This window comes from Giraffa tippelskirchi, chromosome 4 (assembly GCF_054371585.1).
Source record: "Giraffa tippelskirchi isolate mGirTip1 chromosome 4, T2T-mGirTip1v1.2.pri, whole genome shotgun sequence".
Classification (NCBI taxonomy): Eukaryota; Metazoa; Chordata; class Mammalia; order Artiodactyla; family Giraffidae; genus Giraffa; species Giraffa tippelskirchi.
In genome coordinates, this window is record NC_137278.1 from 47,749,615 (window position 1) to 48,037,972 (window position 288,358).

Below are 288,358 nucleotides of genomic sequence, written 5' to 3' on the forward strand. Positions count from 1 at the left end.
CCAAATACGAAAAGGAGTCTGTCAGGGCTGTATATTGTCACCCTGCTTATTTAACTTATATGCAGATTAAATTATGCAAAATACCAGGCTGGATGAACCACATGCTGGAATCAAGATTGTTGGGAGAAATATCAATAACCTCAGATATGCAGACAACACCACTGTTGTGGCAGAGAGTGAAGAAGAATTAAAGAGCCTCTTGATGAAAGTGAAAGAGGAGAGTGAAAAGTTGACTTAAAACTCAACATTCAGGAAACTAAGATAATGGCATCTGGTCTCATCACTTCATGGCAAACGCTGAGAGACTATTTTTCTGGGCTCCAAAATCACTGCAGTTGGTGGCTGCAGCCATGAAATTAAAAGATGCTTGCTCCTCGGAAGAAAAGCTATGACCAACCTAGACAGCATATTAAAAAGCAGTGACATTACTTTGCCAACAAAAGTTCATCTAGTCAAAGCTATGGTTTTTCCATAGTCATGTATGGATGTGAGTGTTGGACTATCAAGAAAACTGAGCACCGAAGAATTGATGCTTTTGAACTGTGGTGTTGGAGAAGACTCGTGAGAGGCCCTTGGATGGCAAGGAGATCAAATCAGTCAATCCTAAAGGAAATCAACCCTGAATGTTCATTGGAAGGACTAATGCTGAAGCTGAAACTCCAATACTTTGGCTACCTGATGTGAAGTACTGACTCATTTGAAAAGACCCTGATGCTGGGAAAGATTGAAGGTGAGAGGAGAAGGGGATGACAGAGGATGAGATGGTTGGATGAGATCACCAACTTGATGGACATGAGTTTGAGTAAGCACCAGGAGTTGGTGATGGACAGGGAAGCCTGGTGTGCTGGTATCCATGGGGTCACAAAGAGTTGGACACGACTGAGTGACTGAACTGACTGAATGCAAGAAGACAAAATGGTTGACTGAGCTGTGTGTTGTGCTTAGTCGCTCAGGCATGTCTGACTCTTTGGGTTCCCATGGACTGCAGCCCTGGACTGCAGTCTACCAGGCTCCTCTGTCCATAGGGATTTTCCAGGCATAAATACTAGAGTAGGTTGCCATGCCCTCCCCCAGGGGATCTTCCCAATTCAGGATTCGAACCCAGCTCTCCTGCATTGCAGGCAGATTCTTTACCATCTGAGCCACCAAGGTTGACTAAGGAGGACTTTACAAATAGCTGAGAAAGCAAGAAAAGAGAAAGGCAAAGGAGAAAGGGGAAGATATACCCAACTGAACAAAGAGTTCCAGAGAATTACAGGAAGAAATAAAATAGCTTTAAGTAAACAATGCAAAGAAATAGAGGAAGCAATTAGAATGGGAAAGACTAGAGATCTCTTCAAGAAAATTGGAGATACCAAGGGAACATTTCTTGCAAAGGTGGGCACAATAAGTGACAGAAAGAAGGAACTAAATGAAGCAGAAGACATTGAGAAGAGGTAGCAACAATACACAGAAAAACTATACAAAAAAGGTCTTAATGACCCAGATAACCATGATGATGTGGTCACCCACCTAGAGCCAGACAACCTGGAGTGTGAAGTCAAGTGGGTGTTAGGAAGCATTACTACAAACAAAGCTAGTGGAGGTGATGGAATTCCAGCTGAGCTATTTTAAATCCTAAAAAAAGATACTGTTAAAGTTCTGCACTCAATATGTCAGCAAATTTGGATAGCAGTGGCTGTAGGACTGGAAAAGGTCAGTTTTCACTCTACTTCCAAAGAAGAGCAATGTCAAATAATGTTCAAACTACCATACAATTGCACTCATTTCACATGCTAGCAAGATAATGCTCAAAATCCTTCAAGCTAGGCTTCAGCAGTAGGTGAACCAAGAACTTCCAGATGCACCAGCTGGATTCAGAAAAGGCAGAGGAACCAAACTGCCAATATCCTTTGGATCATAGAAAAAGCAAGAGAATTCTAGAAAAGCATCTATTCATACTTCATTGAACACAGTCTTAACTGTTTTGATCACAACAATCTGTGAAAAATTCTTAAAGAAATGGGAATACCAGACTACCTTATCCATCTCCTGAGAAACTTCTATGAAGGACAAGAAGAAGCTGTTAGAACCTTACATGGAAAAATGGACTGGTTCAAAACTGGGAAAAGAGTATATCAAGGCTGTATGTTGTCACCCATCTTATTTAACTTATATGCAGAGTATATCATGCAAAATGCCAGGCTGGATGAATCACTAACTAGACTCAAGATTTCCAGGAGAAATACCAACAACCTCATATATGCAGATGGTCTCACTCTAGTGGCAGAAAGCAAAGAGTAACTAAAGAGCCTTTTGATGATGGTAAAAGAAGAGAGTGAAAAAGCTGGCTTAAAACTCAACATTCAAAAAACCTTCACCCTGCTCCTCTTCTCCCCTATGTCACTGACAAAGTGTCTCATGGCCACTTCACACTGATGCACCATCTCCTGACTCCTCACAATAACCTGCAGGAATTTCCCTTGGGTAACACTGACTTCTTATGGTTTACTTATGGTTCTTATTTAAAAAGTGACTGTGGCAAATCTGCTGAGTATGCTAGTGTAACTCCTTTTGTTTTTGAGGTAGCACCTTTATCTATGGCTAGGCTTCCCTGGTGGCTCAGAGGGTAAAAGCATCTGCCTGCAATGCAGGAGACCCGGGTTCTATCCCTGGGTCGGGAAGATCCCCTGGAGAAGGAAATGGCAACCCACTCCAGTACTCTTGCCTGGAAAATCCCATGGATGGAGAAGCCTGATAGGCTACAGTCCATGGGGTCGCAAAGAGTCGGTCACGACTGAGCGACTTCACTTTACCTATGGCTACTTAAGCACAATGTGGTCAGCTTAATTGTTATTGTTTTGTGTTAATAAATATAGCCTTAAGGTCCAATAATGCACTTTAAAATACTTGTGCCATTTAAGTAATTTGACAGAGTTGAAGAAAGTAATTGCAATATTTTGATGGAGACAGTAGAATAACAGTGTTAACAAATGTATGTCACCTCTTTAAATCTAGCAGGTGAGAGAGAAGGAGGGTGGAATCAGAAGCTGAAAATTTAAAGCAGGTAAAACATACCTGAAAAAGATATATCCAAGTTTCCAAAACATATAGTAATTCTAGAAATTTGTATTAGGAACTCAAACCTAGCAAGCAATTAATACATGCTACCTAAAATCTTTATTGGAATGTTTTTTTTAAACATTAAATTTGTTTCCACTGCAAGTTTTAGCTGCATTTTTATTTTTCATGAAATCTATAAAAGAAATTCCAATGACTAGTACTATAGTAAATCAAAACTACCATCAGCAGCCAGTTTGAGCATATTTTGTTTTTTCAAATCATTGTATTTTAATTATGACATCCTCTTCCTCTGGAAAATAAGTTACAAATCCCATTTTAATATGAATATCCATAATTATTGCTTTAATAATTATTAAATAATTATATATTTGGTTTGAACAAAATCAGAGTTCCAAATCAAGAGTATTCAAGATTGTGAAATGCTACCTTTCCAATGCAAACCTTTAAAAGAGAAAGACACTCCTTTGTAACTCTGGTTTAGAGGGTAGAACTGGGCTTCCCTGGTGGCTCAGAGAGTAAAGAATCTGCCTGAAGTGGGGGAGACCTCGGTTCAACTCCTGGGCTGGGAAGATCCCCTGGAGGAGGCATGGAAACCCACTCCAGTATTCTTGCCTAGAGAATCTCATGGACAGAGGAGCCTGGCAGGCTACAGTCCATGGGGTCACAAAATAAGCACAGCACAGCATGTTTCAGCACAATAAGCTGAATTATACCCTCTTCCATTGTCTTGTACTTTTAGCCAATAACAAAACTGCTAGTACCTATACTGATAGTAGGCATGCTTTTGGAGTGGCTCGTGATTTTGAAATGTTGTGGAAGCAATGTGACTTCCTTACTTCCAGAAGAAATAAAATTTAAAATGCCCCCTACGTTCATGAATTGGGGTTCCCGGATGGCACTAGTGGTAAAGAACCTGCCTGCCAATGAAGGAGACATAAGAGATGAAGGTTCAATCCCTGGATTGGGAAGATTCCCTGGAGTAGGGCACAGTATTCTTGCCTGGAGAATCCCATGGAAAGAGGAGTCCATAAGGTCACAAAGAGTTGGACACGACTGAAGCAACTTAACATGCATGCACACATGCGCATGAACTATTAAGTGTAGTAATTTTACCTACTGCTTTATCTATTATTAAGATTCTAGGGAATTCCATATTTTATTCTCTGAAAGCTAAGGAAAATCACCTTACTCATATTTCCACAAGAAATGATTCCCTTAAAGGGGCTAACAGTAACCAAACCTCTGTAATGGTCCAAAAGAATATTTTTCCAAATAACAACTCAGAAAAACTAGCTAGATAGGCCAAAAATTACCTCAGAAAAGGAAAAATAAGATTGAAAATTCAACAGTTGTTGGTTTAAGAAAAGTGGAAAACTCTGGTTTGGACCAAGTAACAACCCAGTCCTACCAGAGACTCTAAAATCACTACCGCTCACCAATGTACATGAATTAAACCATTGTTTACTAACAAAATCATAGCATTCATCAATCATTATTCATCGGAAACTTCACAAGGCCATTAAATACCTACCTCACTTGTCCCTCTCGTGAGAAATACAACCCAGGGAAGCCTGTTCTCACTGCTCCTAGACACTTTAAACTGGTTAATGAACCAGTCAAGATCGGGAAAATGGATTTTGAGCATCTTTTCATGTGCTTTTGGGCCATCTGTCGGTCTTCTTTGGAGAAATATCTATTTAGATCTTCCACTCATTTCTTGATAGTGTTACTTGTTTTTTTCTTTCTTTCTTTTTTTTTTTTTTTTTTGAGTTGCATGAGCTGTTTGTCTATTTTGGATATTAATCCCTTATTGGTTGTTTTGTTTGCAAATATTTTCCCCCATTCTGAGTGTTGTCTTTTTGTTTTGTAAATCTGTGCTGTTTGGCCAGGTTTATTATCTTTCACAGTACTTACCACACTTAATCTTCTGGTTTAGTCAAATACACTAATGACTTTATTAAAACTCAACTGGCAAACTTTTTAGATACCCTCCAAAGACCATGACTAAAAGCACTGCTGTGATCCTTCTAAATCTCAGACCCCACCCCTATTTTGCACATCATGAACTCTCACATTTTGAGATAGCCACAGAATGTTCAAAGCATTTGGTTACTGCTGCTTTTGACCCAAGGCTAATAATAGGAAAGATACTTCAATATTGCAAAAGCCTGACTTGCCTATATTAAAAACATCCATGCTTTGGAAGAGCAATCTCTTCACAATACACTCTTGAGGGACAAAGATTTTAAGCATCACACTTTGCAACCTGCCAGTGGTGGGTAGGGGGGCAGACTTCAGGAAGAATTATCTTTAATCTCATTAGAGAATCCCCTATCAGGTATTGCTAACCAACACTTGTGCCACTAAACTCCCAAGGATAGGCTCTTAGTTTCACAGGATACATGTAAATAAAGTACTGAATCCTCTGAATCCTGCCTGTATCTAAACATCATCCAGCAACTTGAAAGTAAAGATTCTCAGGATTGAGGCAGAGGATATCTGGTGAGACAGCTTTCCAAAGGTATCCAGACTAGATCTGTTGGAAGTTTTTCACCAAACCTTTGATGATTACATAATACTTCATATGATCTCCAATATCTGTAATCTTGAAAGCATTTGTACTTTATATAAAATGTCTGAGAGACCTGCCTCCTACCTCTCCTTATAACTCAAATATAACATTAGTATGTTTTTAATCTGTTCACTTTCCTTCTGACATGAGACACTACACCCCAGAAAGGTCCTTCCTAGCATTGAGGGACAAAAAACTACTAAAACTAGGAAAACTGATTCTTTCATAGAAATTTCTTGACCAAAAGGGAAAGTATAAAAAATTAATAAACAGAAACCTCAGTTAAACAGTGGAGGAGATCAGAAGAGGGGGACTCTCAGGTCCTTTGAAAATAGTAGAGCCCAACAGGAAGAGGAAAGACTCCTCTTCTTTCCTGACAAGGATTCAGCCAAGGAAAAGCCAAGGATTCTGTTTACTATAGTCCTCCCTACTTCCCTTTCCCCTGTATAAAAGAGGTATTTTTCCTTTGCTGTGTGGAGAACTTGCACCAAGTTTGCCATGGTTGCAGACTCCCAAATTGAAATTCTCTGGTGATTTCAAATAAACCCTTCTTTGTTGGAGAGAAAACTGGCATTCCATTTGTTTTACGTCAACAAATGTTATTGCTTTGGGAAATTGCCTTGAGACAATGGTAGTTTCTAAGTTTGCTACCCAGAAGACATGAAACAGAAATACCAGCAAATGAAAAGATGTTCAAATCATGGATTTCATTGAATCAATTCAAAAGATAAAATGAAAATTCAAGGAGAAGAGATAAGGTAAATTAACACTTAAGAAAAAGTACATGAATAATGAAAGGACTATTCTACATAATTTGAGAATAAACAATTAAAGTAATTATAGTTTTAATAGTTATTCATTGCTGTGTAACAAATTGTACCCAAAGCTAGTCCCCTAAAGTAACAGATAATAATTATATCATAGTTTTTTTTTAAGTCAGGAAAATCCTAGAGCAGAATCATCATTAGGAAAATATTGAGGAACTCAGAATAAAATATAAATTTTAGTTAAATAAAAACTAAAATATTTTTTTAAGAAAGCATTTTTGTGTGCTACAAACACTGAGTCTTTAATTCCTTTAATTTTAATCCAAAACTGATATCCTGACTGGTTATAAAACTCCATGGGAATTGACTTTCCCCTTCAGTTTTGTTTTTTTGCAAGTGGTCTATTGCCTTTTGAAATCTAATGTTTTATGGAGAAAAGTAAAACTAATCTACGTTTTCCCTCCTTTTTAGAACATGTGATCCACATAGCTTCAAATAGTCATTTATTTACTAAATTATTTACTTTTTTGATTCTTAGCCATTGCATTTTGACCATTTCTCCAACTTGCCCTAAATGTTATAGATTTGCTTCTTTTTCATCTCAGGTTTATTCCTTAGTGCCTCCTTAGTTTCAGATCTATGATAGATTCTGATTTTTTGTTTATCTTCTCTATCTCAGTAATAAGATGATATGGACTACATAAACCATAAGACATAATTTGTACAATTGAAGAAGAAGAACAGAACAAAATGAATGGAAAAATTAGTCAAGGACATAATAAACAAAACTTGAAAATAGAGGGCTATCTGATTCCAGAAGCTTCCAGGTTCCAAAAAGAGAAAGTACGTATATCAAGATGACTTAAATTATATGAAAAAATTTCAAAAATGAGAAATGGATATAACCATTATTACTCTTTCCTCATTATTCTGTAATTGTGTCTTCAGTGCTTTTTTTTTCCATCGAGAGCTGCTTATTCTTCTGAGAATACAAACAAACTTTTGTAAAATTTTGTGTGTTTTTTGAATTTAAACATGTATTCTTCATTTGAACCTCACTTCTCATATCTATGTCCTTTTTTTTTGTTTGTTTGACACAACGTATTTACAGAGATCTAAGACTAGATCTTTCCTCATTCATTTTGTAGTGCAAGTTTTATATGTATTGTTATATAACTTGTCCCAGAAAACAGTATTGAAGGGCTCCACTCAACTCCTGTCTTTGTTTCCCTGTATATTTTTCATTTTTCACACAGTGCCTGAATTGGAAGGCTGTATATCAGTGGTGTGTAATCTCTGTTAGAACTTGTATTGCTTGAGTGTGGGAGGTGGCAACCGTATCCAGAGTGAACTGGCAAAACGAGCAGTTGACAGCTGGTAATTCTAATTTCGGTAAGTTCTTTCTTAGCACTTGCCATATTTGAAATATCATCTGCCTGAGGACTGTATGTGCTCCCTTGATGAGAATTTGAGGCTACCTCAGAGTTCATCCTTTCCCTTGCCTTGAGGAGAGCAAGTTACCTTTTGGGAAACAAGTGACTGTGACATTTCTTTGGCTCCCAAATTTTTTGTTGCATGGTTATCAACTTACCTCCATTGACATTTAACTGAAACAGCAAACCTGAATCTCAGCTCACTGTGACCCAATATTCTCTGCTTTGCTTCATCTCATGTCATTCAGGACACATTATGAGTGAAGAAACCCATATGGCTTTGCCAATAGTGTTTTTGTTGTTTGTATCAACAAAAATATAGAAGCTAGGTGAATTCTATGTACGGATTGATCTGCCAGCAAGGATCCAGTGTAACTCTAAATTTGTTCTGCCTGCTTCACTCATGATTCAATATTATTAAAGTTGGATAATAGGTATATGTCATTTATTACATAATTTTCTCGTCTTTTGTATTCACAAAATTTTCTATGTAAAAAGTAAACTGAAATTACCCAAATGAAGAACTCTCTATCCATCTCTTACTAGCCTCATCGTTTCAAAAACAGGGCCTGTTTTCAGGTCCTTTTCCTTCCTTTCATCTTATATTCAGTCCTCTGGACTCTACTTGATATGGAAAGTAAACTTGGTGCCTGTCTTTCTTTTCTTTGATCCAGGTTTCATGTGCATTTTTTACACAGACTTGAGGCAGGCTGATTAAAGATGAATTTTAGTATACGCTCTTAGACTTTGATTCATTCAAATAGGTTGATTTTAGAAAGATGAATTAAATAAATAACAATTTCTGTGGCATGACCGTCTATTGAGGACATTTATTAATTTATTTAAGCAGAGGTGTTGTCAATAATGCTGTAAAAAAACACAAAACACAAAACTGTACTGAATATAAATAGTTCTCAAAATATTATGATCATATCTAGTACTTAGTCTTCCAACATTTCTCTTTGCATGGCCCTAACTCCTTTTCTGTTGAAGTTAGGCCTGGCATGCTGCATTCCATGGGGTCGCTAAGAGTCAGACATGACTGAGCGACTGAACTGAACTGAACTGAACTTATGTCAGTTTTGTCCAAGATGTAAAGGAAAGTTTTCTATGTGAGATTTCTAGGAAAGCTTTTGCTTTCCTGATGAAAAAGTTTCATCGCAACTGGCATTGTCTTTCTCGTTTTACTTTCCATTTTGGTAGCTGGAATGCAGATGTAATCAGTGGAGTTCAGCAGCATTCTTGTTGCTATAGAATGAGTAGCATAAAAAATATATTAATGCAATACTAGCTGTATTAGTCTGCTCAGTCTACTATAACAAAATATCATATACCAGAGGCTTAAACAACAGACATTTATTTCTCACAGTTGTGAAAGCTGAGAGTTCAAGATCAAAGTGCTAGCTAATTTGGTTCCTAGTAAGAGTTCATTTCCTGACTTGTAGACAGTCACCTTTCCACTGTAGTCTTAAATGAGAGCAATCTGTCCTCTTATAAAGGCACTAATCTCATTAGAAAGACCTCCCCTTCTTGACTTCATCTAAACCTAATTACCTTCCAAATGCTCCACCACCAAAATCCATCACTTTGGCGATTAGGGCTTCAATATATGAATTTTGTGTATGTGCTAAGTAGCCTCAGTTGTGTACAACTCCCTGTGGCCCTATGGACTGTAGCCCTCCAGGCTCCTCTGTCCATGGGATTCTCCAGGCAAGAATACTAGAATGGGTTATCATTTCCTTCTCCAGGGGATCTTCCAGACCCAGGGATCAAACCTCCATCTCTTACATCTCCTGTATTGGCAGGTGGGTTCTCTACCACTAGTGCTACCTGGGAAGCCCATATAAATTTTGGGAGAATACAATTAAACCTGTAGGAATAGCTAATGCTTATGTAGCAGTTGAGCTTCTCTGGTGGCTCAACAGTAAAGAATCTACCTGCAATGTAGGAGACATAGTTTCGATCACTGAGTCAGGAAGATCCCCTGCAGGAGAGAATGGCAACTTACTCCAGGATTCTTGATGAGAAAATCTCATGGACAGAGGAGCCTGTCAGGCTACAGTCCATGGGGTCACAAAGAGTTGGACATGATTGAAGTGACTGAGCATAAGCACACAAGTAGCAATTACTATGGGCCAGATATTGTTCTAGGTGATTTTCATATATTGGCCCTTTTGACATTAATAGGCCTGAGGATAGCTATTATTTTCTTTATTTTATAAGTGAAAAAAAAATCAAACTTATGATAGGGTTTGTTCAAGGTCACAAAACTAAGAAATAGTAGGGTCAAAATTTGAACCATGGCTGTCTGACAGAAGAATCTGTGTTCCTAACCATTAAATTATCTTATCCTATTACAAATGGCAATGGCCCTGTTTCTTCTGAACCACTGAACCAGTAATTACCAACTTTCAGACTTTTGATTAAGTAAGATAAATAAACCTCTATCAATTTAAGCTGCAAATAATTGAATTCATAACTGGTACAATTTTTCACTATTTAGCACAGTTTTGCTGTATTTCTTTGATTTTGTTTAGGCTTAGGTAGGTACAGTTTGGAGAAGGCAAAGGCACCCCACTCCAGTACTCTTGCCTGGAAAATCCCATGGATGGAGGAGCCTGGTAGGCTACAGTCCATGGGGTCGCTAAGAGTATGAAACGACTGAGTGACTTCACTTTCACTTTTTACTTTCATGCATTGGAGAAGGAAATGGCAACCCACTCCAGTGTCCTTGCCTGGAGAATCCCAGGGACGGCGGAGCCTGGTGAGCTGCCGTCTATGGGGTCGCACAGAGTCGGACACTACTGAGGTGACTTAGCAGCAGCAGCAGGTACAGTTTATCACACTGAAAATCTCCTTTTCCTAAATTTCTAAAAAGCTATATCATAAAAATCAATCATAAAAAAACTTGGAGTATAAAATGATTATCTTCCTCCATGGGGAATTTCATTTGTTTCCATCAGATGTCTAGAGCCACTGACAATCTGATCACTCTAATCCAACTTCAAATGTTGCGCCTTTCTATGCCTCTCAGTGACTGGAGGCTGACTGTAGTGTAAGGTTGGCTAACTTCCAGTTTACTGAGTCCTGGGGTGCAAGCTTTTGGGTCCAAACTCAAGCACAAAACTTTACTATGAGTTTTGACACCCCAGCCCTGAGAGGCTGTCATATATGTTGCTGTCACCTCTTTTCTGGAATAATCTGACATTCCCAGGACTGAAGAGATCTCAATACCACACTCATCTCTCTGCTTCTTCTGCACTTGACTGATTCTTTACAACTCATTTAGCTCTTTAAGACCTTCAAGCAGATTTTCTCAAGTTTTCACCTTGTGCATTGTCCTTAGAGGAAAGGTTGTTCAGAGTACCGTTATAGGTAACAAGTCTTCTCTTCTCCTTTTCCTTACATTTCAGCTGCCTCAACATGAACACCTCTCATACTTCTGATGTCACTGTTTCCTCTAATGTTATGGTAGAATAGCTCAAGGTCACAACTCCTATCATAAGTAAAGCCTCCCTCAATATTTCTATAAGTTTTAGAGGTCAGAGGGCTTCTGATTTTCTTAGTTTTTTTCTTTGCTGCAACCTGTATCCCTGTTGTCACATGATACATCTCCAAACTCCATCCCAAGAATGCCATGAATGCAATATCATTTGTTAGCAAATGAATGAATAATAAAATAAAGACCCACTGAAGCATCACAAACACAGATCAACATAGTTTAGCAGTAGACCTGAGTATCTTTAATGTTCTTTTCTTCCCCTCTTCCATATAAAACTTCTAATTTGCCTTCTCCTTAGTCATCTTTCCCAACCCTACTCTGTACCATCCAACTCCCACTTTCCTACTGCACCCTGTACCTTGCCATATTGCTTTGGCCTTCCTGTTTTGTTTATTTGACTGTTCTCTCCTCTTCTAAAGCTATCAGATCTCCAAATCTCCAAAATCCTGTTTACTTCTAAAGGAAAACAGTTTAAATATCTTCCTAATCACTATTTTAAGTTAAGTTCAGGTCCAACCTTATGTTAAATGATAATCTTCAGAAAATGGCAAAATCACTACTTTCAAAAAGATATCAAAATTAGCACACTTTAAAGATTTTTAGTTAATTCATATAACATAAAATAAGTAGTTCAAGGTAAATGTCAAAAAGCACAAACATACAGAGTAAAGGAATCAAATTACAAATGGATGCAAAATAACTTTTCCACAGTGGGGAGAGAAGTCAATGGAAACTCTCCTGGCAAAGCCATCAGTCACCTGAAATTTAAAAAGAAGTGCAGAAAACAGCTCAAAGATAGTGAACTGGTCTGGAACCAGACTGCCCAGAAGGATGTGCTATGGACCATGCATAGTTTTTCAATGAAGTGCAAAAATTTTTCTATTCTTAGATTATCCAAAATTCATTAAAGGTCCCACACTGCTGAACCAAAGGTCAATATGCTTGGAGTTCTCCCTTTGAGGGTCAAAGCACTCTCTACTCTTAAGTTACACTAATGAGTGCTGCTGCTGCTGCTGCTAAGTCGCTTCAGTTGTGTCTGATTTTGTGCGACCCCATAGATGGCAGCCCACCAGGCTCCCCCATCCCTGGAATTCTGTAGGCAAGAACACTGGAGTGGGTTGCCATTTCCTTCTCCAATGCATGAAAGTGAAAAGTGAAAGTGAAGCCACTCAGTCATGTCCAACTTAGCGACCCCATAGACTGCAGCCTACCAGGCTCCTCCATCCATGGGATTTTCCAGGCAAGAGTACTGGAGTGGGGTGCCGTTGCCTTCTCCCTAGTGAGCGCTCTTAGATTTTATTAATACTTTCTCCTTTCCTATGATCAAACTGGGAGGCAGTATCTGATCATCAGACAAAGCAAATATAACAGTTTAGACTACTTTGTTCAGTGAAGGCCTATAGGGGTCATTTCCTCTTTTCTGTCTCAGCTGAACTGTATAGAATATGCTTGCTGTCTCTTTTCATTGCCTCCTGAATAATGTCTCGGCTGACACGCAGCCCTGGCTATGGCGTCTTTCACCTTCGATGATTCATCTCAACCCATTAAATGTTGGCACAGATGATATGAATAGCCAAGTGTCAAGACTTTTAATTTCTTGCCTATTAAGGAAATGTTTCAGTATTTAAAGCAATAATAATGGGATTGCAGAATGTCAGGACTAGAAAGGGACCTAGAAAGCATCTAATTCAATTTTGTATTTTACAAATGAGGACAAAGTGGCCCCAGAAGGGAAGTGACTTGCCAACTAAGGTCACACTAAGAAGCCATGGCACAACAGGACCTAGAACCCAGGATTGCCACTCTGACATTCATTTTGCTTATTTTTTGGGGGGGGCAACTCTATCAGAACCAGCCACATTTGTTCCCTTGGTATGTTACATAAGTTCTCTCTTTCTCCCACCACAGGGTCTTTTCTGTTACTCCTAATGTTCCTGGTGCTTAATGTTTATGTATTTGTATGCTAATCCCAGTTAATAATGAAGTGATCATGGATGAAGCTCTTTCTGGCAATTATTTTGCCTTAAATATAAGATGCTTGAAAAGCTCATCACAACTAAAAAATAAATTTCTCATGGTAGAATGACAATTTGGTGGATAATTTGAAGCATTCTACAGATCTTGGCTATTCCAGCCATCAAAAGGTGGGATTTAATTTGCATCCCTTGAATATGGACTTCAATGACTTAATTTTTCTAAAGATTATGCAACTGAGCAGTATACTATCAGGGCCCTCCCAGTTATGAGAGACCCACCACGTCTCCTATTTCTTGTTTTTAGAAAAAGACTTTAGCCTTCTAGGCCTTCCTGATTTCCAAAGAATAGAATCAATTAATTAGGGAAGTGAGGGGATGCTGAAACAAAGGAAAAGCAGTAAACAAGAAAAGTAATGATAGCTTAAACACTAGTTCAATTGTAAACCATAGTCCTAGTTCCTCCTCAAAGGATAGACATAACAATCTGATGCATGTCTTTGAACTGTTCTGCAGAAACTGAGACCCACACCCAGGATGAGGATAGTGACTGCATACTGACTGCAAGCACGTAGACCCCAGGCTGATTAGAACCAGAAGGTTGATGATTAAGATTCTTCAAACATCACCCTGTTACTTCATCATCCAATCAGAAGTCCACTTGCTACAACCCTCATCCCAAATGTTGCCTTTAAAAACCCTTCCCTAAAAGCTATTCTGGATTTCAGATCTTTTGGGGCATTAACTGCCCATTCTCCATGCTTGACACCCTGCAATAAATGCTACACTTTCCTTCGCTACAGTGTGATATCAGTAGATCGGCTTTGCTGTGCAGTGGGTGAGTGAACCCAAGTTTGGTTCAGTAACATTTGAATGCACTGGAAGTGACATGGCTGACTGCCCAGGCTGGATACGAGAAAGCCATACAACTTCCGCCTAAATCGCTCGCAGGACACTAACATATGCAGGGCAGCCCTTCCATGGAAGATGTCAACTACCCTAAGCTGCCATTCTGGAAAGACCACATGGAGAGACCACACAGAGAGTGATTCCTGAAGCAGCTCAGCTCTTCGGCCTCCATATATCTGAATCTTTTCACACAAGAGAAAAGGTCTCAAAATGACTCAGATTCTAAGCAAGACCTGTCTAACTAAGCCTGGTCAATACCCAGAACCATGAAAGATGATAATAAACAGGCAACTGTTATAATTTCAGTTTGGAATGACTAGTTAGTAGTATTAGATAGCTTGAACAGGCCACTTGAGAGGCAACGAAATAGTTGGGTCCTGAAAACCTGTCTAGCTACAAATGAGATGATTAAAGTACAGAGGAATCTCTAGTCACCAAGCATGCTGTGACCATTCTTTTATCTTGCCTGCATGTATAAGAGCTCATTATAGTAATTCACTTTTCAACAGTTAAGACTGAACTGATGATGAAATTCGGTTGCTCACTAAACATGGGTCCCTCTTTCCTACAGTGATCTTCATTGTCAGTGGAGATGTTGTCTCCGTTGCTTGGTGGAGATTTATACTGGAGCAGTACAATAAAAGAGAGCACATTTGCCTGTGAAATCTTTGTATGGTGCAGCTCGGAAAGCTGAAGATGGTCTGATTTTGGACATAAAATCACATCAATAATTTTGCAGATGAAAACTGATTCTGGTAGATGAAACAATTTCTGAGGTCTCTGAATATTCCTACTGTACAAGGTTTTGGATGCCCAGATCTTTCTTGATTTCCTCTTAATAGACATGAAACATTCAGAATACTCCCTTTTCAGCATCTCCCACAGTTAAAAATCAGCAGGAAGCTTCAAATCTCCTTTTAAAACCAGTCTTTAAATTGTAAAAACAGCAATCAGAATGGAAAAATCTCCTCTGCATCTCTTTGCTTCTTTGCTCATACATTTGCCAAATATTTATTTACTTTATGGACATTTCTAGAATTGAGTATGAGTACTGAACTTCCCTCCCAGAAGAGGCACAGATTTGTGCTAGGACCTGAAAAGCACCCTGTGGTAAGTAAAATTGGGCAATTAAGGGATAGTTTCTTAATGTTTTAATAAGGGAAAAAACTGACAAGTATCTTTAAATACAATAAGAGCAGGGCTCTGACTTGGAGTTATAGCTTCAGTATATTTCATTGCAATTACTTCTTCATTGGCTATTGATCCAGTGAAGATACACAGAGCCAATCTTCAGCAAAATCATGAGATCTATCTTTGTCAGTCCCAGCATCCTCCTTATGCACCTTTTTAATCTTTTAGCTCTCTTCTCTCAGATTTCAGCACTCCAAAGTTTTCCCACTCTTCTCTCCTAACTTCTCTGCCATTTTGTCCACCAAATATCCATTTCTTCCTCTTTGTGTGGCAAATTTGTTATATAAATGGCAATATTATGTCACCAGCTTCTGGAGGACTTTAATTGAACTAAACTAGCTGCATCAATTGAATGTTCCAGACACAGTAATAAATTCAGTGTGTGTTGGAAGAACCATTTTCCCCCCAAACTGTGAGCAGGGAAAATATGGCACCAGTTGCTTTCAGTATTCATTTTATTCACCATTTATCCTGACTAGTGGATGAGGCCAGCACACTGAAGAGAGCATAGTCAAGAAAACATAGAAACAAATAGAGAACCCTAGTAAAACTCCTCCTGAAGGTGACCCTAATCCCTGGGATTTTTAGTTATGTTATCGCATATAGTATAAGTTAGTCTTAATTGTGTTTTCTTTGTTTGCTGCTGCTGCTGCTGCTAAGTCGCTTCAGTCGTGTTTGACTCTATGAGACCCCATAGATGGCAGCCCACCAGGGTCCTCAAACCCTGGGATTCTCCAGGCCAGAATACTGGAGTGGGTTGCCATTTCCTTCTCCCTTTCTTTGCTTAACAACTGAAAATATCCCTAGAGTCAGTGATGATATTACATCTCTTCATTTTCAAGGTCCAGTGGACATTCCATGCTGGTAATATGTCAGAGTACATTGTTTGAACCAACTCTCTGAATAAAAACAACCAAAAATGCCTAATAATTTATTTTAAAAATCTTCCTAAAATTATCAAGCAGATTATAAATGGTAAGAAATTGTTATGACAAAATCTAAGTGAAATTTGAAATCTGAGCATTTAAGCCATTTTGGTCCTGAGGACATTTGCAAGACAGGAAAAACTGAGAATGCTTTCTTTACACTTCTTTGGGACTTTAGGCATGACTATAGAATTCATAAATGCTATATGAAGATCAAGAACCCTCTTCAGGGGTATAGAATTCATAACAACTGAATAAGAACTTTAAGGTCAAGAATCTTCTTCAGGTAGAGGTTTAACAGGAGACCCCACTTCTTTAAAGATGGAACTACATAAACCTACCCTCTAGAGTAAGGGAGAACCAGAAGTAAACTTCCATTCACTCTCTGCCTTGGGGAAATTTCAAAAAAAAAAAAAAATGTTCTTTGGCATTGAACAGAATGGGAATATGACATTTGCTAAGAAGTTGGAACCAGGTCTGGCTATCATTTGAGTCTGCAGCCCAAATTCTCATCAGCTGGGTTATCCCCTCCCAGAGAAACAATAGCAACTTTCCACAGAGTGCTAGGATAAAATGAGACAATAAGGACAACAGCTAAGCATGAACATTTGTAAGTGGTTTCTGGTTTGGGCATGAAGAACAAGGTGTGGCAACCAAAGTTTCTTAAACCGAACTGGCTCCACATGGGCATACCTGGTGTGGCAAATCAGTCTGTGATGGAACACTTCTTTTCCCTTGTCAGTCTTGTACTCTATTGCTCATTTCTAATGATTCAGTAAGAGTGGGGAATGACTGGCCAAAAACAATCAGTCTGCCCTCACATATTCTAAGACTAGTCTTCATTCTCCCTCCTCACTCCCATAGATTTGCAGATGTCATGAATGACTCCCCTTCCCACAAGTCTCTGTAAAGGCTTCCCTGATAGCTCAGTTGGTAAAGAATCAGCCTGCAATGCAGGAGACCCCAGTTCGATTCCTAGATCTGGAAGATCCCCTGGAGAAGGGATAGGCTGCTCACCCCAGTATTCTTGGGCTTCCCTCGTGACTCAGCTGGTAAAGAATCTGCCTGCGATGTGGAAGAGCTGAGTTCGATCCCTGGGTTGGGAAGATCCCCTGGAGAAGGGAAAGGCTACCCACTCCAGTATTCTGGCCTGGAGAATCCCATGGACTGTATAGTTCATGGGATCGCAAAGAGTCAGACACGACTGAGTGACTTTCACTTCACTTCTGTTAATTTTCAAGTCCCTTTCTTTTTATTTAAAATGTTCTTCACTAATGAACTCTGCTCCTATTCCAATAGCCTGAATAAAACTCTCTATTTATCTAATGAATCTTGTCTTTCACAAGCGGTAAGTAGACTGGCTGAGCAATTGATGTGAATAAATGATATTTGAATTTTTGAAACATACTGAAATATTCTCAAATAATGGGCTCATAGCTCGGAATAAAGTACATCTTGCCTGGATGGTAAAGGAGATGTTTGCTAGAGATAGGTTGATTTAATCAATAAGACCATCTTTCAAATGTACCTGTATTCTTATTGGTACAGAAAGTATCAGGTTTGAAATGAACGACAGTGAAAAGAATATAAAAGATAAGTTGGAAAGTGCATGCACTGGAATCAGGCCAACATTTGAATTCTAGGCTTTGTGGCTAACTAGCTGTGTGGTTTGCGGTGCACTTGGTCTAATTGCTGTTCCCAGTGGATACTGCTTTTACTCCAGTTGAATCTTGGCTGTCAGTCAAGTCACACATCTTTTAGGCTTCTTCTGTGTAAGTGGGTGTATCTGATTCCATGCCAGGGCCCTCTCCATTTCTCCTTCTCAGTATAGCTGTGAGTAAGCTGTCGTGATTTGCCACTGAAACCTGTACTTTGACAATAATTTATTTTTAAAGACAATTTGGGAATGCAAAGTGCAAATACAGCTTTATCAGGAATGAGTGACCTTACATTAATCTTATTCTCTTTGACAGACACTTGATGGATAGACACAGATATCTAGTCAAAACAAGGGCTCCATTGTCAACAAGGCATGTGGCAATGATATTATGGATGTGATGAGATGTAAAGGATGGATGCGAACTAATACTCCGAGACTGGGTCATTGTAGTGATGTGGATAGACCTAGAGTCTGTCATGCAGAGTGAAGTAAGTCAGAAAGAGAAAAACAAATATTTTAACACATATATGTGGAATCTAGAAAAATGGTACAGATAAACCTATTTGCAGAGCAGGAATAGAGACATAGACGCAAAGAATGGACATGTGGATACAGTAGAGGAAGGAGTGGATGGGACGAATTGCGAGAATAACATAGACATGTATACACTACCATGTGTAAAATAGATACCTAGCGAGAAACTGCTACATAACACAGGGAGCTCAGCTTGGTGCTCTGTGAGGGCCTAGAGGTATGAGATGGGGGGAGTGGGAGGAAGGTTCAAGAGGGAGGGGATATGTGTATGCATATAGCTGATTCACTTTTTGTATAGCAGAAAGTAGCACACCATTGTAAAGCAACTATATTCCAATAAAAATTTTTTAAAATATTCTGAAAAGACAATGATTGAAGAAAAAATGTGTTTCAATTGAAAACTGTGCATTATCTACATGTGGCATACCCATATAATCCACAAATGATACACTTCCTCTCAGTAATCAAACTCCAGTGTTTTATTGTCTTTAGGCTATTTTATGACTCCTTGTAAGTTGCTAGACAAGCAAATTCTGTCTGCTCCAATAGAGTTTTGGTTGATTTCCCTATCCCAGTTTTTTCCTCCATTTACAATTCAATTCCTTTACTCCATATATACTCACCCTTTTATCTTTCTTTTTAACTGATTATATTAATGACATCTGCCTGGTTCTCTCATTAAATGAGTAAAATAATAATCTTTAAATACTATACATAAATCTTTTAAATATATTCATTTATATATCAGGTTGAGATTCATGATTTTCCCTATTTTCTGAAAATTATCTTTTCACACTAATGAGAACTGAAACCAATGATACTATATTAAACAATATTGGGGCCAAGAATACTTTCCTATGTCTGTAGTCAACTAATGAGGCCAGAAAGTATCTGCTCCTGGAAGATAACTAAAATTGCTTATTTATCGAGGCTTTACAAGGCTCCCTTGAAGACTTGAAGACTCTCTACAGACTAGCCCATCAATCCAAATTGTATAACTATATCTATTCTTTGCCTTAATAGACTTGACCACAGATTATCTAGCCCAGACCTTAAAAATCCTGTAAATATACTTCCTTACATCCCCCCTTTTGAGAAATCACTGGTTTTGGTAAAGATATGTTCTATCTTGCTGCAATAAGTTTAAAATTTCTCTTTGCCTAATCAGTAGATCTTCTTTGTAGAGTGTGTGTGTGTGGTAGGTTGAAGGAAATTAATAACAGGAACTATGACCATCAGCTGCTTCTACCAGATGACATGTTCTAGTGCCCAGGTTGGGATTATAGAGTCAAGTTGACTTTTTTTTTAGTAGAAATCAATGTTGGGTCTGCAGTCCACACTAGGGATCCAGATCAGAATTTGTCAATGTGGAATGAAGTGTTGCACATACTTTAGATGCCCAAAAGTATTTGAAACTATTTGCAAATTATAAAAGATCAGGTTTTTTTCCCTAAAATACTAGTAATTTGAGAAGTTTAAATAAAAGAAAAGGTCTGATATACTTACAGGCTTGTATGAATAAAAAATAGGTACGTATTAAGTATCTAACTGTATTCATTATATTTGAATGTGCAGAGGAAAGAGAGTTCATTTATATCTTGTGACTAAAATGATCTGATCTTTCTCCTGAGTCCCCTACCACAGGGTGTAGGTAAGCGGTGGGGAGAAATATTTAGCTTAATGTGTTAATTTTAGTTCAGCCTCATAAACTGAATCCTGTCTTTAAAAAAAACTGTCTGTTTTAGATTGGTGTTGTATGTGATGTGAGGAGGGGAATTTTATTTTCATGGCAATAAGAAAGGCATTTTTATATCCCCTCTTGTCTCTCTTGCAAATTAGCTGCCCTTGGCAATGCTAGGAGGTCTGCAGTGTGTATATCCCTCCAGTTCCCAGCACCCAGAGCAAGCGACAACCTCTAAAACTCTTCTAAAACTTTTCCAGGGTTTCTCCCAGAAACCCTCCCTCATCCTCCAGCTTTTTCTGAGAGCAGCCACTTGCCCCCAAATTCTCTTCCCTCCAATATTAATTCTAATATTTCTATGTCCTTTCTCTCCCCTCTGAAGGTCCTGGCTGCAGAGAAAGGGAAGTGAACATTTACCTCCTAGTTCCTGTACGTTCTCCTCACAATCAGAAGAGCTCTGAAGGCTTTGCTTCTGTTTCCTATCAACCCAGGATTTCCCTAATGTAAAATCTAAGAACAAAGTCAAAATGGAGGGCATGCAAAGATTTTCCCAGGGGACATGTACACAAAGTATTTGAGAGAATAAATTTCCAGGTCCTTCATTTCTTTTAGGTACTTTTTTCAAATTCAATCTGCCTGAGGATGCATTCATGATTGTTTTTCACTGCATCTTTTGCAGTTTCCTCTTGCATTTTAGGTAAGAAAACTACTCATTTCATCACCAGTAACCTTATCATCACCTGCTAGTGTGAAACTCCCCAGCATGCTGAACTGAGAGTAGATTACAATTAACTGAGCTGTAAGACAGACTCTTATTTGGGAAGATGTTTTTAGGGTAATCTGAAGACAAGAAGAGAGAAAAAAAAAGAGACTTTAGAGGAAATCAGAGCCTCTGACACCTACACAAACATTAAACATAGCCTAACTCTGATTCAGATAATATAAAATCTTCCACATGCTCAAATATCTGATGAAGGAAAAGAAAGAGGATTATGTATTGATTAAATGGACATCTGCATAAAAAGCAGCTGAAAATTTCTTCCATGTTTCAGGCACTTTACATAAATTATTGCAATCCTCCATGTATCCTGGACTTTAAAAATCAGAAAACTGAAGCCAAAGAACATAACGCATCAGGACAGAAGTTGGTAGGGCTCCGAGCCCAACCATGCCAGCCAGCAACCAAGCCAGGGAGCTGCCTCCAGTGCCTAAGGTTCCTTCACCCAGCATGAGAGTTAAAAGTAGAGGCCCAGAAACAAATAAACCAAGGAAATCTGAGCTTCCCATTAGAAGCCAGATACTGGCATCTCCATGAATTTCAACCAATATCTGAAAGACCAGTGAGAAATGAATGTTTGTAGCTAAGGAGTAGCAACAGGGACTTAGAGACTCTCATTCAGAACATTTCTGACCATGCAAAATGTTTTACCAATTAGCTTCCTTCAGTGAATGAATTAATGTAACTCTAGGTTCTAAAGAGATGCAGCACCACAGGGAGACTACAGAGACCATTCAGTTGCCCTCATAGACCTAAGCAACATGGTACAAATCATGGATCTTGACAGCTGCCTTGGGGACAAGAAGTATGTAAATGGTTTATGCATAGGAGTGTTTATATGCATATACAAAACTTCTATAAGTAAAACTTCAAATGTTTTCTAAAAAGTGAACTATCAGAATCTTGTGAAACTCCTTTTAGCATCCATTCAAGTTCAAAAAATTTCTTATTATTTCTGTAAAGTGACATGCTATTTTTATTGAAGTAAAGTTGATTTACAATATTATATTAATTTCAGGTATACAACATAGTGATTCAATATTTTTAAAGATTATACTCCATTTAAAGCTATTGAAGAATATTGGCTATATGTCTTGTGCTGTACAGGATACTCTTGTAGCTTATTTCTTTTATACACAGTGCTTTCTACCTCTTGACAATCTCCTACCACCATCCTACCCTTTGCCCCTTCCCTCTCCCCACTGGTAACCTCTAGTTTGTTCTTTATGTTTGTGAGTCTTTCTGTTTTATTATGCTCATGCATTTGTTTTATCTTTTTTAAAATCCACATACAAATGATACCATTAAGTATTTTTCTTTCTCTGTCTAACTGATTTTACTAAACATAATTCCTTCCAGGTCCATCTATGCTTATGCAAATGGGAAAACTGCATTCTTTTTCATAGCATTTCATTACATATTCTCTGTTCATTCATCTGTTGATGAAAACTTAAGTTGCTTCCATATCTTGGTTTTTGTAAATAATGCTGCTATGAACATTAAGGTCCACATAGCTTTTCTAATTTGTGTATTAGTTTTCTTTGAATATATACTCAGGAGGGAACTGGAGGATAGTATGGTAGTTCTAGTTTTAACTTTTTGAGTAATCTCCATACTGTTTCTTTAGTAGTTTCTCCAATTAATATTTCCACAGTGTACTCGAGTTTCCTTTTCTTCACATTCTTACCTACACTTGCAGTTTGGGAACTGCCATTCTGACAGATGTGAGGTGATATCTCATTATGGTTTTCATTTGTATTTCTCTGATGATTAATGATGTTGAATATCTTCATGTTCATGTTGGCCATCTGTATGTCTTTTTTGGAAAAATTTCTGTTCAGCTCTTCTTACCATTCTTCTTCTTTTTCTGATGTGGAATTATATGAGCTATTTATATATTTTAGATATTAACTCCTTATCAGTCATAACATTTGCAAATATTTTCTCCCATTCTGTAGGTTGTCCTTTTGTTCTGTGGATAGTTTCCTTTGCTTTGCAAAAGTTTTTCAGTTTGATTAGGTCCCATTTGTGTATTTTTGCTGTTGTTTCCTTCGTCTGATGAGACAGATCAAAAAAGATACTGTCGTGTCCGACTCTTTGCAACCCCATGGACTATGTACAGTCCATGGAATTCTCCAGGCCAGAATACTGGAGTGGGCAGCTGTTCCCTTCTCCAGGGGGTCTTCCCAACCCAGGGATCAAACCCAGGTCTCCTGCATTGCAGGCTGATTCTTTTCCAGCTGAGCCACAGGGAAAGACGCAATTTCCTTTACCTGAGGAGACAGATCAAAAAAGATATTGTTACAATTTACATAAAGGAGTATTCTACTACCTTTTCTTCTAGTTTTATGGTTTCAGATCTCAAATTTAGGTCTTTACTCCATTTTGAGCTTTTGTATACGATGTGAGAAAATGTTCTAATTTCATTCTTTTTCACATGTCCAGTTTTCTCAGCAACACTTATTGAAAAGACTGTCTTTTCTTGCCTCCTTTGCCACAGATTAATTGACCATAAGGTGTGTGGATTCATTTCTGGGCCTCTATTCTGTTCCATTGATCTCTGTGTCTGTTTTTATGTCAGTACCATGTTTGGTTTTTTTTGTTTTGTTTTGTGTTTTTTATTACTATAGTTTTGTAGTGTAGTCTGAAGTCGGGGAGCATATCTTCAGCTTTGTTCTTTGTTCTCAAGACTGCTTTGGCAATTTGGAGTCGTTCGTGGTTTCACATAAATTTTAGGGAGCTTCCCAGGTGGCAGTAGTGGTAAAGAATTCACCTGTCAATGCAGGAGATGTAAGAGATGCAGATTCAATCCCTGGAATGGGAAGATCCCCTGGAAGAGGACATGGCAACTCACTCCAGTATTGCCTGGAGAATGCCATGGACAGAGGAGACTGGTGGGCTACAGCCCATAGGGTCACAAAGAGTAGGGCATGAGAGCAGGCTCGCATAAAGTTAGGATTATGTGTTCTAGGTCTATGAAAAATGTCATGGGTATTTTGATAAAAGTTGCATTAAATCAGTAGATTGCTTTGGATAGTATGGCCATCTTAACTATTAATTTGCCCAATCCAAAACCCAGGATATCTTTGCATTTCTTTGTGTTATCTTCAGTCTCCTTCATTGAGGTTTCATAGTTTACAGAGTGTAGGTCTTTCACCTCTTTGGCTAAGTTTATACTTACGTATTTTATACCTTATGCTTAGGTATTTTATTATTTTTTATGTGATTTTAAATGGGATTGGTTTTTTGCTTTCTGTTTCTGATAGTTCATGATTAGTGTGCGGCTATGCTTAGCTGCTCAGTCATGCCCAACTCTTTGCAATCCCATGAGCTGGAGCCCACCAGTCTCCTCTGTCTATGGAATTTCAAAGGCAAGAATACTGAAGTGAGTAGCCATTCCCTTCTCGAGGGGATTTTCCCGACACAGGAATCAAACCCAGGTCTCCTGCATTGCAGGCAGATTCTTTACCCTCTGAGCCACCCGGGAAGTTTCTCATTATTAGTATATAGAAAAACAATATATTTCTGTATATGAATTTGTATCTTGCAACTTTATTGAATTTATTTCAGTTCAGTTCAGTTCAGCCACTCAGTCATGTCTGACTTTTTGTGACCCCATGGACTACAGCACGCCTGTCTTCCCTGTCCATCACCAGCTCCTGGAGTTTACTCAAACTCATGTCCATGGAGTCAGTGGTTTAATTTTTTGCTAGTTCTAATAAATTTTTGATGGAGACTTCTGGATTTTCCTTCTAGAATACCAAGTCATCTGCAAATTGTGACATGTTTACTTCTTTTCTTCCAGTTTAGATGTCTTTTACTTCTTTTCTTGTTACTGGGCTAGGACTTCCAATATTATGTTAAGTAGAAGGGACGATAGTGGGTTTCCTTGACTTATTCCTCATTTTAGAGGGAAAGCTTTCAGCTTTTCACCATTAAGTATGATGTTAGTTGTGAGTTTGGTCTATATAGCCTTTATTATGCTCAAACATGTTCCCTTTAAGCCAAGTTTGATGTAAAAAAAGTTCTACACTTCTTTTTTGGTTTCTTCTAGAGACATTTTTTTCCTGATTGTGGAAAGTGATTGAAATTAAGGACCATTAAAAGAAAAAACAATTTTGTAATTTCACTACCCACAGTTAACTGCTGATAATGTTATGATCTTTTTATTTCTTTCTATGTAAGTATGTATATGTTTACATAGTAGAAAACTGCCAAATTGGACCCATATACGTGTGTATATGTATGTAAACACACAAACACTTTTGCTTTCTCTTTTACTGTCCTTAAAATTCTACCATAAGTATTCTTTACATACTAAGAAAATACTATTTTATTGGCTATATAATATTCCAGCATATATTTATGTCACAACTCAGATAACCAAAATGTTATGCTGGACACTTTAAAGGTCTTCACTTTTTAAGTGAAATGTTATGTGACATTATAATGTTCCATTATAAATAATGGAAATAATCATCACTCTCTAAAGCTTCCCCATTTTTTAACTGAAGAAAAATACTAATTTATAAACAAGTAGAAAATTTTGTGATAATAGAAATGTTTTATTCTGCAATGTCCAATAGAGTATCCACTAGCCACATGTGGTTATTATGTCCTTGGTATGTGGTTAATGCAGCTGATTAACTGATTAACTGGATTTTTCATTTTATCTAACTTTAATAAATTTAAATAGCCACGTGTGATCTTACTGCTTAAAGCAGAACTTGAAGAAGATGGCACATCACTTTAAGTATTTGCTTACATGCAGGAATATCCCCATCTTGTGGCCTTTTAGAATATTGCCTATAAAATTGTTTGAAACTGAGGTGTATTTGCAACTATAAACACAATTTGTAGTTGTAACTTCATGATGTTCATGAATCACAAAAGTCCACCTAGTAGCTTATATAAAGTATCTGCAAATTAAAAGCCTGGCATTTCTAAAACCCAGTCAGTGCTCAGGGTAAGCTGAATCACATGAGGACAGTGAACGTCTGGACAAACTAAAAATAAGCATGTTTGGAACAGCTTTGGTTGATCCTTTAATAAACAGCTGAAATCTCTAGGAATTATTGACACCAAAATCATGTCCTTCCTTTGTTCTGTTATCCAAGAGTCCTCTAAATCTTTCCCTCAGATCTACCACACATTTCTCAAAACTGGCTTCATCTGTGTGTGTGTATACCCATATCTTTTGAACATATAAGCTATTTGTGATTTAAAGGGGAACAAAATTAAACCCCTCGCCTTACCCAACTAAGTTTGTAACTAATTAAGAGATAGACAGTGACGGAAAACATGTGAAGACTATGTATTTTATGACTAGCAGAACTGTTTTAAAAAACATGGCTTGTGGCAGAGCCATGATGGAAATTCTAACATCGAACTCCTGAATTAGTTTTGTCTACCAACTCACAGGGCTTCCCTTGTGGCTCAGCTGGTAAAGAATCTGCCTGCAATGTGGGAGACCTGGGTTCGATCCCTGTAATGGGAAGATCCCCTGAAGAAGGGAAAGGCTACCCACTCCAATATTCTGGCTAGAGAATGCCATGGACTGTATAGTCCATAGGGTCAGAAAGAGTCTGACACAACTGAGCGACTTTCACATACATACATACCAACTCACAAGCATCTTTGTAAAACCACAGGCCTTCTCCTAACAGCAGGTCAAAAATTCCGGACATAAAGGAAGGCTAGAATGTATATACTAAAAGCAACTGGCCCCAGAGAGAAGAGGTGGATGGAGGCAGGAGATTGGAGAGAAAGGGGCAGGAGAAAGTTTGCTGTAAGTGGCAGGTAACCCATATTCTCTAAGTTATAATTTCTTCTTCTTTGGTAGAAATAATGAATGGTTGTTCAGGTTGTTTAAGAAGACTCTCACTTCAAAGAAACTGGAAAACTGTGAAAAAGTATTCACACTAATGGAAATGAATAAATGATATTCCAGCATGATGTTAGTGAAAATTTTAGCTGTTTGACAAAATAACTTCAGCTTCACCTGAGAGCAGTTGGGGAGAACAGTACTTATTCATTTTTGCACAGCTTTGCACATGACTGTTCATCTTTTTCAACCTGAAGGGATCACAGATTAGGTGACTGCAGTAAAACGAAAACAACTACTGATCTCAGACTCATTCCTCTTAAAATGCTGCTTCAGTTTGTCTGGAAGACTTTGAAAAGGCACTGGTATCTTCTAGTTCAAAAACAAAAGAACTAGCTCAAAAACCATGATGCTATCAAGTCGTTTAAAAGGCATTCGGTTACAAAATAAAGGGTAAAAATCAATATGCATAACATTATAGCAATAATGATAAGCTACAACATACAGTAAAATATTTCGTTCACAGCAGCAATAAAAATACACAATTCTAATTGTAGAAATTCACCCTAAGGATATACTTTCAGTTGGATATAACAGTTTGTTATAAGTATATTCATCACAAAATTGTTTATAATCATCCTTATAAAATCATGGCTGGATGGTAGATGTTTCTAAGTGTGCTAACCTGGCAAAATTTTAAAGCTCTGTGACAACTCTATATTCTCCTCAATACCAAAGAATCACTAGTCTGTGAAATAATAAATCTGAAAACAATTCTAATTAGATTTACTAATATATCACTCTGGGAATTGGTATTGGAGGTAATAGTTTGTATCTATGTATCTATATCTAAATATCAGGAAATTCAGTTTGATTTGAGTCACTGCAGGTTGGCACCCCATTTGTCATATCTAAATATTCCTGAAGTATTTGAGATTACTAAGGGTAACCACTCTTAGAAGTGTAGGAGGTATAAGCTGTTGTCCAAAAATGGATTAAATAGGCCTCTCTGTGTCAAGAGACTGAACGGGAAAGTTGCTCAGGTCCTGGCACCGATCCCTGAGGAGAGAAGGAGATGGTGCCCTTTTCTAGGAGACAGTTCTGAGAACCACTGCATATCACCTGAAAACGCCCAGTTCAGAGACCCGGTATATGGGAAGGAAAGCATGGTGCTTCTTTGATTAAACCTAACACCAGAATCGGAGAAGGCAATGGCACCCCACTCCAGTACTCTTGCCTGGAAAATCCCATGGACGGAGGAGCCTGGTAGGCTACAGTCCATGGGGTCGCTAAGAGTCGGACATGACTGAGCGACTTCACTCTTACTTTTCCCTTTCATGCACTGGAGAAGGAAATGGCAACCCACTCCAGTGTTCTTGCCTGGAGAATCCCAGGGACGGCGGAGCCTGGTGGGCTGCCGTCTATGGGGCCGCACAGAGTCGGACACGACTGAAGTGACTTAGCAGCAGTAACACCCGAATCAGGATTGCAAACACAAATGCTGTCAGAAAAGTATATAAGGGTTTGTGTCAGGCTGCCTATAAATCAGAGAGACAATAATGTTTGTCATGAAATGTATGCGCCAATTAAACCACTTCTGAGGGTCAGATTTGGTCCATGGGCAGACAGTTTGTGACTCTTAACTGACCTGATTAGTTAATCCTCTTTCAAATAATCAGAGCTGAAATGGCCCTAGTGGTAAAGAACCCTCTTGCCAATGCAGGAGACATAAGAGACACAGGGGTTTTTTTGTTTTCTCTCTCCCTTTTTTTTTTTTTAGAGACACAGGTTTGATCCCTGGATCAGAAAGATCTCCTGGAGGAGGGCTTGGCAACCCACTCCAGTATTCTTGCCTGAAGAATCCCATGGAGAGACGAGCCTGGTGTACTACAGCCCATAGGGTCGCAGAGTCCAACAAGACTAAAGCGACTTAGCACGCATACAGGTTTAATGTAGGAATCGGGTCCAGACAGGTCTTCTCTGTGCCGGGCACTCACGTTCTGCCGTGTGAGTGCAGGACCCGTGTCAACAGTGACACCATGTGGCGGTGAAGAGCAGCGGCAGTGTGACCTCTTCCAACTCGCAGTAGACGCTCCATTTTCTATTAACGCAACAGGACTTGAAAAACGAACCTTCTAGACAGAGCAATGTAGATGGGAAATACTAGATAGAATAATGTGTTGGTGTTCAGTTTTGGAGACTGTACACCAAATTCAGAGGTTTCTTTCACCCTCCCTCTCTTCCTTGCCATTCTCTTTCTCTTCTCTCCCTTCCTTTCTCATGATCTCTCCCTGTCTTTCTCTCGCGCGCGCTCTTTTTTCCCTTAACAGTTTATGAACTTTTTAAGGGTATATTGTGAAATCTCCATTCTTAAAATGGAGATTTATGAGCTAGTTAATAAATGTTGGAATTTCATCTCTCTCATGAGTCTAAATTGCTTCCTATAAGCCCATGCTATTCAGTACATCCATTGGTCAGAAAGCACTCTAAGGATAGAGTTCTGTCTGCTAATTTCCTCTGTATTCACCAATAATTTCTCTCCTTTCTATTCCTGTACCCAGTTTCTCACATCCAGAGATATGAATGCAATATTGTTGACTGGTAGATGAGCTAAGCTAACAGTTGGTGGCACTGCTTATCAACCAAATTTCAAAATTCCCAATGTGTAAGCACAAGAAACTTTACCCCTTTATTTACCATGAGAGGTAATCTAAGCACTCAAGACATGAGAATTGCTAGGGGAACAGATTTCTGAACCCAACCCCTGAGAGACAAACAGATTAAGTTGTGAAATCTACAGGCTTAATTGTGTTCTGAATGATTCCAATTCAATCCATAAATCACATTATCTCAAGTGAAGACATGAGATGACAGAGCTTGGAACTCAAGAATAGTGCGGGATACGTTTCTTTCTGATATATCTGTCTTATCTGAGGGGTTTGCCAAGGTCTTCAATGATATTTTGCTTCTATCAATTTTCTATGTATGGGCTTCCCTGGTGGCTCAGATGGTAAAGGATCTGCCTGCAATGTGGGAGCCCTGGGTGCATTCCCTGGGTCATGAAGATCCGTTGGAGAAAGGAGTAGAAAAGAACTCTGTAATTCTTTCTTGCCTAGAGAATTCATGAACAGAGGAGCCTATGTATGCATATATATTATATTGATATATCTGATATATCTATATCATAAACAGCTATTGACTGTCAGTCTTAATCTTTTTAATGATTCATTTCTCATTAAGATCAAAATTTATCTGCTAATTCCACCAAACCAATGAGTAGCTGAGATTTTTGTCTGTGTGTTTATTGACTTTGTTTCTAATGTTTTATCATAAGCATTTTAAATTAAGCTGAAGCTGAAAGAATCTTACCATGAACACCCAAATGCCTATCACCTAGACTCTACAATTAGTATTTTACTATCCTGGTTTCATCAATGCATTCCTCTATTATTGCACATGTGCTAAGTCGCTTCAGTCTTGTCCGACTCTTTGCGACCCTGTGGACTGTAGCCTGTCAGGCTCCTCTGTCCATGGAATTCTCCAGGCAAGAATATTGGAGTGAGTTGCCATGCCATTTTCCAGGGGATCTTCCCAACTCAGTGATCAAACCTGCATCTCTTATGTCTCCTACATTGGCAGGCAGGTTTTTTACCATTAGTGCCCCTGGGAAGCCCTTCCTCTATTATTAGGTTGGTGCAAAAGTACAGTTTTGCACTGTTGAACTTTGCCATTTGATATTAGAATCTTAAATTCTTAAATAACTGTGGTTATGTTATGAAGCATTTTAATGTGCATTTCTCACTGTATGCATTTTTGCTAATGACTTATTACTTGCTATTTATTTTATATTTATTCTAGACTAGGGAAATGATGTTAGACAGAAAGGACGAGTGACTTTCCTATTCGAGTTCACAATGGGTCATAAATCAGCAGATACAACTCACAACATCAGCAATGCATTTGCCCAGGAACTGCTAATGGATCTGCAGTGAAGTGATGGTTCAAGAAGTTTTGCAAAGGAGATGAGAGCCTTGAAGATGAGGAGCGTAGTGGCCAGCCATCAGCAGGTGACAATAAACAGTTGAGAGCAATCATTGAAGCTAATCCTCTTACAACTACATGAGAAGTTGCCAAAGAGCTCAGTGTCAACAATTCTGCAATCACTCGGCTTTTGAAACAAATTGAAAGGTGAAAAATCTCAATAAGTGGTTGCCTCATGAACTGATCGAAAATCAAAAGAATTGTCTTTTTCTCTTATTCTACAAAGCAATGAATCATTTATTTATCAGATTGTGACATGTGACAAAAAGTGGATTTTATACGACAACCAGCGATGACCAGCTCAGTGGTTGGACTGAGAAGAATAAGCTCCAAAGCACTTTTCAAAGTCAAACTTGCACCAAAAAAAGTCATGGTCACTGTATGGTGGCCTGCTGCCCATCTGATCCACGGCAGCTTTCTGAATTCCAGCGAAACTATTACATTTGAGAAGTATGCTGAACAAATCAATGAGATGCACTGAAAGCTGCAATGCCTGCAGCCAGCATTGGTCAACAGAAAGGGCTCAATTCTTCTCCATGACAATGCCCAACTGCACATCACACAACCAATGCTTCAGAAGTTGAATGAATTGGGCAATGAAATTTTGCCTCATCTGCCATATTCACCTAACCTCTCAACAACCAACTACCTCTTCTTCAAGCATCTTGACAATTTTTGCAGAGAAAATGCTTCCACAACCAGCAGGAGGCAGAAAATGCTTTCCAAGAGTTCTTTGAAGCATGGATTTTTACACGACAGGAATAAACAAACATTTCTCATTAGCAAAACTTTGTTGATTGTAATGGCTCTGATTTTGGTTAATAAAGATGTGTTGAGCCTGGTTATAATGATTTAAAATTCACAGTCCAAAACTTCAATTACATTTACACCAACCTAATAAATATCAATTCATCTTATTGTTTAATATATCTTCTTTCAATATAGATTGGAGACATCAGTCACTGTGAATCTCTTCAACTAGAGTTCAAAACTTGTTTATAGTTTTTATGTAAAGTACATATAAAATGAAGTTGTATGCAATGAAATTCGTACATCTTAGGGCATTATTCAGTGAGTTCAGACAACCACAGTCACCTGTGCAACCTAAATTTTTGTCATGATGCAGAACATTACCATTATCCCAGGAAGATTTCTCATATGCTTTCTCAATAAATCTTCACCCCCACCTCACAGAAGCAACCATTGTTATATTTATTCACTATAAACTAAGATGGCTTTTTTTTAAGATTTCATATAAATGGAGTCATATGTTAAGCTGTTTATTTATAACACTCCTTTCATATATTGTATTTTTGAGATTCATCCATTTTGTTGTGTACGTGTGTGCTAAGTCACTTCAGTCATGTCTGACTCTTTGTGACCCTACAGACTGTAGCCTTCCAGGCTCCTCTGTCCATTGGATTCTCCAAGCAAGAATACTGGAGTGGGTTGCCGTGCCCTCCTTCAGGGGATCTTCCCAACCCAGAGATGAAACCTGCATCTCTTATATCTCCTGCATTGGCAGGTGAGTTCTTTACCATTGAGCCACCTGAGAAGTCTGTTGTGTATATCAATAAATTTTTTTTCTCTTTTATTGCTGGATAACATTACAATCTACAAATATACTATGGTTTGTTTATCCACTACATTTGTTGGACAACTGGGCTGTTCCCAGTTTGGGGCTAATATGAATAATCTTACTGTGAACATTCAGGTACAAGTCTTACTGTGGAAATATATTTGTATGTTTCCTGGGTAAAAACTTACTTGTAGAATAGTGAGATCACAGAGGAGGTGTGTGTTTAGTTCAACAAAAGGTTGCCAAAATCCTTATTAAGCAGTTCCTCCGCTTTAACTATTTTTCATTCTCTTCAACAACATTTGAGGGTTTCAGGTGCTCTGTGTCCTCAGTAACATTTAACATTATCAGTCTTTTTAATTTTGGCAATTTTGATATATATGCAACAGTATCTTGGAATTTAAGTGACCTAAGAGTTGGATGTTTTTTGAAAGAGTCATGGGGCTTGTTTTTAATATTCGGAGCCATTCATAAATAACTTGGAAAAAATGTATTTGAATGTCTATTCTCATATGTAGAATTGTTAGTATATATGTAAAAGGTGAAAGAGAAAAATGTGCACCTGTTCTAAAAGACCTTACAGTCTTAACATCCATGGTAACATGTAAGACCTGTATGACTAACTCTGACTCAGAATGCTGCGGGATTTGAGTAAGAATGGTCATTGCAATTGTCAACTGCCAAGGAAGTCTTTACACTGGAGATTGGAAATATGAGTGCTATTTGAGTTACAGAATAAAATGAGGAATGAAGTTGGCATTCTGCTAGGAAAATAGCCAGCATGAGACCCTAAGTTCAGAACAAGCAAGGAGTGTGGAAAAGTGAGGGCCTGCACCTCCATCTGCAAATTTTAGGCTTCCACGAAACTCACAATACCACCAGGTCCATGACAAGTTTTGGTTGTCTGGCCATTTTTCTTGCTGCGTGTTTACAACTAAATTATTTCTCATTTTTAATTTCACACCACAAAGTTGAAACCAATATCTCAGTGTACTAGTGAGATGTAGAGGACTTGCCTTATGTGACAGGTCAAATGAATGACAAAGTCTAATGTATGTTTTCTGTTTTTTTGAAGTTGGAAGCATTGTGGACAACTCTTTACACAAAATGGAAGCAGCAGTCTATGAAGAAAGCAGTGTCTCGTTGTTTTTTAAATGGGGTTGAGACTTTCCTCCATTAGTTTTCTTGCTCTTTTTCATCAGAAATGTATATCATATAATACATGAGAAAATAAGCTTGCAGTCAATCAGATACACCTGAGTTTATGGTCTGTCTCTAGAGTAAATTAATTAGACTCCATAAACCTCACCTTTCTCTAAAATTGGGATAATGATACAACTTGCATCATCATTTTGTTGAGAGGATTACAGAAGATAATGTATGTTAAGTGCTTTGCACAGTCTCTGGCTCAGTAAATGTCAGTTATTTTTATTACTCTCGTAATCACTTTTGCCAGTTTCACCTGATTCCTTACTAAGTATTCCTAGATAATAAGTATTAAATAAAAAGCATGCACGGTGAGCATAACAGGCGTAGTGTTCAGTTACCTGAATTCACTGATAGGTTTAAAATCTTCCAACGGAGCTAAATTAATTAATGGTTCTCCTGATTTTCCTTCATTAAAACAATAGTCCATATATAATCTGGAATCTTTTCAAATGAATACATGAACAAATCTAACTTGGCTTTTTATAATGCTGAAATATATTCAAAATTTATGCCTGAAAAGAATATTAAATGTGAAATAGATGGGAGATTCTCAGATCACATGGTTATAGTGGCAAGACTCCAGGGAATTTTTCTGAGACACAGGCAACTTAATCCCTAGCAACAGGCAGTGGTGCAACATGGGTTTGAATCCCAAGGTACTACCATGGCCTTTGTTTTTATTAGTTGCAAAAACAGCCAGCTGCTCAGATGAAGTGATCAGTGGAACTCTGGGATAAACTCTCTACTAAAAAATATCACCCCTCCACAACCTGGCTAGCACTCTGACTGAAACTGTTGAATAATTCCCTGTTAAAATGAAAATGTACCTGAGAGAATTAACACATTCAGCAGTCTGTTGAGCCCAGCAGACTTTAAACTGTTTAATCAGATGGATTTCTCATTGACATTAATTGTAAACTTTTGTGGCAATTTGGGCAATTCCCTAACAGGCAAAGAAGACAAACAAGACAAAATATGGCAAGAAAGAGTTTTCATTTGGGCAAGCAAGCATCAAGATACAATGTGTATGAGGGGGGCTAGGAGCAGGACTATGAGACCGAGGACAAAGATTTAAATTTTATTCCATAATTTGATGTGTGTGCAGACTTGGTCAGTCTTCAAATTCTTGAAACATGTGTTCCTTACCTACACAATAAAGAAATGCACTTCTGTTTTAACTAATACTCATGATATTAGTGAGAACCAAATAAGATTATATTCACTAAAGTCCTCTGGATACATAAAGCATCCCATATAACACATAATGCTATTTTTTTGTAATTATTGGTAATGTAAAATATTGGAAAGAACATATCTGTTGAAGAATTGAAACAGGTAAGCATAATAAAAAATGCTGATGCAGTAATTTGACTTATCATTAGTCCTAACATGATGTTGTGGTTGTGTGGGCACAGGAGGGCCGAGAGGAGTTACTCCACATTCAAGGTTGGGAGGGGCCATCGTGAGTAGATACCCCTTGTCCAAGGTAAGAGAAACCCAAGTAAGATGGTAGGTGTTGTGAGAGGACATCAGAGGGCAGACACACTGAAACTATAATCACAGAAAACTAGCTAATCTGATCACACGGACCACAGCCTTGTCTATCTCAATGAAACTAAGCCATGCCGTGTGCGGCCACCCAAGAAGGATGGGTCACGGTGGAGAGATCTGACAGAATGTGGTCCACTGGAGAAGGGCATGGCAAACCACTTCAGTATTCTTGCCTGGAGAACCCCATGAACAGTATGAAAAGACAAAAAGATAGGACACTGAAAGATGAACTCCCCAGGTCGGTAGGTGCCCAATATGCTACTCGAGATCAGCGGAGAAATAACTCCAGAAAGAATGATGGGATGAAGCCAAAGCAAAAACAATATCCAGCTGTGGATGTGACTGGTGATAGAAGCAAAGTCCGATGCTGTAAAGAGCAATATTGCATAGGAACCTGGAATGTTAGGTCCATGAATCAAGGCAAATTGGAAGTGGTCATACAGGAGATTGCAAGAGTGAACGTCGACATTCTAGGAATCAGCAAACTAAGATGGACTGGAATGGGTGAATTTAACTCAGATGACCATTATATCTACTACTGTGGGCAGGAATTCCTTAGAAGAAATGGAGTAGCCATCATGGTCAACGAAAGAGTCCGAAATGCGGTACTTGGATGCAATCTCAAAAACGACGGAATGATCTCTGTTCGTTTCCAAGGCAAACCATTCAATATCACAGTAATCCAAGTCTATGCCCCAACCAGTAACGCTAAAGAAGCTGAACTTGAACGGTTCTATGAAGACCTACAAGACTTTCTAGAACTAACACCCAAAAAACATGTCCGTTTCATTATAGGGGACTGGAATGCAAAAGTAGGAAGTCAAGAAACACCTGGCGTAACAGGCAAATTTGGCCTTGGAGTACAGAATGAAGCAGGGCAAAGGCGAATAGAGTTTTGCCAAGAGAACACACTGGTCATAGCAAGCACCTTCTTCCAATAACACAAGAGAAGACTCTACACATGGACATCACCAGATGGTCAACACCAAAATCAGATGGATTATATTCTTTGCAGCCAAAGATGGAGAAGCTCTATATAGTCAGCCAAAACAAGACCAGGAGCGGACTGTGGCTCAGATCATGAACTCTTTATTGCCAAATTCAGACTTAAATTGAAGAAAGTAGGGAAAATCACTAGACCATTCAGGTATGACCTAAATCAAATCCCTTATGATTATACGGTGGAAGTGACAAATAGATTTAAGGGACTAGATCTGATAGACAGAGTGCCTGATGAACTATGGACAGAGGTTCGTGACATTGTACAGGAGACAGGGATCAAGACCACCCCCATGGAAAAGAAATGCAGAAAAGCAAAATGGCTGTCTGAGGAGGCCTTACAAATAGCTGGGAAAAGAACAGAAGTGAAAAGCAAAGGAGAAAAGGAAAGATATTCCCATCTGAATGCAGACTTCCAAAGAATAGCAAGGAGAGATAAGAAAGCCTTCCTCAGCGATCAGTGCAAAGAAATAGAGGAAAACAATAGAATGGGAAAGACTAGAGATCTCTTCAAGAAAATTAGAGATATCAAGGGAACATTTCATGCAAAGATGGGCTCGATAAAGGACAGAAATGGTATGGACCTAACAGAAGCAGGAGATATTAAGAAGAGGTGGCAAAAATACACAGAAGACCTGTACAAAAAAGATCTTCACGACCCAGATAATCATGATGGTGTGATCACTCACCTAGAGCCAGACATCCTGGAATATGAAGTCAAGTGGGCCTTAGAAAGCATCACTACGAACAAAGCTAGTGGAGGTGATGGAATTTCAGTTGAGCTATTTCAAATCCTGAAAGATGATGATGTGAAAGTGTTGCACTCAATACGCCAGCAAATTTGGAAAACTCATCAGTGGCCACAGGACTGGAAAAGGTCAGTTTTCATTCCAATCCCAAAGAAAGGCAATGCCAAAGAATGCTTAAACTACCGCACAATTGCACTCATCTCACACGCTAGTAAAGTAATGCTTAAAATTCTCCAAGCCAGGCTTCAGCAATATGTGAACTGTGAACTTCCAGATGTTCAAGCTGGTTTTAGAAAAGGCAGAGGAACCAGAGATCAAATTGCCAACATCCGTTGGATCATCAAAAAAGCAAGAGAGTTCCAGAAAAACATCTATTTCTGCTTTATTGACTATGCCAAAGCCTTTGACTGTGCAGATCACAATAAACTGTGGAAAATTCTGAAAGAAATGGGAATACCAGACCGTCTGACCTGTCTCTTGAGAAACCTGTATGCAGGTCAGTAAGCAACAGTTAGAACTGGACATGGAACAACAGACTGGTTCCAAATAGGAAAAGGAGTACGTCAAGGCTGTATATTGTCACCCTGCTTATTTAACTTATATGCAGAGTACATCATGAGAAACACTGGCCTGGAAGAAACACAAGCTGGAATCAAGATTGCTGGGAGGAATATCAATAACCTCAGATATGCGGATGACACCACCCTTATGGCAGAAAGCAAGGAAGAACTAAAGAGCCTCTTGATGAAAGTGAAAGAGGAGAGTGAAAAAGTTGGCTTAAAGCTCAACATTCAGAAAACTAAGATCATGGCACCTGGTCCCATCACTTCATGGGAAATAGATGGGGAAACAGTGGGAACAGTGTCAGACTTTATTTTTGGGGACTCCAAAATCACTGCTGATGGTGATTGCAGCCTTGAAATTAAAAGACGCTTACTTCTTGGAAGGAAAGTTATGACCAACCTAGATAACATATTTAAAAGCAGAGACATTACTTTACCAACAAAGGTCCGTCTAGTCAAGGCTATGGTTTTTCCAGTGGTCATGTATGGATGTGAGAGTTGGACAGTGAAGAAAGCTGAGTGCTGAAGGACTGATGCTTTTGAACTGTGGTGTTGGAGAAGACTCTTGAGAGTCCCTTGGACTGCAAGAAGATCCAACCAGTCCATCCTAAAGGAGATCAGTCTTGGATGTTCATTGGAAGGACTGATGCTGAAGCTGAAACCCCAATATGTTGGCCACCTGATCACCTGATGCAAAGAGCTGACTCATTTGAAAAGTCCCTAACGCTGGGAAGGATTGGGGGCCAGAGGAGAAGGGGATGACAGAAGATGAGATGGTTGGATGGCATCACCAACTCGATGGACATGGGTTTGGGTAAAGTCCGGGAGTTGGTGAACAGGGAGGTCTGGTGTGCTGCGATTCATGCAGTCACAAATAGTTGGACATGAGTGAGCGACTGAACTGAACTGATGTTTCTCCATCACAATCATTATCTTACTCGATCTTTGCCAAAACACTGTGACTTAGGGCTGGTATTTCCATCCCGATTTTATAGAGGAAGGTGTCGAGATCAACACATGTGAGTCATCCTGCACAGCATCTTTTTCATCTGTACCTCACTGCTGACAGAATAACATGGGCAATGTTAAGAAGCTGAAGCTTACAGAAAAATACAAGAAAAAAAAAACAGTACTTTTAAATGTTTGATGTAAAAGGAAGAAGGAATATTTCTTCATTAATTGAGACAGCTAAAGTAGTGTTGTTACAACACAGTTAGAAAGAGAACTCTTCTAATTCGTTGTGCCCCGAAAAGGAAGAGTTGTGCTCCACTAAAGAAGATGTAATATTTGACATACAGGCTCAGTACATAGACTGAAAAGGAGACCCTGGATTCTCTGAAAGACTTTAGATTCATAGTCTAAACAAATAGTGCATTCTGAAACAGAATATTGAATAGAAATGGCAAGATATTAGTATAAGACCAATCAGGTTCATGAAGTGCAATCTATACCAGATTAACCCAATTTTCTGAGGATTTTGTTTTTGCTGCTGCTAACCTACTGTCAATTGATTGAATTGATTGATTGATTAATCAAAAGAATTATCCTATTTCTACCAACATGATAAAAATTTCTTAATTTATCCTGTGGTCAAGATGGACACATGAGATATGGACAATAAGTAAATAGAGTAGCTTGATAATAGGTCACAAGATGATATACAAGTGGAATTAAAAAACTGATGTCCAAAGGTGATGAGGTTTCTGGTGAACTGCCAAAGTTCTGTCAAAAACAGTCTTAAATCTGAGGAAGCTTAAAATGGCCCAGTTGCATTTAGCCCTACATGAGGATGACATGGTAGGTTTGAACATTTTATATCTCCCATAATTTATTTCTCCCTGATCAGCCTCATTAGCAACCCTGGTTCTGATCTCCCTTCTTCTACTTTGACCTTCCATATTGTTGATCTGTCAACTTTCCTTTTCTTTACTTTCTGAGCTTCAACCAGCTTATTCCTTTTTGTTAAGGCATTTTTGTAGAGACCACTTAGTAATAAGTGATATTCCTCACTCTCAGTAAGATTTTAGAATTTCTATACTCTGTGAACTAATCTGATGCAAAACTCAGATTAATCATTATTTTCTATAACTTTTAATAATGTGTTTAATTGATCAGTCATGTCTGACTCTGCGACCCCGTGGACTGTAGCCCGCCAGTTTCCTTTCTAGACAAGAATACTGGAGTGGGCTTCTATGCCTTCCTCCAGGGGATCTTCCCAACCCAGCAATCGAACCCAGGTCTTACACATTGCAGGCGGATTCTTTACTGTCTGAGCTACCAGGGAAGCCAGGTTTTAATGATAGTTATCATAATTAAGTAGTCATGTATGGATGTGAGAGTTGGACTATAAAGAAAGCTGAGTGCCGAAGAATTGATGCTTTTGGACTTGGTGTTGGAGAAGACTCTTGAGAGTCCCTTGGACAGCAAGGAGAGGCAACCAGTCCATCCTAAAGGAAATCAGTCCTGAATATTCTTTGGAAGGACTGATGCTGAAGCTGAAACTCCAATACTTTGGCCACCTGTTGAGAACTGACTCATTTGAAAAGACCCTGATGCTGGGGAAGATTGAAGGTGGGAGGAGAAGGGGATGAGGATGAGACGATTGGATGGCATCACTGACTCAAAGGACATGAGTTTGAGTAAGCTCCAGGAGTTGGTGATGGACAGGAACGCCTTGCATGCTACAGTCCATGGGGTCTCAAAGAGTCGGACACAATTGAGTGACTGAATTGAACTGAACCATAGTTAAGTACTTATTGACACCAGAACTATGCTCAGATTTAAAAAAAAAAAAAATTGCTATTGTAAATGTTTGTTAGCATTCATTAGTCCTTTACGTCAACTGAGGAAACCAAAGTAGTGATGACAATGAAATAAGAGGTAACTTGGGAATGATGTTACATTCAAGGGATTATGATTAAGTTTTATAACAAAAAAATTACGGCAGTTAAATTTAGGTAGGCAGAATACTGTCAATATGGAATATACTCTAGAGAGAGTGAATCAAGTTGGTAAATGATCTGAAAATCAATTTATGGGAGCAAAAATGAAAAAATGGAGGCTAGATAAGCTGGAAGATTTGGGAGAAAATTGTGTGTTTCCAAACAAATAAGGGGTTATCACAGGATGGAAAGTATTCCATTTATTGACAGTATTCCAGAATGTAGGCTAAGAACAAGAAATTATAGGGAGGTATTTTCAATCCAATAGAAAAAAATTGAAGTGCCTGAAGATGGAAAATTCTACTTCATCTATTACACTCTCTGTTTCAGGTATTCACCACTTACCAAGAATTTGTAGGACAAATTCTTGCATAGGGCAGAAAATTGGATTAGCTCAGTGACTAGCGAGTGCAGGGTTAGGGCCCACTGATACTGACTAAAAATAGCATTAAATCACTTATGTTATTTCCTTTTTTCACTTTCTTTCAATCTTTTTAATTCCTGTCAAGGAGAATCTATAATTTGTACTAGTGTCTCAAATATTTGCTGTTGTCTGTCAGTTGCTCAGTCATTGTCTGACTCTTTGTGACCCCATGGATCGCAGCACACCAGTTTCCCTGTCCTTCACCATCTCTTGGAGCTTGCTCAAACTCATGTCCATTGAGTCAGTGATGCCATCCAACCATCTCATCTTCTGTTGTCCCCTTTTCCTCCTGCTTTCAGTCTTTCCCAGCACCAGGGTCTTCTCCAATGATTCTGTTCTTCATAAAAGGTGGCCAAAAGTATTGGAGCTTCAGCTTCAGCATCAGCCCTTCCAATAAATATTCAGGACTGATTTCTTTTAGGATTGACTGGTTTGATCCCCTTGCAGTCCAAGTGACTCTCAAGGGTCTTCTCCAACACCACAGTTCAAAAGCATTGATTATTCAGAGCTCAGCCTTTTTTACTGTCCAGTTCTCACATCGTACATGACTACTGGAAAATCCATAACTTTGACTATACAGACTTTTGTAGGCAAAGTAATGTCTCTGCTTTTTTAAATGTTGTCTAGTTTTGTCATTGTTTTTCTTCCAAGGAGCAAGTGTCTTTTAATTTCATGGCTGCAGTCACTGTCCACAGTGATTTTGGAGCCCAAGAAAATAAAAATCTCAAACATAAAAAAAAAAAAACCCCTCAAATATACCTACTTTATATTCATTCCAGATTATTACTTCTTAAGATATTAATTTATCTGTTGCATCTACTAACTCTTCTTCATGAAGTTTATTTCCTCATGCATTCTTTAGGGTTTTTTATATCAGGTCATCTTTAGGGAGATAGAGTCTCACTGAAGTGTGATTATGGCTCCACAGGAATGCTTTGAGAAATTTTTCTGCCAAATAATCTAGGGATTTCTCTGGTTCATGCTTCGATATGGTGGGGGTTGGGGGGGATGGTGTTGGTTGCTTCTTCAGTTTGTGTGCTTCATGAAATGTGCAGTAATATAAATACAGACACTACCCATAGAAAGGATGGTGAAGGACAGAGATTTTAATTTCTTACTGATATCATCTTTTTCTTCACATGAAAGCAAGTTTCCTTGCCACTGGGCCATGCAACCATTTTCCTAGCGTGTGAGACTAGGAAACTATTTGAAACTCCATACCTCAAGCTTATAATTGACTTCTAGGCTTCCATTTCCCTTGGATGCTAACCAAGTTCTTAGCAGTTACATCTTACAAATCCCCAATGTCAGTTTCTCTTACATCTGAGCTTTGATTTTTCTCTTTGATTCTTATACATGAAGATTTCCTTTTCTTTTCTTGAATTGCCGTATAATACATTTTTAAATATGTGTTTCATCCAGCATTCCCATTTTTTTGTTAGAACATAATTGTTTTACAATGTTGTGTTAGTTTCTGTTGTACAACACTGTGATTCAGCCATATGTGTGTGTGTGTGTATATATATACATATATATACCTCTTCCCTCTTGAGCCTCCCTCCCACTCCCCCATTCCACCCCTCTAGATCATCACAGAGCATCAAGCTGAGCTACCCGTGCTATACCGTGGCTTGCTGCTATCTATCTGTTTTACCCATGGTAGTGCATATATGTCAGCGTTACTCTCTGTTTTTAAAGGGAGTAATGGAGGCTACTTATTAGTGTGTCACTAGTACAGCTCTGTCTCAGCTACGCCTCCACTTTCTAAAAGAGAGAGTAAAACTTAGGGTCAGGCATTTTGGCATGGAATAGTACCTAACTAATTTCATAGCTTTGTTTTCATTTCAATTTATTTTTACAGTGTCTTTTGTGGGATGTGTTAGGGGTTGTTTTTGTTTGTTTGTTTGTTTTGGTGAAAGTTTTCTTGAAATATAATTCTCATACCATATTCTTTGCCCATTTAAAATATACAATTCAACTGTTTTTACTAAAAAATGCAACTACCACTGCAGTCAATTTTAGAACATTTTCATCACTCCAAAAGAAGCCTTGTACACTTACCTACTACTCTTCTTTTTTTAATTCCTTCTCTTCAACCCTTAACTAGCCACAAAGCTGCTTTCTGCCACTATAGGTTTGCTTATTCTGATCTTTCATGCAAATTGAATTATATAATCTGTATTTTTTTTGACTGGCTTCTTTCACTTAGCATAAGGTTTTAAAGGTTTACCTATGTTATAGCATGTATGTGTACTTTATTCCTTTTCCTGGTCAAATATTTTATTATATGAATACACTCGGAGAAGGAACTGGCAACCCACTCCAGTACTTTTGCCTGGAAAATCCCATGGACAGAGGAGCCTGGTAGGCTGCAGTCCATGGGGTCACTAAGAGTTGGACACAACCGAGCGACTTCACTTTCACTTTTCACTTTCATGCATTGGAGAAGGAAACGGCAACCCACTCCAGTGTTCTTGCCTGGAGAATCCCAGGGACAGGAGAGCCTGGCGGGCTGCTGTCTATGGGGTTGCACAGAGTCGGCCACAACTGAAGCGACTTAGCAGCAGCAGCAGCATATGAATAGACTACATTTTGTTTATCCATTCATCAGAGGATGGACATTTGCAATTGGTTCTACGTTTTTGGCTATTATGAATAATGCTGCTATGAACATTTTGGTACATTTGGGCAATTTTTTTAAAGACATAGATGTTCACTTCTCTTAGATGTATATATAGGAGAGGCATTGTCAGGTCATATGGTAACTCTATCTTTAATCATTTAAGGAACTGCCAGATTGTTTTCCAAAATAAGTGCACTCTTAAATGTTCACCAGTAATGTACTGGGTTCCAATTTCTCCACATCCTTGCCAACACTTGTTATTGCCTGTCTTATTGATGATAGCTGTTCTGCTCGTTGCAATGTTGCATCTCATTGTGGCTTCAGTTTGCATTTAACTAATGGTCAATGAATTGAATATCTTTTTATGTACTTATTGGTCACTTCTACATCTTCGTTAAGGAAATGTTTATTCAAATTTTTTGTCTATTTTTAAATTGCGCTAGTTATTTCTGTTATTGAATTTATCTATTACATATATATTACATATAAAGTCTTTCATCAGGTATAGGATTTACAAATATTCTCTCCCATTCTGTGGGTCAGTTGTCTTTTCTCTTTCTTGTAAATGTACGTTGATGCATAAAAGTTTTTAATTCTGATAAAGTCTAATTTGTCTATTTTTGCCTTTAGTTGCTTGTGCTTTTGGTTATATCGATGAAATCTTTGCCAAGTTCAAGCTCACAATAATTTGCTCCTTTGTTTTCTTCTAAGACTTTTTGACTCACCTCCTAGATTTAGGACTATAATCTGTTTTGAGAAAAATTTTGTATATGACATGAGGTAAATGTGTGTTGGCATTTTAAAATAACAGTAGGATTAGAGAAATTATTTTAAAAATAAAACTATGTACATAGTGTGTTACATTTAATGAAAAATGTTAAGTAATAGTGCATGCATGTGTGAATAGGGCAAAAATAGTGAAATGATATATGGCTAATTGATGACTCATAGATACCTTCCTAGATTGATTAATAGTAAATTATTCTCCCCAGTGGCTCAGCAGTAAAGACTTTGTCTGCAATTCAGAAGACAGGAAATATAGGTTCAATTCCTGGTCTGGAAGATCCCTTGGAGGAAGGCATGGCTACCCACTCCCGTTTTCTTGTCTGGAAAACCCCATGGACAGAGAAACATGGCAGGCTTCAGTTCATATGGTTGCAAAGAGTCAGACACAAGTGAAGTGACTGAGCACATATATGATCTGAATGGAAACAGAATACCTATCAAAATTTTTGTTTTTCAACAAATTTTTATTTTGAACATTCTCAAATTTACAGAAAAATTTTAATAACACAATGAATACGCAAATTATTTACCTGAATTCACCAATTATTTATCCTTTGTCTATTCTCTTTATCTTCTTGTATAGTAAAGATTTGACTTCACCTATTGGCTTCCCTGGTGGCTCAGATGGTAAAGAATCTGCCTGCAATGTGGGAGACCTAGGTTTGATCCCTAGGTTGGGAAGATCCCCTGGAAAAGGGAATGGCAACCCACTTCAGTATTCTTGCCTGGAGAATCCCATGGACAGAAGAGCCTGATAGGCTACAGTCCATAATGTTGCAAAGAGTCAGACATGACTGAAGCAACTTAGCACTCACGCACAAAGAGAGGTCTGATCATTGCCATGACTCTTGGGAGATAACCATAAACACTTCGGAGTTTCCTGACAGAAATGTTTTTGTAATTCATCATGGTGGTGGTGCTTTAGTCGCTAAGTCATGTCTGATTCTTGCAATCCCATGGACTGTAGTCTGCCCAGGCTCCTCTGTCCACAGGATTCTCCAGGCGACAATACTGGAGTGGGTTGCCATTTCCTTCTCCAGAAGATCCTCCCGACCCAGGAATCAAACCTGGGTCTCCTGCATTGCAGGCAGATTCTTTACCAACTGAGCTATGAGGGAAGCCATGGTAGGCCCCTAAGGTCATACCAGTAATTTATGCTAGGAAGGTGACTCCCAATGGAAGCAGACCACACTAAAAGGGCCAACCTTATAATTAGAGGACTGGGGCTTTGAGCCATATAATATCAGCCTTACATCTGGAGGGGGAGCAGGTTGCTAGAGATTAAGTTCAATGACATAGGCAATGAATCAATGATCTTGATTATGTAAAGAAGTCACAATAAAACCTCTTGACACTGAAGCTTGAGTGAGCCTTCTTGGTTGGCAATACTCTGTACATACTGTCATATGTTAATGCCAGGAGGTGGTACATCCTCGGGATGACGGTAGCTTCATTTCTGAAGTCTTCCCAGACTGTGCCTTACATTCCCCTTTCTTCAGTTGCTTCTACCTTGTATCCTCATTATATAAAACTGTGATCATAAGTATAGGGCTTCCCTGAGTTCTGTGAGTCATTTTAGTGAATTATCGAACTTGAAGGTGATTCACAGACAGCTTCTAACTTCCAGTTATGAAATGAGGACAGTCTTGTGAGACTATTCCTTCTGAATTTGCAGTCTGTCTAACTCTGGGTCTTCTCTGAAAATAAAATGTGAACATCCTGACACCTCTTCTCTCAATACTTCAGCACTCATCTCTTGCAAACAAGACTCTCCTCCATAACTGCAATAATAATTAAACATTACCTAACATACAATCTATATTCAATTATCCCAGTTGTGCCACAAAGGTATTTTAGAGCTGTTCTCATTTGTTTTCAAGATGTTAATATTCATTATAAAAATGATGCTAAAAAATAACATTATGCCTTCTATTTTTTTAATTCTCTGTCTTTTATGAAGAGAAAACTTTTGGAGAAAAGATATGTGGAAAACAGACACCAAAAGTTTTCAGTTTGAAGCATAATTATGAGGAAAAAAACATTTTGAGATTCTGTCCCATCAAAGCAACTGGCCATAGGTGGGTTGTGGGTGAAGGAGCTGCTTTTGAAGGCAGAAAAAACAACAATGAAGGAAAACTATTGAATCATGGTTTAAGCTTTTTTTTAAATTAAAATTAATTAATTTTTTGAAGGTTTATCACATTTATTAAGTTGAAGTATAGTTGATTTACAATGTTGTGCAAGTTTTAGGTGTATAGTAAGTGATACCATTTTATATATAATATATATTATATATGGAAATAATATATACATTCTTTTTCAGATTATTTTCCCTTATATGTTATTACAAAATATAGAGTATATCTCCCAAGTGCTATACAGTAAGTCCTTGTTGGTTATATATTTTATATATAGTAGTATGTATTAATACATGCTAATCCTAAACTCCTAATTTTAAATATTTAAATGAGAATTGTCTCAACTTGTGATAAAGCACTTCTTTTTAAACAGCATGTTTTACTGTAGAAGGCATACTACAGGATAGTGAAGTTTAAAGTATAGATTTGCTGTCCTAATATCATAGAAAGACTAGCATCATCTAAAAGGAGGAATTGCAGGATCTGAGTGTTTCTTCCCTTAACCTGACTTATCTTAGACTCCTGCTTCTCACTTAACCATTTTATGCAGCAAATTTTATTGAGCCCATTCCATGTGCCAGACATTTGTCAGGCATCAGGATTGTGGCAGTAAGAACACAGACAAGGTTCTTCTTGAAAATCACATTAAAGTAAGGGGAAAATATACTGTATAGGTAATTGTAACTATTAATAGTTGTTTGAAAGAGAAATGCAGAATACTATAGATGTTTTTGTGGTTTAGTCGCTAAGTCATGTCTGACTCTTGCAACCCCATGGACTGTAGCCCACCAGGCTCTCTGTTCATGGGATTCTCTAGGCAAGAATATTGGAGTGGGTTGCTGCTTCCTTCTCCAGGGGATCTTTCCCATGCAGGAATCGAACCTAGGTTTCCTGAATTGCAGGCAGATTCCTTACCAACAGCACCAGGGGAATCCCCATAGATGATTTTTTTAACCAGGATCTTAATGAGGATCATAGATAGGCTTCCCAAGGAAGCAGCCTGTAAGCTGAATCCCAAAATTTAAGATTCACCTGTGTAAGGGAGGAGGGGTAAGAAATAGGAAAAAAGAAGAGGAAGCAGCGTATAAGATAAACACAGCAGGAAAGAATCTTTTCATATAAGGGGGCGAATTTTTGAAATGGTAAACTGGTTCTTTGTTCCTTAAGTCTCTTTGTTTCTTCTTTGTCAATTTGCAACTTCTTAATATCTCCCTTATCTTTACATTTTTTCAAATCAACTCTTTTGTTTATGAAATCTTAAGCAATTGATAAGATCAGAAAGCAAGGTCTGATAGAGGAAAGGCTAGGTTTGCCTTGGACCCCTGGGACTTCACCTTAACTCCAGATCTGCTGCCCACTCTTAGCTCAGCTGTTTCTGTCCTTCTTCACTTTGAAGAATGTCTCATGGCTCTGGGCCATCTTCTGTGTGGACTTGGAGACCGCTTTTGTTTCTCTTCCTAAGAACTTCATCTTCAATTTAACACCATCTCTCCCGGGCTCCATCAATCTCATTTCTATTTTGCAGGGGGAAGGTTTCATCGTGTACATACCATAAACAATATTTTGGTGCAGCATTTGATCTGACTCTGTAAAACCCTCCTTTGGATGCTAATCATATACATATAGACACAAATAATTGACTTGGCTTTCACTATGCTTTTTGGCTCTTACTTCATTGGGCTAGTTGGATTTGGGCACAGGCCCCATTTTGTGTAAATTCATATTCAGGATGTTTGTACTGCTCTGAAAAGGAAAGGAAGTAGTCCTAGTAAATACATAGTATACATGCATAGTAAATACATAAAAAGACAATCATGTGCATTCATGGAGCTCATTCAAAGCAAAAAATCCTGTTAATTCTAGCAACAAACTGCAGACCTTTAAAACACAGGCTCCATGATAGGAGGAACTTCATTGATTTTGTTCACTGCTGTCTCTTGCAAATGTAGTGGTGTCCATTACATTGTAGAAGTTTAATGATTTTTTGTTGAATACATGGATAAATAACTAGCAATAGTAGAATTATAGACAATCTGTAAAGAAACTGATGTACAAACTACATAGGGTTTCTCTCCCTAAATAGATGTATAGACAGAAGTATATATTGTTATTTATTTATAATGAGTCTGTGAGCTCCGCATCTTCCCAAGGAGGGGTTAGGGGGCCCAGATCCTTCCAGGAAGGGCTACTCTAGGGGCTGGTTCAAGGATGAGCTTTAGCTTTGGGATGGTTCATTTGGTGTCAGATTCAAACTGTTTGAATCTGATGCTAGATTCACCAGTGGAAATGAAATTTGTGTGTCTTATGTTTTCTGTTCCTCTGGTTTATGTCCTTGAAAGTGCTGTAGAAATGACCGATGATTGTAACAAACTGCTAAATGACTTTTTGGTGTGGGGTAGACACAACTGGATTGGTTGGCCCCAGCCCCCAAAGACTTTTCTAAGGTGCTGGGCTTTATTCTCTGTCCCTTCTCTCTGCAATTTAGGGTAGCAGGAACCACCCCAAAACTCAGGGACTCACTCAAGGCAAACTTCAAAGTATTTCAGAGCCCAAGGAAGCCACCAATCCTAATCTGTTTCTTTATGCCTGCTGTCCAATCCCTAATTCAGCTACCTCTTAAAACTCATCATTATGCTAAACACTTTGATTATTTTATGGAGGTAATGGCAATTTTCTCCAAATTTTGATTTCTCTGAAAGAAGATTCTGATATTATGTAAAGAACCCCAGACTGAGAAATATTAATTCATAACCTGAATACCAGCTTTGTGCTTCTTAGCTATCTCTCCTTTTCACTGTTTGATTGAATATATAGTCGTGATGATTTCTAATGCTTCTCTGGCCCTTATATCCTGGACCCTAGGAAGATCCAGACCAAACACTCTGCTCCTTTTATTGGTAGAAAAAAATGAATCCATTATTTCATTGATGTTGTTTAATTTGCCTTCTGTCATGAGTCCGTTTTATTCTCTATAATTTACAGCTGAGGCTCTGTGTGAGACATTGTACATGATTTTTTTTCTCTGCCACCATCTGCCAAACTGTCACAGATCCTCAGAAATCAGCTTCAGTGACTTTCTTTCCCCTATTAATACTTTTAGTACCAGCAATGGGTTACCATTCTAAGGGAAGAAAGTGAAGAGGAACTAAAGAGCTTCTTGTTAAGGGTAAAAGAGGATAGTGAAAAAGCTGGCCCAAAACTCAACAATACATATACACTACCATATGTAAAATAGATAGCCAGTGAGAATTTGCTGTATGACTCAGCAAACTCAAACCAGAGCTCTGTGACAGCCTAGAGGGGTGGAATGGGGAGGGAGGTGGCAGGGAGGTTCAAGAGAAAGGGGACATATGTATACCTATGACTGATTCATGTTTCTGTATGGCAGAAACCAAAACAATATTGTAAAGCAATTATCCTCCAATTAAAAATAAATAAATTAAAAAAAACTAAGATCATGACATCTGGTCCCATCACTTCATGGCAAATAGAAGGGGGAAAAGTAGAAGTAGTAACATATTTTATTTTCTTGGGCTCCAAAATCACTGTGGACAGTGACTACAGCTGTGCAATTAAAAGACGCTTGCCCCTTGGAAGAAAAGCTATGACAGACCCAGACAGTGTTTTATAAAGCAGAAATGTCACTTTGCTGACAAAGCCATATAGTCAAAGCTATGGCTTTTCCAGTAGTCATCTATGGATGTGAGAATTGGACCATAAAGAAGGCTGACTGCCAAATAATTGATGCTTTTGAATTGTGATGTTGAAAAAGACTCTTGAGAGTCCTTTGGAAAGTAAGGAGATCAAACCAGTCAATTCTAAAGGAAATCAATCCTGAATATTCATTGGAGGGACTGATGCTGAGGCTGAAGTTCCAATACTTTGGTCACCTGCTGTGAAGAGCTGATGTATTAGAAAAGACCCTGACAATGGGAAAGATTGAAGGCAGGAGGAGAAGGGGACAACAGAGGACGAGATGGTTGGATGGCATCACTGACTCAATGGACATGAGTTTGGGTGGACTCCGGGAGTTGGTGATGGACAGGGAGGCCTGGCACAAAGAATCAGACATGACTAAGCCATTGAGCAACAACAGCAGGGAATGATGTGCTGGTTATAGCTTATTTATGCCTTTCTATTGAGCAGGCAGATTTTAAGGGGTCTAAAGAAACCCTCAAAAAGCAAATGCCTTCCTAGGATTTGTTTCCATGTTGAACTTCAGCACATTCTCCAAAATGAGGACCTAGACTGTTTGTTCTGGTTCTCTTATATCACTCTTTGATATGGGCATGTGGAAAACTACCTGGTCCACTATAGACTCACAAATATTCTACCCCTGGCCTATCATTACTGAGATTTACCTGCAGAAGACTTTGTCATCAGGGGTGACAACATCAGAAATGCCATGGATATTTTAAGCTTAATTTATGCAGAGACTTGGACTCAGAGTTAGGGGGCTTGAAGTCTAGCCAAAATTGTCTCTACCCTTGAGCAAGGCATGCATCTTCTCTGGAGGCATGTTGAGTGGGTCTTGTATGAAAGCCCTATTGAAGGGGTCGCTGGGACATGTCCTTGATATCTGGTTTATGAAGTCCATTCTACCTCCACGCCTGCAGGTTCACATTTTGACAATCTATAGATAGAATTCACCTTACAGCCATGTTTTATTAATATTTGGCATGCTCAATGTTTGGCTTTGCATTGAATTCAGATATCTAACATATGCTTTCCAACACCACAAGCAATTCTGTGACACCAGTTGAGTGTCCTACAATTTAACTTAATTCTGACAATATCTACCCAGAGATAGTGTCAGATTCCACAAGTTAAGGATTCAATCTACAAGCCTTCCTCCCACCTTGACTTCATCAGAGGCCAATCACAAGTCCAGGTTGTGATCAATGACTATAAATCTGAGGTTCCCATTAACCTCTCCTCGGGTTCAATTAACTTGCAAGAGCTGCTCACAGTACTCAACCTGTATGTAAAATACTAGGTTACTGTTTTTGAGAAAAGGATATTGCTCAGGAAGAGCCAAATAGAAGAGATGCAGAAGGCGAAGAATATGTAAAGGGGAAATACAAAACTTCCATGCTCTCTCTAAGCATATACTCTCCTAGCACCTCCACAAGTTCATCAACTTAGAAGCCCTTTGAACCCCATCCTTTTAGGCCTTCATTACCTAGCTAAGGCTAGTTATCACTGGCCCTTGTGATTGAAAATCTCCAGCCCCTCTCCTTTCCTCCAGCCCCTCTCCTTTCCTCAACGTCAGAAAGTGAAGCTGAAAGTTCCAACCCTCCAATCACAGGGACTTTCCAAAAGTCACTTCATCAACATAAATTCACGTGTGGTTAGAAGGAGCTTGTTATGAATAATCAAACACTTCTTAAACCTTTTATTCTTATCACTTAGAAAATCTGAAGGGTTTTAGGAATTCTGTGCAAGAAAAGATCAAATATATATTTCTTATTATAAACCCAATATCACAGGATGCCTCAGCCAAGCTTGACTCACTCTGCCCCCATAGTCCCTACCATTCCATTTTGTCATGCAACTGGCCCAGTTCACATATACTTGACCCTGGAAGCATTTGAATTTTTTGCTTCAGGTCCAATCTGTGTAGATATTGCCCCTTGGGGTTTATGAAAACAAATACAATCATGTAAGACTCATTTTCCAAATGAAAATGGGTTTATTGGGGGAAAAATTGTTTACTCTGAGATCAAAGAATTATGTCTGTGTTGCAGTGGTTAAAATCAGGCAATTCCTACAACCTCTGTTCACTGCCATCTGTTTTATTAAAACAAACCAAGAGCTGAGCTCAGCTCTTCTCTGCAAAGTCACCCAAGCCCCAGATGTCAATTTCTGGGATGTGGTCAGTATGAAAAGTGTTGAGATTTACATAATTGCATTGTATAATACCTGCAGCTCTGAGGCAGGCTGCAGCTAGTTTTTATTCATGCTCAGTTATGGGTCTATGAGTCAAAGAGCCTGCTGTGTCTACTGCAGGGCCCCACTATTTGCCTGGAAGCAAGTGGATACAGCAAGGGTCAGGGAGAGCATGATGGGATGAGGGGGGTGCTCAGAGGGCAAGGGCCATTATGGTAGATTGTCTCCAAGATGGCCCCTCAGATGCCCAGCTCCTGGTGTTGACACCCAAGTATGATCCCCATCCCTTTAAGAACAAGCTAGATTCAGTAGCATACAGTAGAAGTGACAGAATGGCACTTCAGTGACTAAGTTTAGGCCCTCCCTTGCTCTCTCTTAAATCCTTTGTTCTGGGGAAAACCAGCTGCCATATTGAGATCAACCGCATGTTGAAGCCCACAGGCAAATATCTGACAAAAAATTTGAGGTCTGCGACAGTCCTGCCCACAGCCACAAGAGTCAGCTTGGAAGTAGATACCCTCCCACTCAGGTCTTGAGTTGACTGTAGCTCTAGCCACAGTGCAGCAAAGAAAAATGGAGGCAGGTGGAGCATGTCAGCTTTAAGACAATATATATTATAATGCTTGTCCTTAGTGCCATTGTCATAGGAGCACATTCTTACTTGCTTATTCTGGACTCGCAGATTCTAGGACTGTGACTTGGGGCAATTTACTTAACTTATCTGTCCCAATTTCCCAATCTATAAATGAAGGTTCATAAAATCATTCATGTGTCTGATGTATTCTCTAATTTAATGTACCCAGAAATAGAAGTCTAAGGGATGATGTGCCCCTGGGTTTGTCCTGGTCAAAGGTGGAGAGTCAATCTGTCCACAGTGTAGGAATATTTACTGAAGATAATGAGAATTGAGTACTGAATACACTGAGGACCACATGGGATTTTTATGTATTTATGCAAACAAAAAAGATGTCCAAGGAAAGGCTGAGGTTTGTTTCCTCTCACTGGTGCATATTAATGATCTAAATAAGATTTGCAAATTGGTCTGTATCTACCTTCCAATGTTAATATTGTAATTTGGTGAGCCTGCAAACAGCTTGACTTGGATTACTGTGCTGGCAAGCTGCCAGGAAGCCCAAATCAGCTTGCCACTGTCTAGTAATTTCATACATGGTGGTGGACATTGGTTACCCAAAGGACATTCTAATCAAGGCAAAGAGAGAGAGAGAATGGAAGGAGCCAATATTTTTTATTTATACCCCAGATTTTAACTTTAAGTTCATTTTTTCAAACTCTCTTAGGGCAAAGATGATGTCTGCCTTTATTGATAATGTCTGTAAACAGAGATAACACCTCTGATCATTTTACTGTGAGAGTGAAGTAGCTCAGTCCTGTCTGACTCTTTGCAACCCCATGGGCTGTAGCCCACCAGGCTTCTCCTCCAGGGGATTTTCCAGGCAAGATTACTGGAGTGGGTTGCCATTTGCTGCTCCAGGGGATCTTCCCAACCCAGGGATCGACCCTGGGGTCATTTTACTACTTGTTCTGTTTGTTTGTTTGTTTCTTGAAGGAAAAGAAGATCATGTGTGTTTATCATAGAGTTTAGGACTAGGCTTGACAAAGAGTTTGTTATCTGTCATCAATTCTTAATTAGCTGTCCTCTGTAAGAAAGAGCACATTTTTAGTTTGTGGCTTTTGAGGGGCACTGGGACAAAGATATGGAAGTTTCAGAGAAGAGCTTTTGGTTTAGCTTGAAGAGGAAGTTCCTATATTATAATTGATTGACATGCTACTCCAGACTTCATTAAAACATATCAAGCAGTTGCTGGATGACTGCTTATTGTAAGTGCCGTAAAGAAACATCTCAAGATTCACTTGGGGACCACAAAGGCACCTTTCAAACCAGAGACTGGGTAGCCTTATCACTCTGCAGGGCAGAAAGTGAACTGTACTTAGCTAGTTCTATTACCTGTATATCAGTGCCTAGAAATACTTGGAATAAGAAGGCCAGTGAACGAATCCATTTGGAGTTCTAAAGACAAAATTATTAATGCAGATTAAATAAAATGTCTTACCTTTATTGAAGTGAATAGTGCCCATAAGTAGAAAATTCTTTGAAGTTTTGCAATTAGTAGAAGGGTTACAGCCTAGAAGGGAAATATGCTGGGTAGGGGTAAGGAAGATATATTAGACCAGTGGCTCCAAAACAGCAGTCCATGGTTTGGCTAATATAGAATCACTCTAGCATAATCCTATGTCCCTACCAGGACCTAAGAGAAAGACATTGGAATTTATATGATAAATAAACTTTCCAAGTGATTTCATATATACCAGTTTAGGAACCTCTTTATCAGATGATCTCAAATTTTTCCTAAAGCTCTTAAAACTAAGATAATGTTAAGTAGAAAAAAATGTGTATTTTATGTTAGCTGAATTTCATTCTAAAATCTCAGTTTAAAATGCAGTTCTCTATTATCAGTGCATTAAATTCAGCTAAGCTTCATCATTCATAATAAAGATGACTTTCATTCAGGGCTTTGCTAGTTGTTTACAGATATTTGCCATACCTCAGAACTGACTACATACTTTGGTTCCAACTCAAAGTTTCCAACTCTAAATTTACTAAGTGGAAGGTAAATTATAGAAGACACACTATTGGAACATCTAAGATGACAGAAATTGGCTTTCCCCTTATTTCTCAGACACTGAGCAAAAATGAAACAAATAAGGGAAATATAGCCTCATACATTTATGACTGAGGCATGTGTATTGGGCCATGGTACAAGGATAGGGTGGAGAAGGGCATGGCAACCCACTCCAGTATCCTTGCCTGGTGAATCCCATGGGCACAGGAGCCTGGTGGCTACAGTCCACAGGGTCGCAAAAAGTTGGATACAACTGAAGCAACTTAGCACACCTGCACAAGGATAGGGTGGGATCACAACTGGAGGAGTAGTCAGTATGGTCAGAAAAAAGAGAGCTAGGTGTTGAGAGAGCAGAGTATAGCAGGACAAGAAAGTTGGGAAGACTAATCCTGGAAAGGGAGAGTTACAGGAAGAGGTTGGAACAGTTTGGCAAAATCTGGAATCTGTAAAGAAGTTTAACTCGTGACGTCTTATACATGAGCATATTTAAATCCTCTGTTGCTTAAAATCAGACTTATATAAATAGCATGGGACTTGACAGTTTATAATGTCCACGTAATTGAATGAGGATTGTTACTTAGTTTCATTCCACACTCTACCAAGAGTCTGGAACATAACACTGCTCAAAATCAAGAGCAAATTAATTTTCCCGACAAGACTGTTGTGTTAGCTGAAAAGAAAGACTCGAGACGAAGTGTGGAGTTCAAAATACTGTCGCTTTAAATCCTCTCTACATGATTACCATAAACTGTAAAATGGAGATAATACTTACAGTTATCTATCAGAGCTATTATGTGCATAAATTAAGTAAATATATAACAAGTGCCTAGACAAGCAATTGCCACATCTGCATTTTGTACTATTACAGAGTTGGTGTTGTGAAGGGAGGACAAATCAGGTGACTGATGGAGGCGAGGTGCTGTGACACTCTATGTCCTGTAGTTCCAGGTTCTGGGGGAAGAAGATGCATCTCATCAATTATGTGAGGCTCTTTCCAATCACTTCACCCTCCTCTCTAACTAATAAATATAAACACTTCTCTGCCTTCAATAGCAAGTCGTTGACAAGCTTTAAGTAAATGTGTAATTCAGTCCTTTCTCCAAGTCAAAGGGTGTCCTTTATGTTTGTAACCCCAGTGTCTGACTTATAGCAGACGGCCACTAATGACTATGACTATGAAATGAATGAATGAAAGTACAATGAATGTCTGTGATTAAACCAGATTATTATACCAGCATCAAAGAAGAAAAATTATGAATTTTTATTTAACTCCCTATGTGTGCTATATTTCAATGTACATATTAAGACACACTTGATGTGAAAGCAATACTGAAACAAATTGTTAAAGATTTCATTCAGTATTTCCTCAGGAAAACATCTCTGCCAGAGTTCCTCTGGGGAGTAACTAAGCTGATACTCTATATGTTATCCTAGAAGGAGCATGGGGCCCCCAATCAACAACCTGGGTTCTAGAAATGCTGTGTCATTGCCTAGCTCTTCAGCTCTGAGCAAGAAGTCAGCCTCTCTAAGCTCCAGTTTCCCCACTGGTAAAATAAGGATCATAACAGTAATAATACTCAGTAGTTTTTAAAAGTTTAAGGATAAAATTACTTATAATACTTAACACATAGTGCTTGGCACAGAATTGGTGCTCAAAAAAATTAATTGATATAATATTATTTTTCATAATCATCACCTTTTAAAATTATATCATTCATATGAAAAGCACACAAACTACAAAAAGAAAAAGAGAACCACTTATGAGAAAGGGGAAATTTTAAACACCGGATAACTGATAACATAAGAAGTTTCTGTTCATGTTTTAAGATGTGGTGCTGATACAATATTTAAATCTTTATGGAAAAGCCCCAATTTGATAGAGATACAAACTGACATATTTATGATGCAATAACTGTGATCTACTTCAAAATAATCTGGACTGATGGCAACAGGGTCCAAAGATAACACAAGATTGGCCATAAAGTGATTGGCCATAAAGTGACATTGATATTCTCTTCACTACCCTTTTTATTTTTATATCTGTCTGAAAACGTCCATAATAAAAGTTAAAAAATAATTAATGTTACACACATATATATGCAAACAATGATAATATTCTGAAGTTTCTGGTTCCTCAGTGCTCAGTCACTTCAGTCGTGTCCGACTCTCTGCGACCCCATGGACCATGGCCTGCCAGGCTCCTCAGCCCGTGGAATTCTCCAGGAAAGAATACTGGAGTGGGTTGCCAGTTCCTTCTCCAGTGATAAAGTATGAAGTGAGTGAAGTGAGTGGAATGAAGTCGCTCAGTTCCTAATCACCCCTATTCTCCCAGCCCTCACTTTTCTCTGTGGATTCCTCACAGGCACTTTACTCAACCCCAGAAGACACAGTGCTCCAGCAGAAAATGATTCAAGGATAGCCTAGATTTTGTTACATTGTTTGCTTGCTGATTTGTTTTGAGAAGTTAGGAACACACAACTGATGTTTGAATACAATTTCATCATGATTATTGAAAATGCCTTGAAAGTGGTACAAATGGCAAGCAGAACAAGGAAGAGGTGAGGAATCTTCATTAGAAAGGTTAAAAGGTGAAATTTAAATAGGGAACTGAAAAATAGGTAGGTTTTCAAAAGAAGCTGTATGGGGGAGAAAAGGAAAGATGAACCACACTACTCCAATAATACATTAAAGAGAGCCTGTATCAAAAGGCAAAAAGAGATTTTAGAAGATTAGAAGGGCAAATGACTAAGAAGGAGAGGAATACGGATGGTTTAAATTATTCTGAACCGTCATATGGAGGCTCTTAAGTGATGCCTGTGCCGGTGTCATAAGGCTACTGTAACAAAGTATACACTAGTGGCTTAAAACAACAGAAGTTTACTTTCTCACACATCCGGAGGCTCTAAGTCCAAAATCAAGGTGTCAGCAGAGACATACTCCTGCTGAAACCTACAGTGAAATACTCTTTGACTCCTCACAGATTCTGGTAGTTTCCTGACAATCTTGCATTTCTTGGCTTTCAGCCACAGACAGCAATCCCTGCCTTCATTATCACATGGCTTTCCTTGTGAGTCCCTGTCTTCACATGGCTGTCTTTTTATAAGGACACCAGGCATTTGGACTAGAGGCCCACACTATTTCAGTATAACTTCATCATAACTAATTGCAACTATAATGCTTCCATTTCCAAACAAGTTCACATTTTTAAGTACTGGAGTTAGGACCTCAATCTCTCTCTCTCTTTCTCTCTCTTTGGCTGTACTGGGTCTTTGATGTGGAGTATGGGCTTTCTCTAGTTGTAGCACACAAGATTCTCTTGCTGTGGAGCTTGAGCTCTAGAGTACACCGTCTCTCTAGCTGTGAGGGTTTAGTTGCTCTGAGGCATGTGAGATCTTAGGTATCAAACCCTAGTACCCTGCATTGGAAAGTGAATTCTTAACCGCTGGACCACCAGGGAAGTCCTTTGGGTTCTAATCTTGGTTTGTCCATTTCTTATCCATGTGACATTGGACCATTTCCCACAAGTTCTCTGAATCTATGGAACAAGACTACCTGCTTCATACAATTGACAGTGTTCTTGAAGGGAGAAATAAAATGATAATGTAAAAGCACTTGGAGATCTCAGAGTCCTGGACTTGAACTCTGTAAAGTGCTATTATTACTGACCCTTCTATTCATGTCATTCACTAGCCCTGTGCAGACACGCTAGAAATTTCAATGATCAGGAGCATTTTCTATGAGTGAAAACTTTGCCTCTAGAACATTCTTGATAAAATATGAAACTGCTATTTCAAAGAGAAAGAAAAGGTCACTCAATGGAGAGTGTCAAGCAGTGGCAGTCCAAAAGATTTGAAGGAAGAAGTAGAAATAAGCACAATGCTGTTGAGTAAATGCCGATCTTTCTCCTCCAAGATCTCTAGTTTCAATAGAGGAAGAACATGGGCCTCTTTGTCCACAAGGAGAAAAGCCTGGAAGTCTCGCTTCGGGCCAAGTCCAACTTCCTCATGCAAAATGACTAATGAATGTGAATGGTTTGAGTTTCAGACAGTCAGTGAGTTTCAGTTTCCCTAAACAGAGACAAGATAACTTCCTCCTATATTCTGATCTCTTGATTCCTTTATCTTGCCAGTTAGAGGTGTAACAGGCAAGCTTATGACACTAACAACTCAGGGTTGTTTCCGGGCAACTCAGGGTTCTCCAGACAACTCAGCTATCTAAATAGTTAATTCTTAAGTTTGAGAGATGAGGAAGAATCATCAGATCCCTACTTCTAGAAGGTCACTTATGCCAGGGAGCCCTGTGTTTCAGTTATTGGTATTGCCTGACCAATAAATTAAACTAATGCATTGATACCTACTGGTCATATGTTGTCCTCTCTGTCATTTAGATTTCTATAGAAAGGAGGGGTGGTTATCAGCTAGCTTCACTTGCCCAGATCTTCCTAAAACTGTTACTGAGTCCAAGCTCGCTCTGCTCGCCACACAATAGGTCGATGAATCCAAGAGACGAGGTGTTGAGGCAAAGAAGAGACTTTAATCAGACAGCTGGCTGACCAAGAAGATGGCAGGCTAGTGCCTCAAAATAACCATCTTATTGGGGTCTGGATGCCAGGTTCTTTTATAGAGCAGAGAAAAGAAGCAATGAGGAGCTAAAGTCAAAAGGTAGAATAGAGAGGGAGATGTAGTGGGGAAGTAAAGTGAACGGGACTTCAGTCTTGCAAAACATCTCCAGCCTTCAGAAGGAGTGTTGCTAATTTCTTCTATTCACAGGTGGGGAGGGTCAAACCTTCTCTCCTTGAGCTAAACAAAGGCACTTTAGTTTACAGTCAAGCAGAGGGGCAAGGTCCTCCAGGCAAGCCATTGAGTATGATTATAACAATAAAAGCAGTGAAAAGCAAGTCAAAGAAATAGTTTCCATCCAATGTGGAGTCAGAATTGGCTTTCTCCCTGCAACATATACACCTACCTCCTCAACACCCAAAAAACAAAATTGAGTTGAGTTATAGAAGGAACTGTGGTACTGGAGAAGACTTTTGAGAGTCCCTTGGACAGCAAAGAGGTCACATCAGTCAATCCTAAAGGAAATTAACTCTGAATATTCATTGGAAGTGTGGCTCAGAAGAAGCCATTTCTGATTCCATGTTGAAACTGTTTCTTTGATTTGCTTTTTTTTGCAAGAGAGTTCCAGAAAAACATCAACTTCTGCTTTATTGACTATGCCAAAGCCTTTGACTGTGTGGACCACAACAAACTGTGGAAAATTCTGAAAGAGATGGGAATACCAGACCACCTGACCTGCATCCTGAGAAATATCTGTACTCAGGTCAGAAAGCAACAGTTAGAACTGCACATGGAACAACAGACTGGTTCCAAATAGGGAAAGGATTACATCAAGGCTGTATATTGTCACCCTGCTGGTTTAACTTATATGCAGAGTACATCATGAGAAACGCTGGGCTGAATGAAGCACAAGCTGGAATCAAGATTGATGGGGGAAATATCAATACTTCAGATATGCAGATGACACCATCCGTATGGCAGAAAGCGAAGAACTAAAGAGCCTCTTGATGAAAGTGAAAGAGGAGAGTGAAAAAGTTGGCTTAAAACTCAACATTCAGAAAACCAAAATTATGGCATCTGGTTCCATCACTTCATGGCAAATAGATGGGGAAACAATGGAAATAGTGAGAGACTTTATTTTTGGGGTCTCCAAAATCACTGCAGATGGTGACTGCAGCCATGAAATTAAAAGACACTTGCTCCTTGGAAGACAAGTTATGACCAAACTAGACAGAATATTGCAAAGCAGAGACATTACTTTGCCAACAAAGGTCCATCTAGTCAAAGCTATGGTTTTTCCAGTAGTCATATATGGATGTGAGAGTTGGACTACAAAGAAAGCTGAACACTGAAGAATTGATGCTTTTGAATTGTGGTGTTGGAGAAGACTCTTGAGAATCCCTTGGACTTCAAGGAGATCCAGTCAGTCCATCCTAAAAGAAATCAGTCCTGAATATTCATTGGAAGGATTGATGCTAAAGCTGAAACTCCAGTACTTTGGCCACCTAATACAAAGAACTGACTCATTTGAAAAGACCCTGCTGCTGGGAAAGTTTGAAGGCGGGAGGAGAAGGGGACAACAGAGGATGAGATGGTTGGATGGCATCACCGACTCAATGGACACGATTTTGAGTAAACTCTGGGAGTCAGTGATGGACAGGGAGGCCTGGCATGCTGCAGTCCATGGGGTGGCAGAGAGTCGGACATGACTGAGTGATTGAACTGAACTGAAGGTACCTTTGTTCAGAATCCTGTCCACCAGTGATGGCAGGAAGGAAGAAATTAACACATCCCCTGCCTGAGGCTTGCCATTCTAGGAGAGTTTGCAAGATTAAAGGCCATTTTTACTTTGCTTCCTCACCTGCCCCCATCTCTGATCTTTAAAAAACCTGGCATCCAGACCCCATTAAGATGGTTATTTTGAGGCTCTATCTTGCCTTCTTCTTGGTCAGTCAGCTCCCCAAATAAAGTCCCTTCCTTGTCTTAACCCCTCATCTCTCAGATTTATTGGCCTATCACGTGGTGAGTAGAGTGAACTAGAACTCAATAACAGAAGGATTGATGCTGAAGCTGAAGCTTCAATATTTTGGCCACCTGATGTGAAGAACTGACTCATTGGAAAAGACCCTGATGCTGGGAAAGATTGAGGGCAAGAGGAGAAGGGGGCAAAAGAGGATGAGATGGATGGATGGCATCATCGATAAGTTTGAGAAAACTATGGAAGATAATGAAGAACAGGGAAGCATGGTGTGTTGTAGTCCTTGGGGTCACAAAGAGTCAGACACAACTTAGCGACTGAATAATGAACAACAACAGAAAGGCTCAAGATCCCAGAACTCAAGTTAACTAGGGTCAGATCCCACCTTGAGGAGGAATCAATAGAAAGAACAAGTTATGAAGTGGCCAGGAAAAAGATCTGAGGTGGGTCAGCTCAGGTGGGTGTAGCACATTAACTTTCAAGAAGCAACAATCCCACCAGCTAGCACTTTCTAAGGCACACAGAGCTGGAGATTCTTTTATTGTCAGAATGCCCAGGAACCTGAAGGAGATGGGTGGTGAGACAAGAATGAGCTGAAAAGCCAGGGTGTGAGGTGGAGGAGGAAGAGCACAGAGGCAGGCCTGGGAGGAGGCTGTGCAGATTGCCTACTTGTAGTATCAACATCTCCTACCCACTGATTGTCAGGGTGACACAGTAAGGTCAGCTGCAGCCAGGGCTGTGGTGAGGAGCTAGGAAGAAACATGAGGAATGCATGAAAGCACCAAAATGCTCTGGGAATAGACTGGATGATGGTCTGGGTTCCAGTTTACACAGGTAGGCAGGAGGTTCAAAACATTTATTTGGTCAGGTTTGAGACAAAAATATGATCAAGTTAGAGTTAGATATGTTTTGCAAAGTGTGAAAGTAAAGATAAAAAGGAGGGGATGACACTTAGCAAGCTCTCCATTTGTCAATATTCCTGTGGGTTTTCCCACTTCATTATTTTCTCCTTATTAAAGTCCCCCCAAATAAACCAGAGAATAAGACAAGTCTCTCTTCCTCTTGGAGAAGGAAATGGCAGCCCACTCCAGTATTCTTGCCTAGAGAATCCCATGGACAGGGGAGCCTGGTGGGCTGCTGTCCATGGGGTTGCACAGAGTCAGACACGACTGAAACGACTTAGCATGCATGCATGCATTGGAGAAGGAAATGGCAACCCACTTCAGTGTTCTTGCCTGGGGAATCCCAGGGACAGAGGAGCCTGGTGGACTGCCGTCTACGGGGTCACACAGAGTCGAACACGACTGAAGTGACTTAGCAGCAGCAGCAGCAGCTCTTCCTCTTGGAGCTGGTCTGGTGGCCATGGGTGTTGCCTGGAAAGTCTTCTGAGTGCAACTGTTGCTAAGTCTGGCAGCCAAGGAAAATATCGCCCACCTTCTTCCATTCCTTGCAGCTCCAGGAAATGTTCTCCCATGGTCTGTCTCCCACTCAGAGGCCCCCTCCTTGCCTCCTCCCTCTACAATATGAAGGCAATCTGTCAGTAGTCTGGGCAGGGCCACAGTGCGCCATTTGGCAAAAGAGTGGGTGTTATCTTCAAGCAAAGCAAATTCTTCTGTCTCTGCTGGGTATCAGTCTAAAATTATTCCAGAAGTGTCTGAGGAAACCTGGGTTTTCTCTCTGGCTTGGTTACTGTTTTTTGTTTTGTTTTGTTTTCTTTCTTAGTCACTTGGAGCTATTGAACTGAGGAAAGTTGCTAAATAGAAATAAAGACTAGAACTATGATGAGATATTTTTGAAGTATTGTAAGATGATCCAAGAGTCATAACACCATGAAGGACTTTTGGAACTGCTTTTTGGTGTTGTTGTGTTTATTGCCTCTGTAAGATCCCAGAAAGTTTGTCTCCAGAGTCTCTTTCAGAGTCTAGTCTAAAGGAATTTCTGTTGCCCTGAGTGGTTTGAGTCAAAGACAGTGAGTTCAGTTTCACCACGGGTTACATTCAATCAGTTCAGTTTAGTTGCTTAGCCATGTCTGACTCTTTGTGGCCCCATGGACTGCAGCATGCCAGGCTTCCCTGTCCATCACCAACTCTCAGAGCTTGCTTAAACTCATGTCCATTGAGTCACTGATGCCATCCAACCATCTCATCCTCTGTCATCACCTTCTCCTCCTGCCTTCAATCTTTCCCAGAATCAGTGTCTTTTCAAATGAGTCAGTTCTTCGCATCAGGTGGCCGAAGTATTAGAGCTTCATCTTCAGCATCAGTCCTTCCAATGAATATTCAGGACTGATTTCCTTTAAGATTGACTGGTTTGATCTCCTTTCAGTCCAAGGGACTCTGAAGAGTCTTCTCCAACACTGCATTTTAAAAGCATCAATTCTTTGGCACTCAGCTTTCTTTTTAAGAAAAGAGTGGTTAGTTAAATATCTAGACTTATCAGTATAGGGAGGAAATGGGCAGGAAAGATCTTAATCTAACCTGTTGTATATCCTGACATAGAGGTTCAGGAGATGCTAACAATTACGAAGTTCTCTGTCAACCATCCACCACTGTACAATAGTCATACTTCAAGGCATTCAGGGCTGTCTGCTCCTCATCTATACTCCTAATCCCACAAACACATTTTATTTTTCATCTACCTCAGAAATAAGCTCTCAGCAACACATCAAGGAGTAAAATAGTGACAGAATGGCATTCATTGCCCAGTAAGATGTGAGGTCAAAGGGAAACATTCGTATATACATCACACATTAGGAGCCAAGTTTAGTAATAGCTAGAGTGGTAACCATGAAGCTTGTATCACTTGTTCTTCAGTCGTTAAATCGTGTCCAACTCTTTGCGACAAGGAGCAAGCCTGGAGAACAGGCAAGAATACTGGAGTGGATAGCCATTCCCTGCTCCAGGGGATCTTCCCAACCCAGGGATTGAACCTGGGTCTCCTGCATTGCAGGGAGATTCTTTATCATATGAGCCACCAGGGAAGCCCTTGTGTCACTTATTAAGATGCAAAGTTATTGTATTAGTCTGCACAACTGCCATAACAGGATCAGTTCAGTTCAGTTCAGTTGCTCAGTCGTGACTGACTATTTGCAACCCCATGGACTGCAGCACACCAGGCCTCCCTGTCCGTCACCAACTCCCAGAGCTTACTCAAATTCATGTCCATTGAGTCAGTGATGCCATCCAACCATCTCATCCTCTGTAGATACCACAGACTGAATAGACAAAGCAACAGATATTCATTTTCCCATATTTTTGCAGGCTGAAAGTCCAAGGAAATGATACCAGCAGAGGCCTCTGGTGAATTCTCTTTCCTGGGTTTGAAGATGATACCTTCTTGTGTCTTCACATGACCTTTTCTCTGCACATGTAATTGAAGAGAGATTTCAGGTGTCTCTCATTTTCTTATAAGGACACCAATCCTATTGAATTGGGACCTCACCATTTTGATCTTATTTCCTACAGAAGGAGATGGCAAACCACTCCAGTATGCTTGCCTGGAAAATCCCATGGACAGAGGAGCCTGGTGGGCTATAGTCCATGGGATTGCAAAGAGTCAGGCACAACTGAATAGCTAACACTTTCATTTTCAACTTTATTTATGTCATTTAATGTCCTGTTTGCAATACTGTCACATCAGGGGGTTAAGGCTTTATTTTATGAATTTTGAGGGACCCAACCTAGTCCATAATACTCTGACATCTGGCCTGCAAAATTCATGTCTTTCTGCCATACAAACTATCAATATATTGTCTTTTTCCCAATAGCTCCAAATGTCTTTACTCATTCCTTCACTGATCCCAAATTCAAAGGCTCATCTAAATCAGGTATGGGTGAGACTCAAGTTATGGTTAATCATGAGGCAAAACTCTTCTCCAGCTGTGAACCTTTGAAACCAAACAAGTTATGTGTTTCCCAAATACAATGGGAGGACAGGTATAGAATAGATATTCCCATTCCAAAAAAATGAAAGAGGTGATGGATCCCAAGCAAGTCTAAAACCTAGCAATACAAATTCCTTTCCATCATAAGACTTGAGAATAACCTTATTTGGCTCAGTGCTCTATCCTCTGGGTTCATGGAGGTAGCAGCATTACCCTCCTGGCTGTAAGTAGAAGCCCAGCCTCCTTGACTACATGCAGGGATCCTGCCCCCAGGCTATGCAGGAAAGTTTTGTCCCTGAGTCACTGGGCCTCAGAATCCTGGCCCACCCAGCCAGCAGCAAATCAAAGAGGTGCCCCCACTCTCCGAACCCAAAAAGGAAAATAGCCTTGCTCCCTGGGCTTCTGGTAGGAGTGACAGTCTTGATGATCTCTGAGTCAACTAGGTCACACTTCTTTGAAGGATAGCACATGTTCAAAGCCAGATAGCTCTATTGTCCCAGCTTGTAGAATTTGAGAAGTCTTATAGACTTCATTTCTTACATCCCATTTTCTGTTTCCCTTAGTTCCAGTTAACAGTGTTTCTGCTGGGATAATCACATCTGTATTAGTTGCTTCAGCTGAAATGGCTAATTAACTCTGAGGGCAATCTCTTTATAGAGTGGTTGTTCTTATTCTCTGCAACCTTGGTGTTCTCATCAGAGCACACTTTCTCTTTTTTGCAATATAGGTAAGATAAGAATTTTCCAACTCTTGAAGGTCTAGTCCCTTTTGGCAAAATTAGTTTATCCCTTTTTCTTACATTTTATTATAAGCAGTAAAGGGAAACCAGGCCATAACTTCAACACTACTTACAAATTTCCCCTGATAAATATCCAAGGTCATCACTCATATGGCCTATCTTCCGTTAAACACTAGCACATAATTCCAAAACTTCTTTGCCTCTTTAAAATAAAGATTATCTTTCCCCAGTTTCCAAGAAATGTTCATCATTTTCATCTGAGATCGCACCTGAAGCACTTTCCATTTCACATTTATACCAGCATTCTGTTCTTGATGACATATGTATTCTCTCAGATGATAGAGGCTGTCTCTATAGCTCACCTCTTTTCTTTCTGAGCTCTCACCAGATTCACCTTCAACTTCCATGTTTCCACCAAGAGTCCCTTCAAATCTAAGCTTTTTCTAACATGCCCCTCTACCCTCTTCACTCTCTACCCATCACGCAGTTCCAAGGCCACTTCATTTTGTAGTATTCCGTACAATAGCATTCCACTTCACATACCAAAGTCTGCATTAGTATACTCCAACTGCCGTAAGAAGAAACCATAGATCTGGTGGCTTAAACAGCACTCATTTCTGTTTTCATAGTTCTGGATTCTGGGAGTTCAAGATCATGGTGTAGATAATTCTTGAATCTGAAAAATAGAGGAAAATGTGTAGACCTGGGAGTTTTACACATGTTAGAGACAATCTTCAATTCAGTGGTTCTCAAGGTGTGGGCCCTCAGACCGTCAGCATCAGCATCATCTGAGTTCTTGTTAATACTGCATTTCCTCAGGTTCACCTGCAGACTGACTGAATCAGAAATCTTGAGAGTGGGACACAGTAATCTGTGGTCCAACAGTCCTTCCAGGTGATTCTGATACATCCTGAGTTTTGAGAATGTGAAGTCCCTTCAAAATCACTAAGTAAATTTAACATAAAAAACATAAACCATAGCAAGAAACTATTCATGACTCTAATCATTCACTCAACAAATATTTATGGATTAACTCTCATGCCCATACCACCGTTCAGGTACTGGGAAAACAATAGTAAACACTTCAGTCATAGAGAAGTCTACAAGGTATATAGAAAAATTTAAACAATAAGAGAGCAAGGACATATTAAAAATAGAATACATGAAAAATAACATAAATAAACAAGTTATTACAATAAATATGTATAATCTAAATTTTGCAAAATTGGACCACTATAATTCTCAGATTGGATAAAAACAAAATTCAACATTTACTGCTTAAGAAGCCCACACCTAACATCAGGAAATCTCAAAATAATAACAATGATAATAATAATAATTGCTTTGATTAGGATTATGATTGAAGACTTTCTAGGCAAATGCAAAGAAAAATAAGTTAATGAACAATACTTATTGCAGAAATAATATGACTCGGGATCAAAATAACACCTGGAATTTAGGAGGGAAACCCAGATACAACTTGAAATAGGCAATGTTTTACAGAGTTAACTTTAAGGACTTATGGGGTGTGATGAGATGGGGTGAGGTCTGGTTGTGTCAAAAGGGCTGAGGGCAGAGTAAGAAAAACTAAATTCTCTGTCTTTCATACCACTGGAAGTACAGATGATTATTTAAATGGTGCATGCAAACTATTTTTAAAATATGCACTTTCTTTAATGGGAATATAATTAGCTCAGCAAGCCTGCGGTTTTATGGGTATTATTGTTTAGAATAAGACTAAATGAAAAAAAAAGTTAATTTAAAGAAATTATTGAGAAAAACAATTATATATTCCAATTACTTCTCCTGAATACGAAAGATAATCAGATACGAAAGCAATGCCTTAAAATAGGAAAACTGAAGTTTAGATGATAGTGTGATAATTGAGGTGAAATCACTATATTGAATGGAATTCATCCATTATTCAGCACTCAGTTGTTTAAAGCCATAGACAAAATTTGCCATTATTATCTCTTCAGGGATTAGAATAGTGATTTTTTTTCCAGAAGCCATTAGGACTGAAGGAACCCTGGACCTCGTCTTATTCTACCGCAACCTACTTTTGTTTTGAAATCAGTACTGTGTTGCGCTTTACAGTCACTTGCAAAGTGATACAGATATAAAGAGAAAGTGGTTTTGAAGAACCTACTTGACGCTATTCTATGAATTCAAGTTCAGTGCTGTTCAGCTACGAAAAAAATTCCAAATAGCATTACATCATACACTGCCTCACTTTGTAACCGATCCTCTTCTGCGTACAATGCAGCAGCTTTGTCCCTCGTCCCCTGGCCCATCTGCTCTGCCCCTTCATAGCCTTCACACTGCATTTTTCATTAGCTTTTTAAAGAGTCTACAATAATAGGACAGGGAAGACTTGGCCTCCCATCTATATTAAAATGCTTCAGGCATAACATTATTGACCTCTGCGGAATTGTTCTGAGAAAGAATCATAATCACAGTTTTAATCACAAACTGCTTAGATTTTTGCCCCAAATTGCCAGTTGGAGGCAAATTGACCAGTCACCACAAATATTAGCAACAGATAACACACAACATATGGAGGAAAGCCAGAATATTTCACAAATGTGAGTCACGCGACTCCAGTGATTAGTGAAGCATAATGTATTTTCACCCCTAGAGCTGAGCTGGAATGAGACATTCAGGGAGGGAACTAGAAAGCAAGTCCATACGGTGCCAAGACAGCCTGTTGGGACTATTGAAGGGATGGAAATTCACTGCCTATTGCTGTCCAGAAATCATCAAATCAAAGAACCATACACCTCTAAAGGAACTTGAACTTCATCCCCAAAATGAGGACTCGGTGGTAAATGCCTTGTTAAGGTTAAGACAAGCCTAAATCCCAGGAAGTTTTTTTTTTCTCCTATCTTCTACTAAATGTTGCTATGCTTTTGGAGACGAGTGGAGTTAACAGAAAAATCAAAGGAGATACTTCCCTGGCACTCCAGTAGTTAAGACTCTGCACTTCCGCTGCAGGGAACACGGGTCGGATCCCTGATCCAGGAACTAAGATCCCACAATGTGGAAACAACTAAAAAAAACCACAAACAACAACAAAAAACATGTCAAAGGGACTGGAAGCAGACAACTTTTAGTCCCAAGCTGAGGGTTTGGTTGAACATATATCACTAAAGAATCTTTAATGTTCAAATTAAATGCGACCACATAGAGATAATGAGGGGAAATGATTTCAGAATTCATAATAAATTCAAATTTTGTTTTTTGTACAGTTCCTAGAATTGTAAATCAGGAAGAAATTTAAGATAGTCAATTTGGACTTTCAAAGCCTCCTAACAACAACAGCAAAGATTAAAAGTAGGATAGATGTAAGTACAACTAGTGAGACAAATTTTTGTTTTGTTTTGTTTGGGATATTTGTTCTTGAACTAAAGTTCATGTGCCCAATGCATAACGAGGCCAAACAAATCAAAACAGTGGACTTTGGAGCAAAAAAAGATTTATCACTAGAGTCAAGCAAGGGAAAGAGGCAGCTCATGCTCAAAAGATCCAAATTCCCCTATGGCTTTCAGCAGAGTTTTTAAAGCCAACATATAAGGTGAGGGCTGCAGAGTGTATGACTCTTCTGATTGGTTGGTGGTGAGGTGACAGGGTGGTGCCCAGGAATCTCAATCATCAGTCTTCTGGTTCTGACTGATCTGTGGTCTCAGCATGTAGTTACCACTCTCCATCTGAGTGGAGGCGTTGGTTCCCACAGAACAATTCAAATATATGTGTCAGATTGTTTTGCATTTCCCATGAAGAGGAACTAAGAACTTGCTTTACAGCTATACTATTATTTCTTTCTTTATTATTTCCTCCTTTTTTTCTGCATTCTCTCCTTTCTCTAATTAGTAACTGTTTGAACTTGCCCTTTGGAGTTCAGGAAATATCTCGGAGGCTGAGGGTTTCCCAGGTGGCACTAGTGGTAAAGAATCCACCTGCCAGTGCAGGAAACACAAGAGACATGGGTTCAATTCCTGGGGGTGACAAGATCCTCTGGAGAAGGAAATGACAACCCACTCCAGTATTCTTGCCTGGAAAACCCCATGGACAAAGGAGCCTGACGGGCTACAGTCCATAGGGTTGCAAAGAGGTGGATATGACTTAGCAACTGAGCATGCATGCTAGGAGCTTGAAGACTTTTCCTACAAATAAGAAATGAAGGACATAGAAAGGCTTTTGTACCTAGGAGGGCCCCACAAGGACTTTCTTTGATACTTCTCAATCTTAGGGAGAACAGGTATGGAACAAGAAAGGGAATAAAGTTTTGAATAGATAGGTTAATCATAAACTTGGCAGAGGAACTCAGTTTCAGGGGGCTTAGGTTTTATGATTTTTAATCATCTGAAAGTCACTTCAGTTCAGTTCAGTTCAGTCACTCGGTCATGTCCGACTCTTTGCGACCCCATGAACTACAGCACACCAGGCCTACCTGTCCATCACCAACTCACGGAGTCCATCCAAACACATGTCCATTGAGTTGGTGATGCCATCCAACCATCTCATCCTCTGTCGTGCCCTTTTCCTCCTGCCTTCAATGTTTCCCAGCATCGGGTCTTTTCCAATGAGTCAGCTCTTCACATCAAGTGGCCAAAGTATTGGAGTCTCAGCTTCAACGTCAGTCCTTCCAATGAACACCCAGGACTTATCTCCTTTAGGATGCACCGGTTGGATCTCCTTGCAGTCCAAGGGACTCTCAAGAGTCTTCTCGAACACCATAGTTCAAAAGCATCAATTCATCTGCGCTCAGCTTTCTTTATACTCCAACTCTCATACCCATACATGACCACTGGAAAAACCATAGCCTTGACTAGATGGGCCTCTGTTGGCAAAGTGATATCTCTGCTTTTTAATATGCTATCTAGGTTGGTCATAACTTTCCTTCCAAGGAGCAAGCGTCTTTTAATTTCATGGCTGCAATCACCATCTGCAGTGATTTTGGAGCCCAAAAAAATAAAGTCAGCCACTGTTTCCACTGTTTCCACATCTATTTGCCATGAAGGGATGGGACTGGATGCCATGATCTTAGTTTTCTGAATGTTGAGCTTTAAGCCAACTTTTTCACTCTCCTCTTTCACTTTCATCAAGAGGCCCTTTAGTTCTTCTTCACTTTCTGCCATAGGGTGGTGTCATCTGCATATATGAGGTTATTGATATTTCTCCCGGCAATCTTGATTCCAGCTGTGCTTCTTCCAGCCCAGTGTTTCTCATGATGTGCTCTGCATAAGTTAAATAAGTAGAGTGACAATATACAGCCTTGACGTACTCCTTTTCCTATTTGGAACCAGGTCTGTTGTTCCACATCCAGTTCTAGCTGTTGCTTCCTGACCTGCATACAGATTTCTCAAGAGGGAGGTTAGGTGGTCTGGTATTCGCATCTCTTTCAGAATTTTCCACAGTTTATTGTGATCTGCACAGTCAAAGGCTTTGGCATAGTCAATAAAGCAGAAATAGATGTTTTTCTGGAACTCTCTTGCTTTTTCGATGATCCAACAGAAGTTGGTAATTTGATCTTTGGTTCCTCTGCCTTTTCTAAAATCACCTTGAACATCTGGAATTTCACAGTTCATGTATTGCTGAAGCCTTGCTTGGAGAATTTTAAGCATTACTTTACTAGCGTGTGAGATGAGTGCAATCGTGTGGTAGTTTGAGCATTCTTTGGCATTGTCTTCCTTTGGGATTGGAATGAAAACTGACCTTTTCCAGTCCTGTGGCCACTGCTGAGTTTTCCAAATTTCCACCTAGGGCTACCAAATATGAAAGTTACCAGCCACGCCTGTAGTGGTTGTTCTTGGTGCCCTGTCTATACCATCTCCCCCTCACCACTTTGGTGCAAGTCAGCCTGACTTCCAACTTCCAGAGCCTCCCCTGATTGCTTCTCTGGCTCTGAGGGCCTGTTTTGACCACCTCCATAGCAGGGCTGAAATATTCATGAGGTAACACCTCTTAGTCATTAGCGAAGACTTTCTGGATTTGGAAAATAAATACTGGAACTCCCTCCTCAGTGGAGATAACTCTGAGATGCATTCCTACATTGGTCCCATTGGGCTCAAGCATCAATATGTGTGTCGCATGCTTAGTCACTCAGTGATGTCCAACTCTTGGTGACCCATGGATCGGAGCCCACCAGCCTCCTCTGTCCATAGGATTCTCCAGGCAAAAATATTGCAGTGGGTAGCCATTCCCTTCTCCAGGGGATCTTCCCAACCCAGGGATAGAACCCAGGTCTCCAGCATTGCAAGCAAGTTCTTTACCCTCTGAGCTACCAGGGAAGCCAAGCTTCAATATATCTGATAAAAAATCCTTCTTTATTTCCTTCCCTTCCTCACCTGAATTCCTCACTCTCCTACTGATCTTTCCTGAGATTCTAAGTAAAATACCTGACGCGAGTGTTTCCGAATTCATTTTTTGGAAGTAGCCAAACTAAGGAAACTGGCCTCAAATGTGGTTCCAGGAAGAGAGTCTTAAAGTAGAATATTGAAAATCAATCATTTTTAAGGACAGCTGGCAGCAATTGTCTCATTTCTGGTGGTGCGGTAGTGATAATCATTGGTGGGGCGTCACAGCGAATCACTAAGAATCTTACCTGTGGTTAATGGGTTGGTGTAGAGCGCCCTGATCTATCTGATATTGACAGCATTTAAGAGCCATGGAGACAAGCTCCTTGGCTGATGTTAAGTGTCATTAGTGTCCCAAAGGAAGAAAACAAAGGCTCAGATCAGAGAGCTCAGGGAATTGCGTGAAAACAGTAGAGTTCAATGACAACATTTAAAGAGATCTTCATATCTTCTAAACCAAGGACAAATTATACTGAAAATCAACCATAATATCTGATTTTGAGAGTGATTAGATAACAAGGAAGGTAAATTCATAACCCCTGCAAAGTCTCCTATGCTAAAGTAAAGGGTCTGATCTGAGATCTGGGATGAAGATATCTGAATAGATGTGCTTGAGAACCTTGGACCCCCAGATTCTTTTGCAGTATAATATTCCATTTCCCCCTGATGAAGCAAGCTATCTGGAGGCCATGAAAATACCACATTGAATTAGATGCCTTAAAAATAATTCTTGCACTCCTAAAGACAGACCTTCTCATTTATAGGCCAATAACTAGGGTCAAGTTTTAGCTTGGCCTACTTGGGAAATAATCTCTCACTCATTAAAGAAACAGAGCGGAACTTAGAGAAAATACCTAGAGATGAATGTTGAAGACGCTAGAGTGATGATGGGGCCAAGATATAAAGCTGAATATAATATTTTAATGATATGGGGGCCTCCTCCCATATCCTGAAAAGCCTCTGGAGACAATCCTAACATGTTTTGGGGATAGCTCCTTGGAATGTGGGAAAAAAAGATGGCCTACAGTAAATGAGATGGAGATACTAAAACTTCCTTTACAAAATATAGAGGAAATGATTAGAAGGCTCAGAAAGATGAAAAAGTTAGACTGCTCTCATTGTGTAAGATCAGAGAACCAGTTGACTATGTTCCTCAGAAAGTCTGGAGGAGATTCTCTTCTAGAAAGTGCTAAGGAATACATTAGTATTAGAAGGAGGGTGCCAGCAATACTGAGAAATTCATGGGTGGCAATTCTATGTAAGCTCAGGTGGATGGTAAGAAATTCTGCCGTGAACTGTCTTACGTATATATTGGCTTATGAACTGGCTTGCAATGTATATGGTAGAATTCCAGATTGAGATATATCAGGCAGCTACTCTTTAAACATTTGTTTTTAATTGAAGTATAGTTGATTTATAATATTGCATTTATTTATTTATTTTTTTGGTCACACCCTTTGGCATGTGGGATCTTTGTTCCCTGATCAAAGATCAAACCTGCAATCCCTTGCATTGGAAGGCAAAGTCTTAACCTACTGGAAGGGAAGTAGGGAAATCCCAAGGTGCCTACTCTTAATCATCAGAGGCAAAGGGTGTATAATTACCATTACTGAGAGCAAGGTCAGAATGGCAGACAGGGATCTGTGGCAATAGAGCCTAGGCCTTGGGGTCTTTAACAATTAGACAGATATACAGCCAGAAAGTCTTGGTTGACCCATTTAACCAAAACAAGATCTATATCTGGTGACTAAAGGTGAATATCAGCTGTCTCACTGGACAAATCAGAATTTCTCATCTAGTTTCCACATATCAGCCAGTTCTTAGACTCAGAGCCTATCAGTTGAAGGGCTCTCTGAATCTTCTTAAGAAAGAACCTTATAATGGCACAGAAATAATACAGTAGCAATTGATCCAATACTTTCCCAAAGGACTCCCAACTGTCAGCAAGCTAACAGTTTACTGGGAAAGGGGGAATATTCAGATCTTTCAAGGGCTGCTGGATATGGGATCTGAGCTGATATTTATATCAGAGAATGACACAAGGTAATAAATACAGTCCAGTGAAAAGGCTGGGCCAGTGTCACACAAGTTCATTGATATCAGATGGCCCAAAGTGTCATCACGCCCCTCCCCACTCCGTGGGAACAAATTGAAGTGAGGCAATAATGGGGCAGGGAGGAGCATGTCTGGAACACATAGAATTTCTTGGGATACTTTTTGATGTTTCCTTGCTTAATGATAACTCTAATGGGCAACTGCAATAATCACAGACTAACAGAGGCCTTGGAGCTCTCAAGGTTATCTCAAGAAGTGTGGGTTATCTAGGAAAAGCAACATAAAATCTAGTAGAAATACCAATTGATAGTAAGGAGTAAAAGGGAATTCTATTGCAGAATGGGCTGTAGAAGAGCAATATGATAAACACCAATTACGACTGTGGGACTAATAGCATTAGGAATCCAGGTTGCCTCATTAATCATATATGTACAATTAATACAGGCTTCCCTGAAGGCTCAGATGATAAAGAATCTGCTTGCAATCCAGGAGACACAGGTACCATCCCTGGGTCGTGAAGATTCCCTAGAGAAGGGAATGACTACCTGTCAGGGGGCATTCAACTTTAAGGAATCCAATATGTTGCATCTTCTTCCTTGGTGTGCCATTTCTCAAGGATTCTCTGTTCCTTATCAGTTCCTATTCCGGGAATGAGTAGAGCTGCATGCAGTTCTCAGCACCGAGATCATGGGAAAGGGTACCTGCTTGGATTCCTTTCAGTAACTCCCTTCAGTGACTCTTTTCAGCGACCTTGTATGTATTAGACTATCCATTTTGTTGCAACTGATGGAATTTCATTCTTTGTAATGGCTGAGTAATCATTTTACTAAAGATATATAAGCCTGCATTTCTGCTAATAAAATACCCTTGCTCCACTAGAGACCTGGGTCCCCTGCGTCTTTCTTTCTGTCTTCATTCTCTTCAGAGCGTGGAAGCCTGCCGAGCTCACTTTCTTGCCCAGGCTTTCAAGACCTCCTTGAGAGGATGCCCTGTGCCTTCGTGAGTGGTACAAGTCCTGTGTATGGGCTTAATGGGTTTTCCACGTAACCAGAGAGATACTGCTCTCTCTCTCTCTTTTTCTCTTTCTTTTCATCGACTCCAATCCACCAGGTCCCTGTCTATAAAGAAGACCAACAGCAGCTACTCATTACTGTATTCTTTCCTGGAGAATTCCATGGACAGAGGAGCCTGGCGGGCTATAGTCATGGGTTCGCAAAGAGTCAGACACAGCTAAGCAACTAACATACATGGACACATATGATTAATACATCACAGTTAATATTATATGCGTATAATATATTATATATAATGCATATATAGATATCAATCATATAATAATACCCAGAAACTAATTTGAAGAGTCAGGGACAGGACAGAGTGGAGTTATTGAGGCATATGAATGCATGATATGAGAAGACTGTGCCTCAGCATTCGTAGCTCATTCTTCACTTTGCTTATCTCCAATCTTGGCCTAATGTAGTGTGTTCACCTCATTTACTTTCCTATTGAAAAGAGACTATGTTCATATTAGGAAAAAATTCCAATTTAGCAACACCCAGAATAGAGAGAAAAAGAGAGCAATTGAATTCTTCCTTGCTGCTGCCTCTGTAGATATCCAGTTAAAAATCTCGTGGCCCTCATGGGCCAACTCCTTTGACCAATGATTCCTGCCAAGTAGTTGGAATACCTTTGCCCATGTCAGAAATGGATGTTCAATATAGTCAGATAAGTTTGAATCCTGTCATGTTGAGGCTTGTCCCTCACTTCTTTATGTGAAGAATTGAAGTATTTTAAGCCACCTCAGAGGGACTATATCTTGACTAAGGATCCACCCAAGAAGTATGTTAGAAATGCCTGCTGGACTGCTCAGGACACACAGATAATGTTCCAAGGTTTCTTCTCATACGATGCAGAGGAACCCACATCTTCCTAGATATTCCCAGGGGAAAAACAGCTGAGAAACTTAGCACCTCAGAAGTATGCACAAACTTCACAGCAAGTGCTATGAAACATAACAGCCTAAGTTAGGGGCTAAATGGAGGTAAGGGCTGAGAGGTGGCATTTTCTGTGCCAGGCAGAGGTAGACCCCAATTCATTAAGAAAAGACTGCTGAGCCTAATCAAACGGAAGGAAGTACCACCATGTTCATCAGCTACAGACCTCAGCCTTAGGCATCAGCAATGCTCCCAGTGACCAGCAGAGAAGGGATATTTCCCAGACGTCTCCAGACTCTTGATAATGATAGTTTCTCAGTCAAGACAGACTCTTTTACGACCCCATTAATTCCTCTGTCCCTGGGATTTCCATGGGTTCCTCTGCTCATGGGATTTCTCAGGCAATAGTACTGGAGTGGGCCATTTCCTTCTCCAGGGGATCTTCCTGATCCAGCGATTGAACCTGTCTCCTGCATTGCAGGCAGATTCTTTACCATCTGAGCCACCAGGGAATCTCAGACTCTTAAGAGGTAGTGAGAGGCAGACTACTACCTCCTAGTAAAACTCTACTGTGTGTAACTTTCTTCCTACGTTCTACCATCTTATCTTCCTGTGCCTCGTTTGTGCTTTGCTCTCAGCCCAAAGTTTTCTGAGGGTGCTTCCCCAACTCACCTATAGCAGAATCACCTGGGGTAGCTGGAAAAATACAGACCCTTGACCCCTCCACATACTTACAGAGTCAGAATTTCTGAAGGCGTAGCCTTGAAATCTATACTTTTGAAAACAAGAAGTTAAGCATCTGTGAGGGAGAAACATACTCTCCTTAAGTTATCCTTCTAGTGAGGAATAAGTTGTTCTTTCAGTTATTTTGGCTATTAGACATTTTCTTATGACAACAGCAGGATCATGGAGCCATGAGAGAGGTGACATCTATATGGGATTCAGGAGCTTATCTAGATCCTGAAGATGCTGGTCACAGGAGGTGGTTTATTCTTGCTGGGCACACAGGGGTCCAAACCCTAACAAAAGAATTTTTGTGACATAATAGATAAGAAAAACAGGGAATTCCTAGAGAGACTGATAGAGAGAAACCATTTACCAGCCACAGCACAGTGAGTGAAGAGGGGGAAATCAAAATGGAGAGGAAATAACAATTTATTCCTTATGAAGTGGCTAATACGATTAGCTTTTCTCTATGTGTGTGTGAAGAGATGAACAGCTGGAGATGCTTTTGATCTCTGGCAGCCTGACTAGAGGATCACAACAGTGGGTGGAGGCAGCTCTCAGATCTCCAGCTCTGGGCAGCAAGCCCAGCTCTTTGAAGTGCCCCTCTCTCTACCTTTGCTGCTAACAGACATGGAAGAAGGAGGTCATGTCCCCAGGGCAGGTTGAGGAGGCCTTGAAGTTTCTCCTGTCTCAGGAAGTGAATAGAAATGACCTTGGGCAAATTTGCAAAGTAATTCAGGCTAAGTTTCAATGTCTCTCTATCACTGCTTAGCTCCATTCTCATCCCAGGCAAATAGAGGTGTCTTTGCTCCCCACAATTACAGAAGGCTCTTCCAGGGAGCCCTCCCCAGCTCAGATGATACTCTATGTCATAGCTTTCCTCCTCCATCCAGACAGTCCTGACCCCCTTCTGTCAGAACACTGGCATTAAATGAATTCATCCTAGGCTCCAATAACTTACAATAAAAATACCTAACTCTATCAAGGGTGATTATGCATTGGGTCCTATTTTAAGGACTTTAGTTTGATACTCATAATAACCCTATCACAGGGTTGGCAATCTTACTTGCTTAAATCACTTAATGGAGGCAACTTACAACTCTGCTAAGGATAAGGCTCACTCGGTGGTAAGGAGAATTCTAATGATAATTCTCTGAAAATGCCAGCCTTGCTTTCCCCATTATCTCAGTTCTTTTCCTGGAACTTCCTGAAGGTGTCCTTGTGTGTGTGCCCACTCAGATAAAAAAGAGTAGAGTGAAAACAAATTAGCTCACTATTGAAAACTTTGGCAAATAAAAAATCATAACAAAAATACAAAACACAAAAAACAGTTGATAATTCAAGTTTATTTTTATATAATATATGATACAGCATCCCTAGCTCAGGTTAGCCTCTTCTTCCCAAGATTTTTCAGAACAAGAAGAAATATACTCCCAGTATCATGGCTTCCCTCATAGCTCAGTTGGTAAAGAATCCTCCCGCAATGCAGGAGACCCCAGTTCGATCCCTGGGTTGGGAAGATCTGCAAGAGGAGGGATAGGCTACCCACTCCAGTATTCTTGGGCTTTCCTTGTGGCTCAGCTGGTAAAGAATCCACCTGCAATGCGGGAGAACTGGGTTCTATCCCTGGGTTAGGAAGATCCCCTGGAGAAGGGAAAGGCTACCCACTCCAGTATTCTGGCCTGGAGAATTCCATGGACTGTATAGTCCATGGGGTCACAAAGAGTCAGACACAACTGAGTGGCTTTCATTTCGCTTCACTTCACATAATGTATGAATGTGAGAGTTGGATCATAAAGAAAGCTGAACACCAAAGAATTGATGCTTTTGAACTGTGGTGTTGAAGAAGACTCTTGAGAGTCCCTTGGACTGCAAGGAGATCAAACCAATCAATCCTAAAGGAAATCAGTCCTGAATATTCATTGGGAGAACTGATGCTGAAGCTGAAGCTCCAATACTTTGGCCACCTGATGCAAAGAACTGACTCTGGAAAAGACCCTGATGCTGGGAAAGATTGAAGGCGGGAAAAGGGGATGACAGAGGATGAGATGGTTCGATGGCATCACTGACTCAATGGACATGAGTTTGAGCAAGCTCTGGGAATTGGTGATGGACAGGGAAGCCTGGTGTGCTGCAGTCCATGGTGTCGCAAAGAGTTGGACATGTCTGAGCAACTGAACTGAACTGAAATGAAATGAGTATTTATTATTTTTGTACCAGACACAGTACTAGGGCTTGATTATACAATGGATGACCAAGACAGATACAACATCTGTAATGTGGAAGAACATTTTATATTCTAGTACAAGTCAATCACTAAAGGGATGTTGCCTATAAGCTTAAATTATACATAATGGTCCGTCTCTGAGAGTCCTGCCTCCCAGGTAATAAGCATTCAGCAAAAATATCTTCATTTCACTCATAAGATACATCTTGACCAGTCTCACCTATGAATGACTGCAGGGAGGAAGAAATTAAACATATCCCCTCCAGAGGTTGATGGGAACCAAGAAATGTTTGGCTTTACTCCCACTGCTTTTAGTATTAAAAAAGTCTGAATTCTAACTCAGGCAAGATGGGTCTTTGGGGCACAAGCCCACCATCTTCTCATTTGCTGTCTTTCCAAATAAAGTCATTATTCCTTGCCCCAACAATTTGCCTCTTGATTTTTATTGGGCTATTGCAGGGTGAGCAATAGGAGCTTAGACTCAGTGACACATATGCCCTCAAGAAACTTACAATTTAGGTAAAAGAGCTTTGAGAGCACTTGATACAATCTCTTACTAATTTAATTTTGAGACATAATTAACAAATAACATGTTAGTTTCAGACATAAAACATAATGATTCCATATTTGTGTGTTGTCAATTGATTACCATAATAAGTTCAGCTGACATGTTCACATGTTAGTTTAGTTGACATGTGCCAGTTGACGTGTGTTTATTTGACATGCGTCACATGTGTTGACATATGTCACATGTCAATTACAAAAATATTTTTCTTGTGATAAAAACTTTTAAGATCTACTCTTTTAAGCAACTTTTAGATAGTCAATACAGCATTATCAACTATAGTCATCATGCCGTACATTATATCACTATGATTTATTTTATAACTGGAAGTTTGTACTTGTTCATCCTGTTCACCCATTTTGCCCATACCCTAACCCTGACTCTAGAAACCATCAATCTATATCTATTCACTTTTTTTTTTTTTTGAGATTCCACATATTAGTGAGCTCATACGGTATTTGTCTTTCTCTGTATGACTTATTTCAGGTAGCATAATGCCCTTGCGGTCCAACCATATTGTTGCAAATGGCAATATTTTTTTTCCTTTCTATGGCTGAGTAATATCCCATTGTATTCATACACAGCACATTTTCTTTATCTATCATTGAACATGTAGGTTGTTTCCACATCCTGGATATTGTAAATAATGATGTGATCAGCAGGGGATTGCAATGAACATGAATTGCTGGATTATATGGTAGTTCTATTTTTAATATTTTGAGGAACCTTCATACTGTTTTCCATAGTGGCTGTACCAACTTATACTACTTTAAAGAGTGCATTATGGTTTCCTTTTTCCCACATCCTCATCAACATTGCTTATCACTTATTCTATTGATAACGGCATTCTAACAGATGGGTTTCCCTGGTGGCTCAGCAATAAAGAATCCACTTGCCAATGCAGGAGATATGGGTTCAACCCCTGGGTTGGGAAGATCCTCTGGAGATGGAAACTGCAACCCACTCCAGTATTCTTGCCTGTGAAATTCCATGGACAGAGGAATCTGGTGGCCTATAGTCCATGGAGTCGCAAAGAGTTGGACACAACTTAATGACTAAACAACAACATTCTAACAGGTATGATGTGTTAACTCTTCGTGCCCTTGATTTGCATTTCTCTGATGACTTACTGAGGTTGAGCACCTTTTCATGTACCTGTTGTCTATTCATTTGTCATTTTTGAGGAAAAAAAAGTCTACTCAGTTTCTGTGCCCATTTTTTAATCAGATTATTATTTCATTTTTCCCGATTGAATTGCATGAGCTCTTTATTTATTTTGAATATTAACCCTTTATCAAAGATCATATTTACACATATTTCCTTCCATTTCATATGTTGCCTTTTTGTTTTGTTGTTGTAGTCTCTCTTGTTTATTTTTTCTTTTGTTGCCTTAGTTTGTGGTGCCAAATCCCCAAAAAAAAAAAAATCATTCCTAAGACCTGCATCCAGGAGCTTACTCTCTATGTTTTCTTTTAGTGACTTTATGGTTTTAGGTCTTAAATTTAAGTTTTTGTACATTTGAGTTGGTTGTTGTATATATGTAAGACATGGGTCAAGATTCATTATTTTTCATGTGGCAAAAGTTTTCCCAACATTAGTTTTCCAGTATCATTTATTGAAAAGTCTTTCCTTTTCCCATTGAGTATTCTTGGCTCATTTGTTGTAAATTAATTGACTATCTATACATGGATTTATTTCAAGTATCTCTATTCTGTTTTATTGAATTATGTGTCTATTTTTATGCAAATACAACTCTGCTTTAATTATTATAGCTTTATAATATAGTTTGAAATCAAGAAGTGTGGTATCTCCAAATTTATTCTTCTTTCTCAAGATTACTTTGGCTATTGGTGTTTTTTTAGTTCCATATAAAATTAAAATTTTTCTATTTCTTTGAAAAATATTATTTTAATTTAAATAGGAATTGCATTTAATCTGTACTTTGCTGTGGGTAGAGTGGATGCTTTGGCAATAATAAGTCTTCCAACCAGTGAATACAAGATATCTTTTCATGTTTTCATATCATCTTCAAATTTTTCACCAATGTCATAGTTTTCAGAGCAGAGACCTTTGATCCCCCTGGTTAAATTTATTTTAGGTATTTTGTTTATTTTTTATCTTTTATTTTCTGTAGTTTGAAAATGATATGCCCAGATAGGTGCAGATTTGGGGAACTTATCATGCTTCATTTTCTCTGAGCTTCTTGAATCTGTAATTTGGTGTCTGATATTAATTTGGGAAATTCTCAGTCATTGCTTCAAAAAGTTATTCTATTATTTTATTTTTCTTCTCCTTTTGGTATCCCCATTATATAATATGTATATTGTACCTTTTATAGTTATCCCATAGTCCTTGGATATTTTCTTCTATTTTTTACAGTCTTTGTTCTCACTCTTTTTCTCAATCTTAGAGTTTCTATTGATAAATCCTCAAGTACAGGGATTCTTTACTCAGCTGTGTCTAGACTATTAAGACTATTAAGGCTGTTCTTTATTTCTGCTACTCTTTTGATTTCTAGTATTTCTTTTTGGTTATTAAGATTTTCTTGTCTATTGCTTATATTATCCATCAGCTTTCACGTGCTGCTACTTCATCCACTACAGTCCTTAGCATGTAAATAATAGTTGTTTTAAATTCCCTGTCTGATAATTCCAACATTCTTCTATGTCTGACTCTGGCTTGCTTTGTCTCGTCAAACTGTATTTTTTTTATCTTTTAGTATCCCTTGTAATTTTTTCTTGATAGCAAGACAGGGTGTATCCAGTGGGAAAAAATCCTTTAAATAGCCATTTAGTAATATGGTAGTGTGGTGTGGAGGTGGTGGAAGCATCCTACAGTCCTATGATTAGAGTTCCTGGAGGTAAAACTCACAAGAGTGTGGGAGCCCTGCTATGATTTGGTCTCCCTGGAGTTTTTAACTCTCAGATGTGTCCACGTGGAGCCTCCAACAATTCATCAATCACAGTTCAGTTTTCCCTAGCTGGTACTGATTCCTGTAGCATTTTATGCTTGTAAGTCTCTACTCTGAAAAGTGAAAATGAAAGTCACTCAATCATATCCAACTCTTTGCGACCCCATAAGACTATACAGTCCATAGAATTCTCCAGGCCAGAATACTGAAGTGGGTAGCCTTTCCCTTCTACAGGGGATCTTCCTAATCCAGGGATAGAACCCAGGTCTCCCACATTGCAGGCAGATTCTTTACCAGCTGAGCCACAAAGAAAGCCCAAGAATACTGGAGTGAGTAGTCTATCCCTTCTTCAGTGGATCTTCCTGACCCAGGAATCAAACTGAGATCTCCTGCATTGCAGGCGGATTCTTTACCAACTGAGCTATCAGCTGTAAATCCCTGTATTCACCTGCCTGTGTCTCCAATCTTGCGGATAGCAGTTTGCTCAGTGTCCTCACTTCTCTTGTGGACCCAAGGAGAGTTGTTAATTTTTCTGTGTGTTGAGCTTTTTAGTTGTTAGAAGTGATGGAGTGATGATTTCTGAGCTCCTCACATGCAGAATCAACAACCAGAATAATTTACTAGGGAAAGGTGTGCTCTGGGGACCACCTCAAAGGGGAAAGATAGAGATGCCTCTCTGCTTACTTCGTGTAAAGAAAGAAGGGCTCAAGTGGGCTGAGTTGTTTCCCTGAAGCAAGGAGCACAGAGTAAACTAGGGTAGACACTTCCCTAAAGGCTCTAAAATTTTGAGTTGAATTGACTAAAAGCATGAACACAGAAAAGATGGCTGTGTTGTTTAGAGTAACATGTCCAGATTGTGTCAGGACAAAGAATGGCAGAGTACATAGGCTATGCCCAAGAAAACTCACTAAGGTTTACATCTTGTCCAAGAGGACCAACTGGAGTGGCACTAAGATTCCAGAAAAAAAGATTCTAGTTTGGGTGTGTTGACATGGGAATGACTACACAAGTAAAAATATACCAACATATTATAAAACACACAAAGTCTGTCACTGGAGACCACTAAGAATTCATAAATATACTGAAGAGAAAATGTAAATTTAAACATCTGCCAGGCCCGCTAATGATTACCATAATTCAAATAAAAAGTATCATATCCCACCTGTATTTTCCTATCAAGAGAAGAAAATACCATCTACAGAGAATGAGAACTTTTGCCTCTTTTTACTCTTTCACTGTGGTCATCACAAGCCATATTCACATTCCTATCATCTGAGTCTGCACATTCACAAAATTGCACATGTGTGAGCACACACATATGCATACACATACACACACACACCTTGTATTTGCTGTTTTAAACAGCTAGAGCTGTACCCATCCACCCAGTTCTTTGCTTTAGTAACAGGGGTCTTTGAATCTTACACTAGACAACCATAGAGGAGCAGTCTGCTCAAAAGAAAGTGTAGGGTCACTCCTAAACACTTAGTTCTTTGGCTGAAACTTTAAACTCAGTCTTTCCCCATCTACTTGCAACAGAATTGCAACAGTAGCAGCTCAGGGAGATGTTAGATAGTTTAAAGGAAATTGTATGCCAGAGAATATTCCTTTTTTTTATTAAAGTTTTTTATCATTTTTATATTGTTGAGTATGTTGGCTGCTTCTGGCTTGTCTTTTTGAACCCACACAGTTGATTCAATCTCCATCTCATTGTGCTTGCTTATTAAAAGCTCACCCCCAATATCAGCCATGATAACTCTTGTACTAGGAGACAGAGTCCTGCATGGAAATCATGTGAGGAGGACAGGACATGGCCTGAGGCAGCACAGCAACCTGAGATGTCTGGGTGCCTAGGGATCCCCTCATTAGTAGCTTTCTCAAGGAAATAAGAAGTTCCTATTTTTCTCTTCACCAAGTTTTATGCCTATTTATATTATTTAATCTCTACAAAAGCCCTATGGCATAGATACTATCATCCTCATTTTACATGTAAGATAATGAGTCTCAAACTTGCCCGATTCGTCAACTATGGACAGATCCAAGATTCAAACGTGTTTTTCTGGCTTTGAAACTTGCACCCCTCCCTAATAATGCTTTTCAGAATAGGGCAGGGAGATAGTTATTTGGGCCATCACCATTAAGTAGCTACAGACAGTCTGTTTTCGAGTTTCTATGAACTCAGTTTACTTTATTTACCCCATTACTGTCCTTCTTTCCTATTTGAGAAAAGTCCCCTGGATTTGGAATTGGAAGACCTAGCTTCTATAACAGGAGAAGGCAATGACAACCCACTCCAGTACTCTTGCCTGGAAAATCCCATGGACAGAGGAGCCTGGTAGCCTGCAGTTCATGGGGTCGCGGAGAGTCGGACAAGACTGAGCTGCTTCCCTTTCACTTTTCACTTTCATGCATTGGAGAAGGAAATGGCAACCCACTCCAGTGTTCTTGCCTGGAGAATCCCAGGGATGGGGGAGCCTTGTGGGCTGCTGTCTATGGGGCCACACAGAGTCGGACACAACTGAAGTGACTTAGCAGCAGCAGCAGCAGCAGCAGCTTCTATAACCTCTAAGCTCTGTGATTTTCAGCACGTTACTAGGACTCCCACTTTTTTTTGTCTGTGAAATGAAAGGTTTGGTGAGATGTTATTTTTGAACTGTGCTCTGTAGGCATCTAGAGGTTGAAAGTACAGGTGAGGGACCTAAGATGGCCTACTTTGGGGTCTTGCTGTTCTTTGATTTATTAAAGCCTCTGTACACAAGTTTCACTTGAATATGGGGGCTTCCCTTCTACAGCATACTTGGGTCTGAGTAGGTGGTTGAGGGACTCCATAATAGGGGACCAGGGTACATAGGCTGCTCTAGACCCAAGATGACTCCAACTGTAGCTCCTACTCCATTGCTTGGCCCTAACTGAAAGCCAGCTGGCATGGATGGGGAAATAGGCCAAATGGAAGAAAAGTTTATAGGAACTGGCAAAAATGAGGGATTAAGTGGGTCCTAGTCAACTGACCCAGGGACAGTGCTGGCAAGCACCAATCAAGTCTAAACTGACCAAGGTACATCCAAGTTCTTATCTATACTCATGGGGAGATGTTAGGGAAGAAGCAATGGGCATGGGCACCCTTTTAGAAGTAGAGAGGGATAAAAACAACAAAAGCATATCTTCAGGTCAGCAGTGGAGAGAGGAGCTGCGTGTGCCTCATAATCGCAAAATATTGTCTCCAAGCTCAAGAGGGAAAAACAAAAGGTGGTGGTCATAACTTTTTAAACAAGCTTTTCATGAGCTATGCAAATTAAAAAGCATGAGTCCTGGTTATACTTGTTTGTTATACTTGTTTGTAATATGGAAAATCATGATTTTTTTCTGTTTAGTCTGAAAGTAAGGAAAGTCGCTCAGTCGTGTGTGACTCTTTGCGACCCCGTGGACTGTAGCCTGCCAGGCTCCTCCGTCCATGGGATTCTCCAGGCAAGAACACTGGAGTGGTTTGCCATTTCCTTCTCCAGGGGATCTTCCTGACCCAGGGATCGAACCCAGGTCTCCCGCATTGGAGGCAGACGCTTTAACCTCTGAGCCACCAGGGAAGTCCTTAGTCTGAAAGTAAACATAAGCAAAAGAGTCCCAGCTCATTCTAGTAAGATACTCTCCAACCTCCAGGGTAGTTATTAATATGAACAGTAAATGTACATTTCCCCATCCTATGCCAATGAGGAAGAGTGTCAGCAACTGGTTGGATTGTCCCAGTTGGCTTCTATTGTGGCTGGAGTAGAGGACAGACTATGTAGGATAGGGTAGAAAATATACTCAGGAGGAGAGAACAAGCACCTGAGCATCTCAAGAAGTATCTTCCTGTAGGGACTTTTGCAGACATGTCAGCTTAACATTCTTTCATTGGAAAAGGCTGGATAATATGGGGGTGATTATTGGAGATGACTAACAGATGACTTGGGGTGGGGAGATCGGCTAGGAACAAGGCCAGTACAAGAAGTCACAATCACTTGCTGTGTCCCTAATCTCAATATTTTTAGCATTATCATTTTGAATAATACAATTTTGAATTTCTTAATCCAAGTTTCTGTGTTCTTTACCAAACTCTTTTAAAAGCCCTCAGTCTTTCCTAGGTATCCAGAAGACCCAATTCAAATATTCATTATGCAACCTTCTGGGAAAATGCCTAAGTAATTAACAGTGTCTGCTCCAGTATAGGTGGTAGAGTTTAGAAGGTAGGTTTGTACATCATAACAATGTGTCATCCAATGGGGTTGAGGTTTGGTGAGAGAAGGAATTCCATCAGAAATGCCTACAGCTAATTCTTACCACGTGCTCCTCTTTCCAGTACCTAGCATGAGTGTGTGAAAAAATCCCCCTGGGTAGTTCTGATCAACACCCCAAATGTCCAGTTGATTATCTTTGAAACAAAGAGATAGAATTGACATATGTGAGCTGTCACCTCCCTGAGCACACCATAAAAGGGAATAGGTGTGCAGCACGGAATTTTCGAAGTTAACACTAAGGAAAAGTTCTTGATACTATGGAGATCATGATGGCACCATAAGAGGATGCTGAGATCACCTCCCCTGACAAACATATCAAAAATACATCTACATGTGGAGCAGTTCTCACTGAAAACAAACTGGAGCCTGATAGAAAGACTCACACTACCAAGGCTGTAAATAGGAATCACGCAGAATCCAGTACAATGGAAAAGGAGTGATCAAGTGGGGATCTGCACCCCTGAGAGAGGACACAGAAGAGGAGGAGTTTGGAGGAACTTAGAGATCCTCCCTGAGGAGTGAGGGTGAGTTCCCTTAGCTGACCTGAAAACCAGTGGGACTGACAGAGGGGCTGTAAGAATCCTAGACTTAGCTTGTGAAGAGTGCATACATGTTAGCTTACTCCCAAAACAAGACAGAGGAAACAGATTGAAACTGCCCAGTACTCCAGCTGGTTTCCTGTGACTCCCTTGGCATGTACCCCAGCTTAAGTCCAGCACTCATTCCAGCTCTGCTTGCTCCGTGGAGCAACTTCACAGCAGGGTGAGGGGAGGACATAGTACAGACCAGCCCAGACCCAGCAGGGCATCTGAATGGGGTAAGAATGGACATTGCTGACAGTGGATCAGCTCCTCCATATCCAGCCCCATTTCCTACCATGATGACAGTTGCCAGCACACCCTGGGGAAAACCATGACTTGTGTTGATATTAGATACAGCTCTCTCACCCAGTGAGAAAGCCATGGGGTGCATGCAGACTGTATATGGAAACTGCCACACAAGGACACCCCTTCAGGACTGGATAGATAACGTTTTCAGCTAATTTGGTAGAGATAGAGAAAGTTAAGTAAAATTAGAAGACAGAGGAACTTGTTTCAAATGAAAGAACAAGAGAAAAATCCTGAAAAAATAACTAATGAAAGAAAGAATTTATTTAATAATAAGAATGCTAACTGAATTAAGGAAAATAATACATGAACACATGAGAACTAGGAGATAAGGAACAAGAAAATATAAAAAAGAACCAGTCAAAACTAAGAATAAAATAACTGAAATGAAAAAACACACTAAAGGGAAGTAAGAGCCAACTAGGTGATACAGAACACATAAGTGATCTGAAAGAGAGAATAATGGATATCAACCAATTAGAACAGCAAAAAAATCTTCAAATTAAAAAAATTAAGAACAATTTAAAGGACCTCTGCAATAATGTCAAGCATAACAACATTCACATTATAGGTGAGTCTCAGAAGGAGAAGAGAGAGAATATGGTTTAAAAAATGTATTTGAGAAAATCATGGCTCAAATATTTCTGAACCTGAAGAAGGAAAGAGACATCATGGTACAGGAAACACAAAGGGTCCCAAATAAGATGAGCTCAAACACCCTCACAGCAGATATATCACAATTAAAATGGCAAAAGTTAAAGACAGAATTCAGAAGACAGCAAGAGAAAAGCAAAGAGTCATATACAAAGGAGCCTCCTCCACAATGCTATCATCTGATTTCTCTGCAGAAACTTTGTAGGTTAGAAGGAAGTGACATGATAAATTTAAAGTGCTGAAAGAGAAAAATCTGCAACCTGATACTCAACCCAGTAAGATTATGATTTAGAACAGGAGAAGAGATAAGAACATTTCAGATAGGCAAAAACTAAAAAAGAGTTTGTTCATACTAAGCTTTTCCTAAAAGAAATGCTAGGGACTTCCCTGGTGGTCCAGGGAAGATAATATAATGAGATAGTGTAATGCACATATAAGAAACTACAAGAAATTTTTCCAAGATCTAGGAGAGATAAGACTGATAGAAGAATAGTTCTTGGGATTCACCAGCATGATGGAAGAGAGTACTTGGAGAGTGATGGCCACCGACCACAGGGCACACCCTCTATAAACCATTGGAGCCCCAGAAATAGAGACAAGGGTAGCCCATACAGCAATTGATGCAGGACAAATTCAAGTCACATATAACCAAGGAACTGGAGGGAGGTTTTATTTTCTGTCCCTCATGGTTTGGATTTGTTTATGTTTCTATCATGTGGACCAAATTTTATCCATGTCTGACTTGTGACTTCATTCCTGTCGCTCAACGGGTAACAGAGAGGCCTCTTCAGCTGCCTGCAGAGGCTGAGTCATGATTCTTCCTCCTTCCTGCACACAGGACTGCTTCATGAAGATGAAACCAATTCTGTTTTAAAGAGAACACCACTCAGAGGAGCCCCAAACTTGCAGTTAATACTCTGGGTTCACTAAGCTTAAATTCTTAGCTTTATTTTTAAATTTGAGGTTTGTAAGTAAATCTAACTGGACAAGGAATCACACCATGGGAACTCGGAACTAGCTCACATGTGGTTCCTCTTCTAGCCACCTCCCTACATTCGATGGACACATTCTCAGTTGTAGTTCTTCTGCATGCCCTCCCTCCTTATCATTCCCCCACCCCCGACCTTGTGCTTTTGCTTGGCCATACTTCCAATAACCACGCCCAACAACCACTGCTGACTTATGTCTCTGGTGGGAGATTTCCAGTGCAGACACAGAGAGGGTCAGGGTTGAACATGCATGGCCCACAACATCTCTAGGTGGGGCATGACAGTGACTGTCCCACCCTGGACTGGCAGTCTCATGGTACCTTAGGCAGAAGATTTGGCAAAAAGGGAGCATTTCAGCCACCTCTGACCCACAAATCAGCTTTTCCTGGGGCTGAGGATGCAAACCCTGAGGGTTGCCCCTCTGTTGTGGTGCTCCAACTGGAGCATAATGCATGGTTCTGGCAACCAGCTGGCAGGAGATGAAGCTGCTGAGTCGGGGGTGGAGCCTCGAGTGCCTGTGAAGTTCTTCATTCACCTAGTTAGTACTTCCTACCCTAGGATGTGCCCTTAAGTGGCAAATAAAAACTGCTTGACTAGTTGTGATAGAGACTTTTGAAGAAAAATTATATTTCAGTACATTTACCAGCACCTTCTATCCTGCTTTTTGAACAATGGGCTCCACATTTTGCACTCCGCAGGTAAATTATGCAGTCAGCTCTGCCTGCAAATGTGTGGAATCCATGGGAAGAATAAAATCTGATCTTTCCTTTTGCTTGAGAAATCCCATTTCCTTTCCTTCCCTAAGACTCTCCTATGAGCCCACTTTCCCAGAATGTTTCATTGAATGACAATTTGTTAGTTCCAAATCAAATATACAAAGAGCCAAGCCAATTAACTTAGGATATGATTTAAAAAAAATCACTGGAGGAGCAGATCCTAGTACCACCACAAGACCATTGACAGGATACTTAACCTCCCTGGGCTTAAAAGCTGGAGTAATAAAGATGGTTATCTCACAAAGTGGTTTAAATATTGATATTGCAATGGACAGTTTATTGCTTTTATTTGCCCAACATCTATTCTTTGTGTTTCAATTATCCTTTGAAGAAATGCATCTTCCACAATTGCTCAGACCACATTTTGTTCTTTTTTGTGCTTCACCACGGTCCCCTTCTGCAGCTCTTTTTGGATGACTGCCCTTGACCTAATCGGTCTACCAGCACACTTTGCTTGCATGCCCAAACAGAGGAAAGTGCCTGGGGATTTACAAGACCCCTCTCCAGATAAAGCCCATAACAAGTGACATTAGTTACAGGATTAGAAAAGCATTGGGATCACTCGAAGACCCCACTTTCACCCTAGAACTCTCCTGCAGGATCCAGCTGAAGCCATCCTGGAATCCTATTCCTGGCTGACATCCTCCTTGCTGTTCTCCCTTCTAACATTGAGAGAGTCAATTCCTAGGTAGGGTGATAAGAAGTCCAGGGTTCCCGAGGAGGAAGAGGAGGAGGAGGAGGAGAAAGGGGTCCCGAACCCTTGAGGAGAAAGGGGTCTGGGGCTCTCAAGGAGAAAAGGACAAACGTTCTTTTCTACATGGCTTTGTCTTAGTCAATGTAACAATGTATCTTGCTCGAGGCCCCGTCTCTCCTTACAAGAGCCTTCTGACTAATCCTGTCATCTTAAAATGTACATTATGGGAGTGGGTCTGGTAAGTTCTTTCTATTGTTCATTCTAATCTTGTTAATTTAAGATGTATATTGTGAGAGTGGGTCTGAAAAAAATATATAAGGCCTTGATAAGACTAGGGAGGGGGGCACTCTCCTTCTCCCTTCTGTTGTCCATGTCAGAAGCTTTCTCTGCCCCTTTTCTTACTTTAATAAAACTCTGCTACACAAAAGCTTTTGAGTGATCAAGCCTGGTCCCTGTTCCTGAAGCTAAATCTTCTTCGGAGATCATGAATCTGACATTGTTCACCTTAAGCTATCAGCATCCTCATAGGTTTCTCCCCAGGAACACTTAAAGCTTCAGTGGCTCACAAGTCCTGATCTCAGGGTGCGTTTCTGGGGAACCTAAACTAAGAAGAGAACCATTACTCCATGATTGTAAGAATTTTTGGTACGACTATCAGTCAGGTGCCCTGTGCTCCACAGGCCAAGGGCCCTCATGAACCAAAGCACAGATCAGATCCTCTTGCCTGGAAATCTGCATCTTGATCAGATGACTCAGAACAAGCTGGTAATCTAATGACACTAGCCACTTATTCCTACTTCCAGATCTCCAGACCGCACCGATTCCTGTCCTTTCATGGGCTCTATTTTCCCCAGCTTTCTTCATTTTTGTGACCTGGCTTATATTCTTAGAATAAATTATTTTTTGTATTACACTACCAAGAGTTGTTTGTGATTAAATAACCCTCACAGACACAGAAATCAAATAAAATAACAAAGAACTGCTGTGTCAGCTGTAAGTACTCTTCTGAAGTCATCTATTATTATTACATACGCAGGCCATCTTATTGCTATTCTATTGTTTGCTGTATTGCTTATTTGACATTACCAAAACAAACAAACAAACAAAATCTGTATTTGAATTTCCCTGCTTTTACTTGTGCATTTCACATTTGCAGCAGTTGACAACAGAACTTTCTGTAACTACCAAAGACAAAGCACACACTCACTCTGCATTTTTACTGATTGATGTCAGTATTAGCATTTTCTGGAAACAGAACAAGGCAGTTTCAGACACCTGTGCTTTCTATCTGTCAGTTTATCAATGTTTGGCATAGCATCCAGAAGCATATTGGTTCTTAGAGCAGAGATGACTGGTATAATTCGGTAAATATATATCGGAAATCACAATTAGCTATCTTCTAAATATTTCCACTAATGTTTCCAAAATCCAGATCAACTTCTGGCTTTGGAAACAACTATAATTTACAGTAGGCATCTGTCAATAAAAATATGAATAATAATACCTTTTGTGTTTTATAAGTGCTTGGTAGTTCATCTAATTTTTAAGTTGATACTCAAGACATCTTTGTCAGATTAGCTTCAGTTGTGGTAATAAAATTAGAGTTTCTTAGACGAGAAAAATAGAGCTTAGAAAACATCATTTTAAAATGTTCTACAGTTATTAAGTGACACTATATTTTCCTCTTTTTAGTCCTCGGTCTGAAATTACCATCTGTTTGTGTTATCTATTTCTGCATAATATACAACTCCAAAACTTAGGCTTCTCAGGTGGTGCCCCAGTCAAGAATCTGCCTGCCCATGTAGGAAGTGCAAGAGATGTGAGTTCAATCCCTGGATTGGGAATATTCCCTGGAGTAGGAAATGGCAACCCACTCCAGTATCCTTGCCTGGAGAATTCATCAGACAGAGGAGTCTGTCTGTCCTACATGGCTACAGTCCATGGGGTTTCAAAGACTTGGACATGATTGAGCAACTAAACACACACACACAAAAAAACCTAGTGCTTAAAACTAAAATTATTAGTATCTCTCATGGCTCTGTGAGTTCACTGGACTTATAAAGTGTTCCTCACTTGAAAACTTTCATATGGTTGCAGTCAGATGGTGGATTTAAGGTTCTGTCTTAGCTTAGGCTTCTATAACATACTGTAGATTGAGTGCTTAAAAAGTAGACATTTATTTCTTAGTGTTCTTAAGGTGGGAACATTCAGGATCAAGGTACTGGCATATTTGGATCTTGGTGAGAGTTTCCTGTGTGGCTTGTAAATGACCACCTTCTGACTATGTGCTCACTTTGTCTTTTCTTGCTACATGCATATGAAGAGAGAGAGCTCTGTCTCTTCTTCTTGTAAGGGCATTAATCCCATCATGAGGATACAGAATCGCTAGCTTAATTGCTTAGTCATGTCTAACTCTCTGCTATTCTTTGGACTATAGCCCACCAGGCTCCTCTGTCCATGGAATTCTCCAGGCAAGAATGCTGGAGTGGGTTGCCATTTCCTCCTTCAGGGTATCTTCCAGACACAGGGATGGAAACTGCATCTCCTATGTCTCCTGCACTGTAAGTGGTTTCTCCGCTGCTGACCCATCAAGGAAGCCCCTGTCATGAGGACCTCACCCTTAAACTAATTAATTTGATCAATCACTTTGATTAGTCTAAACTTATTTATCTCCAAAAGATCTCACCTCAAAATACTGAAATATCATTACATTGGAAGTTAGGCATTCTCTATGTGAATTTGGAGAGCTCACAAACATTTGGCCTATAACAGGCTCCGTGTCATAATGTTCTAAGGAAGATGAAGTAGAATTTTCTGATCTTTTAGACTTAAACCTGGTAATTGGCCCAGTGGTACCACCACTGTAATTTGAGTGTCAAAACAGCCACTGCATTTTCCCAGATTCAAAAGGTAAAGATCTAGATGTCACCTCTTAGTGGGAGGAGTGTCAAATGATTTGCAGCTTTCTTTAATCAGTCATATTATCTTAAACTCCATCACTGGAATTTAAAGTCAATTAGTGCTTTCACAAGATTATGGAAAAGCTAAACATGAATTGATAAATTTCCCAAAATTGAAACAAAAAATGAAAACAATTCACTTATCTGAAAATCACTTCCTTTTTTTCCTTCTATAAGTATGTATTGTGTTTTTTGTCCTGACATATCAAGATAGCAGTTGATGGCTTTACATTTTGTTTTAGAGTAGAATTTTAGGGACTGGTCTATAAACTGCATTGACTTCTAGGCTGATATAGTGAGACCTGTCTTTCTGTATCTGAAATAGGGGCCGAATCACATTTTCCTAGGATGGCATCTAATATTTAAAAATTCAACGGAATCTATTTTCTTCCAAATCAAGCCTCTACCTCTCACTGTTTTGTCATTATTGTCTACATGATTCCAGAAGGTGGACAATAGATTCCACCTCCTCAGTCTCACAGAGCTGAGCTGGAGAATATGATTTATGACAGAGCCAAGAAAAGCAAAGATGCTATTTTCTGTCTTGTTCTTCTTTGGGGGTTGTTTTATTTTGTTTTGTTTCTGTGAGCAGCTTGCAAAATTTCCACAAGGTAAATATAGGTTTAATGATGAAGATGAGGAACGATATAGGTCTCTGTTAATAAGAATGGAAATTATATTTCTCTCTCTAGTTTTCTATAAATAAGTGTGACAAATGGTGAGCTAATGAGTTAATTAGAATTCTGTACTAGTGAAACCAGAGTTGCTGTTTAACTCGTTAGTGTTCCTATGGGTTTGAGGGAGACACTATAGCATTAAATACAATGACTACTTGAGAATGGAGGCTCTAGTCAGACTGCCTAATTTCCGATTTCGTTGATTACTAACTTTTCATCTTTAGGCAAGTTATTCAGCCTCTTGGTGTCTCTATTTCCTCTTCTGTGAAGTGGGGATATACAATAACTATATAAGAGGACATATTAGGATTACATAAGATGCTACATGTAAGATGCTCAGAGAAATGCAGTGCCTTCCTAAACACTCAATAAACATTAGCAGGTATTCAAGTTGACAATCATTCTGTCCCATGGCTTTGGACTTACCCTAACTTCTTTCATAAATGAATGATTAACTTCCACCAGAAGCTAAACCCTGAATGACTATGAACTGACCATTTATGAAGCCCTGATTGTTTTGAAATACAGCTGGTTGTTATGAAAGACAGCTCATACTAAATGAGGGTAAAGATGGACCAGAGAGGTCATTTTCACATAAGAGGCACAGTTCAGTGAAACCTTTTTAAGACTGAAAGTAGAATGGAAGTAACCCTTCAACCCTTAATCCATACCTAGCCACTGATTTAGCTTAAGAAAGAACCAACTCTCTTTGATCACTAGTACAATAGAATGTATCAAAAATTCTATTCTTCACTAAGTGGAATTGTTTTTGAGAATGGAAAGGGTTTAGTGCCTATTATAGCTTCAGAATATAATAAAGATTAAATTATCCCTCCATATCAGCCAGTTACTTTTGTCCGGTTTTAACCTTCCCTTGATTTTTCTTTTGTTGGGAAATGTCAATATAAATAGCACCTTTAATCCATTAAGACCCCCATTTTAATTCCAGGTAGAGTATTACAGAGATGAAGAGAACCCTACATCCATGAGCTGGTGGTGATTTTGACCTGTCCACTGTCTGGCCTAAGTTCAGTTCAGTTCAGTGGCTCAGTCCAACATTTCACGATCCCATGAACCACAGCACGTCAGACCCCTCTGTCCATCACCAACTCCTGAAATCTACTCAAATTCATCTCCATGGAGTCAGTGATGCCGTCCAACCATCTCATTCTCTGTTGTCTCCTTCTCCTCCTGCTTTCAATCTTTCCTAGCATCAGGGTCTTTTCAATTGATTCAGCTTTACGCATAAGGTGGCCAAAGTACTCGAGTTTCAGCTTCAACACCAGTCCTTCCAATGAATATTCAGGACTGATCTCCTTTAAGTTGCACTGGTTGGATCTCCTTGCAGTCCAAGGGACTCTCAAGACTCTTCTCCAACACCACAGTTCAAAAGCATCAATTCTTCGGCACTCAGCTTTCTTTATAGTCCAACTCGCACATCCATACATGACCACTGGAAAAATCATAGCCTTGATGAGACAGACCCTTGTTGACAAAGTAATATCTCTGCTTTTTAATATGCTGTTTAGCTTGGTTGTAAATTTCCTTCCAAGGAATAAGTGTCTTTTATTTCATGGCTGCAGTCACCATCTGCAGTGATTTTGAAGCCCAAAAAATAAAGTCTGACACTGTTTACACTGTTTCTCCATCTATTTGCATTGAAGTGATGGGACCAGATGCCATGATCTTAGTTTTCTGAATGTTGAGCTTTAAGCCAACTTTTTCACTCTCCTCTTTCACTTTCATCAAGAGGCTCTTTAGTTTTTCTTCGCTTTCTGCCATAAGGGTGGTGTCATCTGCATATATGAGGTTATTGATATTTGGCATCATAACAAATGTGACTGTCCCAGGAGATTATGAGGCATATGTGGACTTCAAACAGATCTCCAGGAAACAAACAAACCAAAGAAGAGTAGAGATGATGAATGCAGTATACCTTTCATCTTCTTACTTATAAAATAATTTCTGACCCCCCATCTCATACTTGAGTACTTCTTTTTGAGGTATAAATGACAATATTCTATCTTGTATTTGAACTCCAAAATTTCCAGGTGTCTACCTTCTCCTATTCTCTCTTCTATTTCACTCTTCATTTCTTCCCTGTAATCATAGGTTTAGGAGCCATATTTTCACACCCATTGCACAGTGTGAATGACTTGTGCCCTAAAATATGAGAAACCCACATTTACTTAGATGTATGGCTACCAGAACCCACTTTTGCCTGTAATTTCAATCTTTTTCCCAAGGAAGTGAATACACATAAGAACTCACTAATTTGTCAAGTGGTCTGACAATATTATTTGTAAGTAATTTCCTGTCAATCAGATAGATTATATTCTTTGCAGCCAAAGATGGAGAAGCTCTATACAGTCAGCAAACACAAGACTGGGAACTGACTGTGACTCAGATCATGAGCTCCTTATTGTAAAAGTCAGGCTTAAATTGAAGAAAGTAGGGAAAACCACTAGAACATTCAGGTATGACCTAAATCAAATCCCTTATGATTATGCAATGGAAGTGACAAATAGATTCAAGGGATTAGATCTGACAGAAAGGGTACCTGAAGAAGTATGGATGGAGGTTTGCATCATTGTATAGGATGTGGTGAACAAAACCATGCCCAAGAAGAAGAAATGCAAAAAGTTAAATGGTTGTTGGAGGAGGCCTTACAAATAGCTGAGAAAGGAAGATACAAAATGCAAAGAAGAAAGGGAAAGATATACCCATCTGAATGCAGAGTTCCAAATCTATCAAGGAGAGAAAAGAAAGCTTTCTTAAGTGAACAGTGCAAAGAAATAGAAGACAACAACAGAATGGGAAAGACTAGATATTTCGTCAAGAAAATTAGACACCAAGGGAACATTTCATGCAAATATGGGCACAACAAAGGACAGAAATGGTAAGGACCTAAAGGAAGTACAAGAGATTAAGAACAGGTGGCAAGAATACACAGAAGAATTGTACAAAAAAGATCCTAATGACCCAGATAACCACAATGGTATGATTACTCACCTAGAGCCAGATATCCTGGAGTGTGAAGTCAAGTGGGCCTTAGGAAAAATTGTTACGAAAAAACTAGTGCGCATGATGGACTACCAGCTGAGCTATTCCAAATCCTAAAAGATGATGCCGTGAAAGTGCTGCACTCAATATGCCAGCAAATTTGAAAAACTCAGCAGGCCATAGGACTGGAAAAGTCAGTTTTCATTCCAGTCCCAAAGAAGGGCAGTTTCAAAGAATGTTCAAACTACTGCACAATTGCACTCATCTCACATGCTAGCAAGGTAGTGCTCAAAATCCTTCAAGCTAGGCTTCAACAGTACATGAACTTAAAACTTCCATATGTACAAGCTGGATTCATAAAAGGCAGAAAAGCCAGAGATTAAATTTCCAACATTCACTGGATCATAGAAAAATCAAGAGAATTCTAAGAAGTCTATTTCTGCTTTACTGACTATGCCAATGCTTTTGACTGTGTGGATCACAACAAACTGTGGAATACTAGACCGCCTTATTTATCTCCTGAGAAACCTGTATGCAGGTTAAGAAGCAACAGTTAGAACTGGATGTGGAACAACGGGCTAGTTCAAAACTGGGAAATGAGTATGTCAAGGCTGTGTATTGTCACCCTGCTTATTTAACTTATCTGCAGTTTACATTATGCAAAAACTAAAGAGCCTCTTGAAGGTGAAAGGGGAGAGTGAAAAAGCTGCCTTGAAACTCAACATTCAAAAAACTAAATCATGGCATCCAGTCCCATCACTTTATGGTAAAGAGGTAGGGAAAAGATGGAATCAATGAAAGACTTTATTTTCTTGGACTCCAAATTTACTGCAGACAGTGACTGCAGTCATGAAATTAAAAGATGCTAGTTCCTTGGAAGAAAAGTTATGATAAACCTTGGAAGAAAAATTATGATAAACCTAGAGACATTACTAGCAGAGACATTACTTTGCCCACAAAGGTCTGTATAGTCAAAGTTATGGTTTTTCTAGTAGTCATGTATGGATGTGAGAGTTGGACCATAAAGAAACCTGGGCACCAAAGAAATCATGATTTTGAACTGTGCTGGAGAAGACTCGAGAGTCTCGTGGATTGCAAGGAGATCCAACCAGTCAATCCTAAAGGAAATCAACACTGAATAGTCATTGGAAGGACTAACGGTGAAGGTTAAGCTCTAATACTTTGGCCATCTGATACAAAGAGCCATCTCATTGCAAAAGACTCTGACACTGGGAGAGATCGAGAGCAGGAAGAGAAGGGGGCAACAGAGGATGAGATGGTTGGATGGCATTATCAACTCAATGGACATGAATTGGAGCAAATTCGGAGTAGTAAAGGACAAGGAAGCCTGGCATGCTGCAGTTCATTGGGTCATTAAATGTCAGACACGACTGACTGACTCAACAACAAGGTGGTGACTTGGACACTAGAGAAGATCTAGTCCATGTATCATTTGCGTTCATTTTTATTTCCTTATATACTTTTTCAAAGAGAAAACTCTACCTGTGCTTTCACATGGTTCCTACTGCCATGGCAGCCAAGATCTTGTAAACCAAGAAAGAGTGGGAGAGATCAAGACAGAGAGCAGAGAAAGAGAGAGAGAGAAGAGGGAGAAAAGAGGATGAGAACTGATCAATAACAGGACTGAGGAGGAAATCCACATGACCCTGGAGCAATACTTCATTGAGATAACCAGGGCTTTTTATAGGTAGAGCTCACCTGTGGGAGTGGTGGATTGGTTTAGTCTCTCACCTAATCTTAAAAAGAAACAAGGAGACAAGATAAAACGTTGAAACAGTACTTAGTAATTAGTGTCCTACAGAAGTTCAGCTCTCATCTTTCTTGACTGGTGCCCTTTAAAAAAATGATGGTTCTTTACGTGTTTAATTAAAGTTTGGAATGGCTATTCACCTTTATAAACCATTTCCGCTGCCCGAGGAATCAGTGGTTGTGATAGCAGTCAGGGGTAACTAGGGCTACATTGAACTCCCTAGGGCTGAAAACTGAATGTTATTTATTGAAGCACTGGAAGGACATTTTCTAAGCTGAGAGCTATATTTCACTCTACAGTCATTGAGAGCTGAGGGTTCTAGCTGATGCTTTAACTAGCTGGTTTTCTTTCAAAGGCCAGCTGGAAGAGAAGTCCATGCACAATAGTGAGGATTGAATGGCTTGAATCATCACCTAGGTGATCAATTGTAATGTCCTTGAGGGACAAAAAAATGAATCTTTCTTTGAAATTTCCCTATTAATTTTTCTCAGTGTATCTTTAGAAGCAAGGGTGCAGTAAGTGCAGGCACTCCATTTCCCAGGATAGGTCACTGAGGCCCAGATGGAAAGGAATGTTTTCAGAATTACACAGCAAAAGAATGATGGAAGCAAGAAGGAAAAACAACGTCCTGAATTTTGGATGAATTGATGATTAGAGTTAACAAACTGAGCTTTTATTCACTAAGCAACTCTGGCTTCTGTGCAAGAATTTAACAAAAACCTTGGCTCCCGTAATCCTTCCCTTTGTTGTTGAAGCATTTCTGAGTGGGACAATGCTGTTGGCCTGGTCAGTATCACGTTGGGTTGAACACTGCCTTCTCTTTGAAATTCTTTTAGTTTAATAACCTTTGTTTTTTCTTACAAAGAAAGGTGGTGGAATATTCAGGTCCACAATATTGACTGCTTTCTGCAACAACCCAAATGTCACGACTTACCTACATGAGCAGTTTGTCACCTTTCTTCCCCTTTCCACTTTACCTTTTTCTTTCTTTCTTTTTTTTTATTCTCCAAAGCTTTCTCCTAGGCTATTTGGCAGCATTCCTTAACTCATCAAAATCTAGTGGTTCTTTTTTGAGTGAGCTGTCGAGCTGACCTCCTTTTTGAGGTGTCAATTTGCATTCATGAGGCCACCAATGACATCAATGGTTTTGTAGGATTGAGCCACATTTGGGGTTTTACCTAGAAGAAGTGCAGAATATAAATGTTTTCATGACGTGTGTGGGCCAATTTCTCATTCAGGAGGTGAGATGTTTGCTGCAGATGAAAAAATTTAGGAACGTAAATTTGCTGCTTAGTTTCCTTGGGCATTTTTCATTCATTTATTTAATGTGGCTACATTCAGGTTTGGGTAGACTCCAGGAGTTGGTGATGGACAGGGAGGCCTGGCGTGCTGCAATTCATGGGGTCGCAAAGAGTCGGACACGACTGAGCGACTGAACTGAACTGAACTGAACTGAACATTAAAGCAATATGTGAAAAAGTCTTGGTAACAGGGAAGCCTGGCAAGCTACAGTCCATGGGGTCACAAAGAGTCCATCATGACTTAGTCACTGAACAACAACAAATATTGCTATGGTTTCTCCTCCAGGATCCCACTCTCCAACTCTCCAACTAGGAGAGAAAGCAATATAAGGCAAATATATTATGAATCAAATAAGTAATATAGACCAAAAGGATTCTATACAGGAATCCAAAGGCAAAAAGAATGGAAAAGTTGGTGAAGACGTTGTAGAGGAAATTGCCATTGGCTGAAGGTCAAATAAAAAAAATAGAATGAACATAGAACATTGGATCTAAACTAAAAATACACATACAAAATAACACTGTTTTTCAAGGACACATGGATCAATCACTTGTAAAAAACACCAAACAAGTTATGTAGGATAGGTGCATTCATGTGGGGAGAAAAATTAGTGGGAATGAAGGGCAGATAGAAAACAAAAGAAGAGGAAGTCTTGGCTCAAATTGGTGAGTATAATGTTCTATGAAATGTAAATAGATCAGTTTTCTGATTCAGCTTCAGTTTCATTAGGAATAAGAAAGGGAAAATGGGAGAATAAATAAAACCAGCAAATTCTAAACAAAAGCAAAGCAAAGAGCATTCAAAAAGTGAAAAGCATTTTGTATAAACATGACCTGGGGGATTGAATACAGAGTGTTATGGGAGCCTTCAAAGTGCCAGTAGTCTTAGGCTCTTGTAAGTGTCCACATAGGGAATATAAATTGATACAACCACTGTGGAGAACAGTATGGAGATTTCTTAAAATATATATACAACTACCATATGACCCAGCAATCCCACTATTGGGCATACACCCAGAGGAAACCATAATTCAAAAAGATACATATGCCTCAATCCTCATTTCAGTACTATTTACAATAGCTAGGACATGGAAGCAACCTAGATGTCTATTGACAGATGAATGGATAGAGATATTGTGATACATATATACAATGGAACATTACTCAGCCATAAAAACGAATGAATTTGAGTCACTTCTAGTTAGGTGGATGAACGTAGAGCTTGTTATGCAGAGTGAAGTAAATCAGAAAGAGAAAAACAAATATCACATGCAGGGCAGGAATAGAGATACAGATGTAGAGAACAGACTTGTGGAAACAACTAGGGAAGAAGTGGGGGGTGAATTTAGAGAGTAGCATTGAAACATTTGCATTACCATATGTAAAATAGACAGCTAATGGGAAGTTGCTGTACATCACAGGGGCTCAAGCCGGTGCTCTGTGACAATCTCAAAGGGTGGGATGGGGTGGAAGGAAAGGAGGGAGGTTCAAGAGGAAGGTCACATATGCACACTTATGGCTGATTATCATTGTTGTATGGCAGGAACTAGCACAACATTGTAAAGCAATTATCTCCCAATTAAAAATTAAGAAAATAAAGTGCCCACATGAAAGAACTCATCATTTTGTTGAGTGACTATGTTCTGAGTGTAACTAAGTTCCTCAAAGACAATGTGGAAGAAAAAATTATTAAAGAAACCAAGAATATTTTTCCTAAAGACATGAAAAGGGAAACATCTAGCTTGAATAGGGGCTTTCAAACCTCTGAGTCTGACGGGGAAAGAGTTGCCTTCTCAAGGTTTCTGTCATGTCTGTCTTCGGAGATCCCATAAATCTCATGTTCACTAGGCTAATCAAAACTTTCTTAAGAAATAATTTTATTAAACGGTAAAGAACGCATCTGCTTTCATGAGGCAAAGAAATATTAAGTGTTACTGATGTCTTGTATACCAGAATGAGGCAGATGTTGAAAGCAAATCCCGCTGCTTGAGAAAATACATGAGTAATGCATAGTAACATATATGAGACTATTTTTAGAGCCCTTACTAAAGATAACTTCTGATTAAAAGAGAGAAAATTCTCCAGAGAAATAGAAGCAATAGGATATGTGTATAATACATGTGTGGGTTCGTGTGTTTGTATATTATAAGGAATTGGCTCACTCAATTATGAAGACTAACTACCAGATCTGCAGCTGGAAAGTTGGAGACTCAGGATTGCTGATGGTATTGTTCCAGTCCACGTCTTAAGGATTAAGATTCAGGACAGTCAATTCAGTCCAAATGCCATTAGGCTTGAAACCCAGGAAAAGCCTGTTTGCTTCAGGGAAAAACCGATGTCCCAGGTCAAAACCGTCAGGCAGGAGGAGCTTCTCCTTATTCCTAGGAGAGTCAGCCTTTGTTTCTATTTAGGCCTTCCACTGATTCGATGAGACCAATCCACATGAGAGAGAACAATTTACTTTACTCAGTTTGCTGATTCAGATATTAATTTCATACAGAAATATCTCCGTAGACTCATTCAGAATAATGTTTGGTTAATCATCTCACACACTAGTAAAGTAATGCTCAAAATTCTCCAAGCCAGGCTTCAGCAATATGTGAACCGTGAACTTCCAGATGTTCAAGCTGGTTTTAGAAAAGGCAAAGGAACCAGAGATCAAATTGCCAACATCCGCTGGATCATCAAAAAAGCAAGAGAGTTCCAGAAAAACATCTATTTCTGCTTTATTGACTATGCCAAAGCCTTTGACTCTGTGGATCACAATAAACTGTGGAAAATTCTGAAAGAGATGGGAATACCAGACTATCTGACCTGTCTCTTGAGAAACCTGTATGCAGGTCAGGAAGCAACAGTTAGAACTGGACATGGAACAACAGGCTGGTTCCAAATAGGAAAAGGAGTACGTCAAGGCTGTATATTGTCACCCTGCTTATTTAACTTATATGCAGAGTACATCATGAGAAACGCTGGTCTGGAAGAAACACAAGCTGGAATCACGATTGCCTGGAGAAATATCAATAGCCTCAGATATGCAGATGACACCACCCTTATGGCAGAAAGTGAAGAAGAACTAAAGAGCCTCTTGATGAAAGTGAAAGAGGAGAGTGAAAAAGTTGGCTTAAAGCTCAACGTTCAGAAAACTAAGATCATGGCATCTGGTCTCATCACTTCATGGGAAATAGATGAGGAAACAGTGGAAACAGTGTCAGACTTTGTGTTTTTGGGCTCCAAAATCACTGCTGATGGTGATTGCAGTCATGAAATTAAAAGACGCTTACTCCTTGGAAGGAAGGTTATGACCAACCTAGATAGCATACTTAAAAGCAGAGACATTACTTTGCCATCAAAGGTCCATCTAGTCAAGGCTATGGTTTTTCCAGTGGTCATGTATGGATGTGAGAGTTGGACGGTGAAGAAAGCTGAGTGCCGAAGAATTGATGCTTTTGAACTGTGGTGTTGGAGAAGACTCTTGAGAGTCCCTTGGACTGCAAGCAGATCGAACCAGTCCATCCTAAAGGAGAACAGTCCTGGGTGTTCATTGGAAGGACTGATGTTGAAGCTGAAACTCCAATACTTTGGCCACTTGATGTGAAGAGCTGACTCATTGGAAAAGATTCTAATGCTGAGAAGAATTGGGGGCAGGAGGAGAAGGGGACGACAGAGGATGAGATGGTTGGATGGCATCACCAACTCGATGGACATGGGTTTGGGTAAACTCCGGGAGTTGGTGATGGACAGGGAGGCCTGGCGTGCTGTGATTCATGGGGTCGCAAAGAGTCGGACACGACTGAGAGACTGAACTGAACTGAAATGTCTGAGTATCACATGGCCCAGACAAGTTGGCACAAAAACCAAACCATCACAAACCCATTACTTGTCAACCTCTATAAGCATCTCCCTAAACCATATTTAGGCTTCTTCTGTGGCTGGGGGTAAAGAATCTGCCTGCAATGCAGGAGCCACAGGAGATGTGGTTCAACCCCTAGGGAGAGAAGAATCCCTGGAAGAGGGCATGGCAACTCAATCCAGTATTCTTGCCTGGTGAATCCCATGGACAGAATCTCATAGACTCATGGGCTACAGTCCACGGGGTCACAAAGAGTGGGACACAACTGAGGGAACTTAACACACACGCAAACCGTACTTAATCACTGAATAAAGGCAATAGCAAGTTCATCACAAAAGGGAGAAAAGGGTATAAAGAAACAGGGAACCAAAAGATGAAGGAAATACATAGGGAAAGGCATTTGAAGGTATAATAAAAAAGAGGTTATGTAGCACCAGAAATAATAGATCAATTATTCTGCTGAGTACAGGCAAATTTGTTTGGAGACCACTAGACCCCAAAGAAGGAACATCTCTGGAAACCTGTGACTTTTGCTCTGTGTCATCTTGATCTTAGAAACCGATAGACTTGGAAACTAACAGATCTGAGATTCAAACTCACTTTCAACTGTTATCAGCAATGTATCCTGAGCTATATCCGTAAATTATGGTCTTTGGTACAGAACGATGGTCTCAGTTGTAAAATGAGGATAATAATATACTCCCATCAGAGCTGTTTACAGAAATGAATGAAATCATGTATGGAAAGTAATGACTTATTCAGCTTGGACTGCCATAACAAAATGCTATAGACTACATGGCATAAACAACAGAAATTTATTTCTCACAGATTTGAAGGCTGAGAAGTCCAAGATCAAGATGCTGGCTCTCTTTGTGGCTGGCAGATGGTTGCCTTCTCATTGTATCTTCACAAGGCAGAGAGAGAGGGGACGATTAAGAGGAAAGGAGAATGAGAGAGAGAGAGATGCCAGCTCTCTGGTGTCTCCTTTTAAAAGGATAATAGTACTCTTGTCAAGGTCTCACCCTTATGAGTTCATTAACCGTAACTGCCTTGTAGATCCTAGCTCTGAATACAGTTAGGGCTTCAACATGCAAATTTAGGGAAGACACAATTTAATCTATAGCCAGTACTTAGCACAGCTCTGGAAAGAGAACAAATATTCAAAGCTAGCTCTCTGCTCCTTAGGATATCAACTCCCTATGCTGGCCTTTCTTTCCATAGTACTAAACTAGGAACAGGATACCAAATAGAGACTTCAAATTAGACAGATAATTGACAAGACTTATTAAATAGACTACTGGAAGGATTAAGCTTGGTAATGCATTTGAAATTTGGATAAAATTTCACTTACTATTTACACATTTTTTTACAACCTGAAATTTTTTCAACAACATATTATGAATAATTTTCTATTTCACTAAATGTAAGACAACAACTTTAGTTGGTGAATTTCATTTTAATCCAAATTCAGGATTATTCTATATTTATTCTCCTCTTCAATGGCATGTGACTTATCTATTTGTTTTTGTATACTATGCTGTGATGAACATCCTCATGTCTTTGCACTTGGATAGCTAGCTTTGCTCACATTCATCTTCAAGTTTGAAGCAAAATACTAAACAGCCATTCAGAAAATTCACTGTACTCAATATTTTGACCATTCTCAACTTATTTTGTTTCAAATTCTTTGCTGTTCAATTATTCAACTATCAGGGCCATTGCTTCCTTCTTGAGGCAGAGTCCACATTTGTTCACTATTTGCTGTTTTAGTCACTCAGCCGTGCCTGACTCTTTGCAACCGCATAGAATGTCACCCACCAGGGTCCTCTATCCATGGGATTTTTCAGGCAAGAATACTGGAGTGGGTTGCCATTTCCTCCTCCAGAGGAACTTTCCAACCCAGTGATCGAACCCATGTCTCCTGTGTCTCCTGCATTACAGGCAGATTCTTTTCTGCAGAGCCACCACGGAAACACTACATTTATTCTACCCCCCAGGATTTACTTCCGCAGATAACCTTGACACTTACTTTGCTGAGAAGAAATGCTGTCGTATTCTGCAAAGCCACTTATTCAGCTTGTACGCTTTTCTCTTTTTTAAAATTAAACACTCTGAATTGGGAGAATCTGGTGCTGCATTAGATTTCCTGTGCTAATAAAATTCAAATTAAATGCCAGCTCTAGGCCAGAAGTAAAAGGCAATGGACATGAGAAATGATGCCAATTCTTTCTCCCAATCAATGGAAAATGTGCTTTTCTCCACTTGGCTAGCTTTCTTGTTTTTTGGTTCTAGCCTCCCCCAACATAGCTTTTCTTTTATAACTGTACCTATTTTTCTCTTCAGGCACATGTGTTGCACAAAGTAATTCCTTACAAAGCACATTAACTAGAAAATGCTTATGTGTGTAACTGGTTGATAGCTGAGGATGGGGATTAAACTACAAATAATGTCATTAGAGGATATTAAGGGAAGTTACCCCCCATCCCCACTTTTCTGTGTATCTAAATTCTGCCAATTCCTTATGATATACTCTCAGGGCTCTCTTTCTTCCTCCACTAAATGCCTAAAAGGCCACCTGGATTGCTACAGTACTGAGTCTTTAATTATACACTCTTTGCCAAATGTTTCTAGAATGTGAATCAAGTTTCCCCCAACAAATTAGTGAGTTTCCAAAGGCAGAAGTTTTGACTTCCCTCTTTTCTGCCTTGCCTCATAGTATACTCAAAAATAATTAATAGTAGAACTTCTGTAAACACTTATTAATAGATTGCTAGAAAAAGTGGGTAGGCAAAAAGGAAAGTGTTGACCTAATTTCCTTAAATTCTATTCCCAGATTATGTAATATCTAACAGTGGATTCAAGATATAAACACATACAACTTGAGAGAACATTCTCCACAACAGGGCCAAGTAATCATATTGTCTGTATCTAGTTGCAGAATGGAGATACTGAAATATCTGACTCACTGAATCACAGTGTTCTTTCCTCTGATCTCTTTTAATTTATACAGCACTATTGCCTTTTCAAACTTTCAAAGCATTTCCATCAACATCTTTTATGAGCCAAGGAAGAACTGAAGACTTTAAAAGTCATGAGAGAGATTTTCTGCTGGGATAGTAGTGGTTCAATATAAGCTGGGTTTTTTGTATATTAAGCATGCTTGCTCTTTCTCATTTACAGTCTTCATTTGTCCATACCTTAACTCAATACCCTTATTATGTAGCTGAGTACCTCCTATGTGCCAGGCACTGGGCTAGGCACTGAGTATACTGCAGTAAGACAGACAAGAACCATTGCTCATGGAGCTCATTCCATCTGATAGTTGAATGATAAATAAGAACCATATCTAAAAATGAAGAACTTCCTTCCACTTTCCACCCCACACAGGAAACACACAGGAAAATGTAATGCTCTCTTTGTAGTACTTTTTTCAGAGGATCTTTCCAAAACCACAGAACCAAACAGTTCTGTGCTTCTGGAAGCTTGCAAAAGCATTAACCCCTTAAGCCCTAAACTAGTACTAACAATGTCTCCCAACTTGATCCTGCAATACTCTGCCTTCTGTTCTGCCTTCTCAGTCGGTGTTTGCTCACACTTCCTCCTCCCAAAGGCATGAGTAGGTATTTTACATTCTTGTTCAGCATTGTGGCTTCCAAATCAATTTTTTAATCACCCTTTGAACATCTACTTTGCTGTGTATCATTCAACCATTTTCTTTTCTTCCTTCATTTCTCATTGGCATTGATCTCTGCTCATTTTCCACTCTCACTTGGGCATCTAGTGCATGGAAATCTCCTCTACTCATGGTCCTGCCTTAGTCCTGAATGCATTTAGTATTTTGACAGCAACCTGTCAATTTCATCTCAATTCCCTCTCAATTCCATCTTAAAAATACTTTGAGGGACCTTGGTCACCTGTCTACTGCAGCCACACAATTCCACTAACGTTTTGGATCTTGTCATTGCCTAGAGGCATTTCATTTCCAAAATCTTGACCCTATTACCTCACCTTCTGACAATAATCTCCTTCATTCTCTGTCCATTCATTTGTGTATGCACAGAATTCTGAAGGAAATTTCTGAAAGACTAATTCTATGGTCCTATCAGATTCATAGTCTCCAAATTACTTCAATACTCTACCTGGCTTTACTTTCTCCTATTCTCAGCTAAACCTTATGGTTCATTTCATTATTTCCTCTCCTTTACCCTTAAAGCTCTATATCACCTACCCTGCAACCAAAACTATAATACAGTCATTTTCTTTCTCCACACCTATTGCCATGCTGCTCTTGAAACTCATCCAACGTCCAGATCAAAGATAATACAAATCCATCCTATTCCAAAATCTATCTATTTATCTATCTATCTATCATCAATCTTTTATCTATTCATTGATTTACACTAAACCCTTTTTCAGACTTCCACTCTTTTTCTTGTAGTCAAATTCTGAGGCAGATTGCCCACACTTACTGGAAACAAATAAGCAGCTGGAATTAGTTACTCATCTGTTTTCCGTATGATATCCAAATTCCTACAGTCTATTTTCGGCTCCTATCACTTCATGCAACTACTTCTTTAAAAGTTACTCACTCTCACAATCCCATTATTTCTAAACAAGTCTGTCGTCATTATTCTGGGTGCTGCTACAGCATTTGAACACCCTACAGCATCCTCCCCCCTCAAAAATTGGCTTCTTGATAGCACCCATCGATTCCTCTTTCCAACTCTGACTGCTCCATCTCACCTTCTCTTCCAGCGGTCTTCTCCCCACTCTTCCTTTGATTATCTTCCCGAAAGAAGTGTTACCCAAGTTCTTTCCTTTGTTCACTGCTCTCCTTTCTGCATACAGAATCCTTCTCTCATACACCAAGGCCCAACTCCCCTTATATGCTGATGTTCCCAAATTTCATATCTAAGTCAAAACTCTCCCCAAAGCTTCAGGTCCATCTGCCTGCTGGGCATCTCTACTGTGATACGCTGTAGGCATTTCAAGACCCAAACACCCAAAACTGAATTTACCTTTTTTTCCTTCAAATAGCCTCTCCACAAATCTGCACCTGATGCATAGTTGGTGAAACAAATAGATTTTGAATGAGTAGGGAGGACTTTGAACTTGGAATCACTGAATAATTTATCCAATATAACATCACCTGATTCTGTTTAGATATCTAAAGCAAGAAGTTCATTTGAAGAGTTTAAAATAATTCACCGTCATTCATTATTCTTCTTTAACAACTTCTCTAGCGACTTTGTTGAGAATACTTCCTCTGAAATAGGCCTTATTTGGGGGGATCTCTAGGTTGGAGCCAAGAATATGGAGGTTTCCTCAAGTGCATACAGGAAGTCAGGAGTGGAGCAGGTAACACAGCGGCTTTGTGGATTCATGTGTCAGGCAGGATGTGATGGCTTGTCCACACAGTCCGCAGCACTCAGAGCCTTGCTTCTGGAACTCACAGGTTAGATTCATTGGAATGTCTTTAGCAAGTGATGGAAGGACCCAGTCTGTGGATGTGCCCCATTAGTTTGTTTAGTCTGTCAGCACTATTTTGATTGTTCAGAGCCATCGTCACAGGATGCAAAATGCAAAATAGGTGAAGCGGTTAATAAGTTAAGAAAACTCTGATTAGGTTCCATGAGGATCCAATGAGCATTGTACAGGTTAATTGAATTTTTATAGATTAATTCTCCTTTCTGGATTCTAAGAGGTTGTTCTGTTTCAGAGTCTGCTGCCAAACTAGTGATGGGAGAAATTAGAAATCCCAAACTAAATAAATTGTCCCTGCTTTATAACTTGAGGATCATAGTGCACAAAGCAGCCAACATGAGATGAGTAGGGAAGAAGTAATGACTGAATTCTAGGGTTATGTGGATATACCAATAGCAATATAAAGTAAATGTCTGAACTTACAATAAATTATCAGACAAACTGAGGACTTACTGACTGTCACAACTGGAAAAAGTTTCCCATAGCTAAAGCAAAATTCCAGATGACCTGTGCTTTCCACATCCCCAATGAGTACATTCCAATGCAACCCTAGAGAACTAAGTCACACTAGGGTATAGCTGAGGCTACTCTACAGTAAAAATCTTACATCAACATTTAGGGAATATATGTGAAGGGAAGGGCTTCCCTTGTAGCTCAACTGGTAAAGAATCTGCCTGCAATGCAGGAGACCCGAGTTCGATTCCTGGATCAAGAAGATCCCCTGGAGAAGGAAATGGCAACCCATTCCAGTATTCTTGCCTGGAAAATCCCATGAACAGAGGAGCCTGGCAGACTACAGTCCATGGGGTCACAAGAGTCAGACACGACTTAGCGACTAAACCACCACCACCATGTGAGAGGAAATACGTATTTTCTAATTGCAGACTTGTTTTTAAAGACGATTAGGCTTATAGTAAAATTGAGAAGAAAACATGGAGAGTTTCTGTGCTCCATGTAACTCTCACTCCCTGCCCCTCCACATGCACACACACAGTTTCCACTAATAGGATTAACAATATTTTTATTTCCATCTTGTATTAGTGTGGTACACTTCTTACAATTGATGAGCCAGTATTGATACATTATTATTGAGTAAAGTACACAGTTTACATTAGGGTATACTCTGCCTTCCTCCAGTAGAAAATGGCAACCCTCTCAAGTATTCTTGCCTGGAAAATTCCATGAACATACGGTCACAAAGAATTGGACATGACTGAGTGACTAAGCACACATCTATACTCCGTGTTGTACATTCTATAGGTTTTGACAAATACATAACATTATGTATCTACTATTAAAGTATCATATGTAATAGCTTAACTGTCCTCAAGTTTCCCTGTCTTCCACATATTTACCCTTACTCTCTCTCTCCAAAATATTTCCAAATAATGATGTTCAGTCATGTCTGACTCTTTGCAAACCCATGGACAGAGGGCTCCTCTGTCCATGGGATTTCCCATGCAAGAATACTGGAGTGGTTTGCCATTTCCTTCCCCAGGGAATCTTCTCAACTCAGAGATGGAACCCAGGTCTCCCACATTTCAGGCAAATTCTTTACTGTCTGAGCCACCAGGGAAGCCCCTGGCAACCACTAAGCCTCTTACCCAATCCATAGTTATGCATTTTTCCAGAATGCCACAAAACTGAAATCATATGTAGCCTTTGCTACATACTGAGATTGTCTTATTTCACTTAAATTAAGGTCGAGTCAAAAATTCTCACGACTTAATGGCATATTTCTGTTTATTGTTGAAGATTACTCGATTTACTTCACTGTTGACATTCTACACTAAAATGTAAGATTCATGAGGGCAGAGATTCATTCTCCATTATATTCACCACCCCTGGCACCAATGTAGGTACATATCACAGTTTGTAGATGCTATTTAAATGAATTAAAGAGTCCATGCCCAAGGCCAAGCTGACTCCTAACAGATCACTGAGTAAAGCCCTAGTGCTTGAAGTCCCCACCTCCCTCAGTGAGGAGAGCATAATGGAAGATGATTACAATTGACCTAAACTAGAGTCTCGTGCAGAAGACCATAAATGGACTATAGGATCCCTGATAAAGATTCGATGTTCTATGTCCCTATTTTCTTTGCCAATGTCTTAGAACTTCATTGCAACATCTAGAGATTATTTTTCTTCCTGCTCTTAGCTTGGCATAGACAACATTTTCCCACAGCTCCCCCTTGAGTATAGTCAGAATGTAATATCTCTGAAGCTGACTCAACAGAAGGCAATTTGAATCATCCCTCGGTTGGCTCTCTTGAGAGTCAGAGGAGTGAGACTTGGACTTTCTCATTAAATAAGAAGCTTTCCCTCGAGCAGGGAGTTTATTTGAAACAAGTTAGTGAGATCAGACTCTAACCCACATCTGAGAGAGTTATCATGACAATACCTGCCTCTCATATTCCCCATTCCTCTCTGCTCTCCACCTCTGGCTCAGGTTCTTTCTATTCATGTTCTTATGGGCAATGCTGGGCAATGGCATCTCATCTTTCTCTGGGAGAGGCTGTCCACTCTTCTCAGTGTCGAACCAGACTGGCTCTGTTCACTCAGGAAACAAAGTATCAGACTCCTTTTTCCCTCTGTCACTTGACTGAAGAGTATCTGCAGGAATGTGGGAGAGGCAAAGGGCAGCTCTGATGTGTTTAATCTTATTCCTTTAGGCTTTTCTTTGGAGAGTCTGGGCCATCTTTCTCTTGTCAGGAAATATTAGCTGTCTTCTCAATGAAGATTAAGGTATTTTGGTGAGAGGTCCTTCTAAAATAACTTCTTAGAAATGTGATTATGCAATTCCTTAGGACAGGAGGATTGTTTTATTTTGAAATAGCACTCTTCCAAGTCCTATGTAAATTAGACCCAGGTTTTCTGGTTGCTAAGAAAATAAGAGGGCTCCAATTAATTTCTATTTGGCACTAGGCATAAAGCTCAGTGATTTGCATAAATAGCTATCATTTCAATTTTCACAGCAACCATAATAATAATTTTGCCAACATTTATTGAGCTCTAATTATGTGTCAAGCCGTTTGTTAACAGGTTTACTTGAGCTACTTTCAGCCCTAAAACCACACATTATATAGATACTTTTAAATTATCCTTGCTTTATAGATAAGAATAAACAGAAACGGAAGTTAATCAACATGTTCAGGAAACACACTTAATAAAATAGGTCTGAGAACTGACTCCAGGACCAAATTAATTTGTGCCTAAACACAAAGATACTGTGCTATGCTGCTTTTAACTATGTAAGATTACATCCCATCGAAGGAAATAGAAGGAAAGTCAGGTTGGAAAATGAGCTTTGCTTTATCATTAAGTCAAGCTCTTTAGCCCACAACATCCTGTAATAAAGACTAGGGGTCCTGATCCAAAATGGTGTTTTGATCATTTAGGACTTTGTGGATGAGATGTAAGAGGGGAAACCACTACATACTGTGGTCCATGAACATGCCAGGACAATCTTTCCACCTCCTCTCCTTCCCCGGCCACTTCATTTCTTCACAGTAGATGTTTGTCCAGAAAAGGAATGGGGAAATTGTCACAGCCATTCCATACTAGTATTTGAAATTTCTAAATTTGGTTGAATCACAGAAAGAGAAAGTGGATTTCAATGTGATTTGCACTGTGCTACTTTCACTTACTTTATAAGATTACATTTCCAAGGCTTGCCTAGGTGAGGCAGTCTACTGTTTCCTGTAATACAAATAGGCTATCTGTAATACAAATATTTAATACAAATAGGCTATCCAAAGTGGCTAAATGTGCTTTGATGGAGGATTCATAAGCCAAAGGATTAAGTACATCCTATAGAAAAAGAGGGTTTCTCAGGTGGCTAAATGGATAAAGAATCTGCCTGCAGTGCAGGAGATACAGGAGACACAGGTTCGATTCCTGGGTTGGGAAGATTCCCTGGAGGATGGCATGACAGCCCACTCCACATTCTTGCCTAGAGAATTCCATGGGCAGAGTAGCCTGGCAGGCTACAGTTCATGGGGTTGCAAAGAGTTAGACACAACTGAAGCAATTGAGCATGCACTCATAGAAAAAGAACCACCAAATGGTTCTTTTTTCAATAGATGGCACTATTTTAAGAACTCAAAAAAAAAAAAAAAAAAAAAACCTGTTTCAAGAATTCAATGAATATCTAGTATGGTTATAAATATCCAAGATTAAACAAAACCAAATTAGGAACCAACTTTGAGTTAACCAGAGTCAGAAATTGTCAGATATTTATCCACATGGAAGATATGTAAACAAGACAGATATAGACTCTTTTAAGGGGGCACCTGAGCTCTTAAATATTTTGGGCAGTGAGGCACTCAAAAATGAGATGCTGAATGAGTGGTAGATTTTGTTGAATACCAACTGGTCTTATCTGATATCAGTACGAATGAACTGTGGAGTAAAACACTCAATGAGATATCCAGCTTTGCAGAGAAGTTCAAAACATCTTGAGTATGACAAGCCACTTTGACAAAGAAAGACTACACCAGGATCTTGTACTAAATGTATGATAATGGAGCACGTGGGTAAACGAGGAGTATCTATGTGGGCAGGTGCAAAACAGAGCACTTCAATTTCCTTGTCAGATTGCTTGAGGGAAGAGAGTGTGAAGTCATTTTATTTTATTTTATTTTTTTAATAAATTTATTTATTTTAGTTGGGGGCTAATTACTTTACAATACTGTAGTAGTTTTTGCCATACATTTACATGAATCAGCCATGGGTTTACATGTGTTCCCCATCCTGAACCCTCCTCCCACCTCCCTCCCCATCCCATCCCTCTGGGTCATCCCATTGTCCCAGCCCTGAGCATTTGTCTCATGCATCGAACATGGAATGGTGTTCTGAAGTCATTTTAATACAAAAACTGAAGTGTATTTAAATGAAAAAATAACACATTCTTATGTGACACAAAAAATATATCTATACCTGCATGTATGTATATATTCAGACACTTGACCTTAATCCTCACTTTTTTTAAATTCTATCTTAAATGGTTTCTGTGTACGCTCTCTTCTATGTTTTATTACATTCTTCACTCTTGTTTACTTGGTCTTAAGTTACTAACTTAACGGTATTGACATCATTCTATACAATGAACTGCACTTCTAAGATAGCAACATGACAATTTTCTTGAGACCTATCCATATTGATATTTATCTACCTATCTCTCTATATAAACCAAACTGTTGTTGTTCTATTGCTAAGTCATCTCTAGCTCTTTTATGACCCCATCCCACCAGGCTCCTCTGTTCATGGGATTTCCCAGGCAAGCATACTGGAGTGGGTTGCCATGTCCTTCTCTAGGGCATCTTCCTGATCCAGGGATCAAATCCACATCCTGCACTGGAAAGTGGATTCTTTACCACTTAGCCACCAGGGAAGCCCAAACCAAATATAGGTAGATAAAAATCTAGAACTCTCTTTTTGCTTATGCATAACACTTCATACTTCCCAGATAGCAGGCTTTTGATGAACACTCAAGCTGTTTCAAATTTTTAGATATTGCAGGCAATGCTGTGATGAATATTCTTGCCAGTTCATTCATATTTTTATGTTTCTGTGTGAGAAATTATCTAGGTTCCATATCTAATATAATACATGTGCATATTTAATTATATTAATACTTCCATGTCATTTTGGATAGCTGTTTTAGTTTACAATTCCTGTTTTCATATCCTCACCAGAACTCAATTTTACCTGACTTTAACTTTTGCCAATCAGATGGGTAGAGGCTGGTATATAACTATTGTTTTAATTTGCAATTATCTGATAACTACTGAGATTGGGCATCTCTTTACAACCACATTAGCAATTTGGGATGGATTTTGCTTTTTGTGCATGGTATTTCATATTTTCACAGATACCTATTTGGATTTCTCTCAAAAGAGATTTGAGAGATTTGATTTGCACATATTCATATAACATAAAGGTTATATGTAAGTCCTTTATTGGCTGCATATATTAATTACTGTTAATCCTCCATTCATTATATATATAAACATTTATTCTCTGAGGGAATATAATTATTTACAACCTAATTTTGACATGTTCAAATTCATGCTTCCATGTATTGCTTCTTATGTCTTAGGAAATCTTTTCTTTTGTTACTGTTCAGTCACTCAGTTGTGTCTGACTGTGATCCCATGGACAGCAGTGTGCCAGGCTTCCCTGTCCTTCACCATCTCATGGAATTTGCTCAAACTCATGTCCATTGAGTCAATGATGGCATCCAACCATCTCATCTACTGTACCCTCTTCTCCTCCTGCCCTCAATCTTTCCAAGCATCAGGGTCTTTTCCAATGAATTGGCTCTTTGCATCAGGTAGCCAAAGTTTTGGAGCTTCAGCTTCAGCATCAGTCCTTCCAGTGAATATTCAGGACTGATTTCCTTTAGGATTGTTTGGTTTGATCTCCTTGGTATCCAGAGGACTCTCAAGAGTCTTCTCCAGCACCCAAATTCAAAAGCATCAACCTTCAACATTCAGCCTTTTTCATGGTCCAGCTCTCATATCCATACATGACTACTGGAAAAACATAGCTTTGACTATACAGACGTTTGTCGGCAAAGTGATGTCTCTGCTTTGTAATATGCTGTCTAGGTTGGTCATAGCTTTTCTTTCAAGGAGCAAGCATCTTTTAATTTCATGGTTGCAGTCACCATTTGCAATTTTGGAGTCCAGGAAAATAAAGTCTGTCACTGTTTCCCTGTTTCCCCATCTATCTGCCATGAAATCATGGGACTAGATGCCATGCCCTTAGTTTCTTGAATGTTGAGCTTTAAGCAAGCTTTTTCACTCTCCTCTTTCACCTTCATCAAGAGGTTGTTTAGTTCCTTTTCACTTTCTACCATTAGAGTGGTGTCATATGCATGTTGTTAGTTTGTTCAGTTGTGTCCAACTCTTTGCAACCCCTTTGCCAACCAGGCTACCATGCCCATGAGATTTCCCAGGCAAGAATTCTGAAGTGGGTTGCCATATCATTCTCCAGGGGATCTTCCTGACCCAGGTATCAGGCTCTGGTGTCTTCCACTGGATGCAGATTCTTTACGGTCTGAGCCACCAGGGAAACCCATGCATATCTAAGGTTATTGGTATTTCTCCCGGCAATCATGAGTTCAGCTTGTGACTCATCCAACATAGAATTTCACATGATGTGCTCTGTATAGAAGTTAAATGAACAGGATGACTATATACAGCCTTGATATACTTCTTTCCCAATTTTGAACCAGTCCATTGTTCCATGTGTGGTTCTATTGCTTCTTGACCTGCATACAGGTTTCTCAGAAGGCAGGAAAGGTGGTCCAGTATTCCCATCTCTTTAAGAATTTTCCACAGTTTGCTGTGATCCACACAGTCAAAGGTTTTAGCATAGTCAATGAAGCAGAATTTGTGTGTTTTCTGGAATTCTTTGCTTTCTCTATGATCCAACAGATATTGGCAATTTGATCTCTGGTTCCTCTGCTTTTTCTAAATCCAGTTTGTACATCTAGAAGTTCTCGGTTCATGTACTGTTGAAGCCTAGCTTGAAGGATTTTGAGCATTACCTTTTGCAGTAGTTTGAACATTCTTTGGCATTGCCCTTCTTTGGGATTGGAATGAAAACTGAACTTTTCCAGTCCTGTCGCCATTGCTGAGTTTTCCAAATTTGCTGGCATATTGAATGCAGCACTGTAACAGCATCGTCTTTTAGAATTTGAGATAGCTCAGCCGGAATTTCATCACCTCCACTAGCTTTGTTCATAGTAATGCTTCCAAAAGCCCACTTGAATTCACACTCCAGGAGGTCTGGCTCTAGGTAAGCTACACCATTGTAGCTATCTGGGTCTTTAAGATCTTTTTGGACAATTCTTCTGTGTATTCTTTCCACCTTTTCTTAATCTCTTCTGGTTATATTAGGGCCTTACTTTTTCTGTCCTTTATTCTGTCCATTTTTGCACAAAATACTTCTTGATATTTCTAATATTCTTGAAGAGATCTCTAGTCTTTTCCATTCTATTATTTTCCTCTATTTCTTTGCATTGTTCACTTAGGAAGGCTTTCTTATCTCTCCTTGCTATTCTTTGGAACTCTGCTTTTAGAAGGATATATCTTTTCCCTTTCTCCTTTGCCTTTTGCTTCTCTTCTTTCTCAGCTATGTAAGCCCTCCTCAGACAACTATTTTGACTTGTTGCATTTCTTTTTCTTGGTGATGGTTTTGATCACCACCTGCTGTACAATGCTACAATCCTCCATCCATAGTTCTTCAGGCACTCTATTAGATCTAATCCCTTAAATCTATTTGTCACTCCCACTCTATATTTTCAAATGATTTTCTTGTTTTACACTTAATTTTTCAGTTTTAACCTATACAAAAATCATTTTGGCTCACTCTTTGGAGTATAATCCAGTTTTTCTTTTCTCCATACTGTAAACAAACTTCCCCATGTCCTTTACCAAGCAGTCTCCTCCCCACTGCTTCATACTGTCTCCATTATCAAATAAGAAGTTTCCTGTATATGGGTGTATTTCTGGACTTTCCAGACTGTTCTCTTTGTCTGTTTGTCTTTTCTGACCCATTTCTACACTCTCTTAATTGCCTTGGCTTTGCGACATGGTGTACTATATCATGTTGTTCATTCTTTTGAGAATTTTTCTTTTTCTTCTGCAACCTTTAGTTTTTCCATGTTCATTTTATAACCAGATCATCTAATTTCACTTCAACATCTACTGATATTTCACTTGGAGTTCCACTATATATCTGTATTAACTTAGGAAAATTTGGCATCTTTACAATATTAAAGATCTAGTGTACTCACAGATCTGGTGTATCTCTCCATTATTTCAGCTTCTTTATGTTCTTTAGTAACATTTTATACTTTTGTTCATAAAATTTGTACATTTTTGTTGACTGACTCCTATATACACTATATTTTTATTCTTATAAATGCCAACTTCTTCCTCAATTACATTTTCTAATCAGTAATTGCCAGTATAAGAATTACATTGATTTGTATATATTGGTCTTTTATCTAATAATCTTCTATTTAATACACCTGATAGTCTGTTGATTCTCTTGAGTTTTCTATATGACGGATTATAATATCTGTAAATCAAAAGCTTTACAATATTTTTACAATACCCATCTTCAAATACTCTTTGTCTGTTTTAGGAAGTCATACTGTATTGGTCAGAGCTTTCAACATTATATTAAAGAGAAATGCTGATAAAATGTTTACCTAAGGAAATGTCTCTAAGTTTCCTTCTTGATGTTTGCCATAGGTTTTTGTAATACCTTTGATGGGTTAATAAGTTTACTTTTAAGTCTTTCAGAGAGTTTTTTTTTAATTTTTAATTAGCAAATAAGTGCTGAATTATATCAGATGTTCACTCTATAGGTGCTTAAACCATTCTTGAGCTTCTTCCATAAATGCAAATTATTGCATAAGATTATTCACAGCTTACTAAAGAAATACTGTCCTTGCTCATGTAGTTGTTTAGTCCTGTTGGTCATGTGGGAAATAAGAGTTGAAAACAATTTAAAGAAGCTTGGACAATGGAATTAATTCTTTAAGAGCAAGATTTCTTTTCCACTAAATAAGTGAATCAATACAGAAAGTGAGAAATTTTTATAGTGAAAAGTCAGTATAGCCTGGGCCCAAAAGCAAACTTGAAGAAGATTAGAGAAAGAAGAGAGTCTGGGGGCAACGGTACTGTGGATGAATAAGACTTTGAGAAAAGTATTTTTAGAAAGATCGACTGAATGTTAAAATTGTCTTTTCCTGAATAACTGAAAAATATTAATTGTTCATCATTTCCTTCTGGTTCTTACACTTGTATATTTCTTTAGAGTGGCCATCTGTGCTGAGACCAGGCCACAAGGTAGCTCACCTGGAGGTAACTCACACCTCAGTTCAGAAATTCTCAACTTTCATATATGTGCAATTTGGGGATTATACTTGGATATTGGATAAACTGAAAAAGCACTGTAGCCAGGGGCTCTAGTCATCAACTACTTATGTATGCATATTGTTGTTGTTTAGTCACTAAATTGTGTCCGACTCTTTTGTGTCCCCATGGACTGTAACCCACCAGGCTTCTCTGTCCATGGGATTTCCCAGGCAAGAATACTGGAGTGGGTTGCCATTTCCTTCTCCACTTATGTATGACTTACTCCAGGTACTTACTGTGGCTGTAAAATGAAGAGATTAGTTTAAATGATTTCTAAGGACTTGGAGCTGAAATATTGTAATCATTTCTCACTAGTCTTCAGAAAGTAAAACAGTGACCCAAGATGCAGACTCACTGTACTCCAAAGATATGGTCTGTCCCAGCTGGATATTAGTCATTAGAAAGTCGGCAACCTTCTGCCAAGTTCCTAATCTCCAATTCAGAGTCAGTCACTTTATCTTCAGGATTTTGTTGCCTGCAGCTGCTACAAACCCAGACTCAGTTCTCACCCCATAAGTCTGCTCACCTAGACTATTGTGGGCACCGTACCATCCTTCCACCAGCAAACCTTGTCTATTAGCCATCTCATTTACAGAAGTAGTCCTGAGCACCTTGGCATGTAGAATAAACCTTCAGTCTTTTCCTGTAGAAGTATTTACACCTAAATTATATTCATACATTGTTTCCCAAGAGCAGTATATTTTAACCACACTGAAGGTTTTCATTGAAATGTAAAACTTCAGTCAATGGAAAGAAGTACTAGCAGAAATAAATACTTGAGCAACCACTTTTCTAGAGAATTTTCAAATGATACTATACAGTCCGTTCTTTTGGCTTACTTATAAAATGAACTGTGCAGGCTTTCATTCTTATGTGAAATCTACCTTTAATCCTTCATAAACTATATGCTTTGTTTTTCCCCCAACAGTAGCTCAGGTGTAGACTGAGACAGCAAATCTCCATTAGTCTCATTCTTTCATTCATTTATTCAACAGTGATTCATGCATCAGAAACTATGCTAAGGTCAAGCCATGAGTAAATTAAAATTCAAACAACAATTAAGGTGAGGAAATTGTATTTTAACCAGATTTAGTGGCTGCATATTTGAAGGTCAGATAAGAGTGGAGGCTAAATTCAAAGACTGTAGTTAAAGCCTTTGGAAAAATTGATGTTTCATACTCAGGTTAAATCTCACTCTTGACCTTCATTCGCATTTCAGGTGTTTTTCTGGATGTTTGTCATAGTTGTAATATCTCTGAAAAGATGAAATGCATGAATCATGTAGCAATCTCATCAAAAAGGTAAGGAAACAAGAGTATGTTTTATCCTGATGGATTTTCCTAGCCTAAATCCAATCATCCTCATTCCTTCATCCTCCTTTCTAAGAAATACTTCCTTTTTTTTTCCTTTTCTTTTCAAAGCTAGCTAGCTGCTTAACACCCCATGTACAGCTAGTATTAAACCTTATCTCTTTGTAATTAGTGTTTGTGTACAGAGCAATTAATGAGCTTACAGCCTGAGCCACGTTTTTACCACACTCAAGGAACTAAAGGACCAAAATGCTGATGTCTAGAGGAAAAAATTACCTCAATGACTTTGATTAATTTTCTGTAAACCATCCTCAAGTACTTCAACTGACACAATACTTTATTGTCCTCACTTCCCTTCTGCATCATGTAGTTGGGGTTGCTCCTGGACAGGTTTCATACGTATGTGTAATTAATTCTGAGATCAGGGACTGGTGTAGTGGCTTAGACTGATCCCTCTAGTCTCTGATTTAAGAGTTTTCTATAAACATATTGTTGACAAAATCTTGGCTTTTGGTGCATGGAGAGAAACAGAAATATGGAAACAGAGTTATGAAGGAAAAATGAAGAGTGGTTTTGTTTCTTTGCCAGGCAAAGAGGAAACACAGTAGGCTAAGGCCTCAAAAAATGTGTCCCCTTCTGTGGGGAATAGGGAGAGGTCTTAAAGTCATGTTGCTGAAACCAGGCTCACTCTGATAGCCCACTGAACAACAGGCCAATAAAATCAGAGATGAGGTGTTGAGGCAAAGAAAATGACTTTATTCGGAAAGCCAGCTGACCAAGAAAATGACGGACTAATGTCTCAAAATAACCAACTTACAGGGTCTGGATGCCAATTTCTTAAGAGACAAGGAGAGGAGATGAGAAAGTAAAAAAGGCCATTTATCTTAAAAAATAGGACAAGGGGTGTATATTTCTTCTTTCTGCAGTGATTCACAAGTGGGCTGGGTCAGATTGTCTCTCTGTTGAGCTGAATAAAAACACTTTAACAGTCAGGCAGAGGGACAGGGTTCCCTGAGGCAAGCTGTTATGTATGATTATAATAACAAAAGTAACAAAGAGCAAAAGTTAAAGTCAAAGAATCAGATCCAACATTCAGTCAGAATTGTCTCTTAGATGGCCAATACTGAAATAGATTGATTATATTCTTTGCAGCAGAAGATGGAGAAATTCTATACAGTCAGCAAAAACAGGACTGGGAGCTGACTGTGGCTCAGATCACGAATTCCTTATTGCAAAATTCAGACTTAAATTGAAGAAAGTAGGGAAAACCACTACTCCATTCAGGTACGATCTAATATAAACCTTTACGATTATATGTGGAAATGATAAGTGAATTCAAGGGACTAGATCTGATAAACAGAGTGGCTGAAGAACAATGGAGGGAATTTCCCAACATTGTACAGGAGTCAGTGATCAAAACCATCCCCAAGAAAAAGAAATGAAAAAAGACAAATACGTATCTCAGGTGGCCTTAGAAATAGCTGAGAAAGGAAAACAAGTGAAAGGCAAAGGAGAAAAGGAAAGATATATCCATCTGAATGCAGAATTCCAAAGAATAGCAAGGAAAGATAAGAAAGCTTTCCTAAGTAAACAATGCAAATAGATAGAGGAGAACAATAGAATGGGAAAGACTAGAGATCTCTTCTAGAAAATTAGAGACTGGAAGAGAACACTTCATGCAAAGATGTGCACAATAAAGGACAAAAACGGCTTGGACCTAACAGAAGCAGTAGATATTAAGAAGAAGCAGCAAGAATACACAGAACTATATGAAAAAGTTCTTAATGACCCAGATAACCACGATGGTGTGATCACTCACCTACAGTCAACATCTTGGAGTATGAAGTCAAGTGGGCCTTAGGAAGCATCACTACGAACAAAGCTAGTGAAAGTGACTGAATTCCAGATAAGCTATCTCAAATTCTAAAAGATGATGCTGTGAAAGTGTTGCACTCTATATGCCAGCAAATTTGGAAAACTCAGCAGTGGCCACAGGACAGGAAAAGGTCAGTTTTCATTGCAATTCCAAAGCAGGGCAAAGCCAAAGAATGTTCAAATGACTGCACACATTTCACATGCTAGCAAAGTAATGCTCAAAATTCTCCAGACTAGGCCTCATACTACATGAACTGTGAACTCCCAGATGTTCAAGCTGTATTTAGAAAAGACAGAGGAACCAGAGATCAAATTGCCAACATCCGTTTGATCATAGGCAAGGCAAGAGAATTGCAGAAAAACATCTACTTCTACTTCTTTGACTACGCCAATGCCTTTGACTGTGTGGATCACAACAAACTGTGGAAAATTCTTAAAGAGATGGGAATACCAGGTCACCTTATCTGCCTCCTGAGAAAGCTGTATGCAGGTCAAGAAACAGCAATTATAACCGGACATGGAACAACAGACTGGTTCCAAATTGGGAAAGGAATACATCAAAGCTGTGTATTTTCACCCTGCTTATTTAATTTATATGCAGACTACATCATGAGAAATGCCAGGTTGGATGAAGCACAAGCTGGAATCAAGATTGCTGGGGAAAATGTCAATAACCTCAGATATGCAGATGACACCACCCTTATGGCGGAAAGTGAAGAGAAACAATAGAACCTTTTGATGCAGGTGAAAGAGAAGCATGAATAGGCTGGCTTAAAATTAAACATTCAAAAACTGAAGATGATGGGTTCCTGTCCCATCACTTCATGGCAAATAGATGGGGAAACAATGGAAACAGTGACAGACTTTATTTTCTTGGCTCCAAAATCACTGCAGATGGTAACTACAGCCATGAAATTAAAAAATACTTGCTCCTTGGAAGAAAAGCCATGACAATACCTAGACAGCATATTAAAAAGCAGAGACACTATTTTGCTGACAAGGTTCATCTAGTCAAAGCTATGTTTTTTCCAGTAATCATGTATGGATGTGAGAGTTGGGCCATAAAGAAAGCTGAGCATCAAATAATTGATGCTTTTGAACTGTGGTATTAGAGAAGACTCTTGAGAGTCCCTTGGACTGCAAGGAGATCAAACCAATCAATCCTAAAGGAAATCAGTCCTGAATATTCATTGAAAGGACTGATGCTGAAGCTGAAGCTCCAATACTTTCGCCACCTGTTGTAAAGAACCGACTCATTAGAAAAGACCTGATGCTGGGAAAGATTGAAGGCAGGGGGAGACAGGGACAGTAGAGGAAGAGATGGTTGGATGGCATCGCTAACTCCACAGACATGAGTTTCCTCAAGCTCTGAGAGATGGTGATGGACACAGGAGCCTGGCATGTTTCAGTCCATGTGGTCGCAAAGAGTTGGATAAGACTGAGCGACTGAACTGGACTGAGCGACTGAACTGAACTGAAGCTAAAGGTAGATGCATATTCATGGAGGGGCTTGAGTGGTGAGCCGAGTTTAAACTTTTGTTGATAGAAGTTATGAGTGTCAGAAAAGATCAACATCATCATCTCTTAGGTTCCAGTTGATCTTGAGGTTGAACACTTTAGACTAATCTTTGTCATTGAAACAGAATTGAGGGTTCTGTTGTTACTTCTTTTGCTTGATAACAGAAACTTTCTGCATTTTTTTGTTCATTAAGATCATTAATTACTGAGAGCACTTCAATGGCAAGAATTGTAGCCAGGTTTAGATCACAAAATGTCTTAGGCCAAAAATAGTCTCTCTTATGTCAAGAAAACCATGACAGTTTCTCTTTCTTTGCGGACCCCCCACCCTGTTTATGTACTTTCATGTCCATTGCAGCATTATTTACAATAGCAAAGATGTGGGAGCCACCTAAGCACCATCAGTGAAAAAATAGAAAAATATATTGTAATATATTTATATTTATATATACAGATAAATAGGTGCAAATACAGATATATATATGTGTGTGTGTGTGTGTGTGTGTGTGTGTGTGTGTGTAGAGCAAAATATTATTCAATGATAAAAAAGAATGATATCTTGCTATTTATAAAAACATGGATGAATCTTGAGGGCATTATGCTAACTGAAATAAGTCAGAAAGAGAAAGACAAAAGATTATATGATCTCACTTATATGTAGAATAAGAAACCTGTATGCAGGATAAGAAGCGAGAGTTAGAACCAGTCATGGAACAATGGACTGGTTCAAAACTGGGAAGGCAGTACATCAAGGCAGGGGGAGACAGGGACAGTAGAGGAAGAGATGGTTGGATGGCATCGCTAACTCCACAGACATGAGTTTCCTCAAGTTCCGAGAGATGGTGATGGACACAGGAGCCTGGCATGTTTCAGTCCATGTGGTCGCAAAGAGTTGGATAAGACTGAGCGACTGAACTGGACTGAGCGACTGAACTGAACTGATATTGTCACCCTGCTTATTTAACTTATATGCAGAGAACATCATGCAAAATACAGGACTGGGTGAAACACAAGCTGGAATCAACATTGCCAGGAGAATTATCAACAATCTCAGATATGCAGATGATACCACTTTAATGGCAAAAAGTGAAGTGGAACTAAAGAACCTCTTGAAGAAAGTGAAAGAGGAGAGTGACAAAGCTGGCTTAAAACTCAACATTCAAAAAACTAAGATCATGTCATCCAGTCCCATTACTTCATGGCAGATAGATGGGGGGAAAGTGGAAACAGTAAAAGATTTCATTTTCTTGGGCTCCAAAATTACTGCAGACAGTGACTGAACACATGAAATTAACAGATGCTTGCTCCTTGGAAAGAAAGCTATGATCAACCTAGACAGCATATTAAAAACCAGAGACATTATTTTGCTGACAAAGGTCCATATAGTCAAATCTGTTTTCTTCCATTAGTCATATACAGTTGTGAGAGTTGAACCATAAAGAAAGCTGAGAGTCAAAGAATTGATGCTTTCAAACTATGGTGCTGGAGAAGACTCTTGAGAGTCCCTTAGACAGGAAGGAGATGAAACCAGTAAACCATAAAGGAAATCAACCCTGAATGTTTATTGGAAGTACTGATGTTGAAGAACTGAAGCTCCAATACTTTGGCCGCCTGATGCACAGAGCCGACTCATTGGAAAAGTCCCTGATGTTGGGAAAGATTGAGGGCAAGATAAGAAAGTGATGACAAAGGATGAGATGGTTGGGTGGCATCACTGACTCAATTTACATGAGTTTGAGCAAATTCCAGGAGATGGTGAAGGGCAGGGAAACCTGGCGTGCTGCAGTTCATGGGGTTGCAAAGAATTGGACAGTCTTAGTGACTGAACATTTCATGCAAAGATAGGCTCGATAAAGGACAGAAATGGTATGGACCTAACAGAAGCAGAAGATATTAAGAAGAGGTGGCAAGAATACACAGAAGAACTGTACAAAAAAGATCTTCACGACCCAGATAATCACGATGGTGTGATCACTCACCTAGAGCCAGACATCCTGGAATGTGAAGTCAAGTGGGCCTTAGAAAGCATCACTACGAACAAAGCTAGTGGAGGTGATGGAATTCCAGTTGAGCTATTTCAAATCCTCAAAGGTGATGCTGTGAAAGTGCTGCACTCGATATGGCAGCAAATTTGGAAAACTCAGCAGTGGCCACAGGACTGGAAAAGGTCAGTTTTTGTTCCAATCCCAAAGAAAGGCAATGCCAAAGAATGCTCAAACTACCGCACAATTGCACTCATCTCACATGCTAGCAAAGTAATGCTCAAAATTCTCCAAGCCAGGCTTCAGCAATATGTGAACCGTGAACTTCCAGATGTTCAAGCTGGTTTTAGAAAAGGCAGAGGAACCAGAGATCAAATTGCCAATATCCGCTGGATCATCGAAAAAGCAAGAGAGTTCCAGAAAAACATCTATTTCTGCTTTATTGACTATGCCAAAGCCTTTGACTGTGTGGATCACAATAAACTGTGGAAAATTCTGAAAGAGATGGGAATACCAGACCATCTGACCTGTCTCTTGAGAAACTTGTATGCAGGTCAGGAAGCAACAGTTAGAACTGGACATGGAACAACAGACTGGTTCCAAATAGGAAAAGGAGTACATCAAGACTGTATATTGTCACCCTGCTTATTTAACTTATATGCAGAGTACATCATGAGAAACGCTGGTCTGGAAGAAACACAAGCTGGAATCAAGATTGCCGGGAGAAATATCAATAACCTCAGATATGCGGATGACACCACCCTTATGGCAGAAAGTGAAGAAGAACTAAAGAGCCTCTTGATGAAGGTGAAGGAGGAGAGTGAAAAAGTTGGCTTAAAGCTCAACGTTCAGAAAAGTAAGATCATGGCATCTGGTCCCATCACTCCATGGGAAATAGATGGGGAAACAGTGGAAACAGTGTCAGACTTTACTTTTTTGGGCTCCAGAATCACTGTTGATGGTGACTGCAGCCATGAAATTAAAAGACGCTTACTCCTTGGAAGGAAGGTTATGGCCAACCTAGATAGCATGTTTAAAAGCAGAGACATTACTTTGCCAACAAAAGTCCGTCTAGTCAAGGCTATGGTTTTTCCAGTGGTCATGTATGGATGTGAGAGTTGGACGGTGAAGAAAGCTGAGTGCCGAAGAATTGATGCTTTTGAACTGTGGTGTTGGAGAAGACTCTTGAGAGTCCCTTGGACTGCAAGGAGATCCAATCAATCCATCCTAAAAGAGATCAATCCTAGGTGTTCATTGGAAGGTTTGATGTTGAAGCTGAAGCTCCAATACTTTGGGCACCTCATGAGAAGGGTTGACTCATTGGAAAAGACCCTAATGCTGGGAAGGATTGGGGGCGGGAGCAGAAGGGGATGACAGAGGATGAGATGGTTGGATGGCATCACCGACTCGATGAACATGGGTTTGGGTAGACTCCGGGAGTTGGTGATGGACAGAGAGGCCTGGCGTGCTGCAATTCATGGGGTCGCAAAGAGTCGGACACGACTGAGCGACTGAACTGAACTGAACTGAGTGACTGAACAACAACAACAATATGTGGAATGTTTGAAAAAATGAAGAACTCATAGATACAGAGAACAGATTGGTGGTTGCCAGAAACAGGGTGGGAGGTAGATGAAATGGATGAAGGAGGTCAAAACGTACAAAGTTCCAGTTATAAAATAAATGAGTCATAGATATGTAATGCACAACATGGTGACCATAGTTAATAATAATGAATTTTATATTTGAAAGTTGCTGAGACTAGACCTTAAAAGTTCTCATCACAATAAGAAAATATATATAGTTATGGTGGTGGATGTTAACTAGACCGGTTGTGATTATCATTTCACAATGTATACAAATATTGATTTATTATGTTGTACACCTGAAAACATGTCATGTATGGATGTGAGAGTTGGATGGTGAAGAAAGCTGAGTGCCGAAGAATTGATACTTTTGAACTGTGGTGTTGGAGAAGACTCTTGAGAGTCCCTTGGACTGCAGGCAGATCCAACCAGTCCATCCTAAAGGAGATCAGTCCTGGGTGTTCATTGGAAGGACTGATGTTGAAGCTGAAACTCCAATACTTTGGCCACCTCATGCAAAGAGTTGACTCATTGGAAAAGACCCTAATGCTGGGAAGGGTTGGAGGCAGGAGGAGAAGGTGATGACAGAGGATGAGATGGTTGGATGGCATCACCGACTCGATGGACATGGGTTTGGGTAGACTGCAGGAGTTAGTGATGGACAGGGAGGCCTGGCGTGCTGCGATTCATGGGGTCGCAAAGAGTCAGACACGACTGAGCAACTGAAATGAACTGACACCTGAAATTAACACAAATTTTATGTTATTTATATCTCAATTGTTTTAAGTTTTTTGGAAGAAAGGAAGAGCCTTCAGAACTCCACAGAAGTGAAGCCCAAGTCTTGATCAGTATGTACCTGAAGTCAACATCATTTAGGATTTCCTGCCATGTGAGACAGAAGATTTCCTTATTGTTTAAACTAGTTGAGTCCATGCTTTCAGTTCCTGACAATGAAGGTATCTTATATAGTTTGCTGCAGTTTTACAAGATTTAAAGATTCTTTAATGGTGAGATATAATATCATGATATTGAATAGTTAGAAGACAGAACTTTTTGTCACTAATAGCTGTGAATGAGAGAAAACTCTTCAGTTCAGTCGCTCAGTCGTGTCCGACTCTTTGCGACCCCATGAATTGCAGCACGCCAGGCCTCTCTGTCCATCACCAACTCTCGGAGTCTACCCAAACCCATGTCCATCGAGTCGGTGATGCCATCCAACCATCTCATCCTCTGTCATCACCTTCTCCTCCCGCCCCCAATCCTACCCAGCATTAGGATCTTTTCCAATGAGTCAACACTTCGCATGAGGTGGCCAAAGTATTGGAGTTTCAGCTTCAACATCAGACCTTCCAATGAACACCCAGGATTGATCTCTTTTAGGATGAAGACTCTTAAGCAAGTCATATAAGGGTTTGAAATCCAGCAATAGGGTAGCAGTAATCTGTAGCTGTGCAATTTATATATGACAAGCAGGGTGGATTAGTTAGGTTTTGGCTCCCCGTGGATTGACTAATTTGAATAATTCCTCTGGCTCCAGACATAGGGACTGTTCAGTTCAGTTCAGTTGCTCAGTCAAGTCCTACTCTTTGTGAATCCATAGACTGCAACATGCCAGGCTTCCCTGTCCATCACCAACTCCCAGAGCTTGCTCAAACTCATGTCCATTGAGTCGGTAATGCCATCCAACCATCTCATCCTCTGTCATTCCCTTCTCCTCCTGCCCCCAATCCTTCCAAGCATCAGGATCTTTTCTAACGAGTCATTTCTTTGCATTAGGTGGCCAAAGTATTGGAGCTTCAGCTTCAGCATCAGTTCTTGCAATGAATATTCAGAACTGATTTCCCTTAGGATTGACTGGTTTGATCTCCTTGTAGACTTACTTAGTTGTATGGTATTTGTATGGTATAAGGGTATAAAGTTGTATGATATAATGCCCAAGGAAATTAGGCATCAAGTGTATAGAGGTCCTTTAGTGTGAGAACCTGATAAGGAAATTGGTTTGAGTATGGACTTAATCAACTGCTCAAAAAGGGGAACTGATCTAACCTCCAGTCAGTGCCTCAAAACTAGATAAACACAACAAAATTAAGACAAAACAAATCTGTACTATATCTGGTCAACTGAAAGGAATGATAGCTGCCACATTTTGTCATTTGCCTTTAGATAAGCTTCCCAAGGCAACTCTGGGCATTTCCTTTCTCCACCTCCAGAGCCATGGGCACTCCAGGATGCCTTGAAGGTCATAGGCCTAGAAGACGCACACACAGAGACACACACACGACACACATATGGCAGTCACTTTTCAGGGAAGAATCTTGAACAGTTGGTATGCAGAAGGCATTCTTTATACTCCTTCCAGAGCATGGCAGGAGGCAATATAAGAACAATCTGAGATGGAGATGTCTATAGCCAAGAAAATAGGTCCAGGATAAGCATAAACTGGCACTGCTGGTAAACGGAGCTACATATATCCACCACCCTTCAATGGGTCTAAAACCCCTGGCTTTCTGAATCTGATTTTCAAAGCTATCTTCTGAAACACAGAGCCTCATTTTTACTGGAAGATTAAGATAAGAGATAAGTTCAAAACCTCCTAAGATCTCCCTGAGGTGCAGACACCTAGCAGAGAGATTACACCAAAAAAGAAGGGCACTGAACTATGAGAAACAGGAGTAGGTATATTAATGGAAAAAAATCAAGGATGATTTCCCCCAAAGCTTCTTAAATCTTAGATCTTGTAGGCTATGGGATTACCTTTTCAAATCATTTAAAAGATATGTTCTCTTGTAATAATCATTCAAATTCAAGCTGCCAGAAAGCAAAAAAGAAACTTAAGAACTCTACCTACAGAGACACTGAGAATCCACGTAAGAATAAGAGCATCATTATTTTTAGTCTTCTTCAAATAGAATCTCAGTGTTTGTGTGTGCTGCTGGGATAGGCCCTGTACAGTAAAAAATATAGTAAATAAACGTACTTCTTGATGTGTCTTATAATATGAGATAGGCACTATCCAGGTACTAGTCAGGGAAAATTTACTGAGTACAATGTCCCCAGTACATTATAAAATGATATCTATGGAATAATGCTGCCCAGATGATCTGTGGCCAAGTCATGAGTGGATCAAATGAAGCAACATCACATGGCCCAGGCAGCACTTCTCCCGAATACCAAGTTACCCCTAGGTTCTCCCATTTCACCTTAGGCTTCTCTCATTACAACACTTATGTTTTGATCATATACTATAGGCACTCAATGTAATGTACTGGACTGGCAACAAGCTTAGGAAGCATGTCTCTCTTTCTGCCAACTTTTGATCACTATGTAGATTTAGTGATAGGTGAAAGGCAGCCCAGTATGTGTCTTTGCTTAGGAGTCAGTCTAAGAGAGTTTAGAGCCAGTGTATGATTAAAAGTAAACATTTATGGCAAAGAAATAAAATTAAGCCATTAGGTTTCACAGGGATAAAACACAGAAACTTGGCTCTGTCATCGATTATTTCTTGATTTACTGAGCATGTATTGAGCATGATGCTGCCTTTATGGACTGCACAATCTAGAAATATCTGAGTTGACATTGAACAAGTAATAATATGGGGGATACATGATATGAAAAAAGAAGAATAACCAAAGTGCTAAGGGGCTAAGGAAACATCATACTCATGAATGTGTAATATCATGTTAAAGAAGCAAATAACAACAATAAATAAAACAGTACAGGAAATCCATACACACAAGTAAGAAATCTGAAGAAAATATTCAAAAGCTAATAATAGACTCTAAACATTTTTGGAGGCCATAAAGACTATTTGGGTGTATTACATGATTTAAATTTTTAGAAATTGGCAGAGTATAAGTGCAAAGATGAGAAGTATTCAGAAACCTTTTTTTTTTCCCCAGGAAACTTGCATTCTTGTCTATATTTGTCTCCCCCTTATAATTTAGGAAACATTACAGAAGAATATTCCAGGAATCCTTTTAACGCATGTCTTTCTTGGCCATCTGGTGATTCTGCCCAGATGCTACATTAATCATGACAGGGGAGCTAATCTACTAATGGCAAAGGGAATTAGATTCAAGTGACTGGGACTTCCATCTGCTTCTGAAATATGTTGATTGTGTGATTTCAACCGTTCTTTTCTTGAATCTTGATTTTCTTGACTATAAGGTGAATATAATAATACCTGTGCTGCTTGGTTTGATGACCAGATGTCTTCTTGGAAAGCACTTGGAAAGCATTCTATACAATCTGAAGTCTAGAAAGAAAGGGGTAAAGTAGTGAACCCATGTTATATCCAAATGAGGAGAGGAATGTGGACAGGCAGTCCTAAAGAAACATGTTGGGGCTCCAGCCAGCTGTATGAGGAATCTGCAGTGAAGGGCAGAAGAGTGGGAGAGAGAAGGAAAGGGCAGCAATATAAAAATGTTCCAATTTTTAAGTGTTATGGGGATTGCTAAATTCAACAAATTATATAACACTGTGCATGCCTAGTCACTCAGTCATGCATGACTCTTTGCAACCCCATGGACTGTAGACAGCCAAGCTCCTCTGTCCGTGGGATTATTCAGGCAAGAATACAGGAGTAGGTGGCCATTTTCTTCTCCAGGGGATCTTCCTGACCCAGAGATCAAACCTTGATCTCCTGCATCGCACAGATTCTTTACCATCTGAGCCACCAGGGGAATCCCCTGTATAATCTGTATATCATTTAACTTGAAAACAGATCTCCACCTTCAGTGCTCTCATTGTTAGGAAAACAATATGCCAATACCTCATAAAAGGTAAAGGTGAAAGACAGTGACAGAAGAGGAAAACGGAAGGCTGTAGGACCACAAAGGAGGGAACAAAACATGTTTACAAGGCTGAGAGAAGAAAAGACAGAGGGTTTGGGAAGACTGCGTAGAAGAGATATATCTTAAAACATGAGAAGGATTTTGAGAGTAGGAGAAAACAGTTTAAATGAGTAGAATTTGAAGTGCTCAACAGAATTCAAAACAGATTGTCAAGTTTCAAAACTAGCTCTTCTCCTTGCTCTATGTGTGAATGTGGGGATTAGCAAAACTCTGTTTTCTCTTCTGTAAGATGAGTTTCTATCTTTGACATTATTTTAAGTATTAAATTTCAATGGCCTAGAATGTATTAAGCTTAATGTGTGTTAGCTCTTGTAATACTGACGACGATGATGATGACACAATGATAATTAAAAAACCTTATCATCTAACACTCAGACACTAAAATACAGTCAAGGAAAAAGAAGAAATGGGAAATTATTTTCAAACTAAGAAGAAAGATGAATCTCCTGAAGGTGACATTATGGAATGGTAATATATGATTTAAGTGGTAGAGAATTCAAAATGCTGTTCAATCATTCAGTTGTGTCCAATTCTTTGCAAACTCATGGACTGCAGCACACCAGGCTTCCTTGTCCTTCACCATCTTCCAGAGCTTGCTCCAACTCATGTCCATTGAGTTGATGATGCCATCCAATCATCCCATCCTCTGTTGTCCCCTTCTTTTCCTGCCTTCAATCTTTCCCAGCATCAAGGTCTTTTCTAATGAGTTGGCTCTTCACATTAGAGGGCCAAAGTATTGGAGCTTCAGCTTCAGCTTCAGCATCAGTCCTTCCAATGAATATTCAGGACTGATTTCCTTTAGGATGGACTGATTGGATCTCCTTGCAGTCCAAGGGGCTCTCAAGAGTCTTCTCCAACATCACAGTTCAACAGCATCAGTTCTTCAGCTCTCAGCTTTCTTTATGGTCCAACTCTCACATCCATACACAACTACTGGAAAAACCATAGCTTTGACTAGATGGACTTTGGAGTCAAGGTAATGGCTCTACTTTTTAAAATGCTATCTAGGTTGGTCATAGCTTTTCTTCTAGGTAGCAAGTGTCTTTTTTTTTTTTTATAAATTTATTTATTTTAGTTGGGGGCTAATTACTTTACAATATTGTAATAGTTTTTGCCATACATTGACATGAATCAGCCATGGGTTTACATATGTTCCCCTTCCTGGACCCCCCACCCACCTCCCTCCCCATCCCATCCCTCTGGGTCATCCCATTGCCCCGGCCCTGAGCCCTTGTCTCATGCATCGAACATGGAATGGTGTTCTGTTTCACATATGATAATATACATGTTTCAATGCTATTCTCCCAGAACGTCCCACCCTCACCTTCTCCCTCAGAGTCCATAAAATTGTTCTATGCATCTGTGTCTCTTATTCTGTCTCGCATATAGGGTTATCGTTACCATCTTTCAAATTCCATATATATGCATTAGTATACTGTATTGTTGTCTTTCTTTCTGGCTTACTTCAGTCTGTATAATGGGCTCCAGTTTCATCCATCAAGTGTCTTTTAATTCCATGGCTGTGGTCACCACCTGCAGTGATTTTGGAGCCCAAAAAAATAAAGACTGTCACTGTTTCTTTTGTTTCCCCATCTAGTAGCCATGAAGTGTTGGGACCAGATACCATGAACTTATTTTTTTTGAATGCTGAGTTTTAAGCCAGCTTTTTCCCTCTCGTCTTTCACATCCATCAAGAGGCTCTTTAGTTCCTTTTCACTTTCTGCTATAAGAGTGGTGTCATTTGCATATCTGAGGTTATTGATATTTCTCCCAGCAATCTTGATTCCAGCTTGTGCTTCATCTAGCCTGGCATTTCATATGATGTACTCTGCATATAAATTAGATAAGCAGGGTGACAATATACAGCCTTGACGTACTCCTTTCCCAATTTTGAACCAGTCTGTTGTTCCATGTTCAGTTCTAGCTGTTGCTTCTTGATCTGCATACAGGTTTCTCAGGAGGCAGATAAGGTGGTCTGGTATTCCCATCTCTTTAAGAATTTTCCACAGTTTGTTGTGATCCACACAGTCACAGTGACAAGGTTTTAGTGTAGTCAATGAAGCAGAAGTAGATGGGTTATTTATTTGTTTATTTATTTTGGAATTCTATTGTTTTTTCTATGATCCAATGGATGTTGGAAATTCGATCTCTTGTTCTTCTGTCTTTTCTAAATCCAGCTTGAACATCTGAAAGTTGTCTGTTCATGTTCTGTTGAATCCTAGCTTGGAGAATTTTGAGCACTACTTTGCTAGCATGTGACATGAGTGTAATCATGCAGTATTTTGAAAATTCTTTAGCTTTTCCCTTCTTTGGAATTGGAATGAAAACTGACTTTTTCAGTCTTGTGGTCACTGCTGAATTTTTCTAATTTTCTGGCATATTGAGTGCAGAACTTGCATAGCATCTTCGTTTAGGATTTGAAATAGTTCATCTGGATTTCCATCACTTCCACCAGCTTTGTTCATAGTGATGATTCCTAAGGCCTACTTGACTTCACACTCCAGGATGTCTGGCTCTAGGTGGCTGATCACACCATAATGGTTATTTGGATCATTAAGATCTTTTTTGCATAGTTCCTTTGTGTATTCTTTCCACTTCTTCTTAATATCTTCTGTTTCTGTTAGGTCTATACACTTTCTATCCTTTATTTTGCCCATCTTTGCATGAAATATTCCCTTAGTATCTCTAATTTTCTTAAAGAGATCACAAGTCTTTTCCATTCTGTTATTTTAAAAGTAAATGTCATTAAAAAATCAGTGTGGGAAGAACAGGTGAACAATATATAAACAAAGTGAGAATTTGAAAAAAGAGGAAAATTTTTTAAATTTCAAAAAATATCACATATCTGAAGAATACAATAACTAAACTGAAAAATTCACTAAGTCAAAACAGACTAGATCAAGCAGAAGGTAGAGCCAATGAATTTGAAAACATGTTATTGTAAATCAATGGAGCAAAAAGAAAAAGAAATGAAAAAGAGTGGTGAGAGCTTACACAATGTATGAAGTACCACAAAAGAAACCCAATATACTCAAGCATATCATAAAAGAGAATACAGAGGAAAAGGGTCATAGAGACCACTCAAATAAATAATAGCTGAAAACTTCCCAAATATCAGCAAGGAAATGAGCCTCCAGAAACAGGAAGAAGAATAGATCCCAATTAAGATGAATACAAGGAAATCCCCATGAGATATATTACAGTCAAGTTGTCAAAAGTAATGACAAATATAATTTTGAAAGTAGCAACATGAAAAAGCAACTTTCAGTCCACGAACCCCCATAGGACTATGAGCTGATTTTTAGCAGAAACATTGCAGGCCAGAAGGAAAGGGAAAGATATATGCAAGATAATGAAAGAGTAAAATCTATAGCCAAGATTACTCTACTCAGAAAAGGTTTCATTCAAGATTGATGGAGAAAACAAAAGCTTTACAGACAAGCAAAAATTAAGAGAATTCAGCAGCACCAAACTAACTTTACAACAAGTGATAAATGGACTTCTATAGGCAGGGAACATGAGAAGGAAAGGCATATAAAACAAACACAAAACAATTAAGAAAATGCTGAATAATACATCAGTTCAGTTCAGTCGCTCAGTCGTGTCTGACTCCTTGCGACCCTATGAATCAAAGCACACCAGGCCTCCCTGTCCATCACCAACTCCTGGAGTTTACCCAAACTCATGTCCATCGAGTCAGTGAGGCCATCCAGCCATTTCATCCTCTGTCCTCCCCTTCTCCTCCTGCCCCCAATCCTTCCCAGCATCAGGGTCTTTTCCAATGAGTCAACTTTTCGCATGAGGTGGCCAAAGTATTGGAGTTTCAGCTTCAACATCAGTCCTTCCAGTGAACACCCAGGACTGATCTCCTTTAGGATGGACTGGAATCTCCTTGCAGTCCAAAGGACTCTCAAGAGTCTTCTCCAAACCCACAGTTCAAAAGCATCAATTCTTTAGCACTCAGCTTTCTTCACAGTCCAACTGTCACATCCATACATGACTATTGGAAAAAAAATAGCCTTGACTAAATGGACCTTTGTTGGCAAAGTAATGTCTCTGTTTTTTAATATGCTGTCTAGGTTGGTCATAACTTTCCTTCCAAGGAGTAAGAATCTTTTAATTTCATGGCTGCAGTCACCATCTGCAGTGATTTTGGAGCCCCAAAATATAAAGTCTGACACTGTTTCCACTGTTTCCCCATCTATTTCCCATGAAGTGATGGGACAGATGCCACGATTCTAAGTTTTCTGAATGTTGAGCTTTTAGCCAACTTTTTCACTTTCCTCTCTCACTTTCATCAAGAGACTTTTTGGTTCCTCTTTACTCTCTGCCATAAGGGTGGTGTCATCTGCATATCTGAGGTTATTGATATTTCGCCCAGAAATCTTGATTCCAGGTTGTGCTTCTTCCAGCCCAGCATTTCTCATGATGCACTCTGCATATAAGTTAAATAAGCAGGGTGACAATATACAGTCTTGACGTACTCCTTTTCCTATTTGGAACCAGCCTGTTGTTCCATGTCCAGTTCTAACTGTGATTCCTGACCTGCATACAGGTTTCTCAAGAGGCAAGTCTGGTGGTCTGGTATGTCCATCTCTTTCAGAATTTTCCACAGTTTATTGTGATCCACACAGTCAAGGGCTTTGGCATAGTCAATAAAACAGAAATAGATATTTTTCTGGAACTCTTTTGCTTTTTTGATGATCCAGCAGATGTTGGAAATTTGATCTCTGGTTCCTCTGACTCTTCTAAAACCAGTTTGAACATCTGGAAGTTCACAGTGCATGTATTGCTGAAGTCTGGCTTGGAGAATTTTGAGCATTACTTTACTAGCATGTGAGATGAGTGCAATTGTGTGGCAGTTTGAGCATTCTTTGGCATTGCCTTTCTTTGGGTTTGGAATGAAAACTGACCTTTTCCAGTCCTGTGGCCACTGCTGAGTTTTCCAGATTTGCTGGCATATTGAGGGCAGCACTTTCACAGCATCATCTTTCAGGATTTGAAATAGCTCAACTGCAATTCCATCACCTCCACTAGCTTTGTTCATAGTGATGCTTCCTAAGGCCCACTTGACTTCACATTCCAGGATGTCTGGCTCTAGGTGAGTGATCACACCATCGTGATTATCTGGGTCATGAAGATCTTTCTTCTGTGTATTCTTGCCACCTCTTCTTAATATCTTCTGCTTCTGTTAGGTCCATACCATTTCTGTCCTTTATCAGGCCCATCTTTGCATGAAATGTTACCTTGGTATCTATAATTTTCTTGAAGAAATCTCTAGTCTTTCCCATTCTGTTGTTTTCCTCTATTTCTTTGCATTGATCACTGAGGAAGGCTTTCTTGTCTCTCCTTGCTATTCTTTGGAACTCTGTATTCAAATGGGAATATCTTTCCTTTTCTCCTTTGCTTTTCACTTCCTTTCTTTTCACAACTATTTGTAAGGTCTCCTCAGACAGCCATTTTTGCTTTTTTTGCATTTCGTTTCCATGGGGATGATTTTGATCCCTGTCTCCTCTACAATGTCAAGAACCTCCATCCATAGTTCATCAGGCACTCTGTCTATCAAATCTATATAGAATGATACATTTATATCAACAATTGCTTTCAATATAAATGAATCTAATAATCCAACCATGAGACACAGACTGGTTGAATGGCTACAATAACAAGACTCATATATATTTTGTCTACAAGAGACCCAAATCAGACCTGAGACACATACAGACTGAAAGTGAGAGGATGGAAAATGATATTCCATGAAAATGGAAATCAAAAGAAATTCTGAGTAGCAATTCTCATATTAGACAAAATAGATTTTAAAGAATATTACAAGAGATAAGGAAGAACATTACACAACGATCAATGGATTAATCCAAGTAGAAGCCATAACAATTGTAAATATTTGTGCACCCAACTTAGGAGTACCTCAATACATAAGGCAAACACTAACAGACATAAAAGAGGAAATCGACAGTAACACAATAAAGCACAATAATAGTAGGGGAGTTTAACACCCCACCTACACCAATGGACAGATCACCTAGAGAGAAAATTAATAAGGAAACATAAGCCTTAAGTGACACATTATACCAGATGAAGTTAACTGATATCCTCAGGATATTTCATTCAAATTCAGAAGAATACAATTTTCTCGGAACATTCTCCAGGATAGAACACAGCTTGGGTCACAAATAAAGCCTCAGTAAATTTAAGAAAATTGAAATCATATCAAGGATCTTTTCTCACCACAACACTATGATACTAGATTCAATTACAGGAAAAAAAAAAACTCTAAAAAATACAAGCACATGGAGATTGAACAATACACTTCTAAATGACCAACAGGTTACTGAAGAAATCAAAGAGGAAATAAGAAAAATATGGCAACAAAAACAGAGCAACTCAAAACCCATATGAAGCAGCAAAAGCAATTCTAAGAGGCAAGTTTATAGCAATACAATCCTACCTCAAGAAACTGGAAAAACATCGAATAGATAACCTAAGCTCACACCTAAACCAACTGGGAAAAGAACAAAATCCCCCAAAGTTAGCAGAAGGAAACAAATCATAAAGGTGAGAACAGAAATACATGAAAAAGAAATGAAGGAAACAATAGCAAAGATCAATAAAACTAAAAGCTTGTTCTTTGAGAAGATAAACAAAACTGACAAACCACTAGCCATACTCATAAAGAAAAAAATGGAGAAGACTCAAATAAACAAATTTAGATGTGAAAAAGGAGAGGTTGGAACAGACAATACAGAGACACAAAGAATCATAAGAGACTATTGTAAGCAATTATATGCCAATAAAATGGACAGCTTGGAAGAAATGGATAAATTCTTAGAAAAGTTCAACCTTCCAAGACTTATCCAGAAAGAAATAAAAATTATGGACAAACCAATCACAGCCACTGAAATTGTAAGGGTGATCAAAAATCTCCCCAAAAAACAAAAGCTCAGGGCCAGATGACTTTAATGTCTGTCCTTCTCAAACTCTTTCAAAAAATTGCTGAGGAAAAACACTTACAAACTCATTCTACAAGGCCATCATCACCCTGATACTGAAACCAGACAAAGACATTACAAAAAAGAAAATCACATGTCAATAACAATGATGAATATTAAATAGATGCAAAAATCCTCAACAAAATTGTAACAAGCAGAATTCAACAACACATGAAAATAATATTACAGCATGATCAAGTGGGATTTATCCCAGTGATGCAAAGATTCTTCAATATATGCAAATCAATCAATGTGATATACTATGTTAACAAATTGAAAGATAAATGTCAGGATAATTTCAATAGACACAGAAAAAGATTTTGACAAAATTCAGCACCCATTTATGATAAAAAGTCTTCAGAAAATGGACATAGAAGGAACCTACCTCAACATATTAAAAGTCATATATGACAAACCCATAGGAAACATTATTCTCAATGGTGAAAAACTGAAAGCATTTCCTCCAAGATCAGGAACAAGACAAGGGTGCCTCTGACACCATTATTATTTAACATAGTTTTGGAAGTCCTAGCCATGGCAATCAGAGAAGAAAAAGAAATGAAAGATCCAGGTTGGAAAAGAAGAAGTAAAACTCTCACTATTTGCAGATGGTGATACTACACAGAAAATCCTAATGATGCACCCAGAAAATCATTAGGACTAATCAATAAATATAGTAATGTCGCACAATACAAAATTAATACACAGATATCCCTTGCATTCCTATACACTAACAGTGAAAAATCAGAAAGATAAATTAAGGAATCAATCCCATTGACCATTGCAACAAAAAGAATAAAATACCTAGGAATAAACCTACCTAAGAAGACAAAGTGCTTCCTAGGTGGTACTAGTGGTAAAGAACCTGCCTGCCAATGAAGGAGACAGAAGAGATGCGGGTTTGATCCCTGGGCCAGGAGAATCCCATAGAGGACAGTATGGCAACCCACTCAAGTATTCTTGCCTGGAGAATCCCACAGACAGAGGAGTTTGGAGGGCTACAATCCATAGGGTTGCAAACAGCTGGACGTGACTGAAGTAACAGCACAGCACAGCAAAAAGAGACAGAAGACCTATATACAGAAAACTGTAAGACACTGATTAAGGAAAAAATCAAAGACCACATCAACAGATGGAGAGATATAATATGTTCTTGGTTTGGAAGCAGCCACTCCAGTATTCTTGCATGGAGAATTCCATGGACAGAGAAGCCTGATGGGCAACAGTCGATAGAGTCGCAGAGTCAGACATGACTGAAACAACTAAAAACAATATAGCTCATAGATCCAGAGATGAGGCTTAAATTCTGATATTATGATTCTAATTTGAGAAGGAGGAAAGAGAGAGTGCTGCTCCATGTTATCTGATTTACAGCATGAAGAAAAATTTTTGAAAAGAAAAATAAAACAATGTCACTCAAGCTTTCTGGCTTAGAAGACTGTCCCCAAACCCACACAAGGAGATTTTGTGGGTTCTAGATGGGCTCTCTGCTCAAAATAAATGTTTTATACTAGCTCATTGTCATTTGTCATTCCTTTACCAAAGGTCATCTGAGTCTGCACACAGTCTTGCTTTGTTTTACTCAGCCAGATCTGTTCCAAAGAATACTGCTCAATGTTGAACATTACAGCTTAATGGCAACAGGAATAAACTGACAGGGCCCTTCATATGAGGCTGAGGAAATGGAACTGATCCAAGGGGCAATTTAGGATCCTTCTAGGAGCTGTGTGACATAGTGAAAAGGATGGTGAGAATGTCATTTATAGAGGAAGAAGGAAAAGCTAGAGGTATAGGAGGTTATTTTAAATACCTGAGGGATACAATAAACACATGATGCTCTGTTTATCATGAGTAGATGCTGACAAGGAGATAGTTGAATAGATAGATAGATGAAAAAACTTTCTAACCATGAGTGCTATGATGGATGACTTGGAGGTCATATACTCTTCATCAGTAGAAGAACAGGATGCACATGTTTATCACCTACTCTGATGAGGGACAACAGAGTCTCTTCATCCCAGGAATTTAGTTGGCCAGAGCAGTAAACTAAGATTAGGAGAAACAGAATTATCAAGAAACAATGACAGTCCTGAAATCATGAACAAAGCCATTAGCCCTCATGAAGAAAGTAGTAGCTAGAGAACGGAATAAGATAAAAAAAAAAAAGGAATACATGAGAATAGGACCTAGGCATCTAGTAAACAAAATGATTCTACAGAGTAAAAAACACAATTCTTTAAACATTCAAAAAGTATATATCATTATTATAAAGTAGCTACCATATACACTAAATATGTTAAGCACTATATATGTAATCTCATTCATCCTTCATAACAACCCTTGAAAATAGCTATTAGGAATTCCACTTTACAAATGAGAAAATAGGCTGATATTCATCACACAACTGCTGAATAGCTGAGTCGTAATTGAAACTCAGGTATTCTTTAATTCGAAGACTGTTACATCATCAAGCAAAAAAACAAGTGGAAATATAACACTGAACGGATTCAATCCTGAGAGTACCTGCAGTCGAGAAAGACTAGCAAAATAAGAGAGCAATTAAATGCAGTGTGACCTGAATAATTAGAGACTGGATTTTGTCTAGCAGAGAGTTAGTACACATCCTGCACATTTGCTTCCTGGGATAATATTATTTTATGTGTCTTCCACCTCTGTATTTGATTCTGTACCACAACTTTTCATCTATGAAGGAAGACATTGAATGCAAATAATCCTGGAAGAAGAAATAAAATGATTTAGTCACCTCATTTAATTGCCTAGGGGTACATTTGCAATTAGATATTGCAAATAAGATTTTATCAAGATGATGTAGTACTTACCATTAGACATGCTGTGGGTACTTTATTAAGATTGGTTTATAGTCATTCTGGTGCTAACAATTACAAATACATCTCTAGTCACAGAGCACCTCACATTGGCTGGGACACAAATTAACTTGGAAATCTACATACCCTCTTGGGAGCTGAGTATTCATCCTGTGTCCAGGGATGGTCACATTATAACCAGACCAAATATCTCCCCTGTGCCAAGCCAGATAGTGGTCTATAAATACTCTTCAAGGTGCTAGTCCTATGCCTATGCCTTCCTTTTGAGCACTCCGCTCTGTCTTTTCCTTCTTTGGATGTAAATACTTCTATTGAGGGAAATTTAGCAATATGTATAATTTGGCCACCTGATGCGAAGAACTGACTCATTTGAAAAGACCCTGATGGTGGGAAAGATTGAAGGTAGGGGAAGGGGACCTCAGAGGATGAGATGGTTGGATGGCATCGCCAACTCAATGGACATGAGTTTGAGTAAACTCCGGGAGTTGGTGATGGACAGGGAGGCCTAGCATGCTGCAGTTCAATGGGGTGGCAAAGAGTTGGACATAACTGAGCGACTGAACTGAACTGAACTGAATCCTAACAGAATTCACTTCTCTAGACCTGATAATTCTAGGAGTTTATCCTGGGAAAATAATTGCAGACAGGTACATAGGTTTATGTGCAAGGTTAACCGTGACAGTAAGTTTAAATTTACTTAAAAACTTAACTTTACTGCAGATGAAGATAGAATAAATTATGATAACCCACAATGATATAACAGTCATTAAAAGTATATTTTGAAAACATTTAATGATAGGAAATTATTCTAATGCAATATTAATGGAGAAAAATTAGGTATATAATCATAATTGTTAAAAAGAAATAAACCTTTAAATACAAAAACAGAACATACCCATAAATATGATGTATGTAAGAAAGATAGTTAACTTCTTTTTCACTTCAAGTGTGGAAAGTGTCCAATCTACAGAGAAACTCTGTGGGCTGGTCATTGCTCTAGAGGAACTAAGTACTGCCCTCAGGAATAAAAGTGTACAATCCAAAGTGGATGGTTTCACATGCCCTACATTCTTATCGCTTCTAGAAATAGCACATTGATTTCCCTGTCCCAGATACCACTTCCCCACTATAGGCAATCGATAGGGCTATTGATCAAGGTACCATATTCTTCCTGGTCAAGGTAGCAGACACAGGACCCAGCCCAGGCCAAACTGAACACTCTCACACTCTCAGGGATTTGAATTATGGAAACTAAAATAAAAGGTATTAATATTGATCTAACCCTTTATAATAGTGACCTAAAAATGATAGACCATTATATTTTGCTACTAAAATCCCTGCTGCTCCTTTGTCTTCTCTTTTCTGAACCGTACTCTTTATCTGTTCCTTTAATTCTCAATCTGCCATTTAACCTTTGTGTTTTTGTTAAAGTTAACCAGAGTTGGGTTCTTATAAACCGAGTCATAAATTAATACAGAAAAAAAAAAATTGTGCTATTTATGTGGCTAAGATCTTAGATCTAAGACCAGTGAAGTTCCTTAGCATTCCCCATCTTGTGACCTCCCTTGCTTCTGGGTCTATAAGCCCCGTCTCCATTTCTTACTGCAAGTTTCAGTCCTGGGGTGATGCTTGCAAAACTTAGCTGCTTTCCACTTTTTCTTTAGTGGGTACATTGCCCAGAGGGGCCGTCCTTTCCTGGCAACTTGCCAAAGAAACCCAACCTGCACAGCTCTTGTGTAGCAGCCTCCCACATGTCCCTGAACTGATTACCTGCAGTGGGTGGCATTGTCATCAGAAAGGAAGGAAAGGATGATTCTGGGATTCTTTCTTTCTTTATTTCAATGCAAGAATCATTTGATGCTCATGTAAGATAAATGGATTTTTTTCCTAGTGGCAATTATTGCCCCAATGGCTGGCATTTTCTGTTCACATAGCTTAAATTCAGTGATATTGCAATCTCTAAATAACTGTGAAAAGTCTCAGCTTGACTTTTACGATTTTTCCCCCTTTGGAAAAGTTTGGCATGATAGGTCTTAAATTATACAGGAGCACATTGAAGCAGTAATGAAACACAATAAGATCCAACCAAATGAGGCTGTTAGGAGTTAACTCTAAATTCTCCCTGAATGCTTCTACCAGGAAGGCTTACCCTCTTAGTCTTCTCATCCATTCCTAGTTTAAAGCTCAGCTCAAAAATCAACCCTTATAGATTGAAGCTGACAGGGAGTAATGTAAAAAAATCAATTTTGTATCTGATAGATTGAACCAGGGTAGATACTTGCTAAATCTCTCACAAACTATCATTTTTAACCAGTTGTATAACATTTCTAAAAATCAGTTTTCAGCCATATATCTATCTACATATTGATATAGCTGTATACAGCTATACACATATATATACGTGTGTGTATGTGTGGATATATATATACATAAACTATGCACATTGTTTTGTGAGGATTAAATAAATTAATGTGTGTGAAGTATCTGGTATATGGTAAGGTGTGCGAGTATCCTGTCCATTTTTACCACAGCCCATCTAAGCCAGCATCCAGACAAGGAAGAGTGGTCCCTGGGAAGATCTGGGTATAGAGAAGGGGAAAAAGGGGAACAAAGATAAAGGCATAGCTGGCTCAGGATACAGCCGAGATTCATTTAAGAGGGACAAAATGTCATGGGCAACATGGAATAAATACCATTGGTAGAACAAAAATTCAGATCTACTCACTTTGAAATCCTATAAAAATAGGTACTCTATGAAGGACTACTGCATTTTGGGGGCACTGTGTTTATTGCTTTACTTTCATTATCTCATTTATTCTTCATGGTAATCCTATGTAGAAGATATTGATCTATTTATCATAAGAGGAAACTAATGCTTAGAATGATTAACTAATCAGGTTGAAGTCTCAGGATTTAGAAATGGCTGAGTGGGCTTCCCTGATAGCTCAGATGGTAAAGAATCTGCCTGGAATGCGGGAGACCCTGGTTCGATTCCTGGGTGGGGAAGATTCCCTGGAGAAGGGATAGGCTACCCACTCTAGTGATCTTGGGTTTCCCTTGTGGCTCAGCTGGTAAAGAAACAGCCTGCAATGCTGGAGGCCTGGGTTCGATCCCTTGGTTGGGAAGATCCCCTAGGGAAGGGAAAGGCTACCCACACTAGTATTCTGGCCTGGAGAATTCCATGGACAGTCCAAGGAGTCCCAAAGAGTCGGACATGGATGAGTGACTTTCACTTTCTTTGAGTTGTTATGGGAAAATATTTCAGCACTTGGCTCTAAAATACACAGATAGCAACTGTGAGAGTAGAATCCATCAGAGAGCTCCCTACAATCTAAACTTTCAGAAGAGGAGGAGTTATCCACTGGAGCCAGGCAGATCTGCAGGGCCACTAGGAGTGAAGACAATAGTGCAGGGGACCTTGAGATATGCAGTTCTCTCAGCATTTACAATACCATTGTGTGAGCTGATGCTCATGCCTATGTGGCTATGTTTCCAAGCCCGGCGGCTGTGACAGACCACGCTTAAGCGTGGCCGAGAGTAGCTACCCCACGCCCGAGGTCGGGGGTGGCGGCCAAGAAGAGCTACCCCACGTCCAAGGAGCAGCGGATGCACGGGCACAGGTGAGCTGACAGAAGCTACTCCACGTTCAAGGTCAAGAGGGGTGGCCGTGAGGAGATACTGCTTGTCCAAGGTGAGGAGCAGTGGCTGTGCTTTGCTGGAGCAGCTGTGAAGAGATTCCCCACGTCCAAGGTAAGAAAAACCCAAGCAAGATGGTAGGTGTTGCGAGAGGGCATTAGAAGGCAGACACACTGAAACAATAATCACAGAAAACTAGCCAATCTGATCACACGGACCACAACTTTGTCTAATTCAATGAAAATAGGCCATGCCCTGTGGGGCCACCCAAGATGAACGGGTCATGGTGGAGAGGTCTGACAGAATGTGGTCCACTGGAGAAGGAAATGGCAAACCACTACAGTATTCTTGCCTTGAGAAGCCCATGAACAGAATGAAAAGGCAAAAAGATAGGACACTGAAAGATGAACTCCCCAGGTCAGTAGGTGCCCATATGCTACTCGAGATCAATGGAGAAATAACTCTAGAAAGAATGATGGGATGGAGCCAAAGCAAAAACAATACCCAGCTGTGGATGTGACTGATGCTAGAAGCAAGGTCCGATGCTGTAAAGAGCAATATTACATAGGAACCTGGAATGTTAGGTCCACAAACCAAGGCAAATTGGAAGTGATCAAACAGGAGACTGCAAGAGTGAACGTCGACATTCTAGGAATCAGTGAACTAAGATGGACTGGAATGGGTGAATTTAACTCAGATGACCATTACATCTACTACTGTGGGCAGGAATACTTTACAAGAAATGGGGTAGCCATCATGGTCAACAAAAGGGTCCAAAATGCCGTACTTGGATGCAATCTCAAAAATGACAGGATGATCTCTGTTCATTTCCAAGGCAAACCATTCAATATCACAGTAATCCAAGTCTATGCCCCGACCGGTAACACTGAAGAAGCTGAAGTTGAACGGTTCTATGAAGACTTACAAGTCCTTTTAGAGCTAACACCCAAAAAAGATGTCCTTTTCATTATATGGGCCTGGAATGCAAAAGTAAGAAGTCAGGAAACACCTGGACTAACAGGCAAATTTGGCCTTGTAGTACAGAATGAAGCAGGGCAAAGGCAAATAGAGTTTTGCCAAGAGAACGCACTGGTCATAGCAAACACCTTCTTCCAACAACACAAGAGAAGACTCTACACATGGACATCACCAGATGGTCAATAACAAAATCAGATTGATTATATTCTTTGCAACCAAAGATGGAGAAGCTCTATACAGTCAGCAAAAACAAGACCGGGAGCGGACTGTGGCTCAGATCATGAACTCTTTATTGACAAATTCAGACTTAAATTGAAGAAAGTAGGGAAATCCACTAGACCATTCAGGTATGACCCAAATCAAATCCCTTATGGTTATACAGTGGAAGTGACAAACAGATTTAAGGGATTAGAACTGATAGACAGAGTGTCTGATGAACTATGGACGGAGGTTCGTGACATTATACAGGAGACAGGGATTAAGAGCATCCCCATGGAAAAGAAATGCAAAAAAGCAAAATGGCCATCTGAGGAGACCTTACAAATAACTATGAAAAGAAGATAAGCAAAAGGCAAAGGAGAAAAGCAAAGATATTCCCTCTGAATGCAGAGCTCCAAAGAACAGTAAGGAGAGATAAGGAAGCCTTCCTCAGCGATCAATGCAAAGAAATAGAGGAAAACAACAGAATGGGAAAGACTAGAGATCTCATCAAGAAAATTAGAGACACCAAGGGAACATTTCATGCAAAGATCGGCTTGATAAAAGACAGAAATGATATGGACCTAACAGAAGCAGAAGATATTAAGAAGAGGTGACAAGAATACACAGAAGAACTGTACAAAAAAGATCTTCATAACCCAGATAATCAAGATGATGTGATCACTCACCTAGAGCCAGACATCCTGGAATGTGAAGTCAAGTGGGCCTTAGAAGGCATCACTATGAACAAAGCTAGTGGAGGTGATGGAATTCTAGTGGAGCTATTACAAATCCTGAAAGATGATGCTGTGAAAGTGCTGCACTCAATATGCTAGCAAATATGGAAAACTCAGCAGCGGCCACAGGACTAGAAAAGGTCAGTTTGCATACCAATCCCAAAGAAAGACAATGCCAAAGAATGCTCTAACTACCGCACAATTGCACTCATCTCACATGCTAGCAAAGTAATGCTCAAAATTCTCCAAGCCAGGCTTCAGCAATACGTGAACCGTGAACTTCCAGATGTTCATGCTGGTTTTAGAAAAGGCAGAGGAACCAGAGATCAAATTGCCAATATCCGCTGGATCATCGGAAAAGCAAGAGAGTTCCAGAAAAACATCTATTTCTGCTTTATTGACTATGCCAAAGCCTTTGACTGTGTGGATCACAATAAACTGTGGAAAATTCTGAAAGAGATGGGAATACCAGACCATCTGACCTGTCTCTTGAGAAACCTGTATGCAGGTTAGGAATCACAGTTAGAAATGGACATGGAACAACAGACTGGTTCCAAATAGGAAAAGGAGTCTGTCAAGGCTGTATATTGTCACCCTGCTTATTTAGCTTATATGCAGAGTACATCATGAGAAACGCTGGGCTGGAGGAAGTACAAGCTAGAATCAAGATTTCCGGGAGAAATATCAATAACCTCAGATATGCAGATGACACCACTCTTATGGCAGAAAGTGAATAAGAACTAAAGAGCCTCTTGATGAAAGTGAAAGAGGAGAGTGAAAACGTTGGCTTAAAGCTCAACATTCAGAAAACTAAGATCATGGCAACTGGTCCTCTCACTTCATGGAAAATAGATAGGGAAACAGTGGAAACAGTGTCAGACTTTATTTTTCTGGGCTCCAAAATCACTGCAGATGGTGCTTAAAGGCATGAAATTAAAAGACGTTTACTCCTTGGAAGGAAAGTTATGACCAACCTAGATAGCATATTTAAAAGCAGAGACATTACTTTGACAACAAAGGTCTGTCTAGTCAAGGCTATGGTTTTTCCAGTAGTCATGTATGGATGTGAGAGTTGGACGGTGAAGAAAGCTGAGCGCCGAAGAATTGATGCTTTTGAAGTGTGGTGTTGGAGAAGACTCTTGAGAGTCCTTTGGACTGCAAGAAGATCCAACCAGTCCATCCTAAAAGAGATCAGTCCTGGATGTTCATTGGAAGGACTGATGTTGAAGCTGAAACTCCAATACTTTGGCCACCTCATGTGCAGAGTTGACTCATTGGAAAAGACCATAATGCTGGGAAGGGTTGGAGGCAGGAGGAGAAGGTGATGACAGAGGATGAGATGGCTGGATGGCATCACAGACTCGATGGGCATGGGTTTGGGTAGACTCCGGGAGTTGGTGATGGACAGGGAAGTCTGGCATGCTGCGATTCATGGGGTCGCAAACAGTCGGACATGACTGAGCAACTGAAGTGAACTGAACTGAAAGTTAATTACTTGGGTTTTAGAAGCTCCTAAAATACTTTCATTTAACTGTTGGCAGCAAATAATTGAGCAAAAATACTTTACTATGAATTACTCTGACAGTGATTTCCATTTGTATCTATTCTTTTCAGACACTGGTGTCTTTACTTGGTCTTCTTTTTTTTTTTGAGAATCTCTGCACTTCTTGATGTTTCCTTCTCTTTCCCCTTCATACTCTCCTTAAATTGTTAAATACAAAGCAATTGCTACCCATGCCCCCCTGCCACTTCTCTTGCTATATAGCATATTAGATTTTTGCAGGCCAACAAAAAACTGCAACAGGTAGAGTCCAATTACTTTATCCCTGAATATCAATGCAATATTAAACGTTATGATATGCAAAATGTAAACTCCTTTTAGCAATAATAACTGAATCACCTTACCATAGTTTGACCTATCATACATATTGATGGTGTAGCCTTCTGTGCATATTCTGATTCAAAACTGGGTAGAATGACAGCAAAGGTAAAATGTAGGTAACACATACGGCATTGCATCATCAATGGGGAATGAGACTGTGAAACGTGTCAAAGGGTTTCTTGAAGTTCCATAGCATATGGCTTTCAAGCATCTGTGGTATTTGTTAAATGCACTTTTCTTAGTTTTAACCTAGAATTTTTATTTCAAATCCCTGGAGTTAGAACCAATGAGTTGCCTCAGGTGATTCTGATTCACTATTAACCATTCTGCTATGTGCTGGAGGTAAGGGGAAAAAACCCATTCTGTGAAGGAGGATGTAACCTGGTTAAAGAAATAACATATATATATATATATATATATATATATGTTTGTACGTATACATCAGTTCAGTTCAGTTCAGTTCAGTCGCTCAGTCGTGTCCGACTCTTTGCGACCCCATGAATTGCAGCACGCCAGGCCTCTCTGTCCATCACCAACTCCTGGAGTTTACCCAAACCCATGTCCATCGAGTCGGTGATGCCATCCAACCATCTCATCCTCTGTCGTCCCCTTCTCCTCCTGCCCCCAATCCTATCCAGCATTAGGGTCTTTTCCAATGAATCAACCCTTCGCATGAGGTGCCCAAAGTATTGGAGTTTCAGCTTCAACATCAGTCCTTCCAATGAACACCCAGGATTGATCTCTTTTAGTATGGATTGATTGGATCTCCTTGCAGTCCAAGGGACTCTCAAGAGTCTTCTCCAACACCACACTTCAAAAGCATCAATTCTTCGGCGCTCAGCTTTCTTCACCGTCCAACTCTCACATCCATACATGACCACTGGAAAAACCATAGCCTTGATTAGACGTACTTTTGTTGGCAAAGTAATGTCTCTGCTTTTAAATATGCTATCTAGGTTGGCCATAACCTTCCTTCCAAGGAGTAAGCATCTTTTAATTTCATGGCTGCAATCACCATCTGTATATATGTATGCATATATATATTCATATATAATCTAATGTGTATACATACATTCTTATATAATCTATAATTGTATAGATTTGAGTACAGCATTCAATAATAGCTCTTGGAATTTAGAGGAAAGAGGTTATCACAAGTTTGAATAAATCAGGAATGCACCAAATCTGCCTATGTTTGTTTAAAAGCATATATTTCAAGACATCAGAGTTCTGATAAGTGAGCCAAGAACTGAAGAATCAAGATTTTAGAAAGAAGGGAAGCCCACTGAGTTATGCCATCAGGATATTTGCTTAATGTTTCCTTAAATTAAGCTAAAATTCATATAACATGAAATGACCATTTTAAAGTGCATAGTTCAGTGGAATTTGGTACATTGACAGTGCAATGGGACTGTCACTTACATTAAATTACAAAACATTTTCATCATTGTGAAACAGATCTCATATAAACTAGTCACTCCATATCCATAGGCCTGGCTCTTGGCAGCCACTAATCTATCTACTCTCTGTCTATATAGATTTACCTAATGACAATATTTCAAATTAATAGAATCATACAATGTGTATCATTTTCATGTCTGGCTTCTTTTACTTAACATAATGATTTAAGGTTGTTCATGTTGTAGTGTGTATCAGTACTTCATTCCTTTTATAACTGAATCAATCAGTTCAGGTCAGTCACTTAGTCGTGTCCTCTGAGACCCCATGGAATGAAGCACACCAGGCCTCCCTGTCCATCACCAGCTCCTGGAGTTTACTCAAATTCATGTCCATAGAGTCAGTGATGCCATCCAACCGTCTCATCCTCTGTCATCCCCTTCTCCTCCCGCCTTCAATCTTTCCCAGATTCAGGGTCTTTTTAAATGAGTCAGTTCTTCACATCAGGTGGCCAAAGGATTGGAGTTTCAGTTTCAGCATTAGTCTTTCCAAAGAATATTCAGGACTGCTTTCATTTGGGATGGACTGGTTGAAACTCCTTGCTGTCCGAGGGACTCTCAAGAGTCTCCTCCAACACGACAGTTCAAAAGCATCAATTCTTTGGCACTCAGCTTTCTTTATAGTCCAACTCTCACATCCATACATGCTAGAAGAAAAAACATAGCTTTGACTAGACGGACCTTTGTTGGCAAAGTAATGTCTTTGCTTTGTAATATTCTGTCTGCTGCCGCTGTTGCTGCTAAGTCTCTTCAGTCGTGTCTGACTCTATGCGACCCCATAGACTGCAACCCACCAGGCTCCCCCGTCCCTGGGATTTTCCAGGCAAGAACACTGGAATGGGTTGCCATTTCCTTCTCCAATGAATGAAAGTGAAAAGTGAAAGTGAATTCACTCAGTTGTGTCCGACTCTTAGTGACCCCATGGATTGCAGACTACCAGGCTCCTCCGTCCATGGGATTTTCCAGGCAAGAGTACTAAAGTGGGGTGCCATTGCCTTCTCCAAATATTCTGTCTAGGTTAGTCATAACTTTTCTTCCACACAGCAAGCATCTTTTAATTTCATGGCTGCAGTCACCATCTGCAGTGTGCCACTTTTTCCCCATTTATTTGCCAGAAAGTGATGGGACCGATGCCATGATCTTAGTTTTCTGAACGTTGAGTTTTAAGCCAACTTTTTCACTCTCCTCTTTCACTTTCATCAAGAGGCTCTTTAGTTCTTCTTCACTTTCTGCCATAAGTGTGGTGCTGTCTGCATATCTGAGGTTATTGGTATTTCTCCCGGCAATCTTGATTCCAGCTTATGCTTCATCCAGTCCAGCATTTCTCATGATGCACTCTGCGTATAAGTTAAATAAGCGGGCTGACAATACACAGCCTTGACGTACTCCTTTCCTTATTTGGAACCAGTCTGTTGTTCCATGTCCAGTTCTACCTGTTGCTTCCTGACCTGCGTACAGATATCTCAGGAGGCAGGTCAGGTGGTCTGGTATTCCCGTCTCTTTCAGAATTTTCCACAGTTTCTTGTGATCCACACAATCAAAAGCTTTGACATTGTCAGTAAAGCAGAAGTAGATGTTTTTCTGAAACTCTCTTGCTTTTTCAGTGATCCAACAGATGTTGGCAATTTGACCTCTGGTTCCTCTGCCTTTTCTAAACGCAGCTTGAACATCTGGAAGTTCACTGTTCCCCTACTGTTGAAGCCTGGCTTAGAGAATTTTGAGCATTTCTTTTGGAATGTAAACTGACCTTTTCCAGTCCTGTGGCCACTGCTGAGTTTTCCAGATTTGTTGGCATATCGAGGGCAGCACTTCACAGCATCAACTTTGAGGATTTGAAATAACTCAGCTGTAATTCCATCACCTCCACTAGCTTTGTTCTTAGTGATGCTTTCTATGGCCCACTTGACTTCACATTCCAGGATGTCTGGCTCTAGGTGAGTGATCACATCATCTTGATTATCTGGGCCATGAAGATCTTTTTTGTACAGTTCTTCTGTGTATTCGTATTCTTGCCACCTCTTCTTAATATCTTCTGCTTCTGTTAGGTCCATACCATTTCTGTCTATTATCGAGCCCATCTTTGCATGAAATATTCCCTTGGTATCTCTAATTTTCTTGAAGAGATCTCTAGTCTTTCCCATTCTGTTGTTTTCCTCTATATCTTTGCACTGATCACTGAGGAAGGCTTTCTTATCTCTCCTTGCTGTTCTTTGGAACTCTGCATTCAAATGGGTATATCTTTCCTTTTCTCCTTTGCCTTTTGCTTCTCTTCTTTTCATAGCTATTTGTATGGCCTCTTCAGACAACCATTTTGCCTTTTTGCATTTCTTTTTCTTGGGAATGGTCTTGGTACCTGCCTCCTGTACTATGTCACAAACCTCTGTCCATAGATCTTCAGGCACTCTGTATATCAGATCTAATCCCTTGAATCTATTTGCCACACTGCATAATCAAAGGGGATTTGATTTAGCCCATACCTGAATGGTCTACTGGTTTTCCCTACTTTCTTCAATTTAAGTTGGAATTTGGCAATAAGGAGTTCATGATCTGAGCCACAGTCAGCTCCCAGTCTTGTTTTTGCTGACTGTTTAGAGCTTCTCCATCTTTGGCCAAGAATATAATAAATCTGATTTCACAGCTGACCATCTGATAATGTCCATGTACCTTGTGTTGTTGGAAGAGGGTGTTTGCTTTGTCCAGGGGGCTCTCTTGGCAAAACTCTATTAGCCTTTGCCCTGCTTCATTCTGTACTCCAAGGCCAAATTTGCCTGTTACTCCAGCTATTTGTTGACTTCCTACTTTTGCATTCCAGTCCCCTATATTGAAAAAGACATCTCTTTTTGGTGTTAGTTCTAGAAGGTCTTGTAGGTCTTCATAGAACTGTTCAACTTCAGCTTCTTCAGCATTACTGGTCAGGGCAACAACTTGTATTACTGTGATATTGAACGGTTTGCCTTGGAAACAAACAGAGAACATTCTGTTGTTTTTGAGATTGCATCCAAGTACTGCACTATCAGACTCTTTTGTTGAATATAATGGCTACTCTATATCTTGTAAGGGATTCTTGTCCACAGTAGTAGATATAATGGTCATCTGAGTTAAATTCACCCATTCTAGTCCATTTTAGTTTGCTGATTCCTAAAATGTCGATGTTCACTCTTGACGTCTCCTGTTTGACCACTCCAATTTGCCTTGATTCATGGATCTAACATTCTGGGTTCCCATGCAATATTGCTCTTTACATCCCTGGACTTTACTTCCATCACTAGTCACATCCACAACTGGGCGTTGTTCTTGTTTTGGCTCTTTCTCTTCATTATTTCTGGAGTTATTTCTCCACTGATCTCTATAACTGAATAGCATTTCATTATATGGATATTAACACATTTTTTAAATTCATTCACCCATTGGATATTTGGGTTGTTTCTACCCTTTGACTATTGACAATGTACTGCTATGCACATTCGTGTCCAAGTATTTGTTTTAATACTTCTTTTCAGTTTGAGGGGAATGTACTTAGGAGGGAAATTGCTGGACCATACAGTAATTGTATATTTTGCTTTATATAACTAATTTAACTAGAAAATTCTTTTTCAAAGTGGCTGCACCACTTTACATTCCCACTAACAATTTCCAAAGGTTTCAACGTCTCCATGTCCTTGCCAACACTTGCTAATTTCCTGTTTTAAAGTAATAGCCATACTAGTGGATGTTATGTGATAATTGTGGTTTGGTTTTAGTTTGCATTTCCCTAATGGTATTGAGCATATTTTCATGTGCTTATTGTTCATCTATGTATCTTCTTCAGAGAAATATATATTCAAGTCCTCTGCCCATTTTTAATTGGGTTTTTTATCTTTTTCTTTGCTAAATTATAATAATTACATATTCTAGACACTAGACCTTTTTCAGATAGATGAATTGCAAATATTTTCCCCTGTTCCATAGTTGTGTGTTCACTTTCTTGATAGGATCCTTTGATGCACAAACATTTTTAACGTTCATAATGCTGATTTTTTTCTTTATTGATTGCTTTTTGGTGCTTTATATTTACTCATTCTTAACATGGGGCAAGTGACTGGGATGCAACGTAAAAGTAGATGAAAAGCGAAGCTGAGTTTTGTATTCTTGTTGCTTTAGAAAGAAAAGTATTGGAAGGAGAATTTCCAAGAAAGAGGCTGTTATTTGGGGGCAAAAAAACGAGTTAGATGAAGGTAGACAAAAAATACAATCCAGCCTCTAGTCAGCTCAGTTGGTGATTAACTGAGGTGAACACCCCTACTCCAGCTGCCCGACAGAGGAAATCCTGAATCCTGCAGATAAAAATACTGCATTACCCAAAGCACTTCCTACATATAGATAATCAAAAATTACCATGAATACCAAGAAATAGGACCAGAAGTTAAAAACCAGCAATAACATTGACATATGGGTATTCTAGATAAATGGAGAAGGAAATGGTGACTCACTCCAGTCTTCTTGTGTGGAAAATCTCATGGAGAGAGGAACCTGGTAGGTTATAGTTCATGGGGCTGCAAAAGTCAGACACGAATGAGTGATGAAACCAGCACCACCATTCTAGATAAAAGATTAGCCAGCAATTTGAACATAATTTTGATTAAATTTTCAAGAAATTGGATGAAAAGATAGAGAATTTCACTAGAGAACTTGAATCCATTTTGTAAATATCAAATGCAAATTATAGAACAGAAGAATACAATAAATTAAACTAAGAACTCAACAGAAAATACAATTAGTGAACTGGAAGACAGGTCAGTAGGATATTCTCAGATGAAATCAGAGAGAAAAATATGAAAAATTCAGAAAAGATCACAAAAGACATTTAGAATGATGTAAAACAATCTTACACAAAAGTGACTAAAGCACCAGATGAGAAAGAGAAAGAATGGGCAGGGAATGCTTGAGGAGATAATGACCAAGAATTTCCCCCAAATTGAATAACATCAAACTATAGATTCAAAAATCATTACAAACCAGAAGCAGGATAAAAATCAAGAAAATCACACCTGGATACATCATAGCAAAACTGCCACAAAACAAAGACAAAAAAAAAACCTCTAAAGCATCCACATATCAGAGATATCTTCACTCCCTTGTTCACTGCAGAATTATTCACAATAGGCAAGATGTGAAAACAATGTGTGTTCATTAATGGAAGAATGGATAAAGAAGATGTGGGGAGAGAGAAAGACAGAGATAATCTGAAATGTTTCTATCAAAAATGTGTAAATATATGAGGTGAAGAATGTAATAATTAACTAGATGGAAAAAATTCATATTGTATACATATCAAATTATCATGATATACACTTTAAATATCTTAAAATTATGTCAATGTACCTCAGTAAAGCAGAAAAAAGCAGACAGAGGGAAAAATAAATAATATCTTCAAATGATTAAGAATAAGTCTGACAGCTGATTTCTGAATAATGGAAGCCAGAAAAAAATAAGAAATATCATTATAAAATTGGAATTCTATGATTCAGCAAAAAAAAAAATTTTTTTTAAAGAGAAGAAAGAACATGAAACCTCTTGGAATTGCCTACATAGACATGATTTCTCCTTTGCTGCAACTCTCAATTCTGGCCTTTTCTTGATGCTAGGTCAAGATCCTCCTTTTATTTATGCTTCCATTGGGTCTTATTATCATAGAGTCACTATACTGTTGCCTTGTTAGAAATGTTTGGAAAATTTATTGAAGTTTTTCTCTTAAAAAAAAAAAGAGAAAAGAACATGGGTGTACCTATGGCTGATTCTTGTTGATGTATGACAGGAAACCACAAAATTCTGTAAAGCAATCATCCTTCAATAAAAAAATAATAAAATAAAATTGAAAAAATAATAGGTAAAAAGTGGATATCCTCATAATGTTGGTAGAGCAGCTAAACGGAAGGCTTTGAAGACCAAGGACCAAAGCATTAATTTAATGAAATCAAAGCAGTGGCAAATTTGTCTAGATATTCTACATTTATAACTGTCAGTAATTTCCTTTTACAGATGAGTAAACAGAAGCTCAGAGAATTTAAACAATGCATTTAAGGTCATTCAGCTATTTAGTGCCAGAGTCAGGACCTGAACTCAAGTTTTTCATTTATTTTTTAAACATTTATTCAATTTCTGTATACACTACAGTTTGATCACCATAAAAAGTTTAGTTTCCATCTGTCTCTTGTTGAAACCCTTTACCCATTTCTCCTTCGCCTAATTCCCTTCCCCTCTGGAATCCATTATTATGTTCTTGTCTGTATGTATTTCTTTTTGTGTGGTTTGTTTTGTTCATTTATTTTGCTTTGTTTTACATGTCATATATGAGTGAAATCATAGTATTTGTTTTCCTCCATCTGGCTTATTTCACTTCATCTAAGGCCCTCAGAGTCCAACCACATTGTTGCAAAGTTAAGATTTCATCCTTTTATGACTGAGTAGTATTTCATTGTATATAAATATATCACATTTTCTTTATTCATTCATCCAGCAATGGGCACTTAAGTTGTTTCCATATCTTGGGTATTGTAAATAATGCTGCAGTGAACATAGGGGTTTCAAATTAGTGTTTGAATTCATTCTTTGGATAAATACTCAGAAGTGGTATAGCTGGATCATAAGGCAGTTCTATTAATTTTTTTTTTTTTTTTGGTACTCTCTGTACTGTTTTCCATAGATATTGTGGGGAAAAAAAGAAGTGAAAGAATATGCAAGGAAATGGAAGGCTATTCTATTCTCATGGATTGAAATAATTAACATTATTAAAATATCCATTTTACCTAAAGCAATCTATGGATTCACTGCAATCTCTATAAAAGTTTTTCACAGAAATAAAACAAAAAAATTTTTAAAGTTTATATGGAATCAAAGAAATACTGAGAAAAAAGAACAAAGCTAGAGGTATCACACTTCCTGATTTCAAATTAAACTACAAAGTTGTATAAATCAAAATGTCTTAGTATTGACCTAAAAACATACAGATCAATGGGACAAAACTGAGAACCCAGAAATAAATCCACACATATATGGGCAATTAATTTACTGCAAAGGAGCAAAGAGCATACAGTGTGGAAAGGAGTCTCTTCAATGTAGGAAAAACTTGACAGCCACATGAAAAAGAATTGAACTAGACCATAATTTTATACCATACACAAAGATCAACCCAATATGGATTAAAGACTTGAATATAAAACCCCAAACCATGAAACTCATGGAAGAAAACATAGACAGTACAATCTTTAATATGGTCTTAGCCGTATCTTTCTGGTTATATTTCTTCAGGCAAGAGAAACAAAAGCAAAACCAAATGGGACTGCATCAAACCAAAAAGCTTCTACACAGCAAAGGAAACCATCTGCAAAGCAAAAAGTCAATCTGCCAAATAGGAGAAGATGTTTTCAAATCATGTATCCGATAAAGGGTTAATATCCAAACTTTACAAAGAACTCATACAACTCAACAACAACAAAGAAAAACAAAAAATTCAATTTAAAATTAGGCAGAGCATCTGAATAGACATTTTTCCATTCACTTTCTGTTTCATTATTCAGAAATTCCTAGATAGTGTGACTTGTTTTACTGAAAAACTCCTGACCCAAGCCATCTCACCCACAGAGCTTGCATTGTGATATAGATTCATGTGAGTCCATTTTTAAAATAACTACAGGGTATCTACTAAAGGTCACAGTCATAACTGTGAGATATAATGTGCTGTAATAAATCTTAGTAACACCAGATCATTTATTTTCCTGAGTCGGTTAACTTTAAGCTTTTGAGTATGGCCTAGGGAAATAGGATATAAGACAGACAACCTTAGATGCAGAAGAAATGGTGTGATGAAGAGAGCTAACTGAAAACCTGGTGTGGGATGAGGCAAGGGTGTGCACAAGAAGGCCAAGTATGAAGTCACTGGGACAGGGGTGTTATGACATCTATGGGGAAATCAAAGTATCTGAAACTTAATTCTAAAGAACTTTTATGCACTTTATAAATTTGTTTCAATCTTCCCCCTCATAGTTTCATATGTTGCATGACTTAATCCTGTTCGATACCCCTGTAGGGCCCTACCTTGGCACTTCTGGTAAGAGAAACATTATTTCAAATTGATGTCTGAGATTCTTTATGCTTCCTGCCTTCTTGGCATTGCATATTATCATGTGGATAAATCTATAAACTTAGCTCACAATTAGCTGTAACATTTAGGGCCAACCAGGACAGAGGAACATAGTGGGTCACAGTCCACAGGGCCGCAAAGAGTCAGACATGACTGAAGCAACTTAGCATGCATGCCTACAGATTAAGGGTTATCAAAAACGTGAATGCCAAGTGGGAGCAGAATTCTTATACGGGAAGTCCATGGAATTCTGCAGGCAAGAATGCTGCAATGGGTCGCCATTCCCTTCTCCAATATGGGAAGTCACTAGAGGGCATCATGGTATCCATCTTCTCAGGATCAGGAGCAGGTGCTCAGCCCTAGGAGATGTTAGCCACACCATCACTTAGCCCCCATTCCTTCAATTTCAGAAGGCTGAAGCCCAGATAAATGTTAAATGGACATTTGTGGCAGAGAGAGGGTCTGAACCCAGAGCTCTTGACTCAGACCAGGGTCGTTTCTATGGTAGTAGTTTAATGTTTCCCAAATGTGTTAGGGGGACCCTTAAGGATCTCCCAAACACTTTGGGGGCAGCTGTAAGGCACAATAATTTCAAAAAATAACAAGGAATTATTTGCCTTTTACACTCTCTGTACTTTTCCAGTGGCTCCATGGTGTGTGGTACATTATTACTCTTATAGGTAATGAGTGTGTGCTTGAGTATTCTTGTGATTTTAAAAATATCCAGTTAATCTCTAATATGCTCAGTATCAACAGATACCATGTACATAAGCAAAAGCTCTTTAGACCCCCTAATAATTGTTAAGAGTGTCAAGGACCCTGAAGATAGCAGTCAGTCTGTTTTATGTACATGAAGAGAAGTAACATAGGAAAACCAAGAATGTAAGATGAGATGAGAGTACGAGGAGGTTTGAGTGTCAGGCAGAAGAATACAGTTTAATTTTAATGATCATGAGAATTCATTGTGCAGATGAGAGAAAAATAGAATCTTCCCACTATTACAATCAGAAATTTCTGACAGGGCATCAAACTCTAAGGTACTAATTAAGAGTAACGATTTTAAAGGGGGAATACAAAAAGTCAAAGGGAAATGTGTAGGAGGGAAGTAAATAAATATACCAGAAACTAAGAGTCAAGCTCCATCTCTGATCCTGACCAGCTGTTTCACTCTAAGCAAATAGATTTCCCTCATTAAGTATTAGGTGACCATAATGCTTACCTAATTCCCAAAACTGCTTTGAAGATAAGGTGAGTAAATGAATAGCAGTCAAACTTTGACCCTTATAAATTCTATATAAAGTGACAGAATGTTTAGTTACCAGATTGTGTTGTCAGTCTCAGAGAAAGGCATTGCTGGAGCTCAAGATGATGGGAGGCCAATGGGTATAAACATGCACAGTCTTGAGGAAACCACAAGACACTTTTTGCTTTTTATGGAAGAGGAATGGAACAATATTTTTGAATATAATGTCTTCCTTGAGAAGATCTTAATTAAAAAAAATAAAAAACTTCTTGTGATTTCTCTTGAGGTCTATAACAGAATGAGTACACTGGCCCTTTAAGAACTCATTCCCTCTAATTTTATTTTGTTTAATCTGTTGTTTGTAACAGATGATACACATACACGTTAAAGATTTAGACAAGCAAACAAAGAGAGTACGTAGTAAAAGTATGATTTTTTTTTTAAAAGTGAGAATTGCTCAGTTGTGTCTGACTCTTTGTGACCCCATGGACTATAGCCAGTCAGGTTCCTCTGTCCATGAGATTCTCCAGGCAAGAATACAAGAATGGGTAGCCATTACCTTCTCCAGGGGATCTTCCAGACCCCGGGATGAACCTGGGTCTCTTGCATTGCAGGCAGATTCTTCACCATCTGAGCCACTAAGAAAGCCCACAAGTATCATTAAATTAAAAATAAATTAAATTGCATAGAGAAGTTACACTTTATCAGAATGAAGTCCAATGGAAAGTTTCCTGTTGGGCTGAAGAAAAGGTTACTATATCAGAGAGAGAAATGGAAATGGAAGCATAGATTGTGGTTCATTGATATCTTTATAGGAGAACTACTTCCTGTCTTTGTCTAGGAGGGATCATGTTATATGGAATTTGAAAAGAAGTTAGTGGGCTATACTCAAGGTTTTGCCTGGCTACGTAAAAGAATCTTTAAGAATCAAAAATTGTCTGTAGGACTCATTGGCATAGAAAACAAATGTATGGTTACCAAAGGGGAAAAGATGGGGGAGGGATAAATTAAGAGCTGGAGTTAGAGATTAGCTTGTATAAAGTACTATACACAAAATAGGTAAATAACAAGGTCCTACTACATTATCGTGTAAAAAACTATAGTGGAAAAGTAAAGCATTTAATATACAAGGGAAACTTTTGAGAAGAGAAAGAAATTGGCTTTTTTATACTTACCTGGGCTTTAAACTAATATTAGTTGATTAAAATAAGTCATAATTTTAAAACTTGGTTTTCTTTCAGCCTTTAAGTTTAACTAGCAAGTCTTGTTAGTCTATTAATTTAGCAATTTGAGCATAAAATAAAAGCAATTTATGTATTCATTAGCTTTAAAAAATGCCTATAGAATGGCACCATGGTGGTCTGAAAATGTGCCATTATGAGCTTGCTTGATTGTTTCAAACTAAGCAACGATTATAACAGGCCAGCTGTGATGCAGCCAGGACCAGCATTCTCTTCCATGCCAGATCATATGGCCCAGTCTTGGCGGATACTTCCACTCACCCAATATCTATTCCCAAACGCTCTCACAAATATTGCAAATCATAGTCACAGCCTTTGAGCATCCAAGTATCATCTAATTACTCTGATATATCTTCCATGATCAAGTATTAGTAAAAGTGGACTAAGGGATTACACTCAGTACAGATGAAATCAGTTTTGACATTCTAGACTTAGAAATTCAGTGGGATTTTCATTCCCCCAAAGAGGTGTAGTAATCACTAGTGCTATTCACCAAATATTCCCATTTCATTTTCCACATGATGGTAAATCACTCCCCAGCTCTTTAGTCATCATGAAATGTGAGTCAGAGAAACATGGATCAGTACTGGGCAAAAGCTATAATCACAAGTGTGTGATTTTCCCCTCTGCTGTTGGGAGGACCACATTCCATCTAGTGGCAGCACCACCAGCCTGAATTCTTGACTAAGGATAACAGAGCATAACCTCCAGCTGATTCAAAGGCAATATTACGTTAGGGGAAAATAAACCTATTTGTTTCAGGGTACTGAGAGTTAGGAGGTATTTGTTACCACAGCATAAAATAGCCTAGCCTATCAGATTGACAGGACAGAGGTGAGACAAGAGACAAAGGCAATGCCATGGGAAAATTGAGGGATACTGCTTAAGGTCAAGTGGAAAAATAACACATGATTTGACAGCAGAAATATTTAAGCTTTAACCTGTCCGTGTTAGTCACTCAGTCATGTCTGACTCTGCAACCTCATGGACTGTAGCCCTTCAGGCTCCTCTGTCCACGGAATTATCCATGGAATGGATAGCCATTCCCTTTTCCAGAGGATCTTCCCCACCCAGGGATTGAACCCAGGTCTCTTGTATTGGCAGACAGATTCTTTACCATCTGCGCCACCAGGGAAGCCCAGGTTTTTAACCTTGCTATGCTTCTTAGCTGTGTAATCCTAGGCATGTTAGTTAACCCCTCTGAGCCCTTTTCTTCATCAGTTGTTTTGAGAAATGAGCTAACAAATGTAAAATTTTTGTCCCAGTACCTATCACGCTGTAAGCATTCATTGGAGGCGTGCTTGCATGCTCAATCACGTCCAGCTGTTTGCAACCCCGTGGACTGTAGCCTGCTAGGTTCCCCTGTCTATGAGGTTTTTCCAGCAAGAATACTGGAGTGGATTGCCATTTCCTCCTCCAGGAGATCTTCCCAACCCAGGGATCAAACCCATGTCTCCTGCAGCTCCTGCATTGGCAGGCAGATTCTTTACCACTGAGCCACCAGGGAAGCCCAGTTATTCATTACATTTCATTTAATCCTCTGTCCTCCCTCCCACCAACCCATGCACACAACTCCTAGAGGACCCCACAACAAAATGGAACCCTCTTATATTATTGATCACCAGTCGTAGTTGAAAATTCCCTTCTGACTGTAGGTTAGGGACCATCTCTGGCAAAAAGGATTCTCCTTTGCTGTTCTTAATGCTTTAGAGCCAAAGTCTAAAGATAGATAGATATTCAGTTGTGTACACTATATAAGCCAAGTGATTATGGGCCCAAGGAGCAGATGAATTATACAGTACACTGTAACCACTAAATCAACACTGTGCAAGAAGCGATCCAGGACAGGCAATCATTCTCCTTGGGCCAAGCTAGAATGCAAATGAAAGGCAGAAAGGCAGGTCAGAAAGGATTGAATGTCACTGAGAAAGTCATTGAAAATAGCTGACTTCTTACTTGATCAAAGTTTCAATTCCTCATGTGATTTTGAACCAAAGAAGAAGCATTAAGTCTGAAGGTACCTTGAGAATGCATGGGCACCACCACTCAACAGCAAGTTTGGTTATTAAAGTCTTTCACAGTGCAAGATCTTGGGGGAAAAAAAGAAAGAAAAAAAAATTCCAGGGAGCAGGTTTTAAGGTAGGCAGATGAGCTAAGTTGGTTGGTAAGCAAGAAGAGTAAATAAAAAATGTGCCAACTGTTCCCTAGCAAGACAATTGGACCACCACCAAGACAAGAATTTTTGAAGGTTCATAACTGGTGTCCCTTGAGGCTTTTTAGAATGACTTATGAGATGCTTCTTTTTTTTTTTTTATAAATTTATTTATTTTAGTTGGGGGCTAATTACTTTACAATATTGTAATAGTTTTTGCCATACATTGACATGAATCAGCCATGGGTTTACATGTGTTCCCCTTTCTGGACCCCCCACCCACCTCCCTCCCCATCCCATCCCTCTGGGTCATCCCATTGCCCCGGCCCTGAGCATTTGTCTCATGCATCGAACATGGAATGGTGTTCTGTTTCACATATGATAATATACATGTTTCAATGCTATTCTCCCAGAACGTCCCACCCTCACCTTCTCACCAATACAGTATACTAATGCATATATATGGAATTTGAAAGATGGTAACGATAACCCTATATGCGAGACAGAATAAGAGACACAGATGCATAGAACAGTCTTATGGACTCTGAGGGAGGAGATGCTTCTTTTTAAAGTCCCTAACATATATTTAATGGGCAGTGACTTGTAATATGTTTGCTTTAAATTCCTACAAGTCTACTGTCACTAGAGCCAGAGCTAGTCTTGTATGTAGGAGATCTACAGACATGTTCTTATCTGTAGGAAAATCTACTAGTTTAAAATATACAACTTTTCTTTTGCTAATTAGCCTGTGTTAGTTTTCAAAATTCTTTAGGTGAAATAATATTCTTTTCAACTTGCAAAGGAGTGATACATTAAATCATGTCAGCAAGTTGGTGGGAATTTGAGCTGACTTTTGGAAAGAAGTTGCAAAATCCTCAGCTGCTTTAGGTTGAACAAAATCTGGAGGTAAAATTTTCAAAGACATTTAATTTTACTGGAGCCTCTCTAAGACTCTGAGACTATATAACCTCATTCTCCATCAACCTCATTGTGTCAAAAGTAGATTTCACATGTAAAATAATAAGTGAACTTTATGTACAGAGGAGAGTTCATAGTTTAGGGCAATAGTTTAGGTAGAAGAGGAATAGAAGGTATTTCTTTTGTTTAAATTTTTCTTTTGTTTTGTTTCTTTGCTTTCAAAGTATAATACATGATCTTTAAAAATGTATTTTTAATCAGAGGATAATTTTTTTCAATGTAGTGTTGGTTTTAGTCATACAACAATGTGAATCAGCCATAAGTGCACACATATCCCACTTCATGGATGATAACCTTGTCTTGGTGAAGGGGCATGCATAATTCAATGAAGCTATGAACTATGCCATGTAGGGCCACCCAAGATGGACAGATCATAGTGAAGAGTTTTGACAAAACGTAGTCCACTAGATAAGGAAATGTCAAGCCATTGGGTTAAATCTCAAAAATGAAAGAATGATCTCAGATTGTTTCCAAGACAAACCATTCAACATCAGAGTAATCCATTTCTATGTCCCAACCATTAATGCCAAAGAAGCTAAAGTCGATAGGTTATATGAAGACCTGCAACACCTTCTAGAACTAACACCAAAAAAGATATCCTTTTCATCATAAGAGATTGGAATGCAAAAGTGAGAAGTCAGGAGATACCCAGAATAACAGGCAAGTTTGGCTGTGGAGTATAAAATGAAGCAGGGCAAAGGGTAACAGAGTTTTGTCAAGAGAATACACTGGCCTCTTGCCTGACAGCAAGCAACATTTTCCAACAATGCAAAATATAACTCTACATATGGATATCACCAGATGGTCAATACTGAAATCAGACTGATTATGTTTTTCTCAGCTGAAAATGGATCAGCTCTATACAGTCAGCAAAAACAAGACATGGAGGTGACTGTGCTCATGAGCTCCCATACAGTGGAGGTGATGGATAGATTCAAGGGATTAGCTCTGGTAGATGGAGTGACTGAGGAACTATGGATAGAAGTTAATAATATTGTACCAGATGTAGTGATTAAAACTGTGCCCAAGAAAAAGAAATGCAAGAAGACAAAATGGTTGTCTGAGGAGGTTTTATGAATAGCTGAGGAAAGAAGAAAAGCAAAAGGCAAGGGAGAAATGAAAAGATATATGCAAATGAATGCAGAGTTCCAGAGAATAGGAAGGAGAGATAAGAAGATCTTCTTAAATGGACAATGCAAAAAAATAGAGGGAAAAAAATAGAATGGGAAAAACTAGAGGTCTCTTCAAGAAAATTGGAGATATCAACATTTGGTACATTTCACACAAGAATGGGCATGATAAAGGACAGAAATGGTAAGGATCTAACAGAAGCAGAAGATATTAAGGAGAGGTGACAAGAATACACAGAATAACTGTACAAACAAATGTCTTAATGACCTGGATAACCACGATGGTGTGATCACTCACCTAGAGCTGGACATCCTGGAATGTGAAGTCAAGTGCACCTTAGGAAGCATCACTATGAACAAAGCTAGTGGAGGTGATGGAATTCCAGCTGAACTATTTCAAATCCTAAAAGATGGTGCTGTTAAACTGCTGCACTCAACATGTCAGCAAATTTGGAAAACTCAGCAGCAGTCACATGGGTTTGAAAAGGTCCATTTTCATTCAATCCCAAAGAAGATCAGTGCCAAAGAATGTTCAAACTACCATACAAATGCACTCATTTCATATGCTATTAATAGTAAGGTTATGCTCAAAATCCTTCAAGCTAGGATACAACAGTACATGAACTGGGAACTTCCAGATGTACAAGCTGGGTTTTGAAGAGGCAGAGAAGCCAGAGAACAAATTGTCAACATTCATTGTATCATGGAGAAAGCAAAGGAGTTCAGCAAAACATCTACTTCTGCTTCATTAACTACAATAAAGCTTTTGACTTTGTGGATCACAACAAACTGTGGAAAATTCTTAAAGAGATAGGCGTACTAGATCACCTTACCTGTCTCCTGAGAAACCTATATGGAAGATGAAGCAACAGTTAGAACCAGAAATGGGACAATGGACTGGTTCTAAATTGGTAAAGGAGTGCAACAAGGCTGTATATTGTCACCTTGCTTACTTAACTTCTAGGTAGAGTATATCATGTGAAATGCCAGGCTGGAATGCAAAATGCCAAGCTGGAACCAAGATTGCAGGGAAAAATGTCAACAATCTCAGTTATGCAGATGACTCCACTCTAATGGCAGAAAGTGAAGAGGAACAATAGAGCCTCTTGGTGAATGTGAAAGAGGAAAGTGAAAAAGTTGGTGATGGACAGGGAAGCCTGGAGTGCTGCAGTCCATGGGGTCACAGAGTCAGACACAACTGAGCAACTGAACTGTACTGAACTGAAACTCAACATTGAAAAAACTAACATCATGGCATCTGGTCCCATAACTTCATGGCAAATAGAAGGGAAAAAAGTGGCAGCAGTGACAGATTTTATTTCTTGAGCTCCAAAATCACTGCAAATGATGTCTGCAGCCATGAAATTAAAAGATTTGCTCCTTGGAAGGAATGCTATGACAAACCTAGACAGTGTATTAAAAGGCAATGTCCCTACAAAGTGATGTCCCTACATCACTTTGCCGACAAAGGTCCATATAATCAAAGCTATGGTTTTTCCAGTAGTCATGTATGGATGTGAGAGATGGACCATAAAAAAGGCTCAGCATTGAAGAATTGATATTTGGGAATTGCAGTGCTAGAGAAGACCCTTGAGAGTCCCTTGGACTGCAAAGAGATCAAACTAGTCAATCCTAAAAGAAATCAACCTTGAATACTCACTGGAAAGACTGATGCTGAAGCTGAAACTCCAGTACTTTGGATATTTGATGTGAAGAGCTGACTCATTGGAAGAGACCCTGATGATGAGGAAGACTGAAGGCTGGAGGAGAAGGGGACGACAGAGGATGAGATGGTTTGATAGCATCATTGACTCAATGGACATGTATTTGAGCAAACTCTGGGAGATAGTAGAGGACAGAGGAGCCTGGTGTGCTATAGTCCATGAGGTTGCAAAGAATCAGACATGACTTAGCAACTGAACAACAGCAGCATACACGTATCTCCTCCCTCTTGTACCTCCCTCCCACCCTGTTACCCATCCCTCCCCTCTAGGTCATTAGAGAGCATTGAGTTGAGCTCCCTGCATTATATAGAAGCTTTGTACTAGCTATCTATTTTGTACATGGTAATGTATATATGTCAAAGCTACTCTCTCAATTTATCCCACCCTCTCCTTCCCCCACTTTGTCTGTAAGTCCGTTCTCTGTGTCTAAATCTCTATTCCTGCCCTGCAAATAGGTTCATCGGTACCATGATTTTAGCCTTTCTCTTCAAAATCATCTTGACCTGTTGAATCTTGTGCCAGATTTACATGGCAACTTTCCTTGGTATGCATAAAATAAATATTTGCAACCTGCAAATGAGAATGCAGAAAATGATAAGACAAGTCCAGTTATTTTTACAATTGGAGATAAGAAAGAAAATAAAATGGCTCCTCTGTAGTTCTTTTAGCCTCAGCTGTGCTTCACCTTGTCCCCTCTGTCCCCTACCAAGAGTGCCCAGGAAATGTAATGTTTCCTGGGGCCTGTGAAATGTTTCAGTAATGGCCACTGTAATTCACAGCTTGATTTGTCCGGGGTCACTAGCAAGTATGATGGATTATGATTATTGTACATTTAAAGGTTTTCCCAAGGTTACCCAGTGAGAGTTAATGTTCAATTCACCCACACACTTATGAGGTGGAGAAGGAAGCTTCTGTTAGATATTCCTCAGCTTTAACCAAAATGCAGAGAGTCTTGTGATCTCAGTAGAAGCCTAATAGTCTGAGGGAAGGCAAGGGCTTTGGCTTACACATACTAGGTAGTCATGGGTATATGTCCCATGGAAAGCTAAGTAAGGGGATTCCTCAAACGGATCACCAGGCATTTAGCTTACTTAGGAGCTAGGCAAAGTGGGCACAAGATATGCCATCTGCAAAAGAGTGAAAAAGGGTGGCAGATTTCTGAAAGAGTCACATCTGCCCACAATATTTGGAATTAAATTAATTCAATTAATTATGATGTTTTCACACAAGTGGATCACCGCCTGGCTAGAAACAGAGATCTTCCGATCTTCCTCTTTATATTAGGAAAAATGACCTAGTTTTTTGTGTGGAGTGTGGCCTGTTTTGTATGAGTTGTCATTTCCTAATTATGCTCTTCTGTTGGGCTTTTCTTGGCCAAAAGTCCAGTGAATGCCAAAGGGGAGGAGAAGATGGAGAGCTGTTTCTTAGCAGGAACAGAGTGTATAAATCTTTTTCATTTGGGCCACAAGCTGGCTGAATCTGATTTGTCTAATTTGTAGAGGGTTTCTGAAGGAAAACTGGAAGCAATAGCCTGTCCTTGAGTACAGGGACAAGATTCCAGTGTCATGGGAGAGTCATTAGAGGTCAAAGTAAGTAAAGAATTCATTCATTCATTCAATATTCAACACAAATTGGGAGCACACAATATAAGCTGGGTACAGATGATATTCTACCTTGACATAACATCCATATCAGGGAGGGGAAATCAAGAGCAGACATTTTCATATCTATGTAAAATACATAGTATGTCAGATATAGTTGTTCTGAGAAGAAGGATGAGTTGTGCTGGGCAAGCAGAAAGTGCAATTTAAAGAAAGATGACGGGCTTCCCTCATAGCTCAGTTGGTAAAGAATCTGCCTGCAATTCAGGAGACCCAGGTTCAATTCCTGAGTCAGGAAGATCCCCTGGAGAAGGAAATGGCAACCCACTCCAGTGTTCTTGCCTGGAGAATCCCATGGACAGAGGAGCCTGGCAGGCTACAGTCCATGAAGTCGCAAGAGTCAAACACAACTTAGTGACTAAACCACAACCAAAGTAAAGTGAAAGTAAATTGGTCTGGGAAGGTCTCACTGAGACATTTAAGCAAAAGATCCTAAAGGAAGTGAGAGAAAAGAACAAGCAAATATAAAGGTAGAGTTCCTGGCAGAGGAAGTGGCAAGCGCAAAGGTCTTGAGATGACAATGTGTCCCATTTTTAAGGGACTGGCAGGGGAAGCCTGTGTGATTGGAGCCAAGTAACAAGGGGTAGAGAAGTAGGAGATGACTCTGAAACTTAATGGAGCAGGAAGATGAATCAAGGCTGTATAGACCACTGTAGATCTGTAGCAGGAGAGATCTGGGCCTGACATTCCTAACTGCTCAACTGAGAATCTGCCAGAGAAGGCAAAGGGATGCAGTGTAACTCTTAGAAGATAGTTCCTATAATCTAGATAAAAGACAGGTGAGCTTTGGAGACAGAAAGAAACCTCTGCTTTTGTCATCTAGGTCAATCTGCTTTTCTCCTGACATGCTGCTTTTTACCACCTCCATCATTTTCCCATATGGCCTCCATCCACTGCCACCAGGAGTGCCTTCCCTTCATCACTTATTTAAATTCTGTTCAACATTCAAGACACAGTTTAATTACCACTCCCAAGCCCCCATGAAACCTCTGGGCTCACTCCAGTCTTCAAAGTTACTAGAACTGTATTATGCACACTCTGTACAAGGTACAATTATGACCACTACCTTGCAGTTTAGCAATCAATTGCCTTCTTCCTATTTATTTTTTTTAATTTCTATTCACAATCTTTATTTTTAAATGTAATTTTATTTTTTTTTATTTTATTATTTATTTCTGACTGTGCTGGGTCTTCACTGCTGTGTGAGCTTTACTCCAGTTGCAGTGAGCATGGGCTACTCTCTCGTTGAGGAACATGGGCTTCTTGTTGCAGTGGCTTCTTGTTGCAGTGGCTTCTCTTGTTGCAGAGCACAGGCTCTAGGGTGTGCAGGTTTCAGTAGTTGAGGCTCCCGGGCTCTAGAGCACAGGCTCAATAGTTGTGACACATGGACTTCATTGCTCCAGGGCATGGGGGATCCTCCCGGATCAGGGATTGAACCCATGTCTACTGCATTGGTAGGTAGATTTTACCACTGAGCCATGAGGAAAGCCTCTGCCTTCTTCCTGTTTAACGTGTCTTAATCTTATCTACAAGGTCTCAAGGTACATGAGAAAAAAAAGTACAGATGTTTAACTACTGCTTAGCCCAATTCTGGACACAGAGGAGATTCTAAACTTGGTGACCATACAATTGGTCCAGTACATTTTGTATATATACTAGATAACAGGATTTTAACTTCAGTATTAAAGAATCCAAAGATTTTATGCTCTTTCTCACATCCCAGTGAAAGTCTAAATTCTGTACATAGAAAGAATTAGGCTCTCCAGTTTTGTTTACTAAAATTGTAGAATAATTCTAACTCTGCTCTATATAAGGAAAGACCACTTGACTTTTAGAATTAAACAGCAGTTAATAAATTATATAATCCAAACTTGAGGACTCTGAAGCCCAGAGAAATGCAATTTCTTGCCCCACATCAAGAGGAAATAGACAGTAGAATGAGGACCAGATCCTAAATCCTTTGAATTCCCAGCTAGAATTCCTGAGTGAATCTCCACATATTGTTCTTTTGCATTTTCTGTCTTTGGAGTCTGGATAACAGCAAGAGAAAAGAGTTTGACAAGTGCTCTGTGAGTTATTTTCTATGCCCCAGGCACTGTACTAGGACTGTGAGACCAAGGAGAAAAGGAAATAAAAATAACATGAATTCAACTCTACATTCAGAACTCCAGAACTCTCTGTATTCTTTTCTAAAGCAATGTTCTTAGCCATTTTTTTTCTTTTTTTTGAGTCATAAAACCTTCTGAGAATATAATTCAAAAATATATATATGCACAAATCAACTGGAGACTGCACATAATTTTAGGGTTTTCCAATGCCTTGCACCTGTAGGTTATAGCTCTTTTTCTGAAAACTTGGCAAGTTATCTCTCAGAACCCTCAAAAGTAGAACAATGGTTTTCTATTTCTATAAGTTAGAGAGTCTGGCTTACTAGGTGGTACCAGTGGTAGAGAATCTGCCTGCAAATGTGGATGCAAGACAGGTAGCTTCAATCCCCGGGTCAGGAAGATCTCCTGGAAGAGGCAATGGCAACCCACTCCAGGATTCTTGCCTGAAGAATGGCATGGACAGAGGAGCCTGGTGGGCTACATTCCATGGTGTCACAAAGAGCTGGACACAACTGAGCACACATTCACACAAGTTAGAGTCCAGATGCCAACCCTCACCTGTTCCCTCCGCCCTTTTGAGAGACTGGAGGAAAGGCTGCCGTCACAGCTTCTTCTCCCCACTAAATGCATACACACTTCCTTGAATGCCTCAGATCCCTGGCTCCCGCTGCCACAGTGGATGGACCAGGGTTCAGCCAAACCCAGGTCATGCTCAGGGCTGATCAGCTTTTCTGTGCCCTGCTTTCACCACTCAGAGAAGCTTCCCTTCTACTCTGCCGAGCCACACTCCCATTGAGGGCCTGAGCTGGAGAGGAGGGGTTGGAACGGGCTTCAGATGATGCTGCTGAAAGGCTTGGGGGGGTTGAAGTGGTGGTTCTGGAATGAAAGATATAATGAAAGGAGCATTTCTCACAGCAGCCATACATCATGGAACTTCTCCAGGCAGAAAAAAGTGAGAAACAGATGGCAATGAACAGGCAAATGCACCACAGGGACAAAGCTTGAGTGGGAGGGTGTGAGGAGGCAGCAGCCCGTTGGAAGCAGCAGGAAGAGGGGAAAAGCCCACCCTATGGTACTCACATAAGGCAAGTCAGAGTTGGAGACAGAAGCCAGGACCATGTGACCAGAGACTAGTGCTCACGGCACATGGAGCCAAGGATAGGGCCAGCTCTTTCCCAGGCAGATAGGAGCACTCTTCCCCAGAGGTCCTGTTGAAGTCTCATTTCTGCACCTGGGAAAATAAGCTGTTCTAAAACAATTAGGGTAGTAGATTTCAACCACACTGCATAATAATCACGTGATTAAAAACCAGGATCTTCCCACAGAGATTACCATGCTGGGCTTTGTTTAGTCGCTCAGTCGTGTCTGACTCTTTGTGACCCCACAGACTGTTACCTGCCAGGCTCCTCTGTCCATGGGATTCTCCAGGCAAGAATATTGGAGTGGGTTGCCATGCCCTTCTCCAGGGGATCTTCCCAACCCAGGGATCGCACCCAGGTCTCCTGCGTTGCAGGCAGATTCTTTACCATCTGAGCCACCAGGGAAGACCCAGAGAATACCATACTAAGTGACATAAGTCAGACAAAGACAAGTAACATATGATATCAATTATATGTGGAATCTAAAGAAGTTATACAAATGAATTGATTTATGAAACAGAAACAGACTCACAGCCTTTGAAAACAAACTTAAGATTACAGAAGAGGAAATGTTATGGGCCATAAATTAAGAGTTTGGGATTAACAAACACATGCTGCTATATATAAAATAGGTCATCAATAATGACCTACTGTCTAGCACAAGAAACTCTACTGAATGTTCTGTAATAACCTATATAAAAAGAGAATCTGAAAAAGAATGGATATAAGTATATGTATAACAATCAGCTGGACACCTGAAAACAACACAACATTGTAAATCAATTCAACTCCAATATAAAATAAAATTTAAATTAAAATTTTTATAAAACATAGCAGTAAAAAAAAAAATTATAATCTTTAAAAAAAGATAACTTAAATAGTCCTAGAATACCAAACATGCTTGTTTGCCTAAGACTTTTGAGCTTCCCTGGTGGCTTAGAAAGTAAAGAATCTACCTGCAATGCAGGAGAGTCAGGTTCAATCCCTGGGTGATGAAGATCCCCTAAAGAAGGGACTGGCTACCCACTCCATCACCCTTATCTGGAGAATTCCTTGGACATAGGAGCCTGGCAGACTAGAGCCCATGGGGTCACAAAGGGTCAGACACAACTGAGCAACATTCACTTCACACTTCGTCATCTTAACACTGAAATTCCTAAAATAATTGCCCCTCAGTCCTATGCAAACTGGGACAACCAGTTACCCTATGACCTTTATTCTGATTCTCTCTGAGATGAGACCTAGGGGTCTGTCTCTCCACCCTGCTCTTCTAGGTGATTCTGTTGCTAAGGCACTAGCAGGTTGGACACTATATTTAATCCCTGGTGTAAACTGCCAAGCAGGTCTATAAGAGAGAAAAAGAGAGGAAGGAAAGCAGAAAGAGTTGATGGTTTCTGAAAATTCTAAACCACATTTTCTCAACCCTTTGAGTCATGTGGAAAGCTTATAAAACCACTGGTGCTTGGCCCACGTTCAGGCAACATCAGATTCTATTAGGGTGGGATCTAGGCAGTGATAGTAGGAGTGAGAATCACTGTACCAGGTGGCCTTTTGGTTTCCAGATTGATGGTATTTGCTGCCAGACAGAAGGAAGAGAGGGAGACCTACTGAGTGCCCACACGTGGACAAAATAGCACTGCACCCCACCTGATGGGAGCCAAGAGGTCCCTCTAAAGTGTGATTTCTACTCCTTGGGGTCAAAGCCCAGGAAAACGTCATCAATTGATGGGAATCTTCCCAAATAATATTAGAGGAATCTACACATATGCATTTAACCTTATCCTCCAAGAATTACAAACAATGAGGCCCCTTTCAATGGTCTGTAGGAAGTGTGTCCATGCCCTCTCCATGCTTGGGGTAACTGCATACCATGGATATAACATAACCAAGCTTCTGCCACTGAGAAAAACCAGAAAGACCAGGCATCACTTCTTTGTTTTCTGTGACCAATAAGAGAAGAAAAAAAAATTTCTGAAAAGAAAGGAAAGAACAAAATAAAAGATTCTGAAGAAGGAAATGGAAATCAAACTAGTGAAAGAATATGACAAGAAAGAGAGGGAAAAGGGAGGGGCAGAGAGGAAACAGGAGGACTCCAATTCAGGTTCAAGCCTGTCAGTTAAGACCACCTTAGATCATAAAGAGGTTCGAAGGCTAAAGACCAAAAGGTGACAAAACAGTTATTTTGCCAGGAATAAATGGATATATTATGTGGTGTTGGTTATAGCAAAATCTATGAGGCAGTTGAATGCTAAATTGTCAGAGGCCAATAGAAAGTGTTCTGTCTTCTTGAAGGACACATAAAGAGAAAGGTGAGGTAGCTGAAACTTAAACTTTCACTTCCCTTCCACTTCCACAGGTTCTTCAGAAGATAAATGACCTCTCAGTTGATACAGCTGGGAAGTGCAGTGTCTTGCAAATGGACAACAGCATAGCATAGAAACCTAATAAGAAGTAATAAAAAGAATAACAAGGACAATGTGGTGGTGGTGGTGGTGGTTTAGTCACCTTGGCAAAATATATCCCAATATGAAATGTTTCATAATAAATTGTTAAAATGGTTTGCACTTTGAATTAGAATAGTAAATACTTTGTTACAGAATCCCTGCATTTTGTTTTTTATCTATCACATATCAAAACCAAATGTAGACTTGAGACTTTTATGGTACCTTCTGGCTAAAGACTGCACCTTCATCACTGAAGAAAATTTTATCAGATTTATTTATTAAGCCCATATCTGCAGTTGGCTCTGCACAATGCACAGAATTGAATGAATAAGATATTTTTAAGGAAGTCCTGATCTCAATGACATTACACACCATGGCAAATATTCCTACTGAAACATGTAGAGTGCTATTAAAGTTAGTGATTCACAACCTGAAGAAGAAAAACATGCCCTTGTCAGCAGCAGGAGAATACCTAAACGACTACAGAACTGAAGTTGATTACCATCAACATCAACTTGTAATTCTCAAGCACTCAGAAGGTACAGGGCAGTGGACCACAGATGGGGATAAAAACAAGTATAAAAACTGGACTCTGCCCTAAGTGAACCCACAATGTAGTAGGAGGGAGAGGAAATAAACATACACAAAATGATAATTCCTAGGTAACATTTTTTAAGTGACCCAGGCCCTAAATACAGTAGTAATTTGGAGGGGGGTACACTCACCAAAGCAGGGCTCTTCTACAAAATAAGCTACACTTCAAGAAGAAATGACACAGTAATCAAAAACTTTTACATTTCCTTTATAGCAGTGGTCCCCAATCCCTGGGCCACAAACCAGGACTAGCCTATGGCCTGTTAGGAACCAGGCCTCACAGCAGGAGGTGAGCAAGCAAAGTTTCATTTGTAATTACAGCCACTGGCCATTGCTCACAACACACTTCAGGTGTCACTGTCTCCCATCACTCCCAGATGGGACCATCTAGTTGAAGGAGAACAAGCTCAGGATTCCCAGTGATTCTGCCTTATGGTGAGTTGTATAATTATTTCATTATATATCACAATGTAATAATATAAGAAATAAAGTGCACAATAAATGTAATCCACTTGAATCATCACCAAACCACTCCACCCCTGATCCACTGAAAAGTTGTCTTCCATGAAACTGGTCCTTGGTGCCAAAAAGGTTGGGGGCCACTGCTTTCTAGTGTCCAAACATACCCATTAGTGTTAGTCACTCAGTCGTGTCTGACACTTTGCAACTCCACGGACTGCAGCCTGCCAGGCTCCTCTGTCCATGAGATTGTCCAGATAAAAATACTGGAGTGGGTTGCCATTCCCTTCTCCCATTATCAGATTTAATTCTTATAATACCCCCACTGAAATGAGTGTAACAATCTCCATCTTATAGATGAGAAAGTTGAGACTCAAAGAAGTTAAGCAGCTTCCCTGAGGCCACAGAGCTTAAAGCCTCAGAGCCAGGACTTACGATCAGTGCCAGAGGAAGCACATCCTTAAAGTCCAAAATGAACATTTTCAGAAGCAGCCTGGTTACAGCAGTGAACTTGTTGTAACTATTTTCTGGCTGATCCTGGCAAGACTCTTAGTTTATCTTATTCAAACTTGTCCATCATCTTGTTTTGCTAAGTCAGTTGAGATGCTCTAATGCTCATAATAGGATTTGCCACCTTCCCCACTTGCCAAGTCCCCGATCCTTCGGCAGCAGCAGCAACAGAAATATTGAGAAGTCTACTTTTTCAAATAAAATCTTACGCAGAAGCGCAATGAGCAACGTTGCATAACTTCTCTTATCTCTGGCCCTTTTGTTTTCTGGAATTAACATTTCCAAAAGAATACAGAAAGAGGTGCAAAGAGGAATCAATTCAGTATTTTAGCTCCCACAAAAGAAGCACACACACTCAATAAAGGGGATCATTGTGTACTTTGGCTGTTATGAACTCTAACACACTGATTCACACACTGAGTGCAGGATGAACTAAAATATTTTCCTATCTCTTTCCAAGGGGACAGGTTTTCTAAATTTTCTAAGCGTAAGCATCATTTAACTAATAATACTTTTTTTTCTATTATGCTTCTTTGGTCCTACATTGAATCAAAATTCTCTGATTCTGGCAATAGGCTTTTTTAAAGTTTTAGTTTCTGGTGATGGTGTGTATTTTCGTCTTTAGATCTTAGTAGAAATTTGAGAGATGATGTGTCAGTGACAACTAGGCAAGCAACGTTTTAAACTAAAATCCAAACGAAACGTAATTTGACTGCACTACAAACGCTAGCTTCATGAGATTTTTCTTCCCACCAAATGCATCTCTCCTTCCCATTAGGCACGTTTGGGTAGAACAAATGGGTGACTTGACTAGAAGCAGAAAGACATTCATTCCATTCCAATTTTGAATATGACAGTTGTGAAATCAGACTCCTGACCTGTATGCCAATTTGAAAACCAATAACAATTTAAATGCTTGAATTATTAACAGAAAGCAAGGGATGGAGATGAGGATGGAGACATCTATAATGGAGTGACGATTCCCAGCATAATAGAGTTACTTATTTTAGAACCATCTTACAAGCATATTCCTTGAAGTTTTCATAGCTTATAAATTGTTTGTTGCTGAAACTCATTTTGAATTCTCTTTACTATTTCATTCTCATCTGCATCAGCAGTCAGAGTAGCTGTGGATAGCCATAGTATGATTTAAAAAAAAATTACTCAAGTAAAGCTCAAGCTCTAGAGTCAAACATACTCAGATGCCAATTCTGAAACTGACTTGTACTTGCGTTGTGAGAGCTGATGAAGCTTCCTGCCCACAGCTGAGAACTTCTGAGGTTGGCCAGGTACCACATTGCTCACCTCCCAGCATCTGGCCTACTTGTTTTCCTGTATTGATGGTTTCATTCCATAAGCACCCTTTTCTTTGGTTCTAATTGCAGAAGTAATATAGATTAAATTTGCATATGTTTAAATACAGATAGGCAAAAAGGGAGAAAGTGCCAAGGATGAAAACAGTTAATCTAAGAATTTTTTCTATACATATTAACTATGCATGTATATGTTCTGTATTATCTAAAAATGGATCCAACTGCACGTACTTTGTGTTGCCCTGATTTTTTTCACTTAACAACATATTATGAACACTGTTCTAAGAGAATAAATAAACAAATGGCTACATGCATCATGGTTGTATAATATTCCATTATATGAATATATTATCATTTATCTGCTAGTTATTGCAGTTCAAACATCTCTGGAAATTTCAAAAAATCCTTAAGGTTCTTGACCGAATTCCAACATATTTGTTTGAGGAGAGAGTTGCCCACACTGACAATTGTTCAGCACCAGCAGGTGTCCTATATGTGCGTGCATGAGTGCATACTCAGTCGCTTCAGTTGTGTCTGACTCTTTGTGATCCTATGAACTATAGCCTGCCAAGCTCCTCTGTCCATGGTGTTCTCCAGCGAAGAATACTGGAGTAGGTTGCCATTTACTTCTCCAGGAAAGTGAAAGTGAAAGTGAAGTCGCTCAGTCGTGTCCGACTCTTAGCGACCCCATGGACTGTAGCCTACCAGGCTTCTCCGTCCATGGGATTTTCCAGGCAAGAGTACTGGAGTAGAGTGCCATTGCCTTCTCCAGGAGATCTGCCCAATCCAGGGATCGAACCCACATCTCCTGTATTGGCAGGCGAATTCTTATCTGTTGAGCCACTAGGGAAGTTGTGTGTCTACTTAGCTTACTAAAAAAAAAAAAAAAAACTTACTCAGTTACTGACATACAGAGGGTTTTTAACATATTTGTTCAACTGAATTGAACAATATCATTGTGGTTAAGATCATTCTATAAATATTTTTTCACGCATGCCAAATAATTTACTAGAGCCAGCACCTTGAAGTGGAATGTCTGAGTCTCACATATGCAAATACCAATGTTTTTGATTTATAGAAACTGTTCACTCTCATCACTGTTTCTGGGTAAGATGAACCATCCCTGATTTCTACTCATTTTTTTCCCCTTCTGTCCATGTTACCTTTCTGGAAACAAGAAAAAGAAATGGGAAAAGAGAAAAGATGGGTTTTAGAAAGGAAGTAGCTTCCTTCAAGCCCATTCTCAACATCCACAGTAAACATACACTCAATGTTATAATTTATATACACTAGTCCTCAAAATACCCATTTTCACAGACACCCAACCATCCCCAGAGTCCCTTAATGTCCATAATTGGGACAATTCTGTTAATATTGTTTATACATACAGGCTGCTGCAATTTTACTACATTGCTTTGTTTTGCACGTGAGGCAATTATAAAACAACTTCTCATAATCTCAGAACTGGACAGAAATTCTGTTGCAAAATAATATAGAGTGAGTGTATTATAAAGTACCTTGCAGGCACTTGCGCCTCAGAGTCTTGTTTAGAGAAACGGGTATTGCAGGGAATAAAACTGCAATAAGGCTGAGAAATTTCTGTTATTTTCTTTTTTTCATGACTCAGAATGAGCAAGTTATTCCAGGTTTTTCAGGGACAAGAGGTTTCACTATTATAACCCTGAAGGCAGTAGCGTTACTCTGCGTTTTATGCCTGTGCCTCTTCCACTTTATGAAAATGGGAAGTTTTGTGGCTTTGGCACACATTTGCCTGTCATAACAACTTGGTATTGTATATAAAGAGATACAATCATCTGTGGCAGCTCCTTCCAATCCAAAACCATACAACACTGAACATATGATGAACCAGTAATTAGCTTGTGAATTCAGTTACTCTGAGCAATCTAAATGCATATTTCAAGTTTTGATTACTCCTCCATCAGGGTTTTTATTATTTCTTTCCTTCAATTAAGCAAGCAGTTATAGAAAAAAAGCAAGATTTTTAAAGGCTTATAACACCTAGATAATGGCGATTAAACATGGCTTCAGAGATAGGGAGTTAGTTCTTCCTGATAAGAATCATCTAGTACATAAAATGAGTAAATTAGCAGATGGTTTTGAACATTGTAAAAAAAATTCACTATTTTGTAAAAATCTCATTGTTAACTGATGGTTTCATAGAAGAAGCTCTGAACTAGAACTCAGTATACCTGAAGTGTATAATAAGGGGGCTGAAATTCTTAAGGTCCCTTTGAATTTAAATTATATGTGAATTATACTATTATATAGAGGCTGACACAGAAATCAGGCCAAATTTGGGGGAAATTCTAGTAATTTAGGAAATTACTAGAATTTGGAAATTTTAGAATTTGGGGAAAACAAACAAGCTTTGAATAAGTTGATCAGTAGAAGATTATTTTATTTGGTTTTCATAGAATTTTTCAGGGACAGATTAACAATATCAATCAAAGAAACAACTGATATTTTGTTTTATTTTTTCAACAAGGTGCTGAAGAATTTTTTCAAGAAATCAGAGTGAGTACATAGAAGGATTCAAAAGAGTGCTTAATGACAGAAAATGCTAGAGTTTCAAGTAGCTTTGGTGCTTGCACACTCCAGCTTCCCCAATTTATAACTGAATAAATTCAGACCCATCTACTCGATAACTTAAAAGAATTAATAAGCAAAACCAAGCCTAGAGACCAGATCTCACAGATGTCAGGGCCAGGGCTCTTTCAACACACCTCAATATGTCCTTAGTCAATGAAAATTGTTTTTATTTCCAACAAAATTTGTATTACAATTTTCACAGTTTTCACTGATATATTTACATCTTCATGCACAGCTTTGATCCAATGGGTCAAAAAGCATCAAGTCAACTCTAAGTACACCTGGGTTAGATGGACCGTTTAACCATTTAATGCCACGGCTTCATTATAGTAACCTGCTTGTTAAATCAAGGCTAGTGTTGCTCATGCATCTGTGAAGATTTCTAAACCAAGCAGAGAAGACTTCATTGGAGACATTTTATAAAAGTTCATAATTCAGTTGAAGAGAAAAAACAAGGTTTCCTCTTGATGATAAGTGAATTTTTGTTTGAGGCTCCAATACAATGTGACTTCCTTCTGTCTATAAAATAAGTGACTGTCTAGTTTCCCAGTTACCTGGGCCAAAATACACTGCTCAACAAGCAATTTTGGTTAGAGCTGAAGTTCCTATTTGATGGAGGTGATGGGGTGGAGTTGCCTTGTTTCAAAGACAGTTGCTTCTTCCTCTGCTGGTAGGTTCCTTTCTGATTAAACTCCTAACAATTCATGTTTCTTTGCCTTCAAATATGTAAGAGAGTGTTATAAATCAGGAAGACTCAACATACGTTGTTTCTGAAAGTAGAATTTGGCAAATGAATGGAAGTTACTAGAGAATACTAGGGGATCATTAGGAAGAATTTTGTAACAATTAGGGCTCTCCAAAAATGAATTGAATGATTCTGATGTCTAATAAACTTTTTCTTAGGAAATGTTGAAGCAGAGCCTGGAAAACTACCTGTCAGAGATGTTGTAGAGATGAAAAAGAAGTAGTAAAATGCTAATTGAGAGATTTCACTCAACTTCTTAATTTCTAGCATTATATGAGTTGTTTTTTTTTTTTTTAAGTTATAAACCAAAATATCAACAAGAATTTGTGAATCTCCTTTGGTAAATCAAGCCATGGGAGTAAAAGCAGTAGAAAACAGAGTTTCCTTCAGAACAGAGCTTTTGTTCATGCTTAGGAAACAAGCATAACTCATCCCAAATTTTTATAAAATGACATAACTAAAATATAAGCACATGTCAAATTAGGCAGTATTATATAAAAATCCTATTAAGATTTGGGAAAGGGGGAATAACAGATTGGAGAGATTGGGTTTTAGGATGGGCCTAAAGAATGGATCTGTTGGATCATAGAAAAATCCTACACCCATTGGATCATAGAAAAAGCAAGAGAATTCCAGAAAAACATCTACTTCTACTTCATCGACAGCACTAAGTCCTTTGACTGTGTGGATCACAAGAAGCTATGGAGAGATGGGAATACTAGACCACCTTACCTGCCTCCTGAGAAACCTGTATGCAGGTCAAGAAGCAACAGTTAGAACTGCACATGGAACAATGGACTGGTTCCAAAATGGGAAAGGAGTATGTCAAGACTGCCACCCTGATTATTTAATTTATATGCAGAGTACATCATGTGAAATGCTGGGCTGGAGGAAGCACAAGCTGGAATCGAGACTGCCAGGAGAAATATCAATAACCTCAGATATGTAGGTGACACCACCCTTATGGCAGAAAGTAAAGAGGAACTAAAGAGCCTCTTGATGAAAGTGAGAGTGAAAAAGCTGGCTTAAAACTCAACATTCAAAAAACTAAGATCATGGCATTCAGTCCCATCACTTTATGGCAAATAAATGGGGAAACAATGAAAACAGTGACAGACTTAATTTTCTTGGACTCCAAAATCACTGCAGATGGTGACTGCAGCCATAAAATTAAAAGATGTTTGCTCCTTGGAAGAAAAGCTATGACAATATCTAGACAGCATATTACAAAGCAGAGACATTACTTTGCCAACAAAGGTCCGTCTAGTCAAAGTTATGATTTTTCCAGTAGTCATGTATGGATGTGAGAGTTGAACCATAAAGAAGGCTGAATGCCAAAGAATTGATGCTTTTGAGCTGTGATGTTGGAGAAGACTCTTGAGAGTCCCTTGGACTGCAAGGAGATCCAACCAGTCAATCCTAAAGGAAATCAACCCTAAATATGCATTGGAAGGACTGATGCTGAAGCTGAAGCTCCAGTACTTAGGCTCCCTGATGCGAAAAGCTGACTCACTAGAAAAGACCTGATGCTGGGAAAGATTGAAGGCAGGGGGAGAAGGGGATGACAGAGTATGAGATGGTTGGATGGCATCACCACCTCAAAGGATGTGAGTTTGAACAAACTCCAAGAGACGGTAAAGGACAGAGAAGCCTAGTGTGCTACAGTCAGTGGGGTCACAAAAAGTCTGACACAACTGAGTGACTGAACAGCAACAACAAAAGAAGGGATAGAATTTAAATTTAGAGAGAATTATTGTGGAGATAAAAGATAAGAAAGAGGCAGTAGGGAGGTGGGGGAAGGATAGATTGGGAGTTTGAGTTAGTCGATGCAAACAATTATATATAGAATGGATAAACAACAAGGTCCTAGTGTATAGCACAGGGAACTACTATACAGTAGTTCCCAAAGAGTCGGACATAACTGAGTGACTGAACAACAAATAAATCAACTATACTTCAATACATTTTTTTTTCAAAAGAAAAAAAAGAAAGAGAGAGCATGAACTACTACACAGAAACTAGGATATGCATCCTTTAAGAGGATTTTGGTATAAGATACCCAAGACAGTAAGAGGATATTTGGGGAAGTACCTTTTTACTTTCTAATTTTTTAGTCATATAACGTGGTCCATAGCAAAAGGATGTTTAAAAAATAAAACCTATCCCTGAGTTAGTTTTCCCTTCTCTCTTTTTTCTTTTACTTTATTGAGCAATAACTGATAAATATAATTAATACACTTAAAGTGTACAATGTGATGATTTGATGTACATATACACTGTGGAATGATTACCAAGATCAAGGTGACTAAGGCATCCATCCCCTTACTATTCTGATGCCAGGTTCTAAGTGCTGCCTTAGGCTGTAAAATGTGGAGCAAATAAATGGATTTCATAGCTGTAACAGTATCATACCCAATTTGATGTTGGAAACCATCACCCAAATTCTGTGTGATTTGAAAAGCAGTTTCTTATCAATCAAATACCACTAGCCCTTTGCTGAATTTGGGGATGTGGGGTTGTCTACCTTTCTGGATGCAATAAATGGCACACAGAAAAGCTTTATTGTGTTTGCATCACATCCCTATTTATGATGGTAATGAACAACTTTTATCTTTGAAAGTAGGACAGAGACAGACGGAGCCGAGTAGGCACCATCATCCAGGCTCATTCATAGTCATTGCAGTCCAAAGAGTGGAAAGGACAGAGAGAAATTGGATGACTCTTACAGGCAATGCATTATAATGAATGTAAAACATTTAGCAACAAAGATCCGTACAGGGAATGGGGCACTTGGCTTCACAACCTCCCCAGGATTTACTGAAGTTAGGAAGAAGTTTATGATGAAAACAATCAGAGTAAATTGCCGAAACATCTTCCGTGCTGCTTTAATTAAAGAGCTTTTCATCATTTCCAGCTTAAACATCTTTCTCAGTCTTAAAAGTAACTACTGAATTTTTTAGTGCTTTTGCATCTGTAGTCAAGAAAATTTAGTTTTCATTTCTAAGAAGTACAAGGGATGAATTTCATGTATGTTCCCTGGCAATTCAAATGAATATTTCTTCTCTCTCTTACATCCCTTTCTAGAATAATGCATGTTCTTTCAGATGTGTTCAAACCAACTAGAATGTCAAACACTTTGAAGTAAATGTTATAAGGAATGTAGATGTCAGAGTTGCACTAATAAACAGTGAGTGGAATGAATATAAACAGTGGATGCATTAGGAAGCACTTAGGATGTTAGGTACTAAAGACAACTTAGGGGAAATTACCTTGATATCTTTCAAAAGCAGAGTATGTGTGACTGCAAACTGTTTGATATCTCTTCACTTGCTCTGCATCCTCTGGGTGCATTTGTGTGTATCAACTCCATTGCTCACAACCCTTCCTTCCCTACTTAACCTTGTCAAAGTTGACTCAGTTTCAAATCCAGCCCCCCTGTGTCTATAACCTCTAATCTCAATGCTTATTAAAGACCAGAACAGTTGACACGAATACAGCTTTGTGTCATAATTGTGGTCCAATGTCACATAAAAATCACATTTAACAAGTCTTTGTTATTAAAAAGAATAATGATGCTAGTACTACAAAAATGATCATATTTCTTGAGTCATAGATACATTTGTGGGCTTCCCTCATAGCTTAGTTGGTAAAGAATCTGCCTGCAGTGCAGGAGACTCAGGTTCGATCCCTGGGTTGGGAAGATCCCCTGGAGAAGGAAATGGCAACCCACTCCAGTACTCTTGCCTAGAGAATCCCATGGACAGAGGATCCTGGAGGGCTTTAGTCCACAGGGTCACAAGAGTCGGACACAACTTAGCAAATGGAGAGAGAAAGAAAAGAGAGATGATAAATTTATAGGTTCATCACATAAGCTGTAAAAGTTAAGATAAAATATTTATTTGCTTATGCATGGAATTTCTATCACCTATTTATGTTCAGGTAGACCTGGATTTCATCACTGGATAGGGAAGATCCCCTGAAGGAAGAAATGGCAACCCACCATAGGATTCTTGCCTGGAAAACCCCATGGACAGAGAAGCCTGGGGTCTCAAAAGTGGGACACAACTGAGCAACTAAAACTTTCATTTATACTGTGGGAATTTCTTTCACTATGATTTGCTCATTTTCCTTTCTGAAACTCATTATGTTTCTGGCTTCCTGAGTCATAGTCTTCAAAAGATGAGAAGTGGTAAGGAAAGTTGAGCTCCTGGCTTGTTGGGTCTTAGAACCATTGCCCTCTTGTCCTTGTGGAGGTCCATGCCACTCTTTTATGAACATTAAGCATGTAGTATTAGGAGAGACCTGAGGTATCGTATCCTATTTGCTGGCTACTTCACCATTCATGAAGGTCGCCTTCTCACTTTGGAGCGAGACTTCACCTTTCACCTTTCACCTTTCCCCAAATGTCTGCTTTTCTGGACTCTTCCAGCCACAACAGGTTACTTGGGTAAAAGCCCAAATAAAAGAAAATACAGTCCACAAGAGCTTACAGTATGTACGTGCTCAGTCGCTTCAGTCATATATAATTCTTTGCAGCCCTGTGGATGATAGCCTTCCATCTCCTCTGTCCATGGGATTTTCCAGGCAAGAATACTGAAGCAGGTTGCCATGCCTTCCTCCAGGGGGTCTTCCCAACCCAGGGATCGAACTCAGGATTTGACATTGCAGACAGACTCTCTGCTGTCTGAGCCACCAGGGAAGCCTTTTTAAGTGTACAATTCAATGATTTACAGGTCTGTAGGTTTACAGAGATGTACTTTCACCACTACTCTCCAGTTCTAGAACATTTCAGTCACCTGAAAAAATCTCATATGCCTGTTGCAGTTAATCCTGATTCTATCCCCCAGCCTTAGGCAACTACTAAGATAATCACGATGGTGTAATCACTCACCTAGAGCCAGATATCCTGGAATGTGAAGTCAAGTGGACCTTAGGAAACATCACTACAATCAAAGCTAGTGGAGGTGATGGAATTCCAGTTGAGCTATTTCAAATCCTGAAAGGTGATGCTGTGAAAGTGCTGCACTCAATATGCCAGCAAATATGGAAAACTCAGCAGTGGCCACAGGACTGGAAAAGGTCAGTTTTCATCCCAATCCCAAAGAAAAGCAATGTCAAAGAATGCTCAAACTACTGCGCAATTGCACTCATCTCACATGCTAATAAAGTAATGCTCAAAATTCTCCAAGCCAGGCTTCAGCAATACGTGAACCGTGAACTTCCAGATGTTCAATCTGGTTATAGAAAAGGCAGAGGAACCAGAGATCAAATTGCCAACATCTGCTGGATCACCAAAACAGCAAGAGAGTTCCAGAAAAACATTTATTTCTTCTTTATTGACTACGCCAAAGCCTTTGACTGTGTGGATCACAATAAACTGTGGAAAATTGTGAAAGAGATGGGAATACCAGACCACCTGACCTGCCTCCTGAGAAACCTGTATGCAGGTCAGGAAGCAACAGTTAGAACTGGACATGGAACAACAGACGGTTCCAAATAGGAAAAGGAGTATGTCAAGTCTGTATAGTCACCCTGCTTATTTAACTTATATGCAGAGAACACCATGAAAAACACTGGGCTGGAGGAAGCATGAGCTGGAATCAAGATTTCCAGGAGAAATATCAATAACCTCAGATATGCAGATGACACCACCCTTATGGCAGAAAGTGAAGAAGAACTAAAGAGCCTCTTGATGAAAGTGAAAGAGGAGAGTGAGAAACTTGGCTTAAAGCTCAACATTCATAAAACTAAGATCATGGCATTTGGTCCCATCACTTCATGGCAGATAGATGGGGAAACAGTGGAAACAGTGGCTGACTTTATTTTTCTGGGCTCCAAAATCCCTGCAGATGGTTGCCAGAGTCCAGCTCCAGCAGGTCCAAGGGTTTCCTCAGGATGGACGGCATCGGCGATACGAATGAGAAGACACAGCGAGTCGTGTTGTTTCCAAGTGTCTTCTGACTTTATTGTTTTTAAGACAGCTTTTATATTTTTAGTGGTACATAGAAACAAATGTAAAGTATAGAGTCATGCCAGATCAGCTCGATGGATCAGCAGTTTTTGATCCATATCGGAACCAGAACACTGTTTGTGTTTCTAAGTTATAAAAGGTTTAAAATTGTTTACATCATCTTCTGGCCCAGAGGCCTGCTAACATCTTGTGATTCTTTTATTGATAAGGGTTGATCAGCCAGGACACTTTTGTATCAGGCACAGCAGGAAAGAATTCATTAATAGAAAGTTTCAAGGTAAAACCTGTTTTCGGTAATTTACTCTATGCCTTGAGCTTAACAGAAAAGAATGTGGTTCCATAAAGTCATAGTACAGCAAGCTGAAACAATAGAGCACAAAGGTCAGTTCTTAGCAAAATCACCAGCTGAATTAACGATTGTCTTATTATTTGTATTAAAGCTAAACTTTTATTTATACAAATCTCTAATTGTTATGTTTTCATTATATAGGCTAAATACGTTAAGAGTAGAAAAGACATAATGAGTAAGTATAGACTAAGTTACAGTTTTATAAAGCAACATTTCTTATATTTTCTAACAAGCCTTTCTTTCCTACAAAGGGCTCTGTGCCCATTGGGGCTTTCTGTGTGGAGGCTCTCAATGCTGTTCTGTTGTTAAGGGGCAGTCAAGCACATTAGCTCCAAAGGCACAGGTACATTTATTAAACAAACCAATATGCTAGCAAGAGGAATTTAGATTAGCATATTTTATATCCCAGATAATTTTATTTAGGGTGCTACCCTTCAGGGGCCTTGTCGATTGAGATTTCAGATTGATCTATTTTAGAAGAGATCAGAAAAAGCCTTTTTTCTAAGTCACAGAAAATAAGAAGAGGTTTATTGTAGCAAACATCAGAAAGACAGATATCATCTTTAAGGTGAGTGCTGGGGGCAGCCTTCCGAGAATCCCTGAGGGCTGAGAAGCCGTGCTCAATCAACCCTCTACCTCATGACTCTGTCATGGGTGGGATCTCGTGAGCTGGCTCCCGGCAGATGGTGATTGCAGCCACAAAATTAAAAGACGCTTACTCCTTGGAAGGAAAGTTATGACCAACCTAGATAGCATATTAAAAAGCAGAGACATTACTTTGCCAACAAATGTCCGTCTAGTCAAGGCTATGGTTTTTCCAGTGATCATGTATGGATGTGAGAGTTGAGCTATAAAGAAAGCTGAGTGCCAAAGAACTGATGCTTTTGAACTATGGTGTTGGAGAAGACTCTTGAGAGTCCCTTGGACTGCAAGGAGATCCAACCAGTCCATCCTAAAGGAGATCAGTCCTGGGTGTTCATTGGAAGGACTGATGTTGAAGCTGAAACTCGAGTACTTTGGCCACCTGATGTGAAGACCTGACTCATTGGAAAAGACCCTGATGCTGGGAAGGATTGGGGGCAGGAGGAGAAGGGGTCGACAGAGGATGAGATGGCTGGATGGCATCATCGACTCGATGGACATGGGTTTGGGTGGCCTCAGGGAGTTGGTGATGGACAGGGAGGCCTGGTGTGCTGCGATTCATGGGATCGTAAAGAGTGGACACAACTGAGCAACTGAACTGAACTGAAGTTCTGTCTGTCTTTATAGATTTGCCTTTTCTGGATATTTCACATAAATGTGATCATGCAATGTGTGGTCTTTTGCATCTGACTTTATTTCACTGAGGATAGTGTTTTAAAGTTTCCCCATGACATACTATGTATTAATACTTTGATTCTTTTATTGTGAAGTGGCATTCCATTGATGGCTTTTTGTTTATTTATACCACAGGTTGGACATTTGGGTTGTTTTCACTTTTTGGCTGCTATGAATAATGCTTCCTTTACACAGGATTTTCACATACATTTCTTCTTCATGTCCCTGTAGGAGATTCTACTCCTTGCAACAAAGATTCTAATGGATTGAGGAGACTTTCAATATTGTGATTCCTTGAGACCTATTTCAACTCCTAAGCCAAAATCCTCATGTCTAAGACCCAGAATTGTTTAATAAACTACCTGTCAGCAATAAGTATGACCTAACTCTGTGAGATGATGTTTGAGAGCCACTAGCTTGGGAGAAAAACATTTTTCCCACCTCCATGCCTTTGATTATACTCCTTCATCCTCTAGAATATCTTTCCACAATATTCTATTCTAAAAAGCTCACAAACTTAAATATTCCTTTAAATAAAAACAACATATTCTCTTAATTTGAAATAGACATCCCTATTCTGCAATCTCTGCAATCCCATAACATTCTCTGTCTTATTTATAAAAGCTTGCCTTATTTAACTTTTTTTTCTCACATTTGACATTTTTCTCTCCTTTCGTATTGATACTAAAAAACTTCAAGTTAAAGAATGCACCCAGAAAAGTGTTTTGCCTCTTGAATATACTGTATACTCAATTCCCACCTCTGTGCTTGCTAACCTCGGTTTATCTAATAATTTGTCATACTTCTGTCTGTCCTATTTGGTTTTAAGCTTCTTTATAAAGGGAGTCATGTCTTTCTTAGTGAGCAACAGAATCTTCTCATATTCATCTGAATTATCTGGATTTTAGGATTTAGTAAGTCCTTATATTCATGTCATCAGCACTCCTACGTGGTGACACCGAGGCAACTGATGTTTGATCAACACTGTGAGAAACACTAGTCTATACCAAATGCAAGAGTCAAAAATGGAGTTGTATTCTATCACATGCTCCCTTAGAGACTGTTGCTGTTTTAGTTTTCCTTTGAAAATAACTCACCCTGCTTTTATTTTGAGGACCTAATTTCCCTGGAGAGCTAAAGAACTGAGGTCTTTTCTAAGTGCCTGGCCCAGGGTTCCAAGTCCCTGTGGAGGCACCTGTCTTGGATTACCTTGCTGGGCTCTGGGCATGGGCATTGGCCAACCCTACTTCTTGATTCTGGGCATTCAGAACCTGAGAGTCTTTCTTTTGTTCTTTCTCCTGACCTTGTTACTAATGCTCTTTTGTTGAGCTATTTAATTAGCTCTTTACCTCTAGCTTCACTCATCAGGGATTCTCTTCTCTATTCTGAACTTGCCTCTGAGTCATTATGGGTCACATTTTACCATATGGAACCAGCATGAGAGATGCAAGATCCAGGATCTAGCCCAGAGCTGAGCACCATGGTGAAGTCAACATTTGGAAAATGGATGTAGCGTCAGTGCTTGGCTCTAGAGGCACAGCTGCACAGACCTTGTGCCAAGTCCAGGGGAGCACCATCTTCACAGTCTCTTATTTCATCAATAGTTGGCACCAGTGCTTTCAACAAAGTATCATCCAGCCATGAGTCAGGCTGGTTGCTAGTAGTAAGTTTGGAAACTCTGTACAAAGAAAGCAGAACTTCCAAAACCTTGGCTGACAAGAGGGGAAGAGCAATAGATTGACCATGGCGAAGGCAGGCAGTGGGGTTCACTGACATCAAAGTAGACCTTCTGGGAAGGCTCTTGTTCTAGAAAATATTTGGACTAATAGAATACCATTGAGAACTAAAGATGATAGCAAATCTGTGGAAGTAGCCTCAGTCAGCTATGAGAGAGGGGAAGAGAGAACATAAGAACCAGATGTAACTAGATATAACCAGAGAGTCACATGAAACAGACATTGTGAGAAGTAATAATAAGCCATCAGATCTGCATCTTGAAGCAGGACTTAATATCTCACTCTCTTGGACAGGAGAATGAGACTGTTAAAATGAAGCTGTAACTCAATTAGAACTGGTCTAGAAACTGGAAAACCTAAAAATATAACAGGGATGTATTTCATTTGGATAACCTCAGCTATGCTGCTGCTAGGAACCAGCCCCACAATCTTAATAGTTTGATAGCAGTGATTTATTTGTAATTCACATCACACATCCATTTCATTTTGGAAGGGGGCTGGCAACCTTGCTTTCAGGAAACCAGGCTAATGGAGCAGGTCACTGTTTCAGAGGGAAGGAAACTTCTGAAAGGTCTTGAATTAGCAATTAAAGGTCCGGTGTGGAATGTACACATGATTCTTCTGCTTATAACTTATTGGCCAAAACTAGTTACATAGCCACATTCAACCACAAGGAAACATAAACTATAGAACTGGAACTCTTTGATGAACAGTATTATTGACTACTTGTGTCTTATTTGGTAGTTACCTGTAGATTTAAAAAGTAATGAACATAAAAATGCTTTGAAATTCAAGAAAACTTTTCAATACAAGGCTTCAAATACAAGTATTAATACAATACATCTCTTCAGGGTACCTATGTATGACCGCTTTGCACAATGGTGTCCAAAGTCTATATTCAAGAGTTTTCTTGCCCTGACTCCCACTCTTGTTATTGGGCTCTGGACTGTCTGCAAATACTCAATTAGGGCACAGGTAGTTACTGGCAACTACTTCATTGCCTAATCTAATTGACTCAGAGTTGGGTACTAAAACACAGCTACTCTCCTTTTTCTTCCTCTTCTCTCTTTCCCTTACTGCCCACTCTCCCAACCCCAACCACTATCACAAAAACCTCATTATTTGGGCTTCATTTCAACAATATTTTCTTTTTCCTGCAAAATAAAAATTCACCTGCATTTAATCATAAGTAATCTACTTTGGCTCCAGCCAGGCTGGGCACTATCAAATTTAACCTTGTTTATAGTTCTGGGGTTATATACTACATAAATACACAGAAAGACTGTAATCCAAAGAATAATCTTACTTGGAAATCCTCCAAGTGATTACATAAATAGAAATGTCCTAAAACCATTGTATTTTAAAGAAGAATTTGAGAGAACATATTGATACCAAAAGAATACAAACAAAAGCATGTATTTTTTTAAAATCACTGTAATGGTTAACATTATTTATCTTAAGCGCAAATCTAACTTGCTATATAAAGCTTTCCAATTGGATATACAATTTTCTTTCATCACATAACTAAAAGAAATAGGAAAATAAGACAAAAATTTGATAGATCCAGGGGTTGTTCACAGTCTGAATGTCAAGTAAAATAGAAAATCACTCACTTAGGTCCTGTACCCTTAAATTTCCACGAGACTAGAAATATGCAAATGAGTTGCTGCACTTCACAGATAAAAAACCAGGGGGAAAATCTGCAGCACTAAGCAATGTTCAGAAACAAACAAGACAAAAGAGACTTTTGCACATTTTATAAATTAAAAACACATTTTTGCCTAGTAAGTATATGTTTTGTTAAAGGTGAATTCTTGTCACCTTCAGTGTCATAGGGAAGCAAGGGTAAATTTATTCAACATAAGTTTTATTTTGTCCCACAGTTATTTGTGTCATGTACAGAAAATGAGGAAGCTGATCTTGGTCTGACATCAAAACTTATACAATGTAAAATAAGCTGGCTTGGGAGTTTTCAACATCAAAGAAAGAGTGACATGAATTAAAATCTATCTAATTTACATTATGGTTCGACTACATGTTTTGTGTTCTCTTGTATTTTGAATGAGGCTAAGTTAGAAAAAGGTGTTTCTTCATCCACAGAATAATAATCAATAGTATGTTTTCTATCAGTACACAGTTATATCATCAACTCATAATGATTATGTAAGGTGTTAATTATTTTCATGATTACTTCAGAATGAACGTTCTAGGAAACTGCAATCACTCCCTTAAAAAGCATAAAAGTCTAACTTTACAAACAATCAACAAAATCCTCATTTTTTTCCTCTAAACTGTGGGAAGTACACCTGTTTGTCTTTGCCCTCTGAGTATCTGCTTTAACATGGTCATTTCTCATTCTTTGCATTGACAAGGACCATAAAGAAAGCCAACTGGAGGCCTGAAAAAGAGGTGTGAACCTGGAAACTAATTAAATTTGATTTATTTCCATTGGCAGCATTTTCCATTTCTCTTTTCATGTTTTATTTAAAACTTGATTGCTTAAATAGCAATAAACAAGCCACTAAACAGAGCCCAACTGATAATTATATTGAATTTCATCTATTTATAGGCAATTGGAAGCATGATCTCTAGAACACTGAACCTGACTATCCTTTAAATGTCACATAAATTTACTTCAGGCCCAGATTTAGGAGATTTCTGATTTTCAGATTAGAGAAACAAAATTAGAGTTTTCTTCTCTTCCGTCAAATTATAGTTTCAATCCCACCTCCTCCATTAAACTTTCCATAATTACTTCTTTCAGATGAGATATTTTTTTCTCTATCTTAAAACCCAACAATGAATTTAGGGTTTTCTTATTGCATCATAACACATGAATTGATATAGCTGCTACTTAAGTAACACTTGGACATTGTCCAATGGCATCAGAGTAAGTCCCCAAGCAATACCATTTATGTAGTAAACAGCTTTGGTTCTTTTACATAGAAAAGGCATGATACCAGTTTTGTCTATATTCCAGGATTACTGTATCCTCCCAGACTTGACAATGTATTTAACAGATCTTCCTAAACCATGGATGTTAGTGCAAAACTCATATTTGTATCTTTAGAAGTAAAACTATCATCCTGTCATCCCTGTATCTTGCAAGGAAACTAATGCTCAGCAACTTTAATGAAGAAATGAAAGAACATATGATTGGATTAGTTGATTAAATCATTAATGAAGGAAATAGAAGTTCCTAAAGAGGTATTCAGAGAGGAAACCAGTGACTAAAACAGTAGAAGAAAGAGGGAAGTCAAAAAAACTAAGGAAAAAGGTTCTGATCCCCACTTCAGTATACGCCACTGTCCACTTTTCCAATTCCTCTCCCTTCTATCAGGCCTAGTACCCTTTCTCAAAAGCTAGGAATAGCTACCTGGCATCATAACTGTCATTTACACTAACATTTGAGGAGCCTTTATAGTGGATCATTTCACTGAACTGTCTCAATATGTATAATAAACCTATGATGTACATACAGTTATGAGTTTAGTTTTACAGATGAGGAAACTGTGTCTTAGACTAATAACTTGCCAAAAGTTTTAGAGTAGCAGAACTAAGATTTCAAATCCCAACAATCTGATTTCAGCACTTGCATATTTTAAGCACTATGCTTTGCTATCTCCCTACAAACCACTAAACCAAATATTTAGTTTATTGTCCAAATTTATAAACCTTTCCACACTATATTGTGATCTTTTACCTGCTGTTGAAGATATCATTACCTGATGGAGATTTATAAGGTCCTAGTGAGATTCCAGCTCTAGATTGCTGTTTTATTGTATCTGCCTTATCACAAGAAGGCCCAAGGTCTTCTTTGGTGGCTTAGACAGTAAAGAATATGCCTGCAATGTAAGAGACCTGGATTCCACCCCTGGTTCAAGAAGATCCCCTGGAGGAGGGCACTGCAACCCACTCCAGTATTCTTGCCTGGAGAATCCATGTATAGAGGCGCCTGGAGGGCTACAGTCCACAGGGTTGCAAAGAGTCGGACATGACTGAAATGGCTGAGCAGAGCACAGCACAGAAAGGCCCAAAGGAGCTCTAAAGAAGGCTGATGGGAGAGACTGTGTCCACACCTTATATAAGACTACAGGGTATGAGACTATACCGCTAGGCTTCCTTAGTCCCTCTTATCAGCCCTCGTTGCATGGGATGACCTGGTAGCAGCACACACGTGAGATGCTCTAAACTTTGCTGCTATCCTCCTAACTAGCTAGGCCAACAGCTGTGTGTTGTGATGAGCCCTGCCCTCAACAAAGAAGAACATTCTATCTGGTCAACCACAGAGCTCCACCCTCCTGCCCTGACCTGCTGAGTACTTGGTGCTCACTCAAGTTCTTGAGAATATCACCTGTGGCAATAGTAAGACCTTGGTTTAATGCCTTAATTTGCCTTTTATTTGCTGGATAACTTTTTGCTTGTTAGTCAGCAAATTCAGGTCCTTGGAACCTCAATTTCTTCATCTATAGAATGAGGATGATAATAGATATTATTTCTGAGGGTTGTTGAATGGACACAATTTGATTATATAAAGCATTGGCACAGAAATCAAGTTCAGTGAGAAATTTATCTTTTCACAGTTCTAGAGGCTAGAAATCCAAGATCAAATGTTAGCAGGTTTGTTTTTCCTGAGATCTCTCTCCCTGGCTTGCAGACTGCCACCTTCTTTATGTTTTCACATGGTCTTTCCTTTGTGCGTACATATCAATTGTGTCCCCTTTGCCTGCCCAAAGGTCCACTTCTTATTAGGATGCCAGTAAAATTGGATTCACTCAGTCATATCCGACATTTTGAGACTCCACAGACTATAGCCTACCAGTCTTCTGAATTCTCCAGGCAAGCGTACTGGAGTGGGTAGCCATTCCCATCTCCAGGGGAATTTTCCTAACCCAGGAATCAAACCCGAGTCTCCTGCATTGCAGGCAGATTCTCTCCCATCTGAACCACCAGGAAAGCTTGAGTGGCACAGTGGTAAAAAATCCACCTGCCACTACAGGAGGCCAAGAATCGCAGGTTCAGCCCCTGGGTCAGGAAGATCCTCTGGAGGAAGAAATGACAAGCCACTCTAGTATTCTTGCCTGGAAAATCTCATGGACATAAGAACCTGGCAGGCTACAGTTCATGGGGTTACAAAGAGTTGGACATGACAGAGGACACACAAAATTGGATTAAAGTCCATGTTTATAGTCTTATGTAACCTTAATTGCCTCTTTAAGGGCTACATTAACTTTGAAGTTAGGGCTTTCACATGTAAATTTGGTTTGGTGGTGGGGAGCAATTCAATCTGTAACAGTGCCTTTTTCTGAGTTGTTGGTGAGCAACACTCGCCCCAGGAATAAGGGAAAGTTTTTGGTCAAGGAAGTGGGAGTAGGAGAGGTGTTCAGGCTTCCGTGTGGCTGAGATGCACTAAAGTATACATTAACATCACATGTATCCAAGTTACCATATCCAGAAATTCTAACTCAGTAGCTTTAGAATGAAGCTGATGGCTATGTAATTTTTATTATTTTAATTGGGATATTATTGCTTTACAATGTTGTGTTAATTACCACTGTACAACGTCAAGATTTTTAAGAAGCATCCCTAAGTCAGAGAATCTTCAAAAAAGCTCAAAAATACACTAAAGCAGAGGATGGGTAAAATCTGCGAAAAAAAACTATGCTCATGTCTGAAATCCTAGCTTACTATTTTTTCAGTCACATAGGTAACCCAAGAGAAAGTATGATCTTGTTAAATGATCTGTCATCCTTGGACCAAATGTCAGGCTTTTTTCTTTGGTTGTTAATTTACATGCCCCAAATATAAACAGAAATATTTTTCCTTTTCCTAAAACTTTAGTTCCTCTTTTCATATTTGTCCTCTTTGGAAAGAAATATGCTTTCTCAGGTTTCTTATGTGATTCTATCTAACTGTTCTCCAACACAATGGAAATCTTATAGGATGTCATCATTTCCCCTCAAGTCTTCTGTTGATTCATGTTTCTAATCTCTTTCTTTCTTATTATTTTTAATGATATTTTATGCAGCAGAAGTTCATTTTCATAACTTTCTGAAAAATGAAATCATAAGAAATATAAATCAATATTTTTCTCCAAATAAACAGCTTTTAGTTAAATGGCATTTTGAGGAATTTCCAGATGGTTGAATACAACTCTTAATATATTTAATTGCTTTATGAATTTTGTAAATTTAACCAGGAAAACCTCACATACTTTTTACAGATGACCTAATGAAAATCTTGACCTTACCTTTGAACTACAGAAGGAAGATTTGGATAAGGATAGGGTCAAAATTTGGGGAAGCCTTGTTCTAGGTCAAAAGCCCACTGAGGAAAACTTACTTTTAAGATTGGGTCCAGTAGAATGGCAGTATTGGTCACAAGTTTGCCTGAAGCACTACCCAACTCCAGCTAGGTGAGTCAAAAGAGGCCACTCATGATACTAGAACACTAGGTAGCAGCATCATTGTTAAAAAGTCCCATGGATTTTATGATATTTATGTCCTCTATTATTATCAGTCATACAAGACTTAGAAACCAAAACTAGAGCAGAGATCAGCAAACTATAGCCTATGGGCCAAATTAGGATTGCTTGTTTTTAAAATGATGTATAATTCAAAAACAGAATACTCTTGTGTTTATGTATTGTTTATGTCTTCCTCATTTGTGTCCAACTCTTTGTGACCCCACGGACTGTAGCCTGCCAGGTTCCTCTGTCCATGGAATGTCTTCCTCTCATGTTACACTAGCAAAACTGAATAATAATGTAGCAACTGTATAACCACAGAGCATATAATATTTACTGTTAATATCTGGCCCTTTACGGAAAAAGTTTGGCAGCCCCTTATCTGGCCTGATTTCCTCCAACAGTATGAAATATACACATGAGTAATGGTGGGATGAAAGAAGATGCTCACTGAAAACGAGAAAGCTGTTCCACCAAGCTCTGAATTCCCAATAACAAGCTGGAGGTAATGACTGGAAGCATGGACACACCTCATGGCTTTCCTTTGCTCATAGAACTTAGTCATACCCATTTTTCCTCCCAACTCCAAATCATGAGATGGATTGTTTTAGATCAAATAAAGGTTTAAATGACCATAAAGCCCTGCTCCCTGCAGGATCATGTCCTGTATCACGCTTTTCCCTTTAATTTCCTGACTTTTTCAAGTCCTGCTGGGCTGCCTAGACTCCCAGGCGCCACTTTCTCTGCTCAGGGTCATTCGGCTCCCCTTGGCTCAAGTTCTAACAAAGGGAAACCACTGACCCATGTCATTTAGTTCAATTGCTGACAGAAATCTTATAATCCAAATGCCACTTTCTATTGTGGTCTCTAGACGTGGCTATGCAACTTTGTACCATTGATCATTATGGGGCTGAACAATCAGCCCCCCATTGGTTTACTCACCAGTGGGGAGTTCTGGTAGAGATATAGCCTATATGTGCATGATACTGCATTCAGGGCCAGGCTCTGAACATATTTTCTATTTCTGTTTTAGTTTTTTTCACTTCTAACAATAACTGGATATCTTCTGTTCTCATTCACTACTACCTGAAGGGGAACCTTAAGCATAGGAACACTCCTGGCAGCATACATGGTCACCCTGGATTTCACACCAGCTCTGGAAAGGTTAAAGCATAGCTGTCTGAGGGTCTTAGAAATGTGTCCTCGAAGAAGCTCTGATGAGATAGAGGATTAGCTCTACATATTTACTACCAAAGGTAACAGGCTTCCCTGCTGTCTCAGACAGTAGAGAATCTGCCCGCAATACAAGAGACCCAGAGGGTTCAATCCCTGGGGTTTGGAAGATCCTCTGGAGAAGGGAATGACCACACATTCTAGTATTCTTGCCTTAAGAATTCCTTGGATGGAGGACCCTGCTGGGCTATAGATCATGGGATTGCAAAGAGCTGGGCATGACTGAACGACTAAGTACAGCACAGTTCCATTCACTTCAGTCACTCAGTTGTGTCCAACTCTTTGCAACCCCATGGACTGCAGCACGCCAGGCATCCCTCTCCATCACCAACTCTCAGAGCTTACTCAAACTCATGTCCATTGAGTCGGTGATACCATCCAACTATCTCATCATCTGTCATCCCCTTCTCCTCCCGCCTTCAATCTTTCCCAGCATCAGGGTCTTTTCCAATGAGTCAGGTCTTCACATCAGGTGACCAAAGGATTGGAGTTTCAGCTTCAACATCAGTCCTTCCAATGAACACCCAGGACTGATCTCCTTTAGGATGGACTGGTTGGATCTCCTTGCAGTCCAAGGGACTCACAAGAGTCTTCTCCAACACCACAGTTCAAGAGCATCAGTTCTTTGGCACTCAGCTTTCTTTATAGTCCAACTCTCACATCCATACAGGACTACTGGAAAAACTATAGCGTTGGCTAGACAGATGTTTGTTGGCAAAGTAATGTCTCTGCTTCATAATATGCTGTCTAGGTTGGTCATAACTTTCCTTCCAAGGAGTAAGTGTCTTTTAATTTTGTGGCCTCAGTCACCATCTGCAGTGATTTTGGAGCCCCAAAAAATTAACTCTGTCACTGTTTCCACTGTTTCCCCATCAATTTGCCATGCAGTGGTGGGACCGGATGCCATGGTATTAGTTTTCTGAATGTTGAGCTTTAAGCCAATTTTTTCACTCTCCTCTTTCGCTTTCATCAAGAGGCTCTTTAGTTCTTCTTCACTTTCTGCCATAAGGGTGGTGTCATCTTCATATCTGAGGTTATTGATATTTCTCCCAGCAATCTCGAGTCCAGCTTGTGCTTCCTCCAGCCCAGGGTTTCTCATGATGTACTCTGCATGTAAGTAAAATAAGCAAGGTGACTATACAGCCTTGATGTACTCCTTTCCCAATGTGGAACCGAACTGTTGTTCCATGTCCAGTTCTAACTTTTGCTTCTTGACCTGCATACAGATTCCTCAGGCGGCAGGTCAGGTGGTCTGGTATTCCCATCTCTTTCAGAATTTTCCACAGTTTGTTGTGATCCACACAGTCAAAGGCTTTGGCATAGTCAATAAAGCAGAAGTAGATGTCTTTCTGCAACTCTTTTGCTTAAGTACTTGGATGCAATCTCAAAAAGAACAGAATGATCTCTGTTCATTTCCAAGGCAAACCATTCAGTATCACAGTAATCCAAGTCTATGCCCTGACCAGTAATGCTGAAGAAGTTGAAGTTGAATGGCTCTATGAAGACCCAGAAGACCTTCTAGAACTAACACCCAAAAAAGAGGTCCTTTTCATTATAGGGGACTAGAATGCAAAAGTAGGAAGTCAAGAAACACCTGGAGTAACAGGCAAATTTGGCCTTGGAGTACAGAATGAAGCAGGGCAAAGGCTGATAGAGTTTTGCCAAGAGAATGCACTGGTCATAGCAAACACCCTCTTCCAACAACACAAGAGAAGACTATACACATGGACATCACCAGATGGTCAATACCTAAATCAGATTGATTATATTCTTTGCAGCCAAAGATGGAGAAGCTCTATACAGTCACCAAAAACAAGACCTGGAGCAGACTGTGGCTCAGATCATGAACTCATTATTGCCAGATTCAGACTTAAATTGAAGAAAGTAGGGAAAACCACTAGCCCATTCAGGTGTGACCTAAATTAATCCCTTACGATTATACAGTGGAAGTGACAAATAGATTCAAGGGATTAGATCTGATAGACAGAGTGCCCGAAGAACCATGAATGGAGGTTCATAACATTGTACAGGAGGCAGTGACCAAGTCCATCCCCAAGGGAAGAAAAAAAGAAATGCAAAAACACACAGCACAGCAAGGCATAGTTAGGTGGAGTCCTCATACTAGACTGCTTACTACCTCATAACCTTGGGTAAACCCTTAATCTCTCTGATTCTGTTTTCCCTTCCATAAAATATTTAACACCGACCTGACATACTTCCATGTGATAACATAAACAACAGTCTTAACATAAAGCCCAACATATAGTAAGCAATCACAAATCAGTCATTTTTTTTAACTCAGAGTTATTCTTACGCCTCATCTTTACAATATGTCTTAGCATTGTTTTCTGTTTTCTAAAATGTAGCATTATATGTGCATGAATTCTTAGCTTAACAAACCAAGGGGTTTGTTGTGTATTGTTTTGTTTTGTTGTTTAACGTCATTTTAAAATCTCTGAGATCTTTTTCTACCCTACTGGGTTTTTCTGCCTCAGTACATAATTTAATCTTTCTTTTATCATTGGGTTTCTCAGTCTCTAACGATGTTCATTTGAGCTTCATTTCTCATTCTTGCATGCTGGAGGAAATGATCGTGGATCTAGAAGATTAGGTTTGAATAGCTTCCAATGTAATACATAATTATTGAACTTTACTTTTCTAGTTAAAACCTCAAGATTGATTTGTTCTCACTGGAACTAATTCAGCAGGTATTTAAAAAGTGCTTCATATGTCGTAAGGCCATCCTAGTGTCATGGTCAGTAAGAATAATAATAAATATTACCTCCAGTTTCTGTCTGTCAGAACTCTGACTGTAGGTTGATACTTTTCCCCTCAGTTAATGAGCATTCACAACAGACCACTGAATAGGGAGGAAAAAAAGTCATCTCATCCCTAATAAGCATGTTACTCTGGAGGAAGGTGTAAGAATTCCATAGATTACCTCTGAAAGCCAAGGGATAGAATTTGTTATAGCCGTGCTTCTCAGCCTTCAGTGTGCATCAGAATTACCTGGTGGGGTTGTTAAAAATCATACTTCTGGGCCTCAGTCACAGATTTCTGGTGCGCTAGGCTATGGTGAGACTTTGCACCTCTAACCAGTTTCCAGTTATGCTGAAACTGCTGACCCAGTGACCATATTTTGAGAGTATCAACATTCTCTAAAGAGTTGAAATGTTCTCAGAGTGTATCTTCTACAAGAACTATCCCTTTTACAACCAAGTGGAGTTTTGTTTTTAATAATAGCTTTTTCTTATCCTCCTAAGTCTGAGCTTTCCCTGAAACTCGTTCTTTACATCTTTTTACGTTCCTTCTCTCTCGCAGTGCATGCATACGTGCTCAGTCGAGTCTTACTCTTTGCGACCCCATGCACTCCTCTGTCGGAGAAGGCAATGGCACCCCACTCCAGTACTCTTGCCTAGAAACTCCCATGGACGGAGGAGCCTGGTAGGCTGCAGTCCATGGGGTCGCTAAGAGTCGGACACAACTGAGAGACTTCACTTTCACTTTTCGCTTTCATGCATTGGAGAAGGTAATGGCAACCCACTCCAGTATTCTTGCCTGGAGAATCTCAGGGACAGGGAAACCTGGTGGGCTGCCGTCTATGGGGTCGCACAGAGTTGGACACGACTGAAGCGACTTAGCAGCAGCAGCAGCAGCAGCAGCACTCCTCTGTCCATGGGATTTTCTAGGCAAGAAAACCGGAGCGGGTTTCCATTTCTTACTCCAGGGATCTTACAGACCCAGGGCTTGAACCCCCGCCTTTCATGTCTCCTGTATTGGCAGGCGGATTCTTTATCAGTAGCGCCACCTGGGAATCCCTCTCTCTTGATGAGCAGCCTTCAATCTTCCTTGTTCATTTTGATGCAGTTGGCTCTCAGATGCCGACTTCTCTAATCTCCCTGGAGTTCTAGGTTTAGAACTCCACATGTTCTTATTAAATAAGAATTTGTGGAACAAATGAATAAATGGATGGATGAGTGGGTGCACAATGCCTCGAGCACTAACCAAAGAACTAGAATGTTTCAATGTGAAATTCTCTTCACTCTAAATCCCTGTCATTAATCCAAATTAACTATAGATACACCCTATAATTTTCTATGACATTTAATGGAAATAAGGATAAGAAGAAATCGTTGGGGAAAAGTGAAGCTGAGCTTTAGTTGCTGTAATTGTGTAGACGATTTGGGAAACAAGCAGACCTGTGACATTAAAAACTACCACAATGCAGTATAGCTGAGCCGTGAGAAATTCTGATTTGTCTCTATGCCTTTTCCCAAAAATTACCTATTGTTGTTAATGAATCCCAATAGCAGCTGAAATTTATATGAGCCATTTACCTTAAAATATGCTTTTTCTAATTTCTGTGGCTTTCTGGAGGAATTATAGAGATTAGAACTATTGCTTAAAAAGTTTTTTTAGTGTGGGTCTGATAATTCATATCACATGCCCCTTAAATTTGTCTCATTTGTTGCCTCAGTTATATTAACTTATTCTCAGTCATAACATAGTTCTTATGGATGCTAAGGCTTTGACATTCCAAAGAACATTACCAGGACTACTACACTGATGATGCCACACAATTATTAACCAGGTAAGTAGGAATAAATATGTATGTTAGACTGTACTAAATTTCCTACTAGACACACATGCCTCAGAGAGGGGAAGAAAAATAACCAAAGTGCTCAGAGTATTGGGCTTCCCAGGGGACTCAGTGGTAAAGAATCCACCTGCCATTGCAGGAGATGTGGTTTCATTCCCTGAGTTGGAAAGATACCCTGGAGAAGGAAATTGCAACCCACTCCAGTATTCATGCCTGGGAAATCCCATGGACAGAGGAGCCTGGCAGGTTACAGTCCATGGGATCTCAAAAGAGATGGACATGACTTAGCAACTACACAACAAATTTCAGAGTATTGCTTTATCAGGGGAAGTTTTAGAGGCCCAGTGATTTTAGAACATTCTAGCAACTCTATCTAAAGGTAATGAATGGGACACTTTTCCACTTTCAGATATGGATGAAGCACCACACTCTGCAGTGTGAGATCTACCTTCTAAAGCAGCCGCCAAGATGCTATAATAAAGAAATGTAGGTGTTTTAGGGACCCGTGGGGTAAACCTTAGCCAATGAAAAACGCGGACTCCAAGGAGCTGGGCAGATAAATTCTTCCTCCTTTCTCTAATGTAACCTCTCAGAGACATGATTTATCTTTGCAGCGCTGCCAGAGAAATATATGCTAAATAAAAAGGCCAGCTGAGAATCCTGCCAGTCTTTTTTATCCAGAGCTCATGATGAAGCAGTGGCCAGTGCTAGAATGTATCATACTGCGATGCATCGCATCTTCTCTGACCTCAATTTTTCCTTTTCACTAAACCCTACAGTTCTAAACTGGCATCTTCTGAATAAATTGTTGGCACCTTCATTTTTCTCTCAGTTTTTTTCTTTTTAGAGGACCCAGCTGTACATTCAGATCATGCAGGGTTTATTCCAAAAACATACGGATGGTTTGACATTAGTATATTTGGTGAACTTTGAGGAGGCAATTTTCACAAAGAGATTAAAGAAGGGAAGCTGGATGGTAAAGGGATTAGAGTCACTTACTCCAGAAGAATGGCATGAAAAAGAAGGAAAGAATTAGGGAGAAACCTACAGCATCAAATGTGCATTGGAAGTAACAATAGTAGCGTCTATTTATAAGCAGTTACTTTAGGTCAACCCTTCTTTGAGCATATTTCACTAAATCCTAAATAACACTGAAATAGATTTTACTATTTATGTCTAATAAATGAGAAAATTATTCTCATTTTCATGAGAAAATTATTTCTCATGTTTATTTATTTGTCTTAAATCTCTCAGCTAATGGGAATATGGGCCAAGAATTGAACTTGGGCGTGTATCTTTCCATAGCTTATAAAACTGATAAGCAATGTAACTAAACTTTAATAGATATAAAATTCATGATAACAGCTAATACAGCTAATCAAGGTTTGCTGCATATGGATATATTCTAGAAAAATTATTCCCTCTCTCATTCCTCCATTTAGCACATGATAAAACTGAAAGCAAATGACTAGGTTTTTTCCATTCATGGGTCCTAAGCTAAGGCTATAATCATCACTACTAATGAGCCCCAGGTTCCATTCAATGACAGGAGAATTGAGAATGAATCTCAGAAATTTCTCAGACCTAGAGATTACTTTGAAAAATGGGCCTGAGGATCAAACGAGGAAGATTAATGGACCAAAGTTGAGTTTCCCTAAGTATATTCTTGTAACCCTTAGTCAATGAATTTTCACATGCACATAAACACACTCACAAGCAATACATACTACAGTTCCATGGATATAGTTATTTTTTAATAATTGTGTAACATTATGTGGGGTAGAAAATTGTTCTACATAAGTAGTAGTCTAGAAACGGTCATAAATTCTCTGCAGATGCTCCCATCAAGAGCAGGACCTTCAATCACGGCAGCCCTTAAAACTTACTTTGGCCAATAAAATGTAGTGAAAATGATTTTATGCAATATCTTAGCCTTTAGCACAAGGTCTTTAGCTTCTCTCTCACCTCTTGGACACCCCCTGACACTTTGTAAAGAAGTTGAGCCATCTCCTTGAGAATGAGAGACCACATGGAGATGGGCCCCGCTGCTAGTCAGCACCAACCATCAGAGGTGTGAGTGAGACCATCTTAGACTGAGACCATCTTAGACCATCAAACCCCAGTCAACAATAGGTGATTGTACCACGTTGGTAACCATAGACAAGACCAGCAGAATTGCCCAGACATCCCATAGGATTGTAAGCACCAACCATCAGAGGTGTGAGTGAGACCATCTTAGACTGAGACCATCTTAGACCATCAAACCCCAGTCAACAATAGGTGATTGTACCACGTTGGTAACCATAGACAAGACCAGCAGAATTGCCCAGACATCCCATAGGATTGTAAGCGAATACAAAACAAATTTGTTGTTTTATGCCACGAAATTTTGGACAAGTTCATTACATAGCAATATGTAACTAATGCAACTTAGTATTAAACATCATTTTGCAAACCAATTTCACTTTGAAATACTTGTTTCATTAAATATCTAATTAATATCTCCAGGTACATACTTTCAGAAATGGGGAGGTAGAAGCTTTCATACACTGTCACACAGCTTAATTAGAATCTTAAGGAATATTGTTTGGGAAAATAAAAGAGAGTTCACTCCTTATTGAAGGAATCCTTCTCAAGATACTGTTCATTATGTTTGAACATAAGCCTAGTATCTGAAAGAATTATGCTAATAATGTTTCTCTTTCCAATGGATAATCAAATATGGCCCTCATCATCAATAACTTCATAGGTATATCTGTTCATGGGCTTCCTAGGTGGCTCAGTGACACAAATTCAGTTCCTGGGTTGGGAAGATCCCCTGGAGGAGATGGCAACCCACTCCAGTATTCTGGGAAACCCCATGGATGAGGAACCTAGTAGGCTACAGTCAATAGGGTTGCAAAAGACTTGGACATAACTTAGTGACAAAGCAACAACAGCAAATATCTTTTCATAATTTTATAGGTAAAACTTCTAGATCTAAAAGTAAATACAAATTACCAGTTGTACAATTCTGGAAGATATATTTATCATTTCTTGGAAAAATATATTGATATATGATTTGCTTGGCTTTTTGTTGTGTGTGCATGCTTAGTCACTTCAGTCATCTCTGACTCTTTGCAACCCCACAGACTATAGCCCACCAGGCTCCACTCTCCATGGAATTCTCCAGGCAAGAATACTGGAGTGGGTTGCCATTTCCATCTCAATTTGTAAATGTTATTAAATCTCAATTCTATTTTATTTTATCAGCAAGGATTACAACAACCATCTCATCATTGAAATTAGATAAACACTCTAAGTAAATCACTAAAAACTACAGGCAGGTTCTAATAAGACACTTGAATAAGAAATTTTCATGAATTACTTTAGCATTTTTCCCAAAACTACTTTATATTTAACTAAGACACTTCCTTCTACACTGACTATTCTCTGTGCTCCAGAGTCCTAGTCATTTTTCTTCACATTAAGAACAGTTATATGTATCTCTGGTCTCTCTTTTTCCTACTTCATCTTTTACTTTTTGAGAAGAAAATGTTTCCAGGTTAAGAGCACTTCCACTCCTAAACAGTAACTTTGCATCTTGGTTCAAATCCATATTCTAAGCTTATTTCAAAGTCTTGCTCTAAAACTTTAAACTTTTTCCAACATAAGTCTGCTGTTTGTAATAACTTTAGTGTATTCAGTATGATTGTCTATAAATAGCAGTACGGTGTGTGTTCATCTAAATAATTTCATTTGATGGAGCACTAGACAGAACATACTCAGTCCTACCCCATTTAATTGCAATCGTTGTTTACTCTCTCATTTGGATTTGTGCTTTTTATGCTTAATATAAAAACTCACTTAGTTCTGGAACATATTAATCCTGTTGAGGATTAACCATTGGATTAACATCTGGATTAACAGTTGAGGATATATTTGACAGTCCCATGAGAGTACAAGTTTATAGAAACAAGATATACATACGAGGAGGTCAAAGAATAAGAATAAAGGAAATATACATTATGCACGGGAAAATATTTTGGGCGATTCTATTCCTCTTCACCTCACTTCAGCCCTTTTATCCACAAATCACCTAAAAGACTGAGCCAGTTTCTCTCTAAAATCTGAATTCTTAGAGAATTTTCCCCATAACTTTAAGTTCAGTTCAGTTTAGTTCAGTTGCTTAGTCATGTACAACTCTTTGCAACACCATTGACCGCAGCACGCCAGGCATCCCTGTCCATCACCAACTACTGGAGTCTACTCAAACTCATGTCCATTGTGTCAGCGATGCCATCCAACTATCTCATCCACTGTCGCCCCTTTCTCCTCCTGCACTCAATCTTTCCCAGCATCAGGGTCTTTTCAAATGAGTCAGCTCTTTGCAGCAGGTGGCCAAAGGATTGGAGTTTCAGCTTCAACATCAGTCCTTCCAATGAACACCCAGGACTGATCTCCTTTAGGATGAACTGGTTGGATCTCCTTGCAGTACCAGGGACTCACAAGAGTCTCCTCCAACACCACAGTTCAAAAGCATCAACTCTTTGGCACTCAGCTTTCTTTGCAGTCCAACTTTCACATCCATACATGATTACTGGAAAAACCACAGCTTTGACTAGATGGACCTTTGTTGGCAAAGTAATGCCTCTGCTTTTTAATATGCTATCTAAGTTGGTCATAACGTTCCTTCCAAGGAGCAAGCGTCTTTTAATTTCATGGCTGCAATCCCTGTCTGCAGTGATTTTGGAGCCCAAAAATATAAAGTCTGACACTGTTTCCACTGTTTCCCTATTTCCCATGAAGTGATGGGACCGGATGCCATGATCTTAGTTTTCTGACTATTGAGCTTTAAGCCAGCTTTTTCACTCTCCTCTTTCACTTTCATCAAGAGGCTCTTTAGTTCTTCTTCGCCTTCTGCCATAAGGGTGGTGTCATCTTCATATCTGAGGTTATTGATATTTCTCCTGGCAATCTTGATTTCAGCTTGTGCTTCCTCCAGCCCAGCGTTTCTCATGATGTGCTCTGCATATAGGTTAAATAAGCAGGGTGACAATATACAGACTTGATGGGCTCCTTTTCCTATTTGGAACCAGTCTGTTCTTCCGTGTCCAGTTCTAACTGTTGCTTCCTGACCTGCATACAGATTTCTCAAGAGACAGGTCAGGTGGTCTGGTATTCCCATCTCTGTCAGAATTTTCCACAGTTTGTTGTGATCCACACAGTCAAAGGCTTTGGCATAGTCAATAAAGCAGATGTTTTTTTGGAACTCTCTTGCTTTTTCGATGTTCCAACAGAAGTTGGTAATTTGATCTTTGGTTCCTCTGACTTTTCTAAAACCAGCTTGAACATCTGGAAGTTCACAGTTCACGCATTGCTGAAGCCTGGCTTGGAGAATTTTGAGCATTACTTTACTAGCGTGTGAGATGAGTGCAGTTGTGCAGTAGATCGAGCATTCTTTGGCATTGCCTTTCTTTGGGATTGGAATGAAAACTGACTTTTCCAGTCCTGTGGCCACTGCTGAGTTTTCCAAATTTGCTGGCATATTGAGTGCAGCATATTCACAGCATCATCTTTCAGGATTTGAAATAGCTCAACTGGAATTCCATCACCTCCACTAGCTTTGTTCGTAGTGATGCTTCCTAAGGCCCACTTGACTTCACGTTCCAAGATGTCTGGGTCTAGGTGAGTGATCACACTATCGTTATTATCTGGGTCATGAAGATCTTTTTTGTCTAGTTCTGTGTATTCTTGCCACCTCTTCTTAATATCTTCTGCTTCTGTTAGATCCATACCATTTCTGTCCTTTATTGAGCCCATCTTTGCATGAAATATTCCCTTGGTTTCCCTAATTTTCTTGAAGAGATCTCTAGTCTTTCCTATTCTATTGTTTTTTTTCTATTTCTTTGCACTGATCACTGAGGGAGGCTTTCTTATCTCTCCTTGCTATTCCTTGGAACTCTGCATTCAGATGGGAATATCTTTCCTTTTCTACTTTGCTTCTGACTTCTCTTCTTTTCCCAGCTATTTGTAAGGCCTCCTCAGACAGCCATTTTGCTTTTTTTGCATTTCTTTAACTTGGGGATGATTTTGCTCCCTGTCTCTTGTACAATGTCACGAACCTCCGTCCATAATTCATCAGATACTCTATCAGGTCTAGTCCCTTAAATCTATTTCTCCCTTCCACTGTATAATCGTAAGGGATTTGATTTAGGTCATACCTGAATGGTCTAGTTGTTTTTCCCACTTTCTTCTATTTAAGTCTGAATTTGGCAATAAAGAGTTTATGATCTGAGCCATAGTCAGCTCTTCATCTTGTTTATGCTGACTGCATAGAGCTTCTCCATCTTTGGCTGCAAAGAATATAATCAATCTGATTTTGGTGTTAGTCTCTGGTGATGTCCATGAGTAGAGTCTTCTCTTGTGTTGTTGGAAGAGGGTGTTTGCTATGACCAGTTCTCTTGGCAAAATTCAACTAGCATTTGCCCTGCTTCATTCTGTACTCCAAGGCCAAATTTGCCTGTTACTCCAGGTGTTTCTTTTGCATTCCAGTCCCCTATAGTGAAAAGGATATCTTTTTTGGGTGTTAGTTCTAAAAGGTCTTATAGGTCTTCATAGAACCATTCAATTTCAGCTTCTTCAGCATTACTACTCTAAGACAGCATACTAAATGATCACTAACTAATTCCATCAGGTACAAGTCCTTGATAATGCCCCACATGGGGGTGTCACATAAGCATTTATTGATGCACATTCTCTTCTTGTCACCATGAATCTTATGATGTAAATATATGTGTTACTGAACCTAGATTTTGCGTCCTTTTGCCTGACACCCAGCAGAGCCAATCTATTGACACAGGTTTGAGGGAAGGAAAGTGAAGAGCTTATTGCAGGACCCCAAGTAAGTAAAATAGTCAGCTCATGCTCAAAAACCGCAAACTTCCTAATAACTTTCAGGGAAGAGTTTTTAAAAGCCTGTGAGTTGCAGAGTGCCTGATGAGGGTGTGGGTTTTAGAGTGCCTAATCAACTTGTGGACATTTTTCTTCTTGGTTGGTGGTGAGGTAACAGGGTGATGTTTCATGAATCAGCATCATCAACCTGGTCCCTGAGATCTACATGCTTGTAGTCAGTAGTTTCCAGCTGGTACAGGATTTATTTCCATAAATCCAATTTGGGAATGTGTGTCGTATATTATTATCTATGTCCTTCAGGGGAACTGAAGATTCTGTGACAATGCCGTACTGTTTAAATGGTTACCAGTTCTCCTGGTCCAATTGTTATTCTCTGTTACTGTACATTCACATTCTTCCAATCATTAACTCCTGAGCCAGCATTTTGGGACTCCAGAGAAGCCTGAAGCAAAGCCTTAAACTTCAAGAGAAGGAGGACATAGACAGGATTACAAGTAGGAGTGGTTCATAGACCTGAGAGAGGACCCAAAGTGTCCTGCTCAGTTTCATATTCTGGGACCTTTACTATAAAATATTTTGACCTTGTTGAACAACATGGAAACTGAAAGAAAAAATGAAGGATATTAGCTTGTAGGTTTGCAGCTTAAAGAATATTTTCAACTGCAATTTGGCATTTGGAGAAGATTAGAGTAAAGCTTGGTACTAGATTTCTAAATAAGCTTAGGATTTGGGATTTCATGCTAGAGACAGAAGTACTCATCTCAGTACAGAAGACTAAGAATAAAAACATTACTGCAATTGGTAGCAAACCATTTTGTAAGATTATACATATAGGTGTAAAAGGCAAACACGGCTTCTTCTTCAAAAGGTTGAAGCTATATGTTGTTGATTAAAAAATGAAACAGTATAAGAAATCTTTGTAAAATGGCCTATGATAAGTACTAAGCATTCAGTAGTAGACAGAAGTACAAAGTGGTTCAAAGAGTTTATTGGGACACTTCTAAAGATTGCCTGAAACTTTGTTTTCTAGACTTCTCCACTTTCTTTTCTTCTTCCTCTCCCTATCCAAATGCTGTTTGTCTTTCAAAGTTTAGTTCAAGCCCCATCTTCAGAATGAAGGCTTCTCTGAACACTCTAGCCCACACCTAGTATCCCTCCCCTGTCAACTTACACACCATACTTATTAAACACCATTTTAGTGATTTCCACTACTAATTATTTCAGAGATATGGATCTTCTCTCTAAGGGTGAAAGTCCCTTTTGGTCAGGAATTGGCAGCCGGATGGGTGTCTGAATATTCTATCCCACACCCTGCTACTGCTGCTGCTAAGTCGCTTCAGTCGTGTCCGACTCTGTGCAACCCCATAGACAGCAGCCCACCAAGCTCCGCCATCCCTGGGATTCTCCAGGCAAGAATACTGGAGTGGGTTGCCATTTCCTTCTCCAGTGCATGAAAGGGAAAAGTGAAAGTGAAGTCGCTCAGTCGTGTCCGACTCTCAGCGACCCCATGGACTGTAGCCTACCAGGCTCCTCCGTCCATGGGATTTTCCAGGCAAGAGTACTGGAGTGGGGTGCCATTGCCTTCTCCTATCCCACACCCTAGATACATTGTATTGTAAAGCTTTCCTTGGCCCAGGCATCAGATGGGTCTAAAAACATCATTACTAAATCAAACAAATATTGGATGTTGGACCACCCACTTAGACTCTGAGCTTTGGTGCCTTCCTCCATAAATAAGTATGGAAGATCTGCACTCTGCCCTCATCAAAATGTTGTGAAGATTAAAAATATCATATTGCCTTTGATTTTGATTTCAAATCCATGAATGAAATTGCTAATGAGCTACAAATAATTTCTATGATGTAAGATTTTGCTAACATGTTTGGTACCCAGAAGTTACTGACTTGAGTAACAGTTTATGAGTCTTATTGCTCTGGGGAGTTGTACAGTATATGCACAGTATCCATTCATACTGAGCAAGTTATATTGAACAATTAAGGTTATTAAAATATACAAGTTATTAACAAGAGCTTTTATTAACTCACAGGGCATTCATGACATAGTTAGCACAATTAGGCATGCCACTTTAAACAAAAGAATTAGACACCATTCTCTGAATCAGCTCCAATCCTCACTCCTTTGAGATATAGATGGTTCACGAAGGCAGAATGGTATTTATTCTTAAAAAGCTCCATACCATGAGAGAAACATTCTCTTTATCAATTCATCTCCTGACCCAGAATCACTTCATGCTTTTTGCTTTTTAATTTCTCCCTGCTTATGTTACCTACTAGCTGTATGACTTTAGGTAATATTTTTCTCTTTCAAAAGCTCAGGTTCCTATTTTAAAGAATACTATTTTAAAAGTATATCATTCAAATATAAAAAGTATTAAACTCATAAGTGACTGTACAGACATGTCTTACAGATATTGTAGGTTTGTTTTCAGACCACTGCAAAATAGTGAAAATCACAAAAAAGCAAGTCACATGATTTTTTCAGTTTCCCAGTGCATTTGAAAGTTAGGTTTACACTATGCTATAGTCTCTTAAGTGTGTAATAGCACTATGCCTTAAAAAAGTGTACACAGTTAATTAGAAAACACCTTATTGTAAAAATCTGTTAATCATCATCTGCGCCTCCAGCAAGTCATAATCTTTTGCTGATAGAGTGTCTTGCATTGATGGTGATGGCTACTAACTAGTGAAAGTGGTGGTTGCTGAAGGCTGGCTGCAGCAGATTCTTGAAGTAAGAGAATAATGAAGTTTGCCACATTGATTGACTCTTACTTTCAAAAACAATTTCTCTGTAGTATGTGATGCTGTTTGATGGCACTTTACACACACCTTTCAAAATTAGATTCAATACTCTCAAACCCTTCCAAAGCTTTATCAAATAAGTTTATGCAATATTCTAAATTCTTTGTTGTCTTTTCAAGACTCCTCACATCATCTTTGCCAAGAGTAAATTCCATATCAAGAAACAACTTTCTTTGCTCATCCATAAGAAGCAACTCCTCATTTATTAAAGTTATATCATGAGATTACAGCAATTCAGTTACATATTCAGGATTCACTTGTTTCTCTTGCTAGTTCTACCACATCCGCAGTTACTTTCTCCATTGATGGTTTTAACCCCTCAAAGTCCCCCTTGAGGGCTAGAATTAACTTCTTCCAAACTCCTCTTAATATTGATATTTGAACCACTTCCCATGAATCATGGCTATACTTCATGGCATATAGAACTGTGACTCCTTTCCAAAATATTTTCAATTAATTTTGCTCAGATCCATCAGAGGAAATACTATCCCTAGCAGATATACCCTTACCAAAATGTATTTATTAATAAGATTTGAAATTTGAAATTATTCCTTGCTCACAGGCAGGGTAGATTTAACATAATTATTAAGGGCCCTGTGATTGTTGAATAGTAATTGAGCATTGGCTTCAACTTCGAAATCACCAACTGCATTAACCTCTGACAAGGAGGCAATCTGTTCTTTGCCACTTTAAAGTCAGGTATTGACTTCTCATCTATAGCTATAAAAGTCCTAGAAAGAATCTTATTCTAATAAAAGGCTCTTTTATCTATATTGAAAAATTTGTTGTTTGGAGTAGCCACTTTCATTATTTCAGCTAGATCTTCTGGATAAATTTCTGCAGCTTCTACATCAGCATTTGCTGCTCGCTCTTATATATATATATTTTTTTATTTTACAATATTGTAGTAGTTTTTGCCATACATTGACATGAATCAGCCATGGGTTTACATGTGTTCCCCTTCCTGGACCCCCCTGTCATATCTTTCTTTCCAAGGAGCAAATGTCTTTTAATTTCATGGCTGCAGTCACAATCTGCAGTAATTTTGGAGGCCAAGAATATAAAATCTACAACTGATTCCACTTTATCCCCTTCTATTTGCCATGAAGTGATGGGATGGGATGACATATCTTAGTTTTTTGAATATTGAGTTTTAAGCCAGTTTTTTCATTCTCTTCTTTCAGTCTCATCAGGAGTTGCTTTAGTTCCTCTTTACTTTCTACCATTAGAGTTGTATTTTCTGCATATCTGAGGTTGTTGATATTTCTCCTGGCAATCTTGAGTCCAGCTTGTGCTTCATCCAGCTTTTCATTTCACATGATGTACTCTGCATATAAGTTAAATAAGCAATGTGACAATATATAGCCTTGTCACATTCCTTTCCCAATTTTGAACAGTCCGTTGTTCCCTTAAGGTTCTAACTGTTGTTTCTGGACCCACATACAGGTTTCTCAGGAGGCAGGTAAGATGGTCTGGTATTATCTCTTTCAGAATTTTCCACAGTTTATTGTGATCCATACACTCAGGCTTTAGCATAGTCAATGAAGCAGACGTAGATGTTTTTCTGGAATTCTCTTGCTTTCTCTACGATCCAGTGAATGTTGGCAATTTGATCTCTGTTTCCTCTGCCTTTTCTACATCCAGCTTGTATATATGGAAATTCTCAATTCATGTACTGCTGAAGCCTAGCTTGAAGGATTTTGAGCATTACCTTGCTAGAGTGTAAAATGATTGTGTGGTAATTTGAACATTCTTTGGCATTGCCCTTCTTTGGGACTGGAATGAAAACTGATCTTTTCCAGTCCTGTTGCCACTGCTGAGTTTTCCAAATTTGCTGGCATATTGAGTTCAGCATTTTAACAGCATCATTATTTAGGATTTGAAATAGCTCAGCTGGAATTCCATCACCTCCACTAGGTTTGTTCATAGTAATGCTTCCTAAGTCCCACTTGACTTCATACTCCTGTATATCTGGCTCGTGGTGAGTGACCTCACCATTGTGATTACCTGGCTCAATAAGATTTTTTTGATTAGTTCTTCTGTGTGTTATTGCTACCTCTTCTTGATTTCTTTTCCTTCTGTTGCTGCTGCTGCTAAGTTGCTTCAGTCGTGTCCGACTCTGTGCAACCCCATAGACGGCAGCCCACCAGGCTCCGCCGTCCCTGGGATTCTCCAGGCAAGAATACTGGAGTGGGTTGCCATTTCCTTCTCCAGTGCATGAATGGGAAAACTGAAAGTGAAGTCGTTCAGTCGTGTCCGACTCTTAGCGACCCCATGGACTGTAGCCTACCAGGCTCCTCCGTCCATGGGATTTTCCAGGCAAGAGTACTAGAGTGGGGTGCCATTGCCTTCTCCTTCTGTTAGGTCCTTCCTATTTCTGTGCTTTATTGAGCCCATCTTTGCATGAAATAGTCCCTTGATATCTCCAGTTTTCTTGAAGAGATTCCCAGTCTTTCCCATTCTGTTGTTTTCCTCTATTTCTTTGAATTGTTCATTTAAGGAGGCCTCTTATCTCTCCTTGCTATTCTCTGGAACTCTGCATTCAGCTAGTTATATTTTTCCATTTCTCCCTTGCTTTTCTCTTGTCTTTTTTCCTCAGCTATTTTCAAAGCCTCTTCAGACAACCACTTTGCTTTCTTGCATTTCTTTTTCTTTGGAAAAATTTTGATCACTCACTTCTTAAAACTAAGTGAGATATCAATTGGATTTTTAACATGCTTAACATTTTTAACATTTTTTTAAGGGTATTCTATCCTTCCTTACTCCCTCAATTTCCCTAAAGAGGATAGATTTGCTCTCTTTAACCGTTGAGAACAATTGTGGAGGAGAATTTGAAAGGCAATATTTTACTGAAAGCAACTGACTACTCAAAAATATGAAGTGCTCCTAGATGCAGTATCAGAAAGCACTAAATGAGATAGGACTAAATATCATGGACAAAAATAATCCTTTTTCCCATAACTAATGCGAACTGTCAGATGGTAGCAACTTTGAAGTCAAGTGGAAGTCAAACTGTGAAAGTGCTAGGATTTGAGGAAATGATGAAAATAAAATTTATCCTAAATAGATGAAGGATTTGAAAAATGGATCTTTGATATTCTGCTGTAATAATCACTTGAGTCCCAAGTGTTCATAGGACTGGTGAAATTTTAGGACAAGTAAAACCATGGGAATTTTGTTATTTTTGCTCTCATACATGTTGGTAATACCTCGATGGCATAGTACACTGTAAATGTTGTTTTCAAGGCATATAATGCAAGGTCAAACATGATACAGCATGTGATTTGTTTCAATGTCTCCACTAGAACCTAACATTTTTCCTAGGTGAAATCATCCTTTCCCAATCAGTCACACTTCACTAATATAACTTCTCTTCCACTGTTGGGTTTCTCAGTGTGACAATTAGTCTCATCATTCAACAATAAACCACCATGCCATCTACTTTAAATGGAGCTGGGTGCTTTCAGGACAGAAATCCTCAAAGTCTCAGAAAATGTACATAAAAACAATAAACAGCAAAACTCAAGTTCACACTAAAAAATGACTCAAGAGACCTTAAGAAGGCTGGATTTGGCTGTATATTCACTCTGTATACTATCTATTTCATATGCAATACCAAGTAGAATAAGACATTCAAGGATAATGGAAGATCAGTTTAACTGGTTTGAAAAGTAAAGCATTTTGTTCCCTAAACTGACCCATTCTATCTATATGTCATTCTATCCATTGTGTGAGTAACATTATTTCCATGTATTTCACAGTCCAGGTCATACTTTTATGAACCAATTCCAGGCTATCAAAGTTCTTAGAGAAAGCACACTTTGTCATAAAACTTTAAATAACATATTATGAACTTTATATTAATCATCCAGAAAAAGTCCAATTAATATCAAATATAGCTAGAAAATTTATGACGTTATAATACCAACATCACATATCTTTCACCATATGATAATCTGATTAATGGAAACCAGACCTTTCATTGTGCAAACTTCTAAAAAGAAAAAGTAGAAATCAATACCAGAGGGAAGTAAAGTTTAAAGATCAGAAGCAACAGATTTAAGAACCGCATGACTCATAACTGGAAAAGTTTATCTACTTTCTTGAAAGATATTTTCTCTAAATGTATAATACTGGGTTGACAGTCTATTACTTCTAGCACTTAAAAAGATACTGTTTCACTGTCTTTTAGTCTCTGTGCTTTTTGATAAGAAAATCACAGTAATTGAAATTGTCATTCCCCTATATGTTTGTCATTTTTCTCTGCTTTCATTATTTTTCTATACATTTGGTTTTTAATATCTGTGATGACTTGGTTTTCTTAAAATTTCATTTATTTGGCATTTATCAAGCTTTTAAGATCTATAAATTAGTGTCTTTCATCAAATTTGAAACGTTTACAACTATTATTTCATAAAATTTTTTTCAGCACCAATCTTTTTCTCTTCATCTGTGATACTAATGATCTGTTTGTTAAACTTTTGATATTGTTCCACAGGTTTCTGTGTCTGCATATTTTTATTCAATATTTTGTCTCTTTTTTTCAGACTGAATAATTTATATTGCTCTGTCTTCAAGTCAACTGATTTTTTCTTTCATTCTTTGTTGAGCTAATCAGGTGAAGTCTTTAAATTTCCATTTTTCACTTGTAAAATTTATATTCAGCTCTTTTTTGTAGTTTCAGTTTATCTTCTGAAAACTTCTATTTTTTTTATTCATTTCAGGTGTGTTTACCTTATTAAGCATATTTGCAGTAGCTACTTTAAAGACTGTATGATAATTCTCATACATGAATCACTTCAGAGATAACATCTAATAAGTGTTTATTTTTCCTTAAAATTAAGTCATGTGTTTTCTGTTATTTTTATATTTCAAATAGTTTTGGATTTATATTGGTAATTTAAAATATAAGATTATATAGTTTTTTTTTACTGAATATAATTTATTTACAATATCGTGTTAGTTTCAAGTGTACCACAATGTGAATTTGTTATACAAATACATATATCCTCTCTTTTTTAGATCATTTTCCCATATAGGCTATTACATAGTGTTGAGTAGAGTTCCCTGTGCTACACAATAGGTCATTACTACTTATCTATTTTATAGATAGTAGTGCGTATGTGTCAAGCCCAATCTTCTAATTTATGCCTTCACTTCCCACTTACTCTACCCCAGTACCTATAAATTTGTTTTCCACATCTGTAACTCTATTTTGTTTTGTAGATAAGTTCATTTGTAGTCTTCTTTTAGATTCCTTGTCTTTCTATGCCTTATTTACTTCACTCAGTATGAGAATCTCTAGGTCCATTCATGTTGCTGCAAATGGCATTATTTTGTTCTTTTTCTGGTTGAGTAATATCCCTTTGTATATATGCATATAGGTTTCACATCTCTTTTACCCACTCCTCTGTTCATGGACATTTAGGTTGCTTCCATGCTATTGTACAATGAACACTGGGATGCATGCATCTTTTCAAATTATGCTTTTCTTTGGAAAGATGCCAAGGAGTGGGATTGCTGGATCATATGGTAGCTCTATTTTCAGTTTTGTAGGAAGCTCCATACTGTTCTCCACAGTGACTGTATCAATTTACATTTCCACCAACAGTGTAGAAGTGTTCCCTTTTCTCCACACCCTCTCCAGCATTTATTATTTGTAGGCTTTTCAATGACGGCCATTCTGATGGATGTGAGGTGACACCTCATTATAGTTTTGATTTGCATTTCTCTAATAACGAGTTATGTTGAGCATCTTTCATGTGCTTTCATATGTTTTCTTTGGAGAAATGTTTATTTAGATCCTCTGCCCATTTTTTCATTGGGTTTTTTTCTTTTTTGAGCTTCATGAGCTATTATATATTTTGAAGATTAATCCCTTCATTTGCAAATAGCACAAAGGAGATCACAAGTACAGTAAGATAGAATGATGTATAGATTGTTAGTCCTACTAAAATCTTACCAAAAGTGTCATTCTATTGTTTTCATTGTTGTGTAGTTATTGTTTTATTTTAGTTCAGGGTGCAACCTATGCCTTACCTATTGTGGACCATGGCTCTACTCTCAGTTCAGTTTGTAAAGCCTTTGTTCTGTTGTCTTGATCTCCTCAAATATATGCCACTTAGGGCTCAATCTGAAACTTGGATGGTGACATAAAGCTTAGTTTAGTTCTTGCAGCCTTATCTTTGCTGATTTGGCCTGTCTTGTGAATTTAGTTGAGTGAGCCTGGTACCTGTACAGATTCATGTAAAGAATTGGTTGATCTTCTTCTTCAAATTTCTTCTTACTAGAATTCTCCCAATATTTCCTGACCTGCAGAAACCCATTTTCGCAGTTCATTTGATTAGACAAATGAGGGTTCAACCAGAGCTTAACTTCCTATGCTGCCACTTTCCTGCAACTTTGCTACCGCATCTTGTCTTCTGTGGAATGCCAGGAGTAAAAAAAAAAAAAGGAAGAAGCAGAAAAAAAAAAATTTAACATGATTTGGACCACAGCAGTCCTTTTGCCCAGGCCCTTTGAACATAGAATTTCCATAAGAGTTTTTGCTTCCTTACATATCCTTTACTGGGGCCTTCCATTATAGTCAAATCAGAAGAAATAAAAATTCACCTAAAACAGGTCATGTTCTGATATTTGACTCTTGTGTACAATTCATCTGCTTTTGTTTCTTTTAGTGTTCTCAGGTCATCATTTTTCCATTTTAAAGAGAATTTTTAGTTTTAATTAAGAAAGAAAATGGGCTCCCCTGGTGGCTCAGATGGTAAAGAATCTGCCCACAATGCAGGAGACCTGGGTTCCATACATGGGTCAGGAAGATACCCTGGAGAAGGCATTGGCTGCCCACTCCAGTATTCTTGCCTGGAGAATCCCATGGACAAAGGAGTGTGGCAGGCTATGGTTCCTAGCATCAAAAAAAGTTGTGCACACAACTGAGCACAACTAATACACAATAAGGAAAATACATTTTCTGGGCTAACTCCATCTTAGTCAGAACTGAGTAGTACTTTTTAAATTTTATAAAGATCTAGCAAACCAATGAACACTTTGCATGTAATTTCTTAAAAATTAAATGGAGATATTTACCTAAAAACCTTTCTAATTGATCAATGGAAGTCAGCAAGGAAGAGGAAAAATGTTGTTTAGGCACTAAATACTATCTGACTCTTTTGCAACCCCATGGACTGTAGCTTACACAGATTCTCTGTCCATAGGATTTCCCAGGCAAGAATACTGGAGTGGGTTGCCATTTCCTTTTCCAGGGGATCTTCCTGACCCACAGATCAAACCTGTGTCTTCTCTTTGGCAGGCAAATTCTTTTCCACTGAGCCACCTGAGAAGTCCCATGTCCTCTAGGACAGGAAGAGACAATTAAATAGATTAGCTAGTGATGAGAGATTGTATTTAATCCTACTCTGGGGCCATACATCAGGGAAAGGACTTGGGGAATCAGGTTGGATAGAGTAGTAACATAGAGTCCATAGGACTCTGGTATTGATAAGCTAAAGAGTAAAGCTTCTGTTTCCTGTGTCAGGATTTTACATGTGATCTGTATTTTCACTCAGCAGTAGAATTATTATTTTCATCTTGAATTCTAATGAAGAAATTACTGTTGTTGCTAAAGCAACAACAATGGCTCTAAACAAAGGCCTACTGTGCCCTAGGGCATGTCTGACAATGTCTAAGCACAACTGGCACAATGGGAGAGGGTACTGCTACTCACATCCAGTATGTAGAGACCAAGGATGAAGCTAAACATGTTACACTGCACAGGATAGTGCTCCACAAGAATCTTATCTCACCCAAAATGCTAATAGTGCCAAGACTGAGAAAACTTTTCTAGAGTAAACAGCATTCAAAGTCTCTGATCTCAAAAGACATAGTTTTCAGACAGCCAACAAAATAGAATAAATTATGACATTCTAGAAAAGACAAAACTATGGACACAATAAAAAGGTCAGTGGCTTCTAGGAGTTGCAGCAAGGGATAAATAGAGCATAGAGAATTTTCAACCAGTCAAACTATTCTGTATGATTTTATAATGATGGATATACACTTGCACAAACCCATAAAATGTACTATACCAAGAGGAAATCCTAACATAAACCATGGACTTTGGGTGATTATTATGTGTCAGTGTATTGATAGGGTCACTCAGTAAAAAATTGATTGTTTCAGTGGGTGATGGTGATAGTTTGAGAGGTTATGTATGTATGAGGGCAAGAGGTATATAGGAAATTTCTGTACCTCCCTCTCAAACTTGTGGTAAACCTAAAACTTCTTTAAAAATAAAATCTTGAAACACAAAAAACAAGTAGGCAGCACATAACTTAGGAAAGAGCTCAGAAAAAAAGGAATAAGGGCACCATTCCCAGGAATTTGAAGCTGGAAGCCCACACTGCACATAATGTATTGGAAAGAACCAAAATTCCTGTTGAATGACAGTTAAAAAGGTGGTAAATAAAGTGAATGTTGGGCACATGTGAATAATAATTATAGTTTTCTACAGAAAATAAATATATTATGATGTAAAAGTGACATCCTATAACAAATAGTAATGGAACAAGTCAAGTACCACATGGGGCAGGAAAATCTGCAGAATATCCCTGTGCAAGAAGAGGACACAGGGCCAACCAAATCATCATTCATTATTCGGGGCTTCCCTGGTGACTCAGACAGTAAAGAATTTGCCTGCAATTCAGGGTCGGGAAGATCCCCTAGAGAAGCAAATGGCTATCTACTCCAGTGTTCTTGCCTGGAGAATTCCATGGACAGATTCATTCTTTAAGAGGAGGGAAATGAGAGTGTATGCTAAGGTTTATTGTATATGTTTTTGTGTACATTCCTATAGTCTTCTACAGTTAGTACCATGGAGGGTAAATATGGTTGCAAATTCTTTGACTCTCCATTTAGAGGTGGGCTCATGTCAATTCCACTTGATATTCAGAGAGGTTTGTGATTGTTTAACCAATGAATTACAGTTTCTGGGCCCAGGCCTTCTAGTGAATCATGTTTATTGATTTTGAGTGTCTTTTCATGTCTGTTGGACATCTGAATGCCTTCTTGGAAAAATGTCTTTTCACATCCTCTGTCCATTTAATTCAGGTTAGGTTTATTTATGTAGAGTTGCATGAGTTCGTTGTATATTTTGGATATTAACCCCTTATCAAATATATTGCTTGTAAATATCTTCTCCCATTCAGTTGGATGGCTATTCATTTTGTTGATAGTTTCCTTCACCATTCAAAAGGTTTTTAGTTTTATTAGATCCCACTCAGTTATTTTGCTTTGTTGCCCTTGCCTGAGAAGACAGCAAAAAATTACTGCTAAAACTGATGTCAAACTGCATACTGCCTATGCTTTCTTCTAAGAGTTTCATGGTTTCAGTTCTTACTATTACATTTAAGTATTTAGTCCATTTTAAGTTAATCAAACAGTTTTTCAGGTTGTATGACATTTGGCCAAGATTTGTGAATACAGAGGATAGTCATCACCTAGAAGTCAAATATGGGTCATTACAAAGGAATATAAAGATTCTCAGGTTATCACCTAGCAATGGAAACAACTTTGGTCCCCACCAGCTTTTATAATGAGAAGGGCTTCTTCTATAAAATAGAAACTTTAATAACTTACAGAGTTTTAGTTCTTTACCCAAGCTCTTCCTCCTGGAAACATTAATGATTATTGATTTTGAGTCTGAAAACTGTCACAGTTCATTTTTTTATTTTTTAAAGAAAATAGCTTTTGATGGTTTGTGAATATCCTTAAGGAGACTTTTTTTTTCTTTCTGTTTTTAAAGTGTGAGATGAAACAGGATTTGTGGTTTAAAACACTATCTTATTTGGGGTAAGATTTCAATTTTAGTTTGTTTCCCAGATTTTTCTTAGAAGTGACGAAATTTTGGCTTTTTTTTATTTGGTTGGTTGGTTGATTGGTTGGTTTTAAAGGGTACATGAGATTTTGTGTGTGCCCTCCACGGACAGAGTCCCTGTTTCCTATAGTCCTAGGGTTCTTCAGAACGTAAGTTGTTGAGTTTCAAATCCCAACTTTCTGGTCTTTCTGATACAGAACCCCTGGAGTAGGGAACCCAATATGCAGCTTGGATACCTCATGCCTCAGAAGATGTCCCCACATAACCTCCTTCATGTTTCCAAGTCGTCAACCTGGGAGTGTGGGTCCTGATTAGACTATGTCTCTACCCCTTCTACCTATCTGGTTGTTGCTCCTATAGTCATGGAAAATCTCAGCTAGTTTTCAGGTCATCTCATAGATAGTTCCTCTGTAAATAAGTTTAATTTTGATGTGCCTGTGGCAGATGAGTTCAGGATCTTCATACTCTGTGATCTTGATCCCTCCTCTCTCTCAATATTTTATGCAAACTATTTGGGAAATGTTAATAGATAGTAGTAAATAGTCTTTAGTGTTATTCTTTGTAACACTATCCTTCTCACTTATAAACTTTGCCAGATCTTGATTTATCTTTTATCTTAACCCCAAAACAGACAAAACAAAAACTTCTTTTTATACTTTCCCTTGCTTGTGATTTATTCAAAAAAGTGGTCCTTTCCTAGTTTGTTTGTACTGATGGGGAAATTGATTATACTCTAGGACACCAGAAAAGAGAACCCAAAGAGCACTGGATGAGATGAGGTGGTTGGAGCAGCCAAAGAAGTATAGCTGTGAAGCCACTGGTGATAATAGCTCTTCTTGCTTTGGCCTGTCCATTGCAATAACCCCACATCTGTAATATATTCCAATTTTACCCACTAGAGACGTCCAGAATAAATTTATTCTCTCTTCAGTCTATAAGAAATTCAGAATCATATTCTCCTTGAATGTTTTCTGCCTAGGCGAAACATCTTTTTTCCTTGAGTTGTTTATGCACCTTAGTATTTCAATTACCACATTTTTTAGAAGCATGAGGTTCATTATTTAGTTGGCCAGTATACAGTAGAGCAGTATTACCATCTTCCAGTTTTTGGCCACAATACATAGTTTAATGCAATGTAAGATTGTGCTTTGTATTCAATGAGCACACTGCTAACCAAATAATAAGTGAAAGTTACCATATACTTATACACTTTTGTATTTTCCTTCACTATGTATGCAGGAATCTGAAAACATATCTAAATAAGTGAGGACTTTGTTCTGAGAAGTGTTTTTGGAAGCTAGTGTGTAGGGGAAAAGGCAATAAGACAAACTCAATTCTTGATACTCTGTTCTGCAGGAAAGACCTGACTACTTTAAGCAGGAGGCTAGTTTTCAGTTTCTGCACCATGACTTTCATGTGAGTCAAAAGATATAAAACAAATAAATAAAAATGTAATTAGCATTCATGGCTGTCTGAAGTAGCCACATATAGTGGCAAGCAAATTTTTACTGAATTAATGTAGAATTAAAAAAGAAATTTGTAAAATTTGTAATTTTACAAATTTGTAAAAAAAGAAATGGAGGAATGAATAGGTCAGATGTAGTGGCATGTGTACTTTATAGACTCAAGCTAGTCAGCATCCACATAGAATGAGAAATTCTTACCTTCAAGTGGGCAGCTGATTCAGTTCAGTTCAGTCACTCAGTCGTGTCCAACTCTTTACAACCCCATGGATTGCAGCACATCAGGCTTCCCTGTCCATTACCAACTCCCAGAGTTTACTCAAATGCATATCCACTGCATCAGTGATGCCATCCAACCATCTCATCCTCTGTCGTCCATTTCTCCTCCCAGCTTCAGGGTCTTTTCCAATGAGTCAATTCTTCACATCAGGTGGCCAAAGGATTGGAGTTTCAGCTTCAGCATCAGTCCTTCCAAGGAATATTCAGGACTGATTTCCTTTAGGATGAACTGGTTGGATCTCCTTGCAGTCCAAGGGACTCTCAAGAGTCTTTTCCAACACCACATTTCAAAAGCATCAATTCTTCAGTGCTCAGCTTTCTTTATAGTCCAACTCTCACATCCATACATGACTACTAGAAAAACCATAGCTTTGACTAGACAGACCTTTGTTGGCAGAGTAATGCCTCTGCTTTTTAATATGCTGTCTAGTTTGGCTTAATATGCTGTCTAGGTTGGCAGCTGATAGTAAAATGAAATTTTGCTTCTCCTGCTAGATTTATATTTGCTAAGCAGAGGGTGAAAAGAACAACACACTTACTGTTATAGATAGGTAGAAAGATGGATAACTATAGATAAATATATAGAAATATATAAGTAAATATAAATATGTAATAGAATACATAGGCAGTAAGAAATTTTGTTGCTACTTTCACTCCTTGGCCAAAGATGAAAGAAAAAGTTTTAAATGAAACTATAGGCTAACCTGGCTAAGAATGGATGATTAGCAATAATTTAAAAGATCCCAGAGACTCTTTAACCAACCAGAAGGCAATGAAGGTCAATTTCTTTGTGTACGCATATACCTTAACTCTTTGTGTCTACTAGCAATTGAAAAAATTTATGAATAAATATCCTCTAACACTAAGGGATGTACTTGCATAATTGTCTTCTTTATGAAATCTTCCCTCATCTACAGTGTATTGTAGTATTTTAAAACCAACATTGTAACATCACTATAGAAATGAAGAATAAATGTGTTTACCTTTCTCAATAGTCTTCATTGCAATGTTTCTAGGTCCCCAGTAGAGAGCAACACATTACATGTTGAATTGACAACACACGTATTGGCAGAGGGAAAACCAATAATATGGAACGGTTATAACTTATATTTGGAAAAGTTTTAATATTGGTCATTTAATGAACATTTTCAAACTAAACACTTTAAATGGATGTTTAGTCAATGTAACCAAGTGTATCTGGTGAGGCCACTGTCTCCTGAAACACCTTGTGAAATGTATTCACAAAATAACAAAGTTGAGACTTACCTGGCAGTGCAGTGGTTTAGACACTGAAATTCCACTGCAGAAGGCATGAGTTCGATCCCTAATTGGGGAGCTAGAATCCCATATGCCATGTGGCATGGCCAAAAAATAGAAAAATAAATATTAGAGTCTCCTGAACAACCTCAACATACAGCAATCCTTTTGAAGCAAACAAAAGTCTTGGGAGCTTATTTGAGAAAATGTAATAGTCATCAAATTGAGTTCTGATGTTTGGGGAAAAAACCTAGGATACATACAGACACTGAAGAGACTTTACTGTGTGTGACTCTTCATATGATTCAAAAGGCAGTTCAAAGATTGATGTTCAAAATACTTGAACTATGGTAACAGCATTTAGATGTGGTCTGCTTTCATGCACTAACAATTTATATGGCTACATTCTGAACTTTTCAAAAATTGTAATTATTTTCAAGCAGTTTCTAAATATACTTCAGACTCATAACTGCCAAAGCCCAAGTCATATATTTCTATTAAAAAAAAAAAACCTGTAGTGCCAGATGACACAAACAGTAAGGAACAGGCAGTACATCAACCAAGTATTAAAGAAAATAATCTCTATACTCAATGAATAAACCATTTCATTATCAGTCTTGATGCCAGGTTATCTGTATCATGTTCTTATGTTGTGAAATTATTTTCACTTTCTGTGACCTGTAACTTTATCTTGTCTCTTTTGTTCCATTAAATAACACATGTCTTAAGGTCTATATAGGCTGTGGCTTTTTAACTTCATTTGCCCAGGTCAATACATTTTTATAGAGCATGTGTTGTCAGTCATTGTTCTGATAGACATATAGCTGTGAGTTATATAGATTAGGTCTTGCCCTTCTCAAGGAGATTAAATATTTGTGATCTGATTCAGGCAATAGACAAATGAACAAGGCAACCTCATACTATGAAAAGTACATAAGAGAGAAATATTACGCCACTAAAGAGAATAATGGTGGATGCTAACCATTCACTGCTCTGTGTATAATTTTACATGAATGTTCTGGATGTATCATCCTACTGGAAATTTGTTCTCTAGTATCAATGGGATGTTGTGAGATTTTTTTGTAATCTGTCTTCAAGACTTGGGATGTATTACTTAAACCTCATTAATTTCCATTAATATATTTTAAGAACCTTTAATAATGTCTGATTGACATTATTTGAATGAATCTACTTTATGTATTCTCTATCAGATTCTGTGATCTATAAAGCCGAGTGATCGCAAGTCCTTCAGCCTTCTGAGAATATGATTTCCTTTAATATTTAAAGAAAATAAATGAATCAAAATACCCTAATAACTGGCCCAACCAGGAAACTGAGACTTCTCCCAGATTTTCTCATTGTTCCCAGGTTATTGTGTACATCCTAGTTGTCATTTGTTCACTCATACTCTGAGCTCCAGTGACTACTATTTTCTCCATTTTCTATCATCTTTTCTTTCACTTCTTTACATCTTCTTATCATGTCTCCAGGATGGTTTAGGTCTCATTGCTCTATTTCCCTCAAAGTCATTTTGTTATGCCTAAAGGAAGTGCTAACTCAAAGCTGGTATGATATTGATTAATAAATCTTTGCTGGATATGAAGACGAATCTGGCCTCTGTACCCCAACACCGAATTAAATCTTGGAAACAGAGTTCTTCATGAAGTAGAAAATAATAGCTCCATTCCTTTGCCAGGCAAAGGGGTCCATAGTGTGCTAATGTCCTTAAAACTGTGTGTCCCAACCTGGAAGAAGTACTAAAGAGTTTTCTAGTAATGGCTCAAAAAGGACGTAATCCATTCCTAGAGTATATGGTGAGGACATAATCCATAGGTCATATGGACGTAATTCACTCATGCAGCATAAGCCTGTGTTGGTGAAGTAAGTATGGTGGTGAGGTAAGTGGGAGCAGAATGCTGACTCAGCCTTCTGGTTCCAACCAGTCTACATGCTTGTGGGAAGTTTGTGGGCAGCATACTTTTTGTTAACTGTTAACTTCTCTTACCTGATGGGAGTTTCAGTATAAGCAAAATAACTCAGATATTGTGTGTGCACCTTAATGGGGAACCACGACCTTGCTCCAAAGGTCGCACCATTGTTTCTCTTGATGTCTCCTCCCTTGTTTCACATCCCCTCCCTTCCCTGATTAACAACTGTTTGAACCTGCTTATTGGAACTCAGGGAAATTCATGGATGCTGAATGAAGCTTACTTCCTATAATCAAAGAAATGGAAGACACAAAAAGGCTTTTGTGCCCAGGAGCCCCGCAGGGTCTTGCTTAGTGTCTGATACTTAGAAAGAAAATGAAGGGAAATTACCGGGTAGGGTAGGTGCATATCTGACATCAATAGTCTTAAATTCTGTCAGCCTCACCCTGTTACTTTTCTAATATAGTGCCTTTCTGGCGCTCCCTTACTCAGCAATATAAGAACTCATTCATAGTTTTGCTTTTTATTAAAATTAAGTTCCTTTTAAGGCAGATTTTCCTGATCTGTCCTCAAAACACCAAGGATCATTTCATATTAGGTCAACTTCTCCTTTATTTTATTATGCAGGGCAAGTTATCTCTGTTTTTCCTTGACCAAAAAACTTAATAAATATTTTCCTCATTGAAAGACTAAATTTCTTCCTGATGTAAATTCTAGAGCTTCCTTTGAATATGAAAACCTCAGTAGTTAATTGTTTTCATTGTTTTAAATTGTGATTTTCTTTTCTGCTACAGGCCCAGTAATGCTACTAGATAACTTTGTGGTCCTTTCTTCTAGTGCTTCACACTAGAAGGTGAGAAAACATGGAAGGAGCAGAAGGTCAGCTGGAAAACATCTGGCAATCACTGTGGTCACACCCCAGACACCTTGCTCACCAGAGTATAAAGGGCTATCACACAGGGAGCACTAATCAAGAAAATTTTGCCCTGGGGCCACAGATTGGAAAATACTGGTAGAGAAGGTAGAAACACTTGCAAAAGAATCTAAGATGTATGCAGGAAAAGGCCCAAGACTTGGGCAAATGTGGTTCCCAGAAACTATGGAAAGCAAACTTCATCATGATGCACAGTTTGGTACCCCACCTAGATATCACAGCCATGAGAGATATTATAAAAAAAATCACCCAGAAGACCTGTTCAAAAGTGGGTTAGTAGATAACTATGTATCTGTAGGGAGTGTCAGCATATACCAACAATGCCCAATAAACACAGGGCCACCCTTGAATATGTTAGGGGCAAAGGCCATGTCCAAGTCTGCTAATTAGTGGAGTGTGAGTAAATGAGAGAGCCAGGCTTTCATGAATCCCAGGGAGAAAAGGGGCTAGTTGCATAAGGCATGATGCTACCATTAAACAGTGAGGGATGGGTTAGGACTGGGGCAAGAACTCACACAATGACCTTCCTTCCAATCTGAAGGGCTTACCTATTTCAAGCTATTATCAATCAATTGCCTCTACTTTTCCTTATTTATTATTTCTAACCACAATAGACTATCAAGATGGACCAAATCATTCATTCTTCAAACTTATCCTTAAACACTTCAAAAAATGTTTCATTGTCTATACAATCAAGCCAAATTATTTTTTTAAATGGCTACTTGGCTTGAAACATTTTAAACATTTTTAATCTATTAATTTGCTGAAGAGACTGATTTCTCCAATTTTTAGATATGTTTGACTATTGCAACTAATGCTCTAAACCTCAATTTCCTCATTTCTAAAATTTGGATAGTAACAATATCTAACTTAGAAAGATTTTGTTGAAAATAAATGAGATAAAGTGTTTAAATTTATAACCAGCTTAGTGCTGATATGTAGTTTGTAGTCAATAAATATTAGCTATCATCAGCAGCATCATTATACCTATCACTTTTACTGTGTTCAATTAATTTAACTAAATATCCTTGGTCTTTCCCCATGAAAAACTAGAAATCATAATTTATTCTGCAATGACATCATGATTCCAAATTAAACAGAATAATAACAGTTTCACTGTGGATAAAACTATCTTTATAAATCTCAAGAATATTAGGAAACTAGGGTGGGAGGTTTTTTGCAGTAGGAAATAGGCAAATTTAAATTACCAAGAGATTTCAATAAAACTCCAAGGGCAAATATGACTTTATCCCAGGGGAAGGCCTTAAAAATAATCTAATAATAAAACTGAACTAGTGAAAAATATTGAATATATTAAGTTCAACAAAACTGTCATTAAAGTGACATCTTACAATCATGCATGTGTGCCTTAAGATTATACCTAACATCTATTTAGAAAGCCAGTCATCTTTATTTCTAAAAAGTATCGTTTAACATATTTACAAAGGCTATTACTTACAAAAGGCTTTACACCATTTGTCTACATTTTCTCAAACAACAAATACAAAAGGTAGTAAATATGATTTTTCAGAAGAGGAAATGTAAGTAGAGGGAGGTCAAGTGACATATGCAGGGTTATGGGACTTGAGAAAAAATCAAGAATCTGAAGCCCTAAGGCTGGGATATTATTAGCCCAAGTCTTAATCCTATAAGTCATGGTTTCTGCCTCTGTGAGTGACGATGATTTAAACTACACCAAAAGGGCTATAATTCAGGAAGTTTGTCCAAATGTTCTTGCTTTAAAGGCTTGGGGGACAAAGAGGAAATAATTTTTCTGAAATTGAAACATATCACACATCAAGTCTTCTTATCATTGTCCAACCATTTATAAGCTCTCATCTTCCAAGAGTTGGTAATTTTTGTTGAAGAAATCCAGGACATTCTGGAATAAGAGAAAATTTGTTATTTTTACTTAGAAGGGCTGGCTTAAGAGCAAGCAAAAATGGGTAACTGAGTTTAAGACAGCACTTTCAAAAGCCAAACAAAAACTATACAGCAGCCAAAGCAACACCACTACCTACAATTTCACCATTAGAGACACATTTATTTGGGTTTTAAATATTTGTGCTTGTATTAAGTGTCAACTATACACTAAATGTTCTCCTAGACCTTTTGAATATACTACCCTCATATTTCTCTAAAGAAAATATTTTCATTTCCATTTTATATATGTTGAAAATAAGGCATACCAAGGTTATTTGGTGTGCTTAAGGCCACAAAAATCCCATGTCTATAAAAATGTCCATGAACATTTTCTGGATCAAGATGATGGAGTAGTAGAATGTGTGTTCATCTCCCCTTGCAAAAGCACCAAAGTTGCAAATAGTTGTTGAACAACCATCGACAGGAGGACACTGGAACACACCAAAAAAATGATACCTCATGTCTAAAGACAAAGAAGAAGCTGCAGCAAGACAGAAGAGAGGCGCTCTCATGATACAATCAAATCCTATACCTGCCAGGTAGGTGACTCACAGACCAGAAGACCAGAGAACAATAATGCCAAAGAAGTTCTCACACTATCGTGAATGTTCTGAACCGAAAAAGGGACTGGGAATCTCCCAGGAATCTGGCCTTGAGGGCCAGCAGGATATGATTACAGGCCTTCCAAAGGACTGAGGGAAACAGAGACTCCAGGCTTGGAGGGCACAAAATTTTGCATGCACCAAGACCCAGAGGAGAGGAGCAGTGACCCCACAGAAGACAGAACCAAAACTACTTGCTAGTGTTGGAGGGCCTCTTGTGGAGGCATGGGTTGACAGGGGCTCACCACAGGGATATGGGCATTGGAAGGTCCCCGTTGGCATAAACCCACTTGGAGTTCACCATTAACCCTACCATAGACCCAGCCCTGGGTCTGGGTCGCCTCAGGCCAAGCAACTACCAGGGAGGGAGTACAGCCCCACCTATCAGGAGATAATTGGATTAAAGATTTACTGAGTAAGGCCTTGCCTACTAGATAGCCTCATCCATCAGAGGGCAGACAGAAGAAACCAGAAGAAGCACAGTCTAACAGCAGCTAAAACAAAAACCATATTACAGAAAGTTAATCATGATGAAAAAGCAGCCAGTTATGTCCCAGATGAAGAGACAAGATAAGATTGCAGGAAAACAACTAACTGAAGTGGAGATGGGCAACCTTTCAGAAAAAGAATTCATAATAATGATAGTGAAGATGAGTCAGGATCTCAGGAAAAGAACGGATGTGAAGATTGAGAAGATGCAAGAAATGTTTACCAAAGACCTAGAAGAAGTAAAGAACAAACAAACAGACAAGAACAATACAGTAGAAGAAACCAATAGCAGAATAACTGAGGCAGAAAAATGGATAAATGAACTGGAGGACTTAAATTGAAGAGAGTAGGGAAAACCACTAGACCATTCAGGTATGACCTAAATCAAATCCATTCTTTTTATACAGTGGAAGTGACAAATAGATTTAAGGGACTAGATCTGATAGACAGAGTGCCTGATGAACTATTGTCAGAGGTTCGTGACATTGTACAGGAGACAGGGATCAAGACCACCCCCACGGACAAGAAATGCAAAAAAGCAAAATGGCTGTCTGAGGAGGCCTTACAAATAGCTGGGAAAAGAAGAGAAGCAAAAAACAAAGGAGAAAAGGAAAGATATTCCCATGTGAATGCAGAGTTCCAAGGAATAGCAAGGAGAGATAAGAAAGCCTTCCTCAGTGATCAATGCAAAGAAATAGAGGAAAACAACAGAATGGGAAAGACTAGAGATCTCTTCAAGAAAATTAGAGATACCAAGGGAATATTTCATGCAAAGATGGGTTCGATAAAGGACAGAAATGGTATGGACCTAACAGAAGCAGAAGATATTAAGAAGAGGTGGCAAGAATACACAGAAGAACTGTACCAAAAAGATCTTCATGACCCAGATAATCACGGTGGTGTGATCACTCACCTAGAGCCAGACATCCTGGAATGTGAAGTCAAGTGGGCCTTAGGAAGCATCACTATGAACAAAGCTAGTGAAGGTGATGGAATTCCAGTTGAGCTATTTCAAATCCTGAAAGATGATGCTGTGAAAGTGCTTCACTCAATACGCCAGCAAATCTGGAAAACTCAGCAGTGGCCACAGGACTGGAAAAGGTCAGTTTTCATTCCAATCCCAAAGAAAGGCAATGCCGAAGAATGCTCCAACTATTGCACAATTGCACTCACCTCACATGCTAGTAGAGTAATGCTCATAATTCTCCAAGCCAGGCTTCAGCAATACGTGAACCGTGAACTTCCAGATGTTCAAGCTGGTTTTAGAAAAGGCAGAGGAACCAGAGATCAAATTGCCAACATCTGCTAGATCATCGAAAAAGCAAGAGAGTTCCAGAAAATCATCTATTTCTGCTTTATTGACTATGCGAAAGCCTTTGACTGTGTGGATCACAATAAACTGTGCAAAATTCTGAAAGAAATGGACATACCAGACCATCTGACCTGTCTCTTGAGAAACCTGTATGCAGGTCAGGAAGCAACAGTTAGAACTGGACATGGAACAACAGACTGGTTCCAAATAGGAAAAGGAGTACATCAAGGCTGTATATTGTCACCCTGCTTATTTAAATAACTTATATGCAGAGTATGTTATGAGAAACGCTTGGCTGGAAGAAACACAAGCTGGAATCAAGATTGCTGGGAGAAATATCAGTAACCTCAGATATGCAGATGACACCACCCTTATGGCAGAAAGCGAAGAACTAAAGAGCTTCTTGATGAAAGTGAAAGAGGAGAGTGAAAGAGTTGGCTTAAAGCTCAATGTTCAGAAAACTAAGATCATGGCATCTGTCCCATCACTTCATGGGAAATAGATGGGGGAACAGTGGAAACAGTGTCAGACTTTATTTTGGGGGGGCTCCAAAATCACTGCTGATGGTGATTGCAGCCATGAAATTAAAAGACGCTTACTCCTTGGAAGGAAGGTTACGACCAACCTAGATAGCATATTTAAAAGCAGAGACATTACTTTGCCAACAAAGTCCATCTAGTCAAGGCTATGGTTTTTCCAGTAGTCATGTATGGATGTGAGAGTTGGACAGTGAAGAAAGTTGATTGCCGAAGAATTGATGCTTTTGAACTGTGGTGTTGGAGAGGACTCTTGAGAGTCCCTTGGACTGCAAGAAGATCCAACCAGTCCATCCTAAACGAGATCAGTCCTGGATATTCATTGGAAGGACTGATGTTGAAGCTGAAACTCCAATACTTTGGCCACCTCATTGGAAGAGTTGACTCTTTGGAAAAGACCCTAATGCTGGGAAGGATTGGGGGCAGGAGGAGAAGGGGACGACAGAGGGTGAGATGGTTGGATGGCATCACCTACTCGATGGACACGGGTTTGGGTAAAGTCCGGGAGTTGGTGATGGACAGGGAGGCCTGGCATGCCGCGATTCATGGGGTTGCAAAGAGTCAAATACTACTGAGTGACTGAACTGAACTGAACTGAACTGGAGGACATAATAGTAGAAATCACTGCCACAAACCAGCATATAGAAAAAAGAATGAAAAGAAACGAAGACATCCTAAGAGACCTCTGGGACAACATTAAATGCTCCAACATTTGTATTATAGGGGTCCCAAAAGGAGACGAGAGAGAGAAAGACCCTGAGAAAATATGTGAAGAGATAATAGCTGAAAACTTCCTGAACATCGGAAAGGAAATAGTCAACCAAGTGCAGGAAGCACAGGGAGTCCCAGGCAGGATAAACCCAAGGAGGATCACACCAAGACATACAGTAATCAAACTGAAAAAAAATTATAGACAAAGATAAAATATTAAAAGCAAGAAGGGAAAAATAACCAATAACATACAAAGGAAGTCCCATCAGGGTATCAGCTGATTTCTCAACAGAAACTCTACAAGCCAGAAGCGAATGGCATGATATATTTAAATGATGAAAGAGAAGAAACTACAACCAATAATATTCTACCCAGCAAGACTCTCTTTCAGATTTGATGGAGAAATCAAAAGCTTTTCAGACAATCAAAAGTTAAGAGAATTCAGCACCACCAAACCAGCTCCACAACAAATGCTAAAGGAACTTCTCTAGACAGGAAACAAAAGAGAAGGAAAAGACCTACAGAAAATAAACCCAAAACAATTAAGAAAGTGGTAATAATGTCATACATATGGATAATTATTTTATGTAAATGGATTAAATACAACAACCAAAAGACATAGACTGACTGGGTAGAGGAAAACATCCATGTACACATACTTACCACATCACACTGCTTGTCCTCCTCCAAATTGTATGTAATTATTTTATATTGTTAAGTTAATCACATTCCCGTTATGGCTTGCAATTGTAATTATCTTTTATTTTTTGTCTGGCTATTGATTGTAAAAACTGGTAAACATCTTTTACAATTGTGATTATGTAAATATTACTCATTTGATACCATTATATCATGATTGGTCAACAGGAAAATAATAGAACTCTATATCACCAAAACTAGGGTCTAATAGAAAAATCTATAATCACTTTTTGAAATCCAGAAGCATATCAGAATTATCTTGAAATTTTTTGAAAAATACAAATTCTCAAGTATTGCTTTTTTCTCCAGAGCTCCAGACATGTTTCTAATGAGCATTCGTGTTTGAATACAATTGGACTATATGATGATCTTTTACTTTTATCTAGTTTTTTCACTTTTTCTATTTCATTTTCAGTGCTCCCATTTCATTTAGTTTATGTTCTCCAATTTCTCCATCTCTCTTTTTTCTCAAGTTTTATGTTCTTTCTCAAGTTTTATCAAGTGTAGTAGAAAACCTTTTGTATACATATGTGTAAATATGTATAATAATATATATTTTAGAAAACATGAATTTTTGCCTAACTAAAAATATTATGGCATTTTGATTCCACTTGTTTGACTTAGTATGAATAGAATGCTAGATTTCTAATTAAAAAATAGATATGCAACAAGCAACAAAGATTTACTTTACTATAGGGAACTATAGTTAACATCTTGTAATAACGTGATGGGAATTAATTTCAAAGTAATATATGTGTATTTGTATAACTGCACATGAAACATTGTAAGTCAACTGTACTCAATAAAATATATATGTTAAAGAGAAAGAAAATTTTTTTAATGTCCATGAAAAGTTTTATTCTTTCTCCACTAATTCCTTAATTATGCCCACAATACTTCTCAAGATTCAACAAAAGACAGCAACAGTCCAGGCAAGAAATGCTATAAAGAAGTCATCCCATGTAGAATCCGTTATACTGTATGTGATATTTTATACATGTCTTTGATATATTAAAATGATAAATTAAAAGTGCCATGCTTCATTATCATATTTTTTTCATTTGTGTGAAAATTTCCTTGTCTGTACCCCTGTTAAATGGAAGGCAAGCATTGCTGGAAGACTGAGATTGTCCTTACTGTAATGACCAAAGATTAAAAAGGTACTCAGACAGAAAACAAGAATTATGAAGAGGGTCCTATAAGACATGAGAGAAAATTGGGCCTCTCTGAGGAGGGGTTTTGAGGGGTTCAAATAATTAAATATGTACTCCCTATTAAGTAAGCTAAAGATTATACCCACCACTTTATCATAACACAAATGATTGAACCCACATTGTGTGTCACACACTTTTCTAGAAACTGGAAAATGCTGCTATCTTATTTGACATTCACAACAGCCTCAACTATTGTATCAATCAGCTTAATCTAGGTGATACTGAATGGAACTGAGTTGAACCTTGCAAGACCTCTCTGCCCCTTAACAAATTTGCAGGCAGACTATGCAGGAAACAGAACATCCAAAAGATCAGGAGAAGTCAGCAGGACTGCACACAATGGAAAAATGACAAGGAATCTGACCTCTTAACTTAGTGATTAACTGAGATTGTTTCCTCTTTTCCCCTTTAAAAATTGTCATGGCTGTGCAGAATCTTCAGAGTTGATCTCTGGACATGAGTCCACCTTCTCCCTAGATTGCCAACTTTTCTGAATAAAGCATCTTTCTACAGACATTTGTCCCTTGATTATTGGCTTCTAAGTGATGAGCAATTGAACCTGAGTTCAGTAACATGAGGAAGGAAAAGACCCAAAACTTAGTTACACACAACATACAATACAAAGGTTTATTTTTTATTCTGCTCTAGATCTAATTCAGATCAATGTTAGCTCTGCTCCACATTGTTTTGTTGTTGTTGCTTTTCTGGAATCCAGATTACTGTTTTGGAATGTAAGCAGAAAGAACATCTTCTGACTAGAAAACTGCAGAGGAGTGAGAGACACAGTAAACATATGTTGGTTCTTAAACTTCTGCTCATACATGACACAATACTTCTGCCTTTATTTTGTTGGACAAGTGAGTCAGATAGTCACTCCTAAGTTCTACAGGGAGGAGAAGCATAACCCTCTTGCAGATAAGGAGGGAGGGGGAAAATGGAGTACATGGCCAACAGAAATACAATTGGCAGTGCCCTATTCAGCTACTAAATACTTGATTTCCTTGTTACATGCGATATACACCCCTTTCCCTAAGGAGACAACCTGAACGTCCCATTTAGTCACCACTGTTAGCTGAAAATCCAGGTTGTCTAGGTGATGCTCAATTTTCTTACCATAGGCCTAGGTTAGTCCTCTTATGAACAAAAAGATGTTATCTTCCTTTCCTGATACACAATATAATATCAATTGTGGAACAAAGAGAATAATTGCAATAGAGCCTGGCATGTGAAAACGTGATACTGTAAGGCACATAGAAGTAACGGGTCCATTGTAATCCCAAAACAGCACTGGGGAGATATGGGGAAATTTAAACTGGAGTTGCGGAATGTTCTTGAGTGGGTCCTGATTCATTAGTTTACTGCTTTTATTTTAGTTAGCAACCCAGCTTCTCTTGCTTCCCAGGTGGTGCAGTGGTAAAGAATCCACCTGCTAATGCAGGAGATGCAAGAGACATGGGTTCAATCACTGAGTTGGGAAGATTCCCCTGAAGGAGGAAATGGCTCCAGTATTCTTGCCTAGAAAATTCCATGGATAGAGGATCCTGGCAGGCAGTTCATGGAATCCCAAAGTCAGACACAACTGAGTAACTGAGCATGCACACAACCACCATAGGCTATTTTTTGCTCTGGCAATAGCTGGAAAATCTCCAAAGATGGCTTAATAACACTGGATATGGAATAGAATGCCAAGTGGAATGCTTGACAAATAGGATTATGATCTGCTGCTGCTGCTAAGGCGCTTCAGTCGTGTCCGACTCTGTGCGACCCCATAGACAGCAGCCCACCAGGCTCCACCATCCCTGGGATTCTCCAGGCAAGAACACTGGAGTGGGCTGCCATTTCCTTCTCCAGTGCATGAAGATGAAAAGTGAAAGTGAATTCACTCAGTCCTGTCCAACTCTTAGCGACCCCATGGACTGCAGCCTACCAGGCTCCTCCGTCCATGGTATTTTCCAGGCAAGAGTACTGGAGTGGGGTGCCATTGCCTTCTCCTTATGATCAACCACAACTAAAATAAAGTACACTTTATCATGACCACTTAAGCTTGAGAAGATGGAGGCTCAATGAAGTTGTGTGTGTTTAGTCGCTCAGTAGAGTCTGACTCTTTGTGACCCATCGGACTGTAGCCCACCAGACTCCTCTGTCCTTGGGATTTTTCAGGCAAAAATAGTGTAGTGGGCTGCTATTTCCTACTCCAGGTGATCTTCCTGATCCAGGGATAAAACCTGAGTCTCCTGTGTTTCTTACATTGCAGATACATTCTTTACCCATTGAACCATCAGGGAAGCCATCAATGAAGTTAACTACCTCATTCAAGGTTAGATAGCCAGAACCAATATTCTGACCCAAATCTGCCTGACTCTAAAATCTATGTCTATTCCACTATACAGTGTTTCAGCTACACAGTGAAATATCAATAGTTACAAAGGAAAAAGTTCTCTGGAGTCCTCTAGAGTAAACTACAAGATGGTTATGGTAACTTTTACAGTGTTAGTTGGAATTATCTGGATTCATGTTGTTACTCTTCTTTTATCTTCTAGTTTTGGGTGAAGCATTGCTTGAAGGCTTTGGCCATACCTTAGTTGTACTTTCATGGAATTTTCCATTTTTTTCACTTCCTGTTTTTTTGCCAGAGCATTAAAAATGTACTTCTCCATTGTGGAGGAGACTGGAAACAACAGTCAGGGAGAGTTCACAAAGATAAGGCTAGGAAAGTTTCAGAGCCAAAGATCAACTGCCCCTTCCCACCAGCATGTTGCTGCTTTAGTGCCAGCTTTGGAGATCTGCAGGTTTATTTTCACTTAAGAAGGCTGTGGTGCTGCCAGGAAGTCATCCAAGAGAAACTTATCCTCTGTCATAGTTTTATCAGGGGCCAGCTCTGATAAAACTCAAAGCGTTTTTGTATTTTCATCTACTCCCTAATAAGAGAGGTTCTCTTTGACCTTAATCTTCAACAGAAAATTATATTGCTGTTTAAGAGAGCCTCTAGCCAAACCTAATTGGTGTATGGGAAACAAATGGCAAACTTGGATAAAGACAATCTAGATTCTTCTTGTTTGTCAGCAAGGCTGTTTTCAAACAGTAATTGGAATAGAAGCTTCAGCTGCAGCTTACACAGAGGATGATGCCAGCATATGGCATGTGGAAAACTGAGCCAGCTTTCTCGAGATTGTTCCAATGGCTGGATGCCATCCTCCAGTTCACAGCTCACTCTCCTTAGCACCAGCCCTGATGTTTTTATAGAACTTTACGCTTGCTTCTCATTTTGATTGTGTTTTCAAATCTAGAAACTCTTCCACATCACTGTTTCACTTTGAAAAAGGAACATGTCCTTAGTAGACCTAAATTATTTTTTTTAATTGTAATGACTTTTTTTCCCAGTTTTGCAAGCAATACAAAGCAAAATGTTCATTGCAGACAACTAGAAATGCACAAAAATATAAAGTAATTAAAAACCATTCATAATTCCCAGTCTCCCAAATATATCCTTCATTAGCCTTTTGATGTATTTCTTTGTAGCATCTACATACTTTTTTGCATACCAGTTTATTTATTACATGAATCAAATTTTGTGTTTCATCTGCAGTACACTAGGTGTCTAATATTTGATTTAAAAAAAGAACACTCAAATACAATATTGTAAAGTTAAAATATAGAAAATAAACTAATTAAGAAAAAAAGAACACTAGAAAGTTATTTTCAACCCAACTCAATTTTATAATGCTATTCTTTTCTGGGTAATCTAAGATAATTAAAGACTTTTAAAATCTAATTGCTTCAAAAATCAGTTTACCTCCCCAGAACACTATTACTGTTAGGCTTTTTGTTTTCCTTTGTTTTATAGAAGTACAGTTGATTTATAATGTTGTATTATTAATAGTTTCCAGAGTACAGCAAAGTGATTCTTTTTCAGATTCTTTTCTATTATAGGTTATTATAAGATATTGAATACACGTCCCTGTAATTGCTGTTTATCTACATAGGAACAGGAACAAGTCAGGAAGGAACCACTCCTGAGTCTCACGTGGAAGGTTTGCTCACAAGCATCAGAGCAAGGTTTCAGCTGCAGCAGATACCATGCAGGGCTCCCTGGAAGGTTGCTCCTGTGAGTCACCCTGTACCTAACAGAGAAACTTAATCAGATGTGGTGGTTTGCTGCTTTGCTTGTTTTGAAACTACTTATAGACCTTCAGGCCTATGGTTAAAAAAAAGTCTCCTATGATGCTGTTTGAGGCCAATGAGACAAATTATATTTTTGTGACTTGTTTCATTCCTCTGTACTGAAAAATCACCTCCAAGAGCTTACTCTATGCCTCAGAAGAAAAATAATCTCTTGTCCTAAGAAGAGAACATAAACTGATGCAAGAAAACTTGTAACCAGAAACTTGAAATATTATTGGGGAAACAAGAAAACTATTAAAATGAAAATAAAACTACAAGAGGCCACAGAATATAGACACTTTAACTCCATGAACCTTTCACTGGTAACAACAAATACAGCCGGAAACTGGAGTCTGGGGGTAGTACCCAGAAAATCTAGAGAGGCTGGACGGCAGGGAAGAATGTGGCAGACTGACTCAGGCCTTGGCTTTTACCTAGGCACCAAAGATATACCTGTCTAGTCTCTTCTGAGGGAGCTGAGAACACACTCACCAATGTGAAGTTCTCAATTCATGCCCTTGAGCTTAACATTTCCTAGATAACAAGTTTACCACAAGTTCAATAAAGCTGAGAAAGGGGATGAAGGTATACCTGAAGGTCTAGGTCAGTAGTGTTGTGTTATATACATCAGAATCACTTGGATTTTGTTTGAAACAAAGCAGGTCCCCAAACATACCCCAAATCTTCTGTTTCAACAGTCTATGGTGGCACCTGGAGTCAGCATTTTTAAGAAGCACCACAAGTGATTTTGAAGTGGTCTAGCCTCAAACTTGAATAACATTCATCACAGATATTAAAGGTGATGCTACTTTCCACCTGCACAGGAACCAAGAGAGTAAACTTGGACAAAAGTTTAAGAAAACGGAGTAAATTATTGAGGAGGAGGAAGACAAATGGTGTGACTCCAAGTTCAAAGCAAGTGGTTGGTTGAAAATTTGGAGGCAATCATGAGACTACCGATGGAGCAGGTACGCGGAGTTTCCAGGTAGACCCCTGGATTTGGCTGGTAAGGTCAACTGTATTTAAAACAGAGGTTCAAAACATGGCCACGTTGAAATCACCTAGAGATTCTAAGAACACAGTACCAGAGGTTCTGATTTAATTGGCCTGGAGTATATCCTGGGTTGTTATTGTTACTTAGTCACTAAGTCGTGTCTGACTCTTTTGTGACCCCCCATGAACTGTAGCCCACCAGGCTCCTCTGTCCATGGGATTTCCCAGACAAGAATACTGGAGTGGGTTGCCATTTCCTTCTCCAGGGGATCTTCCTGACCCAGGGGTTGAATCTGCACCTCTTGCATTGGTAGGAAGATCCACTGAGTCACCCAGGAAGCCCATATCTGAGTAGGGGGCCTTTCTAGATCTCTTCAAATGATTCTACAGTGTAGTCAACCTCTTGTTTAGAGGCTTAGCCAAAGCATGGGCTCCTGGATTAAATAATCTTGACATCACTTCTCACACTTTAATGTGCACACAATTCAACCAGGGATATTGTCAAAATGCAGATTGTTTCAGGGGGCCTGAGAGTCTTCATTTCTCACAACTCCCAGACGATGTGGATGTTCCTGGCCCAGGCTCAACACACTGAGTAGCAAGAATTGGAAAGGTCAGAATCCCTCACCCTTCTCCAGGGCTGGGAAACTGTTAGAAATTTAATTCTCAGCTTTCACCCCAGATCTGCTGAATCAGAAGCCTTGAGTGGGACACTGGGTTTGAACAAGCCTAGCAGGTGGTTCTGCTCCACACTCAAGTTTGGGAACCTCTGCTCTGATCCATGACAGAACCATCTGTCGCTGTTTGGCCTGGCTGAGCTGGGTCACCAACACTTCAGTCTCTAAATGTGACTGAACTTTCCCCAGTGGGGCATCTAGGATTTATTTATAAAGGAAAGGGTTTGCTTCTCTTTCTCCATCCTGATGATTGGAAGGCATTATTCTCATACTACCCCCACAGGGTAATGAATTCATCCCACTGCTCTTTGTTCAAGCACTGAGCTGTACGGGCTCCGTGAAATGAGAGGTTGAACCCACTCTCCAGGGCCTTTTCTGCTTCTGACAGTCCGTTATCCCACCCTTCTCCAACCAGAGAGGCTGTGATGGTTTCTTTGCTTGTGTCCCTGGACTCCACTCAGCCCACCCCGGACTGTATTGTGTCTATTATTATACCTCTTTCTAAAGAAAGAACAAGAGAAGCAAAGGCGTCAGCAAGCCTAAATTGTAGGCAGCGGTCATGCAGTTTCCTTGAAGTCAGTAACCACTGACAGCTGAGCCCAGCTCACAGTGTGTGGAGACACAGAGAGAAGTCTCTGTGAAGCTCTGATTCCCTGCAGGGGCCTGGTTGCCGGGAAGCACCCTAAAATTCAGAAGGATGAGTGTGAGTGAGTCCATGACAAACTGCCTTTCCAGATTCCCAGCCTTTATTTCACAGTGCTGTCTTTCTTTCATCCAATGGTGTAAATATCCGAAAGCCTAGGATGACCCCAGCCCTGTGAACTGGAGTGGTCAACCATCCTGGTTTGCCAGCAGTGTTCCCATGTTTAGCACTGAAAGTCTCATATCCTGGGAAGCACCTTAGATTCTGGCAAAGAGGATGGTTGGCTACCCTAGCTCAGGATTTTTGTTGTTGTTTTCAATGCTGTCATTATTTACAATTTGGTCTGGATAATGCTTCCTTGTGAGAGTCTAGCCTGTGTGTTATAGAATGGTTAATAGCATCTCTGGTCTCTATCCACTTGTTGCCAGCGGGACTCCCCGTATTTGTGACAATCAAAAATGTCTCTTGAAGTTGTCAGATGTCTTCTTGGAGGGCAAAATCATCCCCATTTGAGAGTCACTATCCTAGATATAAGCGACTGTGTAATCTGAAACCTCTCCTAGGAGAGCTCTTCTCAAATTTTAATGTACACAAAAATCATCTGGGGTTTGGATAGACATTTCTCCAATGAATACAGAAAATGACCAGAAAACACATAAAAAGATGTTCAAACTCATCAGTATTTAGGAAAATGTAAATGAAAATCAAAATGAGATATGGAATATTACTCAGCCATTAAAAAAAAATACATTTGAATCGGTTCTACTGAGATGGATGAAACTGGAGCCCATTATACAGAGTGAAGTAAGCCAGAAAGAAAAACAACAATACAGTATACTAATGCATATATATGGAATTTGAAAGATGGTAAGGATAACCCTATATGCGAGACAGAATAAGAGACACAGATGCATAGAACAATTTTATGGACTCTGAGGGAGAAGGTGAGGGTGGGACGTTCTGGGAGAATAGCATTGAAACATGTATATTATCATATGTGAAACAGAACACCATTCCATGTTCGATGCATGAGACAAGGGCTCAGGGCCGGGGCAATGGGATGACCCAGAGGGATGGGATGGGGAGGGAGGTGGGTGGGGGGTCCAGGAAGGGGAACACATGTAAACCCATGGCTGATTCATGTCAATGTATGGCAAAAACTATTACAATATTGTAAAGTAATTAGCCCCCAACTAAAATAAATAAATTTATTAAATAAATAAATAAATAAATAAATAAATAAATAAATAAAAGTTAAAAAAAAATAAAATAAAAAAATTAAAAAAAAAAAAATGAGATACTACTTCTCATATCCTAGGGCGACCAAAATTAAAAAGACAATTATAAGCATTGTCAAGGGCATAGAGAAATTGAATCCCTTATACATTGCAAGCATGATTGTTAACTAGAGGAACTACTTTGGAAAATAGTTTAAAAGGCCCTAAAAATGTTAAACATAGAGATATTATATGGCTCGGCAATCCCACTTCTAGGTATGTACCCAAGAGATTGTAAAATCCAAGTCCAGACAGCTGCTGCTGCTGCTGCTAAGGCGCTTCAGTCGTGTCCGACTCTGTGCGACCCCATAGACGGCAGCCCACCAGGCTCCACCGTCCCTGGGATTCTCCAGGCAAGAACACTGGAGTGGGTTGCCATTTCCTTCTCCAATGCATGAAAGTGGAAAGGGAAAGTGAAGTCACTCAGTCGTATCTGACTTAGCAACCCCATGGACTGCAGCCTACCAGGCTCCTCCATCCATGGGATTTTCCAGGCAAGAGTACTGGAGTGGGGTGCCATTGACTTCTCCGAGTCCAGACAGCACTTGAACACAAATACTCATAACAGAATTATTTATAATAGTCATAAAATGGAAACAATCCTTAAGTCCATCAACAAATGAACAGATAAACAACTAATATGGAATATTGTTGTTGTTCAGTCACCCAGTCATTTCTGCAACCCCCATGGACTGTGGCACAGCAGACCTCTTGTCCCTCACCATCTCCCAAAATTTGCCCAAGTTCATGGCTATTGCATTGGTGATGCCATCCAAGCATCTCATCATCTGACGCCCTCTTCTCCTTCTACCCTCAATCTTTCCCAGCATTAGAGACATTTCCAGTGAGTTGGCTGCTCACATCAGATGACCAAAATACTGAAGCTTCAACTTCAGCATCAGCCTTTCCAACTAGTATTCAGGGTTGATTTCCCTTAAGATTGACTGGTTTGATCTTGCTGTCCAAGGGACTCTCAGAAGTCTTCTCTAGCACCACAGTTTGAAGGGATCAGTTCTTCAGCACTCCACCTTCTCTATGGTCCAGCTCTCACAACCATAGGTGACCACTGGGAAGATCATAGCTTTGAATATTATACAACCATAAAAAAGAATGAAGTACTGATGCATGATACAACATGATGCATCCTTAAAATATTAATATGAGACAGAAATCAGACACAAAAGACCCCATATTGTATGATTTCATTTATATGCAATGCCCAAAATAGACAAATTCCTTGAAACAGAGTAAATCTGTGGTTTCCAAGGTCAAGGAGGGAGAGAGGAGATGCAGCGTGTTGCTGGTAATGAGTATGAGGTTTCCTTTGAGAATTATGAAAGTGTTCTAAAATTAGATAGAGGTGAGAGTTGCCCATTTCTGTGGACATACGAAAACCCACTGAATGGTACATTTTAAATGGGTGAATTGTGTGGCAGGTGAATTACCAAGTTGTTATTTTGAAAAAAGAATTGCTTTATTAACTTGTTAAAATGTGCATTCTGATTCACTAAGCCTGGGGTGGGACCTGACTTTCTGGAGAACACATTTTTAGAAACCAGTCCCTAGACGAGTGGTCTCTGGGTATGCTCCCTGACTGGCAGCATAAGAATCACCTGTATACTTACCAGAAACACAGATTCTCAGACTTCACCCAAACCTACAAAATCAGATACTGCAGAGGTGGAGCCCTGCAGTGACCTACATGTGCTATCTAGGTCATTTTGTTGTGTGCTAATATTTGAGAACCACTGCCCATACCATCCCCATGTGGATTCTCTTCACCTTGTATGCAAACACACTTTGGCATAAATATTTGACTTTTTACTAAGAAAAAGCAAATTCCTTGAGTAAATCATTAAGTTTAGTGTAAATCATATTACTTTAAAGAAATAACCCTCATAACTGAAGAAACCTTAATATAAAGGTATTTTATCCTTGCAATTTGGGGATCCCAGATAGGCCCCATAATATTTTGTTCTACTGTATAGTATAAGAATCTATTGAAAACTACAACTTCCTTGTTTCAAACATGCTAAATGAGAAAGCACACTTGACTTCCTCTTTGCATATTGGTTTGTGTTCTAACATCACATATATGATATTCACTTATGATGTGCTGCTTGGCATGAGCAGAGAACAGAAATGTATAGAGAAGAATGCTTAGAAAGGAAGGGAAAAATGAGAATATTTTGAAGAGAAATGAGAGACTGAGATACTGTCTCTCTCTGGAATAAATTCTCAGCTCTGGAACCAGGGGACTGGAGAGTCCTATCTCTTGGCCATAACATCTTTTTTGTATGTGACAGCTCAGTACTTGACTCTTCCTTCCACGCGAGGAAAAGAGAATTTCTATTTTTAATATAGATCTACTAGTATATTCATTATAAAAAGAAAAAAATGTGTTTTGTTTGTTATGTGTTTGTTTTCTGGGTAGGATCAGGGCTGTAATACAGAGACGTAGTACTTAGGGATTCAGTTCCATAGAGATGAACACATCTGGAATCTCAATAGCAGTCATCCATGCATCTAAGTGTCCTCACAGCCTAAATGAGACATCACTTCATTAAGGCATCCTGAGCTCTTTATTCACTAAAGAGGCTTCTCCTGCTCTGGAGAGTGAGTGTGCTCCCCTGCATCTCTACTGTATTGCCAGAGAAGAACTTTAGCCTTGAGAAGACTTGGGTGTGTCTGCTCGTCACTGACTGACAGCCCCACAAATTGGATAGAACTCCATAACACACAGCCACACGCGACCAGTTTCAAGCTTTGCCCCACTTAGTCTCTTGGCTTTCCATGAAGCACCATAATGAGATTCATATTTTCCACTTCACTGAAACACAAACTTCATCTTTTAATGAATTCATTCAAATTCTTTGTACAAGTTATGGTAACAAGTGGTTTAGTGCCAAGCAATGTTCTCCTGAGAGAAGACTCTGAGAGAAGACTCCAAGCAAGAACTGACTGTTGTAAAAGCATTCACACACTCCAGGATATATCAGTTCACTTCCTGAGCAAGTGCTTTCTAGTTCAGTGAGCTGAGCTAATTTAAATATGAGTATTAGACTATCCCATTCAAGGAATGTTACTCCTCCTGTTGTCTGTGAGGTATCCATCACTTCCTTTAGACTATGGCTAAGTATCACCTCCTTCAGAAACTATACCAAATTCAACTTTGCAAAGGTCTGATATATATGACCTCTGTAACTCAAAACATTTCCATGATTATTATATTTTTATGATGGTATGCACTGTGTAATATTTGTATTATAAATAATAACATAATATATTTGAATTCCTAATAATCTTCCATGATGTACATATCTTCAGTTCAGTGAATGATGCTATCATACACCTAGGTACTAAATCATAAAACTTGGAAACAGTTTTTGACTTTTTTTCTTTATCTCATTCAAAGCACCAGCAAGTCCTAGCAGTTACACTTACTAATATATTTTGGATCTATCCCTTTTGCCCATGGCCACCGCCAGCACTTAGTCTAAACTACTACCACCTTTTGCCTAGACACCTTCAATGGTCTGCTCCATGATCCTCCTGCTTTGTCCCCTTTTAATCTATTATTTACACAAACAATGAAGTTATCTTTAAAAAATATACATCAGATAGCTCTCCCTGATTTAAAAGAAAAAAAAAAAAACGCCATGACTTTCCATTGTACTTGGAGTAAAATTAAAAATCTTTAGTATGATCTGAAAGATACCATAAAAGCTGTCTCTAACCATTGATCTCCTTCTAATTATGGGTCCAAAGATCACACTGACTTTCTTTTCCATTTCTGGAGCAAGTCAACTATTGCCTGTACAGAGCTTCTACCTTTACTGTCCCATCTCCATAAAATAGTAGTTCTCATATGGCTTCTCATCTTTCAGTGTTCAGTTTAAAAGTCATCTCTTCTGAGCAATCTTCCATGATCAATTATTTCTTACTTTTCTCTATTACTGGCTTCCCTGGTGGCTCAGGTGGTAAAGAGAAGAGAAGCCTTAGTTGCTCAGTTGTTTTCAACTCTTTGCAACTCCATGGACTGTAGCCCGCCAGGGTCCTCTGTCCTGGGATTTCCCAGGCAAGAATACTGGAGTAGATTGCCATTTCCTCCTTCAGGGGATCTTCCCAATCCTGGGATCGAACCTGGGTCTCCCTCATTGGAGGTGGGTTTTTTCCCATGGTAAAGAATCTGCCTGCAATGCGGAAGACCTGGGTTGAATCCGTAGGACAGGCATGCACCACACAGTTTATTTTTCTTCATTGCACTTTAGTATGATCTGTTTAAAGTATATATTTGCTTACTTGTTCACATGTATTTTCCTGACATTAACATATGCTTCACAAGAGAAGGAACTTGTCAATATTTTTTATTTTTTATCCTTGATGATTAGTTCAAATAGCTATCATAAAATAACCTCTCAATAAATATATATTTAACAAATGAATCAACATATATTTTTGTTCCCCATAAGCTCCTGAAGAAAAAGCAGTGGTCTATTTATGGTTCAGCACTCCAAGAGCACATATAGTACCACTCGTATAAAGCATATGCTAATTAGTGAACTGACATAAGGAATTCTCATAGAAGCTGTCAAGGCAATAACACAAAGCCTAATTCTCAAAACTGACTCTGATTTTTGCTCTGCTTTTCTTCTTTTTTGAAAATCATTATAAATATATATGTTCTGCTGTTACAAAATGGCTTACAATGTAGTGTGAGAAATTAAGAATTAGTTTATCTACATCCTTCTTAATCTTTCTATGTGGTTAAATTGAAATAAGTATTATTAATGTCACACACTTTAAAAAAGGGATCAGGAACCTATCACTATTAGATGTAATATAGTCAAAATCTAATCAAATAACTCATTCGTTTCTCTTTTCACCCTTGATTATAAAATAAAAGACTCAAAAGGAACATTGTCTCTCAGAACATAATCCATTTTATGTTCAGTGACAACAATCACATTTGGACCCTATTTGATTGTTTTGTATGTTATACGAGGCATGTCACAAGAGGTTGAATTTGATTTCAAAGCAGAGCAGGCCTGCTATGCACTGAACTTGGCCTTTCTGCAGGACTGTTCCATCATCTCCCAGAGAACTGCCACCTGCATCCCACACACATTTATAATCTTGACCATAAAAAACTGGGACAACTCTTTATGGATCCACCCTAATCAGGACTAATACACGAGAAATGAGGACTCATCCCTCTTTGACATATTTCATTCTATCAGAGGAGTTGAGCATAGGCTATATTTCCTACTAGTTTATCAGTCTTAACTTATTTAGTGAGAGAGAATCTGACTAATTGTAGGGTTCAAAACCTTCCCTGACAAAATTGAGTTGTCAAACACACATTTCTCTCAGATGTATATTTTAAGTAAAACATACTTGCTAGCTAAAACCCAAGCATACTGTGGTAGACAGCTTCTGATCTAGTCCAAAGATTTCCCACCTTCTGACTTTCAAACCTTTGTGTAATCTCTTTCCTGGAGTGTGAGCTGGCCCTAGTGACTTTCTTTTTTTTAATGAATAGAGTACTGAATAGATGACTGAATGTCACTTTCATGAACAGATTACAAAAGATGGTGAACTTGGTCTTATTTGTTCTCTCTCTCTGAATCTTTTTTAAATTAATTTTTATTGAAGCATAGTTCCTGTTCAATGATGTGTTAGTTTCCATTGTGCAGAAAAAGAAATGACCATACATGTATAAAATATTCCCTTACTTTTGGACTTCCTTCTCATTCAGGTCATCACAGTGCATGAAATAGAGCAAGTCAAAGTTAGTCACTGCACTATATGGTATGTTCTCATCAGTTACCTATTTTATACATAGTATCAATAGTATATACCTGTCAGTCCCAATCTCAGTTCCTCCCATCCCCCTTTCCCCCTCGGCATTCATACGTTTGTTCTCCACATCTCTGTCTCTATTTCTGCTTTGCATATAAAATAATCTATGCCGTTTTTCTAGACTTCATATGTTTGCATTAATATATGATATTTGTTTTCTCCTTCTGACTTCACTATATATGACTCTCCACATGTCCATCCACATGTCTACAAATGACCCAATTTTGTTCTTTTTTGGCTGAGTAATATTCTATTATATATATGTAACACATCTTCTTTATCCATTCCTCTATTGATGGACATTTAGGTTGCTTCCATGCACTGGCTATTGTAAATAGTGCTGCAATGAACATTAGGGTACAAGTGTCTTTCTGAATTATGGTTTTCTCTGGGCATATGCTCAGTAGTGGAATTGCTGGATCATGTGGTAGTTCTATTTTTAGTTTCTTAAGCTACCTCCATATTGTTTTCCATAGGGGCTGAATCAATTTACACTCCCACCAACAGTGCATAAGGGTTCCCTTTTCTCCACATCCTCTCCAGCATTTATTGTTTGTAGATTTTTTGATGATGGCCATTCTGACTGGTGTCAGGTGATACCTCACTGTAGTTTTGAGTTGCATTTCTCAAATAATGAGTCATGTTGAGTATCTTTTCATGTGTTTGTTTGCCATCTCTCTTATCTTTGGAAATATGTCTGTTAGGTCTTCTATCTATTTTTTAATTGGGTTGTTTGTTTTTCTGATATTGAGCTGTATGATCTGTGTATATATTTTGGATATTAATCCTTTGTCAGTTGCTTTGTTTGCAATTATTTTCTCCCATTCTGACGGCTGTCTTTTCATCTTGTTTATTTTTTCCTTTGCTGTGTGAAAGCTTTTAAGTTCTATTTGTTTATTTTTGTTTATAACCAGAGCAAACTTGAGAAAGAAAAGTAGAGCTGGAAGACTATAACTTCAGATTATACTACAAAGTCACAGTAATCAAGACAAAATGGTACTGGGCACTGAAACAGAAATATACATCAATGGACAATATAGAAATCTCAGAAATAAACCCATACATGTATGGTCACCTAATCTATGACAAAGGAAGCGAGAATATACAATGGAGAAAAGACAATCTCTTCAATAAGTGGTGGTGGGAACACTAGACAGCTACATGAAAAAGAACTAAATTAGAACACTCCCTAACCTTGTACACAGAAATAAACTCAAAATGGATTAAAGACCTGAATATAAGGTCATGCTAAGCATGTTAATTTACTTCAGTTGTGTTGAACTCTTTGCTACCCTAAGGACCATAGCCTGCCAGGCTCCTCTGCCCATGGGATTTTCCAGGCAAGAATACTGGAGTGGATTGCCATGCCCTCCTCCAGGGGATCTTCTCAACCCAGAAATCGAACCCATGTCTCTTATGTCTCCTGCATTGGCAGATGAGTTCTTTAGCACTAGCAGCACCTGGGAAAACCTGCTATAAAACATTTACAGGAAAATATAGGCAGAATACTCTGAAATATATTGCAGCAAGATCTTTTTTGACCCACCTACTATAGCAATGAAAATAAAAACAAAAATAAACAGATGAAATCTCTTTGGTTCTTCTCACAAGCTTACTCTGATAAAATAACATGGGGAAACTTAACTGGCAAGAAACGTAAGGCAGCAATAAGTAGTGAAGTACCAAGCCCATCAGTCCATCAGCTCTCAAGAAACCAAGGGAGTGACTTTGGAAGCTGGCCTTTGTCCAATTGAGCCTTCAGATGAGACCAAAGCTCCAGCTGACATCCTTCTTGCAGTCTATGAGAGACCTTAAAGTACCTGACCTGCCTCTTGAGAAACCTGTATGCAGGTCAGGAAGCAACAGTTAGAACCGGACATGGAACAACAGACTGGTTCCAAATAGGAAAAGGAGTCTGTCAAGGCTGTATATTGCCACCCTGCTTATTTAACTTACATGCAGAGTACATCATAAGAAACGCTGGGCTGGAGGAAGCACAAGCTGGAATCAAGATTGCCAGGAGAAATATCAATAACCGCAGATATGCAGACAACACCATCCTTATGGCAGCAAGTGAAGAAAAACTAAAGAGCCTCTTGATGAAAGTGAAAGAGGAGAGTGAAAAAGTTGGCTTGAAGCTCAACATTCAGAAAACTATGATCATGGCATTCAGTCCCATCACTTCATGACAGATAGATGGGGAAACAGTGGAAACAGTGGCTAACTTTATTTTGGGGGGCTCCAAAATCACTGCTGATGGTGATTTCAGCCATGAAATTAAAAGACACTCCTTGGAAGGAAAGTTATGACCAACCTAGACAGCATATTAAAAAGCAGAGACATTACTTTGTCAACAAAGGTCCGTCTGGTCGAGGCTATGGTTTTTCCAGTAGTCATGTATGGAGGTGAGAGTTGGACTATAAAGAAAGATGAGCACCAAAGAATTCATGCTTTTGAACTGTGGTGTTGGAGAACACTCTTGGGAGTCCCCTGGACTGCAAGGAGATCCAACCAGTCCATCCTAAAGGAGATCAATCCTGGGTGTTCATTGGACGGACTGATGTTGAAGCTGAAACTCCAATCCTTTGGCCACCTGATGTGAAGAACTGACTCATTTGAAAAGACCCTGATGCTGGGAAAGATCGAAGGTGGAAGGAGAAGGGGATGACAGAGGATGAGATGGTTGGATGGCATCACCGACTCGATGGACAAGAATTTGAGTAAACTCCAGAAGTAGGTGATGGACAGGGAAGCCTGGCATGCTGCAGTCCATGGGGTCACAAAGAGTTGGACACGACTGAGCAACTGAACTGACTGAACTGAGACCATCACTTAGATGCTCATGATTAAATTTTATTGTCACTTGCTTACCTTTGCCCTGGAGTTACGTTAGAAAAACGTAAGAAATTGCTTCTTATCTGAAAAGTTAATTTGTTGACCTCTCTTCCTTGGAAGAAGGGACTAAAAATGTTCATCCTGGCTAGGTTCTTCTCAGTGTTCAACTAGGAGTTATGGTCAACAAATATTGCCAGCTACATCAGTACACAAAGGATGTTGTGGCCACCAGGCCAGCAGCCACTGTAGCCACCCCAAGATGTGCACCATGAGGGAATTTAGAATGAAGAAAAGGAGGATACTGGTCCCAGATAGTTGAAATGCATATCAAAGGAATGATTTCAATGAGATCAGACTCTTACATCTTCCCATACATAGAAAAGTACTAAATTAACTAACTTGAGATGTCTGGTTTTCTTTAATTAGTAGTAATCTTTTGATGTTTCTGTTACCGGATTTTTGTTGCAAAACTCCTATATATCCAGGCTCCTCCCTTACCTCTTCAAAATAGGCCCTCAGAGCTAACTGAGAGACTGCTTCCCAGGCTTGATTCCTCAGAAAGTCCACTAAGACATAATTCTCAGCTTTTAGGTTGTGCTTTTTGTCTTGAGTCAACACAGTACACTAGAATACTATTGCGGTAATTTTAAATGTTATAATTTTCTAAATAAAGCAGTATATCAGATGGTGAAGAATCCACCTGCAATGCAGGAGACTCTGGTTCAATTCCTGGATCGAAAAGATCCACTGGAGAAGGGATAGGCTACCACTCTAGTATTCTTGGGCTCCTCTTGTGGCTCAGCTGGTAAAGAATCTGCCAGTAAGGCGGGAAACCTGGTTTCGATCTTTGTTTGGGAAGATCCCCTGGAGAAGGGAACAGCTATCCACTCCAGTATTCTGCCCCGGAGAATGCCATGGAATGTACAGTCCATGGCATCACAAAGAGTCAGACACTACTGAGCAACTTTCGCTTTCATTGTGAAGATCCTAGACAGGCATAGTTAATAGATAAATCAGCGGTATAATACTCTGTATCAGTTCAGTTTCCACTGTGATTCTTTGATATCCTGTCTCCCATCCCCCATGTCTTTTGGAAAGTAGGGAGTCTCCAAAGAACCTGAAATACAAGTCAGAAAGTTTTGATTTGCAAAGGACATGGGGACTTTACCAAGGAGCCTGGCTTTTCAAAGGCTGGGTCAATTTACAAGATATATTGTCCTCAAAGTAGAGAATTCAAAAGGATTCAAGCTTGCAGGGTTCTGATCTCTACTCTGATACTGACTTTTTACATGGCCTGAGGCCAGATGTTGAACCTCCCATGGTTCTTCTCCTACTTATCTGTGAAATGGATATGAAAATTCTGAGCCTCAAAGTGACTCAGTGGGAATTAAATAATATCTTAAAGGCCTTTGAAAGAGTGAAATGATAAGTGTTCCCTTTAAGCTTCTATCAGATGTCATACAATTTTCCATTTAGGTGAAAATTAACTTCAAACATATCAAACTTCAGTTTCAACCTAATCACTTTTTGACCAGTGGTTCTGAAAATTCAAATGTGGGATGTCTGAAAGAGCAAATATGAGTGACCACACTGCAAGCTAATGTCCAGAGTAGCCTAGGATAAAAATGTGACTTTGATGGCACCCTCCCCCACAGTCCCTCTCACAACTTCTGTCCTCCCAAGCAGATGGTACATAGAGTTTGCCTGAAATTTAAAATAATGTCCTCTTGATGATTTAATCGTTCCTAGGCAAAAATAGAGTATGTATTTTGAAATTTCCACTAACAGCATAAAATAAAACAAGAGCAATTATGTATTCTATTAGCATTTTTCTTCAAATAATTGTTTTTATTTACATTGTTGAGTAATTCCTACCCATTAAGCCAAGGGAATTCTTTAAATGTTAGAATGCAACCCACAGGCAAATTCCAAAAGGGGCTAAGAAAGACTTTTAGAGAAGGTGAAGTTCTGATACTTCACTTAAAAGCAGAATAACAGAGTAGTTAAGACTTTGGATTCTAGGATCAGACTCTAAGCTCAAATCAGTTACAGGTAGTGTGTACTTAGACAAAGGAAACGCTGATATTTTTATTTTATTCTTTTCTGTAGAGAATTTATGAGGTCCACAAACATGTCTTATTGCTGCTATTATATCTGAAACATAACACAAACTTGGGCCTTGATAAGCATTTGCAGAACATATTAGATTAATGAATCAGGACCATGCTGCTTCACAGTATTCTTAGGAAAGAGTGGATTAATTTGATTGCCTAGAGAGACCCAGTATTCAAGATTGGAAAAGGGAAAGATAGCTCTCGAGGGTTTTCCCCAAATCTCACAGGCAGTTTCCTAACTATTTGCTTTATCTGGATTTAGAAGAAGCTTTTATTCAGAAGCACATTTGTAACAGATGCAGACTTGCTGCTGAGGAAATCATGTGCCCTAGTAGAGAACACCACAGTGGTTTCTTGCAAGCCGGTTTGCTGAGGGAAGTACAAACCTCTCATACAGAAACAGAATAACATTATCCTCTATCTCAGATAAAACTTAAGTGTAAGCCAAGGCTGCCCAAAGCCCTCTGCTGGCCTATTCCTTTCAGCGATTGAGAATGGGTTCAATGTACCCACAAGGCTGATGTAATGTAACGTGCAATTGACTTCTACTGTTCAAAGGGACTCCAGCTTTCAGTTCTGTGAACAAGCTAGTTGGGAAAGGACCTGCAAAACAAACCCAAAGCTATTATGCTGTGGCTGAATACTAATTAATGCTGAAGCTGTGCCGAAACCTCTAATACCGACTAAGTCTTATGCCAATAATCAGAGATGCAGAAGGCAATGGCAACCCACTCCAGTGTTCTTGCCTGGAGAATCCCATGGACAGAGGAGCCTGGCAGGCTACAGCCCATGGAGTCTCAAGAGTCAGACACGACTTAGCAACTAAACTACCAATAATCAGAGAAGGCTGTTTGGTTTACTTTAAGTCTACTTATTAAAGCTACTCTTTGTTTGTTTTTTTCCTCCAAGTGCAATTAAAGAAAATAAATTTCCAGTTATTGGTTATCAAATCTGTATTTTGGCTCTGTAATGGCTTTGAGAAATATTTGCCTAAACATATAGATGCTCAATTTTAAGTAAGAGAACCAACATACTCTTGAAAGTGAAAGTGAAGTCGCTCAGTCGTGTCGGACTCTTTGCAACCCCATGGGCTGTATGTAAGCTACCACACTCCTCCGTCCATGGGATTTTCCAAGCAAGAGTACTGGAGTGGGTTGCCATTTCCTTCTCTAGGGGATCTTCCCAACCCAGGGATCGAACCCAGGTCTCCCACATTGTAGGCAGATGCTTTACCATCTGAGCCTCCAGGGAAGTCCTGTACTCTTAGGGATCCACTTATACAAAAAGCAATATTGAGTCAAACAATTAAGAAAAAGTCTCATCAGGCAGTCAGGCGTCCTCAGTCTGGGTCCTTGTACTGGCTTCCTCCAAGCCATTGTTACAAACTGTCACTGAGGGGACATTTGATTTATGTTATAAAAATAATTTTCCAGAAACGCCTGTGTTTCATCTTCATGCTCATTTCTGAAGTAGCATAGCTTTAGGAATGGTATTCCTGCTATCTTCCCCAAAGACAAGGTAGTTAGACAGTAAGTACCTGAAGAAAGAAAACCAAAAATGTGTTAAGTAGGCCAGCAAAGAAACCGCCTAATGTACTGGGGCTATAAAGTGAGCTTTCAAGATTAAGTCCTTTGCTTCCTAGTTAGTTCCTCAAGCAGTTTATCCTTGTCCAAGTTTACCTGCTGTCCAAGATCTTCCCTCTGAAGGGGAACTCCAGAAATGCCAAAAACACTGGGTTTCCAATCCCAGGCCTGCCACTCACTAGCTGTGACCTCATCTGAAAAGAGGGCATGAGAACTAACTTACCTAGTCCCTGTGAGGGTTGGAAACCACATTGTATAGAAAAGCAATAAGCTCACAATAAATCACCAGCACATTTGAATCTAAATCCAATGAATTCTGTTTCCATCACTACTTCTAAACCGCAACTTGTACTGTAAGAATTTCTGGCAGCATTGATCTAATTGGAGGAGGAGGGAAGAACATAAATCTCTGTCTCACAGCACTTCTGTAAATAATGCCAAAGAATTTTTCGTCCCAGCAGGTATTGGGCAATTCTGTAGTGGTGGTAGAACTGAGAAGGGAGAATAATTTTTGACACAAAGTCCTGAAAAGTTAAATTTCCAGAGATGCTAGGTTAGGAATATTTCACTAGATTTTCTATTAAACAATTCAGATAATGTTCCCAGATGTACAGAGCATTTAAGATTTAAATCAATTTAAGATTTATGGCAATAAAAATAATTTTTTTAATTCTCATAATAGTCCTGATGAGAACCTGGTAAATTTCAAATAAGCCATTCTAAACCCTGTCACATACTACTGTAGAAATACACTAAAGAAAACTTTCTCCATATTTTCAGATCTTGATTTCTTCTAAGATCATTTATTATACAATACCTGTAGTCTCTGTGAACTGTTTCTTCAAATTCTAGTAGATTTTTCTTATTGGAAATAAGTAATATTTTGTGTGTAAACTATGTTTTTGAAGTAATTATACATTTATTCTGTAACTTAGGGAGTAGTAACAATGACTGTTCTAATCATCAAAGGCTTTCAAGTTCTTTTATTTGTGTTCAGAGCATTATTAATTCTTTTTTTGATGACCCAAATGAATATAAAGTGTCATGCCTATTGAATTAGAAGTTGGTACAGAACAGAAGGAGGAGGGCATGGCAACCCACTCCAGTATTCTTGCCTGGAGAATTCCATGGACAAAGGAGCCTGGTGAGCTACAGTCCATGGGGTCGCAAAGAGTTGGACATGACTGAGTGACTAGGTACAGCACACAGCACAGCATGGAACAGAAGACTCTAGACCTCCAGTGTGACTGTCAAAACAAAATAAAATAAAAACAAAACAATTATAGCCACAAGTGAGACCAGTGGCAAGCAATTCTTAGTTAGAACAGCTGGTTGGTTTCTATTAGTGCCAATATGTAGTGGTTAGAATAGGTTGACAGTATAGTAAGTCTAGGGATACAGAGTCACTCAGTCGTGTCCGACTCTTTGCGACCCCATGGACCTACCAGGCTCCTCTGTCCGTGGGATTTTCCAGGCAAGAGTACTGGAGTGGGGTGCCATTGCCTTCTCCGAGGAATACAGAAATAAACAATATTCAGAAATGCATGCTAAGTCACTTCAGTCATGTCTGACTCTTTGCAACCCTATGGACTGTAGACCACCAGGCTCCTCTGTCCATGGGATTTTCCAGGCAAGACTACTGGAGTGGTTTGCCATTCCCGTCTCCATATTCAGAAATGGAGATAGGCAGTTGGTAATTGACAGCTTTGGTTCATGTGACAACTGTCCTGGTACCTCAAAGTATTATGAGAATTTGACAACTGATTTAAATGAGTCAATGGATCATGACTTGATCAGATTCCTTTGTCTCTGTGGATTCAGACTTGTCTGAGTAAGCTTCAAAATACTGTTGGAAGTGGGCCCACTAAATGTATATGTGTATCATTAGTCAAGGGTGCTGATGGGAAGTCATCCTAAGGGAGAAGTGTCAAAAACACACTTTAGAGTCACTCTCAGTAGATTCTTTTTATTATTATTATTAAGTGTTTATTGGAGTATAATTGCTCTACAACATTGTGTTAGTTTCTGCTGTACAGCAAAGTGAATCAGCTGTATGTTTACACCCCCCCTCCCTTTTTTAGCCTTCCTTCCCATATAAGTCACCTCACAGTATTGAGTAGAGTTTCCAGTACTATACAGTCGTTTCTCGTTAATTATCTATTTTATACACAGTATCAATAGTGTCAGTCCCTGTCAGTAGATTCTGATTGCAGCAGAAGGCCACTTTTAAAGCCTAAGGATGCATTCTATTCATGTTGGCCCACAAGATAGTTCCTGCAACTCATTCCTCAGTGTTTTGAGAAGACTATCAAATAATTTTAGAATTAAAAGTCTAACCCACAAAAATCTTTAAAGGAAATTGGGAGAACATAGCAGCAGGATTTCAGACCTTATTAATCAAGTGAAAAGAGATCGTTTTTCCTACTTCACTACAAGAGAATGGAAGCAATAAGAAATTGAAAAAACCAGAATTCTTTGGAGTAGAAGAAAGGCAGAAGGTCTTCTGTGTGTGAGTAACAGTATTCTCCAGGGGGCTTGGAGGGAATGAGCCACATGCCAACAATGGAAGCAAAATGGTGACACTGGAGACACCGCCAGTGGGCTGAAATAGCCTTATCCTCCAGCATGTGAGGACAGGAGTTGGTGAATCGAGTCTTTTTGCATTGTAACCTAGACATCCATTCAGACAAGCGCAAGGAACAGGAGGAGTGCATTGGCAGATATAGGGGTATCTCCTGAAAGTTAAATGGAAGAAGGGCCACCAACATTTACTGGAATGAGAAAATAAAAGAGTTCAAAAGATGGTTCTCCTGTTTTTACCTTTTTCTCTTCTTCTTCTCAATATACAATACTTTATTCTCTATGAAAATGGCCACTTTTGTTTCACCAAGAGTATTGTGGAAAATGAACACCACCATGCACTTCCACATCAACATCTAATTCCAGAGCCATTAATCCATCAGTATCCCAGTGATGCAAATAAAAATTCCTATGAGGGAAAATCTAATTGTGAGTACAGATGCTACAACAAATATTCACCATCCCGATTTTTCCTATAGTGGTTTCTTCTAGTACCAGTTTAGAGAAAATGGGGGATGGAAAGAATTGGAGGTTTTGCATGCTATAGTTGATGTCTGAAAGAAAGAAAGAAAGTGAAGTCGCTCAGTCATGTTCCACTCTTTGGGACCCTATGGACAGTAGCCCACCAGGCTCCTTTGTCCATGAGATTTTCCAGGCAAGAATACTGGATTGGGTTAACATCCCCTTCTCCAGGGGATCTTCCTGACCCAGGGATCAAACCCATAGATCTTACCTCTTCTGCATTGGCAGGCAGGCTCTTTATAACTAGTGTCACCTGAAACTGAACACTAATTAACTGACACATATGTTTCTAGAATGATGATCCTCAGAAACATACCGTAGAGCTGAGGTCCAGGCGAGGTAGAAAAATCATTTTTTTCTCTTTTTACTGTCATAAGTCAAAAAGAAATTAGATACCAGTCTTGAAAGAGTTTGATTATTGTTTAGATATTAAAATGTTAAAGAAAGGAATAATTATAAGATTCAACATTAAAGAATCATGCCTTGGTCCCCTTGCATGAAAGTCATACATAAACAAGTGGTTGCTCTATAGACCGGAGAAGGCAATGGCACCCTACTCCAGTACTCTTGCCTGGAAAATCCCATGGACGGAGGAGCCTGGTAGGCTGCAGTCCATGGGGTCACTAAGAGTCGGACATGACTGAGCGACTTCACTTTCACTTTTCACTTTCATGCATTGGAGAAGGAAATGGCAACCCACTCCAGTGTTCTTGCCTGGAGAATCCCAGGGACTGGGGAGCCTGGTGGGCTGCCATCTACGGAGTCGCACAGAGTCGGACACGACTGAAGTAAATTAGAAGCAGCAGCAGCAGCTCTATAGACACTAAACAAACCCTCCCATGTTTTAGATACAAACTTCACTATATTTTCATGTCAAACATTATAAATATAATAGATCAAGAGATTTTCTAACATGGTCATTACCATAGTAGCCAACAAAGTTCACATTTTAAATCTCAGAGAGTGTGTATTACATAGCTATTCCATAAAACAGAGTTCACTGTGCCAAGTTTACCTTTCATTTGAATCAAGCCAAGGCAGAAATGATGAAATTATCTTCAAATCATGGAGTACTATGTCAGAAGTGATTTGAAAGATAATATCTTCAAGTGATTACCAAACTTGTTCAAATATGAGGAACTCTTTCTAAGATCAAAACAAAACAAACTTATGGATGAGCAGGTGCTGATAGCAATGTAATTGATTGGGAAATTACATTATGTGAAATGGCTATCATGAATTGAGAAATGCTTTTCAAAAATTTTTATTATATTGAATATACTTCATTGAATTTTGCTTAAGTGAGTAGATCATTAGTGAAAGTGAAAGTTGCTCAGTCATGTCTGACTCTTTGCCACCCCGTGGACTATAGCCCACCAGGCTGTTCTGTCCATGGGATTCTCCAGGCAAGAATACTGGAGTGGACTGCCATTTCCTTCTCCAGAGGATCTTCCCAACCCAGAGACTGAACCTGGGTCTCCCGCGTTGCAGACAGAGCCACCAAGGAAACATCCCTCCAAACTTCAACCACTAGACATATCCAGCCTCAGCTTGGAGAAAAGAAATGCTTTGGACTAAACTAAGCTTTTTTTCTATTATTTATTGCCAAGGCATCTATACACTAGTAAAATATAATATGGTACATAATTAACTTCTGTGATAGAAATAATTGCCTAAATATGGAAGGATTTTTCTTTCTTTCAAAATGAAAATCAACATTTGCCTCTAATATTTTAAACATTGCTTTACTATTTGAACCAATTTTGCAAAGGTGCACATCCTCAGAATCATTCCCCACTTAGTAAGCTGCGTTCATATCTGCAGCTTATTTTAAAAGATAAGCTTCATGTAATGGCCATGCTAAGAGTTGTAGAGCCTTAAAACATCTGAAGGGCAGCGTGGTGAGGCTCCACTTGACTGAACGAGACATTCACATCCTGTTTGTCAAGATTCCTGATGCATTTTTCCTTATCATTCCAGTCACTCATTGACTCCCAGTATAACATATTGATTCGAATTTCAGAAGGAGTCTGGAGATGAGATAATGAAGCAATTAAGTAGTTTTTCAAAGGATAACCACTGTCACCTAAAATCATTAAAGAAGAATAAAATACCTACAATCCTCTACCATATAAAAACTAATTTGTAACTGATTGAAGAGTCAGCTTCCTGAAACAATGAGATTTGGAAAATTGAAAAAATTTGGAAACATATACTAACGAAACAATTTTTAGAAATGTCTGTATACAGTTAGGATTTGTTGTGAATTCGCTTCTGTCCTGGATATGTTCCAGTAATAGCTGCAGCTCTGTACCACATCCTTGAAATGTGTACTTTAAAAATTAAAGTCCTATATAAATTCTCTGAGCTTCCCAGGTGACACTAGTGGTAAAGAACCCATCTGCCAATGCAGAAGACATAAGAGACACAGGTTCCTGGATTGGGAAGATTACCTCGAACAGGGCATGGCAATATGGAGGGCTATGGTCAATAGCGTCCCAATGAGTCAGACACGACTGAAGTGACTCAGCACGCATAAATACTCTACACTCTGTGGGCATATTCCTATAGTAGGATGTTGCTTTGTGGAAAACTGATGTTAATTTTCAAGCATGCAAATAAGGCTGACTCAAGAGACCGAAAAAAGAAAACATAGCTCTCCCTAAAAGAAATAATGAGGTGGAGAGTCTGTTTTAAATAGAAAGTTCCAATATGACTCCTGACCCTGGTACTTTAATTCAAGTCATTGACATGGTATAAATGTGACAATGAAATGCATAAATAGGAGAAGTAAAAATTTACAAACTGTCAAAAATGTGTACAGCCAGATAAGTTAAAAATCATCCATCCACTGTAGAATTGCAAGAGAACCCAACTGACCCAGAAGCAAATCTGCTCAGAGCAAGTCCCATGTGACTCTAACAAGTTAAGTATGTTTGACTTTCTGTAAGAGGTAGGGGTTCAGGTACTTCCTTTCCTCAGGTGTGGGCAATAATTTACAGGACTGATAACACACATTTTTTAACAAAAGAGAAGGGTGGGTTTCTATCTAATCAAGACTGAAGGCAAGCTTCCATTTAGTCAAACTCTTCCTGATTTATTCCAAGAATCTTATTCTGAAAAAATGTCTTAAATCACTAGTACAGTGGCTTTCAATGTTATCTTTGGATGTGTATTCCAAAAGGCCATGGAAACAAGGATAGGAAAGTAGAGGTAGTTACAGTAGGTAACTGTGCCATGATTCAAACAAGAGCAGTCACCCTAACTGTGGGCTTCTATACAAGATAATAAAGAATGCAGTTGCAAGCATAAGTTTCAAAACTCATTTTTATTATCTTATTATAGATGAAAACTAGACAGCATATTAAAAAGCAGAGATATTATTTTGCCAAAAAGTTCCATCTAGTCAAGGCTATGGTTTTTCCAGTAGTCATGAATGGATGTGAGAGTTGGACTATAAAGAAAGCTGAGCGCCGAAAAATTGATGCTTTTGAACTGTGGTTTTGGAGGAGACTCTTGAGAGTCCCTTGGACTGCAAGGAGATCCAACCAGTCCATCCTAAAGGAGATCAGTCCTGAGTGGTCATTGGAAGGACTGATGCTGAAGCTGAAACTCCAATCCTTTGGCCACCTGATGCGAAGAGCAGATGCATTTAAAAAGACCCTGATGCTGAGAAAGATTGAGGGCAAGAGGAGAAGAGGACGACAGAGGATGAGATGGTTGGATGGCATCACCGACCCAATGGACATGAGTTTGAGTAAACTCCGGGAGTTGGTGATGGACATGGAGGCCTGGTGTGCTGTGGTTCATGGGGTCGCAAAGAGTTGGACACGACTGAGTGACTGAACCGAACTGAATAGACGAAACTTCAGTTCTAGAAGAAGTTGGACAAAGTCTATTAAGTTATTAGGAATAGGATCAGGAATAGAATCTAATCCCAGATCTTACAGATAAGTGAGATGATACAAGGTGTATATGTCACCTTTCATGGCCCTAATAGTCTTCAAGTGCAGAACTGTTCCTTTAAGTCCTAGGGAAACTGCAGAAAGCTTTTTGGGAGTGAGTAGAGTATAGGTTTCTCTATCTTGGTGCAGAAAGAATTAAGCAAGAGGCAGAGTGAAAAGTAAGAGTTGGTTAGAACAGGATGCTTATGAGATACAAGCGGGCAGGCATGGGAGGTCTACCGTAAGAACTTCAGTTCAGTTCAATTCAGTTGAGTCACTCGGTCGTGTCCAACTTTGTGACCCCATGGACCGCAGCACACCAGGCTTCCCTGTCCATCACCAACTCCCAGAGTTTGCTCAAACTCATGTCCATCGAGTCGGTGATGCCATCCAACCATCTCATCCTCTGTCATCCCCTTCTCCTGCCCTCAATCTTTCCCAGCATCAGGATCTTTTTAAATGAGTCAACTCTTCGCATCAGGTGGCCAAAGGATTGGAGTTTCAGCTTCAGCATCAGTCCTTCCAATGAATATTCAGGACTGATTTCCTTTAGGATGGACTGGTTTGATCTCCTTGCAGTCCAAGGGACTCTCAAGAGTCTCCTCCAACATCACAGTTCAAAAGCATCAATTTTTCGGCGCTCAGCTTTCTTTATAGTCCAACTTTCATATCCATACATGACTATTGAAAAAACCATAGCTTTGACTGGACGGACATTTGTCAGTAAAGTAATATCTCTGCTTTTTAATATGCTGTCTAGGAACTTAGTGGGCCATATTTTTACAATCAAAGGAAAAGTGGGGAGGGGGAAAAGACCATCTTCTTCTTCATTCTTGAGTAGACATCAGGCTTCCACCATCAGCTCCTGTTAGGGAAATTAAATAAAAGTCTTTTTTAGGGTTCCAAGACAAAGCACAGCAGGCCTCTGATTTTGCTTCTAACCTGCCTGGACATGCCCTGAATGTCAGTGCCCTGACTGCCTGCTGTGAGTGCAAGTCTTGCAGCACCATAGATAAGATAAGGGACAAACCTTGAAATTGTTGAGCCCCTGGAGGGACCCTGGTCCACCAAGCCCCAGGCTTAACAACATTCCAAGTTCTACATGACAAAACAAATAGCATTAGTATGAAACCAGAGCTGCATTTTGCTCACATGTAGATGATAATATCAGTTTGCATCCTGGAATTGTAAATGGGAAACTTGAACTGCAGTTTTTGAAATTTCACCCGTGGAGCAGACACACTGCCTGGGACTCTTTCCCAATTGGGACACCAGATGTGCTTGACATGGGACTTCCCAGAGCTGTTTAAGTCTGGATGTTGGTCAAAACTCAATTTGTTGGTGTATCCTGTGCCGTTTCTATTTCTCTTTTCTTTTAATGTTAGTATACTGAAAGTAAGCTAGATAATTTTCTAATAAATATTGGCATTATTTATTTATATATAACTAGTGGCTTATTTTGTTAACAAATCCTTTGCATCTGAGACAAAAGTGAAAACTTTTGCAAAACAGCTCCACCTCAACGTCAGGTGGGGGAGTCTTCTTGTCCTTACTTGGTCAAACTGGGACTGTCGTGGTGCTGTGGAAATGAGTAAAAAGGGGGTAACATATGCTAAAATATGGTAAATCATCTCAGGTTTCATTGTAATGTCACCTTTCCCTTATTCTCCCCTACATTTAGTACATGCAGAACAAGCCCTTTCTCAAGGATCATTAACTTGCTAACTTCAATGGGCAAGATGGGTCTTATTCCAACATTGCTTTGTTGTTTGGGGCCATGTCTTGTGCTTCTTTTACATGGTTTTGTTGCCAAGCAAGTTAGCTTGGTTTTGTTGCTAGGCAAGCTTGCTTGGCTTTGATGTTCAGCAAGCGTGTATTCCTGAGTGATCATTAACTTACAGAGGTCTCCTATATTTTTTCTCTATTTATAATACCCTAGTGGAATTAACTATTTAAATACCTACTCTCTCACTTACTCTCTCCCTGTTACTAGGATATAATAATGTCTACCCAAATTCTCCCATTGCTCACAGTTTTCTTTGTTTTATTTTAAATTTTGTTTTATGAATAATTTCAAACTCATATTCTGATTTATGACTGAATTCTGCCTTATCATTCACAATTTATGTCATTAATTTAATAAAATTTGGCAATTCTTAGCACATTTCCAATCTTCCACACCCCACTCCTCTAATTTCTCTCTTACACACTTCCTATTTCTCTCTTACACACACATACAAATACATGCATTTTATAATTTCACCACTCTCCCATGCCTCTTTCATGTTATGTTGATAGTATAATAATCTTTAATGAGAAATTGATATGCTACAATATTAGAGAGTATGAGCACTTATTTGGAAAGCATCTGCACACTTTCTCCTAAAAGACTTCTGAAAATGACCTAATGTTTCTTAGGTAAAACGCCCTCTTCAGGATCCTGCCCCTCTCTTCAAGTCTCAAAATATTTCCACATTAAAGTTTGATCTATCTTTTCAGTATGGACTCACACTCAGTTCAGTTTAGTTCAGTTCAGTCTAACAGTCGTGTCTGAAGCTTTGCCACCCCATGGACTGCAGCACACCAGGCCTCCCTATCCATCACCAACTGCTGGAGTCCCCAAACCCATGTCCGTTGAGTTGGCGATGCCATCCAACCATCTCTTCCTCTGTCTTCCCCTTCTCCTCCTGCTCTCAATCTTTCCGAGCATCACGGTCTTTTTAAATGAGTCAGTTCTTCATATCAGGTGGCCAAAGGACTGGAGTTTCAACTTCAACATCAGTCCTTTCAATGAATATTCAGGAGTGATTTCCTTTAGGATGGACTGGTTCGATCTCCTTACAGCCCAAGGGACTCTCAGGAGTCTTCTCCAACACCACAATTCAAAAGCATCAATTTTTCAGCCCTGAGCTTTCTTTATAGTCCAACTCTCGCATCCATACATGACTACTGGAAAAACCATAGCATTAACTAGATGGACCTTTGTTGTCAAACTAATGTCTCCGCTTTTTAAAATGCTGTCTAGGCTGGTCATAACTTTTCTTCCAAGGAGTAAGCATCTTTTAATTCCATGGCTGAAATCACCATCAGCAGTGATTTTGGAGCCCAAGAAAATAAAGTCTGTCACTGTTTCCATTGTTTCCCCATCTATTTGCCATGAAGTGACGGGACCAGATGCCATGATCTTAGTTTTCTGAATGTTGAGCCTTAAGCCAACATTTTCACTCTCCTGTCTCACTTTCATCATGAAGCTCTTTAGTTCTTCTTCACTTTCTGCCATAAGGGTGGTGTCATCTGCATATCTGAGGATATTGATATTTCTCCCAGCAATCGTGATTCCAGCTTGTGCTTCATCCCCAGTGTTTCTCATGATGTACTCTGCATATAAGTTAAATAAGCAGGGTGACAATATACAGCCTTGACAGATTCCTTTTCCTATTTGGAACCAGTCTGTTGTTCCATGTGCAGTTCTAACTGTTGCTTCCTGACCTGCATACAGATTTATCAAGAGGCACATCAGGTGGTCTGGTATTTCCATCTCTTAAAGAATTTTCCACAGTTTCTTGTGATTCACATAGTCAAAGGCTTTGGCATAGTCAATAAAGCAGAAATAGATGGTTTTCTCGAACTCTCTTGTTTTTTCGATGATCAGCAGATGTTGGCAGTTTGATCTCTGGTTCTTCTGCCTTTTCTAAAACCAGCTTGAACATCTGGAAGTTCACGGTTCACGTATTGCTGAAGCCTGGCTTGGAGAATTTTGAGCATTACTTAACTAGCTTGTGAGATGAGTACAATTGTGCAGTAGTTTGAGCATCCCTTGACATTGCCTTTCTTTGGGATTGGAATGAAAGCAGACCTTTTCCAATTCCATGGCCACAGCTGAGTTTTCCAAATTTGCTGGCATATTGAGTGTAGCACTTTCACAGCATCATCTTTCAGGATTTGAAATAGCTCAACTGCAATTCCATCACCTCCACTAGCTTTGTTCGTAGTGATGCTTCCTAAGGCCCATCTGACTTCACATTCCAGGATGTCTGGCTCTAGGTGAGTGATCACACCATCGTGATTATCTGGGCCATGAAGATCTTTTTTGTATAGTTCTTCTGTGTATTTTTGCCACCTCTTCTTAATATCTTCTGCTTCTGTTAGGTCCATACAATTTCTGTCCTTTATCGAGCCCCTCTTTGCATGAAATATTCCCTTGGTATCTCTAATTTTCTTGAAGAGATCTCTAGTCTTTCCCATTCTGTTGTTTTCCTCTATTTCTTCGCTTTGATCACTAAGGAAGGCTTTCTTATCTCTCCTTGCTATTCCTTGGAACTCTGCATTCAAATGGGTATATCTTTCCTTTTCTCCTTTGCTTTTCACTTCTCTTCTTTTCGACTTCCCTGGTGGCTCATACGGTAAAGCGTCTGCCTCCAATGCGGGAGACCCGAGTTCAATCCCTGGGTCGGGAAGATCTCCTGGAGAAGGAAATGGCAACCCACTCCAGTATTCTTGCCTGGAAAATCCCATGGACAGAGGAGCCTGGCAGGCTACAGTCCTTGGGTTTGCAAAGAGTCGGACACGACTGAGCAACTTCACTTCACTTCTCTTCTTTTCACAGTTATTTGTAAGGCCTCTTCAGACAGCCATTTGGCTTTTCTGCATTCTTTTTCTTGAGGATGGTCTTGATTTCTGTCTCCTGTACAATGTCACAAACCTTCGTCCATAGTTCTTCAGGCACTCTGTGTATCAGATCTAGTCCCTTGAATCTATTTGTCACTTCCACTGTATATTTGTAAGGGATTTGATTTAGGTCATACCTGAATGGCCAAGTGGTTTTCCCTACTTCCTTCAATTTAAGTCTGAATTTGGCAATAAGGAGTTCATGATCTGAGCCACAGTCAGCTTCTGGTCTTGTTTTTGTTGACTGTATAGAACTTCTCCATCTTTGGCTGCAAGGAATATACTCAATCTGATTTTGGTATTGACCATCTGGTTATGTCCATGTGTAGAGTTTTCTCCTGTGTTGTTGGAAGAGGTTGTTTGCTATGACCAGTGCATTCTCTTTGCAAAACTCTATTAGCCTTTGCCCCGCTTCATTCTGTACTCCAAGGCCAAATTTGCCTATTACTCCAGGTGTTTCTTGACTTCTTACTTTTGCATGCCAGTCCCCTATAATGCAAAGGATCTCTTTTTTGGGTGTTAGTTCTAGAAGGTCTTGTAGGTCTTCATAGAACTGTTTGACTTCAGCTTCTTCAGCATTACTGGTCAGGGCATAGACTTGGATTACCATGATATTGAATGGTTTGCCTTGGAAACAAACAGAGATCATTCTGTCATTTTTGAGATAGCATCCAAGTACCGCACTTCGGACTCTTTTGTTGATTATGATGGCTACTCCATTTCTTCTGAGGGATTCTTGCCCACAGTAGTAGACATAATGGTCATCTGAGTTAAATTCACCCATTCTAGTCCATTTTAGTTCATTGTTTCCCAAAGTGTCGATGTCCCCTCTTGCCATCTCCTGTTTGACCACTTCCAATTTGCCTGGATTCATTATGTAATATTGCTCTTCACAGCATCAGACCTTGCTTCCATCACCAATCACATCACAACTGGGTGTTGTTTTTGTTTTGGCTCCATCTCTTCCTTCTTTCTGGAGTTATTTCTCCACTGATCTCCAGTAGCATATTAGGCACCTACAAACCTGGGGAGTTCATCTTTCAGTGTCCTATCTTTTTGCCTTTTCATACTGTTCGTTAGGTTCTTAAGGCAAGAATACTGAAGTGGTTTGCCATTCCCTTCTCCAGTGGACCACATTTTGTCAGAACTCTCCACCATGACCCATCTGTCTTAGGTGGCCCTACGCAGCATGGCTCATAGTTTCTTTGAGTTAAGACATGGCTGTGGTCCATGTGATCAGATTGGTTAGTTTTCTTGACTGTGGTTTTCTGTCTTTCTACCCTCTGATGGAGAAGAATAAGAGGCTTATGAAAGCTTTCTGATGGGAGAGACTAACTGAGGGGGACTGTTCTAATAAGCGAGGCCATGCTCAGTAAATCTTTAATCCAATTTTCTGTTGATAGGTGAAGCTGTGTTCCCTGCCTGCTATTTACCTGGGGCCAAACTATGGTGGAGGTAATGAAGATAATGGTGACCTCCTTCAAAATATCCCATGCATTTACTGCTACACTCAGTGCCCCCAACCCTGCAGCAGGCCACCACCAACCCATGCCACTGCTGGAGACTCCTGGACACTTCCGGGCAAGATTGGGTCAGTCTCTAATGGGGTCACTGCTCCTTTCTCCTATGTCCTGATGCACACAAGTTTCTGTTATGCCCTCCAAGAGTCTATTTCCCACTCCTGTGTAAGTTCTGACAGCTCTATGGTGGGGTTAATGGCGACCTTCCCCAAGAGGGCTTGTGCCATACCCAAGTCTGTTGCACCCAGAGCCCCTGTCCCTGTGGCAGTCCACTGCTGACCCGTACCTCCACAGGAGACACTCAAACACAGTTCTGTCTCAGTCTCTGTGGGGTCCCTGGGTTCTGGTGCACACAAGGTTTGTTTAAGCCCTCGGAGCATCTCTGGTGGGAATGGGGTTTGATTCTAAACATGAATTTGCCCCTCCTACTGTCTTGCTGGGGGTTCTCCTTTGCCCTTTGACGTAGGGTATCTCCTCACAGCCGCTCCAGCGGCTACCATCTTACTGGGGTTTCTCTGACCTTAGACGTGGGATATCTCCTCACAGCCACTCCAGCAAAGTGTAGCCGCCATTCCTGACCTTGGACATGGGGTATCTCCTCACAGCTGATTGCCCAGCCGCAGCCGCTGCTCGCCACTCTAGTGCTGCGCTTAGTAAACTCACACTAACCAAACTCAAATGAAAAAATTCTCTAGAGCTTAATTAAGTAATTTAGTCTACATTGTGAGCCTGTGTGTTTTTCACATACAGAGTCACAATGAGAGAGGAGGTAAATGGGTCCCCAGGCTGAGCACCGGAGCTTGTTTCCTGTTGACACACTTGAAGGAAAAGATTAAGGCAGGAACAGAGAGGAGCTGAACTCTGCTTGAGTGAAACGACAAGACTACCACATTTTTTTTTAAGTCTATTAATTTATTGAAGAAAAACGAATCATTGTCAGACATATTAAATTCCATTTGGTTCAAATTTGGCTGATGTCCATGTGCAGCAGAGATGAATGAAGGGAAGGAGAAGACATAGTGATGCTGGCTAAGGGGCACCGAACAAGACCATCTTCCCTTAATTATAAAAGCGGGCATCACACAGCCAGCCTGAGCCATTAGCAAAAGGGAACGTGATGTTGAATGAGCAGCAATAAAACAAAAGTAAAGGCAAACTTGGAAGAAGAGAAAGGCCAGGGCTTTCAGAGGGAAAAATGCATCGGGGGGTTCTTGGAGAGCAGCATTGGGCAAGAACTGCTGGCTCACTTGGGGAACACCGTGATCAAGTCGTAGCCCTCGGGTGGAGTGACCAGCTCCCGGGCATGCTTTTCACAGTAGATCTGATCCTCCACGAATAAATGGCCCTTCTCTTTCAGGTTCATGCCACAGTCGGTGCACAGGTAACACTCAGGGTGGCGGTGATGGTCCCGCACCTTCATAAACACACCAACAATGCCGGTGCCACATTTGTCACACATAGGCAGCTTCTGGGGCATTTCCAATCGATGCAGCCACTCTGGTGATTGGAGCCTTAACACTTCTGAAACCTAAGGACTTGTTGGGATCTCTTTTCTCCTCAGACTCCAGGATTTCTTGCAAAACCAGGAACAAAGTAGACTGTTTTGGAGGCTCATTTAACTCGTTTCTCCTGGAGCATCTTATAAACTTCAGATTCTTTGTCGATGAGGAGTCTGCTTGCAAGCTGAGAATATTACTGGTATTTTCCCCATCGATGGCTGTGATTACATCTCCAACACATGAATTACCTACAGCAGCCTTGCTTCCAGGAGTGACCCAGGAAATGGCGAGAAGCTCTTCGAAGTCCTTGCCCCACAGGAGGAGGAAGCCCCAGGGTCCCGGGCCCTGGAGGACTATTTGCTGGGTGGTCACGGAATGGCGACAGAGGGTGGCAACCCAAGGGGACAGGCGGGGCAGGATGCGGAAGGGCGCACTGGGCTCACTGGCAGCTGTCAGGGAAATAGCATGTGGCATGGCCCTAGGGAACCTGGGGCATGTGGGAGCTGGGCATGAGGAGCCCACATTTTTTTTTCTTTAGGTCAATGAGACCTCCCTAACTACCCATTTGCCTAAAGGTTCCTCAGGGGTCAAAAAAGGGAGGAGGCACTAGCCCGTGTCTGCCAACCTCCCAGAGAACCTCATGCTGGAATTCATTTTGGCTAAAAGATGTGAGTGCATATCAGAGAGGGCCCTGAGTCAGACAAAATATGGGCACAAAACAAGACAAAACAACATGGTTGGCCAGAGGGAACTAGGAAAACTGCCCTCTTATAAGCAATTTAAGCCACCACAAAAGCACGACTCTCTCTGAGCCTGCCAGTATGTCTTTCCACATGTACTTTGCTTCTAATAAATGATTTACCTGCTTCACCACCTTTTGTCTCTTTGATAGATTCTTTCTTCAGAGAAGACAGCACCAAGGTCCTGCATCAACCCAGTGGGGCCTCATGGTCTAATGGTTAGGATTCGGCACTCTCACCTGCATGGCCTAGGTTTGATCCCTGCTCAGGGAACTAAGATCCTGCTTCAAGCTGCCACATCCCACACCTCCAACCACCCACCCCCTCAATCAATAGGGGGCCTAATTATAATCAGTTTGCCATTTTATTAATTTAAATAAGAGAAATATATTGTTTTGAATGTAGATTCAAGCCTTTTTGGTATTCTATGAAGTGTGGCTGCGAAGTTGACACCCTACAGATATAAGTCTGTGAAGCTTTGTTCATATCCTTCTTGTTACTCCGTAATATTGGGGAATTTCATCTCTGTATTTGTCTTGTCTATCAGATAGTGCAGTGGCAGAGATTGGGTCACATAATCTCCTCACCAACAGACCTAAGACTGTTTCTCAACCACAGATTGGGCTCAGTACATGTCACTAAATGAGGTAAAAGTAGAAAAGTTGATTTGAAAGTTAAAATGGTTAAATATAAAGGGATGCCAGATTGGGTGAGAGTAGAAGGATGAGAGATTTAAAAATCACTATGCTTACCATGCAATACAGGACATAACTAAAACTATGAGTCTGAGGCCAGAAAACAAAATTTTTCAGTCATCTTTACTCCATAGCCAATCAAAATCTAGAGCATAGGAACTGCGGCATTTTAAAATTGAGGATGTGCTGAGTCTCTTCTTTATATACCTACATATCTATTCTCCACTACACAGCACAGCACTTTGAGTTGGTTGCAGCCAATAGAGGGCATAGCAGACGATTCAAGGAAAGGAGAAGAATGAGGTTATTGTTCTTATTCCTGAAATATCTGGTAAGGGAGTAGTTGGGGAGGACTCCATGGGTTGGATTTATCTCATAGCCAATGGTCTCAGATCCTGTCAGACTACTCTCTTACATGTATTTCTCTACTTCTAGTAAATATACTTGTTTCTATTGAGGGGTAATGTCAACCCTCCTTCACCAGCTCTAGGGTTCTCTGTTACCTGCACTCACTTTTCCAAATAGATTGTTTAAAGCACCCAGTTTGTATACACCATCAGCTTCCTGCTGGGACCCTGAGACATTGAAGAGTTAAGAAAATAATTACACAAAAATTATTGCCTACTTGTACTGGTCATCACAACTATGGCCATTTCCTAAGTATGGTCCATAGGATACTCAAGGTTTGGGGGATTGATATGCCATATATAATATTTTATACGCTTAGATATTGTTTTTACTGTTGAACTTTGAAATTTGGAAAAGTGGAACACACTGAGGTTGAATTATGGGTTTGGTAGGGATAACATCCAGAGATTACTTTAAAATATAACACTCAGGCCTAGAAATATTTGACAAAAGTTAAGGATATCTTGGTAAGGAATTATAATATAAAAAGCAACTTTTTTACTTTAAGATAAATTGAAATCCTCTGTCCATGGGAATTTCCAGGCAAGAAAACAGGAGTGGATAGTCATTTCCTTATCCTGGGAATATTCCCAACCCAAGAATCAAACCCATGTCTCCTGCATTGCAGACAGATTTTTACCCAGTGAGCCACTGAGGTCCTCGAGGTAAACTGGGTGACAAAAATCACTAGAGCAGCCAGCGCACAGTATCTCCTAAAGCTGAAATTGTCTTCTGCTCATTACCAGACATGGAACAATGAACTGGTCCAAAATGGGGAAAGAAGTATATCAAGGCTATATATTGTCACCCTGCTTATTTAACTTAGATGCAGAGTATGTCAAGCTAAATACTGGGATGGGTGACGCTCAAGCTGAAATCAAAATTGCCAGGAGAAATATTGCTAACCACAGATACGCAGATGACAGCACCCTAGTGGCAGAAAGCAAAGGGAAACTAAAGAGACTCTTGATGAAGGTGAAAGGAGAGAGTGAAAATTTGGCTTAGAACTCAACATTTAAAAAACTAAGATCATGGCATCCAGTCCCATCACTTCAGGGCAAACAGAAGGGGAAAAAATGGAAACATTGACAGACTTGATTTTGGGGGGCTCCAAAATTACTGCAGACAATGACTACAGCCATGAAATTAAAAGACTCTTGCTCTTTGGAAGAAAAGCTATGACAAACCTAGACAGTGTATTTAAAAGAAGAGACATCGCTTTGCTGACAAAGGTCCGTATAGTCAAAGTGATGATTTTTCCAGTAGTCATGTACGGATGTGAAAGTTGGACACAAAAAAGGCTGAGCAACAAAAAATTGATGCTTGCAAACTGTGGTGCTGGAGAAGACTCTTGAGAGTCCCTTGGACAACAAGGAGATCAAACCAGTCAATCCTAAAGGAATCAACCCTGAATATTCATTGGAAGGACTGATGCTGACCCTGAAGCTCCAATACTTTGGCTACCTGATGTGAAGAGCTGACTCACTGGGAAAGACCCTGAGGCTGGGAAATGTAAAGCGCAAAGTGATGACTCTGCTTTTTAATACATTGTCTATGTTTGTCGTAGCTTTTCTTCCAAGGAGCAAGGGTCTTTTAATTTCATGGTTGCAGTCACCGCCCGCAGTGATTTTGGAGCCCAAGAAAATAAAATCTGTCACTGTTTCCATTTTTTTTCCCCATCTATTTGCCATGAAGCGATGGGACCAGATGCCATGATCTTAGTTTTTTGAACGTTTAGTTTTAAGCCAACTTTTTCACTCTACTCTTTCACCTTCATCAGAGGCTGTTTTATTCCTCTTCTCTTTCTGACATTAAAGTGTTATCATCTGCATGTCTGAGGTTGTTGATATTTCTCCCAGCAATCTTGATTCCAGCTTATGAGTCATCCAGCCCAGCATGTCATATGATGTACTCTGCATATAAGTTAAATAAGCAGGGTGGCAATATACAGCCTTGACATGCTCCTTTTCCTATTTGGAACCAGTCTGTTGTTCCATGTCCAGTTCTAACTGTTGCTTCTTTTCCTGCATACAGGTTTCTCAGGAGGCAGGTGATGTAGTCTGGTATTCCTATTCTTCAAGAATATTCTACAGTTTGTTGTGATCCACAAACTCAAAGGCTTTAGCATAGTCAATGACGAGAAATAGATGTTGCTTTGGAATTTCTTCACTTTTTCTATGATCCAGTAGATGTTGGCAATTTGATTTCTGATTTCTCTGCCTTTTCTACATCCAGTTTGTACATCTGGAAATTCTCGATTCATATACTGCTAAAGCCTAGCTTCAAGCATTTTGAACATTACCTTACTAGCACATAAAGTCATATGCTAGTATTTTAGCACACTTGTACAGTACTTTGAACATTCTTTGGCATTGCCCTTCTTTAGGATTGGAAAGAAAATTGTCCTTTTCCAGTCCTGTGGCCACTGCTGAATTTTTCAAATTTACTGGCTATAACTAGCATTAAAAATTGTTTTTTCATTTGTTTGCTATTGACAGTAATCAAACTTTTGTATCGGAGAAGGCAATGGCACCCCACTCCAGTACTCTTGCCTGGAAACTCCCATGGATGGAGGAGCCTGGTAGCCTGCAGTCCATGGGGTCACGAAGAGTCAGACACGACTAAGCGACTTCACTTTCACTTTTCACTTTCATGCATTGGAGAAGGAAATGGCAACCCACTCCAGTGTGCTTGCCTGGAGAATCCCAGGGACGGGGGAGCCTGGTGGGCTGCTGTCTATGGGGTCTCACAGACATGACTGAAGCGACTTAGCAGCAGCAGCAGCAGCAGCAGCAAACTTTTGTATAGTCAGAAGTTAATGTGTTTCTTAAGGCCGTTATGTTTTTGCAATAATTAAATAAATAAATATTAAATACAACTACAAACAGTTAGAGCTATTTTATGTGGGGGTGTTTTAAGAAGTTTCTAAAATTACATCTCATTTGGTGTTATAGTAAAACAGAGGGTAAATAGGTACTGCTTCTTCTGAGAAATCTTTAACTCTCTCTAGTCTCTCCAAGGCAAATTGGCACCAGTGTGTGGATTCTGTTGTACCTTACAGGGTCCCGCTATTGTCTCAAATTTTTGCATGTGTTGTGGAAAGATTTTTGAAACAATTGCAATCTAGAGAGTAAAAGGATACTTGCTTAGAATGCTGAAATCGCTAATCCTGTGACCTCAGCACCAGAGTTTAATCTACAATAGAGCAATTTCATGTTTGTTTGTTTTTTTCTCCCCCCTGTGGAACAATGGCAAAGACAAGTTTAAATATATGGCATACAGATGGAGTGCAAGCAGATGGAATATTTCAAACAGTTAAATGATAATAATTCAAAGTGTGCAGTTAAAAAAAAATTATTTTAGGTCCACTGCATTCGAGGAAGGATAAAAGAGATGCCATGAAATTCTGTCTTCCCCAAACCTATAACAAACATGCATATGTAAGATACTTCTTTCAATCCTTATATATACAAGGCCCACAGTTCACAGTAAAGAATGATTTGTTATATTGTTTCTAATTGAAAAAAAAAAGTGTGATCTTGATTTTCAAACATGAACAATCATTGTAAATATAAATAACTCAAATTCTTCATGGAAAAAAAAGTTTACTGCATTTCATTGTGTTAGATGTGGAACTTTATCAACTTTTGAACACATGTCCAGTGAAACCAAAGACAATTACACTGTTCTTCTGGGAAAAATGTATGTTGAAGATTAGCTTCTGGAGAAATTACAAAGCCTTTTTCCTAAATAATCTGTTCACTAAAACTCTTTATTTCCTTAAGATGAAAGAGAAAAACAAAGAAAAAGAGGAAGGAAGGAAAGAAGAAAGGAAGGAAGAAAGAAGAGAAGGAAAGAAAGAAAGAGCTAAAGATTGACCAGGTTTAAGAACTTGGTCCACTAGGTTAGTAGAGAGAGAATTGATGACATGAAAGTAAAAGATTACTGATCCACTTGCTCATTGCTCCCTTTCTCTCACCCCATCCTCCTTTCACTATCCACTAACTTCTGATCTGAGGAGCTGCGACCCTAACCTACAATTTCCTGAAGACTGGAAACAGGCTAACTCCTGGCTAACAGACTGTTTTTGGCATCATGCCCTTTCCTCACACTGAGGAGGGACAATCTAACATTCAATTGTAGGCTTTGTACTGGAAATATCCAGAGCAAAATTTAAGCTCAGGAAACCTACTCTTAGCCATCATAGGTAAGCTCTCCATGAAGTTTGAGCATTTCTGCACAATTGGTTTTGGGGAAGATTAGGACCAAAGCCTCAATGGAAAATACAGTGTTACTTTGCCTCATTATAGAAAGGTCCTCACAGATTCTCAGTGCTTTTAGATGCGGTGATTTCTCATGTCTTCATATAATTTTAGTGTTCCTGTCTATGTCCCTTGACAAAATACTAAAACAATACAATTTTATTTCTGTAATAGTCATGATGCTGTTTCTTTAATGAAATGACTGAGTTTTGAAGAAAAAAAATTTCCCTAATATAGCTTAAAAACAAGCCTGGCTAGAGTGAGCAAGTGTGGCTGGCCATTACCTTTCCTGGGAAACTGTCTTGCTAGACAGCAATTACCTGTGTAAATTAATGAGGCTTTTATTATAAAGATCTTGAATTGATATAATAAAATTCTTCCACTCACTTGTGTTTCCATCACTATAAGATTGTCAATAATGATGTGGGTATTCTCTATTTTAACCTGGCACAAACCCATCAAAAGGCACTTGACGAAGTGAAGAGCTGGAGCCCTCAAAGTTCAAAAGGAAAAATATAAAGTTTATTATATATTTTGTACTGAATTATAGTCAAAGCTTTCCAGGGAAAATGAGTTTTGTCTGCAACTTTATTTAATTTTTCATCTCACACCATGCAACAAATACCCAGAAGAAAAAAACTGTTTAGGCTCTCCTTCTGCTGAACAAATTTCTTTATCTATTGCATTTTTTTCTCAGAAAAAGATTAATAATCATGTTTCAAAGTGCTGCTGCCCACTGTGAAATTTGTTCCCCTGCCATTTAGAAAAAAAAAAAAAAATGCATTCCACAGGAAAACTTTTGCCTGGCTTACAGCTAATTCAGAAATTAACTATCCTGACACTATAATTCTTGCCTGTGAAAAGGAAATGGATGGAAAGGATTTAGTTTTAATGCACACTTAAAAGCATTAGCAGTACTAGTAAAACCTGACAAAATTTGAATTATAATTATATCTGAAGTGCATTCAAAATGAAAAATTCTCACACTGATTTTATTCTAAGCAACACAGAAAGGCAACTGAATAATGAATTTGAGGTACAAGTATCTTAAAGAATTTTCAAGGTATCACATTCAACATAAGAAAAATACATTGTACATAAAAATAATTTGGTACTATGAACTTTGACTCATAGTTCCAGGAATATAAAATAACCTAGTTTCCTTTAAATATCATTGCAATTGTACAGACAAATATTACCTTATATAGTTGCAAAGAGAAGACTACTTAAGTATCATGACTGAAAATGTTTTTCTTTATTCAAAGAAAGTGACATCATCTACAAATAATGCTTACTGGAGAGGATGTGGAGAAAAGGAAACCATCCAACACTATTGGTGGGAATATAAATTTGTTCAGCCACTATGAAGAACAGTGGCTGAAAAACTAAAAATAGAGCTACCCAATGATCCAGCAATTTCACTCTGGAGCATCTATCCAGAGAAAATTCTAATTTGAAAAGATACATGCACTCCAATGTTCATTGCAGCACTGTTTACAAAAGCCAAGGCATGTAAGCAACCTAAATGTCCATCAACAGAGGAATGGATGAAGAAGATGTAGTACATATCAGTTCAGTTCAGTGCTCAGTCACGTCCAATTCTTTGTGACTCCGTGGACTGAAGCATGCCAGGCCTCCCTGTCCATCACCAACTACTGGAGTCTACTCAAACTCATGTCCATTGAGTTGGCGATGCCATCCAACCATCTCATCCTCCTTTGTCCCCTTCTCCTCCTGCCTTCAATCTTTCCCAGCATCAGGATATTTTCAAATGAATCAACTCTTTGCATCAGGTGGCCAAAGTCTAGGAGTTTCAGCTTCAGCATCAGTCCTTCCAATGAATGTTCAGGACTGATTTCCTTTAGGATGGACTAGTTGGATCTCCTTGCAGTCCAAGGGACTCTCAAGAGTCTTCTCCAACACCACAGTTCATACGCATCAATTCTTCGGCGCTCAGCTTTCTGGCACTCAGCTTTCTTTATAGTGCAACTCTCACATCCATACATGACTACTGGAAAAACCATAGCCTTGACTAGATGGAACTTTGTTGGCACAGTAATGTCTCTGCTTTTTAATATGCTGTCTAGGTTGGTTATAGCTTTTCTTCCAAGGAGTAAGCGTCTTTTAATTTCATGGCTGCAGTCACCATCTGCAGTGATTTTGGAGCCCAAAATCTTCTTCACTTTCTGCCATGAGGGTGGTGTCATCTGCATATCTGAGGTTATTGATATTTCTCCTGGCAATCTTGATTCTAGCTTGTGCTTCATCCAGCCCAGTGTTTCTCATGATGTACCCTGCATATAAGTTAAGTAAGCAGGGTGACAATATACAGCCTTGACGGACTCCTTTCCCAATTTGGAACCAATCTGTTTATCCACGTCCAGTTCTAACCGTTCCTTCCTGACCTGCATACAGATTTCTCAGGAGGCAGGTCAGGTAGTGTGGTATTCCCATCTCTTTCAGAATTTTCCACAGTTTATTGTGATCCACACAGTCAAAGGCTTTGGCATAGTTAATAAAGCAGAAATAGATGGTTTTCTTGAATTCTCTTGCTTTTTCCACCACCCAGCAGATGTTGGCTATTTGATCTGTGGTTCCTCTGCCTTTCTAAATCCAGCTTGAATACCTGGAAGTTCACTGTTCACGTATTGTTGAAGCCTGGCTTGGAGAATTTTGAGCATTACTTTATTAGTGTGTTTGGTAAGTGCAATTGTGTGGTAGTAGTGAACATTCTTTGGCATTGTCTTTCTTTGGGATTGGAATGAAAACTGACCTTTTCTAGTCCTGTGGCCACTACTGAGTTTTCCAAATTTGCTGGTATATTGAGTGCAGCACTTTCACAGCATCATCTTCTAGGATTTGAAATAGCTCAACTGCAATTCCATCACCTCCACTAGCTTTGATTGTAGTGATGCTTCCTAAGGCCCACTTGACTTCACATTCCAGGATGTCTGGCTGTAGGTGAGTGATCACACAATTGTGATTATCTGGGTTGTGAAGATCTTTTTGCATAATTCTGCTGTGTATTCTTGCCACCTCTTCTTAATATCTTTTGCTTCTGTTAGGTCCATACAATTTCTGTCCTTTATTGCACCCATCTTTGCATGAATATTCCCTTGGTATCTCTAACTTTCTTGCACAGATCTCTAGTCTTTCCTATTCTATTATTTTCCTCTATTTCTTTGCACTGATTGCTGAGGAAGGCTTTCTTATCTCTCCTTGCTATTCCTTGGAACTCTGCATTCATATGGGTATATCTTTCCTTTTCTCCTTTGCTTTTCACTTCTTTCCTTTTCTCAGCTACTTGTAAGGCCTCCTTACATTTTGCTCCAGCCATTTTGCTTTTTTGATTTTATCTTTCTTGGGGATGGTTTTGATCCCTGTCTCCTGTACAATGTCATGAACCTTCATCCATAGTTCATCAGGCACTCTGTCTCTCAGGTCTAGTCCCTTGAATCTATTTCTCACTTCCACTGTATAATCATAAGGAATTTGGTTTAGGTCATACCTGAATGGTCTAGTGGTTTTCCCTACTTTCTTCAATTTAAGTTGGAATTTGGCAATAAGAAGTTCATGAGCTGAGCCATAGTCAGCACCCGCTCTTGTTTTTGCTGAATGTATAGAGCTTCTCCATCTTTGGCCACAAGGAATATAGTCAATCTGATTTCAGTATTGACCATCTGGTGATGTCCATGTGTAGAGTCTTCTCTTGTGTTGTTGGAAGAGGGTGTCTACTATGACTAGTGCATTCTGTTGGCAAAACTCTATTAGCCTTTGCCCCACTTCATTCTGTACTCCAAGGCCAAATTTCCCTGTTATTCCAGGTATTTCTTGACTTTCTACTTTTGCATTCCAGTCTCCTATAATGAAAAGGGCATCTTTTTTGTGTGTTAGTTCTAGAAGATCTTGTAGGTCTTCATAGAACCATTCAGCTTCAGCTTCTTCAGCATTACTCATCAGGGCATAGTCTTGAATTATTGTGTACACATATAGGATGGAATATTACTCAACCATAAAAAAATGAAATAATGCCATTTTTACCCTAAAGAGATTATCATACTAAGTGAAGTCAATCAAACAAAGAAAGATAAATATATCACTTATATGTGGAATCTAAAATATTATCAAATGAACTTATTTACAAAACAGATATAGATTCACAGACATAGAAAACAAATTTATGGTTACCAAAGGGGAGGGATAAGTTAGGATTTGGGGATTAGCAGATATAAAATACAATATATAAAATAAGTAAAAAAGAAAACCACAAGGTCCTATTGTATAGCAAAAGGAACTATATTCAATGTCTAATAACCTATAATGGAAAAGAACATGAAAAAAAATTCCTTTGTTGTACACAAGAAACTAATAACCTTGTAAATCAACTGTATGGCTCAGATGGTAAGGAATCTGCCTGTAATGTAGGAAACCAGGTTTGATCCCTGGGTCAGGAATATCCCCTGAAGAAGACAGTGGCTACCCACTTCAGTGTCCTTGCCTGGAAAATCCCATGGACAGACGAGCCTGGCAGACTACAGTGCATGGGCTCACAAAGAGTTGGGCACAACTGAGTGACTAACAAGCACACATACTTCATTTAAAAGAAGGAATATCAGAAAATATTCATTTTTGTCAACATGGCTTGAATGAGCAAGGCTTTCTTTGCCTGAGAAATGAGATAGCCATAGTTATCTTGGACAAAACATATATGATTTTTTAATACCTTTAAAATGGCTCAGTTTTACTTGTGGGAACATTGTGGGAATGAATGATCAGAAATATGGGGAGATTGTTTTAAAATCAGCACTCAGAATGGTAAAGCTAGCATCCCATATGCACACTCTGGCTGTTCTGATTGCAAAGGCAGAGACATAGACCCTTGAACAAAATCAAGGGGAAGATTTACTGTGGCACAGTGGTAAAGAATTCACTTGCCAGTGCAGGAGATACGAGAGACACAGGTTCGATCCCTGGGTTGAGAATATCCCCTGGAGAAGGAAATGGCAACCCACTACAGTATTCTTGCCTGGAAAATTCCATAAACAGAGGAGCCTGGTTGGCTATAGCCCATGGGATGCAAAGAATTGGATGCGACTGAGCATGCGCACACACACACACACACACACACACACACACACACACACACACACAGAGTACTTTTAGCATTAGTCCTTTTGAACAGTCTTACTTGACACAGGAGCCTTCTGGCTCTTGATTTTTCTTCAACTACTTGGATCTATCTCTCTTTCTTGGTTCCTTGCAAATAACTTTTCTCTTTATTCAACTCATATTTTTGCATTTTTAGGAAGTCTATTCTTGGTCTTTTTTGTAACAGTCTGAAATTACATTACTTATGTATTTGTCTCTTTAGTTATTACTATTTGATACATGAACTTCACCAGAGTAGGAACCTGGCCTTTCTTTCCCTTATTACATCCTGTGTACCTAAGACACTGCCTGGCATCTGCTATTGGCCCTTTTCCCAGGCATTAGTATGCTACTGACCTCATAATCTGTATCTTCATTTTAATCCTCTTTCTAAACCTCTAAAGCCATATATCTAACCTCCGACTGAATATCTCTACTGTCCCCTTCTCATCCTCTGCCGTCCCCTTCTCCTTTTCTTTCAATCTTTCCCAGCATCAGGGTCTATCAGAGAAACTCTATCAAAGTTCTTATGTCATGCATTCAGACATTTGAAACAAGTCAAGTCAAAGATGAGACTGAGCAGTATCATAGCATTAGCACTCTCCTGGTGCCAGGGAAACCCTCTTTCACTGAAGAGTCCAAGGGAAGAGGAGGGGAAATTTTTAAATTCATGATCATCAGTAAGAAGGATTGCTCTTTATTTTTTTTAAGACAGAGGTAGAATAAGCACATTTCTTGTATCGCTTTAGTGATACAGGCAAATTTCATAGAATAATTTCGAAGATGGTTCAGAATACATTTTAAAGCCATTTTTGTTCACTTTGCCATTCTACATAAAATTATTGGCCTGAAGAACTAAGCAAAGTAGGCTGGGAAAAATATAAACTGTGCAAACTGATATTCTTGGTGAAGGTAGTATCAGGGAGACCATGGAATGAACAGGTGAAAGGGTAGAAAGAATTCAGAAACCATTTGCATCAGAGATCTGATACTAAGCTCACCAAGCCAGATATAAGGAGAGTAAAAATTGGGAGAAATCACTCGGACAAAATTGTGGGTAATAGATAGAACAAAGGAAGAATGAAGATAGAAATCTCATTTTAGAAGCCATAATTCAGATAGATAACATCAGTTAGATAGCATTGACAGTTCAATAGACATGAGTTTGAGCAAACTTTGGGAGGTAGTCAAGGACAGGAAAGACTGATGTGCTGTAGCCCATGGGGTCACAAAGAGTCGGACACACCTTAGCAACTGAACAATAGCAACAGTTTCCATTGATATTCATGTGTGGGAGTCCCTGAAGAAGCAGTTGGAACTAGATGGCTTCTGTCCTTTGTTGTTATAAATGTCCCTGGAATCAACACCAATGCAAACACATTATTCACTTAATCAAGACCTGGGCCAGTAATTCTGCCCTAACTGAATGGTTTAGTTGAGGCCACCACACCTATTTGAGAAGGAGAGCAAGTTAGTATACAAAGCTTGGTTGCCCATCAACAGTCATGGTTAACATGGACCAAAAACACAGATACCAAAGTTACATCTTATCTTGAAAAAAAGCGTAGAATCAAATCAGTAATATAAAGGATAAATTTAATGGAAGGAAAGAATAAAATATTTTAAAAAATGAGAAAGAATAAACAAAGCTATTTTAGAAGATACTTTAGAAGCTCTCCATGAGTAGGAGATTCATTTCCTAAAATGAACAACAGTAGATGGAGCAAAAGCAGTATTTAATGTGTTAATGCAAAAAAATTTTAAGTTAAAAACAAAATTTTGAATTCATGGGAAGGAGAGACTCATCAGGAGAAATGAAGAATGTAAGCATTTTGTGCATTTGTTACCAAATTTTTGAATTTCAATACCGAAGACACATGAAAGGGGTAAATTACTTATAAAAGAGCAAAAAATTAGATTGTTTTCAAACTTTTCTGTCATAAAAATAAATGTCAGAAAACTTTGGAAAATCCCACATAAATGTGAGACAATAGTTATGATCGAAGAATCCTACATCCTGTCAAAGTGGCAATTTCATGTAAAGACAACAGAAAAATATTATCAGTATGTAAGGGCTCAAAAAAAATACCATTATCAAACATTTCCCAGAAAAAAATAATAATTTGAGGACATGTCTTTCCTCAAGGTCATCCACCTAGAGATTCAAAGAACTATGTTCTAGGTGCTGCCATACCCGCAGAACTGTGAACTACAGCCTGTAAGAACAGCTGATCTAGTTTGACTCACTTGGTCATCCGTGGAGAATTTCAAATGATAACAGTTCCTAATTACCTTGATTCTTCAGTGGACTATCTGGTTGCATAATATTTTTCATCTTGGTTTGGGGAAGCAGCCAGGATGGATATGACATGAAATAGTAACCAATAAGGTAAACACAGGCAGAAGACACAGTCTGTTTTGCTCATTGCAACATCCTCAGTAGCTAGCAGGATGCCTGGTGCAGATAGATACTCATTAAGTATTTTTGGTTGAATGATTTAAAGGCAATGGGTGAGGGAAACAGGTGTATCTCCTAGTAGCAAGTTCTCTTGAGTAGAATTGAACAAACATATACTGGGTGCCTCTGTTAGGCACTGACTGGAACTAAAAAGCGAATGACTGAAGATGTAAACACAGAGAGGGTTCACACTGCCCCTGGGTTGTTAGGTAGTCTTTGGTTGGAAAGTTCACTGCATTGGTTACATTTTGAGTGAAAGCTGGGATGTGCTTGTCCATGCCAGGCTCCCCAGTAAGGAAGGGTCTAAGAGTCACATCATTTTTAAGTGATTAAGTGGAGAGATTGGCTAGAATATTTGTGCTTACCAGCCTTTCCTGGATGGGAAGCTTTCTCTACTTTCCCAAGTTAGTTTTGGGGCCAGGTGGAAGAGTGTTCTAGTATAATAGCATGATAATATACTGTAAATGTTATAATTAGGCATTTGACACTTAAGTGAATCAACTTATCTGATAGTAGCTTCCTTATTCAGTGTGTATATTATGTTTAGCTCCTGGCTGGAAGGGCAGCTATCTAGAAAGTTCTTTCTTTGGATCTGATCTTATAAGAGTAGGACATGGGAATTCCCTGGTGGCCCAGTGGTTAAGACTCCTTGCTTCCAAGATAGGGGATGTGGGCTTGTTCCTTGGTTGGGGAACTAAAATCCCACATATGGTACAGCACAATCAAAGAATTAAAAAAAAATTTTTTAAAGGAGTAGGACCATTCACCTTTCTTCTTTTCTCAACAATATAGTCAAAGAGGGATGTGAAAACCACTTGGCATATCGGAGATATACATCTTTCTAGTCTTTTGAAAAACTGATTATTTGGAAAATGGGGCCTGACATTCTTATCTGGTCATGCTTAAGGCTTGAGAGTTGAAGTTTCATTTCCAGATGGGTCAGCACCAGTGTGCCTTGTGCCCTTAGAGCCATGTATTCCTAACAGTAATTCCCAAAGCACATCTTCTCAAGAAGCAATTATTTGTTTTCCAAATAAATTCACTATAGAATGGTAGAAATGGAAACATTCTTTATTGTCTTCTGTAAAGAAATTGGAAGCTTGGGAAAATAATGTTATCATAATATAACATGGTCGGGATTAAACAGAGTTCAAGAAGCAGTTTTATCGGTACCACAAAGTAAATGGATGTCAGGTGACTTGGGACGCAGGTGGTATGCAGCAGCAGAAATTATGATGCAACATCAAATATAATGTTTAAATTTGCACATTACTATCAAATCCACTAAAAATTAATCTTATAAAAAAAGAAATTATGATGCAACATATAAAGATTTTCCAGATATAGTTATAAATCCAAAGTCTAGAAGTAATGGTAAGTTGAGAACCAAAGGAAACTGAGAAATATTAGAAAAGGCAGGGGATTCAGTAGTGGAGCAGCACATGTTAATTCTGCAGAGGCTTCCTTTAAGGTTAGAGAGTTCTGCATTTAATGTGAGGGATTTTAAAAGAGAAAATGTTGATCTTGAGCCTGAATTCTGATTCTCAATTGGTAACAGTTATCAGAATACAAGAGAACTTATCCCAAAATTGACATGCGGCATAACAGTGTATCAAGTATGGGTAGGAGGCGAGCTTGGGTGTTTTGAATCAATTCTCTGAGTGGTGGTTCTCATGCATCCATTGCCCTCACCTCTGATTTAGAATCAGTGGTAGTGATTGGTCTGACTGTTGAAAATATTTCTTGTTTCATTCTCATTAATGTGGAACAGTGTTTCTAAAACTGTAGTTGGCACACACACAGGGTCATTCATATATATTTTTAAGGTTCTAACAATCTTACAAAATCTTACACTTTGTGTTTCTGCATTTTTGATAGTGTAAAAGGTTAATACAAATATATTCTATGAAGTGGCATTGTGGATATTAATAAACATATTCACAATGCCACTTCATAGACTATAACCATATAATTTCTGTGCCTGAGTTTGTATTTGTATTTAATATTCATATTAAAGGAAGGTCAAGTGATATCACAGGATGTTGTTAAGAACTGAGGTTTTGCAATAATTCAAATAATGAAAACAAATTGTTTCATTAAGTTCTCATAGGACATATGAATACATAGGCTGCCATTAGCTGCACCACATTTCTAGCAGGCTAGACTGGCCTCTTTCACCTGGCAGTCTCATCTACACTTACTTAATTCAGAAATTTGAAAAAGAGTAGATACATGTATTTGTATAACTGAATCACTTTGCTGTGCACCTGAAACTAAGACAACATTGTTACTCAACAATACTCCAATATAAAATGAAAAAAACAAACAAAATTTTACTAACAGAAAAAATGCTTCATACAGAGGCCAGATTTAGACACTATTGGACAGCACCAGCTTCAAAACCAGCCAGCAGCCAGCTGTTAAGTGAGCTACCACCGGTGTCAAGCCCAGTGGAGCCTTCAGGTAACCATAGCATCAGCTGATATTTGACTATGACTGCACATAACCCCAGGTCAGAACTGCCCGATGAGCCCAGACTGCTAATGAAATCATGAATTATTTGAAGTCACTAAACTTGGACTGGTTTGTTACTCAACAAAATATAAAACAAATGCACTATTGTAAAATTGCTAAAAACTAAAGACAAAAGATTTCCAAGAAGCCAATCAAGGAAAAAAAAGACGTATCATTTTAAAAGTAGCAACAATGAAGCAGATAAATGACTACTAAACAAAAAAGAGGCTAGAAAAAAGATGTATCACTTTAAAATAGCAACAATGAAGTGGATAAATGACTTCTAAATAAAAAAGAGGCTAGAAAACTGTGAGATATATTCAAAGACTTGTAAGAAGATAATTGCCAATCTAAAATTCTGTAATCAGTGAAAATATTCTTCTTATATAAAGGTGAAATAATGGAAAATTTCCCAAATCTATGCAGTATAAGAAGGCAATAAAAAACAAGAGTGAGTGGGGAAAAGTAAATGATATTAAGA

The 288,358-nt window shown here is 39.2% G+C and overlaps 1 long non-coding RNA gene across 1 annotated transcript; it reads left to right on the top strand.

Annotated features, from left to right (window-relative positions):
• The first annotated feature begins 87,389 nt into the window (after window positions 1-87,389).
• Window positions 87,390-176,092, top strand: LOC145547134 (uncharacterized). Its single transcript, XR_014083563.1, has 5 exons — window positions 87,390-87,676; window positions 121,356-121,437; window positions 122,599-122,730; window positions 129,195-129,363; window positions 175,853-176,092. It is a non-coding gene; the product is annotated as an uncharacterized LOC145547134 (long non-coding RNA).
• The last annotated feature ends 112,266 nt before the right edge of the window (window positions 176,093-288,358 follow it).